The sequence below is a fragment of the Plecotus auritus genome (genome assembly GCF_963455305.1).
Source record: "Plecotus auritus genome assembly, chromosome: 7".
Classification (NCBI taxonomy): Eukaryota; Metazoa; Chordata; class Mammalia; order Chiroptera; family Vespertilionidae; genus Plecotus; species Plecotus auritus.
In genome coordinates this window covers 33,033,131-33,258,165 of record NC_137774.1, presented here as the reverse complement: position 1 = coordinate 33,258,165, position 225,035 = coordinate 33,033,131, and the positions used below count along the sequence as shown (strand labels likewise).

The 225,035-nt window shown below is 50.8% G+C and overlaps 2 protein-coding genes across 4 annotated transcripts; both read right to left on the bottom strand.

Annotated features, from left to right (window-relative positions):
- Window positions 1–11,392: 11,392 nt before the first annotated feature.
- LOC308253798 (galectin-9-like) lies at window positions 11,393–26,873 on the bottom strand (the record flags this gene model as incomplete). The annotated part of the gene is made up of 11 exons (XM_080679549.1): window positions 11,393–12,140; window positions 13,797–13,959; window positions 14,085–14,173; window positions 15,147–15,188; window positions 15,475–15,525; window positions 15,998–16,033; window positions 17,683–17,778; window positions 18,794–18,904; window positions 19,967–20,168; window positions 22,896–22,987; window positions 26,835–26,873. 11 exons carry the CDS (start codon window positions 26,871–26,873, stop codon window positions 11,994–11,996), a joined length of 1,068 nt encoding a protein of 355 aa, XP_080535675.1. The 3' UTR covers window positions 11,393–11,993.
- Window positions 26,874–39,627: 12,754 nt separating this feature from the next.
- Window positions 39,628–184,394, bottom strand: KSR1 (kinase suppressor of ras 1). 3 transcript variants are annotated; one of them, XM_080680529.1, is made up of 21 exons: window positions 183,971–184,394; window positions 95,960–96,100; window positions 75,478–75,625; window positions 70,605–71,064; window positions 68,860–68,909; window positions 66,136–66,196; window positions 65,258–65,341; window positions 63,750–63,811; window positions 63,547–63,653; window positions 62,656–62,824; window positions 60,556–60,597; window positions 58,162–58,216; window positions 57,323–57,371; window positions 56,202–56,581; window positions 54,860–54,956; window positions 51,001–51,134; window positions 50,162–50,293; window positions 48,952–49,087; window positions 47,188–47,321; window positions 44,494–44,574; window positions 39,628–42,635 (listed from the first exon to the last, which is right to left on the bottom strand). In XM_080680529.1, exons 1-21 carry the CDS (start codon window positions 184,199–184,201, stop codon window positions 42,557–42,559), a joined length of 2,832 nt encoding a protein of 943 aa, XP_080536655.1. In that variant the 5' UTR covers window positions 184,202–184,394; the 3' UTR covers window positions 39,628–42,556. The 3 variants fall into 3 exon arrangements, with proteins under 3 accessions (XP_080536655.1, XP_080536653.1, XP_080536654.1); XM_080680527.1 differs by lacking the exons at window positions 44,494–44,574; window positions 68,860–68,909; window positions 70,605–71,064; ... (1 more) ...; window positions 95,960–96,100; window positions 183,971–184,394 and having other exon boundaries at window positions 66,136–66,226; XM_080680528.1 differs by lacking the exons at window positions 44,494–44,574; window positions 60,556–60,597; window positions 68,860–68,909; ... (2 more) ...; window positions 95,960–96,100; window positions 183,971–184,394 and having other exon boundaries at window positions 66,136–66,226.
- Window positions 184,395–225,035: the final 40,641 nt, after the last annotated feature.

The following is a 225,035-nucleotide window of genomic DNA, read 5'->3' as shown; positions in this document are numbered from 1 at the left end:
ACATGCCCTTGACCGGAACCGAACCCGGGACCCTTCAGTCCACAGGCCGACGCTCTATCCACTGAGCCAAACCAGTTTCGGCCCCTTTGCAAGTTCTTAAAGAGCCCTATGTGCTGGGGCTTTGAGACCTCAACCAAAGGCTTGGTCTGGTGCCAGCACTGGTAACTTCATCTGGGGAAGGTTTAATGGCCTCTCTGAAATGGGAGTAGTCTTATTTTCCTTATTATTTAAGCAAGCAAGCATTTACAGAAGCCAAATAGCAGGGTTAAAATTTTAAACAGTAGTTTTTATATAAGATGGATGCTTCAGTCACACATAGATCTGTAACTCTCTTCCTGAGCCTTGTCTAGATGCACTAGAATTTGCAAAGACTGACTTCTTTGAGATGCTCCTATAAACCGAGGTCACCTGTCCCATTGGCCCACCCACCATCCTCATTATATCCCTGGGTCAACTAGAATTTAACCAGTTTAAGGTACAAACAGCACAGTTGGATCAGAAAGGAGGGAAAGGAAGGGAAATTCTTTGCTATCCTCTCCAGCAGCAGGGACACCAGGGACAATGTCATCACTGATGGGGACATGGATCCAGTGGAACTCTCATTCCTTGCAGATTGGAGTGTGAAATAGCACAACTTTGGAAAACAACTCAAGAGAGATGAGAACAGACATTCATGACAGCTTCACTCCCATAGCTCCGAACAGGAAACCACACAAGTGTGCACCAGCAGGAGAAAAGGAACAAATGATGGTGCTCGTACCATGGAAGGGCCCCAGCAACCAGAAGGAGCTGTGACACAGGAAACCTCAGTGACCTCAGATTGGACAATGAACCTGGGAGGGCATAAGGGAGTCTTCTGGCAGCTGAAAATAGTTAGGGTTTGGCAGATGATGTGGGCTATGAAAGAATTCACAACGAAGGGAACAGATGCAGTGAGGACATTTATTTCACTTTCCAAGGGAGGAGAGGACCAGGTATTGCTAGTCAATATAGGGCAGGGAACAAAGAGTGGCTTCTGCTTCTAAAGAGCAAGCAATTGCAGGTGCTAAGCAACAAAGGGGGTGGGGATTGTGTTGAAGTTGAGCAGATACCACCAGGGGGGTGGTCTTAAAAAGTCACAGTTTGTTTGCTTTCCAGGAGATAGTCCATCAGATGTTCCAAGGAGGTGATTTATCATGCTTAGAGCAAATGTTATAGAGTTCAAAAGAGGATTCTCTGAAAGGGGAGGAGGGTTGAGAGCTTTCTACTAACTAGAGACTCCTTGTGAATTATCCCTGAATTGTGGAAACAGCAGGTAGGAGGAGGATGCAAGAATGTACCTTGAGAGCAGCTTATCTTGTCCCACAGTTTGAACAGAGGAAACAACAATCTTGGGGTTTAATTACCAGGTTAATGCCGGATGTTGGGTGTGATTTAATGCCGGTGGTCTTGATCTGGCATCTAGAAGGGTTCAGGAATATGGAGAGGGGGCTGTGCATAGATTAAATAAGAGTCCAGAGTTGAAAGAGAATTTTGAAAGGCATTGGGGGTCAGAGGAGCCTGGCTAAAGAAACCAAGTTCTCCTTGTCTCAGGACCCCTTGCTTTTTATTAACACAAATTGTTCTAAGGCAAGGTGGAGATACACACTTCAAAGGGTAGGGTTTTGTACAGAATCCATTGTCAGATTGGGGAATAGCCTACAGCTGTTCAGATGTTTGGCCAATAGGAGGCAATAACATGTAGATTGAGATGCCCTGAGCTGTCTAGCAGCATACAATCAACCTTTTCAGTTCCAGGGAAATGCCTTTAGCCATTCCAGCAGGCGATAACATATGTGACTCAGCCCTTGTTGAGTCCCCAAGTTCCATCAACCTTTCAATGAAACTCTTGCAGTTATGACATGCTGGAATTGGTTTCCAGCACCAGGTGTTTCTCATAAATTGTGGAAGGCCACAGCAAAGAAAAAGAGAGGCTTTTTTTTCTGTCCTTACAGAAGTGTGCTGGAACTTGATCTGGTTGGTGGTCCTGTTACAGAATTTACCGGGCAATTGAAAAGTACACAGGAGACTTGGAGACACAGGAAAAACCCATTTATTTTCAGATGTTTCGCATGTACTAGTACAATGACTCGGGGGAGATGTTTCTCTCCATATCCTGAGCAAACCAATATGGAGGAAGTTTTCCCTTTATACCCTTTTAGTTTCTTTGTCCCCCAAATATGGATTGGACTTCCGGACCTTTCTCGGGCTTTGCAAAAAGCCCTGTGTGTTGGGATGGGGGCCGTGAGACCACAACTAAAGGCCTGGCCTGGCACCAGTACTGATAATCACCTCAGGGGATTGTGTATTTGTTTATGGTTTATGGCCTCTGTAAAATGTAAATACTTAGGTAAACAGGTCTTGCAAGACCAGATAATGGAGGAAGGTGCAGGGACTAGACTATAGGCTAACAGGAATGTGCATTAGGTTACTGGCACAGATTCAGATTGCTAGCCCCCAAAATGTGTTACTTTCCCCATCAGTCACACAGCTGTTTCACCTGTGTAAAAACTCATCCAGCAAACTAGGATCTGTGCATGTTACTCTACATAAACACTATCTCAATAAAGCACTGGGGGAAAACCCCCAAGCTCCTGGAGCCCACAGTGTCCCAGGGAGACTCAGGGACACCTCGAGTTCTAGCAAACAATCATATAGGCCCCACCTGGTGCTTTGGAGGTGAGTCACGGTGAGTCCAACCCAAAAAGGAGAGCTCCAGGCCCTTTGCTCCCACTCTGTAGTGGGCGGGGGGGGGGGGGGGAGGGCATTGTCAGCCTAATTAAGACAGTAGGGAGGCATCCTCCAGAGGAAGTGCCAGGGCATGGTTGACCTCAGCAGCTCCACCTGGTCACCTTGCAGTCACCAGGACCCATTTCCCAGCACCCAGCTCCAATCTTAAGGAGGCAAGGGGCAGCCCTAGGCAAAGCTCCTTCTCAGAGCTCTGTTATTCAAGATCCAGACATTGATCAAAGCTCTGTCTTTGTTCTCTGCTCTGCAGCGATAAAGAGCTCTTCAGAATGTGAGTCTGCCCCTTTACACACATTAGGTGGCCACTATAAAAAGAGCAGAAAATGACAAGTGTTGGAGAGGACGTGGAGCAACAGTGCTTATGCACTGTTAGTGGGCACGTGAAATGGGGAGGGGCTGCTATGAACAATGCAGTGTAAGTGCCTGGTGTTAGCTTTTTTGATTTTCAAAGATGATCCATGTCCTAGAAACATATTGCCAGCCATGTCACAGCTTCTAGCTAAACAGTTAGACAAGCACCCAGACTGCCCCCACCCATTAAGTTCCCTTTGTACTGTTACCGAAGACCGAAGACTGGAGAAAAACAAAGCCACGCATAAAGAAAGGGAGTTACATTTTATTATTTTATTATGCGCAGGCCCAGAGAAAAATGTGTCTTTCAAATTCTGCCCCCCCCCCCCCCCCACCGCTATAAAGGACACTGTTTCTATTTATATCTTTTCTAGCTCTTTTGTCTCCTAAATTTGGAATGAAACTTCCGGCCTTCTGAGAAAGAAGGCCTGCATGCTGGGAAGGGGCCATGAGACCATCTCTCAAGGCCTGGCCTGGTGTCAGCACTGACAACTCTGTCTGGGGCATAGTCCACGGCCTCTCTGGAATGGGAGTAGTCTTATTTTCCTTATTATTTAAGCAAGCAAGTGTTTACAGAAGCCAAAATAGCAGGGTTAAAATTTCAAACAGCAGTTTTTATATAAGATGGATGCTTCAGTACAAAGCTTTGGGTAACCTAGATAACTGACCTTATGAATGACCCCACTTTTACCTTCTTGCACTCTAATTCCCACCTAACCACCCTGCCTTGGACCTCAATAAAGACAGAACCCTAGTCCCTGATTTCTCTCTCTCTGTCTCTCTCTCTTCCTGCAACCTTGCTGTGTGGCCTCCAGGACTTGTCAGTAATAAACCTGTGCCTTCAGAGTACCCTGATGATTGCTGCTGAGGTGCATCTTGCAATCACAATAAGAACCACAAGGGCTTTTTTGCCACCACATTGGCTCTGATTAGGGAATTGTCTGTGGGGGCTCAGCGCAGGTAGGATGGGGCCAGGTGAGTGCCCCAGGCCTTTCTAGCCATTCGGTTGAAACTATCCAATAAAACAGCATGGCAGTTCCTTCAAAAAACTAAACATAGAATTATCCTATGATCCAGCAATTCTGCTTCTGGATATATACTCTAAAAACTGAAAGCAGGGACTTGAAGAGATATTTGCATACCCATGTTTACAGTAGCATTATTCACAATAGCCAATAGATAAAAGCAACCCAAGTGTCCATTGATAGATGAATGGAATAACAAAATGTATAGACATAAAATGGAATTACTCCTTAAAAAGAAAAGAAAAATTTTTGTAATTTATTAACATTTACTTTACATGAAACAATTTTCAAAGAATACATTAAAAAACCATCTAGCCCTAGCCAGTTTGGCTCAGCAGACAGAGCGTCGGCCCTGGGACTGAGGGGTCCCGGGTTTGATTCTGGTCATGGGCATGTATCTCAGTTGCTGGCTTGATGCCTGGCCTGGTTGGCACACATGCTGGAGGCAACCAATCAATGTGTCTCTCTCACATCAATGTTTCTCTCTCTCTGTCTCTCCCCTTCCCTTCTATTATCTCTAAAAAAGATACTGATTCTATTGAATTACAAATATTGAGAGTGTGAATCAAAAGGGACCACATGCTAACCTGACTAGCTCAAGGAAGGCCAGCTTGGCAACCTTGCAAACTCAGAGACCTAAAGTAACCACAAAGAATGGTCTGAAGTTAACATTTTTTTAATTAAAAATCAGTTTATGGTGGGTAGTCATGTCTTAGGCATCTCACCTGGGAAGATCAACAATTTATTTGGACTATAATGCCCCAGAGATGTACAGAAAATCTTACCTATTTCTCCCAGATATTAAAAGCTGATTTAAATTTCCTAGAGTTCCCACTCTAATCCAGTATGTAGTGATTCATGTTCTAGGACAGTGGTCGGCAAACCGCGGCTCGCGAGCCACATGCGGCTCACGAGCCACGGTTTGCCGCTCTGTTGACTAATGGGTTTGCCGACCACTGTTCTAGGACATTACTAGCCTCTCAAAAGGACACAACTTACCTACTGCAGCAGCTAGCTATAAAAAGACATAAGGTCTCGAAGGATAAGGTTCAGTTTTGCTTGCCTCAAGTAAAATGCTTTGGCCATCTCATATCTAAAGATGGGCTACTGATTAACCCTGAAAGACTTAGAGGAACCCTACCTTTCCCTCTCCCAAAAACAAGAAAGCAGCTTAGAGGATTCCTGGGGTTGACTGGATATTGAAGAAATTGGGTTCCAAACTTTTCATTGATAGCCCAACCTCTATACGACCTATTAAAGTCAGACAAACCCGATCCAATTCAATGGGCCTCCAGGGAAACAAGCTGTAGAGGCTCTCAAGGAACTACTGTCTAAAGCTCCTGCTCTGGGGCATCCAAGCTATAAACTTCCCTTCTTCCTTTTCCCACGTGAAAGTAATGGAAGTGCTTTAGGAGTTCCAGCTCAGAAACACGGAGACCACCATAGCCAGCCGGGGGCAAACCGCGGCCCGCGGGCCGGATCCGGCCCGCTCGGCTGTTCTCTCCGGCCCGCGGAGCCAAAGAGCGGAGGGTTCTCTTGCTCTCCCCTCCGCTCCTTTACTTTGAATTTATATTCGTTCACACAAACACTCCATCCATGCTTTTGTTCCGGCCCTCCGGTCCAGTTTAAGAACCCATGGTGGCCCTCGAGTCAAAAAGTTTGCCCACCCCTGCATAAACCTATAGGGCATTATAGTCAGCAACTAGACTCAGTGGCAAAAGGGCTCCCTCCCCGGCTGTATGAGGTCAGTCTCTGCTACAGCCATGTTATGTGAACAGACAGAAGAGATGATTATGGGCTCTCCTTTAACTATTTATGTTCCTCATTCGGTCAAATCTTTGCTGAATCTCAGACTGGGCTGTTCAGAAGGTTCTTGAGGCCAGGAAGCCCAACCAACAACGTGCCATCAGACTTCACCTGGGATACCTATAGATTTGGGTGAATTCCTTCCTTGTCAAAGGTCCCCAGATATATCGAGGTCCTGGGCCTTCCTCACTTACCTGGCATGGCTGTGTGTAAGCAAGGTACCAGGCTGAATTTTCCAAGGGGTTTTATTGGCTCCAGAAAGTCCTCACCAGAGATAGGACACTGTCCTCGGAAGACTCCAGGGCACCCTCATCCTGTGCTAAGGGGAGGCTCTCCGTCCATGTGGAGAGCACAGCACAGGGTGACAGGCAGGAGGAGAGGTAAACTAGTGAAATCTACAATCTCGGGCCTCACAGCCATAGGACTAGCTCCCTGGCCTTAGCTTCCTCGGTGATAATGACACCGTCAGGAGTGTGTCCCCCTAAAGAGAGTGGCCAAAATCAGAAAGCTGGGGTCAGAGGAGCAAAATCTGGCATTGGATCCCAATGTCCTGGAGAATGTGGGAGAGCCCGACACTCTGGGATGAGGGGACAGAGATGTAAGAATTAGGAAGTTTTTCCTATCAAAGCTATAGTATAGATATTCACTCCATTTCTTTTTTTTTAAATAACCCTTTATTTTGTACTCAAATCCACCCAGGCCTCACTTCCTCGAAAAGACAAAGGCATAGCTCTCCCCCATTTTCTAGTTAAAGTCTAACAGGTAGTCAAAACCACAGACATTTCTGTAGGAGACAAGACATAATTTTGCACCATTTCCGGGCAGGCATTGGAAACAGCCCCCACTTGTAACTTGCGCTGCCCTCCTCATACAAACCCAGCGAGACAAGTTGTCTTCGTTAGGTTGGACCAAACAATTGAATCAATACCCCCTCCCCTGGGAACTGACCTTTAAGCCACTTCACAATGGACATCCCACTTGCCTAGAACACAATCCACTTGCTAAGACCATTATCTCTCCCCTCCGGACTTCCCAGAATCCGGACCTGCACAGAGAATTCTCCGCCCAGAGAAAGTCCCCCTAGAGTCCTTTGAAAACTGCTGACTCCCATCACTGGGGTGCTGGCGCCATTTTGGGGCTCAGCCCATCTGGTATCCAGATGACCTAATAAATTCATAATTCTTTACCCCTTTGGCCTCGTGCGTTCCTCATTCGGTAACCCTAACAGTTTTATCACATCTATTTACAGAGACAGGCTAAGAGAGTTCAGTCACCCAGCTAGTAAGTGGGGAGCCAGAGTTTGAACCCACATCTACTGGTCCCTTGGGACTCTGTGAGCCTCACCACCTCACTCGGGGTGATTGGCTGCTCTCCTAGCACCTCCTGGTATAGGATCCCAGGGGACTGCAGTCATGGGCTCTTCTCTAAACAAGCAACTGGTCTCTGGGCGTACATCAGTCTTTGGTGGACTTAGTCACTGTGAGTCTGTAATCCACCTGTGGGTATCAGGTCTGGGTGAGGGAGGGACTGGACTCTGGTGCATAGTTAGTTTATAGGATTGAGTTACCATGGGTGCCCCTTGGAGGGCTGTTGACCAGCCTTCCCTGCACCCATATATCTGCACCAATCTTCCTGCACATGAGTTGGGCGCATGAGCCCTGTTGCTGTTCCTGGAGTCAGAACTTCAGTGTCTTCTCTCCCCTGAAAAGACAGCTGGAGGGAGGAGGGGGTCTGCCCCAGAGGCCTCATCTCCCTTTGGGAAACCTAAATGGGACCTTTTCCATCTGACTGTTTCCTAGGCAGCTACTGGGTCAGGGACAAGCGGCTGCCCCCCTGCTCCCTCAGCCAGGCCCTCACCTACTTCCTGGACATCACCACGCCCCCAACCCAGCTGCTGCTCCGAAAGCTGGCTCAGCTGGCCACAGAAGAACCGGAGAGGCAGAGGCTAGAGACCCTGTGCCAGGTGAAGTTCAGGGCTGCTGGGTGAGGCAGTGGCAGGGCCTGGAGTTGGGGGAAGCCAGACCTCAGAGCTGGCCTTTCACCTCCAAGTGGGATCCACCCCAGCTGTCCAAAGTGAGACTTGTCAAAGTCAGGTGGGAAGTCAGGCATCCTGTCCCATCCCATTTCTAGGCACAATTGTGTTGAATAAACTGGATTTTTCTGGGTGTCTGCAGGATGCAACCGAAGTCCCCGTCCTTAGAAATTAGCTAGAAAAACAGAGTCACTATGTCTTATTGCTGTATTTCCAAAACCTGGGACAAGCCTGGGACATAGAAAGTGCTGGGGGATGGATGGTGTAAATCAGTGGTCGGCAAACTGCGGCTCGCAAGTTTGACTAATGAGTTTGCTGACTACTGGGATAGGGGCTTAATCACAAGGAGCAACAACAGCCTGTAATTATTGGAATCGAGAGTCTAGGTCAGTGGTCGGCAAACTCATTAGTCAACAGAGCGGCAAACCGCGGCTCACGAGCTGCATGTGGCTCTCGAGCCGCAGTTTGCAGACCACTGGTGTAACTGAATGGATAAATGAGCATAGTGACAGATGGGTAGTTGAATTAATAAATTAATAAGAGAATGCATTAACTCACTTGCAACTTTTTAGGCCCAAGTCTTTGCAAAAGGCACTGGATGTCATTATTACATCATCATTATTGCTAATTATCATGATTCCAGACACTTCCACTGCCATTATCCTCACTAACTTGGCTCACATTTTCTCACTTAATTCTCACAACATGATGCTATTCTCATTTCACAAAGATTGCATATGGGGACAAGATCCCACAACTCTGAAACAAGCACCCAGTCATAGCATCCAGTCAATATTTGAACCCAGGTTTGTATGATTCCAAATGAGATTATAATAAAGATTTGGCTCCTGCCCCAAAATTGCTGACAAGTGTGATCAATGCAACTCACTGGCCTGAATCTTTCCAGGACAGGAAATATTATCTCCTGGTAGTCTTAGCACCCTGAACAGCACCTGGTACTTGTTGAAGGAGGGAATGCACGAGTCAGCTTCCTCATCTGTGAGGTGGGCAAAGTACTAGATAGGATACTTGCAGGGATGAAATGAGAATTCAAGGCCTTGAAGCCGACCCTCTGGTGGCCACACTTGTAACTGCAGCCTGTTGGGTCTTGCAGGGCTCCAGAGAGGCCACATGACCCTGGTGTTAGGGTGCTGGCACCCAGATTTGGACTACCTATTGTTACAGAATTTACCAGGTGACTGAAAAATACACAGGAGTACCGAAGATACAGGAAAAACCCATTTATTTTCAGATGTTTCGCATGTACTAGTACAATGACTCAGGGGAGACTGTTTCTCTCCAAATCCTGAGCAAACCAATATGGAGGAAGCTTTCCCTTTATACCCTTTTAGTTTCTTTGTCACCCAAATATGGATTGGACTTCCGGACATTTTGGGGGCTTTGTAAAAAGCCCTGTGTGTTGAAATGGGGGCCGTGAGACCACACCTAAAGGCCTGGCGCCAGCATTGATAACCCCTCTGGGGGTTGTGTATTGTTCATGGTTTATGGCCTCTGTAAAATGGGTGTACTTAGGTAAACAGGTCTTGTAAGATTAGATAATTAAGGAAGGGGCAGTGACTAGACTATAAGTTAACAGGAATGTGCATTAAGGATACAGAGTCAAGCTGCTAGCACTACCTGCCCCCGCTCTCCCAATGTCTTATTTTCCTTATCACTATAAGGGGGGAGATATTGGAAATGGCCCGGAAGGGGCTGCTGCATGGGGTGCACACAGCCTATTCTCGCCTGCCTGGCCAGCCCAAGGTAATGGGGCAATAGCCCGTGCAGTGGGAGGAGCATTAAAAGCACAGACTATGGTGGGTGCCCTGGCTCCCCACACACACGCCCCTCACATCTCTGAGCCTTCATCTGCTCAGCTCTAAAATGTAGGCAGTTACACTGTCAGAGCGATGCTGGGAAGCTCTTCCATTCACTCTTCCAGGAGAAGAGACAGGCCCTGAGACCTTCAGGACTAAGTCAGGGCCACATGGTGGGTTAATCCCTGGGGCACAGCCAGCTAAAGGTCCTCTCCCAGATACACAGCTACCTGGAAGAGGTGGTCCAGGCCGGCTCTATGCACAACCACAGCCAGGCTGGAAGATGGCCACTGCACCCACCATGACCCCTTGTGCTTAGGGAGTTGGGACAGACTCTTGGCGCCTCCAAATGAACTTGTCCTGTGAGGGATCTTCCCAGAACCAGTGCTCCGTGCCCCATCACTGGGAGTCTGGATTGATTTCTGGACTTGAATGTCACTAGGGAGCCAGGGCTGTGTGCCCTGCTCTGCATTGCAGTGGAGAGCCCACAGTCTGCACTGAGAGAATCCCTTTTCTGGGGTGTAGGCAGGTGGGCCTCAGAGCCTGGGCAGGGCAAGTGGCTTGATTGATGCCTCTTTGAAGCATGGTGAATGCAGAGTTCATCCAGTACCCCACTGGACCACCAGCTCCTCAAGGGCAGGGCTGTGACCACCATTCATCTCTCCAGGACAAGCCCAGCCTTGGGCTGGGCAGGGTGCCAGTGCACCTACTCATGTTGAGCCTGGTCCATGTGCAAAGTCCTGCCTGGGAGGATGCTCAGCCTGCAGCGCATGGCACCCCCTCACCACCTCCCGATGGCCAGCAGGCCTGACTGCACGCTTGACTGCCCTCCCCACCCAGCAGCAGGGGCCTGGCCTCACCATCTCTTCTGCTTTCAGGTCTACGTTCAAGACATCCTTCAGGAGCAGCTGGCCGACCAGGTGCTCCACCAGGAGCAAGGCCACCTCTATGTCTGTGGGGACGTGCGCATGGCCCGGGATGTGGCCCACACACTGAAGCAGCTGGTGGCTGCCAGGCTGAGCCTGAGTGAGGAGCAGGTCGAGGACTATTTCTTCCAGCTGAAGGTATGGCAGCCGGGGTGCAGGCTAGGATGCAGGTCAGGGGCCTGGGCCAGGGAGCCAGGACCAGGGGAGCCAGGCTCGGCACAGTCATGAATGTCTAAGGACTCCTAGAGGTGGCGGAGGCCAGAGCTGGAGGGGCTGTCAGAGGCCTGACTGTGCAGCCGGGTCTGATTGCTCAGATAAACAAAGGCGGACACGCTGCTTTACGATAAGACTTGCAGAGCCTCTAACATGCTCCTGTGCAAAGTGATGCTTTAAAACTCGGCGAAAGTATGTAGCATTCACCAAATGTAAGTCTCTCACAGCCCACATTTCCGGAGCGTCCTGTGGGAAGAGCACTAGGCCAGCTGCTTTCTCCTACACCTTGTGAGATTTTGGGGGACCCCCTGACAGCAGAAATGAATCAGGTCCCCCACCCTCATCAAAGTAAGTCCATGCTCTCTCCTTGGCCAGAAACACCCTGATGCCAGACACCAATATGTGTCCAAACACATTGAATAAGCCGCAATCACACTGCGCATATGTGCCAACCCTGAGTTTTCTTTCTCTCTTTATTTGAAGGGCACTGGGAAAGGGGGGTGTCCAGCTGGAAAAGGTGTTGTCAGGTGGTGGAGACCAGCAGGTGTCAATCAGGGGAAGGGTTGGTACAGGGTGCAAGGAAAGGTTAAAGGTTGGAGAAAGAGGAGGGGCTGAGGAGACCGCCTCCCATGGGAGTGACCCGCTGGTGGCTGTGGAGCCTGAGGTGGACTGGAATGGAGGGTGGGGATGGGCTCAAGAGGTAGATGAGGGTTAGGACCGGCCTGGGAGCTTGGGAAGGCCCAGGACGCTCCCTTTCTGCTGAGGGGACTGAACATGGGCTTCAGCCTGCACTCACGCCTCCCCCCATCCTCAGAAGGTAGGATTTGGACAGCTGGAGCCCCCGTCAGAGGAAAGCAGTCCCAGCCAGCGGCCTTCTCCACTCCAGCATGGCTGCAGCCAGAAGCAGGGCAGACAAGGGCCTGGTCTCTCCATAAAAGCCCCAGATCCAGGAAGGGCTGGGAGGACGGGGGCTGCGGCAGGGATAGGGAAGGTGGAGGGAAGAGCAGACGCAGACAGCAGCGTGCTCCAGCCCGAGGTCCCAGGGCCGGAATCCCGCCTATGTCTGCACCAGGGTCAGCTGGACATCGCCTCCCACCTCCAGGCTGTTGATGGCGGGCAGGTTCGTCAGGCGGTGGTAGTAGTCAAACAGGTGCTGACCGTCCACAGCCACCTTGAGGCAGTGACCTTCACACTTGATCCACACCTGGACAGACAGGCCGTGTCATTTGCACTCCACTTGGAAGGTCCTCAAACCTGAATGCAGGCTGGTGTCCACCACCTCCTCCTTGCCTTCCTCAAGCATTAATTAAGCCCGCCCCACACCTGCAGTGCAGTCACCCTGAAGGATTCGCTCTTCATCAACATGTCCTTCTTCCTGTCCCTCTCCATATTCTGTCCCCCTGACAGAGAATGCCCTTCCCCCAGGCTCTGCAGTCCACACACCTGCCCACATGGATAGCTGCTATTCCCCCTTCAGGACTCACCCCCTCTGGCAAGCCTTCCCTGCCTTTGGCGACCTGACCCCTTTCTAGTCAAGTCAGGTGCCCCCTCAGATCATGTCTCCCTCTCCCATCCTCACTCTCCCACTGGGTCCTAAGCCTCTAGGGGCAGGGAGTTTGGCTTGTGCCCCCCATGTTCCTAGTACCCAGCACACCGGAGTGCTCCCCGCCTACACTTCTGCGGTGACCACCTGCTAATGGTGTTAGGTCTCACCCAAACATTGTCTCCACAAGGCAGCCAGAGCTGTAAAATCCCATCATCCTCATCACAATGCCTAACACTCGCAGCACACTTCACACAGTGTCATTTCACTCTCACTTCTCTATGAGATCAATATTGCTATTAGCCCCATTTCTGAGATAAGGAAACTGAGTCCCAGAGCCCTGGAGTCACTTGCTCAAAAGTCACACAGCTGTCTATAAACCAAAGTAAATTGCTCTCTGGCTCCAAACACACCAGCGCACGGTATTGAAACCCAAGCTCCTTCCCATGGCCCTCCAGGCCCTACATCGGTCATTTCCAACCCTGGGTGAGAAGCGTTGGGCCTGTTTAAAAATATGGATGCCCAGGCTCACCCTCTCACTGGCCTGGGCAGGGCAAGGAATTTGTTTTTCTTTTTTAAGCTCTCCAGGTGGTCTGTAACCAGGGTTTAGAACGCCTGCTCGGTGATCCTGGCCTCCAGCCTCACCACCCTCTCAGTTCATGGACAGGCCACGCCCAGGACTCTCCCTTTTGCAATAATAGCTGCTCCCTCTGCAGCCTGCTGGGAACCTCAGATCTTTGTGGGGTGAACTCCTGCTATCACTGAGGTCTCCAGTGCACTGTGGCCTCTGAGAGCTGTCCCCATCTAAGGCAGCGAGGTCCCTGTCCAGGCCTCACTGTACCCCTTTATTCTCTGTTGCTTGGGCACAGCACCTATTGTGATCTACAGTGACCCTCTCCCCCAAAACTGTAAACTTCCAGGCAGGACCTGGTCTGGCTGCTTCACTGCTACTCTCCAAACCTGGGCTCCTTCCTGCCCCAACTGGGCCTGGATGACAGAGCTGACAAATAATTGTTGAATGACTGAGTGAGTGAGTGAGTGAGTGAGTGAATGAGTGAGTGAATAAATGAATGACCTCACTCTTGCGTTGCATCTGGCACTTATTGGCTGTGTGACCTCAGGCAAAGAACCTACACTTGAGAGTTTTTCCCTCTGTAAACAGCAGATTCCACCCCCTATTTTATATGGGGCAGCAAGAGTAAAACCATAATAACAATAATTTGTTGGGCCCAACCCTCACCCAGACACCCTCCATCCTCACCCCCTGCTTCGTTTGCCCCTTCGGAGCCCCCTGGAGCTCCAGGCTGGGCACCTTACCAAAAAGCCCTGGCCTTGGACGAAGGGCATATTCCGGGTCAGGCCACGCTCCTCAGGCCCCCAACAGTTGTTGATCTGCGTATTGCGGACCACGGCGCTCTCATTGAAACGGGGGTTCATGTGGAAGGCGATGTCATTCCCGGAGCGCAGGTTGATGTGGAACCTGGGGGTGGGCAGCTCACCTGGATCTCTGCCCACTGAGCGCTGGGCCCCAGCCCCTCCCAGAGCTGGGGGGTGGGGGCCAGAATGACCTTGGGGTATCTCTCCTCCCTGAGAGCCCAGGCTTACCTCTGAGCGTAGGGCAGGATGGTGCCCGAAATGGTGATGCCCTTGGAGGGGTACAGCCCCCCAGGTATGCTGGTGAAGAATGGTATTGGCTGTCGGGAGGAGAGGGGCAGGTCAGCCAGCGGCAGCCAGAGAGGCGACCGCTGTCGGGGGAACTCTCTACCAATGTCCATGAATTTGGACTGTCACCTGAGTTTGACAACTGTGTGTGAGCGTCATATATTTTCAAGAAAGAATCGTGATAGCCCTAGCTGGTTTGGCTCAGTGGATAGAGCATCGGCCTGCAGACGGAATGGTCCCAGGTTTGATTCCGGTCAAGGGCACATGCCCAGGTTGTGGGCTCAATCCCCAGTAGAGGGCGTGCAGGAGGCAGCCGATCAATGATTCTCTCTCATCATTGATGTTTCTATCTCTCCTTCTCCCTTCCTCTCTCTGAAATCAATAAAAATATATTTTAAAAAATAAATAAAATTTAACAACAACAAAAAGAATCGTGATAGCTTTACTTGGTTGGCAAATAAGAAAAACTCCCCAGTGTTCCTCAAATTTATGAGCTTAAACTGCCACAAAAAAGTCCTAGCCAGTTTGGCTCCGTGGATAGAGCATCGGCCTGCGGACTGAAGGGTCCCAGGTTTGATTCCAGTCAAGGGCTTGTACTTCGGTTGCAGGCTCCTCCCCAGCTTGGGCCCTGGTCAGGGCACGTGCAGGAGGCAACCAATCGATGTTTCTCTCATATCGATGTTTCTCTCTGTCTTTCCCTCTCTCTTCCATTCTCCCTAAAAATATCCTCGGGTGAGGATTAAAAATAAGTAAGTAAATAAACTGCCACAAAAAGAACTTTGCTGGACACAAAAGGATACTTGGGCTGAGAAGAGGCCGTATAATACGCTTGTGATGAAGGGGCCCTTTAGAAGGTGAAAGCTCCTTACAACCGTCTTCTAATTTCCTGGGATGTTTGAAGAATGTCAGCTCACCGAAGGGCAGCTTTTAACTTTGTGAGCTGCCCCTCGCCTCCCCCAACGACCTGCACAAACGGAACTGCTCCCTCCGTGAGAAATCACTTACGTAGCTGGGGCTGGGGTACGCTGTCGGGGGGATTACGGGATTCTGTTGAAAAGAGACCAGGAAATTCAGTGTGGGATTGCACCCGCACCCAGGCCCCCACGCACTCTAGAGGGGATGCTCCAGTGTGAGGCTTCCGCCCCTGGATTCTCCCATTCGCCTTCCCTCTCCTGTCAGCCTTGGTGCAACTTCCTGCCATTGTCCCAGACCCCATCATGGCCACCTGCCCTCAGCCCCTCCACAGGCAGCTCCCCTAACTCCAGGGCTCCCGCCTGACTTGTACCAGCAGGAGGGAGCGGGGTTGTGCGCTGACTGGAGCTTGCAGACTTACAGGGAACATCTGTCCAGGGGTGCTCTGCACTGTGTGGATGACTGTTTGCGTCTGGAAAAAAGAAATGGGGTTTTTAACCTGCTCTCACCAGCGCGAAGACTGCCATCGGCCACCAGAGGGCACCACTTAACATACACCCTCCCAGCAGCTGCCAGTGGGGAACCCTCTCAGTAGCCCAGACCAGACTCTGAAAATTGCCTGTTGGCCCATCTTCCTTCTCAGGGGAATGTCTCTAGCACAGGTTCACTTTGCAGGAGGAAGTAATTGCGGGCCATCGTGTCCACAGAATGGCAGGGGCTTGGGCAATTCAGCTTGTTTCCCAATTCAACAGCCCAGCCAACCACCCCTGCCCCCCTAAACCCTACCCCCGCCACCACCACAGTCAGGAGGGTGGCCCAGGGGTGTGGCCTCAGCTGCACCAGTCGCCCTGTGGCAGAGGCCTAATGCCTGGCCCTGCCTCATCCTTTTAACCCACAGGAAGAACCAAAATGAAGAGTTTCCAAAGAGAGAGCAAGAGACTTACAATGGGAGCTGCGGTGGCCTGCCAATAACTTGGAGGCTGAAGGGGACGAAAAATAAAAATGGTGGTTAATATTGGTGCCACTGGACAGGGAGATGACAGCCGAAACAGTGGTCAGAAATGCCTCCCAGACTCACGCTCGCTTCCTTCCTGCTCCCAAGCAAGCCGCCCTGAGCCTGTGGTGCCCAGATGCTCACCCACCATCCCAGGTAACTATGGTTGAAAACAGGGAGGGGGCGGGTGGAGGAGAGGGGACATCCCGCCGGCTCCTCTAGAGAGCGAGAAGGATGTGTCTGACATAGAACATACAGCTCACCTCAGCTCCCAGAGGCAAAACCATTGCTTGCCGTGTCCTATTTCACCAGGAGGGTGAAAACTAGTATTTAGTGAGGCCTACTGTGTGCCAAGCTCTGGCTTCAGTGCTTTATGAGGGAGACATCCTTAGCTTCGTTTTGCTAAGTGAGAGAACAGGCTCAGAGAGGTTAAGCACCTTGCCCAAGCCGGTCCCGGTAGCAAGTGATCAAATACAAAATGGTGCCCAGTTGTGTCTGGTTGTATGAGCATACCCTGTCCGCCCAAGGCCAGGGCCAAAGTCGGGCTGCCCTGCAAAGGCTCCCTGGAGCTCCACCATCCTAAAGTCAGTGTGGCAGGTGGCACGGGCCCACCATGCACCGTGATGGGCCACAGGAAGCTGGGTAGGGAGACACCCTTGCCCTTGCCCCCACTGCTCAAGTGGCCAAGGAAGGGCCAGGCCCTGCTCCTGTTCTGCCCGAGGCCCCTCCCCACCCAGCAGACTGGTCTTTTTGCCCTGACGGTCTCTCCTTCTATTGACTGTGCAAACCACATCCTTCATTCATTGATCCAGTCCCTACTCCACTCCAGGCACTGTGCAAAGTGCTGGGGGTACACAAAGGGACAAGTCACAATCTCAAGCTCACGGGTTCGGGCAAGGACGGGTGGAATGACAGACACAGACATGTAAATACAGTTACAACAGGACATGGTGCCTGGCGTGCAGAGTTGTGAAATGTCCATTGAGACAGGGAGGGGCTGGGGCATCTAGCAACCTGCCAGGCAGGGAAGATGCCCGTGAGGAGCCACATTTCAGCAGAGCATTGAAGGACAGTTAGGGGTTGGCTGGGGTGAGGTGGCAAAGGGTCCTTTCGGCCCCAGGACAGCAGATGCAAAAGTGTGGTGGCCGGAAGGAGCCTGGAGTGAGCAGTGGAGGCTGACGGAGGGTCTTCGTGGGTGTGGTGGGAGGCCGGCAGGTGGGCTGGGCAAGAATGGATAGAATTCTGCACATCCAGCTGGGGGACTGGAGCTCTACTGAGCCTGGGGCCTTTAGGGTTTTTAAGGAGGGAGAGGATGAGATCACCTTTGCTTATGGGAAGGTCACTGTGGCAGTGAGTGAGAGTGAGGGGGTAAGGGGTGAGGAGTCAGGTGGCCTAGTCCAAGGCAGTGGCTTCAGGAAGGAGAGGCATTGGTGTACTGGAGGGATATTAAGGAAGGGAGGGAAGAATGGAGAACGCCTCTCAGATCTGGGGCCTGGGTGCCTGGTGGATGGAGATAGGGAACCCTGGGTGGGCATGGGGGGGCCTGTAGGCCTGCCACCTCCTCACTGGAATAGCTTCTCTCTCAGACACCTGTCCTTCCTGCTCAGCCTCTCAGGGTCTCCACGGTTAACTCACTTTTGGTTTGCGCCCCTTGGGTTTGGGTGCGAAACGGGCAGGCTGGGAGAATTGCATCCCGGAGATAGCAGGCTGGACAGGGACTGCACGGGTGTTCTGTTAAAACAAAAGGGGCCGTGGGGTGAAGAGAAGCTTGAAGAAGCCAGGGAAGAGTGGAAAGGCAGGGGCCCAGACTAGAGGGAGGAAGCCAAGCAGGTGGGGACAGGGTAGGCAAGAGACTTGGGTAGGGAGGGAATATGAGAGATGAGGACCTAAGAGAGAGGAGCTCATATTTGTGCGGGCCTACTGTGTGCTTTTCCCATCTCAGGAGCACACTCAAATACCGATGTGGAAATAACATCTCTAATCCAGGCGCTTGCGGCCCTGTGGGAATGTGGGCCAGGCATACCCCAATCTTCCCAGTTTTCACAAAAAGTGAGACACTCAGATTTCCATGTGATATCACCTGTCCTGGAAAATGTTTGGTAAAATGCACATAAAATTTACCACCGTCACCATTTTAGAGTGTACAGCCGAGGGGCATTCAGGGGCTTCACACTGTGGTACAGCCATCACCAGCACTCAGCTCCACAATGCTAACCTGCTCCTGACCTTGTAATTGTTGGCAACACATTCAAAAGGTGGAAAACACAGAGAGAGTCCAGTAGACCCTGGTGTGGGCCATTAAGTGACCTCTGACATGTATTACTTCATTGCGCCCACAAAATACCTCCAGGGGAGGTAGTGACTATGCTCCTTGCACAGATGAGGAAACTGAGGCTGGCAGAGGCAGACTCACTTGTCTGAGATCCCACAGCTGATGACAATGGCAGAGCTGGGATCTGAGCTAGATTCAGTTTGATTCCCAAGCTGGGTTCTTTGGCGAACCACATGACTTTCTAATGAGGGTGGGAGTACAGAGTGACAGACAAGAGGGGAAGGAGTCAGGGAGGCTGAAGCAGGTGCTCTGGACAGATACAGTGACATGGGACAGAGGTAGCGGGAGGTATGTCCCCAGAGCCATCTGGGTGAGAAATTATCTGGAACCTCTGGCTCCACCCAAAGGGCCTAGGCATAGTAGACTGGCCCCTGCACCCAGCCCCTGGGACAGGTGCCATTTGGATAATCTGACCTGGAAGCTGATGTGTGTCAGCCCCACAGCGCCGGTGACAGAGATGTTGTCCACGCGGTGGAAGGGCATGCGGTGTGTATAGTTGGTAAAGAAGTTTCCATTCACCATCACCTGTCAACAGGAGCACACAGTCCAGGAGAGGGGTCCCAGACCAGGGCGGGAGCACACCTGAGCACTAGGACCCCTGCTTCTAGAAATTAAGGCCTGTCCGGTTTTCACCTCTGTGCCCTCTAGGTGGGGGCCCAGCCTTCAGAGCTGCTCCAGGTACAGGAACACGCATGTGATCCCAAATGCAGCCAAACCCAGTCACCACTTGGCTCTAGTTTTGGCTTCTGGGTTCTTGTTTGTTTCTTGCTCTGCGTTTGTCTTTCTCAGCCTACCTGGGATGCCATTTCAATATGCGCATTTAAATGGGCATAAAGTGCTCATGGGAGCAGAGGAGAGGGGACCTCAGGTTGCACACTGAGGGCCTGGGAGCGCCCGTTCACACAGAGAAGCACAGACACAGCCATCCCTCTCCCCGAGCCCAGCAGCACTGCTCTGCCTGCAAGAGCAATGACTACACCACGCAGCCCTGAGCCACCCCTGGGCCTGCAGAAGGGCTGCCACAGCATCACCAAAACCAGATGCTGTCAAGGACCTGGAGCGGACGAGGCTGCAGCAGAGGATGGAAGTCACCTGGCACCCGAGGCCAAAGAGCAGGTGGGGAGGGCAACTTACCCAGCTCTTATTTCCTGGTAACAGAAGCAACAGGTGCTCTGTAGGTGCAGGTGAAGGTGTGTAACCTCCTCTGATCTTTATATGGCATTGCTTGGGTAATTATTTTAAAGCTTTTTCTCTCCCTCGTCAGTTTGGCTCAGTGGGTAGAGTGTCAGCCTGCGGACTGAAGGGTCCCAGGTTCAATTCCAGTCAAGGGCACGTAGCTTGGTTGCAGGCTCAATCTCTGTCTGGCCCTAGTCTGGGCGCATGTGGGAGCCAACCAATTGATGTGTCTCTCTCACATCGATGTTTTTCTCTCTCTGTCTCTCCCCTTCCCTCCAGTCTCTCTAAAAAATCAATGGAAAAATATCCTCAAGTGAGGATTAACCAAAAAATAAATAAATAAAAGCTTTTCTCCAGGCCTGATAGAGCAGGTGTCAGACAGCAGGAGGGAAAGAGGAGAATCCTGCTCACCTGGAATCCAGAGCTTTGCACCAGGAAGCGGATCTCAAAGGGAATTCCCATCTGGAAGGGCATATGCATCTTCCTCTCCTCCTGTCCCCAGCGTCCTTTCTCCTTGGTGTTACAGACCACATACCCGCTCTCTTCAAACCGGGGGTTGAAGTGGAAGGCAATGTCATTGTCACTGAAGCCGGTCTGAAAGTTCACAGCAAACCTAGGTGGACGGAAATCAGACAGTGTCTGGGTTATTGACAAAGGTAGGAGCAGGAGGGCCCGGGGCCTCTGACTTGGCAGTTTCTGGAAACTTGCATACAACCTGTGAGGCAGCTTGCACCCATCCCACTTTGCTGCCTTCCTTTTTGTTTACCTAATTTGCGCTTAGTGTGTTTTGTGTAATTATTGCATTTTGCCCTTTCCAGCGTGACTTTCCAGAAATAAGCAGGAATGGGGTAAAGAACAATGTAGACTCGAGCCTCACGAAGCATAGGTCTTGGAAACTGATCTCACATTTGTATGAAGATGCAAATCCAGGAATATGCCCAGAAGCAAGAGCCTCTCATGCCCAGTGGGCACTGGTTAGAGGCCAGCCCATGGCTGCTCAGTTGGGAAGGAAGAGAACAAATGGAGAGAACATGTGACATTGATGGAGTTTACCTACAAAGACGGTGTTTAACAGGGGAGGCATGGGATGAATATTGGCTCTCCAGGCATGAGAACTTCCGGGATGTGTGTCTGTCCCTCATCGGAAATTGGTGTGTGTCCCACACATGAGGTGTGGAGTGGTGCCCTAAAGTCCATAGGCCTGGACCCTGACCCCAGCTGGTACCGTTTGTCATTTGGGGTGACCCTGAACCCCAAATACTACCCTCAAGACTCCACACTGAGGGGAGGGTGACTCCCTTCCTTTGGGGATGATTAATGAGGTGGTGTTTAGGAAGTCCCCAAACAAGTAAATTTTCATCCCTGTCTCTCTCCTTGGAAGGAAGCCCTCATCTTCAAAAACTCCTTTGGGTATAGATATGGCTCTAAGGCAGGGGTGAGGAACGTCGGGCCCGCTGGCCATATGAGGCCCGTGAAATCATTTGTCTGGCCCTGCCAAGGCATTAGGGGTGAGTTACTTCAATGTTTGACCAAATATAGCAGGCTAAACTTTAAGTTGATAATTCTGTATGGCCCCCAGATGATGTTATAAATACCAAATGGCCTCGGCAGAAAAAAGGTTCCCCACCCTGTTCTAAGGTGAGGGACGTCCAAGGAGCCAGGCTCACAAAAGGGCCACAATAAACATCTGTTCTGCCCTTTCCCAGACACATGGCCTGAAACCAGCCCCAATCCGAGGTTCTCCCCGAGGCGTCACTGTCTACTCCAGCCTTCCCCTACCTCAGCATGAACGTGGTTCACACCTGCTTCTTGGGGTCACTCTGTTGTCCCCCACTAATGCACAGCACTCAGGGAAGGCCCCCACTTTCATGTATTCTGCATCCCCCACAGGGCCAGGCACTGTACCAAGCCCAGAGGTGGCCCTAATAGACATTCTATTCAATTCCTGCAGAGCCCATTTGGTGTCTCTGTGGAGGAGGCCGATCTCTGGGGGCCTCCTCAATACCAGCTCCCTCTGGGGGCCCTCAGCCAGCAGGGAAGTGCCCTGGCCTAGAGCACAGCCAGCTCGGAAAGGAGGTTCCCGCTGACTCTGGAACCAGAAAACCGAGTCCAGATTCCTCTGTACATGGAGGCTATCGTTTCTGAAATATCTCTGGATGTATCTTTCCCTCTGTGGTCATCCAGCTCCATTTCTCTGGTCCCTTGCAAACTCCTGCCCCAGGGATGAGAGTGTGCAAAAGCGCCCATGGGAAGAGGTAGGGACAGCAGGATAGGAGGTAGGCAGAGGGAGAAGGAGAGAGAAGGGAATGGAGGTTCAGAGGTGAGGGCTCAGCTTCCCCAATGGCAGGGTTTGGGGCCATCTGGGAGCCTCACTCTCCTTGGCGTCTCCTGGAGGCACTCAGGGCTCGGGGAGATGTCACAGGGTGAGCGTGCCTATGCCCACCTGGCAGGAAAGGCGATGGTGGAGAAAGTCAACTAGAATCTACAAGCCAAGTTGAGGTAGGGCCGGGCCTGGGATGTGAAGGGATCCAGAAGGTCCCCAGGCCCCGTGCGAGGTGATGAAAGGACCGCTGGGGACAAAAGACATCTGGGATTGAGACAGACGCTTCCAAGAAAGGGCTGTGTGTGCAGAAGGGCTTCTGTGGGCACCGTGGGCTTCAGCAGGCAGCCACCAGGTGGGTGGGCCCCACCCCCACCCCCACCCCCACCCAAATGAGGCAAGAGCCCCTCACCTCCACACCACCTGGACCTCAGCACGGGCAGCCAGGGCTGGGCCAGCATTAGAGGGCGCTCGGCCTCTGAGAAGATGTGAAAGTTTTCCCTGAGCCCCAAAGTCCCCTCTTGGGTGGGAGACAGTGCCAAGGAGATGTTTGTATTTCGAACTGCCTTTGAATTGCTTTAGTATTTTCTAGGAATGAACTTGAAACAGAAAGAGATCGGATTACATTTGATGCCAAGTTTAAATATTCCCACATCAGCCAAACAGGGGCCACGGAGTAAGTGAAGGCCATCATAGGAAGTAAAGGAGGCATTGTTTTTGCATCTCTGGGTCTTTGCGTGCAAAGTTCAATCCTACACCATAAAGATCTGCCCCTGGGCTGGCCCGAGACTGTGAGCTCCCACTCTCCCTGTGTCTATGGGGAGCCTATGTTAATGGTGTCCAGATGCTATTGGTAGAGGGCAGGGGTACTATGCAGAGTTGGCAGGGACCGGGCCCTACTCTTCAGCATCCCCTGAGCCAGGCACATGCAGCTTGGGCAGTGTTGGGTGAGCCACTGAGCTGACAGGCGCCATGGTTTGCTAAGGGGGCAAGGCTGGGGGAAACAATAGTTCCAGGTACCTGGTTCCACAGGCGTGAAGAGCCGTCCCATTGACAGTGATCTGAAGTCCGTCCTGGAGGCCCCCTTGGATGGTCCCAGAGAAGGGGACGACCTGCAGGGAGAAGAAGGCAGTCAGTTAGGGTCCTGCTCCTTCTGTCCGTTCCCTCCGGCACTTGCTAGTGGCCAGCCTGGTGTGTCGGGCAATGTTCCAGGGGCCGGATTCAGCTATAAATTGGGCATATGGAGTCCCAGTCTCATGGATCTTCCCACCTGTGAGGAATTGGACCTGAATCCGGGGAGTTACACATTCATTCTGAGACAGATAAGGAGACCACAGGGTTCTGAGACGATGTAACCCAGAGCTGACCTCCCTTAGGAGGAAGTAGCAGGTTTAAGGAAGAGGAAGTAGCATGAACATGGCTCTGAGAGGGGAAGGAACCAGGGTAGTGAGAGGGGCTCCTGGCAAAGGCCCCAGGACCCTGGTTGAAGACTCAGAAACCCAAGGGACCAAGGAGGCCAGCAGCCTATTCTAAAGGATAAACCTTCTGCTCCCCTGAGAAGGCCAAGAAGAAGGCATCCTCCAGCCCACCCCACCATTGAACAGGGTGACCATGACCTTTGCCCTCCCAGCCACCTCAGGTAGCACCTGGTCCTGGATGCTGTGCAGCCTCCGGGCAGCCTCCTCCTCTCCTGCTGCTGCTCCCCAGTCCCTCCCCAGGCCCTGGGCAACCTCCGAGGCCCTAGTGAGGTATCTGCACGCCTCCTAGGCCCCATAGAGCCCACTTTGTCAAATGCCCTTGCCGGGCCACTTGAAAGGAACAATGGTTGTGGTGAGGCTTGCATCGTTTTAGAGCCAGGCATCATCCAGGTTTGGAGCCTAATTCTGCTGCTCGTTTCCTGAGTGACCTCAGGAAGCTTATGTAACCTCTTTTGCCTCAGTTTCCTCATCTGTAACATAGGGATAAATCTTACCTTCTGCGTAAGATCAATGATTTAGTGAGAAAAGGGCTGGGGAAGAGACTGGCACATAGTAGGTGTCTCTACCACCCCCTTCCCTCTTGGTCTCTCTGAGCAAAATTCCAAAATTCGTTTCTTCTTGACTTTTAAGCTAACCTCCAGGATGCCTTTTATCTGATGTGCTCTTAACCTGCGTTAACCTAGGAGATAACTTGCAGCTCCTAGTCAGTCTTCACATTTCTCTAGTAGTTAACGTCTTCTCTAACTTCTCCTTTAAGCCAACTCCCTACAGAACTGAAATGCTTATAGGAGTCAGGCTGGTGATGTGTCTGAGGGAGATTGTCAGGTAGGGGACAATAGGGAGTGGCAGAGTCTATGAAAAGGTAGATGCCATCTCTCTCATCCAAAGGAACAGCGTCCTCTCAACTCTAACCTGGATGAATTAAGTAATTTAATTTCCTCACCTCTGCTGGGTCAGAGTTTGCTCTCAGCTCCTGGCCAGGCCTGGAGGCTAAGGACTCTTTCCTCCTCTTCCTCTCTGGAGGTTCAGACAGCAGAGCCAGGCCCCCAGGCCAGAAAGGTCTCACTCCAGGGGCTGGTGGGAGCTTTTCAGGCAAAGAGGCTGTTCCCCCAAGGGTTCTGAGGTGCTTTGGGGGCCCATTTCCCTGGCTGTTCCTAGTTATCCTGGCAACAGCCCTGGCCATTATCAGGGCCACCCCTACAGATGAGGAAACTGAGCACAGAAGGTCTGGTAACTTGCCCAAAGCCACCCAGCTGGTCCGTAATAGAGTGGGGTTTGGATCCAGCACCCATGCTGTGAAGCCCCACACAGGCTGCTTCTCAGGATGAAGCACAGAGCATCTGGCTCCTGGCTCCCTGAGGGCTTCCCCAACCAAACAGCGAGTCCTGTCCTGCATGCGGTTCCAGCTTCCACCCTGGCCTCTGAGGAGGCTGGGCCAGATGCGGCCAACGAAGCCCCACTCTCCCAGTGCTGACCAGGGACCTTCTGCCCCTCAGCACCCAGGACAGGACGGGCGCCCAGAGGGAGCTCAGCACCATCTGTGCAATGCACCACTACGGTGATTATCAACCCTCGGTCCTGAGAGGCAGGTGAGACCGGCCTGGGGCAGAGGTTGTGTCAGCAGAACAGTCAGGTGGGGGCTCTTCCTGGCACACGCTGGAAGAAGAGGGAGGTCACTCCTGACTGCTGGAAATCACTGGGTCACCAGGGGGAGAGAGTGACTCTGTGGGGTGGAGGGGTGTATCTGGCGCCTGTAGGGACTCCACCCACTGTCCTTTTTGTCTGACACCAAAGCCCTGGTTGGGTTTTTTTATTTGTTTTATCCTCACCCAATGATATGTTTTTTAATTTTAGAGAGGAAAAGAGTGAGAGATAGAGAGAGAAAGACAGAGAGAGAGAGAGAGAGAGAGAGAGAGAGAGAGAGAGAGAGAGAGAGAGAGATCCGTTGCCTCCAGAATGCACCCCGATAGAGGAGCAATCCCACAACCTTTTGGTGAACAGGATGACACTCCAACCAATGGAGCCACCTCCAGGGAGGGCACCAAGGCCCTGTTTGAACTCTCTGCTGCCCCTGCGGGATTTCCCTCTGATTTGTGTAATTACTAGTAGCTTTTGAACCCAAGGATAGAAAAGTACAAACCAGTCACCACGATAAGAAAGTGTCAGGGCCTAGAAGGAGGTCTGGGATTCCCCACCTTACAGACAATGAGCCTAAGGTGACAACTTCTGACCCTGAGCCTCGCCCCCCGCTCCTCCCCACACACACTTGAGGCACCAACAGGGTCTGGCCCACTTTCTGCAGCTCCATCTCCAGAGCCTTTTCAAGGTGAGCCCAGGGCCATGCCAGGGCCCCTGCCGAGGGCGGTTGGAGTGTGAGGCCCAGGCAGCTTCCCCCTCAGCGCTGTGCTGCCGCCAACCTGCCTACCCCGTGCCCCACCCAGAAAGGGCCCTGTCACTCCACCTCCCGGCCCTCGGGAAACTGTTTGCCGAGGCTGGGAGAGGCTTCCACGGGGCCGGTCCAGGGCACAGTGACCTCCTGGCCTGGCTGCCACCTGCCTGCCTTCCCCCATTACTGCTCTCCCTCTTCTGGGGTAAATCAAGGCACCCTCCCTCTCCACCATCTGGGGACATGTGGTAAGTGGCCTCAACGTGTGTGAGTCTCAGGTTCTCATGGATGGCGTGGGGATAACAAAGCTCAGAGGGTTTAAACACAGGCACCCAGACAGGGCCCACACATGTGGCCAAAAGGTGGGAAAGGCAGCCCTTTGCATCCCACACTACAGGGCAGCCCCCTCCTCCCTCACTCCCCAGAGGGCCCCTCTGCACACACCCTGGACCTGCCCTTGATAACTCACCCCCCAGGTGATCTTCCCTGCTGCCCCCAGACTCCTAATCATGCTCAACACTTCAAAAGCCCCCACCGCGTGCCAGACACTGTTCAAACACCCTAGGTATGCTACCTCCATCCTTACCCCAATCCTGGGAGGCGGCTCAAGGATTACCCCTATTTTACAGATGTGGAAACTGAGCCCAGAGAGGGAAAAGCAGCTTGCCTGAGGTCACCTAGCTAGGAAATGGACGAACCCAGGGAAGCCATCTCCTAAGTCAGTGCCCAGGCCCGGCTGCTGGGCTCCCCGGAAGCCCTGCTGGCTTCCCCTTTCATTCCAACGAAGCCCCACTCTCCCAGTGCTGACCAGGGACCTTCTGCCCCTCAGCACCCAGGACAGGACGGGCGCCCAGAGGGAGCTCAGCACCATCTGTGCAATGCACCACTACGGTGATTATCAACCCTCGGTCCTGAGAGGCAGGTGAGACCGGCCTGGGGCAGAGGTTGTGTCAGGATTGCCCCATCGGGCATGTCAGCCCCCCATGCACCCTCTGCCACCCCAGCCTGGTTTCCTAGGAAACCTAGAGTGGCTTCCCTGGCAAGGCAGCCAGTTGGCCCTGCAGCATCGCCTGTGCCCACAGCCTGGGAACTCACTGGGTTCACGAAGGGAGCCTGGACGCTGCTGGAGGCCATCTCTCCACCACCTCTGTGGTCACGGCTGCTCCTCACACCAGCCAGGCAGTTCTCTGCCCCGGAGAGGACTTCACTGTGAAACAGAAACCAAAGCTATTGGGCACTTATTCAATGGGGAGGAGCCAGGAGCAAGAGGAAGTGGGTCTAGAGAATGGGAATGCTGGGGGAAAGGGCGAGGGTGGGACTCTGGAACAGGTAAGTAGATACTCCCACACCAGGGACCTTGATGTTTCTATCTCCCTCTCCCTTCCTCTCTGAAATCAATAAAAAACATATTTGAAACCCATCCAGATACTTATTTATGGCATTACAAAAAAAAATTTAAATAAGCATTCAAATAAACCGTGAGAGGGGGAGGTGCGGCCACGATTACTTTTCAGGTTGTTCCTCCGTCACTGAAAGGCTCTGGGTACAAGGGTCTTTACCACAAAGCTGTAGTGCACTTCACTTATTAAGAATTAATCACATAAAATATATACTTTTATGCAGAAAGTGTTACTGTACTGTCACGCCCCCTACTGATCAGATTCATTTCTTAAACCAGGGGATACAGAATCCATGAAATTTCCGCAGGCACTTCACTTGCCAGGGAACTTCTTGCTCAGCAGGTATATGCGAAGGTTTGCATTCACTGTCACCTCATCAAACATTTTCCTTACCGCCAGGCCTTCACATGGCATCTCAAGTAAATCCTGAACACGGAGCTGCACTTTTCCATCTCAGCACCCAGGAATCTGGATTTGACGTCCAGCACGCCCACATCGTCAGTAGATAAGATCTCACAGTGAAAACTGGTTTGTCTGCAGATGGTCGATGCCCAGCAGGACACCCTTCTCACCAGCTTTGCGGCTGTGGAGTTGACTCGCTTTGCCCTCTTCACCCACTTGGATTCTCCAAAAAGGAGAGAAGTGCTGACTCATGCTACATCGTGGATGAGCCTGGAGGGCACTATGCTAAGTGAAATAAGCCAGACACAAAAGACATATACTGGATGGCTCCACTCCTACGCGGTCCCTGGCGCAGTCAAACTTATAGAAAAGGAAGTAGACTGGTGGTTTCCAGGCACTGGGGGGAGTGGAAAATAATTTGTTGTTAATAGCTACAGGGTTTCAGTTTTGTAAGTTGAAAAAAGATTTGTGGGTGGATGGAAGTGACATGTCAGAGAGGGAAAATAAGGTGTTTCTGTGGAAACAAAAGAAAAACACAGGTTAATGCTGGGAGAAGACTGTGCACCCAGTCTGAGTCTGGAGTCAGCCAGTGAAGACGATTCCTAGCTGTCTGGCTCCAGCATGTTTAGATGGAGAGAGGGCAGGCAATGGCAATGCCGACAGCTGCTCTTAGTTTGCAGTGTGAATGTCTCTAGACACAAGGATAGTTTGAAAGAAACCTTACCCCTTCCCAAACCCGAGGAAATACAGTATCATCAAAGCATAACAAAGGCCTGAGGCGTTGCTCTCTCTCCTAAGCAGCCCCAGGAGGTGTGGGCGAAAGGGGCCACAAGCTAACCAGACAAGCTCAGGGAAGGCCTACATGGCGGTCTTGCAAGCTCAGACACCTAAAGTAACCACACAGGATGGTCTGAAATTAAACTTTATCTAAAAGCAGTTATGGTGGGCAGTTACGTCCTAGGCCGGTATCTTCACTGACAAGGCCAACCTTTATCATAACTGAGCCTATCTGTCTTTTTGCATCTATAATAACATACACTTGAAATGTCTGGGTAACTTGTAACTCCTTTTTTTCTGGACCCCTTGGGGCACAACTTAATGTGCCTGGGCTCCAGGACAGACACCACAAATTCCTTCATTGTTATCATGTTAATTGTTCCTGCACCACCTAAATATGTTTCTATCATTTTGCTTTTTATCCAATCCCAGGGGTTTCCCCGCTTTGCTTTCTCCCGCCTCTCTAGTCTATCACCAATGGATTTCATGTAACCCACATACGTCCCTTCCTTTGCTTGCAATGTATAAATACAGATGTAATCCGTCATTCTCCAGAGCATTATCTTAATTCATTGAGGTTCTGCTTCCTGGCATATGTCGACAGTTTGGCTCAGATAAATGCACAAAAATTCTTTACAGGTTTCAATTGTTTTTTATGTTAACAGAGGGAAGTGCAGCGCCCGATCAAGGGCCAGATGGGAGCAGAGACTGTTCTAAGACTCTGGAGCCACGGAAGCTGGGGTGGTGGCACAGCAGCTCTGGGTCCTGGCCCTCCTCCCGGGCTTGGTGGGGACAAGTGAGGGCCTGTGCGTTGGAGCTGAGTCATCTGGTTGTAGATGAGACATCGTCTAAGCCCTTCCTTTGTTTTTATGCTCCAATAAATCTTTTTTTTTTAAAATATATTTTATTGATATTTTACAGAGAGGAAGGGAGAGGGATAGAGAGCTAGAAACATCGATGAGAGAGAAACATCGATCAGCTGCCTCCTGCACACCTCCCACTGGGGATGTGCCCGCAACCAAGGTACATGCCCTTGACTGGAATCGAACCCGGGACCCTTGAGTCCGCAGGCCGACGCTCTATCCACTGAGCCAAACCGGTTTCGGCGATGCTCCAATAAATCTTGCCACCAGACCTCAAATCCTTCTCCGTGTGTATCCCTGACATGTGTTTGCTGCGAGCCCTTGGAACAATCCTATTTCCTCCAGCAAAATAAGAACCAACAGGTGAACCTGGGAATTGACCCCTTACCAACACTAGCCTAATCAGGACAGTAAGGTACTGTTGTAAAGACAGACAAATAGATCGGACAGAATAGAAAGTCCCGAAATAGACCCACACTTATTTGGTCAATTGATTTTCAACAGAGGCACCAAAGCTATTCAATGTGGAAAGGCAATTCAAAGTAGCAAATGGCGTTACACAAGTTAGCTGTGTGTATGGAAAAAAGAAACCTGGATCTATACCTCATGCCACACACAAAAAATAAATTAGAAATGGATCATAGATGTAAATGTAAAAGCTAAAACTATAACGCTTTTAGGGGGGAAAAATAGGAGGCAATCTGTAACCTGAGGATAAGCAAAGCCTTCCTGAATGGAACCTAAAAGGAACCATAAAAGACAAGGAAAGACAAAGTGGACTTCACAAATTAAAAACTCCTGCACATCAACCTGCTGAAATAGCTACAAGGATAAAGAAGGACAGTGCTCCTTGTTCAAAGAAATATGGAGCAGCTAGAATGCTCGCATGATGTAGAGAGCACCTGGGAAGGCACATGGACATTCTTTAATTATTGTCAGCTGAACTCAGTGGCGTTGGCAAAGCCACACCCTGGGAACACGCTTTGCCAACAAGGCAGATGTGTTCTCAGCATTGACTCTTATCTTTGCCATGGTGTTGAGGAGTGGGTTTTGATATGTAAATCCAGTCTAGCACTAGGAATGCTCCGGCCTACTCAGGAATATAAATAATCTCCTTTGTCTTGACTTTGGGTGAAACTTCCTGGTATTTGGGGGTATAAAATAAACATGCTGCATTGGCTCTGGGTCACTGTCTCTCCATCAGAAGAGGGCAGCGGTCCACCTGGTCCTAGCTTTTTCCTTCTATCTCTGTGTCTTGTCTCTTTTATTTCTCAATCCCCAGCCGCCTCTACTCAGGAACTGGACCCGCTCTCTAGCCGCGCTGGATGCGGAAAAGAGAGAAAATAGTTACAGCATGATGGTCCTGACAGTGCACAATGTACATCGCATTGGCAATGGTTCTGGTAGCTCCTCCTACAGTTAAACGTACCTTCTCTATGACCTAGACATTTCACTTCTAGGTATTTACTCCAAGGGAATGAAGTCATATGTCCACACAAAGGCTTGTGTGTGAACACACAATACAGCCATACAGTAATAGAAAACTATCCTATATAATAAAAGGGTAATATGCAAATTGACTGAACGACAGAATGACCAGTGGCGGGGGGGGGGGGGGGCAGTCTAGCAAAGTGGGCAGCGCCAGGCCAGCCAAAGCAGGTGCCAGCAGGCAGAGGGAGAGAACAGTGATCGGGGGGGGGGGGGGAGGGCAAATAGCAATATTAAAATATTTTTTCTAATTAATTCAATTTCAATGTGCACGAATTCGTGCACTGGGCCACTAGTATAGTAGTAAAAGCTACCAGTAAACACAATATAGAGAAGTCTCAAAAATATTGTACTAAGAAAAAGAAGGCAGACACACAACATACACACAGAATGCTTCCATTTACATGAGGTTCTAGAAGAGACACAAGTAATCTGTGAGGAAAGAAATCAAACAGTGGTTACCCCTGGGAGGAGCAGGGGTTGCCTGGGAAGGGGCCGGAGGGATCTCTCTGGGGTGACAGAAATGTTCTTTCTTTTTTTTTCCTTTGTCTTTTTTAAAAATCCTCACCTGAAGATATTTTTCCATTGCTTTTCAAAGAGAGTGGAAGGGAGGGAGGGAGGGAGCGGGAGAGAGAGAGAGAATCATTAATGTGAGAGAGACACATCAACTTGTTGCCTCTGCACCAGCCCCAACCAGGGGCAGGGAGCAAACCCACACCCCAGGTACATGCCCTTGACTGGGAATCGAACCTGAGACCCTTCCGTGCATGGGCCGATGCTCTAACTGCTGAGCTACACCAGCCAGGCCTATGTTCTCTTTCTTGATAAGAGCATGGGTTACTTGGGTGTCGGCACTTGTCAAAATACCAAACTCTACACTTGAGCTCCCTGCTTTTCACTCGTAGGCAAAGCACACCTTAATTTCTAAAAAAAAAAAAAAAAAAAAAAAGTAGTTTCAGACAGGCCCAAGGGACTCAACTCCGTGTGTATTTAAAAACAAAAAACAAACCAAAAAAAGGCAAAAAAACAGGCCCTGCTGTGTGTCAGCAGAGGGCCAATGAAGACAGCGACGCCATGTATCACTGAGAAGAAAGCACACAATGTGAGGCCCACGAATCATCTTCCAGGCTGGCTCCCCTGCCCTGGGACTTTCGGGGGGGGGGGGCGGGGAGGGGGGCATCGACCTGCTTTGTGAGGGTCACCCGCCATCAGCAAAACGTTTCCACTGCCTCCGTGAAGTCCCTCCTCTAGCTCTCACTCTCTTAGTCTCCTCTAGGCAAAGGCTCGCATGCTCAGGCACCCAGGCTTCCGGGGAGTGACCCGGGGAACCCAGCAAAGAGCTCCACCTGCACCCCAATCGCACCTTCCCCACAGGGCCTGCTGCCGGAGCCACTCCCTTCAGCCAGCGGGAATCGAAACTGAACACTCCTTTGGAAAATATCGGGGAGGAGGGAGGAGGCTTGGCTTGGAAGCAGAAGGAGATGGGGAACCCTGTCTGGTGTGGAAACCCCTTTCACGTCCCGCGTGGCTCAGGGTTCCAGTTCAGGGTTCGGGTTCTGGAGAAGGCCGCACACAAATGAAAAGAGACTAGAAAAGCATTAATTTTGGGAAATGGGGGCCAGGCGGAAGCCCAAGAGAGGACTACTCCTCGCTCCGGCCTTGCCATCCCTTTTATTAAGATTAAGATTATGGGATACACCCATATCCCCTAGGCAGGAAACTCCAATAATAGCCAATCAGCGAATTTACTAAAGACTAACAGGTGGAGGCTGCTTCAACTACCAATGTCTAGTGATTAGCTCTGACCCTGCAGGGGTCCTCAAACCTTTTAAACAGGGGGCCAGTTCACTGTCCCTCAGACCGTTGGAGGGCCGGACTATAGTTTAAAAAAAAACTATGAACAAATTCCTATGTGCACTGCGGGCCTGGGATGAATTGGCTGCTAAGCAGGACAGGTAGCAGCACCCGGCGGGCCGGATAAATGTCCTCGGCGGGCCGCATGTGGCCCGAGGGCCGTAGTTTGAGGACCCCTGCTTCAGAGCAATTAAGGTTGATCAGCCTTCCGGATTCCCCGCTCACACCTCTCTACTAGTGAAACAATGACCGGCTTCCGGCAGTCTGGGGCAGAGAAGGGGCCGTGGAGGACAGTGGGGCAGGCTTCTCCCTAGTTCGGCCAGCAGGCCCTTCTCACAGAGCCTGGCTGCTCAGGCCTCTGCCTGATGGAAAGGAGTTGAAACTATTCAGAGGTCAAGACATCTCCTGAAGTCGACCATTTTCATAGAAAGTGGAGGGTTGGAGAACGGAGGGTGCAGACTCTACCACTGTCCCAAGTATGCCCAGCCTTGGGGGCAGGAGAGAAACATTAGCAGGGTGATACTAGCCTTGGGGAGCCAAGACTCTCCCAGAGCCTGGGATTGGGTGGAGTGGGGGTGAGGCTGGATACCTGTCTTTTCTTTTCTTTCTTTTTTAAAATATATTTTTATTGATTTCAGAAAGGAAGGGAGAGGGAGAGAGAGATAGAAACATCAATGATGAGAGAATCATTGATTGGCTACCTCCTACACGCCCCCTACTGGGATTGAGTCCACAACCCGGGCTGTGCCCTTGACCAGAATGGAACCTGGGACCCTTCAGTCTGCAAGCTAATGCTCTATCCTGGGACCCTTCAGTCTGAGGCAAGCCGGTCAGGGCAGGATACCTGCCTTTTCAACAAACACCCCACGTAGGTTTGGGGGGACCCAAATGACAAATTCGGGGGCATCTTTAAGAAAAAGAATACTGTGCTTTACTAAAATAGATGAACAGGGTGCTAGAGCCCCGCCCAGGGTCCACATGCCTGCAGCCCAGCCTCCCAGGCCTGCCTGTGAGTCCCTCTCTGAGCCCAGAGGATTCCATGAGGGAGGGAAGTGAAACTCAGATTAGGAGCTCATTTACAGCGTTTCCTGAGCCCTTGCTGGTGCCCCGCCCTGAGCGCGGCTCTGGGGACCACAGGCCAAGAGCACGCAGTCCTTTCCCTGCAAAGTTTCATAGGTCATTGGGATCGGTGGTGATGCCAATTATTAACTGCATTAATGTGATGTGAGGGAAGTGCCTTCCGCTTGCGGTGGGCACAGCAGCTGGGTGAAGCCAGGTCAGCTGCTTTAATTCTCTAAGCCTCCGTTTCCTCATCTGGGAGGTGGAGCCAGTCACAAGGTGCTTTTTCACAAGGTGCTTGTGAGGGTGAAACGCACTGAAGTCAAAGCCTGGCAGGGAGGGAGCGCCCCGGGAATTATGGCTGTGTTTTCACATGTCTTACCTGTGGGCGGTGAGGCCAGGATGGGGTTCAGAGAGGGAGATGGTCCATGGGTCGAGTTTGAAGGATCAGTGGTATCCCTTCCATAGACGGCAGGAATAGGAGTGGAAGAGCATGCAGCTCCTTGGATCAAACACACTCAGCATCGCTGTTTGCTCACACTCCTCTCTGGGGAGCCCATGTGAGCAAACACTGCAAGGATTAGTGTGGTATCAGTTAGCCAGATGCATAGCTGCCTCTGCCTTTAGTCCCAGTGTGACTAGCCTGGGCCTAGCCTTACTTCCCAGTTTCCTTTAAATAAACATATCAGCATTTATTATTATTATTATATTATTATTATTATTTTAATAAACAACAGAAATTTATTTCCCACAGCTATGGAGGCTGGATCTGAGATCAGGGCATCAGCATAGTTGGGTGAGGGCCCTCTTCAGGGCTGCAGATTTCTCACACGGCGGACTGCGGAGAGCGGACGGCGGACGGGGCAAGGGAGCTCTGTGAGATCTCTTTAAGAAGAGCACTAATCCCATTGCCAGGGCTCCAGCTTTAGGACTTAAGTACCTCCCACAGGGCACCTCCAAATCCCATCCCATTGGGCAATAGGGTTTCAACATAGGAATGTTGAAAAGACACTAACATTCAGACCATAGCAGCTGCCAGTCGTAGAGTTCTTCACACAGTAATTGTTCTTAATGCCCTTGCTTATTAATATCAGCTATGTCATTTCTGAATGTTTCTTTTTCGTTGAATTTGTTGGGGTGACACTGGTCAATAAAGTTATTCAGGTTTCAGAGGTCCAATTCTGTGACACGTCATCTCTATACTGCATTGTGCATTCACCATCCCAAGTCAAGTCTCCTTCCATCACCATTTATCCCCCAACCCTTTATCCTCTTCTACTGCCCCAACCCCCCTGCATTTATTTTAAAAGCAAACTTTACATCATTTGTGTCATGATCATAATGGGTGAAGGGGGCCATGGGAATTTTAAGAAGACACAAACTTTGGACCATAGCAGTTGACAAATAATGCGAATATCATAGAATCCAGGAAAAGAAATCTTTTATTAATTAATTTCCTGGTGCTATAAACATTTTTGGCTGCTTCTTTGTGTGATGAAGATTTGACACGTTTCCTATAGAGAAAGTAGAAAGATCATTCTGCCTTTCTGCTCATCTGCTTCTTCTCCACCACCCAGGTACTTTGGGTAACAGGCACTGTGGGACACGCTCCTTGGTGACGCTCCTCTGGCCCTGTATCTTGTCCCTGGACCCAGGTAAGGCAGCATGGTGGGCAGGAGGCCATTCCTAAGCTGAGCATGACTGAATTATTCATGTAAGTGGCTGTGAACCACATAAACATATCCCACTAAACTTAAAGTAAATAGATGCCCAATTCAACTTCCCTTTAGTCAGATCCCCAAAATGCACGTTGCGCATGGCCTCTCCAACACTGTCTGAGTCTAGAGGAAGTGTGATGGAGGGAGGGGAAGGAGACGGGAGTGTTAAGCAGTTCACTGAACGTTACTGACACCGATGCCCATGCAAACCCATTGCCATGCAGTGAAGGGCCTTAAAGGTCAAGCTTCTCGGTGAACCCCCTCTGCATTCAGTTCCTAAACCAGCTGGGAAGGTGGACGCTGGATGGGCTTACAGCCCGTGGTGTTTGCCAGATGGAGATGAGACCTGGTTTGGCTGTAGCCCCTGGCCCCAGTCAATGCCCTCCCTCTCGGCTGCTCCCCTTCTTCCTTCCTCTCCTACTCCATGCTTTCAGGGAACAAAGTCCCTCTTGGTCCTCTGTAAACACTCCCCGGAAAGTAAGCAGGGTTTGCTGACACCAGATTGCTCTCTGCCTGGCACTAGGCAGGGGAGTTCACATCTGTCGTCTTTTCTTTTATTTATTATTAAATATTTTTATTGATTTTAGAGAGGGAGAGATAGAAACGTCAATGATGAGAGAGAATCATTGATTGGCTGCCTCCTGCATGCCCCACACTGGGGATCAAGCCTACAATCCAGGCATGTGCCCTGACCGAGAATAGAACCATGACCTCCTGGTTCATAGGTCAACGCTCAACCACTGAGCCACACCAACCAGGCACATCTGTCATCTTTGGTCAAGCTCCTGGCAGCCCTTCCCGGTCTGTGTGCTCCCACACACCCAGCAGCCCCTCCCTTGATTTTGGTGCTAGTTGAAGAGATCGCCTGAGCAACCAGCAACCAGCTGCTGACCTGCTGAGCTGACACCAACAGGGCAGATTCACCTAGTCCACATTCTGGTTTATCTATTGCTGCATAAAATGATACAAAACTTAGTAGCTTCACACAATGGCATTGATATGGCTCACAAATCTGAACTTGGGCACTAGATGGGGAAAACTCATCTCTGCCTAAGAGAATGGGAGCCACTCTGTACCTATAACCAAGCCTCAGAAGGCACGCAGCGCCATTTCTGCCACATTCTATTTGTCAAGGCAATAGGACAACTTGTGATGCTAACCACTGCACCACCCTGCCTCGGTTCTCAGATGCCTTTTCATAGGATGGACTTCCTTCCATGGCCCATATCATTTGCCAAAAGAATGTGGCTCTATGCCTGCAAGGGTGAGGAGGGCTCTGCCAGACCAGACTTCTGGTTTCTTCTTTTTTTTAATCCTTACTGGAGGATATTTTTTTCCATTGATTTTTAGAGAGTGGAAGGGAGGGGTGAGAGGGGGAGAGAGAGAAACATCGACATGAGAGAGACACATTGATTGGCCGCTTCCCACACATGACCGCACTGGGGCCAGGGAACCTGCAACCGAGATATGTGCCCTTGATCGTGAATCGAACCTGGGACCCTTTGGTGAGCAGGCTGATGCTCTAACCACTGAGCAACTGGCCAGGGCTCCCAGTTTCATTTTTGAACACTCTTTTCTGTGCCTGAGAAGTGGGAAGCCCAGAGTGTCAGGCTCAGCTCTGGGTCCTGTCAACACTGTCATATCCAGGCCCCTTCCAGAGGGGGCATGGGAAGGGAGCTGGAGGCTGCTCTGCTGAGCGGGAAGGAACAATGAGTCCATTCTCTTGTATCCGGGGACTTCCTGAGGACTGTAATGCAGAATGAAATGGTATTTTCCATGGAATGGCCCATTGTCTTATAGGACCCCAGGTGTCAAAGCAAGAGCACACACTGAGTCAGCCAGGTGGGCTTCAGGTCCAAGCTGCTCCTTCCCTTGCTGGCTGGATGGCCCTGGGCAGGTTACTTCACCATCTGACCCCAAGCTTCTCTTTCTGTAAATAGGGGTAATGCTTGTCTCACATAACTTGCCTGCTATGAAATGAGAGGATATATGGAAAGCACCTTGCATGGCCCTGACACATAGTAGGCACTCAGTGACGTGCTGTTGCTTTGCTTTGGCCTCCTGGTGTATGCCCAGCACTAGACCCTGTACACAAGGAATCTGACCAACACATAACAGTGTGGGGCTTTCGCTTCCCTTGTTTTAGACACTGTGCTTCTAGTAGTGCAACTTAAGATGATTTTATTATTTTTGGCATATCGCTCAGCAGTTCTCACCCCACTTAAATCCCAGTTCTTCCCACCTGTGGCAGCTACAGCCATCATGATGGGCCCAGCTGCAAGCAATGATGACTGTGGTGTTCCAGAAATAGGGCAAATCCCAGGCCACTTCCTCCATGGAAGGCCTGCCCAATCCACCCAACAAAGGAGGCATCAGGGGAGATGCAGAACCCAGGCCCTCTGTACCCTCCCCTGACCCTCTAGTCCCCCGGGGTGTAGGCCCAGCCACGTGCTCACAGGGAGAAATAGTGACACTCAGTTCCTACTTGGTGATGGTGGGAAGGATGGTGGCTATTCTCCAATGCTGTTCTGCCGCCCAGCCTAGACACTTACTGAAATGACTTTTTTTTAAAAAAATATATATTTTATTGACTTTTTACAGAGAGGAAGGAAGAGTGATAAATAGTCAGAAACATCGATGAGAGAGAAACATCGACCAGCTGCCTCCTGCACACCTCCCACTGGGGATGTGCCCACAACCAAGTTACATGCCCTTGACCGGAATCGAACCTGGGACCTTTCAGTCCTCAGGCTGACGCTCTATCCACTGAGCCAAACCGGTTTTGGCTGAAATGACTTTTTAAACAATTTACTGTTGGGATGGGGGTGAGAGGTGGGAACCTGCATCCACATTGGGATCTAGAGAGCATCCTGGGCCACCCACGTGATTCAAACATTGCAGACAATCCACTGCTAGAGTCCAAGTGAGCTAGAGAAGGAAGTCGCCGGGGCTGACGAGTAGCTCCCCTTCAGGGAGCAGGCCTGCTGTTCTGGGAAGTGAGGGGTGCAGAAGCTCGCCGGCTGAGGGCAGCCATCAGCTGTGAGCACTTTCCACATGCTAAGTGCTTCACGGTTTCCTCTATCTCATCTTCACCACGAGTAGGCCAGGTAGCAAGAGCCCACTTTCTGTATCAACGAGGAGATGGGTGCTGGGAGGTGTGGGGGCTCGTGCTGGGTCACACGGCCGGTGAGGGTGAGGGCAGCCAGAGCTGGGCCAGCACCTGCAGGCCAGTTCCAGTCTTCAAACTTGATTTGTCCTACATACCATTTAAAAATAAGGTAAGCCAACTTCTGGGAATTGGGAGATTTCACATAAAAATCCAGACCTCTAGTGTCTCTTTTTTTGGCAAACAAACATAAAGGAAGATGTGGGCTCTCAGAGCCGAGTACCGGCTGCCTCCTTAGAGTGCGGTTCTCCAGGCAGCCACACGCCTCCTCAGGCCCCGATGCCTCTCCAACACGGAGGGCAGGTGTCCGTGGCCATCGGCCATTACTCTTCCTGTGTGCTTCTTGTAAGACACACGTGTTTCATCATTCCTATGACTCTCCCGAAAGTGAGGAAATAAGCAATACACTGAAAGGGCCTATATTTGTCACTGGCTCCTGGCTGAACGCAACAGTACTGCCTTCTTATCTGTGTTCCAGCACTTAGCACCATCTTTTGAACATAGTAAGTAGGTGCTCAATACATGTCTGATCTCTAGGTCCCCCGACTTCTGATGAGAGGGAGATTCTGAAGTCCGAGTCCTGGACTGGCCACCTACCTGCTGTGTCATCTTCAGTGAATACCTTAACCTCTCCATGCCTCAGTTTCCTCAGTGGAAACACTGCAATTTCTAACTCGTGGTGTTGTGAAGATTAGATGGTGAGATTATATATGGAAAGCACCTCCCTGGCTCCGAGTAAGGGTCCCACAAATGTTGGTTCCCCATCTCCTCCATCTGTTTGGCTTACCCCAACCTCCAAAGCACCTCTCTCTATGGTACTGGCAAGGACAGGCTCCTAGAAATAAGATTTGGATAAATGACTCCACCCACCGCCCAAGGCTTCTACAAGGCAAAAGCACCTCTAACCAAAGTGACCAGATGTTACACTGGGGGCTGGGTGACCTTCCTCTGTGCATCATGGGACTTCAATGCTGTTCCTTCTCCATCCCTCCATCTGCTTAGAAATATCTGCCATCGAGGTCCATGCATACCTTCTCTTTCTCTGAAAATACTCCTGGGGGAGGGGGGGTCCGAACTCCCTGAACCCCCATTTCTGTTCTCCCCACCATCCGAGCAGCCCCCACACTCATCGGACTGATCCAAGCAGACACAAGCCCCAGACACTTGGTACAGTTTTATTCAAACTCCAGATGCCTAGGCTTGGCCTGGCAGAGGGTGTGTTCTTGCCAGTGGCAAAAAGTGATACAGCACGTTCGTTAATACTAATCGTTTTAATTTAAATTAATAGCATTTCTGGAAGACAAATGCAGTTGGTAGAAAATATAAAAACTTTTCCTGTACAAATTTTACATCACATTCAAAATAGCAAGTGTGTGCCTTGCGGCCACAGGAGACACAGCGGGTGCGCGCGCTGATGAAATCCTGGCTGACGTCGCCAAATCCCACAAGCTCCCGGTTCGGCTTCACAGTTATGTCTCCACCTGCCCCCAAATCAACACCAAACACAGGCTTACAGGGCGCCACGCCCCTCCGAGGTCACAAGAAACGCTGGGAGGGGGCAGAGTCCAGGGCCCTGTGCCTGTCTTCAATTTGGTGACATGGAGAGGTCACTTTGCTACACACCGCTCACGACGAACAGGGAACTCGCTGGGATTCAGGACCTCAGGTTGGATGGAGACCCAATGGCTGCGGCTCTGGTGGCTAAAGGCAGTGGGGACACAGACCCAAGGACTTTGGAGGTGAGGCTGGAACTGGGGGGGGCCCTGAAGGGCCAACGCTTGGGCTCCACTCTGATCCCAGTGGGGACCTCTGCAGCCCCCAGAGCTCTCTCCAAGGAGGCCTCCCAGCTTCTCCTTCCCTTCACAGTTGGCCACGAGGCTGAATTCACAGTATCTGCTGTCCTTCATGTTTCCAAGGCAGGAAGGGAGAGCACACGGAGGGCCAGCACGTCTTCCTAACCTCATTCACAGTCATGGAAACAGAGGGGGAAGGGGGCCAGTAGGGGCTTTCCGAGGTGTTTCTCTTAAATGACAGGGAGTGCAGAGGCTTGGGCTACACGCGGGGAGGCTGCCCAGGGCCTTGGAGAAGAGGTGCCCCCAGACCCTCAGCGACTCTTGGGGTTCCTGGCAGACCGTCAGTTCCATCAGGGAGGAGACGTGACTGTCCGATCACCAGGTCCCCAGCACGTGCACAGGGCATAGTAGCTGCTCAACGCAAGCTTCTTGAGCTGACCCACGAGTGTCACACTCATGAGAAAAAAACAACGCAGACTAACTTTTGTGGGTAAGGAGGCACTGGGCCCCGTGTGCTCAGCTGCTGTCCAACCCCAGGGCTCACCAGCATGGCCTCGGGCTCAGAGGGGGAAGCTGATAGGCAGCAGCCACACACTATGTGATGTCGGGTGGGGGTGACCATGTAGAGGGCTGATGGGAGAAGCCAAAGGCATGATGGGGAGAAACGGACAGCCCCACAGAGGACAGACCCACATGAGCTGAAGCCACTGGTTTCCAGCTCCCATCTTCCTCCCACACCCTAACTGGGAAGGCGCTCATGTCTGGAGGGCTGATGGGCAGCGGGAGCCGGGTACCTTGCATTGCCTGGCAGCTGTGCTCTCCAAGTACAGCTCAGCCAGAATGCTGGAGAGGGGCCCACAGCGTCTGGGCAGAGGCCCGTTTCGTATGGCATTTTGGCCAGACCGGGGGGCTGATCTGAAGATTGGGAGCTCTGCTAGGGGCATGAATGAAAGGGGTGGGAGGACCACGTGCCTCCCATCTCGGCTCAGAGCATGAACACAGGTTCTGGGCCTGAGTGCAACCATGTGGCCACTCTCCCCGCCTTGGTCATTTCTGGTTGGGAGCCTAAGAGGACAGAACGTCCACTTAAGGGCTTCTTTGCCACATGGAACTTGTCTCTTTAGGCGGCAGCTTCTAAGGAAGACAGGCAGGAGGCTCTCTCATAACGGGCTGTCCTTCTGGTCAAACAGAGGCCTGACATGGTGCTGGGGAAGGCTCTGGAGACTGGGGGCTCTCATGAAAGGGGGGACACACGCCTCCCATCTTAGCTCTGCACATGGACAGCAGGGGAGCCAGGAGTGGGCTGAGGGGCTTCAACAGCACTGGGGCCGGGGAAGAGATGGGCGGCTCCAGGCCTTGGGGTGACGGAGGATGGGTTTCTAAGGGGCCAGCCAGGTCACCCTGTGGCTGGGAGGAGGGTTCGGGGACTCACTGCTGCTTCTCCTTCCCCTGCACCTTCCTTGTCCTCACGGAGCCTTCATGGCACACACAGCCTTGGCTCTGGGATTCGGGTGTCTAAAAAGCCGAGGCCCTGGCTGCCTCCCTGGTGGCATGAAGGAAACTTCTCTGCAGAAGGTGGAACCCTGGCGGGAACCACTGCATCAGCGCAGGTGTTATTCAGATTTGATCCGTCTCTGCGTTTCCAGCTGGGATGGGCTGACCTGCAGGGGTCAGCGGTGAACCCAGCTCTCTGGGATCTGGGGACCCTTGTATTCCAGCTCGGTTCCCAGCAGGGGCCTCCTCGGCAAGGGGAGGAAGGGACGAGGGGAGACCCCGGCCAAGAGAGCTTCCCCACCGACAGGGTTTAGGGCCAAAGCAGAGGCGAGGTCAGATCTGTGGTCCCCCATCCTGCCCCCAAAACATCCACAACCATGAGGCTTTCCTTCCTCCGGCCCAGCGCGGGCTCACTGCCCACAGGGCTCTCCACAGGGGCACCACGTCCGCTGTCCCGGCCGGCCGACGGGGCCGGGGCACCTCTGCACAGCCCGCTTTTATTATTACCTATTGTAAAACATGGAGCTCACTCCGCAGAAACGTACATGTAAACATCGGCTGCCCGTCGGGACAGGTTTGGTTGTTGGTGATGTCACTTTAAGAAACAGCAGGTGCAGCTCCATCTCCGAGACCCAAGCGTTTTCTGCGCACAAACAAGTCTGAGCGAGAACGCAGGCTCCTGGCTTGCGGCGCTTGGGAGAGCGCAGACGTTTCTGCGAGTGCTGCTTTCTGTGGCGGCGGCTGTGCGGATGTTTTAGAGACATTGAAAAAGGAGGAAATCGGCGGGGAAACTGCACAGCTGGCTACATCTTTGGATTACTGGCCTCCAGGGCGCCCAGGCCAAACCTCTCAAACCGGGGGACAACTTTGCTGCTGTTAATGCTGCAAAGAGGAACAAAAACAAGGGTTACTGCCCCGCCGGTCTCGATCAGGTTAGGGGGGCCTGAGCTAAGGAGTGGGCCAATTCCAGAAGCTCACAGAGGACCCAGCCCACCAAGAAGGGAGAACGAGTCCACGGCCAACGGTCCGGCCTGTAGTCTCGACAGAGCTGCTCCTGGTCATGCCGGGTCGGGAGCCCAGCCTCGGCCACACGTCCCCTGGAGGGCGGCGGCTTGCGCATCTCACAGCCCCCAGCTCCCGGAGCACAGTACCTGCCATGGGCTCTTCTGAGCTGCCTTCTCACCACAGCCCAGGGAAGCTCGTGCTCCCAGAGGAACTGGGAGAAGGGACACCCGATCCCAGTTCCTGTGAGAAACGGGCCTCACACACTGGAGAACATCAGGGCCACCTGGAAGCATGCGGTGTTCAGGGCCGGCCTCCAGAGACTGGCTTTGGGCCTTGGGGGCCCAGGAACCTCCATTTGGCAACAACGCAGGGACTCTGGGTGCCCTGCCAACCATACTCTTGATGAGCTGCCTCGGGGTCTGGAAATTGCCGTCTGCACTGAGCAGATGTAAAGGGAGTAACGTTGCGGGTGGGAAGGGGCAGGAGCTTTGCTTTCATCAGCGAAACTGTTTGGAGACAGGCCCCCTTGCTCTCAGACGACACCCCTGAGCGCTGCTGAGCAGTCCTTCCAAGCTGGTGTCTTTTACGGCAACAGAACTTGGGGTGTCCACCACCGGCCGCCCTGCAGAGGGGACGGCCCTGTGCAGCTCTGAAATCGCCCCACTCCTTGTTGGACAAGATCCCTACGGTTAATAGCCAAGCAGATCCCCTCCCCCTGTTCTTTGGACCCAGCCACTGGGAGGCCGACGTGCTGGGGTTGGCAACGTGCAGGTTGGCAGGGTGCGGGGAGGGCACAGATCTCACTGAGCTGTTAGTAGGAGGCAGGGCCACCCAACAAAACACGCTAGCACCCGCAGAGGAAGAGCTAGAGAGGGGGAAGCCGCGTCCAGGGCCTCCTGGGGGGCTCTGTTAGGGGGTCCTCCGTGGACATCGGTTATTCAGGCACACGCAGGCCGTGGAGACGGAGGGGCCAGTTTTAAGAACAAACAAAGCGAAAGAGGAGGCCTCAGGAGAGAAGGTGGAGCGGCAGAGATGGCGTCCCCCGGGTTAGTGCCCGCATCTCGGTTTGCATTTGAGCAGGAGTCGAGGTGCCGAGTGACGATTAGGAGGAAGAAAGCCCCAGCACATGCGAGGCAGCCAGGCCTACAACCTATGGGAGGAAAGAGAAGGGAGAGCAGCGTGAGTGAGAACCGGGCCCATGGGGCGGGGGTAGCAGCCGGGGCCTGGCCAGGTCAGGGGACCCTCTTTCCCTGGAGAGAAAGGGACGCTCCTGTTCCATCCCAGGCATGGCAGCAGAGCGGGCAGGGAGGGAGCCTGGCGCAAAGAACCATCCCTGAGCTGCCCGGGGCCCAGTCACAGGATCTGAATCAGAGGTTGGCAGTGGGCCCTCTGCCCCTCAGCCCTGGACTGTGGAGATGGGTTTCTTGGAGCTCACTGCTTCTGCTCACTGCACTCTTCTGTAAGCTCTGGCCAGAGGGCACCCTGGGGTCTCAGACGATGACCTCAGCTCTCTCTCACCCAGGCGCAAGCCAAAATCTGCCACAGTGTGGACTGCGAGAGAAATACAAGCCTGCAGAGGCCCTTCTGGTGGCCGTTTCAGCTGCAAAAACATCACTTTGGTTTATGAGAAAAACACACACAAAGATGAGGTAGCTGGATGCAGGCAGGCAGGAAGCAGGGTGAGCGGAGGGGAGCTGCAAACAGGCAGAGAGGAGGGAAATAACAGAAGACACACTATTCCTCCAGAACGGGGCAGGGGTTCTTAAAGTCAGGGTGGCTGTCACGTCCTTTCCCGTAGTATCGGCTCCGCCAGCGGCTGGGAGTGCCCCGCCATCCAGTGCCAGGTGTGGGAGGAGCGAAGTCCACAGGTGATGCCGTCGGGCCCCCCGTGTGGCAGGTGGAGGAGGAGCCACAGGAATCAGGATGGTGGGGAGAGGGGGAGATGACAGGACAGGTCATCGCATCAGCCACCCCCCAAAATAAAAAAGCAACAAAACAGATGGAAAAGAAAAAGAAAAGGAGAATTAGAGGCTGAGTGTGTAGAAGTGAAAGTCATGAACAGGAAGCTGTGACAGACTCATGCGGGGGTGCTGGCATTCTTTTCCTTAGAGGCTAACACTGATCGCGGTGGGCCAGAAACAGCGCCCGTGTGCCCCCGTTTCCACCGGTGAAATGAGACCATGGGGCTATGGGGTCTTTAGGGAATCTGGAGCCACCTCCTGAACGCAGCAGCCACCTAGCACAGCTTCCTCTTCTGTAGATGAGAAAATCGGGGCCCAGACTGGGAAATGAGTTGCCCGAGGTCGGACAAGCCAGATCCTTGGACTTCTTGCAAGTCCAGGAGAACCCCCGGCTCCTGGCCTCTGCTGGGACGGCTCCTGTTCAAAGCCCAGCTCCAAGGACTTCTCTGCTGGAGACCCTTCCTCAAGCTCCCTGGGTGGGCATAGAAGGCCCGTCCCGTCCCGGCTCCCATAGAGGCTGTGCCCTGTCCCAGCACTCCGCATATTGTAATTATTCCCTCATTCATTCACTCACCCATCACATGTTTACTGAGCCACTGCTATGTTCCTGGGACTGTGCTAGGAGCTGGGAATGCAGAGGCGACAAGACAGAGTCCCACTGTGCAGAGGTACAGTGTCTGTCTGCTTGTCTTTGTCCCCAGTTAGACGGGGAACTCGTTGCTGGCCGAGGCCCGGCCTTGGCCTTCTGTCTAATCACACAATCCTTTGCACCCCGTGGGGCAGGTGTGTAGCAAGTACTCAGCAATGGCTGAGTAAACCCACACCGCGAATGCAACATTCTGTTACTCCCTATTTGTATTGGACTTTGACCCATCTTAAGAACAGAATAGCAAATCTAATGTTGCATCATAAAATACAGTATTCCCTCACCACCAACTACCGTTTCTCCAGACCATCCTGCAACTGGCTACTTGGGTCTCCTGGTCGGCGACCCATTCTGGGCCTCCCCTCACCTACAGCTTGAAGCTGGTCTGGTTTGTTTTCAAGACAGGGGCTAACAAACTATGTGTAAGCCCAATCCGACCACAAAAAGCTCTTGACGGTTTTAAAGAGTTATTAAGAAAAAACTAAGAACATCTGACAGAGACCCGCCAGCCTCAGGTAGTTACTACCGGGCCCTTTCTAGAATAAGGAGAGCTGCTTCCACCACACACCTGGGCAGCAGGTGTGAGCTCAGGTGCCGCTCCAGGGGCTCCGTGATATGACTGCAGGGGCCCCGGGGCTGCTGTGGGCGTGGGGCAGACACCCCACTCCTTGGAGAGCAGGTCTGCTTTATCCGTTTATAGGTTAGGGCTGCATGAGATTTCTCTTTCAGAAAGCGCCCTTTGCCTTCATAAAAGTTTTAAACCATCCGTCCTGTCCAGCGGTCCAGCCACACACGGGCCGTCACCTGTTTCTTCTGTACCAGCCACAAGCTAAGAATGGTTTTACCTTTCTGAATGGTTGGGGAGGGTGGACTCAAAAGAAGACTATCTCATGACATGTAAGAATCCCACAAAATTCACATTTCCGTGCCCAAAGTGAAGTGTGACTGGAGCACGGCCAGCTGCTCCCACACCTGATAGCCCAGCGGAATCGTGGGGACAGGGATTTCCCTGGTGGCGTCACTGCCCCAATCCCAGCGCAGGAGCCGTTCCCTCTTAGCTTGCAAAGCCTAAAACATTTCCCGTGTGGCCTTTTCAAATTTGGGTACCCCCAATCTTGCCCACCCCCACTTGTGAAAGCTCTGGAAGCTGAGGCCTGCGACAGAGGAGGAGTCTCAGTGTCTGCGGGAGGGCAGAGGTCGGCCTCTGAGGGTCCTGGCAGAGCGGGCCAGGGGGACAAAGGAGAAAGGGAATGAGATAGAACTCAGAGAGATGCAGAGGTTTCCACGGCCCAGTGGAGGCTACCCCTGCATCGCACGGGGCACAAAGGATTGTGTGATTAAACAGAAGCGGGGATGGGCTGCTAGCATCCAAGTGCCACAGAAACCCAGGCCACGCGGTCCCCGTACCAGGCGGTTGGTTGGGGGACTAGAAAGCTCTGTGTTGAGTCTGCACTATTTTAAGCCACAGCCACTCGGCTGGTTTTGGTGATGCTCAGCACCCACGTTGCTCTGACGTCCAGGCCCGTGTGGCCCTCTCCTACGCAGCATCCTCTCGTCTGGGCCTGGCCTGGGCCCGGCATCAGCACTTCTCTGAGGACAGTGATGTGTAAGTTTTCAGAGGAGAGCGGGAGACAAAAGGCGTCTCGGGACTAGACGTGGTGAGTGAGATCCTGGTATCACCGGTGAGGAACGAGGTCCTCCGGCTAATCTGCTCTGAGTGTTTGCCACAGTCATGGGCACACAGGGCACATGGTGCCCTCTAAGACCCCACATGTGGCTACCAAGGCTGGCTGGCAGGTTTGGCCGCTGAAGGGGTACTTACTCAGCAGACTTCCAGAAGTGCCCGGGGTGGGAGAGCCGCCGGTTCAGCTTGGGCAGTTTCTCCAGCATATCCATCAGCAGCGTGAAGCTGGGCCTCTCCTGCAGGTCGAAAGCCCAGCAGGCGGACAGGATCTCCTGCGGGCAGAGGTGGCGTTAGTGGGTGTGAGCCGGCTGAGAGGGAGGAAGGTGAGCTGGGGCCTCTGCACAGGGTCCCCTCGGCGCTCGCAAGCACCCCCGGCTGGTGGTCCCTGAACATCCTGCTGACGTCGCGATGACTGGCCAGTAGGGCTGAGAAATAACTGAATTTCAGAAGAGCGCCCATGCTTCCGGTTCAGATAGAAACGCACAAGCCCATCTCCCCTCCTTCCTTCTTTTAAAAAAATATATTTTTATTGATTTCAGAGAAGAAGGGCAAGGGAGAGACACACATCAATGATGAGAGAGAATCATTGATCGGCTGCCTCCTGCACGCCCCTTACTGGGGACCGAGCCCGCAACCCAGGCACGTGCTCTTGATCGGAATCGAACCCGGGACCCTTCAGTCTGCAGGCTGATGCTCTATCCACTGAGCCAAACCGGCTAGGGCTCCCTTCCTTCCTTCTCAGACCTCCCTGGAATAACGTAACAAAGTTGAATAACAGGTCATAGAAAAGACATCGGCAAGGAAGCCACCGATTTTTAGAATGGAAAGTGGAAGGCGGTGTGCTGACGGGTGAAACACAAGATGCTCTGAATGTGTGCAGAGGGGGGCGGCAACAGGTGGGAGCCTCGGCGTCACGGGAACGGAGGCTGAGTGACAAGGACTACATGAGGGGCAGCAGGTGAGAGTGGGCAGCACAGTGGCCCCGAGCGGCCCCAGAGCAGAGCCCTGCTCACCGTGGCGATCTGCTGCCTAATCTCGGGGACCCACACATACACACACCCCCCTTCAGCCTTTTGATTCAGAGCTCCCTGTGAGAAAACATGCTGCACGCACGCTCAGGCCGACGTGCCCATGTGACAGCGGAATGTGCACATCCACTCAGACCCACTATGACCGGGCCCCTGGGGTGGCTGCCCGTTAGGAAAACCGGGGACCCAGGATACATGGACCCTAACAACACTGACTGAGGAAACGGGGCGTGTGTGCGTGGGAGGGTTAGCCATAAAACAAGACCAGGATGCAATAAAAAAAGAAATTGACAAAGTGGAAAAGTGCTTGCAATGAATCACGTAGCCTCGGAAATGAAACGTTAGGTAGAAGTAGAAAATAAGATCAAGGAAACCCCCCCCACGTTGCGGACCCAGCTCTGGGCAGGAATGGAAGGAAATGGGACAGAAGGTAAAAGACACGGAAACTCACGAAGAAGGACCAAATTCTGTCTGGTGGAAGTTTCCACAGGAAAACAAAGAAACCCTAGGGCAGGAAACTAGAAAAGCCATAAACAAGAAATCGTCTCAGAAAGTGGAAGGAAACAGCAATCTTCCAACTGCCAGGGCCCAATCAAGGGACTCACTGAAGAAAAGATGAAAAAGACTCCAGTTGACCCCAGAAGACAGCAGGTTTGAACTCAACCAACCAGCAGGGAAGCTTTCTTTTTTAAGCAGAAGGGTAAGCGTGGGGTAATAAAGGATATGGGCCTCCAGCCAGCAGCAAAGAGGCCTGCCTGGCACACATCTGCCCCAGGTCCCACTGCTCAGGTGTGTGAACGAAGTGCAGCCAGGCCAGGTGCCCACGCCCTCCCTTTAGCCCTTCCTCCCTCTCCTCGGACAGGTGGCTGCTCACCGTGACTTCCTTCCCCAGACTGACGGAGGCCAGGACTCGCTTCATTCCCTCTCCACTTCCGATCTGCCAGATCAAGGCCTCTGCAGCTTGGTTTTTAAAGGGCCAGTCTCTTGCTTGCAGCTCATACCAAACGGTCCTGTGGAGACCATCCGTGCAGCGTGAGCTCCTGGACGGCTCAGCCCAGCTCACACCTGGGGCTCCTGCTAATGCCAGGAGCCCAGCCAAAGGCTCCAGAGGGTCTGTGGCCCGGCGTTCCCACTGTGCTGGGAAGTCTGAGGCAGCCCAGGCTCTGAGCAGAAATCCTGGTATAACTGTCAACCTCAGTGGGGCTGATGCCTACGTCCAAAGGTTGTTGGAGGAGCAACAAAAATGCCAAGCCCAGTGCCTGGCACACATGGGTGCTTCGGAAATGATAAGAAAGGAGGTGGGGTGGGGAGACCACCACCGAGGGAAGGACATCCAAGAGATTACAGGGTGAGCCCTCAGCCTCTCCGAGTCCCCTAGCCTCTCCGACTGATCTGGATGGGGACCTTCTCTGTTAGATCCACACTGTCGCATGTGGGGGCCACTGAGCCACTCTCGTGGGGGGTGTGGAACTGAGGTGTGCTGTAGGTGTAAAATACCAGGCTTTGCGACTTTGTATGGTAAGGCAGCTTTAAATTTTAATTTTTGATTACATGTTGAAGTGATAACATTTTGGAGAATCCGAGTTAAATAAAATAGATGACTGAAACTGGTTTCATCGGTTTTTCTTTTTTAATGCGGCTAAGAGAAAACTTCATATCTGGCTCGAATTATACAGGGTGGGCAGAAGTAGGTTTGCAGTTATTTGTATGGAAAATAAATAGTAATATAAGAATAATCTGTTTCGTGTACTCACAACTGCAAACCTCCTTTTGCCCCACCCTGTATTCTCCATTTTTCTTTTGCTCAGTTTCCTGGGACACTAGAGGCTGCTGGCAGGACATCCCAGAGTGAGGGGACCCAGAGGGGCAGTTCCTAGTTGTGGTGAGCGTCCTCACGGACAATGGGTAAGACCTTAGTCCTCATGAAACTGTCCTACTGGGGAGGTGCCTTTACTCTCCCATTGTACAGGTAGGGAAAGGGAGGGTCAGTAATGTAGCCACTCACCCAACAGGCAGCAGAGCCAGGGCTCAAAGCACCCCGCCCCCCTGCCAGCCTCAGAGCCCCAGCAGGAGGGCCTCCTCACCCGAATGCATAGACGTCAGCAGCTTTGGAGAAGGGCAGCTGATCCTCTTCTTTCCCAGGGGTCATCTCGCGCACGATCTCAGGAGCCAAGTAGCACAGCCAGTCATGTGACAGCTTCAGCTGGTTCTCACGCCTGGTGGCCAAGAAGCCAGGCCACAGACACAAGGCCTTTCAGCGAGTGGCCATCAGAGGCTCGCCCGGCACCACCCACGCCCGGCCCAGAGAGGCAGCTTGCTGAGCCTGCACTTGCCAAGGCACGGGCGCTTTGCGGGGAATGTAACAGAAGAGGGATAACTGTGTTTTTCTAGGGAAGCCGGCTAAGAAGGGGGATTGGGAGGCAGCTGCACTGGCAGGTGCCTGGGTCTCGGAGCACATCCTGGGAGACTGGAGCACATCCCTATGCAGGAAATCAGACCTGCTGTGCATCTCAGGACCTGGCCTGCGGCTGGCTCTCCAGCCTGGCTGCCACTCTGCCTGCTGGGGGTCCCCCAGACGCTTGGAGAGGAGCTTTTCTCCCAACCCACCCCTTGGAGAAATAACACCTGACACCCTTCCTCACAGTGGGGACTTGAACCCTGGTCCTCTGCCCAAGTTGGCAAATGTGAGTGAGGGGACCCAGGCTCCATGGGGTCAGCCTGAGAATCAAGTGTATGAGGGGCCTACAGGTCATCTGAATCTGATTCTGGACCAGAACCACGAAGGCAGGACCAAAGCAAACTGGCCTTTCCTACAGGGAGGGCTGCTCCTCAGAAGCAGGAGTGCCCGGACCCCAGCTGGACCCAGGCCCACCCAGCACCCCAGTTCCTCCCTGTTCTGTCCGGATGCCCAAGGCCAACTCACCGTCCCTCTCGGACCACGCCCGACATCCCGAACAGCCCGAAGTCGGTGATGACCACTTTGCCGTTGTCATAGAAGACATTCTTGGATTTGAGATCCTTGTGCACGATGCCCTTGGCATGCAGATACCCCATGCCCTGGAAGACAGCGAGCCCCACGTCAGGGGAGGGGAGACGTGTGACAATGACCTAGTGTCCACCTGGGCCAGGCACCGAGCTGGATGCCGTACCCAGATGCCCTCATTTAATCTTCATAATCTCTTGTGGTGTAACTGCCTCCATTGTACAGATGAGGAAACCCAACTCGGAGAGAGGAGGTCACCTGCTCCAGGCCGCGCAGCTGAGATCTGGTTTTGGTCCATCCATGCCCTTTCCATGCCTCATGTTGTCCAGCATCCTCCTCAGACTTAGATACCGTGTGACACGAGGAGAGGGAGATGGGTGGGCCAGGAAGTATATAAAGCGTGACGAAACCATCCGTGTTAAGTCATACAGGATCCATGTGATCTGGGACCTCTATCCAGGCTTTAACCAGCCGGCTTGTACCCTCAGACTGGGCAAGGGCTTGGGGTGGAGCGGCGGGGGGGAGGAAGGGGACAGAGAGGAATTCCAACAGGGGGTGTCCCCGAGTTCGGGAGGTCCTGGCATCTGTGCTGTCATAGGAGTTCTGGAATAATGGCTGAAATCTGGGGTCCAAGTTCCATCTCAGCTCAGGTTCTAACTGGCTTGTGCGGCCTTGGACACTTGACTTCTCTGAGCCTCAGTTTCCTCATCTGACAAGCAAAAGGGCGGAGTGGGTGATTTCTAACCGATGCTCTATGTGTACTGAACACTGCCTGGCCAGGTAGGGGACATGTGACTTCTCTGAGCCTCCGTTTCCTCATCTGACAAGCAAAAGGGCGGAGTGGGTGATTTCTAACCGATGCTCTATGTGTACTGAACACTGCCTGGCCAGGTAGGGGACATGTGACTTCTCTGAGCCTCCGTTTCCTCATCTGACAAGCAAAAGGGCGGAGTGGGTGATTTCTAACCAATGCTGTATGTGTACTGAACACTGCCTGGCCAGGTAGGGGACGTGTGACATTGGCATGATCGCTTCAAGGTCAAAGCTGTCTTCTAATGCCAAACCCAGGACTCCCGTGCACCCTGATGCCCTTGGGAACAGGGGCAAGATGCCATGACTGAAATGCCCGCCCCCGCCTGCTCAGAAAGAAGCACATGTAAACCCACCTCCCAATCTCCCACTTGAGGGAGCCTCACCCATTACACAAAATCTCTCTGGCTCTGAAGTCATTTGGGGTCTGGGGGGGTGGGGGGAGAGAGTAAATAAGCCAGAAAGGACCAGTGTGAGGCAGAATCAGCAGAACTTAGCCGAGGCCAGGGCTCGGTCCCAGGGGGTCCGGAGAACATCAGAGAAGAATCTACACAAGGCAGATGCTCTTCTGCGAGAGCCGGGGGCGTGAGGTCCGTTGTGCGGCTTCCCTCGGGCCTGCTAGAAGCTCTCAACCTGCCACAGAGGCAGGGAGCTCCAGGAAAGAGTGACTTGCTCCTCCCCCAAACTCCACCCTGAATGCAAGATCATCCTCTTACAATACCTGCCCATTGCCCAAACCACAGCGGCACGCGCGTCTTCCTCAGTGGCTGAGAACCGAAGGCCCCACCTTGTACGGGACAGGGACCAGCTGTGTGACAGAGGACACGCTGCCGGACCTCTCTGAGCCTTGTGTATAAAACACCTTAAAAGACCAGCCCAAGGAGGCAGGACATAACGTGCCTGGGTCTGGGACACAAGCCCTCCTCCCTCCCATAATTTCAGGGTTCCCAGAGGGGCCCCCAAAGGGAAAACCCTCTAACCACAGTCAGCCCAGGCCCTGTAATGGTACTTAGAACCTCAAGATATCAGAGACAACTACAAAAGGAAGTGACTGAGAAGTTCCCAGCAGAAGGCGAAAGGGCAGGGGGGGTGGGCAGTTTTCAACAGGATGAAAATCGAAAAGGCCCTCAGAGGTGCTTCTGGCTCTGCAGTTACACCGGCGAGTGACCTTCCTCTTCTGCCCTGGAATCTGCACAACGGCTCAGTGTTCTGAGAACATGCAGAGAGAACAGTTCGGGGAGGCAGAGGGGAGCAGGGCCTAGCACGTCTGGGGGCACAAGAAGTAGGTGTGACGCTGGTAAGAAATATGCCTCTGATTTATCTTCATAGAAAAGAAACAGCACGTGGCCAGGCGGCTGCTGACTTTCCCCAGAGCAAACAGGGTGTGGGGGTGGGGAGAGGGGATGAGAGCTGTACCGGTGGCTGACAGCACGTATCCTAGGAAGATTCCCCTAGACCCGTGGTCGGCAAACTGCGGCTCGCAAGCCACATGCAGCTCTTTGGCCCCTTGAGTGTGGCTCTTCCACAAAATACCACGGCCTGGGCGAGTCTATTTTGAAGAAGTGGCGTTAGAAGAAGTTTAAGTTTAAAAAATTTGGCTCTCAAAAGAAATTTCAATCGTTGTACTGTTGATATTTGGCTCTGTTGACTAATGAGTTTGCCGACCACTGCCCTAGACAAAGAGAGGTGGAGGCTGCTAGAGAAGGCCTCAGCCCATTTTTTTTTTTTTTTTAATAACCCAATGGGAGACAGCAAGACCGAGGCGACGTATCACTCAGCCAACAAGGAACTGGAGGAGGGTCTAAATAAATAGGCTGCGTTCCTTGCCCTGCGTGTGATCCTGTACAATGGGTGCCCACTCTAGAGAGTGTTATTGAAAGTCTCATTTCGCCATGCCTCTGTTTCCTAGTCCGCCATTTGAAATGTGGACAGGGGAGCCATTTCTCACACGCTGCAGCTCTCCCCAGCCTCTCTGAAATGAGAGGCTCAGGGAAGGCATAAAGGTTAGGTATTTTGGTTTTGGGGGGCTTCAAACGTTTAATGCAGTAGCTCAGCCACATAGAAATGTCATGGGGAAATCTTGGTTTGTCCATAAAAGTCACTGTGATGTTTAACTTTTCCTATTAAAAGTTACACCCCCAAAAGGGACGGAAGGCGGGAGAGGGAGAAGGAAGGAAAGGAGGCGGGGCTAAGGCAGAAGAGAAGGGAAAGGCCGGAAAGGGGCCAGACTTGGGGGGAGCTGCTGGGGGCGGGGGGAGCTGCTGGGGGGGGGAAGTGCTGGGGGGGGGGGAGCTGCTGGGGGGGGGGGGAGCTGCTGGGGGGGGAGCTGCTGGGAAAGCTTTTCAACAGGAAACAAGGAAAGAGGAGCTCTCACCCCGCAGTATTCCCGTTTTTACCTGGGCCTATTGCTCAATAAAGCAAAAATAATAATAATAAGTTTTTACTTCCTTTTCATTTAACTACTTTAAAAGCATGAAAGAACGGAAAAAGGCTGCCTGAGTTGAGCCGGGGACCTGTCCTCATGAAACTTGGATTTGGGAACTGTAAGGCAGAAAGTGTGGGTGCTCCCCAGCTCCCTCCCCCCCCCCCCCCAAACAGTGCTAACAGACTCACCCAGTGCTGGCCCTGTGCCCAATGCTCTCTCTGTAGGTTATCCCATGTTACCCTTGTGTCCATCTTCCAAGGGAGGTTCTGTTGGTTTCCCCGTTTTATATGGAAGCCAAGGCTGAGAGAGGCTTAGCGACCTGCCCAAAGTCACACAGCTGATTGGAGCAGGATTCAAACCCAGGCCCTCTGTCGCTAAAGCCTGCTGCGTTCCTCCCTGACCAATCCATTCCGTCACTGCTCACCTAGTTTCCAGCTCGTAGCTCTAACTGGACAAGACACAGATGGAGGGAAGGAGTGTAGGGGTCCCAACCTTGAGGTACCCCAACATAGGCCACCACCACCACCTTGACACAGGCAGACAGAGCAGACAGAGCCCCTTTACCTTGATGATCTCCTGAGCGATCTGCCGGGTCTTGTTGATGTCCAGCGATGTCTTGGGGTCCCTCACAAATGAGTGTAACGTCCGCCCCTTGCAGAAGCTGTTGAGAACGGCGGGTCAGGCAGAGGTCTGGGGCCAGCGCAGCCTGACCCCAGCCCGGTGGAGCCTGGGAGGAGCCGTGGGGAGAACTGAGCTCTCTCCAACCCCTGCACTGTGGCACCCGAATCATCGTTCTTAACCAAGCCTGCCTCCCATCCCTCTGGGCCTGCCCGAGTGCACAAACACAAACTCGCATGCACCCCACTTGTGGCCCAGGGCATGCCCACCCCAGAACAGGAAACTCCGTTCACCTGGGCTCCTGGTGATCTCCAGCAGCCCACCCTCAGATTGCCAGGCAGGGCCACGCCCACTCAAACCCAGAGCGGGAGGAAGCTGGCCTTTTGGGGCTATGACAGGGCAGCGTGGGGCTCTGGGGCTCACTGTAATGATTATCATGATCGTTTCTATTGTTTTCTGAGCACAGAGATTTTATTTCAATAAAGGAGCGTGGGAGGAGGGTGGAGGGGTGTCAGCATGGTTAGTGGATAAGGGCCCGCATTTTGGGGTCCCCATCTACCTTGTCCCCTGAAACATGAGGCGAGGAGGACCCAGAGAGAATGTGGGCCCATCCTCCTGATCCAGGGAGAAGGAGACTTAGACCCCGTGAGGAAGGGGCTAGTTGTTAGGAAAAGTCTCCAAGGAGAAAAGATGTTGGAGCCTCAGAAACTTTGAGAGCAGATGGGGGGTCCAGAATATTGGCTGATAGTTCCTCATCTGTGTCCCAGTGCCTTCAGGATAATCTAAAGCATGCTAACCTTTCGTCAGTGAATGCCCTGCTACGTCATTATAGGTATTCCTTTGAAGCAGACTCAGATCTTTTATGGGACTGGGTGGGTCAGAGTTGGAAGGATGGGGGGACGGATGGACAGCGCTGGGGGCTGGGATGTGGGGGTTGTGGAGCTGGCGTCACCGCCGTAAGGCTGCCTAAGGAGCCACGCCGTCATGCTCTGGGCTGGCATTTTGTCCCCGGGCGTGGTGGCTGGTGACCTCGCACTGCTCAGGAGTTCTGGTGGGTGGTGACTTATGTCTATTTCTGATAAACAAGCAAAAGGGGGGTGTATCCATGTCCAATCACTATGTTGTACACCTGAAACTAATATAATATTGTATGTCAACTATAACTGAAAAGTAAATTTAACTAAAACCAAAAAATTTTCATACTCTCCAGGGCATCCACATAAGTATCAGGGCCCCAGGGAAGGCGGGGCGGAGGCGGCCACCCCAGCGAGGGCGGGGGCTGGGTTACCTGGTGATGATGGCCAGGTGGGGCGGGTTCATGCAGGCCCCCATGAAGAGCACCACGTTCTCGTGCCGCGTCTGCCGGTAGTTCATCACCTCTTTCTTGAACAGCTTCAGGTGGTCCTGGTTGTGGCCGTCCATCTCCAGCAGGCGGATGGCCACCTCGCCGTGCCAGCGGCCACGGTGCACGCGGCCCCAGCGGCCCTGCCCGATGGGCTCGCCCAGCTCCACCTGCTCGAAGGGGATGTCCCACTCCTGCAGGTACACGCTGGTCTGGCTGGCCTTGCGGGAGATGGGGCCGCGCCAGGTGCGGCGGGAGCTCGGCAGGTCGTCCACCTCATCCTCGTCGTCTTCTGCCTCTGACTTGCCAGCCTCCGGCTCCTCGGCCTGGAAGGGCAGGAGGAAGGAATTGAGGGGCAGCAGATCTGGGCTCCGCTGACTCCCCCTCCCCGGAGCCCCAATCAGGTGAGGGAGGAGGACGGCATGGGGTCGGGAGGCCCGGGCTCCTGTGCCAGCCCGGCACTCGTTTGTGTGGACAACAGGCAGGTCACTTGGCACCAGGGAGCCTCAGTGTCCACATCCACGAAATACGGCCCTTGGCCCCGGGGGGCCCTAGCACGCCAAGAGCTCCCTATGAGTGACATCTAATCACTGAGGAAGCGCGCCGATTTCCCGGCATGAAGCATTTAACCGCATTCGTGCTTCCTGGGTGTTCTTTTGTTTAAGCGCAAGCTTCTGACTCTTCTCTGGGCAGGAGCTGTCTGTTAACATTCTGCTCGCATTGCACGGAGCCAGGCTCGGCTGACACTGTGGTTCAAGGGTCAAGAGGTCTTGGCCTTGGCTACAATCGGAATCCGCTGGGGAGCTTTGGTAACAGATGTCTGGCCCCACCCTAGACGGACTGAAGCAGAGTCTCCAGGGCGGGGGCCCGGGCCTCCAGGCTGGGGGTGAGAACCAGGGGCATTAAGAGCTGACTTTAGCCTCCAAAACACAAAAGCAAAAGGAGGCTTCCTTCCTCATCCTTCTTCCCTGCCGAGCACATCTGGCCACATCTGAGGTGGCCTCGCAGGGCCTGGCGCCTACGTGCTGAGCTGGAGGGAGAGAGGGACGGCGCTGTCTATGCCTCACCTCTACTTCATGATCCTCCAACACGTCTGCCTTCGGCTGGTCGTCGAGCCTAAGAGTAAAACTGGGTTTGTCAAGGAGACCCTGAGGGTGGGCCACTCCGCTCTCAGCTGGGCCGGGGACTCCCCTGTGAGGTCTGCGAAAAGGCCACCAGGCCTGGACCCTTACTTTGACCCACTGGCCTATGGGAAAGGCAGTCTGGATGCTGTGGAAACAGTCAGGTGGCTGAGGACCAGGCCCAATGTCCTTCTCCAGCCTCGGCCTTCTCCAGACTAACCCCACGGTGGCGGGGATGAGGGTGTGGGCAGGGACCAGGAAGGCCCTTTCAATCTGACAGCCAGTATGGAGGTTCCAACACAAGCACAGAACTTGAATTCTACTTGAGAGCTGGTTCTGGTACATCCTAGCTGTGTGACTTTACGCAGTTTCTTAACTACTCTGAGCTGGCATTCCCATCTGTACACTGAGGATGTACCTACTTGGAAGATGAGTCAGGTGCTTAGCATGGCCTGACACTGAGAAAGGGCTGCATGAGCAGCAGCTATTTCTAGTAGTTTCTATAACTCTGAGTACCCTTTGCCCCCTCCTCCTGGGTCAGGTTTACCGCCCCACCCAATGTTGACTGCACCGATAAGAGGCTATTAAAACCCTTCTGGCTGAGCTCAGGGGCCTAGAGGGTGCACTAGCCCAAGCAGTTTGCCATCTGGCTGGCCCAGGTATGGGGCCATATGCAGAGTGGGAGGTCAGAGGTTCACGGGGTGAGGCAAGATGGTCAGAGATGTGGATCCAGCTGTCACAAGTCCCCATGGGGGAGAAAGGGGACACAACACGGGAATGCCTACCGGGTACTGTCCGCTGCATCGGGGAACGGGGCTGCCGGTGGAAATGCGGAAATGTCTGGAGGAAACAAAAAGCAAATACGAAGCATGAGACCACCTTCCCACCCCCGTACAAAGACACAGTGCTTACACGCAGGGAAGTGGGTTCTCCCCCAGCCGCCCCTCACAGGGCTACACACGGGTTCTCCAGCCCTTCCCACTGGGGCTAACTTGTGCTTTTCCTAAAATGGAACCTGAACGCAGCCTCTACAGCACTTGGTTTGTCCCAGAGGGGCCCCAGGTGGGCGAGGAGGATGAAGTCTCAGTGAACTCCATTCCCCTGTGGTCACACTGCCTCATACAGGCAAGTGGTGGAAGCAAACGGGGCCACTATTTACTGCATGTGGGCCAGGCCCTCCTGCTCTGCTTGGAGGCCGGGGCTGGTGGCCAGACTCCTTCACTCAGGCGGAAGGAGGACTCACAGGTGGCTCGTGAGGGGCACCTGGTGCCTGGCACCGTGGCTGGGAATTTCTGGCGGGAGCTGGAGCCCCGCCCCCTCGGCGTCCAGGTTTGGTCCGCTGGTGGACAGCTCGCAGGGGAGAGGAAGAAACACACAGCCCACACACCAGCTGGGGCTGCCCTGAGCCTCGGGCTTTCCCAGTTTTAGCACTGGAAGCTGCACAGGGACACCTGAGAGATGGTCACCCAGGGTGAAACCAGTGTGTTACGTAAGGCCAAGGCCTCTATAGCTGCTCCTGCTGCCTGCCTCCTCCTTTCTCTCCAATGCACTCGGGGAGACTGGCAGCCCGGGGCCGGCTGGGCCCCTCGCTCCCCCCTTTTATCAGCAAAAGGAAACAGACTGGAGTCAGCAGTGGCTCAGGCGAATCACGCTTCTCCCTGTCTTCTAGGAAGAAGAGCCTCCCCATTAAACCTCCCTCGACCTCCTCCGGGACTTTCTCCTAGGCCACCCCGGAAGGCCTTCTGAACCACAGGTTCTCAACCTCTCTGGAAGCTCGCAGACGTAAAGAATCTGATAGCAGCCGTGGGTCTTCTTATCAAGGAAACACACGTGTGTGCCCAACATCCGGTGCACAGTTTCTGGGAGATCCCAGGCCTGGGCAGCCGCTGCTAAGGCCTCCTCCAGGCACCACGGTATCATGTCTGCAGACTGCCAGGGAGGCCTGACATTTCTCCCATCCAACACTGCTCAAATGTTTCCATGGAAGAAAAACATGTGTGGGGTGGGGTGGGGTGGGGTTCAGGGAGAAGCGGCACTCCGGTGGGAGGGCAAAACATCTCTGAAGCATCATACTTTGCCTGAAACTTTGCATTCTGCTCCAAAATGTGTCCATGTTTGTTTTAATAGAAATATAGTTTCCTTCCCTTCCCCACAACACATCTGAAGAGCAAAATGTATCCTTTTGGAAGTAAGGCACGTTTTCCCAATGCTTTCAGGTACTGCCCTGTACGCCATCCTAGAGCCAGCAGGCTCCTGAGGTGAGCAACAACTGGTATGAAACCACAGAGGCAGCTTGGGGAGCCTGACCCAGCCAGCCTGCACACCTGCAATACCCTATGGATGATTCTCTAAGAACTGACAAATGCTCCAAGTCACTCCCCTAATAGAAAAGCCTGGAATAACCAAAATACCATGACTTCAGCACAGACCTTTTTAACCTAGGAAACAAACAATTAGCTTCAGTCTTTGTCTAAACCTGAACCTTCACATGGCTAAATTAAGGTTTAAAGTTGCAGATTACTTATCATGGTGCTTGTCACCTTCAGCTAGAGAAATAAGGACTGACCGTAAAATGCCTTAGGGGCAGGAATATGGTCAAATGCAAAGACGGGCACCTAGTAGATGTGCAAAACAATTTTTGTGGAAGGGAATCAATGAATGATTGTTTTATTGAAAGTTTTCTTTCTTCATTACAGAGGCATTTCCAGTAAGTGGCCAGCAGATGGCGCCATGCGACAAGGCTCTGGAAGGTGAAGCCCACTGAGTAAGGGAAGCCTGCGGACCTTCCCAAATTGGCTTTGGCTTCTGTGAGATAAGCAGTTTCCTGGTCACTGTGCAGAGGAGCATACCATGACAGATGCGCAGAAGGCATCAGCAAGAAGTCCTCTCCCCCCATTATGCAAATGAGTTCCTGCCACCTCCTGGTGTGTGACCCTGGACAAGTTGCCTGTAGTTTCTGTCCAAGAGGCTGGACAGGATGGATGCCACGGTTGGCACTGCCCCTGTGAAGGCTACTCCTCACCCTGCCCCCTTTCTCAGCCTCAACAGACAGGCAGCTCTCAAAATAGGCGGGTCTGAGACTCAAGCACCTCCAAGGTGCCTAGAGTGAAGGCGCCCAGGTGGGCTGGGCAGAGGGGTCACAGCAGAGGACAGTTAGTGGAACCATGCAAAGGACTCACCTGGGAAGATAAACTGCTGTCTATGATGAATGAAGTAGGCAGCTTTAAACAGAAGAGGAGGTGAGTCACACACAGAACAGCAAATGAAGCGAAGGGGAAGGGGTCACAGGCATGGGCGTGGGAGGGCGGCTGGTTATGGGGCTGGGGCAGGTATGCACCCCGGTGGGCCTGGCCAGGATAGGGTGATCCATGCAGGAAGGAGAAAAGAAGCTGGGAGAAAGCGGGTGTTGGCAGGAGCCCCCAGGAGTGAAGGGGCTTGCACTGAGGACTGGGGTTCAGAGACCCAGTCTCCACGGCCACCCTGCTGCAGAGCCCTGGCCCATTGCGTTCCCCTCTCAGGCCTGCTTCTCTGTGAAATGTGCACGGGCCCAGGAGGGTAAAATCAACGGGGAGAGTAATGATTCTGAAAACATGTGACCGTGGTACTGAGGGTTCTGAGACTTGACCTCACCTTCAGGGGAGAAAATCCTCTCATGGAAAACTGAAGGAGGCTCGCTGGGGATCTGAACTCAGACAGCCAGCCTCTAACCCCCGCTCTGCCATCTATGAGGCTCTGGGGCCTTGGGAAGTGTGTTAACCTCTCCAGCTGTACTACACAATGGGGTATAAATAACCTTTCCCCAGGTTTATCCTTGAAGATAAGCTGAAATGCTCCTGCACAGCAGAGTGGTGGACGGCAGGAATTTCTTTCCCAGATTAACCCCGCGCCGACCAGTCCCGGCCGGACACTGCGGTGACAGAGAGCTAACAGGTCCCGGAGAGAGTGAGGGCTCTGTGCAGCGGACAATGCGGGCCCAGTGCGGGGCATCGGAAAGCCAAGACGCTGGCTGACGTCACACAAAGCGCTTTCTCTGTGGCTGTTGTTTTCCAAACAGGCCCTTTCTTTTAGAAAAGGCCAAACCAGGTTTAGCAAAAGGCCCAGTTTCAGAGCATATTAATGACAGAGCAGAATGGGAGAGGAGGTTAATCAAATAGGCCATCGCTCCATGGCAGGGGGGGACGGGTAGGATCATGACGATGCATTAGTGTCAGGAGATACCCAGCCACGTGCGTATTAAGAAGGGACAGCAAAAGAGAAAAAAGATTCCTACAAAATCGGTCTCTCACCACCCCCTGAAGAAGTCCCTAGAACCCTGCTGAGATGGGCCCAGAGAGGTTGCTAGGCCTCCTGCTGGCTGTGGGTGGCCCAGCTGGGTCCCTTGGCACAGGGAGAGCTGTAAGTCTGTCCTCCTGGGCCTGGAGTGACAGGCGGGACCTGCCCTGGACTCCACGGGCTGAAGCTGGCAATGGGCCTGTGGCTCGGCCGTGAGAAAACTGGAGCATCCCAGCGCCCCTCCTTCCTCCAGGCTGCCAACTGAAATATACCGAATGCTAAGACCTACTGCTAGGAGCTGCCAGGGAGGCCAAGGCCGGGGCCCAGTCCTCACATGGACAAGTGGGCTCCGCTCCTCTCCCTGGGGAGGCAGGAAACCCCAGGCCTGGCCAAGAGGAAGGGGTCCTGGCCCTACAGACCCAGGGCAGCCTGGGTTGTGGTAGAGTCAGAGGCCAGCTCTGGTCAGTCGGCCCTGTGGGACTCAGTGTCATCAACTACACCTGGAGGATAACCTAATTCCAACGTTTCGGGGCCTCTAGTTTTATGGAAAAGGGAACACACACTTCTGTTTAGGCAGCTGGTTCAGATCTCAGAGCAGGTAAGTGACAGAGGCCGGGATCCCCTCTCCCAGGCCTTCTGGACCTGCCCTGGCTCCCTGGGAGCTCAGAAGCCCTGAGCCAGTGAGCAAGTCCAGTAGAAGCCAGGCATGTGCAGGAGGGCAGCATGGGGATTATGTCAAGAACACAGGCTTCATGTCAGGCAGACTTGGTTTTGATCTTGCTCTACTGCTTACGTGCTGTACAGCTCAGGGCAAGTCACTTCCTCTCTCTGAACCTCAGTGTTCCCATCTGTAAAATGGGTGCAATAATAGCATCTACCTCAGGGTTGTTATCAAGTTTAAATACGGTAATGTAATTGAGCTGGGCACAGTGCCTGGCTCCCTGCAAGTGCTCTCAGTGGCTGCAGTGTTTGACCCTGAGCCTCCCAAAAGCCCAGCAGTGTGGTACCTGGGAAGTTGAACCTGCTGTCCCGCTGGCCGGGCGAGGGGTTGGGGGGCGTGGTGGCACTGGATGGGTTGGACGATGTTGGGAAAGGAGCCGGCGAGGAGGGCGTGGAGGACGTGGTGGAGGACGGGTTACTGCTGGAGTCTAGGTGGTTCATGGCTGGAGGGTGCCCCTGCAGGACCAGAGACACGGGAAGTGGGCAGGGACTGTCACTGCTGCCTCCCACTCCCCTTGCCGGGACCCTCCCTTCCCCGGGTAAACGCGAAGAGGTCAGCTCAGAGGATCCTGACATTTTCCGGTAAAGATGTCAGTGTACCATTCTTCCTTCAAATATTAGACCTCACAGACACCACGCACCCCTGTGCACGGGGGCCCCAGACAGGCCTGGGGACCATCGTGGGGGACACGGCCTTCGAGAATCTGTCTAGCTGCAGGGCGTCTGTGCATTAGGCGAGAAGCCCGGCCACAGGCCATGGAAAGACATGCACTTGCATGGGTTACTTTTAAGTCCCGTTTGCCACACTGTGACTGCGGCGCAGACTCAGGGCTGGGCCTGTGTCCACTCACAGGGGCCCCAGTGCTCAGTCTCCTCGTCTGTAAAATGGAGGTGATGTCAGCACGAGGGTCAAAGGAAACACCACTGGAAAAGTTCCTGACTCACAGGCAGTGAAATCTCAGCTCCAAAAGGGAGCACTGGGGCAGGGGACGGGTTACACGCGTATAACTATAAATGCAAAGTTTGCTACATGGCTAAAGATAGGGCCCCCCCTGGCCCCCTCAGTGGACTGTACTGTCATGCTGGACCCCCGCATTAGGGGGCTTCACAGAGAAGAATCCGGGTGGGGGGCTCTCCTGGCAGAAGCAACAGACCCCCCAGGCCACTGTCCAACGTACCTTCTTTGTCAGTGCCTTGGGGAGGGTTCCGAAATGGGGCTCGGCTGCCCTGTCCACCGGGTTGTTGATGTCCGAAGGGACAGATTCCGTCCTCCGAATCCTAGCTACTGAAGAGGGGAAAACCATCAGCAGGGAACAGACTGAGCGAGAGAGAGACTCACCCCAAAGGCAGAAGGCAGAGGAGAGGAGGGCACAGCACTCACTTGGAAGGAAGGATATCCGACAGGCAGGGGCTTCCTTTGTGCACTTGTTATGACACTTCAACCTGGTGAAGGAGGCGGGGTCAGTGCGTGGACGGCCATGCGGCTTCCCTGGGCTCAGACGGCACAGAGGCATTGTCTGGCAGCCCCGTGCACCTCACCCTGGATGCCCCAATTTCCACAAATTTCTCAATAGACATTAGCCCCGAAATGTAGAACTGATGTGAACAGTCCTAGCAGCTACTATCTGCTGAGCATGACCACATCCCTGCTGTTGTCTGTCAGTCCTAGAGCACAGGAGGTTTGCTTATACGGTGGGTCCCACACCTGTTTCTCTTTTCCAAAGAATGTCTGTACCACCAAAGGATGCCCCAGGGATGCGGGGCAGCCCCTCCCACCACATTCCACACGGACCATGTGGTCCGAGGGTCAGCAAGGTGGGGCCGGAGTGGAAAGGGCTGGGTCCTTGTTCTGGTCCTGCCTGTTGCCCTGTGTCTGGGGGTTCTCACGATGGGCCTGTCAACCTCACACCGCAGTTGCAGTGTTGGGCTCAGGAGTCATCCTCCCCACCTGAAAGGCACTACTTGAAAGGAGCCGGAGGCCCCCCGATATAAAGCCAAATGGCCGGGAGCCACCACAGACCTAGCTCTGGCCTCTCCTCGGTGGTCAGGAGAGCCGCCAGGAAAACACGATTTATCCAACTGACACGGACGAGGCCATCACCTACAGGCTTGTGGGAACCCACATGCTTTTTTCACTCCAACTAGCTCAGATTCTTAGAGCCGTCCTGATGGACAGAGACCTGGAATCCTCTTCCAAGATGCATAAATGACAAAAATGAGGCCCAGAAAGGGCAAGCACCTGGCCCCGCGTCACACAGCAATGCAGGGGCAAAGTGGGTGGGAGCAGAGACTCCAGGTCCACCCTCTGCAAGGTGAGGGTAGCCAGGAAGCAGGGGTCAGACCCTGCTCACATCACACTGTTCCCTATCCTTGTCCTTCTCTCCTACCAGGAACCACAATGGTCTGAAAAAAGGAAGTTGGGCTTGTACAGAATCTGCATTCTTTCCTTTTGAAGCACCACAAGCCATCACTGTTCTTATTGTAGCCTGCCCCCATTTGCCATCCTTGTGTGCTAAAATGTGAGGCTGATTTCAGAACTCCTCACAGTTCCCGAATGGTCCTCCCCATTCCTCTCTGCCTTTGTACAAGACACTCTCTTGGCCTGGAACTCACTTTCCTCCTTGTCCACCTGGCAAACTTCTGCACATCCTTCAAAGCCCACCTCGAATCGCCCCTTCTCTGGGAGTGCCCTGCTTGATGCTTCTTTCCTCTCCCTGCAGGGGGCTGCTCACTCCTGGGTGTGCTGAATGGGATCATGAATCGTAGGTTGCGGGGAACCCTTTGAACTCTGACTTGACCTAAGGCCAATAATCCAGGCACGGGACTGTGACTAAACGACAAGTATGAAGCTTGCTCCCCTCTCCCACCCCAGCCACCCTCGCCCATCACCTGCAATGCTTGCACTTCACTCCAAACATCATGCTCTTCTGGCACACGTGGCAGACCTGCGACAGCCAGGACTTGGTGGAGAACCTGCAGCAGGTGGACACACAAAAGTGCTCTCAGGGGCCGGGAGAGCAGGGCCTGGACTGACAAGGGTCCCCAAACAGCCCAGGGGAATCAGGAGACTTGGTTCCCACCCAGAGCCCCAGGCACCCTCTCCCTGGGAGTTTGGGACACCCAGGGGCCACTGCCTCCCGCCCATGCCGCCCCTTACCCCCCATTCAGATTGTCCAGCCACAAAGTCATCATTGTCAAAGTCCCAACGTTGGTGTGGCCATGGGTGCCAGCTCTTTGGCAGCCAACTTGGCGAGAGCAACCAGAAGGATCAGTGTGCAGACCCTCTGAGCCAGCAATCCGTCTTAGGACCTGGTCCAACAGATACTCCCACTGGTGTCACATGATGGACGGACAAGGCTCCCACGGCACATCAGCCCTCCCCAGCACACGAGTGCCAGCCCCTGGGAGTTGTTGGAGACCCAGACGCCCGGCCTCGACCGCAGGGGTGGGGCCCGGAGTCTGGAGCGTCAACAAGCTCCACGGGGCGCTGGTGTGTGGACGGTGGCAAGATCCACACGATATCAAGTGGGACTCAGAAGCAGCTCTTGGCTCCTCCTCCCCGAGACGGTGACCCTGCTTCTCCTGGGACCTGTGTTTGCCCTCAGCACACTGAGGAAGAGACCCAAGGAGGTGCAGGGGAGGGCCCAGCACGTCCATGTGGCCCGCAGGTGACAGGCAGGGGCTCCAGGTGGGCGCGGGGCTGTGTCCACGGAGGTGATGGAGACAGAGCAGAGGCAAAGAGCCCTGAGAAACAGGGCTGGGCCTACCTGTGTGTCACCGAGAGCCCGATGTCCCTCTGTACCATCTGTGGGGAGCCGTGGGGGAGATCTGCAGGGGAAGAGGGAGGTCAGGCAGGCCGAGGAAGCCCTGTAGTGAGGGCCCACACCTGTGACCTTCTATGTCAGAGATGGCAAGCTAGACGGGCACGGAAACGTACTGAATGGCAGAGAAACGTCCCTGGACCTGCATCTATCAAAACAGGGACAGGACAGGCTAGACCAGGGCGGTGTGGCCACTCTCACACATGGCCGGCTTCTCTAACGAACATTGCTGCCCGGCCTGTATGGTTCTGGTTTTGGGGGAAGGCCGGCGTGAGAGGCAGAAGGCAGAGTGTGTGAGGGCAGAGGCCTCCACACCCCCACCTCTGGCACTGTCTCATGGATGCACCCCCAGGTCACCAGTTGGCGAGGGCTGCATTCTGGTCACTTCTTGTTAGGTGGTGGGAGCTGCCTGGCCCTCGGCAGAGGGTTTGAGGCTGGTGAGCTGTGCAGCAGCCACCTCTCGAGCCTTGACGATGCTGCTGAGAGCTCCCATGTGGCCTGGCCTCACCTGGCACTCAGAGTCTTTGGGGAAGTCTCAGGCCACGGGCTGTGGGGTGCTCCTTCTGCCTGTCCCCCTAGAGGGCACCCTGGGCTCTCCTCCTAAGCCTGGCTTCCCCAGAAGAACAGGCAGCCCCAGTGCTAACAGTATCACAGGCTGGCAGTGGAGGGACAGCTGGAAGCAATCCCCCCATCCAGGGGCAGCCTACCTATATGACCAACTCCCTCCCCGCTCCTCCCTCCCTCCACATGTGTGCCCCCTGCTCCCCACCCCTTCTTCCCAGCTCCACACTGCCTCGCTCCTCCTGGAATAGAGTTCTCAACTGAAGCCATGGGCGTGTCTGGGAACACTCTGGAAAGAGCTTCTAGACTTTCATCCAATGATCAGACACCTGGGACCCAGAAAGGTCAGGACCACGGTGCTTTAAGGATCTGGGGCCATCCCGGATCCTCTGAGTCAGGAGCCCTTCCCCACCACCCCTAGAAGGCCACAGCACCCTCCCGGGTCCCTGAGAGCTGGCCTGGCACACAGCTGGTGCTCATTAAGTATCGGTTCACTTGAGGCCACGTACCACAGACCCAACCACAAGGAGAGGGCATGCTGGAGTGCTGACTCCTCCTGCACAGGAACCAAAGGCCCTTTGCTGCCCCGCTGATGCAGGACCCACACTGCACCCCCTGCAGCTCTCGCCAGCACATCTGCCTTGCGCTGACTCTTCCCAACTCCCTCCTGGGGTTCACCCCAGGCAGCAGCCACGCCATTAACACACATGGTCTAAAAGGGGTTAGGTCGCCCAGCCAGTGTGGTTCAGTGGTTGAGCGTCAACCTATGAACCAGGAGGTCACAGTTCGATTCCTGGTCAAGGCACATGCCTGGATTGCGGGCTCGATCCCCAGTGTGGGTTGTGCAGGAGGCAGCCAATTAATGATTCTCTTCATTAACATTTCTATCTCTCTCCCCCTCTCCCTTCCTCTCTGAACTCAATAAAAATAGATTTTAAAAATAAAATAAATAAATAAATAAATAGGGTTAGGCTGTCGGCCTAAGAGACACAGACGGTGGGAAAGTGAGATTTCAATCATCAATCTCTGAGTGAAGCCTGTGACTGATCTGCAATGTCTGCCACAGGCACGGGATACAGGGAGGAGAGAGGGCACATGTGCCAGGCATCGCCTGCCACTCACGAGATGAAACACCGGCCCTGCAGGCCTCATCCCACCTTCCCGCAGCTGGAGAAGCGCCTCACGGGTGTGGACCCTGCATCATCCAGCACCCGGGAGGACACGAGGGCCAGACTGCCCCAGGGACGCAGGCTCTGTGAGGGCTCTGAGCTCCCGCCTGTGGCCTGGGGAGGGGAAGCGCAGCCTCCCTGGTGGTCCTGCAGCCTCCCTGGTGGTCCTGCAGCCTCCCTGGTGGTCCTGCAGCCTCCCTGGTGGTCCTGCAGCCAGCCCAGCTCCATCTGGGCAAAGCCAGTACCTGACATCCCCTCCTCATCTCTCTGCTTAGCCAGCTCAGCACAGGACAAAGGTAAACGGCTACTTGGCTCAGGGGAAAAGAGTATTTGCGTCCCCACTGGGACAATTCCAAGCAGCCTCGAGGCTCGCTGTTTCCGCTGTGTTGACTCAGGAGAGAGAAGCCCCACAGCGGAGCCACGTAGGAGGACCTGCTCCCACCGGAGGTGGAGGAGAGGGAGTGGAGATCAGGCTGCCCAGGCTTCCTCCTCGCCGTCTGAGGGGGCAAACCTCTCAGGGCCTCACTCAGAGGCGAGCCCGCCTTCCTGCCCCAAGGATGTCCCTCTCCTGCAGAGATGGGCCCTGAGACGTCAGCTGGGGTCTGCAGGTGGGTGGCTGATGTCCACCTATGCCAGACAGGTAGTACCTTCATCGCAGGAGTGCGGGGTTCCTGCCGCAGCACAGCGGGTAAACACTCCCTGTCCGAGGTCACCTTTGGGGAGGGCCAGGTTGCAGAGGGCCTGCCATGGGGACTGCCCACCGACTGTGAGTGACAGAGAGGCTGCTGGCTGGGCTGAGGCCAGCTCGTCACGTGGGGGCCACCTGTCCTAGCGTGATGTCCTGGGGCAGTTCCCAGCTCCTCTGCTTCTGGACCACGGAAAGGCCAAGTGCACTAAGAGAGGGTCAGAGGCATCCACCCCGATGGGGACAGCGAGACACACACCACTCCCGGTGGCAGAGGGGACGAAAATGAATCACTCTTACCAAACCTGGAGAAGACAGAAAAGAGAGAAAGAAAGCAGGATTAGGGCACCGTGCTGGCTCCACACGTCCCCCAGAACATCATCCCTGGGAGGGAGGGGGCAAGGCGCTGGATGAGGACTTTGAGCACCTAGGGTGTGGGGCTAGGATGGCTGGGGGATGTGGGAATGTTTCTCCAATGGGAAGGGCTAGAAGTGCCCTCCTGGCCCCCCAGTGGGCACAAAGCTACATCTGTGCACTCTCATACATCAGCTTCTCAGAGCCTCACCGCCACCAGCACGGTAATTAGAGTTCCCCAGGCAGGAGGAGGGCTCAGTCTGCCAGAGAGGAATCGGCTGGGGCAGGAGGGCAGGGAGAACAGTGTGGAGCAGAAAGCCGACCTCCAAGCAGGGCCAGGTGGGGACATGCCCTGAGCAATGCTGTCAGAGGGATAAAGAGAGCTGGGCAAACCACGCCACTCAGCCTGCCCTCGGGGCTCCCTCAGGGCAGCCGGGTGGCCTGAGTGTCCGTGCCAGTGCTCATTCTGCTGGCTCTGTGGAGAAGAGACGCAGAGCCCCAGGGTTCAAGGCCAGCTCACCAGCGGTGGGATCTGAGGCAGAGGTGGCACCTGCCCGAGGCTCTGTTCTCCGCCTGGAGCCAGGATGAGACCAGAGCCCTCCTAATGCTCTTTGCGGGGAAAATGAGAAGCAGATACCCTGGGTTTTGCCCACTGCGATGCCCTGATCCACCCTGCCCACAAAGGTATATTGACAAAGGCAATTTTTGTAATAACAAACAACAAAAATTACAATGAACTCAATGTTCATCAAGAGGGGAGGATTTAAGCTATACAATGGAATGATATGAAAATGAGAAAAAGATGAGGCATTTGGATAACTATAAACATATACAGAACCAATAACCTGGTTGCTCCTGAAAGGGGAACTGGGTGACTAAGGAAATGGTAGGGGGCCACTTTATACTATATACCCCTAAAAAGATGAATAAATTACACGAGCTAAGAAGCTTTTGCATTTGGACCATGTAACTGTTATTACCTGTTTAAAACACAGATTAAAAATATTAAAAAAATAAAAGAGTACTGACATGAAGTTCTCAAGATATCAAGGTAAGTTGAAAAAGGTTATAGGACAGAGTGCATGGTTTTTATCATCCTTAGAGGTTTCAGCCAGATATTCCATTCTCTTCTGGGCACATGGGAGTTACATTTCCTGGTTCCTTTGTTTGGGTAGGATCATGAATGGTGAGTGGAACTTTCAGGAAAGAGCACTGAATTGCTTTCTTCCTCTACCACAGTGGAACATTCAGCCTGGGACCTGGAATGGGCCGACTCATGATGGATAGGTAGCCATGAGCAAGAAATAAATCTTTGTTTGAAGACCCAGGGACCTGGGGGTTATTTGTCACTGCAGCATACTCCAGTCTATCCTGACTGATACATGGCATCATTTCATTTGTGTATTTGAGTGTCTGTCTGTGCGTGTGCACACTTGCAAGGAAATCTAGTAAGATTCAGCCCAAGCTGTTAAGGTAGTCTGGGGAGTAGAATGAGAGACAGGGGTACCTTTCACTGTACAGACTTACATATTAGTTGATTTTATGTCCTTTTCCAGTTGAGTCTATATTATCTTTGTAATGAGAAAACTGTAGTCAAAACTTTCAGTGGATTGCAAATTCAACAACTGTCTGGCCGGAGCACTCACCTCATTGGGGAGACCTCGTCAATGCGGTTCCCCAGCTGAGACTCATGGGACTTGCTCCGGGTGAGCGTGGGGAAGCTGGGCAGCAGCTGGAAGACCTTGCGGCTGGGTGGGGGTGGCGTCCTTGGCGGCTTCAGCTTGGTGTGCCGTCGCAGCTGGGGCGTGGTTGGGGGGGTGATGAAGCTGTGCAGGGCACGGGGGGTCAGCCGGCCACTGGCGTGCAGGGGGATATAGGTGTCCGTGAGGCCCTCGCTGGGGCCGGGGGTTGGGAAGTCCGAGGTGGGCAGAGCTGACACGGAGACGGAACGGGGGCCCTGGGCATTGCTGCCCATCCTGCCCAGCTGGGCGCTCCCTGGGGGCCAAGGCAGGCTGGCTGGTGAGAGGGTGTCTGTGGAAGGCCCTGAGCCACTTTCCCGCCGGGCATCCAATGAACTCCAGCCCAAGTCCTCTTTGTGCTCCCTTCCTGTGGGCAGAGAAGTCGAGTCATAGGAGGCTGGGGCTAGAGGAATGTACAGGTGAGGTGGCTAGGGCCCAGAGAGGTTAAACACCCTGTCCAAGGTGGCACAGCTCCTTTTATTAAAATTTTTTTAAAAATACATTTTTATTGATTTCAGAGAGGAATAGAGAGGGAGAGAGATAGAAACATCAATGATGAGAGAGCATCATTGGTCGGCTGCTTCTTGCACGCCCCCTACTGGGGATTGAGCCCGCAACCAGGGCATGTACCCTGACCAGGAATCGAACTGTGACCTCCTGGTTCATAGGTCGATGCTCAAACCACTGGGCAATGCTGGGAGGGCTGCACAGCTCCTTAATGGAAGGCTTCAAGGACCAGCCTTCCCCTGGTTTATAAAGGCCTCTCACGCACATGCATCTTTTCCCACCTTTTCTAACTGACCATGAGGCCATCGCCATGGATATTACTTTCCCTGTTTTACAGAAAGAATATGAGGCCCAGAGGGGACTAGCTCGTGCAGGGCTCCTGCTGGCAGGTCTATGGGGAACAAGCCAGCAAACCAGCTCCAAAGTGGGCCACTTCAGAGAGGGAAGTGGTGACTGATCTTTTAAGAATTAGGAAAGAGAAGCTGGGGCATGTAGAGAGATAACTCCACTTTAAGAAAATTCAAATATCAGAAAAAGGGGATGTGCCAACCTTCCAACAGCAAATTGCCCTGGAAATTTGCTAGAAAAGAGATCCAGCTAGAAAGGGATCAACAGCCACTTGCTTATGAGAGAAGCCTGTGAATGCCCTTCGGCTGGCCCCACAGTGACCTCTGCCCGAGGCCGCTGAGACCTCGAGGCTCTGTGGGGCTCTAACTCAATGGCACAGTCTGTCCATTCATTCAAGCACATGCTGGACGCTGGGTACCAAGGCATAAAAAGGACATCTGCTGAGCCTGAAGAGTCCAATGAGGGTGACAGACACTCAACACAATAGTTGTGTGCTGACCAGGAGACGGATGGGGGCTGAGGGAGCACAGAGGAGGAAGACCCTAAATAGCATGGGGGTCAGGGGGCTTCCCAGAAGAGGGGCCACCTGGGCTGAGCCAATGAGGGAAGCAGTGAATGGAGCAGGTGTACTGAGCAGAGGGAACAGCACATCCGAAAGTAGGGAGCACACAGCACCTTCTGGTAACTACTAAGAGTTCCATGTGCCTTCACAGGTCAAGACAAGCCAGGGAGACATAAGAGATGAAGCTGAGGGTCAGTGAACCTGGGGCCAGCTCAGGAGTGATCCTGGATGTCTTGCTGGGGACTTTAGGTTTAACCTTATAGGAGATGGGCAGATACTGAAGAGGTGGGGGCAGGGAGCAAGGACCCCATCTAGACACCCTGTTGTGGGGAAGGAGAAGATACCTCCCTCCTCATATTTATCAATGAGTAGAATGTACTGGAAGGTAGATTGTGACTCCAGACAAAATGAACTTCTACCCTGGAACCCTTCTACTTTGTGCTGTGTCCCGTCTTCCCCGATCCTCTCAGCATGGGAGGTCGCTGAGATGCAGGGAGGCCACGTGCAATGCCAAGGTCGAACAGCTAAGCAAGTGGTGGGATGGGAACAGAGTCCAATGTCCCAACAACAGCACCGGTCTCCTCCCACAAGGGTATTAGCCCGCACAGCCATTTATCAGGTACAGTGGAGAGAGGTTAGCCTTTACAGTTCTTGGGGCTTCTTGTGCATTCCACCCCCTCCTCAAATGCCCTTCCTCCTACTCCATCGCATAGGTGACTCTCTTCACGAATCAACTGGGCAGGATGAGTCACTCAGTCTGAGCGGTCCTTGTGCCCCTTTGGAACTGCGGCCACGACTTACACTTCAACTCCTTCACTAATCTATAGGCAGCACGGACATGTTTCTCGGTCAGAGGATGAGTCCATGGGTAAGTGTGCCACCAAAGAAACAAACCCCAAATTCTCCAAACTGACTACTGAGCTCTGCACCAGCTCAGAGAGGGCAGGTGGGTCTTGCTGTGCGTGCCACCACCCGGCCATCGGCTGTGGCTCTTGGAATGACCCTCGAGTCACTTAGTAGGAAGAGCTTGGGGACTGACTGGTGCTGTGTGCTACGGATGAAGAACAGGAGTAGAGCAGGCACGATATTCCTGCTTACAGGCCACTGGCACAGAGAACCATCCTCACTCACCTTTCTTAACAACAGAGACCACAGGGAAATGACCCGGACATTTTCCATCAGACAACAGCCTAATACTGAAAACAGCACCGAGTGTGTCACAGGCTCTGTTCTAAGCGCTTGATTGTAACTCTTTCATCCTCACAACAACCCTATGAGAGAGGTGTTGCCACTACCTCCATTTTACAGATGAGGAAACTGAGGCACAGTGGGGCTGAGTAACTGACCCAGCTCCTATGGGATGTAAGTGGCTGAGCTAGGCTGCAACGAGGCTGCTCTCACCAAGCCCGCTGGGTGCAATGAAGACGCTCCTGCATGATCCGAGAGACAGGGTGATCACGGGTACCCACCCCATCTGGCAGGTACCCTTGAGGTATGGCCACCACAGGGCAGACCCATTTGGGTGGGGTGCAACCAGGACCCTTTCAGGGATGTAGAGGCACCACAAGCTGAGACTGAATGAGAGAGAAGGACCTGTTAAAGACGCTCGCCCGAGGGGCCTCCTCCGGGGCACAGTGGGAAAAGCACCCTGAGGCTGAAGAGGCCCGAGTCCCAAACGCAGCTCTGCTCTGCGCCAGGTGTGGAATGCAGAGAGCTCGCCCAGTGCATCCGATGCTCTAGCTCAGTGGTCGGCAAACCACGGCTCATGAGCTACATGCGGCTCTTTGGCCCCTTGAGTGTGGCTCTTCCACAAAACACCACATGCGGGTGCGCATGTACAGTGCAATTGAAACTTCGTGGTCCATGCGCAGAAGTCGGTTTTGGGCCTGGGCGAGTCTATTTTGAAGAAGTGGTTCTAACGCCGAGCCACACTCAAGGGGCCAAAGAGCCACATGTGGCTCGCGAGCCGCGGTTTGCTGACCACTGCTCTAGCTGCTAAAGGAGCTTACTGCCGCCGCTTAAAAGGGTGTTGCCACATGCGTGTCAAGTGCCTGGCTTAATAAATTAGTGCTTAATAAGTTAGCGATCTCCCTATCTTGGCATCGGCAGTCTTCCCAACACACATGGGTCGCCACCACTTGACAGCTGGCTCCTCCACGGTTCTTTCCAGTTCAGGCCTACAGAGGGAGGGCTGACAAGTTACCCCAAGATTCCAGCTCAGGTGGCAAGTACTTGTAAATTTCCACAATGTGGGAACCAACCAACCACCATCAGAGACTGGGGCTGCAATCCCCCCCTCTGACTCCCATTGCTGTGTGTCCTTGGACTCCCCTCTCTGGGCTCGGTCTCCTCCTTGGTCTGCTCCCCTCTGGGGACCAGAATGTTGACGGTGTCTCTGTCACTGCATTCTCTGCACCTGCCAGGAGGCCTGGTGTGCCGAGGTTTTCTGAATCGAGTAAGCTCTCTGCAGAGACTCTGTGTTCAGAGGCAGGCTTGGTGCAATGGGGCCGGGGAAGAAATTAAGCCCAATCTCCTCTGATAAAACAATCAAGCAGAATATAAATCTCAGTGCTTTCCTTAAGCCTCAGGCAGCCAGAAATAAGACAGGTGGCTCAGATAATTAAAAACGCAGCTAATTCCACTCACTAGGCTCATTTCAAAGCCTTATCTGTGTGGTTGGTAGTGGGAGCATTAAAAGTCAGGGTGTTTGAAGCTGTTCCCAAGGCAAGAATTAGAAAGCGAGCAACTGATTCCCCGGGAATGCATCTAATGCCGGGATTACACGCTTCGCCAGGGGCGGCCATGCACACACCCAGGGCTGAAACACTATAATTTCTCCAATCCTGCTTGGCTCGGGCTGAGCCCACCTCAGTGTGTGCCTTCTGAGCGCACAGCCCAGCCAGCCGATGAGGACTGGAGACCAGAGACGTGGGGAGAGGACTCGGGGCGCTGGGGTGGGGAGGGGGCTGGAATGCAGGAAGCTGCTGGAGGGGTCACAGAGCCTAACAAGTGTTCTCCGAGAGGGGAAATCATACAGGGCCCGCCCGGCAGGCCAGCCTAAGGTTTCGAACAAAGGCTAGAGCTTCCCGTGTTAGCACTGGCCAGGTCTGAGCCTCTGACTTGGGGAGAGCCTCTGTCTCAGGTCAGGTCCATCACACACTTTCTGAATGTCTACCCTGGCCTTTCCAAGCTGCCCCAGAACCCCTGGGCCACACCTGCTCCACCCATCATCCACTCAGCAAAGGCCATGGCCCCGGGGAACCAGGCTAGGCCTGGGGAGAAATGGCGGGTGTCTAAGCCAAGGTAGAGGGAGAGGGAGCCAATGGGGCTAGCCTTGGCGCTGGGGAGGCAGGCCCTACCTACCCAGGCCTGTCACCTTCCGCAGGCAGGTGAGGGCGTACTGCAGGCGGCCGCACTCCTCCGCACTGGCCCCACAGCGCCGCAGCGTCTCCTTCACCTTGGCCTCGTTCATGTCCAGCAGGGCATCCAGCGTGAGCTCTCCGAGGATCTCCTGAGGAAGCACAGAAGGGACAGGCAGAGAGCCAGTGAGCACTCCGGGGGTCCTGATGCCCTCTTCATTCTCCCCCTGGCCAGCTCCGGCCTCCCCGCTGAGTGGCAGGGGCCAGCTGCTGGTGGGCAGGCCTCCAACACGAGGCCACCACTTGTCTGAGGTCTCAGGCAGCCAGCCCTCACCCCAACCCCGCCCTCCCAGAGACAGCAGCTGAAGTGGAGAGGCCTCAGCTTCAGGGTGGGGGTGGGAGGGAAGGAAGGAAGGAAGGAAAAAATCTGAAAAGTTTTGATCAGGGCACATTGCCCCTCTTGTTTCTTTTAATTCCTCTGCCCAGAAAAATGATGAATCATGACAACTTTTTAGAATGACAGTACTTGAGATAAAAACTGCCCTTTACAATTCTGCTGCACTGTATCTGAATCAGACAAGATTTCAAATAAAACTGGCTTAGTAATAGGATTAAAAAGAATTAACCCTCGCCCTGGCCGGGTGGCTCCATTAATTGTAGCATCGTCCCATACACTAAAAGGCTGCAGGTTCAATCCTTGGTTGGGTGAGTACTGGAGGCAATCAATGTTTCTCTTTCACATCGATGTTGCTCTCGCTCTTGCTCTCACTCTCACTCTTGCTCTCACAAATAAGTAAAAACATATCCTCGGTTGAGGATTTTTAAAAAAAATTTAACCCTCAACAGGCATATCAGCCCTTACTACCTCCCTTTAATTAATTCTCAGTCAAAACCTTCCAAAGGTTAAGGTAGCAGAGAGGGAGTGAGAGACTTGAAGTGTGAGAAGGACACCATGTGGACTTGGAAGATGGAGGGACCACATGAGTAGGAATGTGGACGGCCTCTAGGGGAACATGTTCCCCAATGGCCAGCAAGGAAAGGGGCACCTCAGACCTCTCTATGGCCACCAGGAACTGGATTCTGCCAACCACCTGAATGCCCTTGGATGTGGCTTCTTCCCAAAGCTTCCAGGTAAGCGGCCAGCCTGGCTGACACCTGGGCTTCAGGGTGGTGAGATGCTAAGCAGGGAGCAAGCAGAGTCCACCTGGACTCCTCCATCCAGCCTCCCCCTGCAGAACTGTAAGCTAATCAACAGGGCTTGCAAGCCGCTGAGTTTGTGACGCAGCAGTAGAAAACTCCTACAAAGAGGGATGATCTGAATCGAGGCCTGACTTCAAAGCTGTGCTCTTTCCCCTCATCAAGGGGAAGAAACCCCTCTGGTTCTGATCACTTTGAGTCACATGTGACACCAAGCCTGGAGCAGACACGCAGAACAACGGCACAGGTCCCTGGCCTCAGTGGCTTGTGGGGTGACTGCCGTGAAAACACGGCCTTGCACTGCAATGCGACATGGCCGAGCACAGAGAGCTCAGAGCTGCGGGACCAGTGGTAAGATGTTTTGGGGTTTTTCTCTTCTTTGGCCCCTTTCTATATTTTCCAGATTTTCTATAACAGAGAACACCAGACATCCCACATCCAGTGATTCATATGAAGCTCGTAATCCATCCTTGAGAATCTAAGCTGGGTTTCATTGATTTTAGCAAGCTGTGTCTAATTTTACTTTAAAAGAGTAATGCTATTGTCTGTCTACCCCAAAGTGTCAAAACTGAACCTGATAAAGATACTGGCTGTGAGTCACTGGGGCAACAGTTTGGGGCTTTGTGGTGCCCTGGGCTTTGTATGTGGCCCCTGAAGTCTGGCCATGTCCCTCCCCTCCCGTCCCCACCTCTGTCTTGTCTGTATATTCTTCAGTCTCCAGGGCTGTGGACTAGAATCTCGTAGCTGTTTAGAATGGTGCACACCAACAATTAGAAATAAACACACAAGTGAAAAGCACCAAGACGCTCATCATGGGTTGGACAAACCCGTGGTTGTCAGACATCCTTCTGACGATAAAACCAGAGCATCACAAGACGATGACAAGAAGAGCACAGAGAAGGAGCTGATTAGATAACAGCCCAGGGCAGAAACTTCTGTTCATCGGTGTATTTTCCTTTACTGCCCGCAGTAACGCGCTTTAGCAAATGCAGTTGTGACATCTTTCCCTCATTTCACTATGAAAAGCAAGTGGGCAGTATTGTCAGGGGACAAACAAATGGTTGGTGACCTTTACACAAGCGCAGACACCACCCTCCACCTCTCCCGGAGCGTCCTGTCCTCCCTTGGTTGGTTCTCACGGAGGCTCCTGCATTTCCCAAGGCGGTGATGACTCAGCAGGTTCCCAAGAGGAGGTTCCTGTATCTGCCTGATTGTGTGTGTGTGGGGGGGGGAGGGGGGGGGCTGGGGTGGGGGGGAAGACAATGACATGGACACCAACAAGCCCAGAAACCCAAGCCCCAATCTAACTGAAATGCAAAGGATTGGTTTTCTTTCTTTATATTCCTCTTCCCCACCCACACCAAGTTTCAGTTTCTCCAACATAATAACTACATTTATTATTACACACTATTTGCCAGTACAATATGCCCAGTACTTCGTATACTATCTCCATTCAAAACAATTCAGCAAGGAAAGGTGTTAAGCCCATTTTACTGAGGCTCAGAGACCTCATGCAAGGCTACTCAATAAATGGCAGGGCCAGAACTGAAACCCAGGGATGCCATTCCCCAAACTCTTTGCATTATTCCAATCCGGGGTCCCACATAAACTGGAGCCGCCCCAGCCTCTTCCAGGACGGGCGTTGCTTCCTGGAGTGTGAACTCTGCATCAATGAAATGAGAGTACTTAGCACACCACTGTGGCCATGGTTTCTGACTGCTCCTTCCACTCTCGAATCCCTGGTCCCTCCTGGCAGGGCTGGATCGCTGAGCTGTGGAGAGGGACCCCCCTTCCTACCTGAAAGTGCAGTCAGTGAAGCTCTCCCCCCATCGGCGGATTACCTGGCAGGGAGGGTCTCAAACACACAGGCCTTGGGGCCAGGCCTTTGGAAGTGAGATCAGAGGAGATGAGGCCCCGGGATCTATTTTTTGATGGAGACACGCGTACTAGAAAGAAGCCTCTGGTCTCTACTGGACAATAAGAAATCCAGCAGCAGCAAGGGTGATGCTAATCAGAAACCTGCCCTCTGCCCTCACGCAGTGCTGGGGTAAGAGGGGAGACTAGGGGAGGGGCACCATATCGTCTGGTTTTAAAGAAATCTGAGTTTTTATTTTAAAATAAAAATTTTACATGGTGGCAACTAATGTAAATTTGTGCAACCAAACAATGGTTCCACGGAGCCCCCAGACTCCCGCATGGAGATCCTGCATGAAGAATCTGACGCCTTCCAAATGTCTGATCAGGGAACTTCGAAAGCTTGATTTCTGCCGGCAAATGGGGAGAACTGGTGGCCCAGGAGCAAGTGTCCTTGGCAACATACCACTGGGCAGCCAGGCCTTCTCGGTGAGGTACCCACCCTGGCACTGGCACCCCATCATAGAAACAAAGTGCCCAGCCTTCCAAAGCCTATGAGTGACTTTGGACCAGAGTTATTTCAATCAAGAGGGGAGAGCACAAGGCAGGGATGCTGGAACCAGGGGCCCCCAGCTAAACAACAGCCAGGCTGAGCCCCTGGCCGTGCAGGCCATCTCCCTCTACCCTGACTCAAGCAATGCCCCTCAGCAACTTGCCACCCCCAAACCTCACACACGGATGTGACTTGCCTATTTCAGACCAGAGTAATTCACATCCAAACTTTCTGGATAATTTCTCAGCCAGAAGCAAATTAGGGGATCAGTTTAACCACCTTCTAAAGGTTAACTCACAGGCCTGCCGACAACCTGGCAGGTAGAGCAGCTCTGAAACCCTCAGGTCTCAGAGGCCTCAAGAGAGCCGCACCCCTGCCTGAAGGCACATGGAACATGCCACCTGTCTCACGGCCAAGGGCCCTCCCCCCGAGTTCTGGGGAAGGGACAAAGGCCGAGAGGCGATGGTTCTGAGGAGCATCACTGCCCACCCCACCCCAACTTCCGTGTAAAGAAGAGAATATGAACTAGAAACCAAAAAGGGAGGGCCTGGCTGCCCAGCCCATTTCGGGAGTTACCCTCGCTCCTGGGAGCCTGGGTGAGCAGGGAGCACAGAAGCAGGCAGTGAGGACACGGGTCAGAGCAAGAGTTCGAGGACACTGGCTCCACCTCTGCCCATCCCCTCCAGACACAATGTATACACTCCAGTGGGTGGCATTCAGTTATTCTTTCTTATATGCATAATGATTAGAGAGCAGGGTCAGCTGGACACCGAGGTCCCGCCCGCCCAGCCCGTGATAAACTGCTGGCTCTGTTCTCTATAGAAGGTGGGGTGGGCTGGCCCAAACACGGCGGCCCCCTCCCCTCAGCAGTTGGCAGTGGCTGGAGTCAGGCCAGGCGGGTATCAAATGGTATCCCGAGACTTACCAGCAGCCACGGGGCTGCCTGGGGTCTATACTTAGAAACCTGTGCCGGCTTACACGGAGAGCCACCCACTCTCGCCATGCTCAGTCAGGTGGACAGTGGAAATGCCAGGGCGCTTCCAAGCCTGTGTATGGGCCACATGGGCGCTCAAGCCAACATCAGGCGGAGGCCGGCTTGAAGAAAGACCAAGAGGCAAACCCAAACTTTGTGCATCTGGTTAGCTTTCTAGTCCTAGAGCACAGGATGTGTTAGTCAAGTCAGGAACTGCCCCTATCAGTGCTGCTGGCAATCAAGGTCCATTTGCAGAACCTGGATTTCTGGGGAGGGGTGAAGGGAAGGGTGGGCGGAGGCACAGGAGGGGCTGGGAAGGTGAGAGCCTGGGTCAGGCAGCCGCCTGGGGTTTCCATGGAGATGAGCACACAGCCTGGGGATACTGGCTTTGCCTGTGGACAGGGTCTGTGCCCAGCCTCTTTACTATCCCACTGTCCCAGTCCTGGGAACAAGGCACAGCCCCTCCCGGGAGAAGTCAGCCGCTTCCTGGAGGCCTTCTCTCCACCACCTCCCAGTGGGCCAGCCCAGCAAAGGGAGGGTCAGGTTTGGTCCTTGGAACCCCCTTGACCCTGGGCAGTCCCTGCTCCTCTTGGGCTTTGACTTCAGCATTTACAGAACAAGTGGGTTTACCTAGATCAGATCTGGGGCTCTCAACCCTGGTGGCACCCTGGAGGTACCTGGGGAGGAGGGAGGGGCTTTAAAAAATCCTGGTGCCCAGGCCCCCACCTCAAACCCATCAAATCAGAATTTCTGGGGGTGGGGACCATGGGGGCAGACAGGCTGCTGGGTCTTGAGTCTGGCCAAATAACCCAGGGCAGAAAGGGTCTCAGAATGCCCAGTTCAGAAGGCGGGTCTGGCCAGGGCAGGGCTGCACTCTGGGGCTTGACCTCCTTCAACTCAACCCCAGCCTAGCCCAAGTGCACAGCTGTCCCAGGGGACGTCCTCTCCCATACAACAGGGCCTCCCTCCCTCCCACAAGGCAGGGTGGAGGCTCACCGAGTGGGGAGCCTCGCTGCAATCTTCAGGGAGTAGTTGTCTTTGGCCCATGCATTGGTATGTCTGGGCTTGAGAGCCTCAGAAAGATGGTGCGGTGGTGAGATGGGGTGTGGAGGGTGAGGTTAAAGGGGAGATGAGAAGGGGCCAATAAAGGGTGGATGATGAGCACTTATTATGCATTTCCTGGGTGCCAAACACTCTGCTAGACGAATGTAAGAGGTCACCACATGCAACCTTCATAACATCCTGAGACGGGTGATAAAGCTCAGAGAGGGAAGGTAACTTGCTCAAGGCCACACGCCCAATTGGTGAGGCTGAGGTATGGCCATTTCTGCCTTGTCCCAGCCAGCCGACCCTGCCTGCGCTGGTACCTACTTCTTTGCTCTATAAAGCGAGCTCTTTTTCCCAGAGCAGAGCCTACCTTGCACCACAGGTCACATCGGCTTTCTTGGCTCCACACCCTTCCCTACCCTCTCGCAGCTGGGGTGAGCTCCAGCTGTGGGGTTAAAAGCAGCTGTAGGCCTCTCAGGGGATCTAGTCCCCACATTTCTTCTCCATCCCTTGGCTGGCCTGCTGGGTGCCCCTTCAGCTCCCCTCCTGCTCCCTAGAGGAAATGGGTGCTTCCCACCTCTGCCTGAGACCAAACCTCTAGCATCTGGCAGCATCTGGCAGCATCTGCCATCACCACAGCCACCACCTCCACTCCAGGGGCCTGGCCCTACTCTCTGGTAGAGCCTGACTGTGGCTGCCTCCCAGGCCCCGTTCTTTCTCCTATAAACCCAAGGTACCTAGGACAGGAATTGGCAGGAATTGCTTGCTGAACAGGCAGAGAGTGAGTATTTTCAGCTCTGCGGGCCGTATGGTCTCTATCACAACTGCTCAGCTCTGCCAGGAGAGCACCAAACAGCCAGACAGTGTGTACACAGACTGGGCGTGGCTCCGTGCCAATACAGCTTCCGGTATGGACACTGAAACCCCAAGTTCATGTAATTGTCACATGTCACGAAATTCTTTGGTTCCTTAGCAGTTAAAAATGTGAAAACCATTCTTAGTTCACAAGGCTGTCCAAAAACCCAGTGGTGGGCTGGATTGGCCCAGGGGGCATAGCTTATAACCCCTATTTAGTGGGTCATTCATTCAGTCACTCAACAAACACACATCACCTGGTGGCCCTGGGCCCCACTGCTCCTTCCCTCCCAGTTCCCTGCTGTGCTGACAAGTCTTCACCCCGGTCAACCCCAACACACTCCCAGCAGAAGGGGACACAGGCAGAAGCTCCGCAGCAGGCCCACATCTGTCACCAAGGTGGCCTGCACTTTGTCGCCTTTCTCTATGGCATCAACACACATTTCCAAAATTGCTCCTCCTGGCTGCCGTGTGAAAATGGCCAGACACATCCAGCATTAGAGAAACACACACACACACACACACCAGTTTGGGGGCTGTGTGCTTCTCCCCAGGACATGCTCCTCCCAAAATGAAGAGAGGAGATAGGTGGGCTTCTACAGCGGGTTCTCTATACCCAGGATGTATGCTGATTGTCGGGGAGGAAAACCCCACTATTGTTCACCAGGCTCCACAGTTTAAAACTCGAGTCAAAACTGGGATACTCTAAAACAAACAAACAAAACAGATTGGGGTCAGGGTAGGACAGGGGGAGGGTTTACCAGCAGTCAAAGAGTAACACTAACCCTCGATGACGCTTGGCTTCTGGGGAACAGGCAAATGGGAAAGTCCCTCCTCCCTGCACAAGCAGGGTGGTATAGAGGGGCCTCAGCTGCGAGAGTGGAGTGGGGGGGGGCGGGGGGGCTGCAGAGCTTCCCCAGACCTGCAGCACCCCGCCCCCAACACCGTGTCCCTGGGTGACGTAGCAGTTGAGAGGAGGACGAGCATGGTGGTAATGGGACACAGGCCAGCCAGCGTTGGGTGAAAAGGAGGGCTCCTGAGGGAGGGAGAGGGGTGCTGTGCCATCCCAACAGGGACACTCCTGAGAGGGAAAGGGGGAGCCATGAGGAACTGCCTGGGACAGGAGCCCTAAACTGGGAGGCCCGATAATCCTCGGCTGAGGGTGCAGGGGATGGGATTTGGCTTGAAATGTGTGTCACTGTGAGGAAACTCAGCTCACCCGAGGGTAAAGGCACTGACAGAAATAAACAGGGGCCTTGGGTGTGGCCACTTTACAGCCATCTTTGTGGCTTGCTGGTCCCCCAATTCTCTCCTTTCCAATTATCCCCTATTCAAACACACCGTTAAAGAGAGGATTCCGAGACAAGCCGACTCTGTCTCCCTCCCCTGCCTCCTCCATACCCACAGAGCGAGACCTTGAGCTCAGCCAGTGAGGCCCACCCAGAGAATGTGAAGCCGAGCCAATGGGCCTCAGGAACAGCGGCTTCGCTTAGGGCCCTGGCACATGCCTGACCACAGCGTCGGGGTCTGGAGGGCTCCTCTTGGGGCCAGGAGCCCAATCACAGACCCATCCACCAGAGGGGCATGTCCCAGTGTTCAGCGTGTGGTCTGTCCTTTGGGCTGTCTGTCTGTCCAGGTGGGGGATTCATCGGGCCACAGGAAATGAGTCCAGAGCTGGAGACCTGAGACCCAGGCTGCTCCCACCTGAGGACAGGGACCTCATTATATCACTACTACCCAACCTAGGCAGGTCCCCCGGAAAAGGGAGTTCCTGGAGGTGGACAGCCCCTCTCCGTAGTTTTCCAGAAACTGTGACAATTCCTGCCTTGCAGCAGCAATGAGAGCCCCATGGAGCCCTGAGTGGGCCATCACCAGAGTCACTAGGGTCTAAGGGCATGAAAGGGGCCAATGGATATTCATGAGCTAACAGGGGAGAAACCCTTCCTCTGCCAAGGTCAAAGGCAGAGTTCGAAGGGACCTTAGAGACAGTCGAGTCCAATACTCACTTTCCAGAGGAGGACACCGAGGTTCAGAGTGGGAGGGGACCTGCCTGGTCACCCAGAACAATAGCGCCAGAACCAGGCCCTGCCAGTGACCAGCACCAGGATACATCCCACCCCTGGAGAGCTCACCGTTGTCTCCCATAGGGGGCATTCCTTATCCACATGTGAAGGTTTTATTCTGCCAGGTTTCCTGAGCTGCTCGAACAGGTGAGCCAAGGGGAAGACCTTCCTGAGGTCCGCCCTGAGAATCACCTCCAAAGGCGCTGGTCCCAGGGATGCCAAGCCACGTGGGCCCAGAGCCCTGTGGGATCCAGAAGTAATGGCGTTCTGGGCTCGTGGCCTCACCCAGAGCCTGGCACGTCCCTAACGTGTTGGTGACTCAAAAGGTGGTGGGCGGGCAGAAATCCTCATCTCCATGGCTTTGCCTACCCCTACCCATGCCCACGTGGGTGACAGCACACACTTTTCTTCTTTTTAAAAAGAAGAAGCAAACCCCGCATCACCAGCTACACCCAAACACCCAGGTTCCGAGACAAGGCCAAGGCCCACCCAGGGCTGTGGCACACTAATTCTTACTCTGCTTCTTGACACACTTCCTCTTTTCACAACCAGTCTAATCATAAAAATAACAACCACAGGTACTATTGCAACCCATGAAGTGGCCTGGGCACACGGCTTGGTAGCTAAGGAAAGTGAGAGCTGAGGAAAGTGAGGTTCAGAGAGACTAAGTTACTCACTTAAGGTACGGCCAGTGAGCGATGGTGCCTGGATTGGGCCCTGGTCCGTGTAACTCTGAAGTTAGCACTCACGCCTCTACACAGTTTGGCCTCCCTGGCCTGGTTGACCAGAAGCCCTGAGAGGCAGGGCTGGGCTTATCTGTACAACCTGTTTCTTAAGCTCCTGCAGAAGAAGTAGGCTGGAAACAAATGTATGCCCTCTTTAAACCAAAAGCAAGACCCATTCTGGGCCAAAAAATATTCACTAGAAGGATGGGGGAGATCTATTTCAGGAAGATTCTGTCAGTTCCTCAGCCGCTTGACCACAAGACAAGGGATGAAATAATGAAATGGAAGTCACATTCTACCCCAACATGCAGATTCCTCCAGGCGTGTTCTATTGTTAGCAAAGCAAAGACTCAGAGCGCAGACAAATACACCCGTCCCAGGCGCTCACAGGAAAGCTGCCTGATCCCAGGCCCCTGCGCCTACCTCGCAGCCCTCCTGCCCAGGCTGGTCCAGGCCTCGTGCTTCTCGTAGCACCACGGGCGGGGGGGCCCTGCCCCTCGAAGCCTTGGCCGTCACCCAGCTCCACAGGCAATGCATGGTGAGGGGCCGGAGCCCAGGGTCCCCGGCAGCCCTGGCCCCTTGTGCGGTGTCCCAGGGAAGGACGAGGCAGGGAGAGTTTTTGTTGTCATGACTGTAGTGAACAGTCACTGCAGCCAAAAATAGTCTGTGCCTGGGAGCTGGGGAGTCAGCACATACCTCCCAGAGCAGGTGCTGGTGCGAGACGCGCAGGCTCCAGCGGGCCTCCCTGCAGGGGGCCAGGGACCCAGGCGCCCAGGTTACCAGGCCACAAACAGAGAGGGTTTTCCCTGCCCCGCTGCCCCCTCCAAAAAGCCTGACCTGAGTCAACAAGAAGCAGGATGATCATCTCCCTCCTCCCAGTGAATCATCTGGGGAACCCCCACCCCCACATGAACTGTAACTGCCCCCATTCCCCTGCAGCTCTCACACGTTTGGGACTGGGTGGTTTGGACACCCACAGGAAGAGCCGTACAAACTACTGGCTATCAAAGCTCATGAATTGTACACACACAAAACAGTGAATTTTACTATATGTAAATGAAAGAGCAATGTACAAGGTTCAGGAGCTAACAGTGGCCAAAGGGGTTGTGGGGGGATTTTTTTTTTAACTTTTCTGTATTTTCAAATTCTCCTACAATGAACATTTGTAATTAGATTTACAAAATGTTACCTGAAAATAAAATTTTAAAAAAGGAAAGATGCTCAGGCACCACAGAGGGAATGTGCAATGTGGTCCTATGAGAACTTAAAGTGTGTGTGTGTGTGTGTGTGTGTGTGTGTGTGTGTGTGTGTGTGTGTTTGTGTGTGTGTGTTCATGACCCCAACTTTGTAGCCAGACTTCCTGGATAGGAATCCTGGCTCTACCACTTACTGTCTAGAGGACCTTGGTCACTTATTTTCTCTCTCTTTTGTACAGGGAAAAAAGCATTGCCCCCTGCTATGAACTAAACAAACGTTTGTGTGTCTCCAAAATTCACATGCTGAAACCTAATCCCAAATGTGATGGTATCTGAAGACGGGCCCCCAGGAGGTGGTGAGGTCATGAGGGTGCAGCCCTAGTGAATGGGATTAGTGCTCTGGGGAGAAGACTCCGAGAGCTGCCTGGCCCCTTCCACCACGTGAAAACACAGCAGGAAGATGGCCATCTCTGCACCAGGAAGTAGGTCATCACCAGACACCAACTCTGCTGGCACCTTGATCTTGAACTTCTCAGCCTTCAGAACTGTGAGAAATACATTTCTGTTGTTTATAAGCCATCCAGTCAGTGGTATTTTTGTTATAGCAGCCTGAGGGACTTTCCCCTCTGGAAATGGGGCAAAATGTCACCCTTGAAACCCCTAGGGGAGAGCCAGGTGACCCATTCCCATGGAGAGCCTTGGGGAGGGTTGAGGTGGGTGCTGCACTGCCAACTGTTATTGCTATCAGAGAGAGAGAGAGAGAGAGAGAGAGAGAGAGCGAGTATTTGTGCATGCTTCTTCTATCAGCAGGGCTAGGGTTATGGAGAGCTTCTCTAGAACTATAGCTGAAAAATAACAGGGAAGGCTCTGAATGGCTTTGCTTTGGTCATGTGCTCATATCAGAACCAATCCTAGGGCTAGGAAGATGGAGAACTCCACTTGGCCCAACCTTTGGAGCACGGTAGAGGGTCTGAACATCAGGGCCAACTGCGCTCAGGAAATGGGTTGCAGTCAGAGGAAGAAGGTGCCAACTGAGAGGGTATAGAAGTTTCCAGGCAGAGGGAAAAGAACATACATAGGCCCTGGGTTATGACAGGAAACAATTTTACATGTCCTCACGTGAGGGGAAGAGAGAGGAGGGTAGGAAACAACATGCAAGGAGGCAGATGCCAAATATGTCAGGGTTTTGAAGGTAATCAGGGTGTGTGTGTGTGTGTGTGTGTGTGTGTGTGTAATTTTATGCTGAGTGCAACAAGACACTCAGAAAACAAGATGATGATTGGATTTGGCTCATGAAAAATGAATAAAGGGGAGGGCAAAAGTCAATACACAGAGTGGTGTAGGTGCTATTGCATAAGTCCATGCAGTAGCTAGGGTTAGGAGAGTGGCAGTCGTAAAAAAAAGAGGCAAAGACTTGGGATATACACTTAGTGGCCAGATTATTATGATCTCTGAACGCATAATAATCTGGCCACTCAGTGTGTATATATATATTAGAGGCCCAGTGCATGAATTCGTGCGTGGGTGGGGTCTGGCCAGCCTGGCCAGGGGGAGGGGACATGGGCGGCTGGCTGGCCTGCCTGCTGGTTAAACTCCTGGTTGAGGGGACAATTTGCATATTAGCCTTTTATTATATAGGATATCCACTGAGTGGCCAGATTATTATGCATTCAGAGATCATAATAATCTGGCCACTCAGTGTATATTTGGAAATAGAGCTCATGGGATTTGCCAGTCAATTGAATGTGGGGGTTGAGGAAACGGAAGGATTAAAAAATGACTCCTCAGTTTCTCGCTAGAGCAACTGACAGATGAGTCAACAGGCTCAGTCAGAGAGGCAAGGGACTTGTCCACGATCACATCACTGGCAAGTGGCAAAGGTGAGATTTTGTCTGCCTCCCAACACCAGGTTCTGGGCTAACTCCAGGGGTCAAGCTCTTAAGCTGTCTTGTTTTCCAATCTCGCTGCCTGCCCAAAGGTACACAGCTGGAAGTAAGGGCCAGTGAAATGTACATGATGATTTTTTTTAAATAAAAGAAGGGTAATGAGAAAGGAGACTTTTGCTTTATAATAATTAAAACTGTGGTGTTGACACACATATTTCCCAATATCTAGCTGTTCTAGAGCAATCTCGCCTTTGAGGCAGGCATTCCCTGGAGGAGGAGGGACAGACACGAGCTGACAGCCCAGGAGCTAGGTGGTCCCAGAGGAGGTTCAGGTGCACACCAAGCCAAAACCATCTCACAGCAGGGCTACAACACACAGTCTTGCTCAATCCAACCCACCCCATCACCAACAGAAGCCAGAGGCAGCTCAGGAACCCTAGGCCTCAGCAGGTCATCAGCAGCCAAAGACCTCCCCGAGAGGCCCTTGCAATTCAGCCTCTGCAATCCCAGATGAGAGCTCCTGGGACCACGTGGGCCCAAGACACCAAACTCTGGATAAACTCAGTCATTCAACAAGAACACCTACTCTATAAGTGCCAGCCTGTATAGGGCAAAGTTCGTGATTTTTCAGATTTCTAGACACCAGGGGCACCCCTACTCTCAAAGCTTAAAACAGACACTTTGGCTCAGGATCAGAAAATGAGATCACTTCATTAATTGGAAAGAGTGACGTATGCAAGTTCCGTAGGGACAGGAACTCAGGTGCAGTGCCTAGAATAGTACCTGGCACACAATAGGCGGTAAATACACTTAGTGAGTGCATGACCGGGCCAATAGGGAAAAACAGGACAGGCCCTCAGCTCTGTACCTACCCACATCTCATCCTTTCCTCCCTCCGGGCCAGTCAGTCTGCTTCGCATTGTGGTTGTCTGCAGATGTGTGTGTCCCACTACCCTATAAGCTCCCCAGGGCAGACTGTAATTTGTTCATAATTAATCCCCTGTGATAATGAATCGGGGTATAAGACAAGTTTTCAATCGGTATAGAATAGATTTGAAGGAAGGAGGGGAGGAAACAAAGGACAGAGGGAGAAAGAGAAAGAAAGAATGGGGGGGTAGGAAGGAAGGGAGAATGAGGAGGGGAAGGGGAGATTGAGAGAAAGCTCAATTCAATTATACAACTGTACATGGTAGCCCCAGGCTGAGCTATTCTGGGTAAGATGTCAGATGACAAAATCATGTAGGAAGGTAAGCCTGGCTTTGGAGTCACAAGGATGTGAGTTTGAACCTCACCCCAGCTATCAGCTAGCTGTGTGATGCCAATAGGTCACTCAACCTCTCTGAGCATCCGTTTGCTGAGCCATAAAATGAGGATCATAGTATCTTCCCACCCCACCCCAGGTATAAGGATTATACAGGATGGTATACACCACCTTGCAGTTTGCCCCCTTCCTTCCATATCCCAACCTCAGCTCTTCTCCTGGCTGGTGGTGTTACAGCAGCATGCCAGTCCCCTGCCCAGGCCTCCTCTCCCTTCCTACGTGGGGAGAGCTCTGTGGCCCATGCCCATTGAGCTGGTACTGAGATCTCAATTCCTTGGTACCAAGTTAGCCCCCAAGTGCAGACCCCAGGGGCGCGTGCCACATTCTGAGGAGGCTCCCAGATGCCAAAGAGCAAGGCTGCCACAAGTTCGGCCTCTGGCTCCCAAAGGGAGAGGGTGGGACGAGAGGAAGAGGGTGGGGAGGAGAGGCTAGGAGTGAGGCAGCAGGGTTCATGGTGATTAAAGCTGCACCTAGGAGCCAAATTCCAGTTCATTTTTCTGGTTTAATCTTACACAGCCTCCTGCTTCTTACAGCCTACATTGGGGGGTGGGGGGCAGAGCAATGACCCCTCCCAGACAATGGGAAACCAAGACGGTGACAGAGGTCCGGGAGAACTTCTCCCCATCCCCAAGAGAAGCCTGATTTAAACATGGGAATCAAGGATACGAAAAAGGAGAAAAGAGAAACCTGCCCAGTCAGGGCCACAACGAAAATGCCCTTACCAGACCCACTTCCATCTTCTGTTCTAGAAAACACGGCCAGTGTGAGCTGACTCGGGGCCCGCAGCTGGGCTCTGACCGGACTCCCGCCGAGGCAGCACCCACCTCCCACCTTCGCCTGCCAGAACTGATCCCAGCCAGCGCCTGCCACTTCCTTTAACAACTTCTAACGGGGAAATTGCTAAAGAAACAAGTGGCCCCGCGCCAGCAGGCTCTGAAATCATTTCCCCAGCTGCAGCCAGAACACGAAGCTGTGAGTTTGAGTTTTTAACCTGTGGAAGGAGGAGGTGGTGGTGGAAACAGTCCATGTGTGACTGGATGTCTAGGGAGGGAGGAGCCCTACCTTCCACCCCTCCATGCGAGCGATCCTCATCTCTGCACCCCCACATGGCGAATCCAGCCTTCTCACTCCTGGGAGTTTGATTTTCCTTAAAACAACCCTACCATTCTGTCTCTCTCACATTCACACACTTCAGTGATAGCCCAGGTAAGACCCCAACCCCTGCACTTTCCACGAACCCACCTGTGACCTCACCAGCCTCCTCGCAGACCAGGCCTTTTCAAACCCTTCCTGTGAGGTCGGCACCAGCTCTCAGACCGCAGGATCTTTGCAGGTAGTGTTCCCTCTGTCTGGCGTGCTCTTCCCTCCCGGCCTGGCTAGCTCCTGGTCCTTCTCTGACCTTCCCAGGCCGAGTTCGCCGCCACATCCCACAGACCCCAGGCCAGTTTCGGTCAGGGCACTCGGTGCCAGCTCTGAGTACGTGAGCTCCCAGGACCAGGGAGAGTGTCTTTTGCACAGGGCCCCACCAGGGCAGGCTTCAGGCCTGCACTGCCCAATACTGCAACAGCCATATGGCTATTTAAATTAAAATTCATTAGGATAAACTTAAATTTCAGTTTTTCAGTCACACTATGCAAATTTCAAGTGCTCCATGGCCACAGATGGCCGGGGGCTCCCACGTTGGACAGAACAGTATGGAACGTTTCTGTCACCACAGAAAGTTCTATTGGACAGTGTCACTTGACCAAGGTCTGATAGCTGGGTACACACATAAAGGCACCTCCCAAGTCATATGTCTCCAGCATCCAGAAGAGGGAACGAAGCAGGAATCAAAGGCCATGCATGCCACCGACGTTGGATCTGCAGAGGGCTGAGATATGACTAGGGGAGGGGAAGAATCAAGAGTGTAGACAGAGCCCCTATATCCACCCAGAAACTGGGAAACAACCACTGTCCCACAGCCACGTCCATGTCCGTCCCCTCTCTTCATCCAGCAGAAAGGCATTATTTCCTGGAAACTTTGTGACCACAAACCAATGACCACAATCTAAAGCCAAAAGCTGAAATAATATTTAGATAACCCTAGAGAAATGGACCCAAGGAGGGCAATGTTAAAAAGGAAGAAGGAGATTATACACACACATCTGGCTACACACATGTATGATGTGTATATTTGCCAGAGAGAAAGCAGGGCCCCAGTCAGGAAGCCACGAAGGGTCGAGATCACAGAGAACTCATCAAAGAGGTCGAGGGGACAAATCCCACCACACAAAGACCAGCCCCGGAGGCCACTGGGGAGCAACCCTGGGGTAAATCACTGAGTACTGACCACACCAGTTCTGAGGCGCTTCAGCACCAGAACTCTGCAAAAGAAAACGGTCAGACTTCATGGATTTGGATACCTTCCCCTCCCAAAACAAACAAAAAAAGGACAGAGAGGTAAGAAACCCTGTTTTGTTTTTTAAATAAATATATTTGTATTGATTTCAGAGAGGAAGGGAGAGGGGGAGAGAGAGAGACAGAAACATCAATGATGAGAGAGAATCACTGATCAGCTGCCTCCTGCACGCCCCACACTGGGGATCAAGCCTACAACCCAGGCATGTGCCCTGACCAGGAATGGAACCGTGACCTCCTGGTTCAGAGGTCGACACTCAACCACTGAGCCACGCCGGCTGGGCAAGAGACCCTGTTTTAAAGTCTGACATCTCCAACCTCCATTCCATGGCAACTTTCCGTAACTCCTTCCCCAGCAAACACTTGCCAAGGGCTCCCCCACGGCCAGGGGCTGTGCTGCTGGGCACACAGCCTCTCCTGGGCACAGGCCAGAGCCGTCTATGTGTGCCTATGTGTGCGCAGGGGGGCGCTCCTCAAACACAGTCATCCCTGAGATAGCTTGGAGAAATCTCTTACTAGTCTACTGTGAAGAATGACATGGATTTACATGGACTAAAAGAAAGATGAGATTAAGACTAAAAACTGCACAAGGATATATATTCTGTGATCCCATTTTAGCAACTCTAACAAAAAAGGGAAACAAATATTTACATACCTTATTTATATATAAATAGAAACCATGTGGTGCCCTAGATTGGAAAAACTGGTGAAATCCAAATAGATTTTAGAGTTTAGTAAATAGTAATGTATCAATGTTGTTTTCTTAGATTTGACAAGTATACAGTGGTAGTGTATGATGTTGATGACGGGAAAGTGGGTGAAGAGTTTATATGGGAACTGTACTCTGCAGCCTTCCTATAAACCTAGAACTTTCCCAAAACAAAACGGTTAAGAAAATAAACAATGGTTTAGACTTCTGCTCAGAAGTCCAAGGATTCTAGCTCTGAGGTCAACTTTGGAAAGGTCTGGGTTTTCATGCTGTTTGGAACGTTGGTTTCTGAAATCTACACCTATCTTTGATGGGTGGAATCAATTTTTACTGACAGCACACAGGCTCCATCAGGGCCTAGGGTGGGTGGGTGGGGTGGGGTGAGTGTCAGTCAGAGTCCACTGTCTGCATTAAAAAAATAGAACCACACCTGGGGCCGGCCTTGAGGCCTGTGCCCGGGGAGCCCTTGAACCCTGGGCCCCAGTGCTGTGCTCCCAGACAGGTGCAAGGAGAAGCATGTGCAGGGAGCAGAACCCAGCAAAGGCAGCCCTGCCCCCTCCCTCCTAGCAGGGGCTGAGATGACTAAAGGAAACAGCCCTTCTCCCATCCTTGAGAATAGTCTGGCCCGGGGCCCAAGACCCATGTGAGATTTGAGGGGAAGATGCAGAGCATCTTTTAGAAAAGGGTCTGGAGAGATTGTTTGGGGAAGATGGTATGACACCCAGGCAATGACTCTTGTGGTTCCTAAAGCCCAGGCAGAAGCTGCTGGCTGCCCCCCAGGCACCTGGGCCCACCCTCCTCCTGCTCGCCACACCCTCCCATTGGTGAGGATGCCCTCGTGTGGCCTTTGGAACACAAAGGGGGTGGGAGGCAGGCACTTAGCCTAGCTCCAGTCGATGTACCTCTACGTACGGAAGGGAAAAAACAAGAGCTCTGCTTGAAACATGTTCGTTTCAGAGCCGCCTCATGATCTCCAAGTCACTGGAGAGGTCACTGGGAAGCTGCAGATGACCCCTAACTCCCCCACAACCCTCAGAGCTCTCTGCGCAGACTCTGCCCCAGTCCTCCACGCTGAGGAACATGCTGGCTCCCAAACCACATGCGGCTTTGGGGCTCTCCTGCCTGCCTGACCCCTGCATATAAAGGAGCTTGCCCCTCACTTACCACCCAGCTCTGATGCATCACTCATGACCTGGTGATTCACCTGATTCAGTATCTGCTATGCCTCTGGGACTGACTGGAGGACTCCTGTCCCGGCTGCCACCACAGGGCTCTCTAGGGGCCAAACAGCCCCTGCAGCTGGCCTCCCGTTCTGGTGCTGGCTTCTGCCCTGGGCACAACTGAGTCTCCTGCACACTTTGGATCTCTGGAGATCCAAGGGAACCCCTTCAAGGAGCTAAGTCACCTGCCAAAGATGTCTTACTTAGGCCCAAGAAGGGAAGTTAGAAGACACAGGTTGGAGTCTAGCAGGCCTGGGTCTGAACTGTCCCTGCTATGAGCTCTGGGACTCTCAAAGAGCCTGTGGCCTCTCTAAACCCAGTGGTCCTCGTCTGTCAAGCAGGGAGGATGTTGATGAGATGCTGGGCAAGTCACTGCCCTTGAGGGCCCCGGTGTCCTCAACTGTGAGTTGTGAGAAGAACTGCTTTCCGTCTCTGAGATGTGAGGAGGGGAGGGGTGAATGCTGAGGCTGGGCTGGGGCTAAAGCAGGGGTGGGCAAACTTTTTGACTCGAGGGCCACAATGGGTTCTTAAACTGGACCGGAGGGCCGGAACAAAAGCATGGATGGAGTGTTTGTGTGAACTAATATAAATTCAAAGTAAAGGAGCGGAGGGGAGAGCAAGAGAACCCTCTGCTCTTTTAGCTCCACGGGCCGGATAGAACAGCCGAACGAGACTCCATGGTTTTTAAGTCTGTGATCATGGATGAACCAGTACATGTTCAGAGCTCCTTCCTTTATGGCAGAAAACTGTCAGGAGGTCAGTGGGCGAGGAGACGGATGGAGAGACATAGCTCAATATGCATACTTAACAATGCTCAAGGAAACTTCATCTCACAGAGCCGTTTCCCTCAACCTTCACACTGGCCACCTCCTGTCTGCCAACTTCTTAAAGGCTGGCATATACCACAAATATGAGGGCCACTGGGGCCAGGCCAGGAGCTGTAAGGTGCTGAGAGCTCCCCTGTGGGCCCCTCATGAACCCCCCTCTCCCACCAGTGACAGGAACCTTTTATGCTGGTGTCACTTTCTGTCCAGGAATCTCTCCTAGAGAAAAATGCCTAAATATATAAATAGCTTTATAAATAATATTAACCACTGTGTTACAGATAATAACCAACGACTGGAATTAACCTCTCTCTGGTAAACTACATCACATATATTCAATCAAACATTATGCAGCCGCTTAAGGAAAGGGGGGCTTACTGGTAAGTATGAGAATATGGGGAAAACTTGATTAGCATATCAAATGATAAGAGCAAAAATCTAAAAATGCTTATTCAGGATGGTTTAAACCAGTGCTGCCCAAGAGAAATATAATGTAAGCCACATCCTTAAATTTTCATTTTTGAGCAGAAGCATTTTAAAAAGTAAAAGTTCATTTTAACACAATTTTCTTTAACTTAATACATTCAAAATAGTGTCACCAACATGTACTAAATATAAAAAGTTATTAAGTAGTTTACTTTCTTTTTTTTGTACCAAGTCTTCAGAATGCAGCTCAACTCAGCACATCTGGGAATTCATATCTTTGAAATTATAGCACATCTCAGTGTGGACTTGCTAGGTGCCAAGCAATAACAGCCACACTGCCTGGTGACTACCTCATCAGACTGCACAGGTCTAACACATCAGAATATGTGAAAAGACTTAAGTAATAACAATAAAAAAAGGCTAGAAAGAAATGTAAAAATCTTAATGATCACAGACTTTCTCTGAGTGGTGGAAATATGGAAGTGATTTTTCCTCCCTCTTCCTGTGTTTTTAAAGTGTCTACATACAATGAATTCGTGTTACTTTAGCACAATAGCAAGAGTCCATCTTTACTTTTCGAAGAAAGGGATTTAAGACCTGAATGGGTGCATTGCACCTGCCAAGCACCGATTTATTTATGCCCACGAGAGCTGTCCTGTACCCGACACCTCGCAAAGGGACACTCTTCATGAATGCTAGCTGGTTAGTTGGTTAGTTGGCGGGAGGGTAGGTTGGTTGGATGGATGGGAAGAGGGAACACAGTGAGGGAAACAGTATATTATAGCAGTTACAGGAAAAAATTCAACTCAGACCCTTGTTTCCAAAGCCCAAATCTATCACTTACGAGCTGCATGGTTTTAAACAAGTCATTGAACCCTTCTGTGCTTGAATTTCTTCAGGGATGAAGTGGCAATGGTGATAGTAGTTCTTTCACAGGGCTCGTGAGAACTAAGTGAGTTTATCTCTACAAAGTGTTTGAACACAGTGTCTGTCTCACCGCCAATGTTTCCAGAAATGTTGGCTGCTGTCCTTATGGTGAACCAATAAATGACCGGTGTGGTCAGGCTGTCTGACTTAAAGAAGCAGTGGCACCCAGGACACAGGCTAGAGCCACATTTACCCCGGGTCCCTCCTGAGAGGAGACAGCATTGCCCCTCAGTCCTGGGGTTTTGTGTGTGGTCCCTTTGCTTGACTCACTCCATACCCCAGCCCCAGCCCCAAGTCCCCATGGCCCGCATACCTGCACCACCTCTGGCCTCACATTGAAGGTGTACAGCCAGTCACTGAAGCGAGGGTAGCTGTTGAGCTCTGAGGTCCTCTCACCAGGAGCCACACTCAGCTTGCACTGCCGTTGCTTGCAAATATACCGGACCAGCTTTGCCTGCGGAGAGCCCAGAAAAGAAAAGGTGGTTCACTGAGGGCACGTGCTCGTGGCCGCCCCGAGCACACATGCTGTAGGGGAGCTCTGGCAAACAGGAGCCTGCTGGATTCCCCTTTGCTGCCATGCGATGTACTGAAGCAGAAAGCGGGGGAGGGAAGACAGAGGTAGGGTCTGGGAGAGCCAGCAGGAAACCTGGAAAACCACCCATAACCCTCTACCCGACCCAAGGGTAGCTGACATGCCTCAGGCTCGGGACATGATCCTCAGTGAAGAATGGGCAAGACTGGTCAGAACAGAGACCGGGGTTAAAACATAAGAGGACTTCCTGCTTGAGTGAGGGAGGTCAGGTTGGGGGGGCGGGGAGGGTTAGTAACTGATGATATGGACGATGTGGGGTTTGAGGATCATGAGTAACCTCCCACTTAGGATGCGTCCAGCCTAGAATCAGACTGCCTGGGCTGGGTTCTGGGGGCTCAGGCACACCCTAGCCCTGTGACCTTACACAAGTTACTTAACACCCCACCCCCAGAAAGGCCTCAGTTTCCTCCTCCAGAAAACAGGGATAATAATAGAACCTCCCCGATAAAACAGATAAAACACTCGTGTGTGCCTGGCCCACGGCAGCATTAGTAAGGGTCAATGACTCGCATCCCACAATAGGCTTTCAGGACCCACACGCTGAATTGTATGCTTAAAACTTCAAATATAAAAAGCTTAAGTAAGGTCAACCTTGGACAAATACTGGGCGCCACCTGGGTGGCCCGAAGTGTACTGAGGAATGCAGAGGGGGCAAGATATGCAGGGAGGGCACAGCCCAGGGCCAATTAAAAAGAAGGGGGGATGGACTCCAGTAGATGGAAATGAACGCACCGGCTTGGCTGAGATCAAGTGACACCTGGACCCAGTGAGAACTGCCAAGATGTTGAGCAGACTCCACTGGCCTCATATTGGTGACTTTCGGCTTCCCCAAGCGGCAAGCACCACCTTCAAAGTCTTGTACAGAAGCCCTGCCCTTGGAGCCACTACCCAATCCTCCTACCCCTCAAAGGGTTGTGTCGTGAATGCACTCTTTTATCTTCCATCTGTATGTATGTATCTCCGTACGTTTCTCTAAATAGCACAGTCACAATACTAACAAGTAATTAATGATCTTTGTAATTTAAATGTCAAATATCTAGGAAGGCTCCCCATTTCCAAAGAGGAGTTCTTGACCATTTTTGCACCAGGGACCCCTTTGGCAGTGTGGAGAGGTCCGTATCTCTAAGAACAATGCTTTTTAAGTGCGTAGAACAAAACACTTAGGATCATAAAGGAAATCAATTACATGTAAATACATGTCTCAAAACATTACTTAAGGTAGCGATAGGGCACTAGAAGCTTCCTTATTAAAGCGGTGGGTCTCCCGGTTATCATAACTTTGAAGTTGTACTATTCCAGGCGGCTCCACAACTGTAACGTGATATGGAAACACTGTGATTTCTACTGGTGACCGAGTCACACAGATTTGCTAAGACAACTGGGCCTTGTTGCCTCCATCCAAATGGAACAGCACACTGAATTTTAAGTAAGGTTAATGAAAATGAAGGTAGTAACGTTCCACTCCAAATTCATGAACCCCCAGAATTCTCCCCACAGACTCCAGGGAAAGAACCCTTGTGGCTGGAGGCATGTGAGGTGTGAAAAGAGACCCATCATAACAACAAAACCATTACTTCTGCAGCAGCCTTTCTGAAATCTCCCCCAGAAACCTGTTTGGTCCCAAGCTCACAATCTGCTAGACTCAGGGGCACTGGCCCACTCGCATGGCCCTGACCTCTGCTAAGTCCTGCTACCTTCAGAGGGCTCAGTGGCAAGTGAGGATACTTGCTAGAGAGGGAACACTGCGTCGGAACAAAAATAATTCCACTCAACTGCACAGTTTCTATGAGTGAAACCTAGACAGAGGCAAACCCACGGCTGCTCTCCGTACCCAGAGCAGACATTACTAATCAGACATTCTCCGCAGAGGCTGGCAACTCCCAGGTTGCCACACAAGAAGTCTATGCCGTGTCCTATTATGGGTCCTAAGCCCCTGGAACATCTTCAGAGCATGGAGCTCAGAAGTGTGAAGACACAAATGCCTCCTGCATCCTAAAGAACTATGTAGAGGTGCTCATGCCACATACCCAGACTCACCCCACTCTGGTCCATCCCTCCCCCAGTGTGACCAGAGGCCCCAACCTTCTTTTCTAGGCTCATCTCCACTCCACCCCTGGCCCACCCAGCCCTCCAGGCACACACTCACCTAGAAAATATTATTTCCTATACTTTCCTACCCTCTGGGCCTCTGCTCAAGCTGTCTGCTCTGGCCAGAAGTCCCTCCCTCCTCCAGCCACAGTGTCCTTGGCCTGGGCAAGACTTCCCCGGGCCTGATTAGAGTTCCTGTCTCCCCTTCCAAGTGGGCGGGCTGCGTCTCTATGGCCGCCCCTATCACAGCCGGTCCAGAATAGAGCTTCTGAACAGACATGAGCTCCCAGGGCAGCGGACATAGAACAGGCTTTAGCGTTTAACAGAATCCGAGTTCAAATCTAGGTTCTGCCATTTACCAGTTGTGTGACCTCATTAATGTTTCTGAGCTTGGTTCTCTCACCTGCACAACAGGAATGATAATATCCAGCTCATTCGTGGTCCACTGGGAGGACTGAACTATAGTATGGGAACCCCCCAATGACTAGGCTAGTCACCCTATTATTATACATCAGGGCAGGGACGGTGTCTACCTCTCTGTGACTGTCCCCACATGCCTATTACTGCACGTGGCACACAACATGTGCTCAAAAACGTAAGGAAGGAAGGAGCCAAGGGAACACGTTAAAATGTTTTTCACAGCCAGGCCTTCCCTCCACTCCAAACTGCTCTCAAACCACAGCTTCAAAGAGCTGACTCAAGACAGGGCAATAAATCAAATAAATCAAATTCTTTTCCACATTAACCAAGAGGCTGGGCTGCTGGCACAAGCCGCAGCAGCAGTGAAGGCCATCACCACTGGCATGCGAGTTTCCAGGGCCATGACCCTGGGAGCTGATTAATAACATCCATTCTGCACTAGACTTGGGCCATCACAGGTCAACATCAAGATCAGCCAATCTGGCCCCAGCAGTGAGCCAGCGTTAGGGGCTCTCTCTAGTTCAGCCCCCTCCGGCGTGTCCAGCCCTTTTCAGCCACCAGGCCCTCTGCCAAAAGGTTCTCTAGGCTCAGCTTAGATATCCATTCCTCCAGGAAGCCTTTCCTAAGCCTTCCAGTCCTGCTCCTTAGCCCTGCCTGCTCCTCCATCAGATCACAAATTGAAGTTCTTACATGTTACTTGTCTGCTTCCTTCTTTCAACTGGAAACTCCATGAGGCCAGATGCCTGGTCTGTGATTTTTGATTTTTGTTGTTGTTTTTTTAAGTTATTTTTTAAAGTACATTTTTATTGATTTCAGAGACGGAGGGAGAGGGAGAGAGAGAGAGAAACATCAATGATGAGAGAGAATCATTGATTGGCTGCCTTCTGCACACTCCTTACTGGGGATCGAGGCCACAACCTGGGCATGTGCCCTTGACTGGAATCGAACCTGGGACCCCTCAGTCCGCAGGCCAACGCTCTATCCACTGAGCTAAACCAGATAGCGCTTGCTCAGCACCAGATCCCCAGGAACCAGCACAGCACCTGGCCCATGGTTGGCTATTGTAAAACCTTTGATGAATAAATAAATGAACACATGATACATTTTTATAGCCCCAGCAGGCACATAATATCTGCCAAAATGACAATGGAAAACAAATGCTAATAGGGCAAGTGAGGACTGAGAGTCTCAAACACCAGGGCAAGTTCCCCAGAAGAGGAGTGCGCAGTTGCTTAGTTTAGGGGCCGTGAGCGATCCCTGCTGGACAGCCCAAAGCAGGCCTGTGGGTGGGACTGTGCAGAACTCACTGCACCCAGTGAACAACCCATAAGCCGGGCGGGCACAGTCTGATGACCCATGGCCAGCAGGCCTGGTGTCCTGTTGGCTGCCACCTCCCAGAGCTCCTAGAGAAGAAATGACACCTGCAGATCTGGGTTCTGCAGAAGGAGCAAAGCTGAAGCTGTTCTCATCCACAACCGGTAGGGGTGCCGGGGCGCAGCAGCTCACATCTGAGCAAAATAAGGCTGCTCTCACTTTTGGGAAAGTTGGTCAGTCACAGAAGCATCCAGGGGCTACTTTCCCAGAGAAACTACGGTGGAGCCTGCCAGCCCAGCCCAGGGGCCTGCAAGGGGACCTTTCATGAGGAGAGTCATTTTCTCTAAACCACAAAACCGCCAGATACAAAGTTTCCGAAATAGAAAAGCACCTGGGGTTTCAGCGATGGGACCCGATGGGACCCGCAGCACGAGGGAGAGAGTCATTTGCACTCTGGCCGAAGGGGAGGAGCCTGGGTTAGAACTGAAGTCTCACCCCACCCCTGCCCTGACACTCAGCCTGGTTTACAGAAAGAGCAGAGGGGCATCAAATCAGCCCACAAACAAGTGAGGGGTATTACTCATACACAGCACACAGCAAGTGCTCACTAAGTGTCCTAGGCTAAATGATCTAGCCTCTGGTCCCAGCTCTGACATTTAGATCAAGGATCTTGGGGGAAATCCCTCTTAGCTCAGCTTCAATCTCACCACCTATAAAAAGAGTATCATGTTATGGAAGTTGGGGCCAAAGTAACTAATATAAAAGTGCTTGGAACAAGAAAAAAAATACATTCAGGTCCGACTACGTTACTACTGGTTATGCCAACAAGTCCAAGAGGAAGCACAGATCTGTGAAAAATTGGCTCTCGAGACAGACAAACCTGGCCTCAAAACCCCTCACCACCACACTCCCCAGCAGGACACAACCTCGGCCTCAATTTCCCCACCTGTAAAATGGGGTTGATCTGATTCAAAGGGCTATTGTGAAGATTTACAGACGATAATATGGATGTAAGATGTTCACCCATTCAGTGGTAGCTGCAGACACACCAAGCTAAGTCTTCAGGTTCTCTTATAACCTCCCTGGGCAACAGGGAAGATGTGGGTGGGATCACATCCATTTTAGACATAGAGCTAAAGACCCCGGAGGCTGGGTTGGCCTTTAGGACAACGCTGGTAGAACTCACAGGTTAAGTAAAATTTATTTTAAAGGCATGAGGGCCAAGGCCCAGCTCACCAGTTGACTCCGGGGAACCTGAGACGTCCCTCGCCTCAAAGTGCTCACACCTCCACACCAGCACCAGAGGCCATGGCCGGAGTGGAGCTGCATGGACTCCAGGAAGGCCACCTGCCCAGACGAGCACTTTGCCCCTAATCTGGCATCCTGATCAACCTCAAATGCAATCTGCCGCCTCTAGCTACTCCAGCGTGACTCCCAAACAGGCCTCCCAAACGCAGGCTGCCGTGAGCATCACTTCCGTGGAGGTGAGGCCTGTCGGACATCCTGAAGAGCAGACACCTGTCAGATTTCCTGAAGCACATGCCACAGGAAAGAAACTTCCGCTGGAACAGGAAGCAGCTCCCAGAACTGCAAGGAACGCAGAAACACGCGAGGCCTCACACGTCTGCTCTGCTCAAAGCTGCCAAGCGCAGGGACCGCGGCCTCTCCTGGGGAGACTTTTGCCTCGTTACTCTTCCTGTACGTGGAGCCTAAACCCGCCTCCCTGTAGCTGGCACCTGCAGATCCCAGGTTCACCCTTCAGAGCATATCAGGGCTGTCATAGGGACCCACGAGCCAGGCCGATCAGGGATACAGGGCTCCTCTGCAGCCACCGAACAGAAATCCCTAGGAGACAGCCGGTGTGCTGCAGTGGTAACTGCCCTGCCCCCAAAACGCTGGCTGAAATGGTCGTCTTGGCAGAAACCTCTCGCAGGCTTCCGAGGGCGGCTGGACAGCAGCCAGCCATTGTGCCGGACTGGCCAGGCGGTGCAGTGGTAATAACCAGACAAACATTCCACCTGGTGCACAGGTGTGCCCGCGCCTCCTGTTTACCATCAGCAACTGTTCTGACTGGTCGGGGGCCAGGCCTACGGTGAGTTAACTATTCCACCACCCCCAGCGGGAAACACGGGCGTGGCAGCCAGGCAGACCTAAGTTCCACCCCTGGTGCTATCACTTACCAGCTGTGTGGCAGTGACCAGTTGGCTTTAACTTAGCTTACTCATCTGTAAAGTGAAGAAAATAAAATTCCCTGCGGGATTCACGTATGCAATGCCCAGAATACATGAGGCACTCACTGAATTGGATGCGTGTCGGTCCTGCTCAGCCTGCCAGCAGGGCCTTGCTGAGGAGGAGAGGAAAGCCTTGCAGCCAGGGATCTTTGAACTATGTCTTATCCAGGCTTCTGCACCTTTGCAGAAAGCATGTCTCTCTGAACAACTGACTGCAAACGAAGTCCACTGCACCCTAAAACTTCAGTGCCCGGGACAAGGAGGTCCTTTCTGTGGGTGACCCCCAAATCCATGATCCAGGCTACGGAAGTGGCCAGATGCCATGACGTGTGTCACCTTAACCCTGACTCGGATGTGGGCTGCTGCAGGACCCTGAGCAGATCGTTACTCTTCTCCGTATCCTGGGTCTTTAGGTCTCAAGCAGGCAAGCAGTTCAGTCTATGGGGCAGATATGGCAGATGTTGAAGTACAGAGGGACAGATGAACCCCAGGACCCCAGGTACAGGCAGAGGTGGACCCCGGATTCTCGTGTACAGCAGCAGGCTCTCTTAATCATGGGACTCTATGTCCATATTCTATGGTCAACCCTTGTAGTAATGATGATCTCTTCCACTTACGCAGCACCTCATCGCCTCTTTCCTTGGATTCTCAATGAAAACTTCAGGAGGTAGAAATTGTAGTAGATCCCTGACGGCCCAAGAGTGACGTCCCCACCTTCACACAACCCCAAAGCTGTCACTGAGTGTGTCATTCTTCCCACAAAACACCGTTACCTACACCTGAAAGCATCACACATCCTTCTAGACTCTTGATGCGAAGGACTGTGCACTCAACATCAAGAGGAGAAAAACAGAGCTATGGCAAGATGTGAGTGCTGGCTGGGCAGCCTGCTTGGCTCACTCACTGGCTGAGAGACACCCACCCCGCAAACAGAAATACGTGATTCTGAGTCCAGCCTCAGCACAGTGACAAGTGTGGCTCATCACTCAGGGTCACTCACAAATAGGCAAACCACATGGGCTGAACCCATGAAACTTAGAGCTGTATTTTATCATCTCATCTTACAAGTGAGAAAACCGAGGCACCAAGAGCGCTGTAAGTTTCTCGAATCATGAAGGGACCCGGGACTCAACGCTCTGTTTCTTTCTACCATACCTTCTCCCAAAACGACTCCTGCTATTCACCCGCTAAGCTCCTCTAAGCTGCCCTGACTGGCACAAGCAGGATGGCAGGGGGCATGACCTACCTCTCTTGTGGCCTGACATGCAAATACAGCAATGCCCAGGCTGTGCCAGGCAGTGAGTCCTCTGAAGAAAGGCTGCAGGCTGCCCCCACACACTCTCCGAACATGTCCAGTCACACTCTCCGAACATGTCCAGTGTGCCATTGCCGCTGGTCCTGGTTGCAATAACCTACCCTCTGGACTATACTCGATCCCTGGCTCCAAACCAGCTCTAAATTCATTAAAACTAGCCACCATCCTGCCTGGTACTTGGGGCTGCCGCTTCCAAGGAGATCCCAGCATGCATGCAGAATGAAGTGAGGCACCTAGATGGCCACTCCCACTCCCATCCCCTCCCCCTCGGTTTACTCAGTCCTCCAGCCAGCAGGTGCAATTTTTGGACCAGCTTCCAGGTCACCAACACCTATGGGACCCTGACTCCCTCTTCCCAGGTGGGCAGCACTGAACTCTTAGAGCAGTGGTCAGCAAACTCATTAGTCAACAGAGCCAAATATCAACAGAACAACGATTGAAGTTTCTTTTGAGAGCCAAAAACCGACTTCTGCGCATGGGCCATGAGGTTTCAATCGCACCGTACGTGCACGCCCACATGTGGTATTTTGTGGAAGAGCCACACTCAAGGGGCCAAAGAGCCGCATGTGGCTCGCAAGCCGCGGTTTGCCGACCACTATCTTCGAGCATACTCCACAGCAGTCTTTGCTGGTGCCAGGTCTCTGTCTACCCCATCCCAAACGTAGAAAGTCGCCAAAGCTCTCATGACTTACTCCAGCCTTCCTCAATGTCCCTGAAGCTGCCGCAACCTGCTCAGGCCTCGGCTGGTCCCCTTATTTCTCATGCTTCCTCTGCAAAGCTGCAGTATGCTTCAGGGACCTTCTCATGAGCCCTGGCAGCTAAGCAGTCTGGTCTGGCTGCCGTGGCCAATGTATTGCAAAATGATTTCTGAGAATGCAAGGCGGCCTCTGGAGGTCGTGATGCAGCTAACAGTGCTACACATAGGCAGGAACCAAGCCTGTCCCTCCGCCCCGAGCACTGCCAAGCCCTGCAGAAACCTGGAGGGTACCAAGTGGGGCTGCCGTTTGAGGGAAAGGGGCAGAGCAAGCAAGAGCACCAGGGAAAGTGGGGCAAAAAGAGGAGAAAGGGACCTCAATCCCCAAGCCGGGCCTTTCGCAACCAACCATCCTTCGCCCGTCTGTCTCGGTCCTGCACCCAGGCTTTGCTGGGGAAGCTGCCAGACGTGTGCATTTGTGCAGAGACGATCTCCCCGCCAAGCCTCCATCAGCAACCCTGCCCTGACGTCAAAGCCGGAGTCGGGAAACCAAACACAAACAAGTAAGTCTGCCCTGGACCACAAGTGGAGCCGTGCCCAAGGAGGCTGGGGTGAGAGGGCCACAGCTGGGAGCTCGGCTTCCCGCCCATCCCCCAGCTCCATGGAGGCTGCGGACTCCGAGCCTGACACCAGGCTGCAGATGATAGGCTCAAACCCAAGTGGAGATGAAACTGGATCAGTCTTTGGTCTGGCTGAGGGCGTGAGTACACACGGAGGCCAGCACAGCTATGGGTGCAGGAGACCTTGCCCCGCAGCCCTGCTGCGTGAGTTAACATCCTCCATGCAATCAGCACCCTCATTAGTTTCCACCACCCGAACTGCTCCGACACTAAGTATGAGAGGGCAGGGCAAGGAGGCTGGTGTGGCTTAGAAGCACGTACGAAGTTTCTGGGACAGATGGAGCCTGAGCCGGGCCAGGGTGGACAGCCAAGGTCCCAAGTTTTTCCAGCGACACCTGTATCCCATCTCGGGCTCCACTGAAGTCATGAGACTGCACAGGAAAGGTTTTGAGAGGAAGGCATTTCCTTGGCTGAAATATCCTCAGACACCTCCCACTTGAGAACAAGGCTGAGTGGAGTAAACGTGCTCCTTGGAGAGTCGGTGAATGACCGGGTTCAGGGCCGCCCTTCCAGTTCTGCTTCTTGCCTCTCAGTTCCATAAAAGCCCCCGAGACCCCAGGAGATATTTTCAGAGCTAGCCGTCCTTGGGGCTGTGGGAACAAAGTGCACTAAATCACGAGGAAGCCAGACACGGCTCTCCCCTCTCTGCCCTGGGTCTGAGTGACTGTACGAGGGACAGGAAGGAGAACCTCTATCCGTTATCCATTTAGTCAACAAGTGATCAGTAAACTTCTTCCCGCTGCCGGGCACCATGGGAGGCACAGCAGCGTGGTCACAGGCAACCCGGTGCGCATAAGCTTGAGGAACTCACACAAGTGCCCACAGATAGACCTGACCAGAGGACTATGGGAGGCAAAGAAGGGGAGCAGGGACGGCCACCCTCCGAGCCTCACTGACAGTCCCAGTGCTCAGTGCTCCTGCTGGGAGGCTGAGGGAAGGGCAGGTGTCAGGAGCCATGTGAGTGATGTCACCCCAAATCAGATCCTCGGAGCCTTTGTCCCAGTTCAAACACTCCACCTGCCCATCTTAAGTTCTCCAGGCCCACGGAGCACAGCTTAGCCCTCAACCCCACAATTATAAGTGGCAATCCCAGAGAATTCCTGACACTGCTCACCAGAAGGGCCCTGGATAAGTGGAGAACTAGGGAAAAAAAGGCAGAGCCACAACTAACGGCAAAGGCGGACTCCTGCCGATGGACCCCCTCTCTGACCTGTCCTAAGACCCAGCCTCCTGAAAGCCACTGGAAGGAGGGGCAGGGAAGGTGAGGTGTTCAGGCTCTGATTGGAAAGCACCTGCTATGAACAGGAGATTATGCCAATGCTGGGGAGACAGGCCTTCCTTTCCAGGAACATGACTGTTTGCCTAGTTGCTAGGCAAAAAAGGGCTGTGCAGAGAGCAAGGGGCAAGGGGCAAGGGACAGGTGAGCACCTCAGATACCAGGAGTCCATTAGTGCAATGGCGAACTCCCCTAGAACGTTGGGTGCTGGGTTAGGCGCTGTCATTATCAACCCAATATCTGTTCCTGACCTCTTCCTCACTTGCACTGATTTTGTTTGAGGCACCACTGTGGCCGGTGATGAACTGGTCTGAGTCAGTGGCTCTCAATCCTGGGATGGGGTCCAGCATGGCTACTGCAATGTGCAGGCCCCACTCCCAGCATCCCTTGAAGCTCGCTATGAGTGACAGTTCTGGTCAATGAGACGCAAGGATGTGTCCGCTGGAACTGCTGGGAAAGTGCTGGCTTTCCTCACAAGTGGGGCAGTTTCCGGAAGCCTGCTGCCCACAGCCCACCTCCTGCATCGAAGATCAGCATTGCCAAGAGCTGTCCAGAGAGAACCACAGAGACGCCAGCACTGCTCTGTGGCTGAACCAACACGTGAGTCGCTTCACTCCAAACACCTCACTGTAGGAGAAACATGGCCTAGCTGTTGAAATCACTTTTTCTGTTACCTGCAACTGAGAGCGGTCCTTTCTGCTAACATTTATTAAGGTCACATCATTTCAAACTTTCTAAGCCTTCTAAGGCTAAGGCTTCCTATTGGCCTCCAAAGAACCTCTGAAGAGAGAAAAAGGCTCTTCTTGGGACCATATGGCATCCAAAAGCAATCCTCCAAAAGTCCTTCCAAACTGCTAAGAGCAGCTATGTTTTTGTTTGTTTGTTTTGTCAATCTTTACCCGAGAATATATATATATATCCTATCTAATAAAGAGGGAATATGCTAATTGACCATCACTCCGTCACAAAGATGGCTGCACCCACAGCTGAGGCCAAGTTCCCATAAGGAGCCTTAACGAGCAATCGGCAGGGGCCTGAGGCTACATCCTCCCCCGCCCCCATGGGGCTTGACAGGGGACCTCAGGCTGTGCCCCCCACCAAGCATGGCTTGACAGGGGACCTCAAGGTGCGCTTCCCATCCTGGTGCTGGGCTAGGGGACCTCAGGCTGCTCCCCCGCCCCAGCGCCAGACCAGGGGACCTCAGGCCACGCCCACCAGGTGGGGCTTGACAGGGGACTTCAGGCCGCAACCCCCACCCCAGCACTGGGCCAGGGGACCTGAGGCTGCACCCCCCTGCCTGGCTGGGCTTGACAGGGGACCTCAGGCCGTGCCTCCCAACCCAGCGGGGCTTGATGGGGGACCTCAAGATGCACCCCCAGTGCTGGGTCGGGGGAACTCAGGCCACACTCCTGCCCAGCGGGGCTTGACGGGGGACCTGAGGCTGCGCCCCCCCTCCTGGTGCTGGGCTGGGGGACCTGAGGCTGCACCTCCCCCCCCTGCCTGGCAGGGCTTGACGGGGACCTCAGGCCATGTCCCCCACCTGGCAGGGCTTGACGGAGGACCTCAAGGCATGCCCCTGTCCCAGTCTGGGCTGGAGGACCTCAGGCCATGCCCCCTGTCCTGGCGCCAGGCCAGGGGACCTGAGGCTACGCCTCCTGCCCGGCAGGGCTTGACAAGGGTGGGACTGGCCGGGTCTGGATCTAGCCCAATGGGGGGAGGGCCGGCTGGGTCTGGGTCTCACGCGATTTTGAGGTGCATGTGGGTGGGCGGGGACTTGACTCTGGGTCCCGTGGTGAGCCCCAGACTCTTAAAGGAGGAAGGTTTTCATATACATTTTACTAATTTTCTTTCATCTCTGACACTTCTTTTATAGAGAAAGGGCAAATAGCAATATTAAATTATTTCCTCTAATTAATCCCCTTTTAATGTGCACAAATTTTGTGCACCGGGTCACTAGTTTAAAAATATTTTTTTATTGATTTCAGAGAGGAATGGAGAGGGAGAGCTAGAAACATCAATGATGAGAGAGTCATTGATCAGCTGCCTCCTGCACACCCCCTACCAGGGGTAAAGCCCGCAACCCAGGCATGTGCCCTAACCGGGAATTGAACCGTGACCTCCTGGCTCATAGGTTGACGCTCAACCACTGAGCCACACTGGCCAGGCAAGGATATTTTTTTCTATTGATTTTTAGAGAGAGTGGAAGGAGGGGGAGAGTGGAAGGAGGGGGAGAGACAGAGAGAAACATCAAGGTGAGAGAGACACATCGATTGGTTGCCTTCCACATGCACCCCGACTGATGTCAGGGATCAAGACTTCAACTGAGGTATGTGCTCTTGACAGGAATTGAATCCGCAACCCTTCAGTCCATGGGCCAATGCTCTAACCACTGAGCAATCAGCTAGGGCAGCTACATTGTTATGAAGTCCAATTTATCAATTTTTTTCTTTTTTGGTTTGTGCTTTTTATTTGCTATCTAAGAAATCTTTGCCAAGCCCCATTCACAAAGACATTCTCCTATGCTCTAGACCAGGGGTCCTCAAACTTTTTAAACAGGGGGCCAGTTCACTGTCCCTCAGACCGTTGGAGGGCCGGACTATAGTTTAAAAAAAAAACTATGAACAAATTCCTATGTGCACTGCGGGCCTGGAACGAGTCGGCTGCTAAGCAGGACAGGCAGCGGCACCCGGCGGGCCGGATAAATGTCCTCGGAGGACCGCATGTGGCCCGCGGGCCGTAGTTTGAGGACCCCTGGACTTTATATAGTTTTATCTTCTTGTTTAGGTCTATGACCCACTTTGAAGTAATTTTTGTATTCCAGGGCTGTTTTTTCCCTCCAACTATGTACCATTTTTGTTTTTTAATTGGATATTCTTATGTGCCAGGCACTGCATTTTATGTGTATTGCCTCATGTAATGCTCTAATAGGTGATATTACTCTCTCATTTTACAAATGAGGAAACTGAGGCTTAGAGACGCATACACCTGTAAAAGGAACCTAGCGATCTCTAATGCTTGTGTAACACCTGGTAGCTCCTTCACATCCTTTGCACGGACCTGAAGTACAACTGGACGTTGAACCTGACTAGGGAGGTGGAGAGGAGCAGGATCCTTGTTGTTCTAACAACCTGCCTGGTGCAGTGAATGCTGAGTGCTCGGGACACAACCCCCCGGTGTGCCCCTACCTAGGAAGACTAAGATGTCCCCGTGTCCAGGAGTGCATGCAGGGGGTGGGGAGGTGAAGCAGGATGTGCAGTGTCTTGCATTTCTAGAGAAAAAGAATGGGGAGAAGGGCCCCTGCTCTTGGCAGTGGGTGGTGAGAGCTGCTCTTCCCTATGTGACAGTCACAGGGCCACCTGAGGCAATGCTACATGTGTGGGCCGCCACAGCACTTAAGGAGGGCCACCGAGAGTCTCACACGCCTCTAACCTAAGGTCTACTTCCTCTGCCTGTGAACCCGGCTGGACTGTGGCTGCTCTGACCAACAGGATGGTGAGGATCCTTATGGAGCCCTGACTACTCTGACGGACAGGCCATGAGGAGAGGCCCTGAGCTTCCATGGAGAGGAGAGCAGACCAGCTGAGCCAGCAGCCCAGCCATCCCAGCAAGGTGTGGGGTGTGTAAGTGAGACCTCCTGGGGCCTCCAGACCAGGAGAGTTGACGCCACATGGAGCATGCCACCTCCGTGCCTCAACAGAGGCTTGAATACTCGCTGTGAGATGCCAAGGGAACCAGGTCTAACTGTGGAGTGGGGTGGTCAAGACCCTAGGAAGACATCAAAAAAGAGGTAATCCCTAAAATGAGTTCAATGGGCTGGGGTGAGGCATGGAGTAAGGGGCTCCAGGTGGGGGACACAGCATGAGTAAAGGTCAGTCACAAAAGAACCCTTTTTTTAAGGGTATAGCAAGTAGCTGGAAACTGGAGGATAAAGGGAAGATACGGAGAGCAGTCAGTCCGGGGGCTGGGCCAGCTCACGCAGGTCCTGGAATGTTCTGGACGGCCACACTAAGGCATCTGCATTCAATCTTGCAGGAGTGGGGAGGGAAGCAAAGGAAGAAACATGATCAGATCTGCATTTCTGAACAATTGTCATTCTGGAAACCATGTGGAGGACAGATTGAAGTGGGTGTGGAGAATCCAGAGACAGGAAAATCAATTAAGAAGCCACCGCAATTCAGCAAATGATGAGAACAAAAGGTAATTTAGTTGGTGGCAGCGTGGGTGGAAAGGAAGGAGCAGATTCTAGAGATGTTTTATTAGCATTTTTACAGTAAAGACAAGACTTTCCTGCTTGCTGGTCCAGGGAATTTCTGGCATTCTAGCACCCTGGAATGCAGGAAGCTGAAGAGCTGACTTTCTCCAGCAAATGAGCCAACAAACAGGGCAGACACTGTTTGTCTTATTCACTAAGACCCGGCACTTTGTGGCAGAGAGGGTCTGCTCTCTGTCAGAAGCCCTTGGCTGAAGCTCCAACTTGGCAAAGGCACCTCAACCCACAGGCAGCTAGCTCCCAGCCCACACCTGAGCTCTGCCCCTTCCCCTCCCCAGGCAGAGGGGAACCCTGCACCTGCCAAGAGCAAAAGCCACTGCTCTGAAGACAGTTCCATCTCCAGCTCTTCCGGGCAGCCCCCAGAGGTGGGGCTGCAGAAAGGCAGCATGTGCCAGAGTGGCTAGACCCAAGAGGAGCCTTCTCCAACCAGCCGGGGCTGCTGGTTCTGTCCAGCCCTCTCTAACCCATATGTACAGGAAACATGCTACTTCATAAAAGGAGAGTGGGCCTGCCCAAGGTAGAGTGTGTGTGTGCTTTATTTCCTCTGTTATAAATGAGGGGGAAAGGCCAGACTCAAAAGATCTCTGTGAACACAGAATGACATAATGCATGTCGTCCAGCAGCTGGCGTGCGAGGCGCCCAGCAACGCTTTGCAGCCATCGCCCTTCTCTGTGGCCTTAATCATGGGAAAGGCCAGGGCTTTGACAGCTGACAGGGAGAGTGTCCGAATGCAGGTGCCGGCTATTGATCTGTTGACTCGTCTGCAGGCGCCCCGTGGAACAGAACAACCAGTTTATAGAAATAAGCAACTCTGAGCAAGAGCTACCCTCCTCCACCCCCAACCCCAGGAGTGGACAGCATGATTTTGTTACTAGGTTAAAACCCAGCATTCTTGAAGCACTGAGTCCTACCGAGGTCACGCCCTGCTGGGGACCCCTCAGATGCCTCTTGGGGAAGAGAGCCTCCTGGGGGCAGAGGACAGCTTGGCAAGGACATCCACACCTCTTTATATAAGGGATCTGTGAAGGCCAGTCGATTACCCATGACCTTATTCACTATGTAATCTTCAAAGATCTCTTTTAAAGGGACCATTTAAGCTGGGCAGAGGAAGGTAAGGAAATATGGGGTTTGGAAATGAAACTGCGGTGGGGTTGAGGCGATGTCAGCTCTGGGAAAGAAGAAGAGCAGGACCACCCTCTCTAACACAGAGACCAAAAGACAACAGAATTTCTCCCCCTGCGCCCAGGGGCACCTCAGTTTACACAGCTGTATTGGGCTCATATCACCAAGACTATAATTATAGAGTGAGAGAGGGCTCAGATAACAGAATGTCACTGACAAGCTATTCCAGGAATGCCAGCCAGAAGCGATACTGAGCGGGACGGTCAGGTGCTCAGGCATAGAGTCCAACAGACCTGCATTCAAATTCCTGGGTGCTGTCCAGTTGCCTTAACTTGGATTAAGTTAACCTTCACATGCCTCAGTTTCCTTATCTGTAAAATGGGAGTGAGGGAGAGGCTAGTACCACCTTCATGGGAGGGAGATGTAAAGTGCTTAGCACTCGATTGTCAACATACATCATTAGCCGTCTTTATCACGAAAATTCCAGTATCTTGTCATCTTTGAAAGCAGTTAAATTCTGACTTGTTTACTGCTTTAAGATTCTTCCTGAATGAGTGCATGAATAAGTAGCAAGTCCCATGCTATTCTCATGAGTTCCTTGAAAGGGGGCAAGAGGTCAGGCAAGGCTAGAACACACTCACCTCAGAGGATGGCCTCCTTAAACCTTGCTTTATCCCTGGGGGGGGTCAAGAGCAGGTCAACACACAAGCCAGACTGTGCAACAGGAACCCTGCCAGTGGACTAAGCAGAAGAGCCAGGCAAACAAGACAGCTATTAAGATGCACGCAACCTGAGGAAGCAAGCCGAGGAGAGCCTGGGAGGGTCGGGCTCGAGGCCTGGCACACGGGCTGTAACAGGATCTGTTCTCCAGGCCTGGGCAGGGGTGACACAGCTCAAAGACAGACACACACACACACTTACACACACATGCAACAATGCGCACACATCTGCCACCCTGGATAAGTTCTCACTGAGCTGAGAGGGGCTCCATTTCAAAATAAACAGAACAGGTGGGCTGCTAACCTCCCAAGAAATCAAGTCACCACAACTTACTGAAGAAATTAGGTAACAGCTAACACTGACAAGCCATTGCTTTATGTGCTTTACGTATATTCAATTAAGTCACTTTAATCCTCATAACCAACCTGTGAGAGAGGCCCCAACACTACTCCCATTTTACAGAGGGGTACACCGAGGATAAGGAGCAGTTTCCAAGTTACACAGCTAATCAGGGGCAGGATGAGAATGTGAACCCAGGAGGTTTAACTGCTGAATTCATGCTCTAACCACGGGCTCTATTACATCCTTGTGTGACTGGTGTGTTTTGGGACACCCACTGTGAGCCAGGCCAGCCCTGGGCATCTTGGTATGGGGGTCCTTATTTACAAAGGAGGACCCAGTTATCCAGCTGGTACATGCCAGAGCCAACTTCAACCCAGGAGGGTCTGACCCATGCTGCACCTCCCCACTCGAGGCACTGGACTGGGCCTTATAGTTGGCACCTCACCCCAAACCCACCTTTCAGACAAGGACCCTTGCCACTGTGCAGATGAACACATTGCTGACACAGCGCACAAACCCAAGTGAGGCTCTGCCACCTGCCAAGAGGCGCGGGGGACCAGAGGAAGCCCAGAGAGAATCCACCAGCCTCTGCCTCCTTCCTCAGCACAGTGCTCCCCTGCCCAGGGGCCTGCCAGCCACATCCTACTCCATCCTACCTGTCCGCAGAAAGAACCAGAGCAGAGCCTACTGCTGGCTCCCTGATCGGGTGAGCTCTGAGTATTTCTGATGAAACAGCTCCAGGTAGAGATTACACACAGACTCTTGCATAAGACCCAGTTTCGCCCACAGAAAGGACCTCAGGGCAAGCAGCGAGCTCTGCGGGCCAGGGCGCCCCTGTGGCCCAGGGAGCAGAGGCGCCGGCAGCCCACACCTCAGGCCCCGCTCCGCCGTGCAGGACAGCACACGTCTCACATTCCCAAGGAGGCTGGCTTTCCCACAGCCCATTCCTAGGTGACCCAGATACTCCAACTCAGCCTCCTGTGGAGGAGAGCTCGCCCGCACAGAGAAAAATCCTGACAAACCCTAAAGGCTCCGGATCTCTGGCCGGCTGTCTTTGCAGTGAGCCCGGACCCATGCCAGCCAGGAGGGGCTCCTGGCAGAACGGGACCCTTCTTGCGATATCTGAAATACTTTTAAATCACAAAATTCTAGAATGTTCTAAGACGAGAAGGGCCTTCAAGGTCATCTCACACATATAATGAGTATCCCATGGAAATAACTGAGGAAACTAGGGCCCCAGGGGGCAGCGCCTTAGTCAGTCACAGAAAGTCCGAAGAAGGCGGTGTCAGGACGGACCCCCGTCTCCTGGCTCCTGTCCAGGGCTCTTCCTCTCATGCTGGAGGGCAGAGGCCTAGGTCCAACCTGTTACATGAGCAAAAAGCTGAGCTGAGCCCTGGTTTCCTATTTTTATTTAGCAAATTGGGGGCTATTAAAAGAAGTTTATAAATGCTCACTCATTCATCGGGGGAGGTAGGCGTTATTATTATCCCCACGTGGGGATGAAAGTAAGACAGAGATAAAGTCATTGTCAGGGGCAGGAAGTGAAGCCAGCAGTGTTGCTCCATGGTACCAGCCCTGGACGATTAGGCCATGTGGCCTTTGTAACCGCAGTCCCTCGGCGGGGACAGCTAGCTACAGGAGTTCAGTGGCATGCCCTGACCAGCTCTTTATTTTATTATTTTTTTTTAAAAGAACAGTTTATTGATTTTTAGAGATAGCAGGAGAGCGCGAGAGAGAAATATCAATGTGAAAGGGCAATATCGATTGGCTGCGCCCTGTGCGCCCCCCACTGGGGATCAAGCCCACAATCCAGGCATGTGCCCTTGACTGGGAATTGAACTGGCAACCTCCTGGGGAACAGGATGTTGCCCAACCCAGCAGACCCTGTAGGACGGGACGTGCCCAGGAAATGCAGGAGCAGATCTGCCATGCAGGACCCAAGTCTGGGGCCAGCTAGGCAATAGACCCAGGTGTTCACTATCAACTCCTACAGGGCCCTGGAGAGCATGACCAGAGCTCACTGTCGAGCACAGCAGTTTTGCCGGGTCCGAGGCCTGTGGCCCCTCCAAAGGTTCGGCCTCTCCCCCACCCCCTTTGAACCCTCTGCAGCCCTGGGCCTAGGAGGAGAGGAAAGACTGGCCTAAGGCCCCAAACTCCAGGGCAATGATAGCACACTCGTATGTGGCCTCCTCGAGGCCCTAGCACTTGAGTTTTCTTTCTGAAAAAGGAAGCCATTACTCAACATGTTGCTACACACAGATACTGAGAAACAAACCGAGAGGCAAAGCGGGGCACCAGTCTCAGAGGTCGGAGAATGAGGGGGAAGGGCTGGACTGGGTGCAGCTAAAGAAGCGACGAGGAAACTCTGTGCACAAGCTGGTCCACCCTGTTGGTAAGAGAGACACAAGGAGAGCAACCCCAAGATGCAACCCTAAAACAGGGCTGCCTAGGTTATGGTACAACATTACAAAACCACGGGCACGTTTACAAAAGCATGGAGACGTTTTTGTGTTATCCCGTTGCGTGACAAAGGCAGGACAAAAGAACTGCACGCTACTCTATGGAGGAAATCACCTAAAACAGCTTTGCCAAGAAAATGCACCTAAAGGAAAACCTGGCAGAAATGTCAACCGCAGTGAGTGGGAGAGCGACAGGTGATCGCCGTCTTCTTCTGTTTCTGACTTCCAAATGCTCCACACTTACCGCGCCCTGGTGTTATGAGGCGGTTAATTATAACACCACATTTTAAATGGTCAAAAGAGGGAAATGGAGGGTGGCGGTGATTCTCTTCCGGCAAGGGCAGAAAAGTCTGGGTAGGTAGCCAATGTCGATATCCTAAGTGAAGTGGAGCCCTGCTCAGGGCCACCCTGCCCAACCTTCCCACAAAGCCTGGCATGGCTGGTTACTTCCCCTGCCCCGCTGGATCTTGGATAGAGCAAAACCTCCCTGACTCAGAAAGGAGCGACAGGAAACAATTTGGTAAGGTGGTAGTAGAGTCATTGTGACAATTTTTGTAAACAGTATACGTCCGTCTGTCCGTCCATCCGTCATTCCATCCATCCATCCGTCCATCCATCCAAGAACTGTGCCAAGTCCTCCAGTTAATACAGAAATAAGACCCATTTCCCACCCTAGAGGACTAGATTATAGCAGAGGCTATCAAGTTACAATGTAAGGGGTATTGACTAGCTGCTCTAAGACACAAGCCGCTGTGAGAATTCAGAAGTGAAAAGAAAAATAACTTGCGGCTTCAGAGAAACAACAGGTAGCAAGAAAACGGCTCATGGCAAAGGTGGGCTTTGAATTGGGCCCTGAAGAACGAGTAGGAGTCCATAAAAGGGTCAGGCAGACAGGCCAAGGGAATATACACACTTATGTCAAAGGGAAGCAACAGATGCAAGCAATCACAACAAATTTCTCCACCTTATAATGAGCAAGGAAATGCAAAATGAAAACGCATGGGGTTGGTGATGCTGGTGGAGCCACTCCAAATGGTCCTGGGTGTGGCTGCGCGGGGTGGGCGTGCTGGGCAGTTGAGAAAGGAGACACTGCGGGTGCGGTTTTACAATGTGTCGCCCCTCTGAGCCGGAGATTCCACTGCTAGGGATCTATCCTACAGACACAATTAAGCGTGGGCACAAGGCTCTTCGAGGAAGTGTAACTTAAAATAGCCAACCAGGGGGAAGTGGGTAACTGAATTCTGGTGTGTTTATGCAGCTGAGACTATACAGCTAGTAAAAAATCCCATTTTCACAGAATATTTAATGACCTGGGCAATGACCATGATATTACAGCAAGTTAACAACTCGAGGTAAGAAAACGACCTTTACAGGATGAGCCCAAGGTATCCTTCCTTTTTATTTGAAAGCATTATTTCTCTTCGTTCAGCTTTATGGGGGTCGCTTTATATTTTATGGAAAAATAAGTACAACCCAATTTAAACACCGGAAATATAGGATCCTATTTTGATGTTTTTTGTATCTTCTACAAAGAACATGTGTCCTTTTTAAAATCAAAAAATAATGTTGTTCAAAATGACAGAAGAATAGGTGGGATTTTAGTGGGAGAACAGGTCATCACAGGCGGAAAACATCAACAGTCGGAAGGAAAGAATCCAAGTCTGCCTGGGGAGGAGAGAGAGCTGAACCTGAGCATCAGACAGTGCTGGGCTCAAATCCTGACCCCGTCCTTTTCTAGCTGTGTGACTTGTAACCAATAACCGAACCACGCTGAGCTCCAGTTTCCTTCACAGACTGTGTTCACTTACCCACTGGCCAGGGGCCCCCATCCTCTCTCTCGGAAGTTAATAAAGTTAGAGCCCTTTCTCTGACCAAGAAAACCAAATTCATGGATGCACACAGCTGAGGTAGGGATACTCATTTATAAGATAACGCCGTCAACATAAAAAGAGCATTTTGGGAAAACACACACGTGTTACATTAAAGCCAATGTACAGTGCATCTCAATGTCAGAAATACTTCAACTATGAAAAGATATCTGTACTAAAAAGAAATCAAGAGAATATGAAAATTTCTCTCTTCTAAAGATGGTGATGACTAGAGGAAGCATTTGGTTGGAGCCTAAGACAATGAGGCTGTTCTCTTGCTTCTTACACGGCCTGATTTGGGTCCAAAATGAGGAAATGGATACGAAGTCAGGTTCCAGCTCCTGAGCAAACCTGCATGCCATAGGGATAAGGCCCCACCTCCCATGGAAACAATTCTGGATTGAACAGTGCAGCTCTCATTCTCCCTGGAGCCCCCTTATATTTCTCCAGTCTGACACAGAGAGAAATGAGGCAAAATTCTGAACAAGTCTTTTGCCAGCCTACCTTGGGTGTCCTTGGCCCAAATCACCCCATCCTCTTTCAGGTGAAGCACCAGAAATGCCCAGGTCAGCTGCCTTAAAAATAAGCAGCTGTGCCCTGGAAAAGCTTAAGGTTTGGAAAGAATCCTTTAGAAAGAAATGCAAGCTCAGTGGCCAAACTGTACGCCGTGGAGAGCCCCAGCCCCTCTCGAATGCTAGGCTTTGGTAAACTCACCCAAGATAAGCCTTCAGATAAAGAGATTCGGCTCACTCCCCAAATCTATATAATCAGAGCAGCTAATCCTTATAGGGTGCTTACCATGTGGCAGGCACAGTTCCGAGCGCTTTACATGTGGTAACTCATTTACCTTTGCACCGGAAGGAACATGCACAGAGAGAATAAGTTGCCCAAGGTCAGGGCCAGAACCAGCACATACATGCTTCCGTGCAAGCTGGAAGAGAGTGCCTCTTCCTCGGCGGCCGGGGCGGGGGGGGGCAGGGGGAGGGCACAGCACAGGCACACACAGAGCGCATGCCTGGCAGATGGGGAAGTCTGGATTTCAGCATCCTCTCACCCCTTTGTGCAGTGTACAACCTGCTTGACTGTACGTTATCCCGTCCAAAATCATTCAGCTAGGAAGAGGCAGAGCTGAGATTTTAAGCCGGCCCACATGGCTCCCAAGGAACAAGTGAGTATAGCTTAATATTCAGTAAGTGGCCTGCAAATTAATGCAAGCCAAGGTGTACAGAGGCACCAGTTCTTGGATAATGATATTTTCAGCAATGGTGGGAAAATACTCTGACATTTACACCTGCATGGGTCACAGCTTTTTAGCATTTTCATAATTTCTAATGGGAATATAGTCAAACCTCAGAGATACCGAGGGTTCAGTTCCAGACCACTGCAACAAAGCGAATCGTAACTTTTTGCTGGTGGAAGGTCTTGTCTTCGATTTGCAACAAACGCAACATTTGTGAAGTGCAATAAATTTAAGTGCAATAAAATGAGGTGCGTCTTATTTATAAAATGTGTTCCATCCTTTTCTGCCATTTAGAACAGAGTACACCAAATATAATCGAACCTTGCCTGAACTCCACGCCATCATCCCTGCCCTACACCTGGGGACCCCCAGCTCGTGTGCCTCTTGATCCTGGGTAATTGATTTTCCTCTGCTTCTGTAACCACTACTGGAGAAAAAGGTTGAGGCCATTTAAAGTTTGGGGTTTTAACTTTCCTATTGCTTAGCAGTTCTTTTCCTTGCTCCTACCAAACTGCTTGGTCTTTCCCAGTTCCTGGGTCTCACTGGTTTCCCACTCTACCAGCCCTTAGACCAGGGGTGGGCAAACTTTTTGACTCGAGGGCCACAATGGGTTCTTAAACTGGACTGGAGGGCCAGAACGAAAGCATGGATGGAGTGTTTGTGTGAACTAATATAAATTCAAAGTAAAGGAGCAGAGGGGAGAGCAAGAGAACCGGATAGAACAGCCGGATCCGGCCGTAGTTTGCCCAAGGCTGCCTTATACAGAGACAGTGGAGGCCACCGACCTCGACTTGCCTCCTCCTTCCCCAGGGAACTCACCGCCTTCTCTCTGATGGCAGCTGGGGGGCAGGGGGTCTAGCTGTCCTACAGCCTCCAAACTGTCATTCAAGTCTTTCTTGCCTTAAGAAAACACTTTCCCACCAATTTCCCTCTCCTTCCCTTCAGGCCCAAAGGTCTTGAGACATTCTCTCAGCTGTTTACTTCTTTACTTGCACCTCCATTGGCTCCGTCTCTCCAATTGACTGAAACGGCTCTTGCAGTACCCCCAGACTCAGTTGCTCATGTCTACACTCATCCTGCTTGACCTCACCAGGGCTTTAGCACAGGGGGTCTCTCCTCCTCCCTCACGTGTCTGCCCCTGGTTCCCAGTTGTTATCTCTGATAACTCAGCAGCCTTCTTCCCAGGACTCCCATTGCCACCTATGCATGGATGCCTCCTGAACCAGAAACTCTGAACCGCACCCCTCTCACAAGCTCCAGACCCATCTATCCAACTCCCAAATGGATGGCCTGACTCCACAGATCTGAGCCAACCTATTCTCTCTTGCCTTTCATCATGTGGTTGCCTCCCACCTCCCAATCTCCATTCTTCCTAACAGAATGCTGATGTTTAGCTGGCCCATTTCCATCCTCCCTTGCAGCTAGGTGTAGCTCTATGACTAGCATCTGGACAATGATATGTAAATGAAAGGGTCATGGGTTAACTTCAAGAAGAAGATTTAAAGAACACTTCCTTCCTCCAGCCCTTCATCCATCCACTGCCTGGACTGATGTGATAGCTGGAGCTTTAGCAGCTATCTGAGAACAGGACGACAAGGAATGGCAGAGGAATGAACTGGGTGTGCTTCTGGGTAATTGCACAATGTCAGCAAAGTAAAGTAACAGTGACTCAAACAAGTTAAATAATTTTTTACACATAAAAGAAGTAAGTAGCCCAGGGTTGGTGTAGTGGATGGCCTCTGGGTAAACCAACCAGTTAGGTAGGAGCAAGTAAAAGAACTGCTAAGCAATAGGAAAGTTAAAACCCCAAACTTTAAATGGCCTCAACCTGCCTCACCTTCCGTCTTCTCCAGTAGTGGTTACAGAAGCAGAGGAAAATCAATTACCCAGGATCAATTACCAAAGGCAAGAGAGAATAAGGTTGGCTCAGAACTGTTGAGTCAGGCCATCCACTACACCAACCCTGGGCTACTTTACCTCCAGACTTCTTTTATGTGTAAAAAATTTTAACTTGTTTGAGTCACTGTTACTTTACTTTGCTGAAGTTGTGCATGAAGCCAAACTTGATTTTAACTACTATTCCATCCAAAGCAATCTCCTTACATTCCTTGTCTTGGTCAAGGAGTTTTCTTAAATGTAGCCAGGCTAATGCTCTGACTAGTTCTACATTATATCAATACACCATCATTGATTGACAGATATCTGTGCTGACAGCTTTTCATAACCAAACATGCACATCCTTATCAATTCCTTGAGCACCCAAGGGGTAGTTTCCTGGTACAGATAACAGTGAAATTGCTGGCTGTAGGACATGCGCATCCTTAACTTGATCAGATAGAGTCAACTTTGTCTTGAGAATTAGCTCAACCAGTTTGCACCCCAGCCCCCAGCCTTGGGAGTGAGAGGGGGCTTCCCCCTGCCATGCCAGTTCCTACCTAACATATGATGGCAGGACACTTGCTCTTACACTCATTCTCTCTCTCTCTCTCTCTCTCTCTCTCATCTTAATACTCTGAATTAGCTACAGCAGAAACATAGGAATGCCTTCAGCCTGAGCTTCTCTCCCCAAAAGCCTGCCGGGCTGCTACATGAGGATGGGCTGCCCTGCAGAAAGCAATCTAGCGGAGCTGCCAACATTCAGAGTGGGTGCACGCATCATCCTCCCTCTATCACATCTCCCTCAAGACAGATACAGACTCTTTTTCCTCCTGCAGCATTTGAAATAAATAAATAAAAAAAAGTCCTCTGCATTCACCCCCAAATCCTTCATATCAAGCCCACTCCCTCGAGTCCTCCCCAAATACCAACATCCAAATACCAACTTGAAGACAGAAGAGGACAATTGATCAGTGTCTGACCTGCCACCAGCCCTCCCTCTTCTCCCCAGAGTTCACCGGCTGCTGGAAAGAAACACCTCCTCTCGGGTGGTGGCTTGTGAGTGTCTCCTGATAAAGGAAAGTCCCAGGCAGAGAGAGGGGCCAACTTGTTTATTTCCAAACACAAGCCAAATTCCAGTTGTGACACGTACACTGGAAAGAGAGCTGGGCTGGGGGGTGGGGGGGTGGGGGGGAGGGGAGGAGCCGTAGTTGTTTATTTTCAGGTAAGTAACTCCTTCCAAAATCAAGTCCACAGCCCCTTCCCAGTCCTGTTTTTCCTGATTCTGCCTGGCCATGAACTTTTCATCTGGACTTGCCTCAAATGCAGAGTGTGGCTAGCCTTAACCCATGAACCCAGGGGCTCAGAAGAGTGACAGAACGCTCCTAGACAGGGAGCCACCCTCCCACTCCACAAACATCTACTGAACGCCTGCTCTGTCCAGGCACTAGTCCGTAAGGACGGCTAGTACCCAGAACCTGCCCCAGGGAGTTCACAGCCTAGAAAATAAATCATTGCGATGCTACGTGAGAAGATGCATTGGTGAACCATGTGCGAGATACAGGGAACCTGGAGAACGGAAAGATTAAGCCCTAACTGGGGGTTTCTGACAAGTCTCCCTGGATGAAGTGATGCTAAGCTTGGTCTCCCGACCAGCATGGGTGAGGAGTGGACATTTAATTTGTTTGTTTTGTTAATTCTCATCTGAGGATATTTTTCCCATTAATTTTTTGGGAGAGTAGAGGTGGTGGGAGGGGGAACGTGTGAGAGAGACACATGAATTGCTTGCCTCCCACACTCGCCCTGACCGGGGACAGCAATGAACCTGCAGCCCAGGTGCATGCCCTTGAGCAGGAATCAAACCCATGACCCTTCAGTGCGTGGGCCGACGCTCTACCACTGAGCCACACAGGCCAGGGCAGGAGTGGCCATTTTATTACCAACATCACAATCCCAAACAACTGCCTTCCTTTCCCTCAACGGTGAACATGAGGAGTAACCAGGCAGCGGTCAGTGTTTTAGGGGGAAAGCCCTGAGCTCCATAACAGGGATCTGGTTCTAGTCCAATCGGCCTCTACCAGAGAGGCCTCTGCTGTAACTCACCGCCCTTCTCGTGGGCAAACTACAGGCTGGGACGAGCAATGCAGAGCAGCCCCGAGCTCTCACATGCCAACCTGGCTTTCTCAGCCTCCCTGTGTACCAGAGCCACCGGGAGGGAATATAGGAAGAGAGATGCCCAGGCCAGCACCCACCCTAGAGATACTTGTCAGAGGCAATTTCCCCAAACACCAGTATGTTTGCAAAGCACGACAGGTGATTCAAACAGCGAGAGTTAAGAGCCGCTGTTGTAAACAATGTTCCCAGGACTAGAGGGCCCGGCATTCCACTTCACAGGCTGACCCAGAACCTGCCCGAGTCAAAAGCAGAGGCCACACAGCCCCTAAGTACCAGTCTTCTTCTCACAGGGATGGAATGATTTAAGGCTGAATTCTCCGAGTCCAGTGACAAAGACAGGCAAACAGGGAATCACACCGGATCCAAAAGCTCTCCCCCACCTACCTGCTTCCTGAGGGAGGGTCTCGCTCTCTCCTTTGTCCATTAAGAGAAACCTCGGGTGAGGCAGCGTCCCCTCCGGTCACTAACAGGAGGTCACCTCCCCCGCGGGGAGCCCCCTGGTGGAAAACAGCAGGAGAGGGAGATAGCCGGGTCCTGGGAGACTTGGGCAGGCACAGCCCGGCCTCCTGCCTGTGAGTCAGCCATGGAGAGGCCGCTTGCAGACAAGGGCAGAAGAACAAAGCTCCATTGTCCATGCTCTGCATGGAAAAGCGGGCCGAGGCTAGGAGACTTCGGGGCCAATGGAGGTGTGATGAGCATTTTACTTATTTATTTATTTACGTTCATTTTATCGAACCAACACTTAGTGGGCCCAGCACTTAGTGTGGGCCAGGCACGGGTCAAAGCCCTTCCGAACTCATGGAGTTTCTGATCACACTGTCGGCCACAAATTCAGAGATTTAAGCTTTCTTTCCAAAGTTAATGCCCAGGGAGGGGGAAAACTTAATTCTCCCCCATCCACAGGCACGTGAACCATGGAAGAACGATATTTACCTACTGCATTCAGCTACTACTGCCTGGCCCATAACAAGACACAGACACCACCTAGATCCAAGAATGCCTCCCAGGGTGGGACCTGAATCCCTGCGCTGCAGTTCTATAGGAATGGAAATCTTGTCATGCTGAAGTGGAAAGAATTTGGGAGTCACACTTGCTTTGTGAACTTGAGCATGTCTGGTAGCTTCTCAGAACCTCATCTCCGTGTCTGCACAGTGCCCCCTACCTCAGAGGAGGGGTGAGGGGTGAAATGAAATAGGAAAAAAGAGCTGGGCCAAGGGCCTGACGTCAGCTCTGGGTTCATTCCCTTCTCCCATCTGCTGCCATGACGGAGACCTCGGGCTGCCGTGACGGAGACCTCGGGCTGCCTTGCACCCATTATCTCGCAGCAGCCCAGAGGGGGTCAGTGTTACTATTCCCATTCCCAGATGGGGAAACCGAGTCTCCCCTGGAGGAAGAGCTTCTCCCAATTTCAAAGCCCATGCCACAAACTTTCCTTTGGTCTTTGACTCTGAATCCCTGGCCACTGCCCCAGACCCCGCTCCAGGTCTAGGGTTTAAAATAAATTTAAAAAAATCAAAGCTCAATAGCACTCCTGCTTTTCTGTTTCATTCATTTTATTTATTTTAATTCTCATCCAAGGGTATGTTTTTATTTATTTTTTAGAGAGGGGAAGGGAGGGAGAGAAAGAGAAACATCGATGTGAGAGTGAAACATCAGTCGGTTGCCTCCTACACATGCCGCGACAGGGAATCAAACCTGCAACCTTTTTGGTGTACGGGGACGATGCTCCAATCAACTGAGCCACCCGGCCAGGGCCATTCAGTTTGGTTTTAACCATGTCAAAAATACCCGCACACTGCGGGCACGCAGAGCAGGAGCCTTGGTTCTCACCGTGGTCAGGTGTCCAAGGCAAGGCCATGCAGAGGAGGTCTCATTAGGGACAGGCAGCTGGAGTCCTGGGACTTTCAGCGTGGCACAGACTAAACATCATCATCCCAGTTACGTGTTTTTGGCATCAAACTTGCCTCAGCCAGGAAGTCAGAGAGGAAATCCTGCTGACACCACAGAGGCCAAATGCTTGGGGTTCAATGAGCCTTGATTTCCTCAGCTATGAAATGGGAGTGGGAAGAATGCTGCTGAACTCAGCCTGGAAGATTTCCTGTCCTCCTGCCTCAAGAAGCCCTATGGGTACCTGATTCAACCCCAACATTGCCCCACACTTGAGCCATAGGGCCTGTGTCTGGAGAATGGGAAACCAGGGCAAAGAGAAGAACAGCAACTCCCAGATTCCCACGTCTGAAGGGTTAGAGCTATTGGAGATTAGGGGGTGGGGGCCATCCAGGTGATTTACTATTTTGATTCAACAAAATCTCAGTTCCAAGTCACCAGAGCTGCCCCTCTGCCTAGGAACCACAGCCAGGGTCTCTACTGCTGACCATAAGCCACTGTCTGGTCAGGCACTCCTCCCCTCCCCTCACCCTACCCCCAGCCCCACCCCCACCCCCACCCCAGCAGTCAGAGGTGAGTTTTGCAGCCCAAGGTTTCAGGGTCCAGTGTGCCTGTAGGAAATGCCAGCCCAGCCACTTCCAGGCAACGTGACCTGGACAAATCACCCAACACCTGTGCCACAATGTTCTCGCTCTGAAATGCTGCACAGGGTTAATGATCCACGTACGGAACCACAGTGCCCAGCCAGTGCAGGCCCCGGGGGATGTCTGTTCCCTTGAAGGCTCCTGTCAGCCTTTCTGCCACGGCAGCACAATTGAGGGGTGTGGAACTTTCCCAGCACCACTACGCCCTTTTCTGAGGAGAAGGGGATCCTGATACACGTTTCCTCCCCTTTGAGCATCACAGTCTTAAGCTTTCCGCACTCTTGCTGACAGCATTCGTGATCCTGCCTTCACTTTCCCATAGGACCTGTCAGCACAGAACATCAATTATTAACATAGATGTCCACCTCCCTCCATACATTGTGAGGGCCCAGCAAGAGCAGGTTCTAGGTCCCCAACTGATGGATTGCCAACACCAGAATTACTAGAAACTACTTTTACGATGTGCTGTGGGGGAACCTACACTTCCCAGAGAAAGTACAGGAAGAAAACTTTCAGGTGCTTGCTTTTCTTCAATTTTGATGGATTGATTTTAGAGAGAGATGAAAGGGGGGGGGGGTGTGGGGAGGAGAGAGAGAGAGAGAGAGAGAGAGAGAGAGAGAGAGTCATCAATTGTTGTTCCACTTATTTATGCATTTATTGATTGGTTCTCATATGTACCCTGACTGGAGATCGAACCCGCAACCTTGGCGTATCAGGATGACACTCTAACCAACTGAACCTTCCGGCCAGGGCCAGGTGTTTTCAGAACCTTCGGCCTTTTCTTTTTACTTTAAGAATGTTATAAAGTTCATGCCAAATTTCACAAGTGCAGCTGCCCGCCTAGTATTAAATGCTTTGAGAAATGAAAAGGTGTGGCTATTGCTTCATCTAGCTGCTCTGCTAACCTAATCCATGCAAGCTGTTTCACACCTCCAGGGCCTTGCTCAGAAGGCTCCTGGCCTGGAATGACTTCCCCCTGCAAAGCCTTTGGGCTACAAACACGCCCCTCCCCCCATCTTCCCACCTTTCTGCCCCCCAGGAAAGACTGACACCCTTCTCCCGCCCCATACATATATATATATACACACACATATGTATATGTTTTTAAGAGTGATTTAAATTTTCCTTTTATGCTTTTGTTTCTCAAATTTTCCACAATAAGTGTATGTTAGTTTTATAATGAGATATAAAATTATTAGAAGGAAGGACAAAAGAAATTGCACTCTGCACTGTCATAGGAAGAGAACAAGGGCAAAGACACACTGAGACATCTCCCATGTGTTGTCCCAACAATAGATTTATCTCTGTCATCAGGTACATATGGCTCAGGTGTCTTTCCAAACACTTTCCTAGGGTGGCCCAATCCCATAATGAACAGATTCCCATCTATGATAATGATGACAATATGAATAATCATAGTTTTATTGAGCATTTACCATGTGGTAGACACTATTCCATTTCTTAACTCATTCACATTTATTTCTTACAATGACTCCAAGACAATTACTATTATTCCCCTTTTACAGATGAGGAAATAGACACAGAGAGATTAGGTAACTATCCCAAAGTCACACAGCTACTTTTTCCTGATTTTCTCCTTTGGTTGCTGCCTTAATTTGACAAAACCAGGTTTTCATGCTCACAGAAATAAGTTTGCTACCAAGGAAATTCACTGTATATGAAATGACCTATTCCCTCCACTCTCTAGTAAATTATAGCTGCCTTCCCATGTCCGCTCTCCCCTTCTTCCTGACCTTCGGGTATTCCTTATTTTAGTAACCAGTGGTTGCTATGAGACCCCGTTCTAGCCAGTGAAATGTAAGGGGAAGCCTATTCCACAGTTCCCAGGAAGTTAGTTTCCCTCATTAAAATAGATGGGAGTCTGTTGGAAAAAGCCAGGTTTCCTCTCCCCTTCCGCCTGCCTGGAATGCAGATGTGAAGCCTACAGACACAGCAGCCATTCTGAGAGCATGAGGGAACTGGTCATGTGCTGAGGATGACAGAGCACAGAGGTAGGAGTCAGCATGTGGCCTAGGACGGCCTGCCTCCGGATTTCTGGATTCAGGAGAAAATAACTCCCTTACTTGTTTAACTTGGTGTTATTTGGATTTTCTAAACATGGAGCCAAATGAACCCTAATGGACACATTAAAACCAGATTGTAATTCCAGGGTGATGAAAATGACTCCTAATATCTTACTGTGCGCCCACAAGCAGCCTGAAAAGTATTTTTGTGCTTTGGGGTGTCCCAATAAAACACAGACTGGCCAACCACTACTTATTACGAGGAGCCCGCCTCGCTGCTGCCAGTGGCAAATGGCCATTAATTGGCATTGTGTCTGTGCTAAGCTGACTTGCTTTTGCAACTTGGAATTTTGTGAAGAAACAAAAAGCGCTTTATGGCAAAGGCGTTAGTGCCACAATGGGACCTTTCTGCTTTGGTTATGAAAACACATTAAAAGCTTAGCTGCACCACAAGCAGCGGCCAGGAGACCCGGCTGAGGCCTCAGCCTTCCTGACCATCCTCCACTCAATAGGCTCGAAGGGCCCCACTACTCAGGAGAAAATGCTGCAGGCACACACCAAAGCTCAAAGGGGCTAGGCAGCCAGGCCCACCCGGAGGACTGTGATGAGCAGGCTGTGCCCCCAACACTGCCTATACACCCTCCTGACCAGCCCGCCACACCGCACTCACAGCCTCCCCTACAGCCATCCAAGTGCAGCAACAAGCTTGAGGATCTAATTCCCACACCTGCAAAGGTGATGTGGCCCCAGAAAGAGCTCAGAGGCAGGGATACAGAGGCAGGACACTGAGCAACCTTCCCACACTTGCTAGGTCCACCCTCCCTGTATGCTCCCAAGGCCCAACGTGAAGACAGAACGAGACGCTGTGAGGCCACTGCCAGGTTCCCCGACAGAAAACTGGTGGACATGCGCACATACCAAGGCTCACCAAGAAACACGTCTAACAATCGTGGCGGCCTTTCTTAGTAATATTCCCAAACTGTAAACAAACCAAATGTCCATCAACAGAATGGATACAAAACGTGTGCTAATCATTCCATGGAGCAATTAATACACAGCAATGAAAGTGAATAAACAACAGCTACGTGCAACAAAAAACGCATGCATTTCACAACTTGAGCAAAAGAAGCCAGACACTAAAGGATACAGCATAATTCTCCTTACAGGCAAAACTACAGTGTAGCGCTTAGGAATGAATATTAGTGGTGACGTAATTGTTTTAAGAAGCAAGGAAGTGACTACTATGAGTCAGGCCAGGGTTACTTTTGGTCGTAAGGGAAGGAGTTGTGACGAGGGAGACTCCTGGGTGTTGGCAGGGTCCATTTCTTGGTCTGGCAAATGATTACAAGGGTGTTCACTTTGTGAAAATTCACCAAGCTTTACATTTATGTTTGGTGTACTTTTCTATGTTACGTTTTGCAATATAAACAGTTAAAAATAAAAATGAAAAAGGAATAATGCCGGCCCAAAATGGGGCTCAAAAGAGAATTAAAACCCATTGCTGCTAAGAATTGAGCCAGGAAGTGATATTTGTACACTTTAAAAAGAAGTCAGACAAGCATTCTCTGGACAGCCTTCAGCCAAGCAAATCATAGCACTGCCCAAGCACTGAGCAGAAGAGGCAACTGAGCACCTACTGTGCGAGTGCCAGGCACACAGAGCCGTCTCAAACCTTCTCAACAGGCCTGCTTCACAGACACGGGCACTGAGGCTTGGGAGCTCAAGTTACCTGATTACCTTACGCTAAGGCTACTCGGCTATTCAGTGTAAGGGCTCCGATTTCTCCAGCTCTCGGGTTCTTCCCAATTCCATCTTGTCTGAAAAAGGTCCCTGGAACTACACAAAATGACGCTTACACTGGTGTCACGTGTTGTACCAAGCCCTTTCACATGATCTCATTTAATCCTCACAACTCTTCAGGGCGTCTTATTATCACCAACATCCCCCTTTCACAGATGAGGAAACTGAGGCTCGGAGTGAAGCGACACGCACAAGGTCACTGAGACCTAGGAGAACAGTAGTGGAGGGCAACCCTGCCACCTTCAGAATGGCTCTCCCGGACTGTCGGTTCTGCCATGATTCGCAGTCCTCAGAAGAAAGGATCAGAAGTCCATGGAAAAAGGGAAAACCACAAGGTTATGTCAGGTCAGGGTGTAACAGATGGAGAGGAAGTGGCCCAGGTGGATTGATGTGGACAGAGACTACCTATTCCCTGCATGCCAAGAGGAAGGGGGCAGGGTGCTGGCCTTTGCAGGCCGCAAACTGGGATTATGCAAGGACCCCACTACCTGTGAGCCAAATCTGCTCACCCCTGCATGCTGGAAAAGGGGGCTGAGGCCAAGTCTGGGTTTCACCCCTCCTCCCCAACACACACCTAATGAGATTCCGGCCTCTTTAACCAATATTTATTCAGTGTTTCAAAGGCACTTGGCCTAGGAAGCAGGGTTGTGCCCAGATGCCTGAAATGCAGAAACCTGGGTTTTCCCTCCTTCCACATGGGATCTATTGGGGCGTCAGAACTGGCTGCCCAGCCCCTGGGCACCTGGGTTCTCTAATGGGTCTGTTCAAAATTCAGGCCAAGCCCTAGCTGGTTTGGCTCAATGGACAGAGTGTCAGCCTGTGGACTGAAGGGTCCCCAGTTCAATTCCCAGTCAGGGCACATGCCCAGGTGGGGATCACGCAGGAGGCAGCCAACCAATGATTCTCTCATCATTGATGTTTCTATCTCTCTCTCCCGCTCCCTTCCTCTCTGAAATCAATAAAAATATATTACTTAAAAAAATTTTTTTTCAGGCCAAGTCTTAGTTAACACAGAACAGAGCACCTGGTGGAGACAAGCGACAGACATATCCTCTCTCTAGGATGTTACCCTGACCCTAAAGCCTACATCGTACCCCTGGCTCCTCCCTCACCTACTTTGTTTACATCAGGAAACGGAGAGTCAGAGGAAAGAGAAGGGCTGGGCCCACAGAGGAGTGGTGTGGGGCAAAGAGCATTACTTGGAGTCAGAGGGGGCTCACGGTAAGCTCCGGCACTTACCACACGGCAGGACTCCTGGCCCGTATGCTACTACTTAGACCCTCAGATCCTCAGCTGCAAAGTGGGCAGCATCCCCCTCCCCCCGACAGGTGGGAGGACTCAGAGGGATGATAAAAATGCTCAGCACAGGGCTTGACACGTCCCAGGCACCCAAGCAATGGTAGTCATTATCCTAACTGCCCAGAGCCAGGATTCCAGCCAGGACTCATGACAACATGTCCGGTATGACACCCCTGAGCCCATGTACACATCCCCCAAAGTCCACCCAAACCCAGCCACTCTGACCATGAGAAGTGGCTTGACTTCCTGTTCCCAAGACCCCAGAGGTCTTACCAGGGCAGCTGCCACCATGGGCACTCAGTCCCGGGGCATTTGCATCTTCTTCACCCAGGCGGCAGGTAGGGGAGCAGGAGGTACAGGGCACATGGGGGAGTACTGGTGCCCAGGAAGGTTTCACTTCTCTCCAAGCCAAATCAACCCCTCATGGGAGCAAGATAGCAGCTGCCGGTCTACATTCTAGAACAATACTGTCCAACAAAGGTATAATGCTAGTCCCTTAGGAAATTTTATATTTCCTAGTAGTCACATTAATAAAAGAAACAGATGATACCAATTTTGGTGATACATTGTATTTAACCGAACGTATCCAAAATATCCTTCCAGTATGTTATAAAGCATACAAAATCAATATTGAAAATTACTGAGGTATTTTACATTTTAGGTTCATCTTGTCTTCTAAATCTGCTGCATAGTTTTAGCTAGAACACATCCCAACTCAAACTAGCCACATTTCTAGGGCTCAACAGTCATATGTGGCCAACGGCTACCATAGTGGAAAGAGCAGAATAAATGTTTCCATTATGGTAGAAAGTTCTATAGGACAGTGCAGTTGTCCTCTTTTCATTCAATCCTGGGAGTTTCTGGTCCTGGGGGGGAGTGGCATGGGTGGGGCTCCTCCTTCTGAATTACCAAGGGGGGCTGATTTCTCCGACAGCTGGGGACTTGACAGGAAATACCTGTTTGTCTGGCTATGAAAATGTTTTCCCCTCCTTCTTCCTCAGGCTTGGGCATGGCTGGGGGGTTTCCATGACACCTGCAGAACCCAAAGCACTGTCCCCCAGGGAGCTGAACCAACACCCACTCACCGAAGAGAAAAATCCAACCTGGGGATTCCAGGGGGACAGCGGTTAGACAAAAGACAAAGGCTGACCCTCAGCAGGCCTCTAGGCAGCAGCCTCTTAGCTGGACAAACCCCTAAGAACACCAGTTACCAACTGCAAAGGGGAAGGTTTGACTCCTGAGGTTCCCAGCTGCCAGCACAAAGGCCACGCCCTCCATAGAGAAGATCAAGAGGGCGCGGAGCTGGAAATAACACCCAACCCCACAGGCAGGATGGATAAATGTGGCCATATTCATATGACTGAGTATCAGGGAGCCATGAAAAACTCTACAATGAACACACATGGCTTTTCTAATGAAAAGTAAGCTTTGTTGAATGTCGTCCCGTGCACCAAAAAGTCACCGGTTTGATTCGAGGTCAGGGCACATGGCCAGGTTTCAGGTTTAATCCCTGGTTGGGATGCGTGCCGTAGGAAACTGATCAGATGTTTCTCTCTCACATCCAAGTTTCTCTCTCCTTCTCCCTTCCTCTCTCTCTAAAATCATTAAAAACATTTTTTAAAGCTATGTTTTATTAAACAACCACACTAAGCTAGACTTTTCACCTATACTACCAACTTTCATTATTGCAAAGTCATGAGTTGGAACAGTATTTTTTTTTTAATTTTTTTTTTTTTAAATCCTCACCTGAGGATATTTTTCCAGTGATTTTCAGACAGAGTGGAAAGGAAGGAGGGTGAGAGAGAAAGGGAGAAACATTGATATGAGAGAGAAACATCAATTGGTTGCCTCCTGCACTCGACTGGACCAGGATGGGGATCGAACCTGCAACCAAGGTATGTGCCCTTGACCGGGAATTGAATCTGTGAGCCTTAGGTCCATGGTCCGACCCTCTAACCATTGAGCCAAACTGGCCAGGGCACAAGTTAGAACAGTATTATTCCCTTACTACCTGAGGGAGAGAGCAAGGCTTCCCCGCCCCCCCCCCCGCCCCCCCAAATCAAATTAGCTTGCCCAAGATGGCCCAGCCAGGAAGGGCCAAAGCAACATTGAGCCAAAATCCACCAACCTCCAGACCCCAAATGTAGGAGTATTCTACAGCCTTCTGGTGTGTTATATTTGGGGCCGGGGGGCGGGAGGGTTTGGGGAGAATAACACTGTCAAAGTGTCTTTGCTCTTTAATGACAATATGCTTTACTAGGTGCCTATCTGCCTGCAGACAAGGACAAGGAGGAAGCATAGAGATATGAAAACAGTTCAGGGTTAGGTCAGGGCAGTAAGCCAATTGTTTTTTAAACATTATCTATTATACTGTTTATGCAGCGCATCATTTTTTAAAGGCAGCTATCTTGTGGAAGGAGAGAAAATGAGAGAAGCACTAAGAACAATAAGCATATACAAAGCTGTCCTGGTCACCCCCAAGGTCTTAAGTCCCACCCCCACCACACACACACCCCCACAGCAGGTGGGGCTGAGACTTGAACTATGCTGGCATGGTGCTTCCAGTGAAACTGAAAACACATCAAAGAACTGGGTGGAGGCATGGTTCATGGCAACCCCTTGGTGACAACCAATACCTGGCACAAAATGGGAGAGACAGCCTCAAATATATTAACAGCTAGCTTGTTTATGGTGTACTGGCACTGTTGCAAGCATTTTGCATAAACTAAATATAGTAGTTCATTTAAACCACACAACCACCCTATTGAGGTAGGTAATATAATCCATCCCGTTTTACTGATAAGGCAACTGGGTCATGGGCAGATTGATAACTTGCTCAAGATTACACAGCTAGGGAATGGAGGCTGGGATTCAAACCAGGCAGTCTGGCTCCAGAGAACTCAGCCTCTATGCTATATTGCCTGCTGCCTGAATCTGTGTGAATCACCTGGCTGAGGTGGAAACTGTTGGCACCTTCTTGGATTAGGAAACAATCCCTCCTGGATTAATGAGGACAGTTGAAGTGGGAGGGGCAGGCTTACAGGAAGCACGCCCATGCACCTGCGGACTTGCACACACTGTGGGAAAGGCGATCTTGCTTGCACTGGTGGCAAGCAGGTACACTGTGCAGCCTACACAAGTGAGGACCAGCCCCTGAGAGCAGGCACACCTAGAACAGGGAAGCCGGCACTGCAGAAGGCAGGACAGACCCCTCTGGCCAGCAACCAGAGGATTCCAGGAGGGCTCCAAGGGCATGTCCGGCCCGTCTCACCCAGTCCCGATCGGCCAGACCCCAGCAGCAAGCTAACCTACCAGTCGGAGCATCTGCCCCCTGGTGGTCAGTGCGTGTCACAGAGACTGGTCAAATGGTTGAACGAACAGTTGGACACTTAGCATATTAGGCTTTTATTATATAGGATAAAAAAAAGAAAGGGATCCACCATTCCTTCCTTTCTGGCCCGTAAGGACACTTGTGTCCCTGGCTTTACAACACAGCCCTCTAACACGACTGCTCCGCAAAAGACAGATAGAGCAAGATCTCCCAATCATGCCCCTTTTGTCGACAGGCACACTGAGGCGCCTAAGAGCGTGAGTCAAGCTGACTTTGTTCTGCGCTGCTGGGAAGGGCTCTGGCTCAGTGCCAGGATAAGCCTGCTCCTGGCACTAAACGATCATTCTGCAGACCTCTGAGGGAGATGAGTATATTAATGAGGCTTCAGAGCAATTCCTATACAGTCATGTGCTGCTCAGGTGACGCAGTACCTGCTCAGGCAAAGCCTGAGAGACCAGAGGCCCTCTCCAGGGTTGGCTAAAGGAGGACATCCCATTCTACAACACTCCTTATTCATGGAGACCCTGAGATTGGGGCGTTTCCTGCACATCTAAAATCCAGAGACGAGTGAGAAATACCCAGGCCCCAATCCGCTTGACCTCCACCCCTGAAGGCAGGCTCTGGTGTTCCTGCCAGCCACCTCAGATCACCTTTTCCCTCAAGGCCCTCCAGCTGCACCTCATATGGCACTGCTATTCTACCCTGGCCCCCTGGCCCCCTGGCCCCAACTCACTCAACAAACATTACTGGGCCAGATGCTGCAAGAGGCCCTGGGCAGGTAAAGATGGACTTTGCCCTCGCAGGATTCACAGACCAATAACTGATTTAAAACTACTCACTAGGTTGGGTGAGCAGGGCCTCCCACAGCTGCTGTCTGAGTGGGGTTTCTGGATCCCCACAGGGGACTGGCAGATGATTGAGTAAGTCACTTAACTTCTTTAGATCTCAGAGAGATCTACTAGTAGATGGGCCTGACGGAATGTTCCATTCCATTTCTTCTATGAAGCAATCCACCAGCATCTCTAAACCTCCCACTGGGCCAAACACAATAGCTTCTCTAGAGTAAGCAATCTTCAAATCCTGGATGCTTGTGCTTTATTGGCAGTATTCAGATAACACATAAACTCACACCACCTGCCTAATCCAAACCCTAACTTCTCCTTTTTGTTCTGGTTAGAATACATCCATCAGAATCAGATAGGCTATGCCATAGACACAAACAACCTGAAATCGCAGTGGTTTACACTGAAGACCACATGAGTTGACCAGGAGCTCCACCTGGGCTCCCTCACAGCGGCCAGGCCCCCTCTACCATCTGGGAGCACTGATGGGGGTCACAGTGAGGGGAAAGGAATGTGGCAAATTGCACCTGGGCTCTTAGAGCAGGGGTGGGGAACATATAAGGCCGGAGAAATCATTGGGTCTGGCCCTGCCTTGGCATTAGGGGTGAGTTAATTAATATATGACCAAATATAGCAGGCTGATTTTTAAAGGTGATAAGTTTGTAAGGTCCTCCAAATGATGTTATAAATATCCAAATGGCCCTTGGCAGAAAAAAGGTTCCCCACCCAGAGTTTTCCACCTCCAAGTGTCATGCTACTTCCTGCTCACTGTTCATTGGCCAACACAAGTCACATGACCCCCTAACTTGAGGAAGGCAAAAAGGTATAATCCCACCATGTGTTCAGTGGGAGAACCAGAAATACATGATGAACTGCACCAATGGCCGCAAGCAGGGTTTGTAATAGCAAAGTCCAGTATTGTTTCTTATTCTCTTTAGATCAGAGTTTTTCAATCCCCGAGTACTGACAATGGGGAGGGATAATTCTTTGTTGTGGGGGGCTGTCCTGTGCATCGTAGGATACTTAGCAGCATCCCTGGCCTCTACCCATAAGATGACTGTAAGGGAAGACCTCCCCAAACTGTGATGATCAAAAATGTCCCCTGCCCTAACCGGTTTGGCTCAGTGGATAGAGTGTCGGCCTGCGGACTGAAAGGTCCCAGGTTCGATTTCAGTCAAGGGCATGTACCTTGGTTGCGGGCACATCCCCAGTAGGAGGTGTGCAGGAGGCAGCTGATTGATATTTCTCTCTCATCGATGTTTCTAACTCTCTATCCCTCTCCCTTCCTCTCTGTAAAAAATCAATAAAATATATATATATTTTAAAAATGTCCCCTGGAAGGCAAAACAGCCCCCAGTGAGAACCTCTGCTTTAGACTTACAAGAAACATAACCTCTCTTAAAGAGAAAATAACAGCATCCTCCTCCCTCAAGATATGCTGCAAGTTATTCTACCTTAAGAGACAGCTTTCTCACCTGCAATACAGAAATAATCATCGTACCCACCTCAAAGGGTCGCTGTGAAGATTAAACCAGCAAATGCTCATGAAGTTCTCAGCTCGGGGCCTGGCACAGGTAACCTGCAGTGACGTTGCCTATGAGTGGTAGAGACTCGCTGTGTTACTACCACTCCCTGCGCTAGCATCGCTGTCCGGGAGACGACATGGGAACACCATAGATCCCTTCCTGAGAGACCAGCAGAGCCACTCACTGGGCCCAAGGTCATCCCTGCCCCCCCACCACCCCCGACGGGAGTCCAAGGCTGGGAGGCTGCTGCAGAATTCCTGCCATTGCACTCCAGCCCCCAACGCCTAAAGTCAAACAACATCTGTGTCATGATTCTGCCAGATGGTCGAGGTAGAATGTGCTGACGCTCGAGTGTAGGCAAGCACAGCAAGAGGACAAACGAGCATCTGCCCAGAGAAAGGCTCCAGACCAGTGACGTGGTCACCCACTAGCTACAATGCCCATCTGTGAGGCCGTGGAGGGCTGAGGCCGGCTGCACCCTTCCCAGCATCCACACCCCAGCCCCCATGAGAGTCAAGTGTCTTTTCACCCAGGACTGAGGGGGATGGAGAGGACAATGGACTGGATTTTAAATTAGCAAAAGGAAAGGAAGGGAAGGTAGGGAAGAAAAGGTCAGATTTTAAGATGTTACATTTTTAAAGATGCCTTACTTGGATCCCAGGCCCTGACAGACAGCCACCTTGTCTCGTGGGACCACTTCCAGGGCCAGCCCTAGGGTGGTCCAGCTGACACTGGAAGGCTCAATGAGTGCACGGTTCTCTCTCAGCGCTGGTTAGGAGCAGCACTCTAGACTCAGCAGAGCTGGCTTGAAGTCCCAGCTCTGCCGTTTCCTCGCCCTGTGGCTTTGACAAGCTCCTTGGCCTCGCTTACCTTCAGGACCCTCACCTACAACTCTGCGGTCTGAGCCCTGCAGGCACCAGTCCAGGAGACAGGCATGGTGGCAGGAATCCAGCCCACACCACCTTCACCAAATCCGGCTCCCTGGCCTGGCCCGCCCAAGGAACACCTTTGAGAAATTTACATGAAATCTGCCCTCCAGATCCTCAATTCCTCTACCTCAAAAAAGGGAGAATAATCCCCACATCTCCATAGTTATTATGAAAATTAATGGCAAGGCATGCAAAGTGCTGATAAGTGCCTGGCAAGGAGAAAGTGCTCGGTGATCGTTGTGATGAAAATCACAATCATGCCTGGTGATAATGACTTAATTTATAGGCTTGGTCAGTGTCCTGCCTCCGAAGCAATCAGAGCAAGCCTAAATGGTGCCTCTGGCATTGCAATGAGGATTCAGTGAGACACTGTGCAAGAGAAGCTTACCATGATGGGAAGGGCTCAATAAACGTCAGCAATTATCATCAAAGCTTGCACGGCCTGGGGTCTGGGTTCTGCATCGTGGGGCTCACACAAGTGTAATCTTAGCACGATGCCTGGCAGAGGAGGGGCTCAAAAAAAATGTCAGCCACTATTATTACATTATTTGCACACCCTCTGGCCAGCATTTTTCCTCCAGGAGGGCCACGTCCTGGTCAAGCTGTGCCAAGGATGCAGAGTTAACACATGAAGGGGTTGTGCCAGCCCTGCAGGGTTGGAGACAAGACTGGGCAGCCCCCTTTGCCCTCTTTCTCCAAGAAGTCCCTTAGATCCCTGAAAGCGGAGATTGCCACCTGCCCTCCGCAGGCCTTCTCTTCCTGCCTGTCACACCTCCATACCAGAATCACCCACAAATCTGTCAACATCCCTTCCAAACTGTAGCCCCCAATTTTTCCTCAATTTTCAGTTTTTGTAATGTTTCTTTAAGAACTTCGAAATATTCTTATGTAACCAGATGAGGCCTGGCTGGTCCAGGTGGATGGAGCCCCAATAATGTCTGACACCAAACCTCAACCGGCAGGGCCCAGCTGCCCCTGCTTTGCTGGAGCCTCACCTCATCTCTGGGGCACAGATGCAAGGGAAATCCGAGTCTTTTTCACAGGGTCAAACCTACCTGCTCCATGCGTACTTGCACAGCTGCCACTCACTGTATACAACTGTATACAGCTGCCACCTCTCCAGTCTCAACTTGCATCATCTCTAAGATCACCAGGGCCCTTCTGACTCTAATACCTGAAGGTGGGCTTCAAGGGTGTCACTTCTGTCCAAGTGCAAAGCTTTAGCTCCCTGGCATTGCGGGAAATCCCCCTAATGCGGGTCAGCCCACTGACCCCACGCTCTTTAAAAGCTCGATGGTCAGCCGAAACCGGTTTGGCTCAGTGGATAGAGCGTCGGCCTGCGGACTGAAAGGTCCCAGGTTCGATTCCGGTCAAGGGCATGTACCTTGGTTGCGGGCACATCCCCAGTAGGGAGTGTGCAGGAGGCAGCTGATCGATGTTTCTCTCTCATCGATGTTTCTAGCTCTCTATCCCTCTCCTCTCTCTTCCTCTCTGTAAAAAATTAATAAAAAATATTAAAAAAAAAAGCTTGATGGTCACCCATCCTGACTCAGTGCTCCCCACCTTGGGCCTTCAGGAAACACGTCTTTAAGCTCTGCAAGGATGCTGATGGGAAAGGCCTAATGTGCGTTCTCCAGACTGACACAAATCCACTAAAAGATGAAGGCAGATGAAGTACAGACATGGCAAACGCCTTCTTCCCCTGCATCTCCTCCAATCCGCCCAGACTACCCTCGAATAACAGGTAACTTAATGAACGGTATACTTGCCACACTGTCACATCCTCTTTGCCCGACTTCCAAGTAGAAAGACTCGCCAGACCCCCTTCTATATCCAGTGTCAGGGCCACCTCTGTTTTCAGGGTAGCTGCTGAGTTCATTCCCATCCAGTCCCTATTCCTGCATCCTTCCATGTGGGTTTTCACAAATGGGCTGAGCCCTGGCTACTCTGCAGAGCCTGTGAGGAAGCGCTTCACCAAATGCTTTGCCGAGAGGCCTCAGGCACTCCCTGACTGGGCAGTCAGCTACCTACCAGAACAGAAAAGTGAGCTTGGCATGGCTTGTTCTGAAAGAAGAAAGTGGCCATCACCTTGAACCAGACTGGGCTCCATACCTGCTCACAAAACAGCGGCTTAGTAATGTTTTCTGGAAGCTTCTTGGACATAGAGCCCAAGTTCACCAGACTATGGTTTCTGGAATTCACTTTTTCCTAACTTCTTAAAAGCAGGGGCAGTTCTCCCCTCCGTGCGCACCGCCCCCCCTACCGCCTCCCCCTTCCCCGCGCCTTCTATTTTTCAGGAACCTGCCTCTCCCTTTGTAGCTCCTCAAACTGATCAGCCACAATCCAACGACCCGACTCCCCGGTGCCCAGGGAAGTCAGTCCTGTGGATGAGATGGGGGAGCCTCATTTAAAGCAGTGGGTGCTCTCTGGCCGTCTCTGCCCCAGTTATCTTGCTCCTGGATGGGGCTACCTTTGCTGCTCAGTGCCCTAACAGAAACAGAGAGGCCCGGTGAGCTGCCACCCCGCTTCCCTCCTCCTGCCAGGGCTCCCGACGCATGGCCTGGACAGAACTCATGTTTATCACCCCTGTTCTTCCAGCTCTGAACAAATTCTCAAGAGCCCTCTTGATGCCCTTAGCTTTTTTTTTTTTTTTTTTTTTTTTTTAAGCTGTTAGCCCGCCTGACCCAGTTCTAACAGTTGGTGCTGCTCTCCCTCTCACCCTGGCTTACTTGCCTTCTACCTCATTTTTTCACAGAAGTCCTCTACATCCTGAACTCAGACCTGCGGGTTTCCTCTGCAGCCACACTAAGTCCTTTTTCGGGAGCGGGGAGGGGGGGGGTCAGCAATTTTGTTTTTTTGATTGTTTGTTTTTATTGTTGGCTCTATTACAGATCCATTTCCCCCACTAACTTCTTTAACTCCTCATGAGTCCCTTTGCTTCTTCGTGGTGAGCATTCCCAGGTGTGGTTCGAGTTTCTCCAAAGTCTCTATCAAGCCCAGTGGGTCTCCACCAGCCCACACAACAGCTGTACCTGGGGAGCATTTTAAAATCCCAATGACTGCCCCACCCCCACCGATTCTGGCTGGGCTTCTCTGGGTGTGGGGTCCAGGGCTCAGAATCTTCAATGGCTCTGCAAGTGACTCTGGGGCCAGTGACCTAGCCAGTGATCGGCAAACTCATTAGTCAACAGAGCCAAATATCAACAGTATAACGATTGAAATTTCTTTTGAGAGCTAAATTTTTTAAACTTAAACTTCTTCTAACGCCACTTCTTCAAAATAGACTCGCCCAGGCCGTGGTATTTTGTGAAAGAGCCACACTCAAGGGGCCAAAGAGTTGCATGTGGCTCGTGAGCCGCAGTTTGCCGACCACGGACCTAGACCATGAGCTCAGGCACTGGTGTATACCGGCACCACCCGGGGCACACAGAGGCCCCCCACCTAGGTAGGGTAGGGCAGGTCCTGAGCCTTTGTCCCCAGGTGACTCAGAGAACATCTAAAGTTTGAGAACCACTGGACCATCTGGAAAGCAGTACATCAGACACAATTTTAAAAAGGGATTTGGCCAATCAGGCTTTTCCCTTGAAAACTCCTGGGCTGCTTGTCTGTGGGTAAAATGACCTAAACAGAACTGTCACACCGAGTTGGGTGTAAGTAGAGGCAGGCATCCATAGCGCAAAGTACTACTGCAGTAGCCCCAGATAAGGCTGTGATTTCAGTTACCCACAGCCAACCTCGGTCCAGAAATATTAAATGAAAAATTCCAGAAATAAATAATTTGTAAATTTTCAATTGCACACTGTTTGAATAGCATGAAGAAATCTCCAACTGTCCCGCTAAGTACTTCACCTCATCATGTAAACATGGTATCATCTCACATCATCACCAGAAGAGTCAATATGCACAATAAGATTTTTTAAGAGAAAGAGAGACCACATTCACATAGCTTTTATTATAATACAAGGTGGGGCAAAAGTAGGCTTACAGTTGTTCATATAAAAATAACACAATAATTAATAAGTAATAAAGCAAGAATAAACTCTGTGTTTCACATACTTACAACAAAAGTAAACCTTCTTTTGCCCCACCCTGTATATTAAAATGGTTCTATTTTATTATGTTATTGCTAACCTCTTACTGTGCCTATCAATTAAATGTCGTCATTTTGCTATGCATACATAGGACAAAATATGATATATAGGGTTTGGCACTACCTGTGGTTTCCAGCATCCACTGCAGTATCCCTGTAGATAAGTTTTGCTGAAGGGAAAACAGCACACACACATGCACATTCACACGTATGCACACTCCCCATCTTTGCAGCAAAACCTGTACAAACCTGCCTGCCCGTCCCGGAAAGAAACTGCCACCCTGACAGTCTTGTGTGTATCTGTAGACGTCGACTCTGCCAGACTTTCCAGAAAGATGTGTTTCTCTCTTGGTCACTGTGGAGCTTCCGTGTGGCAGGCAGTTCCTTAAACGGGGCTGTTCACTTTGGGCATGTGCCACCAGCGTTATTATTTAATACTGGTGGCCCGGTGCACAAATTCGTGCACATTGAAATGAAATTAATTAGAAGAAATATTTTAAGATCGCTATTCGCCCTTTCTCTATAATAGAAGTGTCAACCAAATTCACGATCGACAATGACAGATCAAAACACACGCGTGAGATTGGCACCAGCGAGAGCTTTATATATATCACGCATGCGTGAGTCAACTTAGCCTTTTATAGATATAGAATAAACTTTCTTAATTAGACCTGCTTTCTGATTTAGCTAAACTTTTTCCAGCCCAGTGAAGCACCCCAATTTCTCTTTCAGGTAATTGTCAGCAACACAGCAGTAAACATCAATATGAAGCAGATTATTATTGTAGATCACACAGGGAGAACAAAGGGTAAAATATTTAACTGCAGCAGTGTTTTACTATATTCTGCACAGTAAGAAAACCTGAAGTCATTTTCAAGGTCCACCATTACTTACTTCTTTTCAGTAGGGTCAAGTTTCTAAGCTTTCTAAATCTCCATTTTCCAGCTAATGAAAGGAAAATAAGATTCCACCGAGTCTCCTATCTACCTACTCCAGGACTTTTGTGAGGATCAAATGAAATGAGGCACGGGAAAACGCTTCACAGACATTTGAAGTGTAAAATGTTTCCACCTGGCTATAAAGCAAGTTATGTTCCTGGGCTGAAGAAACTCCAAGGAGGCTAGTTGCTAGGGAGAGGAAGCTGGGTGTTGCTACATGATGTCATTATCTGGCCGGGCATTTAGCATATTAGCCTTTTATATAGAGAGATTTTTTTTTCCTTAAATCTACTCACTTTTCAAAAAATTAACTTAATATCATTGCCATGAAGAGGACACCATGATCTGTGCCAGACAAAGATGCTGTGCATAAAAACAAGCATAACTGGAACAAAACGTCACTAAATCCAGCAGACCCTGCTGCCTGTGGGAGCCTGGGATACCAAGGCCTCTTGCCTCCTGACCCTGCTCCTTGCTTTCTAAAAAGGGACGTGGCATGCAGACCCTCTCCTCGAGGCCACGGAAGGACTGGAAGGGGGCTGTGGGGACATGGCTTCTTCGTTAGGGAATTTAAGGTAATTGATGACAAATTGGGGCATGGCCTGAAATCGTTCGGAGTGCCCACCCGGCACTTTATCCTTAGCAGAGTTTTCAAGAAAGGACAGCAATACTGAGAAGTGGAGACACTGGGATTTCTGTCCCGAGGTAATAAGAGGACAAATCCCACCAGCCAGAGCTGACCACCCTCACCCCTGCTCCCTTCAGTGTCTTTACATGGGGCTGCTGGTCCTTCTTCCTCATGGAGATATTAAGGGATGGGTGGGATTATCAATAAGGCACACAGCAAGTCCCGGATGAATGTCTGCTGTCCCCACATACAAACAAAGTTGCAACTGAAAGAGCTGAAGACCGAATCAATACCTGCTCTTCTTCAGACTTTATGGTAAGGAGGAAGAGACCACTTATTGCTGCCCCCCCTCAAAAATACCAGACCAGTTGGGATCCCATGCCTCCTGTTTACATAAAAATGAAACACAAACCTGGACTTTTAAAACTATCTAAAACAAAAGCTGAACTTCAGAGCAGGCCTGGGGGGTGGGGAGGCTTCGTCCTGTGTTCTCACCTGCTTGCCTAAGCCCTCACCTGGATAAGATGACAGGGCATGGCTGTAGCTCCATGCAAATTCTCTAGCCCCACTGTCAGCTAGGTCCCCAGCCACCACACTGCTAGCCCTTCAGTGTCTCTCTAAGACGCTGTCCATCTTCACTATGTCCAAAGGACTAGCAGAAGTAAAAGGCACCCAAGTCTGGCTGGGAGTTGAGAGTCCCAAAGGCCACTGACTCATCTAAAATGGCATGAAGGGTTTAATCATTAACCTGACGTCCCCCAGGCCTCGATTGCTGGTTACTATGGCACCCATGAAGTCCCCACCCAGATTTTGACTCCCAAGTCCTTTCAGCCAAAGGCCTAGCTGGGCAACACCCATGCCGTGCCAGGGCCTCCCCCCAGTCCAGGGAGGTGAGGAAAGAGGACCAGGAAATGTGGCTACGACAGATTTTAATGACTTAAAATCAGGCAGAATCAGTCACAAGGCTGGAGAAAAGAGAGAAAGTAGGCAGCAAATTATCTGGGGTTTTTTATTCAACTCATGAGTCTTAGGGTTTCTAATTTTAGGAGACATTGGTATTTCATTAACTATAAGTATCTCTTATATGCATCCTTCTCCCCCCATGTTATTACACATAATTGGAGACAAACAAAAGAAGCATCGTGGCTGCCATATGTAGGTGGTTGGAGATGATGAGGCATCCCCTTAGGCAAACATAAAACACAGCCCTGGGCCTGACCCCTGGCCCATGAGATCCCAATAAACCAGAGCCTGGGGCTCCTCACAGGGCAGTGGGTAGAGCCCAGAAGGTTCCAGAAACATTTACTATCTGCCCACATAAGACCCAGCCATAAATTAGGCATACAGGCAATGTTTTTCCCATCCCAAAAAGGATGCATTTTCCAAACTTCCCTCTGGGCTCTCAGGGGCAATACTGGGAAACAAAATTTATCAACCATAATGGGCAAATATGAGCCCACCTTTAAAAAAAAAGTTCTAGACTTTGAAGGGAATGTCTGTGTCTGAGACAGACGGCTCCAAGAAAACTGAACCGACAGTAGACCGCCATCAACTCAGATTCCACACGGATTGCATGATCGACGGAGCAATGAACCCTCTGTGAGAACCGGCCCTGCTATTCTGAAATCACAGTGATTAAAATACCCACTTGGCAGTCATGTGTTACCTGGTGGAGACGGTCTTACTGGACAACATCATTCATAGCATTTCAGAGCTGGAAGGGGCGTTAGAAATTATCGCCACGCCTCCTTCGCGTTGCCCGTTTCCACCCTTGGGGCAGGTGAGGGGGCTGCATCCCAGGGAGACCGAAGAACGAGGACTAAGTCATCATCGGGAAGACACCACCAGGCCCACACCCTCCAACTCCTGGTCCAGGCTGCATGCTGCGCCTCGCCCCCTCTGTGAGGGGTTCCTTGGTCCCTTCGTAAGTTAGAGAAACACACAGAGACACAAACCTAGGCACACACAGTCACACAAAGACTTAATCATTAACCTTAATCACTAACCACATATAAACTGCTTTTCTACCAACCAAGACACTGGACAAAGCCAGGGGGGAGAGAGATCTGGGGGGAGGGGAAAGGAAGGAGGAGGAGCGGCTCCCAAATACGCCCCTCGACCTCTAAGGTGCACGTTCTTCTCAAAAGCCTACAAGCTTCCGCCTTATAGAAACACAGTCTCCAAAACCGAGCTCAACTTTCCCAACTTTTTTCCCTGCCCAGTAGATAAAGGAAACAGCCAGAAAGCAACCCCGGCCAGGTTCTGGCTCGGAACAGAACTCACACCTGCTATGAACACCTGAGGCCTCCGCCCAGAGGAAGCCCTCCCTGGCTCCCCACCCAGCCACCCCACTTACCAGCTGCCCTATCTCGGACCTGCGCTGCCTCGGAGCCTCTTCCCTCTGTCTCTCCGGCCAGCCGGGGAGTAGAGCAGTATTACCTGGGGCACCTGCTCTTGGGGCTGGGCCCAGAGACACTGCCAGGGCCGCCTCCCAGGCGTAGGAGCCACCCAGCAGGCCACACTGAGTCAGCGGCCAGGGTCCAGTCAGCTTCCTGGAGGACTTGGAAGGGGCGCTGCCCACTGGGGTTCTCAGAGAAGGAGCCTCTCTTATGAGCACATGGACTTAGAGAGGGCTGCCTGCCCGATTGGGAAACAGCTCCTCAAGATTTTTTATCTGGTTGGTTTTTAAATGGCACACATGCCAGAAGTCTCCTTCCTGCTCTTTATTGCTTTTCAATGTAAATTAAAAGATCTGTTCATTCATGTCTCTGGAATCCAAAATATCGGTCCCCTAAGAAAACATTAACCCTGTAGAGTCGGCAGGCTGGACTGGGGCAAGGCAGGGACCCCATTCCCAGGTCAGTGAAAGCACTGAGCAGGCCTGTGACCCCTGGCAGGTGAAATCCATCCCTTTCACTGCTTTCACATCTGGAATTAGATGCATTCTACTCAGCCTCGCTCAGAGATGAGCTCCCAGTTACTGCCACCTGCTGTTGCCTTTCCCTCTTCCCTTCCGCAGGCCCACACGGCTCACCTGCCAGGCCAGATGCACTTCCTACATTTCTCATCCCCACATGTCCCCGCCTCCCCAGGAATCATTCTATTCAGCTACTCCCCACACAAAAACCCATAGCAAGGTCACTCTCAAAGTTCAAGTCTTTTTTAAAAGAGCCTTAAAAAACATGCCTCTCTTGTTCCGGGAAGCTCTTTGTACTTTTTCCCCTGCTGTCAGAAGGGGAGGGGGAGACGGGGCCCTGTTTCCAGTTCACAGGCCTCTGCTCCAAACCCTGGCAGACATCAAAGGCCAACACTGATGGCAGCTGCCCTGAAACCAAACCACCTCGGGGGGGCCCCTAAGATTCTCCAGGTCAGGCAGAGGAAGAGGCGGTGAGAATCCAGCCAACCTCGCCGCAGAATGGGAACCTCAGGTGCCCCAAATTAAAGGGAATAAACCCAACAGCCACATCTCTTGGCTGAAGCAAGGTCTGTTTTGCTTTTTAAATTTCCCAGCAACAGGCATGGTCTTCAACCCTGCTACTGAATATAACCAGTGCCACTTAGAATGCTCTGCCGATGCCATTATTTCCTATTCAGTGCCCCTCCCTCTCCACCTACCCCATAATTACGGGGAGTTTAGGGTTGGGATGTTTTATGATGCTTCTTTTCAAGCACATGACAACGCAGAAGGAAGGGTTATTTAAATCTGAGTTGGGGGGGGGGGATCAGCATTGTTAACAAGGCAAATTAAGAACACATTTCCCTGGGTTTTAGGTAATTCAAGGTCACTTGCAATAAACCAGACAGAAAACTGAATCATCTGGCCCATGTGGGCCATGGGGCTCCACCACCTCGCAGGGTCTGACAAGCCCAAGGCTCTGTATGGAGCTCACTGGTGATGTCTGTGACTTAGAAAATATAGCACAGTAAGGAATTCAAGGGCATGATTTCTGTCTGACTGTCCAAGAGGTTTTCTTGGTCCCCTAATGCCCACCTGCATTCTGGAAAGTACACACAAGGGTTAAGGACAATGACTCTAATATCTGAAAGATGCAGCTCCATCCCAGCTTCACCATTTACTGACTGTGTGACCTTAGACATGTCACATAACTTCCCAGAGCCTCAATTTCTTAATTTATAAAATGGGGACAAGGGTTCCTATTACTTCATAGGGATTCAAGGAGATTAGAGTTGTCATGCACATCACATACAATGAATGCTCAATGAATGTTAACCACAACCAGAATGATGAAGGAACACACTTGCTTTGGAAAAGGTCAATAAGTCCCAGGGCCAATGCTTTCTATGAAGTGGCATCTATAAAGCAAGATAATGCCCATTCCCTTCCTACATGGAATATATTTCCCAGTTAAGGCAAAAAGCAGGGTTGAAAATGCCAAGTACAAAGAATATAATACCATTTAATGAGCACCTACAATAATAATATCCCAGGAAGTTAACTATATTTCCACAAATCCACATTATCCTGCAAGGCAGCTACTGTTAGTCCCACTGTACAGTTGGAGAACCCAGGCTCAAAATGTGTCCCACCTCCTCCCACCGGATTCCAGGCTAGTCTCAACGCAGAGGACAGATCAGGAGGCACACCCAGGTCCACCGGCAGCAAGCACTAAGGCACAGACCTCCTGGGCTTTTCTCTAGTTCATGATTCCCTCTCTCCACGCAGCACAAAAGGGCATATTACTACAGAATGTTCTAGAACTAGGAGAGACCACAGGACTGGCCTCATCTGATCCACTGACTTAGGAGTATTAGAAACTCAGCCCAAGGAAAGGAAAGTGGCTAGTGATGGGTCAGAGGCTGCGTTCAGGTCTACTGACTCTGAAGAGCCAATGGCTGCCGGCGGTTCCTAGAGGAATAAGCCAGAGACAGGAACAAGCGGGCGTAGCTCTGAACAGATTCCAAAGCAATGCAAAGGTAAGCTAAACAGACCCGCCCTCCCCAGGCAGACAGGAGAGAAATGCCTGCCTGCGTGTGTCTACAGTTCGGCTCTCGCACGAACCACAGCCTCCGGATTATTAGTGTTTAAAATTACCTTCCTAGATGCTTCATGAACTTGTTTCAAGGCCACCCACTCTTAACTGTTGCACACACCCTCCTAGTCTGGTCTCTCCTTCCCACGTGCAACGAATCTGGTTGACAGTACCGTCTGTCTCCAGCAAAGGAGTTTCATCAGGTGGCCGACCCTTGTAAATAATTAAAGGGTCATCCCATAGCCTGAGTGAGGTCTGTGGAGAGAAAGGTGGCCTGTTCAATTAGACATGGGAGAAGGCACCACTCACAGCCTAACAACTGTTCCTCAACAGATGGCGAGCAGAGTGGATCAGGAACGCAGCCCACAGAGCCAGCCAGCCTCAGGGAAAAACAAGGCGGAGCAGGGGCCTTCGTTCAGCAGGCTGGCTTTAATAACACCAGAGCTGCACGCACAGCCGCAAAGCCGGCTCCTGCAAAGGCTGGTGGGACCCAGGGCAAACCCACCCCCCACTGTGGAGCTGTTTTCTTACCTCTAAGATGACCTCCTTCTTTTTAATTTGGAGGAAAACACCAACTAGAAAGCAAAATTACCCAAAGTGCTAATCTTTGGGGGGCAGGGAAGAACTCCATAAAGTAAGAAATGCCAGCTTCCCTTCCATCCCCCCAAAATCAAGTCCCGTTTAGTGGCTCGGTCAGTACCCTGCAGACTGGTTTCTGTACTAGTAAGGGATGGAGTGCTCTGTGCATCTGTGTCTATACAGGGAGGTATGGACACATACACATACACTTTACAAAACAGGAATACCCTGTATATATCAATCGCTCTGCATCTGATTTTTTTACACTTAATCTATCTGCAAACCTCTCCAAGATGGCCCATAGATCTACCTTGTCCATTTTGCAGTCATATAATATTTCATAACTGATTCAATCTTTCTCTTACCAGTGAACACCTCTTACTTATTTCTATACACAATAAAAAGCCTGTGCATACACTTGTATGTATATAGGCTATGGTTTCTATAGGTGTCAGATTCTCAAGAGTTGGATCACTGACTCCTAAGGAATATACACTTTCAGTTTTAATAAGTACCAATTTGCACAACTCGATTGTGTCTAAGAGTTGCAAACTGCTCCCTGGACCAGAGACCTAGGGACCCAGCAGAAAAACCCCTAGGCCTCTGCCACCCACCTTCTCCCACGCCCAGGCCATCCCTAACGCCCACTCCAACCAGTGCTGCTTCCCTTTCAACTCCTTCATATCCCGGCTTTCCACAGAAGATTTCACTAGGAAAGGAAAGGAGGCTTGCTCTGCCTTGAATGTTTGAAAATCACCTAAAAGATATTAATAACTGCTAACGTTTATGCAGCATTTCCTATGTGCTTGACACTTTATAAGGGTGATCTTCAGTCGCCCCATTTTACAGATAGGGGAACTGAGACTTAGAAAAGTGATTTTTGTAAGGTGGCTCCAATGTGCTGATAAGATGTGGAGCCTGGAAAGCCGTAGGCAACCTGATTCAGGTCCACACACTTGCTCAGCACTTTAGTACCTTCCAGTGAGGGGACTGAGCACACAGACACACACAGACCCACAAAGATAATATGCCTCCAGACCCAGGCCTATTGGCCTCTCTGCACCAACTTTATTTGACATCACCCTTCAGGTTGGCGAATCGAGGCAACACTGTCACTTTGAGAAGGTGCCTGGACCTCCTCTTCTCCCTGAGGACCCTGCCAACCCCCAGCCCCTCACCTCCCAAACCCATCCCTATTGCTGACCCTCCATGACCTCCTCCTGGGCAGATCTGCCCTCCCCATTTCATAGCCACACACCCTGCAGGAGAAGGAAGTAAAGAGCAAAGGCAAAAGATCCTCTCAACAGGATAAAGAAGAAACAAAAGGCCTCCAATGCAATGACCTCTGACCTTAGCACTACTGCTATGCTGGGAATGTCCACATGCAGAACTGGGAGAGAAGGGAAAGAATAGCCAGAACTTTTGCACGTGTGGATGGGGAAATCAGCTGGCTTACCAGGAATTTTAGTCCAAAGGGGTAGGTGCGGGGATGAAGAAAGAGAAAAGAAAAAAGAACAAATAGGGAGAGAGAGGAAATGAGGAAGAAGCAGATGAAGCAGGAAAGGGAAAGTGAGGAGGATTGTGGCCTGGGCTTGAACCCCCAAGCCAGCCCCCCTGCCTCATTCCCGGCTGCAGAAAGACGAAGAAAAGCAGAAGAGCAGACCCAGGCCCCTTGCAGGGACATTGCATAATCAAGAGAAAAGGAACTTTTCTGCCTGGAGTGAAGCCTGCAGCTGAGTTCCTACAGGCACACTTCTCCAGCACCCACGGCGCACGCCCAACAGGGATTCCACACTCTCCCGGAGACCCGGCCCCAGGGGGCGTCGGGGAAAGAGAGGCATCAGACAGGCTGGTTCCGAGAAGGTGCAAGGAGAGAGGCACGGGACAGTCATGGGTTAGTGGACCAGAGCCATGCAGGGCTTCCCTGCTGTGAGAGTTTCCACATTATTCTGGAACCGACCAACAGGTCAGGGAGACTGATGCAATAGGACCACTTACAGCATATTTTGATTAATGTCAGTTCCTGAAAGCCAGAACAATTATTGCAGCATTGTTGGTAATGACAAAATGGAAACACCCTAATACCCACCAAGAGGGGGATTGGTAAAATGAAATAAAATAAGATGGTGATACATCTATATAGAGGAAATATTATACAGCTATTAAAAAGATCAAGACAGTGCTACATGTCCTGATGTGAGCCAAACTCCCACACAGCAATATTTTTTAAGTACAGAAGAGCATAAATGCATGCTCCCCTGAGTAAATGGGACGAGGAACACAGTAAATGCAATGATTTCCACCTAACACACTGAGGATTTTCTTTCTCAACCTGTGTAGAGGGTACACAGTTTACCATTCTTTAAACTGAACATACATTTCATACACACGCATATGCACAGAAAAATCTCTAAAAATCTTCAAAGTGAAACCTCTGAGAATGGAAATGGGGGGGCAGTGGGGTGGGGTGAGAAGTAGGTTTACTTTGACTCAATGCCTATCCTTTTATAACCTTTCAATACTTTTGCCACATGTATGAATTGCCTGTCAAGAAAAAGAAAACACACAAAAACAAAAAACACTCACTGGCAATTCTCCAGGGTGTTGCAGCATCATAGTTCGGGAAAGTACCCCAGGGGCCAGTTTCCCCATTTTACAGCTGAAGAAGCTGCAGCCCAGAGCATCTGAGTGTCCTGTCCACGGTCACACAGAGAGGGAGTGGCAGACTCAGGAAGGGAAGCTAAGTCTCCGGGAGCAAGCCAGTGTCCACTACCTCTGACATCTCAACCAGGGACTCCCAGGGACTGCTCAAACCCAAGGACCACCTCCCTGGCCTGGCCAAACCCTCCTGTAGTCGCTACCCCACTTAAGTCACAGATGAGGCAGAGAATCAGGGGAGGGGCCCACAAGTCCCAGAGTGGGAGTTGGGAGACACAGTCAATGCTGGAGCCCAGCTCCGGAGCTTCCCTAGCCCCTCCCACCCCACCCCCCACCGTGTCCCCTGGGCTGCTGCCCCCAGCCTGTGGGCACAAAGACCATCAGGCAGGCAGGCTCCATGGTTCCCATCGCACATCCTGACACTCCAGGCACTGTCAGCTCCAGGGCCTGTGTCCTCAACAGGCATCTTCCCGACAAACTACCATCCAGCAAAACCGCTGGAGGAGCTCCACACGCTGTCCACTTTGCAGGCATAACCACATCTGGGGGGAACAAGCACTTACCCCGATATCTTCATGCCAGCGGCCAAGCACCAGACCTACCGGCTCAACAGGCATAGATCCCAGACGCAAGCCAGCGGGTGGGCACCAGGAGCCAAACCAGACTCCGGTTGTAAAATACCACCCTTGTCCGTGGGTTTACATTGAAGAAAATCCTTAAGGGCTGTGCAGAAGAACCATAAAACCTCAGAGCCAGAGGGAGTTAAGAGAACTGGAAGGTTTTCCCTGCAGTAAAAACCTACCACGCCTGCTTCATCGACCGGAGGCTAGAAACAACTCAACCCAAATGTTAATTCTTCCTTAATTTTAAAAAATGCTAACAAACCTGAGTTCCTATAGTGTTTTCAACAAATACTGCCCCACTGGGAGGCGAGCACACTGGGAGCACGGAAGATAATTAGAACAGCGAACATCTGGAGAACGCTTACTGTAGCTTAATACATACCAGGCTTGCTGTAAGCTCTTTGCACACGGTGCCCCTTTGAGTCCTCACAGCGGTCCTGTGGACATAGTCTGTTGTTATCCCATTTTACAGAGGAGGAAGTCAAGTAGCTTGTCCCAGGTTACAGAGCGACTAAGTGGCAAACTGAGGTTTGTCTGGCCGCAAAGCCCATTCCCCAGCCCCTGAGCAAGTCACAGCTCAGCTCGTCCACAGGAGCTCTCCCTCCCGCAGAGTCTGGGCTTCCTCTAAATCTGCTGGCCTGAAGGGGCCCATCAGGCCTGTTACTTCCTGCTCCCTCCCCAAGTCCAAAGAGGGAGTGTTCCCCTAGGGGTTCCAAAGAAATCAGGAGCCCAGGGTCCATCCATGACGCTGCCCTGGGTGTTTCAGCTCCAGACAGAGGGCCCTGGTGACCCGGAGGTGGACACCAAATCAGGGTGACAGCCTGGGTGAGAAGGATTCATGAGAAGGAGCCAGGCACACTCACCCCCACTGGCGGAGAGCCAGCCCTGCAATGGCCCAAGGGAGCAGCCGACCCCGCCCCACTCACCTTGCTGTGAAGGCCAAGCCACCTTCCTGCAACAAGGGCAGGCCCAAGGGCTAGGGGGAGGGCTCTAATCTAGGCTCTAATCAGCCCTGATTGGGAAATTACCTAAGCCTGGATGTCTCTACATCTGTCAATGGGGGAGGGGGCGGAGGGACGAGGGGGGTAAACCCCTAAACCCCACAGTGAGGGGAGTATTAAAGGAACTCAGTTACACTGACTTGTTCAAAGATCTTGAGAATATAAGACATGTTTTGAGAGGCACCGCTCCCGATAACATAAACAGTGACAGCTCCCAGGATGCCCACGCTCTGCCTGGAGTGTCCTCCATGCTCTTCCAACTGGCAAGGTTCAAAGTTCAGATGGAGCACCGCCTCCTCTGAAAAGCAGTGCTGGCCCCCCACCCCTCACTCACAGGTACCCGTGCTCCCAGGTACCTCCCCGTCACGCTGGACAGGGACCGTCAATTTCCCCTGAGGGCAGGGCTCCTTGAGGTGATGTCCTTCTGTACCCCCCAATAAGAGCCATGTGTCTGGCATACATTGGGTGCTACAATACGTGTTCACCAAATAAATGAAAAGTGTGAGTATTGTTTTCATCACCCTCTGGAATTTGCAAACAGGACAGAACCCTCCTGGGGCGTGGCTCCGCACAGGGGCCTCCAGCACTGGGACTGACCAAGACCATCACAATGCCCATATTTCCCGGCCCTGTCTATTCCCCAGCAAATGCGTCTCATACCCAAAGACTAACTTCCATCCAGGAAGCAAAGTCGCCTCATCTGTACCAGACAATGAGGATACAGGGAACACACGATCCCCAACACCCCCCAAGGGAGTCTCAATCTATGAATTTGTCCAGAGGCCCCCAGGGGCTGCCTGAAGAACACAGAACTTTCCTTATCTCACCCCTCGAAACGTCTGTTTCCTAGATGTATTATTATAACGGACATGCTATCATGGCACAGCAGTACGTGTGTGTAATTTGGGAAGTGAAATACCTACGTTGGAAACACGTGATCAGAATGTCTTTCGTGATAGGTGTGCAAGCGCAAGTCTGGACACAGAGGCCCAGCTAGAAAATGCACCATGCCAACGCAGCGAGGAAAGGGCAGGAGGGAAGTTTCCAGCATCCCTAGGGCAGGGGGCCACAAAGGAACAAAGACAGGGGAAGTCTCAAAAAATGAGATGCTCAGGGCCGGGGCCCAGCACATCCCCTGCTGGGGAAAGATAGGACCGGAAAGAGAAAGGAAACAGATGAGAGGGCCATCCAGTGAGACAAGGGGGAATTCCAGGCATTCCAGGGAGAGCAGGCTCAAAAACATGAAACGGCAAGGCCGCAGGGAGATCAGTTCAGTGTGGCTGTGCGCTAAGATTCAAGGGGATAGGGAGGAGGTGGAACTCTGTCCCGCAGGCATGAGCAGTGGCCCAAAACCAAATGCCAAGGAGCTACTGTCCATCTACTTGTCAACAAAAGGCCACTTGATTTGGTAGCATTTTAAGAGCTTTGTTGCAGTAAAGCCCAGTGCTTGGACAGCCCCACGCACAGGGTGCCAAAGATTCTGGGCACAGAATCCACAAGAACCCACCTTCAGGTCCAGAGCCACAAGCCCTGGGGGTTAAGGCTGGTGATGGCAGCCCGTCCACAGTAATCAGGTGACAATCTCTGGGGACAGCCACAATGAAGCAGGCACAGGAGGTGGACGTGGGGGGAGGCGAAGGTGGAGAGGTGAGCAGATTCACCAGTCCCCACCAATGTCTGCGGGCTTCCGTTTTTACTGAGGACCCCAAGAATCTAAGCCACTTGCTCTGAACGGAGCGTGAGGGCAAGGAGACGCCAGACTGCAGAGGTCAGGAGTATCACACTTTCTGAGTCCCCATCAAATCAGGGGTCTGTGGGAGCGTTCCCCAAGAGGCAAATCTGAAATGGAGGTTCGCGTGCAGGAGCAGCCAACGCCGTGAGGGAAGCAGGCCTGGGCAGGGGGGCAGCTGGGCTATGACTCATTTGCAACAGAGGCCTCAGTCTGACCCGTGGGGAACTCTGGAGCTGGGATGGCCCCTCAGAGTTGTCCCAAATGGAGGCTAGGGGCCAGCCTCTGTACCCCATCTTTGGATGGGGGTTACCTTGGGAAGGGAAGCTCCTTGAGCTGAAGGCAATTCCTGGGGAGGGACTCAGCAATAAGCTGTCAGCAGCCATCACTCATGGCTGCTGGGAAGGGAAGCTGACCTCTGAAGGGGGTCTGGGCATCAGACCTCGCCTTTTGGATGCATCTCAGCCTTTTCAAGAAGAATTTTGTCTAGAACAGAAGATCAGTCCAAGGATATCAGAATGAAAGGGCACGGAAAGTCACAGAGGAAAAGCATTTGTCTGTTACTTTTTCGTCACTCATAACTGAGCTGATATCTTTCCTGGTTTTAGATTATTTTTAAGAACTCATAATTTCACTTCTAAGAACCCGTCAGAGAGTTGCTCTGTGAATTTTCCTTTTATCCCTCATCATTCCCAAGCTCCTAGTTCACACATTTTTTTTAAATCTATCTTTTGATCTGTAGACTCCAGCCACAATCATATGAACAGATATTCGCATTAAATGGGGGACAAAGTCTGGATAACCCAGTGGTGAAAACTTGATAGTGGGCATAAAATAAAACATGAGAAATGCTCCTCACATTTCAAAGTACATGAAAGTTCACCCAAGATATTTTTATATTTATAACATGATTTTTCCTCATACATGAGAAATGCATGTTTGCTGAAGGAAAATTGGGAAAGGAAAGAAAAAGCACCAAGAAGAAAATAATTTATTATTACCCCACCCACCATTAACAAACATATGCATAGCCTTCTCTTTTTCTTTCTTTTTAAAAAAATATATTTTATTCATTTCAGAGAGGAAAGGAGAGAGAGAAAAAAAACAAACATCAATGATGAGAAAGAATCATTGATCAGCTGCCTCCTACATGCCCCCCACCTGGGATTGGGCCCGCAACCTGGGCATGTGCTCTTGACTAGAATTGAACCTGGGACTCTTCGGTCCACAGGCCGACAGCCAAACCAGCCAGCGTGCCTTCTCATTTTCTCCACATACTTCACTCTTAAAAATTAATTTGAGTCATATAATTTAACCTCTTTTTCAGTTAATGGTATATTGTGAACACTTTTTCAAGCAGTAATTCCTCACAGCAAGTTTTTGCTATTTTTAAAGGCCAACAGATGTAAATGTGCTTCGATTTGCCTTATTCAATAACCCAAGGTTGTCGGTTTAGGATATTGGATACTTAGGTTATTTGCAATTCTTCCTCAGTATAAATAATGCTGCAATTAACATCCTTGGGGCAAATTCTTTTTAAGTCCTAGTTGATTCTTAACCCCAAATCCCAGTGCTCACACTCATATAACGTTACCGAACTTGTATCTTAGGAACCTAAATAACGGGTTCCTCGTGCCTGCAGCATTGAGCTACCAGCCCAGAAGGAAGTGCCCAACCCACTCTAGGCCTCAGTGACCAAGAGAGGGGCCTTCCTGCTCTTTGCTGGTGTTCTACAGCGGGACCTGCTCCTGCAATCCCAGGAAGGGCTGAAGGGCCAACCACACCTAGTGTCTTCCTGCTTGTCAGCCACATGTACCTGAGGCACCTGCCTACCCAACTGAACACTGGCTTTCCCCAGCTTTCCTTAGAATCCCACCTGACATTAGCACTGTTAATTCTAGATCTTCCACATTCAAAAGTTTGTTTTATAGGTTACAGATTTCCCTGGCTTCCATGATCTCGTGTCAGCTTTTGGAGATAGTCTGCACCCCCACACGGCAGTTCTTCAGCATCATCACCATCAATAATACTTATGCTTTCTACCAAGCAGTTTTCATGCATTGTCACATTTAACCCTCAGAGCTATTCTGAGAGAAACTCCTGACTCCCTTTGCTGGATGAGAAAACTGAAGGTCAACATAGGAATTCAATCAAAGCACACAACTAGCATGCCAGGGCTCAAGATTTAAACCAAATCAACCTCAAAGTCTGAAGGCAATACTAGACTCAAACTATGGGGATAAAATCAACAGATCTGCTGCAGGCAGGACAGTGAGGCTAAACCCCCAACGTGGAAGAGTTAGGGTGGGATGGCATAAAGCCACTACGCAACGCTGTGGCCTTGGTTACATCCAACCAGGAGCCCAGCGGGAGGATGGTGGCTCCACAGGCCCCGAGCACACCGACAGGCAAGTGGGAGGCTGATTTGTGACTGTGGGGTGAACAGCATGTAAGTTGTATCTTACACACAAAGTGTATATGCCTTTATTGGCTAAAATAAAGCACATAATGTGCTATGAACTTGAATGATGATCTCTGTTAGTTTGGCCCATGAGAGACAGAATTAGAGAGTTGAAAGGGATCTCAGAGGAAATCAGCCAGTCCAGATGAGGAAACTGAGGCTCAAGGCCACGGGGTCACAAAGCCAGGAATACAGAATCAGGTCTCCAGCCTACCAACTCAGTGGTCCAAGAGGAAACTCACAGCAGTATGTTTAACACAAAACTCATGGAGAACTCTGTTAAAGACCCCTAGAGAAAATTTCTAGTTTAAGAAAAAAAACCTACTTCAATTTTTAAACAAAACTGAGTGTCTATTTACAGGACTGTGATCAGAGATTCAATATCTCTGATACATTTGACCCCGTCTCCCCCCAATAAAGGTCAAAAGATGTAAATAAAGTCAGCAACAATAGCTAGCAAACTGATAAACTGGTTCAGTCCAAGGCTGTTTTGTTTTGTAAATTGACATCAGAGGGTTATTACAACCTTAACCACAGAAGTCTGGGGAACACCCAGCATTATCCTGACAGACACAAAAGAAAACACACAAAAGAACACACACACACCTAACAGAGAGTTCTTGCCCAGATGTCCTGGAGTCTTGATCGGTGTTATGATGACTTCAGTTTCCCAAACTTGGAAATTACTCAATGGGTCTTACTGGGCTCAGACAGCCAAACTACACTAGGTGTTGACAGCTTTCTTTATAATTTACTTTTCTCATTCATTCATTTGAATGCTACTGAAAAGTCTACTCTATTTAGATGTTGAGGGTGCATCAATGAATAAAACAGATAAAAATCCCTACCCTTCTCAAACTTTCATGGTAGTGAAGGGAGACAGCAATCAACAAGTAAAGCCACACTGTGTGTGGCCACGGTAGGAGTGTGGGGAAATGACAGTAGGGAGGGTTCCTTTTCACAGGTGGTGGTCGGAGAAGACCTCACTCACTCGTGAGTGGGAGTGGGGCCTGTGGACACCTAGGGAAGAGCATTCCAAGAAGGGCAAAGGCTCCAAGGTGGGGACACTGAATGTGCCTGGTGTGTTCTAAGAACAGGAAGGAGGCCGTGGGGCTGGGGCAGTGTGACAATGGGGAGGAGAGAAACCAAGGCCTTGACTTTGGCTTTGACAGCAAGTGGGATGGGAGGCACTGGGCGGGGGGGGGGGGGGGGTGTCTAGCGGAGGGCTGACAGGACCTGACTTACATTTTGTAAAACAACCCTTTATCATTAAATATTTCCCTAAACTTCACAGAGATCCTATTTATGTTCGGAACTCAGACACACACACACACACACACACACACACACACACACACACACAACAGCCAAGATGGCCAGTATGATACCCACCTTCCCACCCACCAGCATGGCCAGCATCCTGCAGAGAATGTCCTCTGACCCCCAGACCCCAGCAGCACAGGTCACCACAGTGTCAGCAGTTACCCCAACCATCGATCCAGGCCTATGTGGTCAGGGGTTCCCCCGTCAGTCAGGAATCCTCACACCCAACCAAGGTTGTGATTCTCTCCCACACTGCTGCTCACGTCCTTCCTCCTTCCAAATAAAAACCACCCCTCCCCCGTGGGGGACCCAGCAGGAGAAATTTCCCAGCAGAGGTCTGGGTGACCACCTTTAACAAGAAGCCTGAACCACAGTCCAAGCATCTGTCAATCATGTCCTATGGAAGCGCTTGAGGGGAAGAGAGTGGGGTCTGAGCAGGGAAAGCCAGGGGAGGGCCAGTGTGGCCCACAGTGGCCCGACTCTGTCACCTGTACTAAGAGAGACACCTTCCTTAGCTGGCAGCACCGGCCTCTGAACAAACAAAAGGAAGAGCAAAGAGAGGCAGGTGGTTGAAGAGAGGTCAGCTCAGCTTCAGGTGCTGCTGCTAGAAAGAGAAACCAACCATCCACACATCCTCCCTCACTGATACAGGCTCTGGGGAACGCGCGTCAGTTTGAGAGTGGCCCTTGCCTTCCAGCATGAGGGAGGTACATCTGCTGAGCCTGCGACACCCTGCATTTTATGGCATTGATCCCATTCTCATCCCACGAATGACCCATGAAGTAGCTATGGCCGGTCTGATTTCCCACATCAGGAAATGGGCTCCTGAAGGCAAGACCTGCCCATGGTCAGAGTGACAAAGCTAGGACTCAGGCCTGGCTCTGCCCAAGACTTTCCAGCTTCCAAATGCATCCAGCCATCCTGGGAAGATAAGCCCCCCTCCCCACCCCCACCATGGAGCTACCAATAGAGCTCCATGAGGCGCAGGTGGAGGAAGGTCAGGGGATTGGTGGCATTCAGGATGGCATTCAGCCACAGACAAGGTGAGAACCCAAACCTGGAAGCCGCGCAGTCTCCCTACAAGTCCAGCTCTACTTAACCCCATGCGTGACAGTAACAATAGCAGAAACAAAGACAACTCACATTTGTCTAGTGCAAAGCTCTATTCCACCAACTTTGCATGTCTACTCATTTAATCCTCACAGCAGCCCTAACCAGAAGGTACTATATTTATCCCCATTTTAGAGATGATAAAACTGATGCCAGAAAAGTAAAATAACTTGATCAAGGTTAGAAACAGTCAACAGCACAGGCACGATTCAAACCCAGGCTGTCTGATCCCAGAGGCCATACTCTCACGTCCTGCGCTGGATGGACTTTTCCTTTTTTTTTTTTTATTTTTTTTTTAATGTGTTTTCATTGATTTCCGAGAGGGAGAGAGAGAAAACATCAATGATGAGAGAGAATCATCATTGTTTCTCTGCCTCCTGCAGGCCCCACACTGGGGATTGAGCCTGCAACCCGGGCATGTGCCCTGACTAGGAATTGAACCATGACCTCCTGGTTCATACGTTGACCCTTAACCACTAAGCCATGCCGGCCAGGCGGCCTTTTCCATTGATTCCCATTATTTCTCTAGAAAGGTCAAGAGGTTAACTTAGCACTGATTACAATACACCCTCATTAATTACTCAGCACCTACTACTTGCCAAGCACTGGACTAGGCCCGGAAACTTCTGAAAGGTCACATACAGTCTTTGTCCTTAAAGGGACAGGAAATCCTTCCTTTAGAGCTAAAGGGCTCTAGTCAGCCTTTTAGAGAACAGGAGACTGTCCCAAAGCATTAATGTGGTAGGTAGAGGGGCTGCCAAGAGAAGAGGCAATGGCATTCTGGGAGGGATAGGGAGGGAGTCAAATGGCAGGGCAGAGAGGGGTCCACTGGCTACACTTTACTCTGTGATGCCAGATTTGGCACATATCCTTGGTTGAGAGTACCGGGACTCAGAAACTGCAAAGGCCTGGGGTCTGTCATCAGCCACACCCCAATCTGAATCTCAGCTCTGTCACCATCACTATGACATTGGGAGGCTAATCACCTCTCTGGACCTCAGCTACCTCCTATGCAATAGAGGTGTGAACTACACAAACTTCCAAGTGCAGCTGGAAGGATGGGTGGGATACAGTATTCAGAGCTATCCAAGAGCCCAGAGAGCATTCAAGAAATGTTTACTCTAGATTGGACGCGGAGACCACGCCATCTTGAAGAGGAAAGTGGATGTTATCGGAAGCCTGAAAATCTACAACTGCGGTACCCACCGAACAGCTGCGAACCCCAGAGCACCGGTCCCCAATTGGCGCAAACATGCAGATTCAGAGGAGCTCTACACTCCACCAAGGAAAGGTCAGATTTCGCCTGGGATAAGGAGAGAGAACTACATAACCAGACACCCAGAGAGGAGAGACCATGGGGAGACAAAGAAACAGCCCGCATATGAAAGAAAAGCAGGCATCACCAAAAAAGGAAGTAAACGAAATGGAGGCAAGCAACCTGTCAGAGAAAAGAATTCAGAGAAATGGTCATAAGGTGGCTGAAAAGAATGGAAGACAAATTCGACAATATGAGTAAGAACCAAGAAGAAATGAAGAAGAACCAAGAACCAAGAAGAAATGAAAAATTACATCACTGCTGTAAAGAACTCAATAGAAAGCATCAAGAGTAGACTAGAAGAAGCAGAGGACCGCAGCAATGAGCTAGAAGACAAGCTAGGAAAAAATACCCAAGTAAAGCAGCTTCTAGAAAAAAAAAATCAAAAAGCAGGAGGAGGGCCTAAGGGAACTTTGGGACAACACAAAACAAAACAACATCCGCATAATAGGGGTGCCAGAAGGAGAGGAAACTGAGCAAGGAATAGAAAACCTCTTTGAAGAAATAATGACAGAAAACTTCCCTGATATAGGGAAGAAAAAACCCACACAAATCCAAGAAGCTCACAAAGTCCCAAGCAAAATGAACCCCAAAAGACCGACACCAAGGCACATTATAATTAAATTGGCAAACACCAACGACAAAGTAAGAATCTTAAAAGCGGCCAGAGAGACAGAAAGTTACCTACAAAGGAACCCCCATCAGACTAGCAACTGATTTCTCAACAGAAACTCCTCAAGCCAGAAGAAAATGGAATGAAACATACAAAGTCATGCAAAGGAAGGGTCTGAATCCAAGAATACTGTACTCAGCAAGGCTATCAACCAAAATTGAAGGTGAAATCAGGAGCTTCACAGACAAAAAAGGACTAAGGGAATTTATTACCACCAAACCAGCAATGCAAAAAATGCTAAAGGGTCTGCTGTAAAAAAAAAAAAAAAAAAGAAAAAAAGAAATAGGAAGCAAAGAAGGAACACAGGGGTAAAGAATAAAAATAGAGACAAATAAGTACCTATCAATAATAACTTTAAATGTAAATGGATTAAATGCCCCAATCAAAAGACATAGGGTAACAGATTGGATAAGAAAACATGACCCATATATCTGCTGTCTACAAGAAACCCACCTCAGAAAAAAAGACGCACACAGACTGAGGGTGAAGGGATGGAAAAAGGTTTTTCAGGTGAATGGAAATGAAAAAAAAGCTGGGGTAGCAATAGTTATTTCTGACAAATTAGATCTCAAAGTGAAGGACATAATAAGAGATAAGGAAGGCCACTTCATAATACTAAAGGGAGCAATCCAGCAAGAAGAAGTAACTCTGGTAAACATATACACACCCAATACAGGAGCACCCAAATACATAAAAAAAATCCTGGAAGATACCAAAGGAGAGATTGACAGCAATACAATCATAGTAGGAGACTTTAATACCCCACTATCACCATTGGACAAATCCTCTAAACAAAAAATCAGCAAAGAAACATCAATCCTAAATGACTCATTAGACCAGATGGAATTAATTGACATCTTCAGAACATTTCACCCCAAAGCCACAGAATATACATTCTTCTCAAGTGCACATGGGTCATTTTCAAAGATAGATCATATGTTGGGTCATAGGCAAAGTCTCTTCAAATTCAAGAAGATAGAAATCATATCAAGCATCTTCTCAGATCACAGTGGCATAAAGCTGGAAATCAACTACAATAAAAACAATCCAAAAAAAATCAAACACATGGAGACTAAACAGCATGCTATTAAACAATGACTGGGTTACCAGAGAGATCAAGGAAGAAATAAAAAACATCATGGCAACAAATGACAATGAAAATACAACAATCCAAAATCTAAGGTATACAGCGAAAGCAGTCTTGAGAGCGATGTTCATAGCTCTACAAGCCTACTGCAAAAAACAAGAAACACTGGTAATAAATTACCTAACCCAACAACTCAAAGAGTTAGAAAGAGAGCAGCAACAAGAAAAGCCCAGTGTAAGCAGAAGGAAGGAAATAATAAAGATCAGAGCGGAGATAAACGACATTGAGACCAAAAAAACAATACAAAAGATCAACAAAACCAAGAGCTCGTTCTTTGAAAGGATAAACAAGATTGATGAACCTCTAGCCAGGCTCACCAAGAAGCAAAGGGAGAGGACCCAAATAAACAAAATCAGAAATGAAAGAGGAGAAATAACAACAGACCCCACCAAAATACAAAGGATTGTTAAAAAATACTATGAACAACTCTATTCCAACAAACTGGACAACCTGGAGGAAATGGACATATTCCTAGAAAAATATAACCTTCCAAAACTCAATCACGAAGAATCTAAACATCTCAATAGGCCAAAAACTATGGAAGAAATTGAAGAGGTCATCAAAAAGCTTCCAGCAAACAAAAGCCTGGGGCCAGATGGCTTCACAGGGGAGTTTTACCAAACATTCAAGGAATAACTAAAACCTATCCTCCTCAGACTATTCCAAAAAAATTCAAGAGGAAGGAACACTTCCAAGCTCCTTCTATGAAGCCAGCATCACCCTAATACCAAAACCAGATAAAGACAACACAATGAAAGAGAATTACAGGCCAATATCCCTCATGAACATAGATGCCAAAATCTTCAACAAAATTCTAGCAAATCAGATCCAGCACTACTTCAGAAAGATCATACACCATGACCAAGTAGGATTTATCCCAGGAATGCAAGGATGGCACAATATCCGCAAATCAATAAAGGTGATACATCACATAAACAAATTGAGAGATAAAAATCACATAGTCATATCAATTGATGCAGAAAAAGCATTTGACAAAATCCAACACCCTTTCTTGATAAAAACTCTCAACAAGGTGGGAATAGAAGGATCATACCTCAACATAATAAAAGCTATATATGATAAACCCACAGCCAACATCATACTCAATGGGCAAAAACTAAAACCATTTCCCCTAAGAACAGGAACAAGACAGGGATGCCCACTCTCACCACTCCTGTTCGACATAGTACTGGAAGTATTAGCCATTGCAATTAGACAAGAAGAAGAAATAAAAGGCATCCAAATTGGAAAAGAAGAAGTAAAGCTGTCCTTATTTGCAGATGACATGATATTGTACATAAAAAACCTGAAAGACTCCATCAAAAAAACTAATAGACTTAATAAATGAATTCGGCAATGTAGCAGGATACAAAATTAACGACAAGAAATCTATGGCATTTCTATATACCAATAGTGAACTTACAGAGAGACTAAAAAAGCAATCCCATTTACCATCGCACCAAAAAAATTAAGATACCTAGGAATAAACTTAACTAAGGAGGTAAAAGACCTATACGCGGAAAACTACAGGACACTGAAAAAAGAGATAGAGGAAGACGTATATAGATGGAAGAACATAACATGTTCATGCATTGGGAGAATCAACATCATTAAAATGTCCATACTACCCAAAGCAATTTATAGATTCAATGCACTCCCCATTAAAATACCAACGGCATATTTCACAGACCTAGAAAGAACTCTCCAAAAATTCATCTGGAATAAAAAAAGACCCCGAATAGCCACAGCAATCCGGAGAAAGAAGAACAAAGTAGGTGGGATCTCAATACCAGATTTCAAGCTGTATTACAAAGCCACTGTTCTCAAAACAGCCTGGTACTGGCACAAGAACAGACATATAGACCAATGGAATAGAATAGAGAACCCAGATATCGACCCAAACCACTATGCTCAATTAATATTTGACAAAGGAGGCATGAACATACAATGGAGTCAAGACAGTCTCTTAAATAAATGGTGTTGGGAAAATTGGACAGATACATGCAAAAATATGAAACTAGACCACCAACTTACACCATACACAAAAAAAAACTCAAAATGGATCAAGGACTTAAACATAGGACAAGAAACCATAAAAATACTAGAGGAATCCACTGCCAGAAAAATCTCAGACATATGCCGAAGGAACTTCTTCACTGATACTGCCCCTAGGGCAATGGAAACTAAAGAGAACATAAACAAATGGGACTACATCAAAATAAAAAGCTTTTGCACAGCAAAGGAGACCATCAATAAAACAACAAGAAAGCCCACTGCATGGGAGAACATATTTGCCAATGATATCAACGATAAGGGTTTAATCTCCAACATTTACAGGGAACTCATGCAGCTTAACAAAAAGAAGACAAACAACCCAATCAAAAAATGGGCAACTGATCTAAATAGACACTTTTCAAAAGAAGACAGAAGGAAGGCCAAGAGACATATGAAAACATGCTCAAAGTCACTAATCATCAGAGAGATGCAAATCAAAACAACAATGCAGTACCATCTCACACCTGTCAGAATGGCTATTACCAACAAATCAACAAATGACAAGTGCTGGCGAGGATGCGGAGAAAAAGGAACCCTCGTGCACTGCTGGTGGGAATGCAGACTGATGCAGCCACTGTGGAGAACAGTATGGAGTTTCCTCAAAAAACTAAAAATGGAACTCCCATTTGACCCAGTGATCCCACTTCTAGGAATATATCCCAAGAAACTAGAAACACGAAACCGAAAGGATATATGCACCCCTATGTTCATAGCAGCACAATTCACCATAGCTAAGATTTGGAAACAGCCTAAGTGCCCATCAGCAGATGAGTGGGTTAAAAAACTGTGGTACATCTACACAATGGAATACTATGCTGTGGTAAAAAAGGAGTTCTTACCCATTTGCAACAACATGGATGGAGATGGAGAGCATTATGCTAAGTGAAATAAGCCAGGCAGAGAAAGATAAATATCACATGATCTCACTCATTTGTGGAATATAATGAACAACATAAACTGATGAACAAAAATAGATCCAGAGACAGAGAAACATCAATCAGAACGTGAAACCTCAGGGAAGGTAGGGGAGGGGGGGGTAAGGGGAAGAGATCAACCAAAGGACTTATATGCATGCATATAAGCCTAATCAATGGACACAGACAACAGGGGGGTGGGGTCATGAATGGGAGGTGGGGGGTAATGGGGGAATAAGGACACATATGTAATACCTTAATCAATAAAGAAATTTAAAAAAAAAAAGAAATGTTTACTCTAGGGGTGCATATAGTCTTTTGAATTAGTGTTTCGAGTTTCTTTGGATATTTTCCCAGATGTGGGATCACTGGGTCATAAGGCAGTTACATTTTTTATTTTTTGAGATAACTCCATATGCTTTCCACAGTGGCTGCATCAGCCTGTATTCCCACCTACAGTGCTTGAGGGTTCCCTTTTCTTCACATCCTGGACAACACCTGTTGTTTGTTGATTTATTGATGATAGCCATTCAGACAGGTGTGAGGTGATATTTCACTGGGGTTTTAATTTGCATTTCTCTGATGATCAGTGACATTGAGCATCTTTCCACATGTCTACTGACCATCTGCATGTCCTTTTGGAGAAGTGTTTATTCAGATCCTTTGCGGTGTTATTTACAATATTTGGAAGCAGCCCAAGTGCCATCAGTAGATGAGTGGGTAAAAAAGCGGTGGTACCTTTACACAATGGAATACTACTCAGCCATAAAAAAGGAAATCTTACCTTTTGTGACAGCATGAATGGACCTGGAGAGTATTATGCTAAGTAAAATAAGCCAATTAGAGAAAAACTAATACCATATGATTTCACTTATATGTGGAATGTAATGAACAAAATAAACTAACGAACAAAATAGAAGCAGGCTCATAAATACAGAGAACAGATTGACAACTGCCAGATGGGAAGGGTGTTGGGGGACTGGGTGAAAAAGGTAAAGGGAGTAAGCAGAACAAAACAGACAAAAAAACCCTCATAGACACAAACAACAGCATGATGATTACCAGAGGGAAAGGGGGGGTGGAGGGAGGAAGAAGAGGGTAAAAGGAGGCTAAATGGTAATGGAGGAGGCTTGACTTGGGGTGGTGAACACACAATACAATACACAGATGATGTATTATAGAAACGTACACCTGAAAACTATATAATTTTATTAACTAATGTCACCCCAGTAAGTTAAATAAAAAATAAAAAGAAAATGTTTGCTCTAGTCATAAATGTCCTGCTCACCACCACCACTGCCCCAATGCCCACAGGACTTTTCTCAGAGTGTGGGCAGCAAGAACCATAAGTGGAACCGTAAGTGGTTGTCCAACATTTCCACACGAGTCTCTCTGAGCCAGCCCCAGCTTCCTGGGGCAACGCCACGGGCCATGTTTACCCTGTGAGTGTTTGGCACCCAGGAGACGGAGCCCAGAGTAGCAGTTCTCCTTTCTCGGATGGCCCCTCATGCAGAGGACTTCGAGGCCTGAAGGACAGGGGTGCTCCCATGGAAGGCTGGCTGGATCCCGACTCGCTGGCTGGGTGCCCCAGGGTTGCTCAAGTCAGGCAGGCTCTGCTCCCACAGGATTGCTTGCTAGAAATAGCAGTACCCTCAGGAGGGCTGGCAGCTCTGGAAACTTCCCTGCTTCTCGGCCAAATCCAACACTGGCTCGACAAAGGCCCAGATGCCATGGGTGAAGCTGCAGGACCCAGTCTCATTCTCATTCCAGATGATTTGAGTTTCACATCACATCACAGTGTTAGCCTTGGATCCCTGAGCACTGAGAAGGGACTAGGGCTGAGCAATCCTAATGTGGCCTCGGGGGCAGGGGTCTCCGGTCAAGTCCACCACTATAGCTGAGCATCAGCGCAGTGCCTCCAGTGTGGCAGGCCCTTGAGTATTCATTAGTTTAATAAATGAATGAATGAAAATAATAACAATAAAGGAAATTTTCTAAACACAGTTCCCCCAACACAAAACTCATTTCTCTTCTACTTTTTTCCATCTGCAGACATGCTTTACGTATTTACATATGTATGCTGCATACATGCAACCTGCACTCTATATATTTTCATTTAATGTAATATCACAAATATGGCCATGTTTTTACGCAGTCATCACAATTAACAGCTGAGTGCATAACAACGCATCCCCTCATCTATGGACATCAACCTTGTTCTTTCTTACAGATAATGTAAATATCCGGTAAAATTTTGTTTTGCTTTTCTACTGAATGATTGCCTTAGGATAGGCACCTTTGGAAGATTGGACAGAGTCCAAGAGTAGCTACTGTCCTGGTGTTGGGAGGAGAGGAATACTAGGGGACACAGGCAGGATCCACTCTCATAGTTGCTCAATAAATGCTCCTGGAATGAATAAAAGCAGTTGGCACAAGTGATGCCCTTAGTGGGTGGAGAGCCACAGCTTGCCCCAGCCAGGTTCTGCCCACATCATCAGAAACAGGACTCCCGCCCTAGCCGGTCTGGCTCAGTGGATAGAGTGCCGGCCTGAGGACTGAAGGGTCCCAGGATCGATTCCAGTCAAAGGCACAAGCCTGGGTTGTGGGCTCTATTCCCAGTAGGAGGCATGCAGGAGGCAGCTGATCACTGATTCTCTCTCATCATTGATGCTCCTCTCTCTCTCTCTCTCTCTCTCTGAAATCAATAAAAATATATTTTTTTTAAAAAAAAGAAAAGAAAAGAAATGACTCCTCCCAAGTGCACATTCAGTAAGTCAGCAGCAGGGCTTCTGATAGCAGGCCAGTGAGTGCACCAACCCCAAACTCCATGTTTTGTTTTGTTTTTGTTTTTTTTAATATATTTTTATTGATTTCAAAGAGGAAGGAAGGAGAGAGAGAAAAAAATATCAGTGATAGAGAGAATCATTGATTGACTGCCTCCTGCACGCCCCACACTGGGGATTGAGCCTGCAACCACTAGTAGTCAATGCTCAACCACTGAGCAACCCTGGCTGGGCCCAAACTCCATGTTTTAATAACAAATGAGGGTTGAGCTTCAAAATCCCTTTTGGGCTCTATAGGATGGAGGCCAGGACCGCTGAAGACCGGCACAGAGCCTCACACCTCTCACAACTTTCTGTTCCCACCATGCTTTCCTCCTCACTCAAAGGCTCGGGCTCAGGGGCATGTGCAGCCATGGGGGCACCTGAGGGCTGCGTCTCCTGAAGGGCTTCACCTGGGCGCCTCCTGGCCTCCCCCAGCCCCAGCACGCAGCCTCCTCAAGGGTTTCCAACAGCCCAGGCCCACTCCCTCAGCCTCTGCACGCACTGGTCCTCAGCTTCCAAAGCTTTCCTCCACCCTCCTGAGGTCTTTGCTCAAATGTTACCCTCCCCACAAAGCTGTCCTGACCCCTCATTGAAAATTACACCGCTCCTCACCCCTGGCTCTCTTCCCTGCTCTTATTTTTTCCATAGCACATCCACCATTTAACAATATATTTTTACTTATTCACTTGTTATCTGATATCTGAATGTCTCCTCCTAACACCAAAACATACACTCCACAAAGCCGAGGTTTCTGTCCATTGTGTTCACTACTATTTTCCCCACTGTTCAGACGAGTGCTCGGCCCCTAGTACAGGGGTGGAGAACCTTTTTTCTGCCCAGGGCCATTTGGATATTTGTAACATCATTTGCGGGCATACAAAATTATCAACTTAAAAATTAGCCTGCTATATTTGGTCAAACGTTTAATTAACTCACCCCTAATGCCTTGGCAGGGCTAAGCCAAATAATTTCATGCACCTTATATGGCCTGCAGGCCCAATGTTCCTCACCCCTGCCCTAGTCGATACCCAACCACAGTGGGTGCTGAATACATACCTGCTCAAAAAACAAACAGTAATCCTATAAAATAAAAGGCTAATATGCAAATTGTCCCCTCAACTTGGGGGTCGACCTGGAATTCGACCAGGGGTCGGACCCAGCCGCCCACGGCCCCTCCCCCCCCGCCAGCCCCGCCCCCAATTGGCCCCACCCCACCCCAATCAGGGGTGGGGCTGGCCAGCCAACCTCCTGTGTCCCCCCTACCCCTCCCGCTCCCTGCAGGCCAGGCCCTATCGGCCTGATCGTGGTGGGCCCACCAGACCCCACCCGTGCACAAATTCGTGCACCAGGTCTCTAGTAACAAATAAAAAGATTCTTACTGTGTCAGGCACTCTGCTTTACATGGCTCATCTCACTTACTATGAACAATCCTATTAAAATCCCCATTTCAAAGATAAGAAAACTGCTGCTCAGACAGATGAAGCAACTTGCCTAAAGACACACAGCTTAGCCAGGAAGAGAGGGGAGTATGAACCCCTCAAGCACTAGAACCTGTACTCTCTCCTACTATAGGGTCTGCTCACCCTCTGGGCCTTTCATCAAAATACAGAAGCAGCCCATGGACCCACAGAGCTTTCCAGAACAAAGCCAAGCAGCACCCACCCAGCGATCAAAATGGGGAAGAGGAGGCAGGAGCAGCGAGCCGCGGCAATGGACCGAGCCTGGGAACCCGCTTCTGCTCCACTTCCCCTGGGCAACAGCAAGTCTGACTTAGGGAACACAAGCACAGCCTAGTTTGGCAGCCACAGGCTGACAGGGGCCAGTGTGCTGTGACAAGTGGGATCGAAGCTTTGACAAGCTGGGTGCTAAGAAAACAAATCCTGCCAGACCAGGAAACTGCTTAAACCAAACAGGGCCAGAGAGGAAGTTTAGCTTTAGCTGTTAGATGCCCGAGACAAGATCTGGTCATTTGAGGCTGCCTAAATCTTTTTCTAAGATGAGTCCAAAGCCACTCTGGTTCAGGGGCAAAGGTGGGGGAGGGTGCAAAATGAACTGGTACAAATGAGCCCATTTCCATTAGTCACATGGCGAATCATAGCCCACATGGCTGTCTGCACACAGGTTATTGCGAGTAACCATGTCTTTGGCTTTGGTTTCTTTTGTTCTTTTTTTTTTTTAACTACTTCCTAAAACTCACAATTGTCAAAGATGCAGTTGCAAGACTGGGCCAGCACTCTGTCTCAAATGCTCACTCTCCTCGTAAACCACCAGGCCAACCACACAGAAAGTTTCCTGTCCCCTGAGAAGACAGTTTCCATTCGCTGATGGATTCTTCCTTGCTCCGTTCAGTCCCCTTGGCCAGAGTGAGTCAGAGCCACCCAGGGGAATCTCCTCAGGGACTTGCCACCTTCTTTCTCCTGAGATTCACCACCAACATTTAAAATACAACCTGGCCTGCACGTCTCCAACAGGCCCAGTGCTACTGACTATGTTGCCCAAGGATGCTGGTCTCCCCACCTTCCTTCTCAGAGATGAGCCATCCATCCGCTTCACCTCCTTTCTTCTGCAAATGGTCACTTATTAATCTGGACTCCAATACTTTGATCATCTCATCCTGTTTACGACTTTGAGGTAATCCCATTTAAATGGTGTAGAAAAGGGGAGATTTTCAGACCCTTTTCGACATAGCATTATTTCTTCCAAAATGCTGAGTATTACTAAATCCTTTTCTGACCTCTCTCTGCCCGGATCAAGCGGATTTCTGAGGGGTGCAATGAAATGGAACACAAATGCGAATTCAGACAATTCTATATTTGAAACCCAGATCCACCAATTACTTTGGGACTTATTTCCTCATCCACAAAGTGGGCTAATAGGCTATCATTACTGAGGAGCCAGCTAAGAAATCTCCTATAAAAAGTTTGATATGTTAAAACTGGGCAAACCTGGCTGGCGTGGCTCAGTGGTTGGGCATCGACCTATGAACCAGGAGGTCACAGTTCAATTCCTGGTCAGGGCACATGCCTGGGTTGTGGGCTCGAACCCCGGTGTGGGGCGTGCATGAGGCAGCCGATCAATGATTCTTTCTCTCATCATTGATGTTTCTATCTCTCACCCCATCTCCTTTCCTCTTTGAAATCAATAAAAATATATTTAAAAAAACAACAACACACAACTGGGCAAGTCTCTCTCAGGTCAGCCATAACTGAGGGAGGAGGACATGAGGAGCCTAAATTATTACCTTCCCATGATCTGGCTTCTCCTGCCCACTTGGCAACAAGCTCACATGAAAGAAACCCAAGAAGCCAGTTAACTCTGGTCAAAGCTCAACAGCATCGGGCACCCTGCAGTTTATGAATCATCCGGCCTCCTCCAAACAATATGGCAACCAGCACCTTCCACGAGGCCCCTTCCCCAGAATGGCCACGCGTCACAGCTCACTAGGTGAGTACATTCTAGGCTGTCCAAAGCTGAGTATCTTGAAGCATCTGCTCAGACCTCACATCCCCTCTTTGCCCTGCCCTAAGAGAAGACAATGAGAGAAAGCACAATGTCCCAAGTCTATGTTCCCAACAAGAGTCACAAATCAGAGCCCCCAGTTGGAGCAGATTGGGGCAGGGCAGAGCAGCTCGGTAAGAGGGGGGTTTCCCATGTCTATTTCTCAGGCTTATTTCCCATAAGTGGTGCCTCGATACTCATACCTAGTATCAGCAGCCTCACTTCTGAGGTGGCAACCTCAGTGCCCTGGCAGAGTCCCAGGGTACCCTCGCCTGGCAGGCTGAGGCTGCCAGACCTTACAGGAGAGAACTGAGTTTCAGTTAACATGGTGAAAGTGGGCAGCATAGAGCAAGCTTGGTTCAAATCAAGAAACACTTCCCGAGTTCCTGCACACCTCAGGATGCAGAGATGAGTCAGCTGTGGGCCACGATGGGCCTCCATTCACACCTCACCGGCACCTGGTATTGTTTTACTCATCTACAAACTCCCCCGCTAAGCTGACATTCTCATTCACTCTTATAATATCCTCACTGCCAAGCACAAAACTGGGGGGCAACAACTATTGGTTGAATTCGTATATTAGTGCTTTAATATGGCCCAACTTTAGGGGAACAGCCCCAAGCTCCCACCTCCCTCCCTGACTTCATGGCCAACGACAATCCTCACGGACCACCACTTTCCATTGTGCTCCAAGCACACTGGCCTCCTTTCCGGTCCTTGAACACACCAAGCTCGTTTCTGCCTCAGGGCTCTTGCACATGCTGGTCCCTCTGCCTGGAATACTCTTCACCCAGGTTTTCACAAGGCGGCGGCCTTCTCACCCGTTAAGTCAGCTCAAATGTCACCTTCTCTGGGAAGGAGGTTTTCTGAACCACCTGATCAGAAATATCAACCTTCTTCCCACCCCCTCACTCTAACCTACTTACAGTTTTCTTTTTCTCATGCCTCTTTTCTCTGTCTATTGGTTTGTTGTCCATCTTTCTCTTTCCATTAAAGGAACTACTCTGTCTTCTTCACTGCTCTTTTTTTCCCAGTACCTAAAACAGTGCCTGGCACACAGTAAGTACTCAATAAGTAGTCATTGGATGAATGGACAGAAGAGATAAATAAACAGCAAATTCAAGATGAAAAATGATTTGCACACTTTAAATATTTTATTTTATTTGGCAATTATATTTCAATAAAGCTGTATTTTTAAAGAAGGAAATGATTTAACAAGGCTAAAAAAGAGAAAGGCACAGAGGCCAGAATGAGTTACAAACAAAATATGAGATATTCTCCCAGGAGTACAATTTTTAAGATAGCCATCATTTGCCCTGGCCGGTGTGGCTCAGTTGGTTGAGTGTCATCCTGTGCACAGAAAGGTTGCTGGTTCTATTCCTGGTCAGGGCACATGTCCAGATTGCGGGTTCAATCCCCAGTCAGTGTGCATGTGGGAGGCAGTCAATCAATAACTCTCTCTCACATCGATGTTTCTCTCTTTCCCCCTCGCCCTTCCTCTTTCTCTAAGGAACAATAAGAACCTTTTTTTAAAAAAAGACAGCCATCATTCAAAAAGCATGAAATGGAGAACAGTTCAGCAACTATTATCACAAAACATATCCATGCTCTTTGACCCAGTAATTCCATTCCTGGGAATTATCCCAAGGAAATGAATTCAGAATAGGAACAAAAAATAAAGAGGCGCCTGTACAAAGATGATTCCAGTCACGTTGTTTGTAACAGCAGAAATCTGGAAACAACCGAAATGTCCAATAACAAGGGAAATGCTTTGGCAAATGACAGCATATCCACTGCATGGAATATCATGTAGCAATTAAAATGACCAAAAGGAAGATAATAGAAAAGCATGGACAAGTGTTTTAGAATAATGCTAAATCAGAGGGGTTTAAAAAACATATTGAATTACTAGGCACTGTCCAGCACACCCTCCCATATCTCAGCAACTCCTCACAAGAGTCTAAAATAAACCATATCCCGCATAATTAACAAGGTTCAGAAAGTTAAGACTCTTGCCTAGGGTCACAGAGCTAGCGAGGAATAGAGTCAGGATGTGAATGTGACCCTTTCCACCCAGAGACAATCCGTTCTTGGGATGACATCATGACTGTGTTTGGGAAGCCAAACTCAGAGATTGGATGCACTAGCAGAAAGTGACATGGCCCTCGAGAAACACTTGTGAGGGTACAGTAAAAAGCAAAATAAGCCCTAGCTGGTTTGGCTCAGTGGATAGAGCATCAGCTTGCGGACTGAAGGGTCCCGGGTTCGATTCCGGTCAAGGGCACATGCCCAGGTTGTAGGCTCGATCCCCAGTAGGGGGCATGCAGGAGGCAGCCAATCAATTATTCTCTCTCATCATTGATGTCTTCTATCCCTCTCTCTTCTTTTTTGAAATCAATAAAAATATATATATATATTTTTTTTTAATGTAAACTCAGACCTAGGCATTTCATCTAAGAATCAGCAGGGCCTGGCCCAGGCTATGGGTCTGGAGCCAAAGGCCATCAGTCTTAAAAAAAAATTATTCTATGCTAACAGATTTTTCCAGCTGGGAGAAGAGTTTGCAAATGCAAGTCAGGCAAGTCTGGGTTCAAGTCACAAGTTAGTCTCTCCTTAGCTGTGTGATCCTGGGCAAGTCACTTAACCTCTCTGTACCTCAGTATCTTCAACTATAAAATGGGGATAACAATAGAAACTTCCTCACAAGGTTGTGGTGAGGAGTAAATGCCACACTAACTCCAAACAAGAGGGCCAGGCATGGAGTAAGCTCGCAATAAAAGTAAAAGTGAGTTATTATGACACTTCCATTTTGTAACATGAGGAAATGTTCACTTCGGAAACCACAGGTCCATTTGATCAGTTATCAGGAGAAAATGAAAAGGGGCAGAACCGGCATTCTATTTCTGAGATCTCCGCCAGTGGTTGGAGCACACATCTAGGGCATCTGGAGTGGCCCCAGCCAGCCCAGGCCTCCCTCCACCGACCAAGGGGCTAGAGAGAGCTCCTCCTTTCAAAAAGCCAGCACCAGAAACAGGAAGCTGCTTCCTTTCCTTTCCATTCTGGGCCAGCATTTCCTTTTTTGTTTTAAAAAGCATTCCTTGTCTGTAGCCCAGCCCTTCCCCTGCCCTGGGCAGCCCCAGGCTCAAACACACCCACAGACATCTGCATTTCTCTTAGATTTTCTGCCCACCATCTGGGTCATGAGGTTCCTGGCCGACCCTGAGTGCGTCTGCCCTTGGCACCAGGCTAACTGGCATACAAAGCCGGGAGGGGCAAGACACAAGGACTACAGGCACAGAGACCTCCCTGGACACCTTGTTGGAAGGATTTAGTGAAATGTGACTTTAAGAGCTAGTATAGTAACCAGAGCACACTCTGCCTCCCTTTGTAAAGCACTTCCCTCCAGGAAAGGCAACCTTGAACTGCTGGGTAAGTGTACGGGGTCACCAGCCTTTTCTCAACCCACCCAATTTAAACTGGAACTCAAATGGGACCTCAGTAACATAAAAACAACAGTAGCTGAAACTAAGCCTACAATTTCTCAACTCTTCCTCTTCATGGCTTACGACAATGTTTTTCTAACTATGTTTAGGTGGAAAAAATAGGTTTAGGAATGCCTGATGCAGGACTTCTCAGAGCCTTTAAAACATCATCATCTTCAGGATTCTCCCAGAAGGAGGTGGCTGATGCAACACATTCTCAACTCCTTGAAGTCCTCTTTCACAAGAGCATTTTGCCGAAGAGAGTATGGGAAAGGATGCACTAAGCCCTTTCAAGGGTCCCAGTCTGGGGGACGGCGCGATCCTCAAGATAGCACCAGCTGCATGAGAATATTCAGGTTGCTTTTTAAATAAGACCTATAACTTTTTTTTTTTTTCTGAACAGCAAGAACTGTGTGCACCATGAGTGAAGTTGGTCCTGCTAATCCATTATCAAAACCAAACCCAAATTAACTGGCTAACCTGGGACTCAAAACCTCCGGGTGCCTTGCCGAAGAAAGCCCCACCAACTCTGTAAGCAGCTTATCTCATCAGCTTTGCATAAAGCAAAACTCCCCTGGTCAATGTTGCAGACTGCTCAAGCCTATAATGTATGCTGTATGAAAAGTTATTTTTCCTAATAGCTGGGCTATTCCATATACTGCATTATGCTTTATTTCCCTTTTCTTTTCTTTTTTAATTTTAATCACAAGTCTTATTTCATTCTTGCCATTATTCTGAAGGTGGAAAAATGAAAGAGGGGAGGGGAGAAAATCAGCAAGCCAACAGGATGACTTCTGATCCATGGCACTGAAAGGCAATCCACCCAGTTAAAACACACGGAGGCCAGGACAACAAATACAGGTATATATAAATACAATAAAGGTTCTATTGTTATCCCCATCTTACAGTTGAAGATACTGAGGTACAGAGAGGTTGAGTGACTTTCCCAGGGTCACACAGCTAAGGAAGGAATGACTTGTGACTTGAACCCAGACAGTCCTGCCTGACTTGCATTTGTAAGTTTCAATTTAAAGTAGCAGCTTTTTTAAATGCAGATAAGAAACAGTCATGCCTGGGAATAAATGACCAAGTATTTTTGATCCCAGAGTACACCCCTGCATCTCCACCTGGGGTCTGGAATAGGGGAGAGAGCCACTGGATTAAGAGGTTAAATCTTCTAGAAGCAATAGTATTTATAACATTATCTTGACATTAAAACCAACACCAATGTATCATAGTGAAGAATGCAAAACCTGCACAAATTTAAGACAAACACTGGGCCCTAGAGGAACAAGGGTTCACCCACCCAAGTCCCAGGGGATCTTTCAGTGGAAGGATGAGAAGCCCTTGAAAGTCCACAGTCAGGTTTGATTCAAGGACTCAGAGTCCATTCAGGCTGAGCCAGGCCACTGGGCAGACTGGCTTTCAAAAAAGATCCCACCCACAAGACACACCACACGGCTCCCCAAGAATCTCTCCAGTCCACAGGGCCCCTAAGACATTGCAATAGGGCCGGGAAAGCAAACCCATTTGCTTCCCCTTGCAGGAAGCTCCTTGAGGCCAAGGACCAAGCCCCAACGTAGGAGGGTACAATAGCCATCAGTCAAGACATGAACCCTCAGGTCTGACTCCCAGCTAAGTGCTCCTTTATGAACCACCTGTGTCTTCTCCTCTCTTTGTTAAGGGTATTCCCTAATATGAATTCCTGGTAAGTCACATCCCTTTGGGCCTTTAGTTTCCTCACCTACAGAGAGGGCTGGCCCAGATGGAAATACGAAGATCCTTTGTAGCCCTCTCTGCAATCTAGGACTCGACTAAATCAGCCCCAAAGCCTAGGCACCCCAAATAGCTCTCTGATCAACATTTATGGTTGGTGATGAAACCCAGGGGCTGTGCACAGCCCAGAGGAGTCCAGTCCCTGGACACAGAGAGACCTGACATCTACCCCCATCCCTTCACCCGCCATCTTGGAGCAAGAAAAGGACCCTCTCCTAATCCACCCAGAGGCCCCCCATTGCTGCAGGCAACCACAAAACTAGAACCCACAATCCTTGACAAATAACCCAGAACCTCAACCCTGGGGGCCAGGTTCTGTCTCTTGATAACACTCCTTGACCTCAGGGTGGACACAGATGCAGTAGCAAAAGGGTTACTACAGCAGCGGTTCTCAACCCGTGGGTCGCAACCCACAGGTTGAGAACCGCTAGCAGGGTCGCCCAAGACCATCGGAAAACACAGATATTTACATTATGGTTCATAACAATAGCAAAATTACAGTTATGAAGTAGCAACAAAAATGATTTTATGGTTGGGGGTCACCACAACATGAGGAACTGCATTAAAGGGTCGCGGCATTAGAAAGATTGAGAACCACTGGGTTAATACATAGAGGCTGTCATTTTATAAATTCTGGCATTCCCAATGGGGCGGTGGGAACATAGCAGCCCCTAAGATGTTAAAGGAAAGGACTGACGTTCAATGTGTTCACACACTTCGACCCAGCAAATTCCACTTCTAGGAATGCACTCATGCACTCCCTGAATGCCCGGCAATGGGGAACTGGTTCGATGAGTCTGTGGTATGACCACACAAGGCAGCCACTAACAGTGATGCTGCATATCCATGTGCACTGATGTATAAGGTGATGCACATGGTAAGCACATACATTTGTATGCAAATGCAGAGGGTAAAAACGCTAGAATACATGCACAACGTTATTTATGTATGTTGTTTCGCATGTATGTAGAAATACATACAAAAGAATTAACTCTGAAAAACAAAGACATTCCTATCAGGCATGACATTCCAAAGATGTGAAGATTACCTCCCATAAGCCAAGACAACGGTCAGACCTCTTTGGGAGCAAATTTACAATCTTTACTATGGATGAGGGTTATACCAGTTGGAAATGAAGGACCCCAGAGGGCAGAGCCACACACAGGAATCCCTGTCTCTGAGTCTCTGCTTGGAGAACAGCTACCAGGACAGCTGCCCGACTCAACTGGACTGTGACATGAGAGAGAAACAAGCTTTTATTCTGGCTTTTAAAAACAATGGACTGAGAATGAGAACCCCGGGACTAAATTCCCACACGTACAATGATCGAAGAGCTTCATACTACTGCATTATGTCAATCAGTCAACAAACATATCCTGCCATTAAAAAAGAAAAATCTGAGTAGCAGTGTGCAGTGATCTACATATTTTGCAAACCGAGTTTAAGGTCATATAGCTTATTCTCAGGAACACATTAAATATTAACTATCACGAAAAAAAGACTAACTCAGAGAGGTGGCAGGATGGGTGATTGTCTTTTATTCATCTGTGTTTTCTTTTTTATGGTGAACATATATTATTATGTGTATTTTATAATATTTTAATAAAAGCAGAAAGGTATAGAATATGCTGCTAATCAGAGGCATTATTCAAAAAGAATGAGGCAGGTATCCATTAAAAAAATTATGAGTAACTTAATCTTTAAGCAGCTTCTCATTTCTCAGAATGAGCCCAGCACCAGGCGGTGGCATCACTGTGCTCACACGAACCTGTCTTTGAGAGCGTGTGGGACTGCACTTTAGGGAAGCAGCGCTGAGCCTGAGCTCAGAGGCTGCACAGTCTGGGGTGGCCACCGGTAGGCCCAACCATCTGGAATTAAGCCAAGAGCCCCTGGGCTGGCCCTTCTTATTGGCCACTTCCTCAGGCTCAGCAGCCATGACCCTGACCAGAATCCCCCAGCATCGTTTCTAGAGGTAACTGGGAAGTTCAGAACATCAAGTCTGAAGACCAGTCAGCCCACATTCAACCACCTACCACTCAGTCTCCTAATCCCTCTGAGCCAAAGTGTCCTTATCTGCAAAATGGGGCTAAAACCTCACAGGGTCCTCGTGAGCGTTGAATGGGGCAACACATGCCAAGAGCCTAGCGGAGTGCTCAACACAGAACAGGGGACCAAGAATGTCTCTTGTCCCTTCTCTGTTCTCACTACGCACAAGTTAATCCCGTAACCCCAAAGGCACCTGTGCAGCTTTCCCTCTAACTGAATGGCGGAAAAGATTCTAACCAGCCTATTCTGAAAGGTTGTGTTATTAAAAAGCACAGCTTAGGGACCTTGGCCACAGACTTGGTTACTTCCCCCACCACTGCAGACACTGCCACCAAGGACGAGGGCCTCTGCAGTCCTTCTATAGACCACAGCCAGCAGGCAGGGCCAGCAACTTGTGGTATGCAATACAGCTTTCCTGGACTTGGAGCCAACCCAGAGGAGAAGGAGGCATTCCTATCACTGTCCCTGGGTTCCTGGCCTCCCTCCAGCATCACCCAGGTCTCCCCAGGCTGGGGGAAACTGCAGGTTCCTTGCCAGGCAACCTCCAAGGTATGCTGGTGGCAAGTTTCATCAAGGAAAAGTTGCCAAGGCGAAAGCTGACACCAACGGGGACAGCGCCCAGCTCTGCACCTCTTCAGGGATTGCAGGAGTTAAAACCTCCAGCAGGCAGTTAAAACTATGGTGATGGAGCGGAAGCAGAGAAAGGCCATACTCCAAGCAGTGGCTGGGTGGGGAAAGGGAAACCAGGTTTCGCTCTCAGTTCTGCCAGGGAACTGTGACTTGGGACAAGTCACCATCAAGACTGGAAATATTTCTCATTAAAACCAGGAGGTCATGCCCTGGTCAGTTTGGCTTAGTGGATAGAGCATCGGCCTGCAGAATTACGGGTCCTGGGTTTGATTCCAGTCAAGGGCACGTAGCCTCATTTGCAAGCTCGATCCCTGGCCCTGGTCAGGGCACATGTGGGAGGCAGCCAATCGATGTGTCTCTCTCACATCAATGTTTCTCTCTGTCTCTCCCCATCCCTTCCACTCGCTCTGAAAAACACACCAGGAGGTCAGTCTGGCCAACCGTTCAGTCACATTCCCAATTCGTAAACACTCTTGGCAAGCCAGGGCACTGGAGTTGCTACTGTTTGCCTGCTGGCTCCCCCATTAGACTGAAAGTGTCCCCCAAAGACCTAGAGAGCATCCTACCTACCTCGGAATCCTTGCCAGGGTAGCTGTCGCTAGGAGCTCAGCAGGCAAATCAGTAATAACTGAAGGTTTGTGGATTGAATACATCACTATGACTGCCCCAACAACCTGATCTGTGGGGACAGTTGGCATCCCTTTCCCTTCCCAGATGATTGGGGAACAGGGGGAGGGGCCACAGGAAGAGCTCGGGCCCTCCACACAGCAGGGGTCTGACCTCAGCCACAGCAGAGGTGAGTGAAGGTCAAGCCTCCCTGATCTTTCTAGTAGCAGCAGGGCCCCCAGGGAAGTGGCCAGTTCCCCAGTGTCCCCTCCCCAGCAAAGTCAATGGGAAAGGCCCTTTGGGGACCCTTTCTCCAGGCCAGCTTATTTAGGGGGAATTTTTCTCCAGAAAAGCACAGGTGGGGAGACTCAGTGTGCAAGGCCTATCTCTGGGAAGTACTAGTAGGCTGGCAGGAAAGCGCAAAGTTGCAGTGTCCACAAAACATGAATCTCTGTGGGGCCACTATCTCTCCAGTGCCCAACACAGACTCAGCCCAAACAGGATGAATAAATGAGGGAATGAACTGGTGCAGGGCTCCAGGCCTAGCTGCCAGGCCAGCTAGCAGTCCCTGTGTATAACCTATATAATAAAAGGCTAATATGCAAATTGTCCCCTCAACCAAGAGTTCAACCAGCAGGCAGGCCAGCCAACCGCCCATGTCCCCTCCCTCTGGCCAGGCTGGCCAGACCCCACCCATGCATGAATTCATGCACCAGGCCTCTAATACACACACACATACACACTGAGTGGCCGGATTATTATGCATTCAGAGATCATAATAATCTGGCCACTCAGTGTATATGAGCACACCTGAGGAATGAAAACACTCTATCCTGCCTCAGCGGATCCTTCAGACCCCGAAGAGGGTCTGATGGAGATGGGACACAGGCTCCACTGGGATGAAGCGGCCTCACAATCGCTGTTTACAGATTCAGACTCTGGGTTCAGATTTCCTCTCCCTCCCCTCCCCACAGAGAAAAACTGTGTGTGACAAGCATTGGTGGAATTGCAGGAAATCTCATCAGACGGAGAAGGGTCCAGCACACTGGCTGGCAGATAGGAGGCAAACATTAAACCTTGATTCCTTCCACTCTTTCGGACCCAAACTGGACACTACACAGAGAAAGTCATCACAGGCAGCTGGACACGCTGACCCCCGCACACCAGCACAGTCTGCAGCCTCAGGCAGCAGCAGCTAGGCCCAGCCGGCCGGCATCAGGGACCCCCAAGGGCATTGCACGCGCTGTTTCTCCCACTGAGCGCTCATTTAATGAGGGCCAGAACAGGCTGGAGTTCCTAGGATTCTGGGAGAAGTCTGGTGCGGTTGCGAAAGCCAACCTCCAGTCAAGCCCTTTTTCAAAAGCCAGGAATCCAATGTTGCAAGCACTGTCTCTGGTATGAAGGGAGACTGCAGAGCAGGAAAGAAAACCAGGGTGGACATCACCACGGTCCCATGGGGCTCACCACAGGCTGCGGGGATGGTTTCCTAGCCTGTGTCACCCGCCGCTGGGAAGTTAGAGCCAGCTATAGAAGTAGCTTCCCTTAAAGGGGACCTGTGGTTTGAATGCCACTGGACCCACACCGGGAAAAGTCTATAAACAGAATCTCTCCGTAGAAAGAGTGAGAACTTACAGACTCACAACAACACTGCGGTTTCCAGCAGTCTCATGCCCATTTTTCAGATAAGGAAGCTTGAGAGTCAGAAGTCTTGGGACTTGCCCAAGGTCACACAAACAGAACTCAGCTGGCAATTAAAGCCACGGGCTCTTCCACTGGCCACACTGCCCCTATCAGGATTCTTAGATTAATAAACTTCCCCTCTATTTCATCAGTTTAGTAAATCTGGACTTTAGAACCATCTTTAAGCAAAATAAATAATCTTTCTTTTTATTTTGTTTTTTTCTAGTCTTTTTTTTTTAATTAAATGTGTTGGGGTAATATTTATTGGTTAAAAACATAAATTTCAGGTGTACAACTTTATAATCTGTATATTATGTGCTCACTACCCGAGTGTCACCTTGTATTTGACCCCCTTTTATTACCCTCTTTGGCCTGCCCCCCCACCCCTTTCCTCTCTGGCAACCACCATTCTGTTGTCTGTATCTGAGTTTGGTCTTTTGTTTATTAAACAGGGATGTTCTTAAACAGGGGTTTGTATAACAAACGCTGACTCAACCCCACTGAGGCCCCTTCACTAAACCACAGAAGCGCACAGAGATGCACTCTGGCCTCCCTGTTTAGGTGAGGATGAGGCCTTTGGGTGAAGTGATTCCACCAAACTAGCTTCTGGGGTCTAAATCCCCACCCCCCAAAACAACCGAAGTCGCGCCTTTCCATGGAGAAGCATGGACCTGAATCCACAAGACAATGGAGAGCTGGGTATTGGTTCCAGTTCACCCTGCAAATCCCTTTCGGGCCTTAGGATGGGTTTCTGGCCACCTGACTGGATCATCCAAAAAACACTCAGGAGGAAGGCCAGTGAATAAACCAGCTCAGAGGCCCAAATAGCTGGATGCTCTGGGGTGTCCCCATGCCACACCTTGGTTAAAATGAGTGACACTGGAAGTCAGGGTACCATGAAGGCAGAGTGCCATTTCCAGAGAACAAACAGCGAATGGCTCTCCTGTGTCCACTCTGTGAACCAGGAGCACTTCAGAGCGACATGAGGACAATCCGAGAGAGGCCAGCGCAGAGAACATTCTCTCATCCCAACAACACAGGCTGCTGGACAAGGACCCCTCCCCTCCCGGAACTAAGCCACATAGGCCCCCTATTGTGTCAGTTTAAAAACTGAACTTTCCTGGGCAAAAACACACTCAGCTGTGTTCAAGAAACCAGCAGCCCTCGCCACTCGGAAAACAGCAGCCAGCCCGCAGAAGGCACAGTTGTGCGGAGTGTTGTTCGTTGGTTGGTTTTTTAAACAAAACCCTGGTCAGTACTGCAATAGCAACTGTAACAAAAATTCTAATAGCCAGCACTGAGTGCATGCTTCCGACATCCCTGGTTTTATAGCTTTTAAGAAAATAAAGCTGAAGGAGAGAAGTCACCGCCGAGCATTTTTGGATCAAACAGGGATTCCGGTTTATGGTGTGCACAGAGGACTGGGTCTTGTAATAATTACAACAAATCACCGCTGGCCCTATGACAGCTGGCAGAGGCAATGAGCAATAAGGGGAGGGGAGGGGGGCGGATGAGAAATTAAGATTCTAATAAAACAAAACATCCCCAGATCTGCAGAAGACCAGATGTGGCAATGCAAGGTGGAGCTCCTTCTTCAAGTCGGAGTTAGCTATTCACTGGTCTCTGGATTCCACAGCCTTCCCAGCCTCTGGACAAAAGCAAGATGGGAATACACCCGTTTCCCTCTATTGTGTATGGGGTTGGGGGGGTGACTCCCCCTTCTGAGAACCCAACAACCCTTCTTCCAAATCCTTTTAATACTGCACTTCCCAGCTATAATTTGAGAGGAGGGCAGGCATATCTTATTTCTTCTTTACACTGGAGGCTGTCTCCACCAGAGGCCCTTAAAGAGTGTCATCTTCTCACCAAGGGCTTGTTCCCCAGCATAATCCTTCCTAAACCAAAATCCAGTGTTTGGGGGGAGTCGGTGGGTAATTACACTTTGAGCAGTGAAACGCTGTGGAAAGTACCAAATGCCTGAAGAGAAAAAAATGCAGTTTCAGCAAACACTTTTTTGAAAGGCGGCACACAAGAACCTGGAGAGGAAAGGAAGAGACGAGACAGAGCCCGGGGCGCGAGGCAAAAGCAGAGAACCACGGGGCTCTGCTCACACTTCAGGGGGACCTCCCCCTCCCCCCCCCCAGGGCCCCCGTCACCCCAGCCCACGGCTGCCGGGTTCAGTCACATAGGGAAAAGTCCAGCGTGTGACTCAGTGGGAGAATGAGTCCTGCGGCCCCCAAGCTGGAAATGGGGTGGGGGGCGGAGGTGAGGAGGCAGGGGATGTCCGCGCAGCCCACCCCACCCACCGGTTCCCCGAGCCTCCACCCCAGTTCCCACTCCGCCCTCCCCCCAATGCCCGCCCAAGGTGAGGGGCTGGTCTGGGGTCCTCAACCTGCCGCATCACCGAATGGAGGAAGGAGAGGAAGCCTCAAACCAGGCAACCCGGGCTCAAGGATGCAACTAGGAAAGGAGTGAACAGGAGCACGGAGGAGGGGTATTGGGGGCCGCTCCCCGGGCCGCTGACCCCCGCCTTCTCGGGCCCAGCCCGGGTCCCCGAACCCTCCCGCGCCGCGGCCGCGTTACCTCCAGGGTCCGGATCTCCTGCTGGGTGAGGTCGTTGGACACCGCGCACTTGGTGCGCAGCCCGCGCAGGCTGCCGATGGAGATATCGATGAGCTTCTGGAGCTGCCCGCACTGCTGCAGCGCCCGGCTGGCCGCGGCTCCGGCGCCCCCCTCGGCGGCCGCCGCGTCCCCCGCGCCGCAGCCCTCCTTCTTCTCCCCCATTGCCGCCGCTCGCCGTGCCGCTCTATCCATACCTCGGCATCGGGGCCGCGGGGTGGCTGAGGCGGGGAACCCGGGGGCGCGGGCTCGGAAGGGAATCCCCGAGCCGGGAGGGTTGCACAAGGAGCGCCCGTTGGTGCTGCCGAAGAAGGGACGTGAGTAGAGCCGGCGACGGAGCCGGCTGCTCCCGCCCGCCCTGAAGCGGCGGCAAAGCGAAAGCCGCGGCGACCCGACGGCTGCGGCTCCCAGAGCCTTTAAGTGGCAGCAGGGGCCGGGTCAGGGCAGCGGGGCATGCTGGGACTTGTAGTCCGCGCCGCGCACCTGCCTCTCGCAGGCGCCTCCGGAACCCCGGGGCGCGCGCGCTACGCCTGAAGCCGGGTGGTCCCTCCGCTGCGGATGCAGGCGAAGCGGGAGCGATCTCCTCTGTGTCCCGGGAGTGGCTCCGCGCTGACTCCTCCCCCGGGCGCCCAGAGCCTGGGAGCCTCGTCTCCCCGCCCATCCCTGTCCCCCACGCCGGCGTCCAGTCCAGGGGCTTCCCGCGACCCCCGGATGGGGCGGGGCAGAAGCCGGGTGTCCCTTGAAACCGAGGAGGTTTTGCATCCTGCCATTCCTCAGCCACGGCCAAAACCTAAAAGATAGGGACAGTGGAGGTTCCAGAATTTCTATGTGGGTTTTAGGGGCCGCCATCTAGTGGGAAGGGGCCTAAAGTGCTTGTCCTGTAGCAGGTTCGTCAAGAACTGGACTCCCGATTGTCTCCGTGCCAAAGGAAATAAATGCTCAGGCATGGAGAAAGAAGGAAGGGCTTTCTTCTGGACCCTTTTCACCCACCAGAATGGGTGTCCCATCCCTCTGCCACCCCAACCAGCCCACAGCCCAGACGCTTGGGGCGGCACATTGATTTGTCCTGCCCCTGGGAGCTAGATCCAATGCCTGGTTTCAAATTCAGTCTCTAGTGCAGCCTAGCTGTGTGACTTTGGGCAAAGTTAGCTCACCTCCCCGTGTCTGAGTTTCCGCATCAGTAAAGCTGGGGTGATAACAATACCTATCTCCTAAGCAGTGGGCACGGGCACAGTACTGATACTGGACTGGTACCTTTCTGTGCCTCCAGCATTCAAACCCCATCCCATCCCCACCCTCACCCCTCCAGAGCTCCTACCACTTCGAATGTGCTCTATTTAGCTGGCTAAACTAAAAAACCAAGATGCTGGTCAAAGGTCCCACACATCCAACATCTGCCAACCAGAGGAAATCTCTGTCCTCTGAATTTTCTCTTGTAAGCTCCTTGGCTGCCCAAGCGTTGGCTAAGTTATCTTCGTATCCTCTCTGAGAGCCAAATACAGTGCCTGGCACACTGTAGGAGCTCCATAAAGTTGTGCAACCCATTTCCTAAGTTTGTTTCTCCTATCTTTCGGGCCAGTTTAATAGGTTCCCTCTGTCTGCATCTTTTTTTTTTTCTTCCAGAATGAGGATTGGCCAGGAAGTAGGGTCTCAGCATTCTATTTCCACCTAAACTAGTACATAAAATATAGTCAGTACTGGCTGACAGCTTATATTACCCCTTCCTTTAATATCATTTGCAATTTTGATATAAATATTGGGTCTGTAAAACAAAACCATGATAACTTTAAAATGTGCTTTTGCAAACTAACCCCTCCTCTGGACATTTTCTGAAACACAAGGATCTTCCTTCCCAGTTCCTCCCCAAATCCTGACCCTTCTCACAAGAATAGCTAATCCAGTCAGCACTTAATTTGTCACAGGACTCTATGTGCTGTATCTATGAAGTCCCCCCTCCCCCCCCCCCACCCGCAATCCTGACTGTTCCCTTAACCCCACCCCACCCTCATGCAGCAGAGTAATAACTGCCCTGAAAGAGAAACTGCTTGACAGTGGTTCTCAAACTTGGCAGTGGATCAAACTCTTCCACAGGGCTCCCTTAATACAGAGTGCTGACCCCGGCCACAGAGTTCCCCACTAGTAAATTGAGGACAAGGCCTGAGAATTTGTGTTCTAACAAGGGCTCAAGCAGTACTAATGCTGCAGGTCGGGGGGCCAAACTTTTAGAAGCCTTGGCACAGGGGGAGGCCAGGTAAGAAGGTCCTTAGTGCAGCCTGGCTGGTTTGGAACCTTCATTTGTTCAGTAGCCAGAGCAGCCAGGCTTGAGTGACTGATTCACTCTAACTCAATTCACAAGATATGTCCTGATTAAGTGCCAATTTATGTATGTGCATCAAGCTTGTAATTGCCACAGGAGGCCTGGTCAACACATTTCCCCCCAGGGCCACTTTATGTGGGAGGACAACTGCCGGACTGTGGAATCCACACCTACGATGCCACCATGGCAATGGTGTCAGTGCTGGAGACTGGACAACAAACCCCAGCTCCCTGGCCGCTCTCCTGCCAGACTCCATGCAGCCAGTGCCTCTGCTGGGGACACAGTCTTACTTCTGATTTGTTGCAAGCGGTCAGTAAGCCACAGCTTTCCTTCCCAGTTCATCTCAGATGCACTCCAGCCTTCTCGACTGGGTTTGGGTTTCCCTTCAGCCACACATTTACAGAACTGCCTCCTCGAGATGCAGAAAGCAAAGATTTTTAAAAGAATCCTTCATTCATCCTTTTAACATTCATTAAGTGTCTACTTCTGCGGCAGGCCTCTGTGTTCCGGGCTCTGAGAAAGGATATTGAACAGAAGCAGGGATTTATATTCTGGTATGAGAAGACAGACAATAAACAAATAAATAGGATGCGCGGGATATTAGGTGGTAACAGGTGCTATGGGGAAGGGGGACAGGCAATGCAGTGATTGCAACTTTCAACAGAGCTGTTTGAGGGACTGGGATTCTCAGCTCTGTCCCTGAATCCCTGTCTGAATTTGGACAAGTCTTCCAATCTCAGTCCCTCTCCTCATTTGCAAGTTGGAGAGTATATGTTTGAGGATGAATGGAGATGATTATGCAAAGTGATGGTCACAAAGTAAGAGTTTAACATATTTCTTTTTATTTATTTGATAATACCTACTATGCGCCGGGCACTATTCCATATACCTTCCTTCACTGAACTAATGTTAGTGCCTTTCCTTCCCACCTTCCAGAGTGAGTCTCTTCGAGTTAAATGAATTCATCTATTATGTGTTGATTCTTAGCTTCAACTTCAGCTCCAGGTTCTTAAGACTTTCTTCGGCACAGAAAGTTGGCTCCTTCCCTTCTTCCTCCCCTCTGCCTCAGATACCTCCAGTATCATGGCTCTAAGTTTTCCTAGGGTGGAATCCCCTGCATGTATCTCAACACCACAGTAGCCATGCAAGCATGTTCGTGTTCATGTTTCATGCTTCACAAACATGACAAGGGTGCCTACCACATACCAGGCTCTGGGATAGATAGGCCCAGAGTGAAGGAAACCAAGTCCTTAGTCATGGTAACCAACATGAGAGTGGAGACAGAAGGTTAACAAGTCAACACGGTAAGTACTATGAAGGGGGAAAAGCAAATAGTGACAGCAAGTTCCCGAGAGGTGCTTCGTTAGATGAAGTGGTCTGAGAAGTACTCTTAGATCATTGAACTAAGATCTAAATAAAGAAAAGGAGCAAGTCGTGTGGAGCTCTCAGAAAGGGGCATTCTAGGCAATGGGAACCCCACGTGCAAAGGCCCTGGGGCAGGAGCAACTTGGCACACTCCAGGAACAGAATGAAGGCCAGTGTGGCCACAGTGCGATGAGAGGGAGCAGGGGTTGGAGATGACGTGGGATTGCTGGGCAAGGGCCAGATAAAGTAGGGCATGGGCAGGAAGTTGGGGTTTTTCTCTGTATTTGTTAATCCTGATGTGGTCCAACATCGCCGCCTCGCCTGGGAGCGTGTTAGAAATGCAGCGTCTCGAGCCCCTTCATTCCCTGGCCCTGCTGACTTCTCCAAGCTCCTTTGTTATTCAATGCTTTTTGGAGCCTGTGTCCCAGTTTAAAAATCTGATGAAAATAAAGCATGTCTCTCCAGAAAATAATACACACAGACTCACGATTATGATACAACCGCAGGGGGTTTGTGGGCCCCTTTCCGGTATCCATGCACCCCAGGCCTGTAGACAAGATTAGGAACCCTGTCTCACGGTTGGTCCCGCTGCCTTTACTGGATAATGTTGGGCCGCACAGGAGTGTCAGGTCACCATGCCTTTGCTCAGGCTGTCACCGCTGCCCACTCTGCCTTCCACTCACCCCGTGGATCTGGTTCACACGCCTCCACACTGCCCCCCAACAGATTCAGTCTTTCTGGCTTCCACAGTGCCAGAGAACTCTGCACGCGTCACATATGTTTGGTTTTCTCCCTGCCTGTTTCCCTAACTGGATAGTGAGCTTCTTGGACTCACGTGGACTCAGAGGATCTGGTTTTCACCTCCCAGAGGTTATATTTCCTCATCTGTAAAAGGGGTGGCTGAGTGGGAAAAAGGAAATAAAGTGGGCCTGGGACACAACAGGGTTGAACACATGTTTCAATAAACAAATGATGGATTGCATTTCACAGGCGAAGAAACCAGGGTCTCTGGAGGGATACTGACCCCTGAGTGGCTTAGCTGCTTGTTCTGGAAGACACATCACCACCACCTGTGCAGTGTGGTCAGAAGGAGCTCTAGGCCAGGTCCCAGGAAGGAGCCAAGGAGGAAAACGGCTTTCTTGACCCTAAAGCTGAAGACACCCATGATGTCATGGGCTTTTCCAGGCAACGTGGCGGGAGAGAACTGCTCTGGGAGCTGCAGGGGAAACCAGTCCAGGGAAGGGCAGGAGATGACGCGTGTATTCTCTCTGCTGCCATTTATCCTCTCCAAACCCTGTGTCCTCCTCCACTTTCAAGTTCCTGCCCTTCTGAAGCCATCAGGGTACACCACACGCTCCCCCATCTTGTGGTTTCTTGTACCCAATCTCCCAATCTCATCCCCTCTCGCTGTGGGCTCCAGCTTCCTCCGCCCTGTGCTTCATCAGAACCTTCCATCCACATCATTACCGCCTTCTCCACTGTCACGGGCTCATGGCCTTCCCTTCCTCCTCACCCCATGAAGATTCCACTCGCATCGTGATTCTCACTCCATAGCCAACCCCTTCAATAAACTTGCCCCTTTCCCACCATAGGAACCTGGCTAAGTCCCAGCCCCAGTAAAACCCAACCCTTCAGCTTCTCCAAGCCTGAGCCAGAGCAGCTGAAGGATGCTGGAGAAAAGCACACAGCTCTGCTGATGGGCTGTTCTTTAAATTCATGACCACAAACCTCAAATTGGCATTCCTCAGGCCTGGCAAGCCGACCAGCCTTTCCTAGAAAGTTCATTTTCCTGTGCTCAGAGATGGCTATTTCATACTTCTTCTATCTCTACAAAGTACCCTGCACTCCTCCTCCTTCACCGAGAAACTAGGAGCCATCAGACCAAATCTACCAGCCCTCCTGCCCTGTACCCATGCTTCCTGCCTCTCCTGTAGCCAAAGAAGAGGCATCCTGTCCCAGCCGAAGGCCAACCATCTTCTGCTTGGACGCTCTCCCTCCAGCAGCCTCAAGGCCTCCCTTCAGCAAGGGTCCTGTTTTTCTCTGCAGCATCATTTCCTCCTTTCTGCCCTGTTATGTGCATTTGCACACAAACATGTTCTGGTATCTCCCTTCATGAAAGAAAGAAGACAGGGAGAGGAAGGAAGGAAAGAAGGAGGGAAGGAAAGAAGGAAGGGAGAGGGGGAGGGAGGGAGGGAGGAAGGAGCATACATCTATATCAGGGCCCTAGCAGAAAACAGAGTTCACTCAGATGGTTCAACTGACTTCAAAGAAAGGACTACTTGCAAGTCAAAGAAACAAACAAGGATGTTGAGCACCCTGAGACAGGCAGTGCTAGGTAGGAGTGGTAACTCCTAATGCCGAAAGAGACAGGGAAGAAATAGTGTTCTGAGAGCCATGGAGGAGGGGGCAGCCCCAAAGGACTGACAATACGGATTTGGAAGTAGATGAGGTCCCATTATCATGATCATGTAATTTTGAAAAGTGAAGACTCAGATGAGATCATATCTTTGCCCCTCTGGTTCTATCCTCTACGAGGTAGCCTGAGGAATGGTCAAGGACCAGCGCTGTGGACTGAGGCAGACCTAGGTTTCAATTCCATTTCTAAAACTGGTTTACAGTGTGGTCTTAAGCAAGTCACTTTATCTCTCTGAGCCTCGAGGTTCTCTGGTATCATTGCCCGAATAGGGCTGTCACAGGGATTAAGTGGGCAATGCATACAAAGCCCTCAGCCTCTGAGTCTAAGCACACTGTAACAACACCCATCATTTCCACAGCTATGATATGATTTTCCGATTCCAGAAGCTTCCCAATGGTCACAGCCTGAAAAAGGGATTGGGGAGTGAAGTGGAGGGCTAGAAGCTGTGTCTGGCAGCTTGTCTGGAAAGGGATGAGAAGTGACTAAAAATCGAAGATAATGTAAAAACCTTTCCAAGGTCAAAGCATTGAAAAAATGATGGTGCCCACTCCCACAAATATGAGCCAAAATAAAAACCACAAAACACAAAATCTGCATGGATGCTGAAATGCAAACAGCTTCTTCCTAGGTTTTCTGATTGCATAATTCTAGATGAATCCACGGAAGCCAAACTCTTCATTTCCCAGGGCCCCTGCTGTGTTGCCCGCCTCCAGGTAATCCAGCAGGCATCCAATCCCAGAATCCGAGTGCCAGAAAGCCACTTCCCACACTGTAGTATAATGAATGGTAATGAAAATGCATTGTATTTCTATTGTCCCATTGTTGTTTTTTAACTCTTCAAAGTCCTTTCCTTTATATTCGTTTGCTTGAACGCCACCTCTTCCAGATGTGATTGGCAGCTCCAAGATTTAAAACCAGAGGAATTAAGTGATGATGGAGGGTCCCCCCCCACCCCCATATTCACCTTTTATTCACATAATCCAACCCACCGCTCAGGATTCAGGTGCCGCCTCTTCCTGGAAGCCCTCCCTCACCTCCAGGTTGGCCCAGCTCACTTCTTCCAGGCTGCCAACGTCCTCAGTGCTTGCTCCCAGCACCTTAGGGCATCCCTGCCTTGAAAAACGTGGTTTCCTCGTCTGCCTCCTGTACCTGACTGTGAGCAATCCCAGGGGCCTTTGCTCATAGTGCAGTGCTCCTAAAGGCTTGGGCTTTGTTGTTGAATTAAATGAGCCAACTTCATTAATATAAAGCTCTTTCTCAAGTTGGATTTAAGATCCTGGGAGGACTTTTTTCATGGGAAATAGAGACCGCACTAATCTCGCCGCAGACAGAAGACAGAGGCTTGGAAAGTTTCCCTCCTGCCACCTCCACCCACCCCTAAACATAACACCCACCGATAACTGTGCTCCCCGAAATGCCACCATTGGAGGATTGTTTATTGTCTTCTACTGACATTCTTATTCTGCCTGATGGGACTAGAGTGCAGTTGGTGGGCGGGTGCTTAGCGGGGAGGGGCTCCTGAAGACATTAGTCCCTGCAATGATTTACATATTTGCCACTATCCCCACTTCACAGAGAATGAAACACAGCAAACCTGCATCTATTCCCTGTGCCCTGGGCATCTCAGAGGGCTTTGAGGCCCAGGAGTATACAATGAGGTCACATTTCTGTTTAATGGCACAAGTGCAAGAACCTGAACCGTTCCCTCTCTCAGCCAGGCTCTGTCCCTTTGGGAGTCAAATCTGTGGCACAAACCTGCTGGGTCGGCGATGTGCCTCGGCCAGCCCTAGGTGCCAGGCGCCTGGACAACCTGGCCAAGACGGGCTCCACCCTCCCCCGGAAGCTCTCACCTCCCAGCTTAAGACCAGCAGGCAAGGTTGAGCATTTCCCCAGGAGGGTCGGAGAGAAAGCGCTTATCTTTAGCTAACCTATACTGAGCACTTCCTACGTGCAAGCATTGTTCTGAACCCATTTAATACATAGCCCAGGATCCTTACACCCACAGGAGGGAAGTGCTATTAACCAGTAACCTCTGGTTACTGCAAAGAAACGGAAGTTGAGGAAAACTAACTGCACCTCACTGGCTACTCCTTCTCAGTTTCCTTGCTAGGCATCTCTCATTGTCCAATTTCTAACTGCAGAGGCCTGGGCAGGCCTTGGTCCCCCTCCCCTTTGGGCTCACCCAGCCAACACATCTATAAGCTGCCCCTGCCCCTGAGCTCCAGCCCCCACCTGCCTCTCCACATCTCCAGGTGGAGGGAGTTCCAACAGGCAATTCAAGCTCAGTGTGTCCAAAACAGAGTCCCCCCTCACTCAGCTTGCTGCTCCCACAGTCTTCCTCCAACTCACACCATGGCAACATCATCCTGCCGTTTGCTCAGCCCAAAACATTCGAGTCATTCTTGATTCTTCTCTTCCTTTTCCCCACATTCAATGCATTAGCAAATCCTTTTAGCTCAACTTAAAAATGTGCACGCACACGCGCGCACGATTCAGCAGGTTCCAATCTCAGCACCAGGGCTGGGGCCTCTGTGTACAAAGGGACAGGTGTGGTCCCCACCCTCATGGAGATGATATTCTCAAGGGGGAAGGTAGGCAGAAACAAGGAAACAGTAAAGCACGAGGATACCCTCGAAGAGTGAGGAGTGCTTTAGAGAAAAGAACACACAAGGATTGGGTAGATTCAGGTGATGTTTGATCTGAGCCCTGGAGGCTGAAGAGCCACCACCTGGAGATCCAGGGTCAGGGAGCAAGCCGCTGAGACAGGAACCAGCTGGGCATGTGGGGGATTCTCAGGAGGCCAGAAGACAGGACATGTAGGAGACTGCCTTTTACTCGGAGTGCCATAGGCAGCCGTAGGGGGCGCGCTGTGTGGGTAGAGGAGCTCTCCTAAGCGTGGCCACCACAGAGGCCAGCATGGTTTAAACAGTAAAGCAGCCCAGCCGGCCAGGTATGGCTCAGTGGCTGAACGTTGACCTATGAACCAGGAGGTCACGGTTCGATTCCCCAGTCGGGGCATATGCCCGGGTTGCAGGGCTGGACCCCACTGTGGGGCATGCAGGAGGCGGCTGATCAATGATTCTCTCTCACCATTGATGTTTCTATCTCTCTCTCTCTCCCTTCCTTTCTGAAATCAATAAAAACATACATATTGTTAAATATGTAAGTAAATAAATAAATGGTAAACTAGAGCCCCAAGAGCCAGAATAGATGCAGGGAGAGCCGTGGGAAGGCTACCGAAGTGTGACTGTGAGGGAGGAGACGGTCAAGTTGAGAGACTGAATGAGCTAACAGACCATGGTCGGGCCACATAGAAAAACAGAACTCAACTATAAACCTGCAGCAACCGGCCCCAAACGGCCGGGACTTGATCAGTAACTGCCAGCTTCCCTCATTTCTGCCCCCCGCCCCCCGCCAATTTAGGACCAACTAGTGAAAGTCAAACATGCTCCCTAGCCAGTCACATAGGACACCCATGTCCTGGCCGTGCTCAGCACATTCCTAGAACCAGGAAAGAGGTGAAGGCTTCTCATTCACTAGATCTTGCCAAATTGATTTCCAAGGAGCTCATGACAATTTTTTGCCAATCATTGTGGATAAAGTTCCTGTGAACCCACATTCTCACTAAGACTGGATATTGTCAATCATTCTAAGTTGGTCAATTCTGATCGAAAGTTTATATTGCATTATTGTTTTAATTTGCATTTCTTAGAATATAAATAATGTTTCTCATCATTCTTTATATTATTTGCCCATTTTTGTCCACTCTTTTCCCTTTTGACTTTTAAATGTTCCTGGTAAATTAGAAGAACTAGCCCCCTGTCTTTTCTAGGTGTTACAAATATTCTTTGTTAATTTGCTATGTTTATTTTTGTCTTATAGAGGGTTAGAATTTTATGGGATCATGTGGAGTAACTTTTTTTTCCAAATTTTGTGCATCAAGCATATAAAGGCCCTCAATGTTCCAAAATTATTTTCTAAACCCACTTGTCTTTTTCCTAGACCTTTATTGGTTTTATTTTCTTACATGTAAACATCCTTGGACCACCTGGAATTCTTTCAGTGTTGAGAGATAGGGATCCAGTTTCTCTTGGTAAATATTTATTCAGTGAATGAATAAATGAATGAGGCATTCTGCAGTCCTAAGTCAAGTTGATGGCCTCCTAAGGCTTTAGATGAGATGATTAATAAAGTTGTTCACTCAACAAATATTTCTAAGCCATGTTGCCTGTGTGATGAAATGTATGCTTGTAACTCTTACAGTCATTGGAGGAGACAGACATCAGCCAGATAACACAAATGGATGTAAAACTCATAAAGGAGACTTATGCTCAGGGACCTCCCCTAGTCTGGGAGGTCAAGGAAGGCCCTGCTGGTTAGAGACATCTCTTGGGGCAAGCTCTCAGGATCAGCATCTGTGGGAGTGTGAAGGCAGCAGGACTGGGCAGAGAGAGAACCCTGTATTGCAGTAGCAGCACAGGTCTCAGCCAAGCCCACAGCAGGCTCTCGAGTGGACATGACCCTTGAGAGCTGTTCTGAACTAAGGCCAGCAGTTTGGGCCTCCATTGCCCATGCTGCTTCTCCTCCAAAGCACTAGGCAATGGGTGTAGGCTACCCACAGACAGTCTCTTTCTGCCACGGTGTTTCCCTCTGTGAGTGTCAGCCACCAGCCCTCTCCGCAGGCCCTGAAGGGGACTTCTGGGTGACACTCCTCAACATCCACTCCAGAAGTCTTCTCTAAAGAAGTGGGGGTGGACTTTGAGTCCTGATGGGTGAACAAGAGCTAACTAGGAGCAGGAAATGGGGGCTTTTTCCAGGGGCAACCTGCTATGTGTAGCACGGGGCCATGGGAAGCCTCTATATGGCACAGGGAAGGAAGCGAGGAGACCAATTGGGAGGCTGTTCGATGAACGGGTTCACATGATATATCACAATCTGGATATGAACATACATAAGTTAGAAAACCAGAGAAGGCAAGTCTCCTAATGACCCCAGCTCTCAGAGACACTGCTGCTAACATTTTAGCATATTTCTTTCCCATCTTCTTTCTCTGCATATTTTATTAAAAAGCTAGAATTTTATTATGGATGTGATCTTATTTTCTGCTTACTGCAAAGGGTTTCCTATAACTTTTTTTAAAAAATATTTTTATTGATTTCAGAGAGGAAGGGAAAGGGAGAGAGAGATAGAAACATCAATGATGAGAGAGAATGATTGATTGGCTGCTTCCTGCACACCCGTACTGGGGATCGAGCCTGCAACCTGGGCATGTGCCCTTGACCAGAATCGAACCCAGGACACTTCAGTCCACAGGCAGACGCTCTATCTACTGGTTTTCCTATACCTTATCTATTTCTAATCACAAAAGCAGTAATTACACAGAACTCAGAAAGCACACATCTTAAAAAGAAAAGGAAGAATACCCACAATCCCTCCTCCCCAGCTTTGTCCATTGTTGACATCACCTAGATTCTTTACTATGCATACCTTAGCTTGTTTCTCAAAGAATAAGCCTTCAAAAATCATTTATCATTTTCTTTGAGATTCCTGGACAGTGAGTTAGGAGCCCTGGGCTCCAGGAGGAGGCCAGACATGAATAGTTGTAAATCTCTCCCTACCCGCCCCCTCCTCCTGTTCTGAGCGCTGAATTGTGCATAATGGCTAAATCCTTCCTGCCTAGACTTAGGGAGGGTGGGACATCAGCAGGCTCCAGAGCTGAAAGGGTATGTGAGTGAAGGCTCAGAAAAGAAACCTGGAGCCTCCATGGGAAGACTTTGCTATCCTGGTCTGCTGAGCCAAGAGCAGGACCCCAGAGCTGCTTGTGTTCCCTAGAGTTTCCCATAATTCCTTTCAGTTCCCCAGGGTACTGGGCTCTTTCTGGCTCAACCCAACACTCTGCCTCTGTCTCCTTCCTCCTCCTGACTCAGCCTAGTTAACTCCTACTGATCCTCCAGAACTCAGCTCCAGGGACACCTCCTCCTAGGAGCCTTTCCTGCTTCCCCAGGCAGAGTTAGGCTCTCCCTCTGGCCTCTCAAGACCTTACACCCCTCTCGGCACTAATCATAGGACACTGTAGGCATCTGTTTGGTCGTCCACCTCTCGGCTACCCCCTAAACTGTGAGCACCTGAAGGGCAGGTACCCAGCCTCACTCATCTCGCATCCCAGGTGCCGGGTGCAGGCCTGGCACGGGTGAGCTCTCTGTCACTGAAAAAAAAACATACCTTCCACATAAGCTGTTTTCCTCAACAGCAACCGCCTTTGAAGAAATCAGTCCACAAGGCCTCTGAGAGAGCAAATGTTCCCTGGGTGTACCCCAAATTATTCCTCATCGGCAGAGCAGCCGCCCACAGGAGGTGCAGCGGACCCCGGAGCCAAAAAAAAAAAAAAAAAAAAGCAGATGAGAGGCACTGAAGGCCGACTCCGTGGGAGAGGCTGGGGATTCCTCCAACTCACCAACCACAGGCAGCAGATGATCCAGGACCCCAGACCCTTGGAAGGTCCAATTTCAGCCCCATGGACAGACTCCTTAGAACAGCACCCCAATAACTTCTGGGTCATACCTGTCTCTGCTTCCCATTCCTCATGGGATAAAGGGCTTCATGGAAGCAGAGGGTCAGGCTTTTGGGGTGCAGGGTGATCACCGTGTCTTTCAGAGGATGTTGGGCAGCTTCCTCTCCCCCTGCTGCATCTTGGGAGGACTTAACAAAGTGAGCTGAGATGGCAATGCAGGTTAGCTAGCCGAAATAACTTCCAGACAGACAGTCAGACAGGCGCTGTCCCCTCTATTCTTGTTAAGGGCTTTTCGCCCAAGCTCAAGCAGCAAGTATAGTAGGGGATGAGCTCCCTGTGAGGTGTAGCATTCAACCTTTCTAATGCCGTGACCCTTTAATACAGTTCCTCATGTTGTGGTGACCCCCAACCATAAAATTATTTTCGTTGCTACTTCATAACTGTAATTTTGCTACTGTTATGAATCGTAATGTAAATATCTGTGTTTTCCGATGGTCTTAGGCGACCCTGCTAGTGGTTTTCAACCTGTGGGTCGCGGCATTAGAAAGGTTGAGAACCACTACTTTAGAGGGTTCCGGAAAGAGCCAGATGATATATTCCTTGAGAATCCTCTAACTCAGAGATCTGATGATTCTGATAGGAGGCGGGTCTGGAACCAAAGGAGGCTTAGCGAACACCAATCCCTAAACCCTAAGGGGTACAGGCAGGGGACACAGAACAGATGTCAGAGGGGACTGACTCATGCCCCAATAAAGCTGTGCAGAGCTGGGAAGCCGTGGGGTGGGGTGGGGTGGGGTGGGCATAGACATCAGCAAGCTGGGGCGGGGCAGGTGGGGCCAGGCAGGGAGTTTGGCTGGGTTGGAGGAGGAACCACAGGGACTGTCCGTCAGTTGTCCGGAATGAGTCCAGGGAGAGTGGTTAAGAGCAGAGTGCACACCGGCTCCCATGCCTTGGGCTTGCCACACCACGGCTCCCTGCTCTGTGACTGTAAGCAATGAGCAAGTCTTCATCAAGTTGGAAATTATAAGCAAAACCTTGAAGTGCCACCTCCTGGTAAGAGCTCTCACTTCTACAGCAGAGTGCTGCCCTTGAACTATGTGGTCCCACTGCTCTAGAATTGAGATCAAAAGCCTTAGTGCGACCTGTAGGCCCTGCATGATCCTGCTCCTGTCCACTCCCTGGCCTTGAGCTATGATCCTGAGAGCCTTGTTTTCTCCAGACACTTGGCCCTCTGTCTTGTCCTAGAAGGCATGATACCCCTTCCCTGCTGCAGGAACTGCGTCCTCATTCAGCACCACGACAAGTCCATTCACTGGATAATCCCATCTGTTCTAAGAAGCTTAGCTCAAATGTCACCTCCTCCAGAAAGTCCTTCTGGATACCCCAAAAAGGTCAAACTCCTTTCTCACAGCCTTATGTGTTCTTCCTTTCCAGCATCTGCTACAGTTGTCCTTAAATGACTGTATCATTTAACATCTGAATTCCCCACTGAGACGGTAAGCTCTGTGGAAGTAGGACTATGTCCATCTTTTCATACCAGATCCTCACCATCTAGCCCAGAGCTCGGCAGAATGAGCTAAGGGAGTGTTTGTTGAAGAAAGAAGGGGGCGCGGGGGGGGAGGAGGAGGAGGAGGAGGAGGGGGAGGAGAAAAAGGAGGAGGGGGAGGAGAAAAAGGAGGAGGGGGAGGAGAAAAAGGAGGAGAGGGAGGAGAAGCCCTAACTGGTATGGCTCAGTGGATAGACTGTCAGCCTGGGTACTGAAGGGTCCAAGAGCACATGCCCAGGTTGTAGGCTCAATCCCCAGTGGGGGGCATGCAGGAGGCAGCCAATCAATGATTCTCTCTCGTCGTTGATGTTTCTATCTCTCTCTCCCTCTCCCTTCCTCTCTGAAATAAAAGATCTATACTAATAAAAGGGCAATATGCTAATTAAACCATATCTCTTCTGGACATCCATCAGGACATCCTTCTGGACAAAGCCATGGTGGCAGGGGCCGATGCAGAGGTGGTTAGGGGTGACCAGGCCAGCAGGGGAGAGCAGTTAGGGGTGATCAGGCAGGCAGGCAGGTGAGCAGTTAGGAGCCAGTGGTCCCAGATTGCGAGAGGCATGTCCAACTGCCAGGGATTGGGCCTAAACCGGCAGTCAGACATCCCCCAAGGGGTCCCTGATTGGAAAGGGTGCATGCCAGGCTGAGAGACTCTCCCCCAACCCCCATACATGAATTTCATGCACCAGGCCTCTAGTATATATATAAAAAAAGAACAAGAAGAAGAAGAAGGAGGAGGAGGAGGAGGAGGAGGAGGAGGAGGAGGAGGGGAGGGGGAGGAGGAGGAGGAAGGGAGGGGAGAAGAGAGGAGGTGAGGGGAGGAGAGGAGAACAGAGAACAGATAAGAGAAAGAGAGAAAGAAAGAATAAGGAAGGAAGGAAGGAAGGAAGGAAGGAAGGAAGGAAGGAAGGAAGGAAGAAAAGGAGGGAGAAAGGAAAGGGAGGGCAGGCAAGCAGGTCCCTGAGAAATTTAGCACTGTTAGCAATCAAAAGATAATGGAACGTGAAACATATTTCATTAAATCAAGCACATAAATAGAGGCCCATATGTCGAGGTTCTATTTGTTCTGTGACAGTGCAAAACCTGTGCATTTATTATCAGGATGGAAACAACAAACAAACACAAACCACATGTACCCTCTCCTGATGAGAACTTCTGCCACTTGATCAGAGTGAGCCCCTCTGCAAATTCTGTCCAGGCAGGAGGAGTAGGAGGGCCCTCAAGTCCAGACAGATCTGGTCTGGGTGCAGGAGTTGGCACCCACAAGCCAAGCTGCAGGTCAGGAACCAAAGGCAAGGAGATCGGGGCAGGTTAATTATCTCCTCCAGGCAAGCACTGGACTTGGGAGCTGGCTTGTTTAAATCTGTAAGTCTGTGAGGTAGGAACTGTTATCCCCATTTTACAGATGAGGAAACTGAGTTTCTGGCGTGTTGGGGAATTGTATCATTGTCACACAGTTCTATACCTATAGTTCTTGGCACAGAACTTCATTTGGTACCCAGATCCTCCTGACCCCAACAACCATGCTCTTTTCTCCCTGTAGCTTCTCTGAACAAGAGACACAGGCATCATGGTCAGAAGCTGTGGGTACATTGCTGGTTTGGAAGTCAGGGCTTTAACAGGCAATACCTGCTATTTTTGTTTTGTCTCACAGCCCTTCTACTCTGTAGTAACACATCCCCCTTTCCAGTAGGAAATTCATTTTGTGAGGTTCTGGTGAGCTGACCCTGCCAAAGATAGACACTCATTTCTACCTCCACAGCTACTAGTTCCGCAATAGACATGTGATCAGGCAGGGCCAATCAAAGGCCTCCCCTGGATTTTTGTGTAAAATCTACTGGGAAAGATGGTCTTTCCTACGGTGGTAATAACTGTGTAGAAAACAGAATTTGGGTCTGCCATAGGACACCTTTCTTGCCACATGGAGAAGGTCAGCTGTGGACTCAAACCAACAGAGAAAGGGAAGCAGAGAAGAGATAAGATGGACAGTGCCCTGAAGACCTTGATTGGACTTTGGATCCAGCCATGCCTGAATTGCCCTGGGGTGTCCCAGATACACAATTCATCAATTCTTCTTTTTACTTGAGCAGGTGTAAGCAAGAGAAAGGTAGGCACACCAGGAAAAAGGAGATGAGAGGTGGCCTGGGAGCGCAGCAAGGCCTGGAGTATCCTGCAAGATGAAGGGGGCCAGGGAGGAGAGGGGAAACAGAGTCTTCCAACGCCATTTGGCATCATCCTTGTCACCCACTCACCACCCTGCCATGTGACTTTGTACCCACCGTGTGCTTCTCTGAGCAGGCCTGCCATCTGCATAGGGATCTGCTAATTTGCAAAACCATACCAGAGACTGCTTGTTCCTGGGAAACTAGAGAGATGGGAACTTCTCCAGTGAAATAAATATAAAGAGACCTTTCCCATTGTGGAGAGGGAGGAGGGACTACACATTTACCTAGTGTGTGTCAGGCACCTGACCTGCTTCATTGTAAGTCACTAAACTGAAGGTAGGAATGCAATGCTTGATACTCAATGCATGTCAATCACTCAGAAAGGACATTTTTGGAATGAGTGAAATATTTACCCCAATGAATCATCACAAGAGTGCAATGAGAAGAAAATGAGAGATCAGGAAACTGATTCTCAGAGAGGGTCAGAAACTCCCTCAAGCCCAGCCCGTGTGGCTAGGTGGTTGAGTGTCGACCTATGAACCAGGAGCTCAGAGTTCGATTCCTGGTCAGGGCACATGCCTGGGTTTGTGGGCTTGATCCCCAGTGGGGGGTGTGGAAGAGCAGCCGATCAATCTCATCTTTGATGTTTCTATCTCTCATCTTTGATGTTTCTATCTCTCTCTCCCCTCTTCCTTCCTCTCTAAGATAAATTAAAAATGTATTTTTAAAAGAAAGAAAGTCCCTCAAAGCCAGAGTCAGTAAGTGGCCAAGGCAGAATGCAAGGTACATCTTTCAGGCCTGAGAACTTGCATTCTTGTCATTGCCCTAGACCAGTGGTCAGCAAACCGCAGCTTGTGAGCCACATGCGGCTCTTTGGCCCCTAGAGAGTGGCTCTTCCACAAAATACCACTTGCAGGCACGCACGTACAGTGCGATTGAAGGAGTACCCTAATTAAGTTAATAACAATGTACCTACCTATGTAGTTTAAGTTTAAAAAATTTGGCTCTCAATAGAAATTTCAATCGTTGTACTGTTGATATTTGGCTCTGTTGACTAATGAGTTTGCCGACCCCTGCCCTAGACTGACAGAAACCAACACCTCTGCTGGACAAGCCCATGGGGGGGGGGGGGGTGGGCGGGGGGGGGTGTGTGGGGGAGATGGGAAGGGGGGTCTCTGGAAAGCCAGAGCAGAGCAAATAAAAAGAACGGGTAACTATAAGATTTAGGTAAATAAGATTGAAAACATTAGGTGATGAAGGATGTGTAATTGCTACCATGGAGGAGAAAGTCACACGGGGGGGGGGGGGGGGGGAGTGGCAGCAACCATATCAGGGCCAAGGAGGACGGGCCACGGGACGGGGCGGGGCGGGGCGAGGGGGGGGGCGGGAAGGAAATGGAGAGAAACCAGAGTTGGAACAGAAAGTGATACCGGTAGCAGGGGGAGGCTTGGAATGAGGGCTTTATCTGAAACTCCCGCCTTTGAGGATGGAGTTCTCCGGTAAGGAGAGAGAAGCCAAGAGATGACTGTGGTCAGGAGTGCCTGAGACTTCCAGAGGAGTGCGCATGTCTGCCTGGGGCAAGGGACACAGGCGAGAGAGACTTAGGGTGGACAAGGAGAAGCTTGCTTCAGGGCAAGAGTAAGGGGCGGTGGGCTGGGGGGATGAGCTGACATGCAGACTGTGTGGAGAGCAGTTGTGTGAGAAAGGCCGCTGACCCAACACAAGAGCTCTAGGCTCGGGATAAGCCAGCCCTGGGTTGGATCCCAGCTCAGCCTGTCCCCTCGGTTACTTCGTTCTGAGCCTCCATTGGCATCTGAGAATCAGGATGGTCCTTCACCAAGCCTGGCACAAAAGTGGGTATAATAGGAAAACAACAAGCAGGGGAGCTGGAACCTTACGCCCTGGCGTTTGCCCTGGAGGGAAGACCCATCTCTCCTACCCCCTTCCTGCCCCCCCCCGCCCCCGCCCCCGCCCCCGCCCCCGCCCCCGCCCCCGCCCCCGCCCCCCGCCGTGGGGCTGGGCTCAGGGACAACGTTCTACTTGCAGAGAATCCTGGGAGGGAAAAAGGAGAAGGAGGCCTGAAGCCCAGTAACTTTACCCTTGAGCAGTATCTAAAACACTTACCTGAGACTTCTGAAATTTTTTTTTAGGGAAAAAATTAATTCTAACTTCAAAGCTTCCTTGTTCTTCTGTGTTGGGGGAGGAAAAGTCTTAGCCTTTGGGGTGCAAGCCCCTCATGTTTGGGGAGAAGCACTTCTATGGGCCTTGGCTGACCAGGGGTTAGACAGGATCTCATTCTGGAGTGGCCCAGGGCGGCCAGAAAGGGCTGCTTTGAATGATGGGAATTGTGCTCATGGTTTGATCTTTAGGAACAAAAGCCCCACCCCACTCTGCTTGGTATATAGAGGTGGACTGCACTGCTTAGAAAATTATTTGTTCCTGGGAGAAGAATGTGTATGCATGTGTAAGGGTGAGCGTGTGTGTGTGTGTGTGTGTGTGTGTGTGTGTGTGTGTTTAGGGGAGTGTCTTCTGCCCAGGAGAGTGCCCTAGGGATCAGGTTCCTGGCACCTAAGGAGATCAGAGGTCCCAATGAGGTGGGCTCTGCTGGGAATCATAGCAGAGGCATCAGTCATGTTCCATGGTGTCCTCAGGAGAGAACAAAGACTAATGGGAAGAGCTGGCATAAGTCAATTCAATATAAGGAAGGGCTTCTCACAGCCACACCACAGCTACTGAGCAATGAAATGGAAGGTAGAGAGCTCCCTGGGGGGACAGCTGGAGTGATAGCCCATCAAGATCAGATGGACTGAGAAACAGCAGTTTCCTAAGGAGGGAACTCAAGACAGGAAAATGATAATAATGACCACTGCATTCATGTTATACTCTATTATTAACTTCTGGAAAATAATTCAGTCATTTGAAAGCATATAACCTTTGGCTCAGTAATTCCACTTCTTGGTCATCTATTTTAGGAAATTTGTCTCAATATGGAGTGATGGAAGCTTTCTATTCAAAGATGTTGGTTCCAGTGTTGCCTAGGGTGCTGAAGTCCACCTATGATCTCAGTATCAGAGGAAGGCTGTTCTGTGGCCGATGGCTGACCAGTGCTGAGGCCATTTGCAGTCAGTGGACTTCTGGGAATCCTAATTGCAGGTCTCCACCTTTCCACAGGTGAGACCATCTCAATCCACCCAACTTGCCTGAGCATCACAATGAGTTACTTTATATCCTTGAGAATGACTCAAAATAAAAAGCCTGGCTATAGCCTTTTGGGTAGATGGAATACCACTCAACAATAAACAGTCATGAACTACAGATACATGTGATGATGTGGATGACTCTCCAAAGCATGTTATACTGAGGAAAAGAAGCCTTACACAAGGGTACGCGCTGTACGATTCCACTCCGTTTCATGATATTCAAGAACAGGGCAAGTTAGTCACTAGTGATAGACATCAGAACAATGGTTGCTTTTGAGGAGTGGGGTATGGACTGGAAAAGGACACCAGGGAACTTTCCAGGGTGAACCTGCAACCGAGGTACATGCCCTTGACCAGAAACGAACTCATGACCCTTCAGTCTGGGGCCGACACTCTAACCACTGAGCCAAACCAGCCAGGGCTTGCAGTACATTTTTATATCGTGGTTCTAGAATCCAAAGTCCTTACCTCAGGGTCTACTTCCTCACCGAGTTCTCTCCTTACTGTTCCTCCCCTGGCCCCTCAGCTCCAGCCCCACTGACCACTTGCTGTTCCTTAAACAAGCCAGACACGTTCCCATCTCAGGGCCTTTGCACTTGCTTTTCTTCTGTCTGGAATTGCCTTCTCCCAGAGACTGATAGCTCCTTCATGTCCTCAGTTCCCTGTTTAAACACCACACTACCAGAGGACAGCACACAAATGCTCCTTCCTTCCTCTTCCCTCTCGGCTTTATTTCTCTGCATTGCCCTCATCACCACCTGACACAGTACACGTGCATTTGCTCACTGTCTGTCTCCTCTGCTCCAACGTCAGCTCTACCAGGCAGGGACTCCTGGCCCCTGGAAGAAAGTGCTCACTAGCCCCAGCTGGTTTGGCTCAGTGGATAGAGCATCAGCCTGCAGACTAAAGGACCCCAGGTTCGATTCCAGCCAAGGGCACATGCCTGGGTTGCGAGCTTGATCCCCCCAGTAGGGGATGTGCAGGAGGCAGCCAATCAATGATTCTCTCTCATCATTGATGTTTTTATCTCTCTCTCTCCCTTCCCCTCTGAAATCAATAAAAAATATGTATTTTAAAAAAAGTGCTCACTAGACATTTGTTGAATGTTTGGTCCTAGTGGGCTCTCGCAGCACCCCTGGGAGATTTTTGGAGATTGTAAAGTTTAAAAAGGATAATGATTATAAACAAAAGGCCTGACACAGTAGTCCATAAGTGTGAGTTCTTTTAGCTTCCAAACCTTTCCCTAGGGTGTCTAGGCATGGATGTATCATTGTCCCCATTTTTAAGTTAGGAAAGTAAAGTTTTCAAGGGTCTAGTGACTTTCCCAAGAACACCCTACAAGTGGCAGATCTCAATGTTGAATCTGGGTCTTTTGATCCCAAACTGGCCTTAATGCAGACAGCAGTCAGCGGTTAAATGCCAGACTACACCAGGGAAGGCAGAAGGGTTAGCACAGGGACTAATTTGCTGACCACTAATGGATACTGGCCAGGTAGACTCCCCTCCCCCAATTTCACATGGTGGGATTAGGGGCAGGGAGGAGCTCGGTTCACTGAAGGCAGCCAACAGGAGAACAGACATGTGCCATAAAGTCTAACACACAAATTCTCTAGGATGGACAACGGCATATCACTGTGAGTAGACTAAAAGAAGGTGAGTGCTAATATTGGCCCTGTCACAGCGTCTGATTTAGCTTGTAGCACATCCTAGCTGGCCTCTGGCTTCCTCTTGCTACCCTGTTAATCCCGAATCCCTCTCTCTAAACCATCTGACCTACTTCCCCAGTTCCTCTAACAACTACCCTCCAGATCAAACGCTCCAGACCTCTCTCCCCCTCACCTGCCCTGGACCTGGGACTCTCCTCCCAGACATGCTGTTTCAGCAGGCCCAGCCTCACCCAGGTTCTGGGGGTTTCGTTCCCAGTTCAGATGCTGAGAGGTCATCTAATACCTCGTCGTGGAAACCCAAAGCTGTGGGGGGCTCTGCAGTGCAGGTGCAAGGTGGCCGTCTTGTCCCGAATCTGAGATTTGTCATGTTAGCGGGAGTCACACACCTCTTTGGCAACCCGAGAAAAGCCGTGAATCTTCTCCTCAAGGAGAAGGACATGCACACAAGTTTTTAGGGGGTCCCTGCATTCCCTGAAGTCCACCCACAGAAACTGGATTAAGGGCATCTGCTTTAAGTTCTATACACGCATCCTATTTTTCAGAGCCTTTGTTATATTCCCTAAAACATTCCAATGCTCTGAAGTGTTCCATCCTTTAGATGGTTGGGGGTGTTTCCCCCTTAATTACAGACAAGTTTGTGTTGGAAGAAGGCCGATCTAGTGGTAAATGAAGCTTAGAACTTGTCTGGGAGAATGAAGATGAAAAGAATAGCTCAAGTCTCGTGTTTTGCCAGAAGGAGAAGGAACACAGCGTCCTCACGCGCAAGGCTTGTTCTAAACTTAGCCCGCTCCCGTGGTTCCAAAGTTGGCAAAATGAGCTCCATGCCGTCCTAATAAACACGCCGTGGCGCCGTGACTCACTGAGACAGCAGCCGTGTTCAGGATGTGGCTCCTGTAGCCAGCCAGACAAGGGACCATGGTGGGCTCAGCTGCCCAACCCAGCAGAGACTTCCAACGTAGGGGCGAGGAGGGCCAGGGCATCGGGCTGCCCTACAGAGCCAGAGAAGTGCGTTAGTGGCAGAACCTAACTTCTCTTCACACAGAGAAGGAAAAAGGAGCCAGGAAGAGAGCGGGGCGGGGGGGGGGGGGGGGGGGAGGGCGCGCAGGGGGAAGGGAGGGTGCAGAACAAAGGGGAGCACCTGGTGAGGTCACACAGTGAAGAACTCCACCTGATGGCATTCACAACCACCAGGGCACGCAACAAAGGAGGCGATGGTGCCACGTGGGTTTACCAACCCACCTGAGGATGGCATTCCTAGATGCCAAAGGTTTTCCCTCTCTGTGACCTTACACATCCGGGCATTCACAGAAGGTGGCTCTAGAAGGAGAGACAGGGCATGCTCCTTTGTTGCCTGGCCCAGTCAGGCTGTGCTGAGAGCCTGCGGTGAGCTCCAGGCACTGCATTCCTGGGGATGTGGGCAGTTTGAAGGGGGTGGATGGACTCGGGGTCACCATTGAATGGAAACACTGAGACAGATGGGCCTGGTTACTATCTTCAGAGAGCTGGTGGGCTCTCCAGTCTGCCAGTCCCTCTGCAGAGGCTGGGACGACCCTGCAGGACTGCCAGCCACAGGCTCAGTGGGGTGGGAGGGGCCTTCAGGGCCAGGTGGGGGCTGAGGGTTCCTTGCAGAGGGCAGGAAGAGTGTTCATCTGAGCAGCGAGTCGAAGTTGTAGCTGGGAAGGGGAGCAGCCCGGGCATCATAGGTCTGAGGAGTGAAGAGAGACTGGGACACATGGCCGGGTAGGTAAGGAACAAGAATGGTCTAGACCATTGGCCCTGAACAAGGCAGGGATGGGCAAGCTCACTCTGAGTTGGAAGTGGCTTCCTGGCACCAAAGGAGGTCAGAGGTCCCAGTGAGGTGGGCTCTGCTGGGCATCATAGCAAAGGTATTAGTCACATCCCATGATGCCCTCAGGAGAGAACCAGGATTAATGGGAAGAGCTGGCAGAAGTCAATACAATATAAGGAAGGGCTTCGCGTAGCCACACCCACAACTGCTGAGCAATGAAACCGAAGGTAGTGAGCTCCTGGCACTAGAAGGCTTCAAGCAGTTCTTCTTGGTGGGGAGAGTAGAGAACAGATTTGAGCACCAAGTCCCTTCCAACGTTAAGTATCTTTGTCTTGGGTTCCTTCAGAAGCCCTGTTGAAACAGAAGAGCAGACATTCGTTTCTCCTTTTCCAAAGTAGAAAATCTGAGACCCAGACTGAATGCTGCACCCAAGGTCACAGAGAAAAGCAGCAGAACTGGGAACAAAACCCACATCTGCTCCTTCCAAAGCCCCAGACTTTCCCATCTGCTTTCCCAACTGGTGTCGCGGCCTGCGCTATTTTGGGCTGACTCCCCCACCAGTACAGAGGGTGTCTATGGGACAAGCATGGCACTGCCTGCTGGCTCCCAGGTGAGGCTGGTAGAGAGCACCACAGGGCCTGTCCTCTGCTCAGGCCATAAAGGGGGAGAAAAGCATGCTCCCCACTACCCTAGCCCCAGCTCTGCCTCTGCACCCTCAGGAGGAAATGTAACTGTGCAGGCCATTTACTTACTCTGCATCTGGCTCTCTTAGCAAAGAAAACCACCCTGACTTCACTGGGGGGAAGCTCAAGATCTACAGGTAAGCCTTGTTCTCCAGGCCACCAGGGAGGCCCAGCTTTAAGTTCGTTAGAACACCAGTCCTTCCAAAGGCTCCTTGAGGAAAGGATTGTGTGCGTGTGTGTGTGTGTGTGCATGTTGTGTGTGTGTGCATGTTGTGTGTGTGTGTGTGTGTGTGTGTGTGTGTGTGTGTGTTTTGTAACAGCTTTATTGAGATACTAGAGGCCCGGTGTATGAATTTGTGCACAGGTGGGGTCCAGCCAGCCCGCCCCAATTAGGGTTGATCAGGGGTGCAGCCAGCGAGGGGGGAGGGGCCACAGTCAGTTGGCAGGCTGGCCCCGCCCCGTGGTCAAACTCTTGGTAGAGGGGACAACTTGCATATTAGCCTTTTATTATATAGGATAATTCACATACCATATAATCCACACATTTAAAGTGTACAATTCAGTGGTTTTTAGTATATTCACAGCATTGTGCAACCATCACAATCAATCCTAGAGCATTTTTATCATTTCTAAAAGAAACTCTATTCCCTCAGCTATCATTGTCCAGTTCCCCATCTCCCCAGCCCTAAGCAACCGCTATTCTACTTCCTGTCCCTATAGATTTGCCTGTTCTAGACATGTCATATAATTGGACCCATACAATATGTGGTACTTTGTATCAGGCTTCTTTCACTTAGCCTGCACTTGGCAAACTGTGATCTTGTAGCACATGTCAGTAGTTCATTCATTTTATGGCCAAATAATATTCCATCATTTGGAATACTGATTGTGGACTTATCAGTTGATGGATAACTGAGTTATTTCCATCTTTTAGCTGTTATGATTGAGGAAATGTTTTTGTGATCAAATAAATTTAGGAAGCGATGCCAGCTCTAGCTCCCTCTTGGATATCCACAGTGTTCCTTAGCATATTAAGGCTCTGAGAAGTCCTGTAATAAAGCCAAGTGTTTACCTTTCCTTGACCTAGGCTTCTCTCACAGACAGAGAATTCTTCAGACAGAGAATCCCAGGAATTTGTGTGTCAAGGTGCACACATAGACAGACAGTGACTTGGCTGAAGAAAAGCTGCCAACGGAGAATCTCAACTGACAGGAAGTGGGCTATAAAAAGGGTTCCAGCTCCTCTCCTGCTGCTGTTGGATGAGCTGAAAATGTCAGAAATCCTGCAAAATCTAGCAAATTGGGAGAACTTGCCAGGCCTTGGCCAATCCATTCATTTGCTTCTTTGGTCATTAAACATACATAGTTTGAGCACCTATGGGGCTGGAGCAGAGGCTTTCAAACATTATGACTACAGAAAGTAACACATCTTAATTCATGACTCAGTGTTACACACACACACACACACACACACACACACACACACACACACGAAAATGTGTGAAGCAATGCTTTGCCTTACTTTGTTCAATGCCGCCTGTAAGTGATTCTTCTATTTTGCTCAAATATAGATATCTATATTGGTCCTGACCCATTAAGTTGATTTAATAACTCATTAGTGGATCATAATATGAAGTTTAAAAATCACTAAGCTTACAGAAAAATATTCACGAAATATATATCTGGTAAAGAACTGAATTCAGCATATTAAAAAACTGCTACAATTTTTTAAGTGAAAAAAGGGAGAAGAACAAGAATTTTTTTAAAATGGGCAAAAGATTCACAGGCACTTACAAAAGAAGATACATTAATGGCCCATAAGCACATGAAAAGGCACTTAACATCAGTAGTCACCAGGACGTGAAACACACTACACCCAGTAGAATGGCTGAAGTGTAAAACCACTGACAGTATCAAATATTGGAGAGGATGTGGAGCAACTGGAGCGTTCCTGTGTTGTTGATGGGAATGCAAATTCCATAACCATTTTGGAAAGCAACATAACAGTATCTTATACAATTAAACATATAACCCAGCAGTTACACTTGCAGGTATTTCCCCAAGAGAAATTAGAGAAATTCAAACACATGTCCATATGAAGATTGACACAGTAATGTTCATGGCATCATTATCCATATTGGCCAGAAACTAAACAGCTCAAATGTCCATCAATAAATGAATAAACAAATTGTCTATATTCACACAAAGGAATACAACTCAGCAATGAAAAAGAATAAAATATTAACACATGCAAACAATATGTACAAATCTCAAAAACATTGTGCGCAATGAAGTAAGTCAAACACAGAAGACTACAACTGTCTGATTCTGTTTATATGAAATTCTGGAACAGACAGAATAATAGTGACACAATGCAAATCAGTGGTTGCCTGAGGTTGGGACAGTGATTGCAAAGGGATTCCAGGAAACATTTAGGATGATGATGATGGGACCATAACTGTGTATAATTACCAAAACTCAACAAACTCAATCCTCAAATGAGTGAATTTTACTAAAAGTCAATTATACTTTCATAAAACTATGTTTTACTTTTTAATATATTTTTATTGATTTCAGAGAGGAAGGGAGAGGGGAAAAGAGAAACATCAATGATGAGAGAGAATCATTGGTCGGCTGCCTCCTGCACGCCCCACACAGGGGATGGAGCCCACAACCCGGGTATGTGCCCTCACCGAGAATCAAACCATGACCTCCTGATTCATAGGTTGACGCTCAACCACTGAGCCACGCCGGCTGGGCTATAAAACTATTTTTTTAATGTATTTTATTGATTTTTTACAGAGAGGAAGGGAAATGGATAGAGAGTCAGAAACATCGATCAGCTGCCTCCTGCACACTCCCTACTGGTTTTTGCCTGCAATATAAAACTATTTTTTACAACTTTGAAGATAAACTAGCTAGGGAGAGACTAAGCCAGGCTAAGGGGCTTGCCATGCCATGCCAGCCCTGAGAGCTGAGGGGTTTGGAGCTGGGGAATGTCATGATCCAGTTTGTGTTTAGAGCCTTCACTCAGGCCACTGTGTGGAGAAAGGGTCTGGCGAGAGGAAATGAGGAGGCACAGAGGAGCTGGAGCAGAGGGCTATTTAGGAAGTAGAAGAGGCTCTGAAGACATTAGGATGGAGTGGGTGAGGGGCTGGGAAGCGATGGGGGGACAGAGAAAGGGCCTAATGCATCTCACGTTGCTGCCTTAGCAACCAGGTGGATGACAGTCTCTTCAGAAGGCAATCAAGTGGCTGGGAAAGAGGATGAGCTCAAGCTGCTTGAGTCCTAGGGGCTGTGGGCCATCCTGAAAAAATGTTGGGAATGGGAGGTTTTATTGGTCCAGGCTCAGAAAAGAGAGCCGGGCTGAATGCAGAGCTTCGGGAGTCATAGTGAGCCTTGGGAGAGAATGAGAGCCTTGGGGAGGGTGGGAAGTACAGGAAAGAGAGTTAAGAAAACGATCCTGGAGAGTTAAGAGTGAGCTGGTGGGAAGGAATGGAAAGAATGTGGCCAGCGAGATCAGAGGAAGACAGGAGGGTGGGTGTCGCAACAACCCCATGGTCAGAAAGGTGAGGTGCCACAGAACAGGCCTCGGGCAGGAAACCTGAGAAAGGGGACAGGAGAGCAGGGACAGGGACTCTATTGACAGGGGCGAAAGGGTAAATGATGAGGAAGGAAGGCAGGGCATGAAGACACCCTGAAAAAGTTAAATAAGGTGGCGGGAGGGGGGGGTCTGTTCCTTGAGGAAAATAGGGCCACGAGATGAGGATGTGGGGCAGGAGCCAGAGCCGCACAGAGTGGCCAGGAGCCTGTCTCCGGCCAGCTGCCCTCACTTGCGGCAGAGCAGCCTCTTTTTTGGCAACGTTTTGCCCTTACTCATGCTCGGATTAACAGCAGATTCTCATTTCCTTGCCGACTCATTTCCCACCCTTCGGGGAGCCTGGAAGGAGGCCCTGATGCCTTCGCTGTCCCCTCCCCCTCCAAGCCAGAATGAGGCTGGGGGAGCTGCAGATGGTGCCCAGCAGGCTCACTAGAAAGAGCCCAGGAAGCAGAGTGAGACCCGGGAAGCAACCCCGCCAAGTGCCCCCATTTGGAGGAGTGAAAACTGACCCAGAGAAGGGCTTTCGGTGTGCCCAGGGTGGCAGAGCTGGCTGTCCCCACACCACTGTGCCGCCCCAGAGGCAGGGGTGGGTGGTGATGCCCAGCCAGTCTTCAGAACCCAGGAGACACCACGCCACCCCGCAGGGACTCCAGCTGGAAGGACCTGGAGAAAAGGGAGAGGTAATAAAATGACTCTCCGGGACTGCTGGCCAGGTGCCCTGATTACTGGCCTGGGGGAGGGGCAGAGCCCAGAAGGATAGGAAATGAGTCGGCCTGGAAATCGGAATCCACTGTTATCCTAGGTGCCAGTACGGGCAAACGGTGGCCAAAAAGAGGCTGCTTCTGCCCCAAGAAGCGTGAAGGTTTGTGAGGGAAGCTGGCACTGAGACCAGGACAGGACTCTTACCTACTCTGCGGCTGTCTGGCTCTGTGACCTTGAACAACCTGCTTAACCTCTCAGGACTTGGAAATCCCACCCATCACCTTCCATAAACACGTGTTCCTTGGCTCATTCATTCATTCACTCATTCATGCATTCAGTCATCCAAGAAGCATTTCTCAGCATCTGCTCCCCTGGTGGGAAGAGCTAAGGCTTTGGAGTCAGAGACCCGAATTCAACTCTCCATCTGCCACTTATGAGCTATGTGATTTTGGGCAAGTCATCTAATTTCTATGTTCCTCAGTTTCCTCATCTGCAGAATGGGGGTAAGATGTAAGCATTACGTTCAATTAGACCAGTGGTTGAACTCATTAGTCAACAGAGCGGCAAACCGCGACTCGCAAGCCCCAGTTTGCCGACCGCTGAACTAGACAAATGAGAGCCCTTAATAAGTGCTGAACACAGCAGCTGTAAGTAGACAGCAAGTGGCAGTATGGTGGTGCTGGCGGTGATCTGTGAAGCCCAAGCCAGTGCCTGGATCATCAAAGGGGCTCAAGAATGCTCTGGCCGGCGTGCTCAGTGGTTAGAGCGTCACCCTCACACAAAGGGTCATGGGCTCGTTTCCCAGTCAAGGGCATGTACCTGGGTTACAGGTTCGATCCCAGGTCTTGGCCGGACCTCATGCAGGAGGCAAACAATCAATGTGTCTCTCTCACCTCAGTGTTTTTCTCCTCCTCCCTCCCTCCCTTCCTTTCTCTCTAAAAAAGCAATGGAAAAAAAAAAAAGATAAAAAAGCAATGGAAAAAATATCCTCAGGTGAGGATTTTACAAAAAAGGGAGGGGGGCTCAAGAAAGCAAACTTACTGTCATTGTGTTACTGTTGACATTAATCATATCACACCAATGTGGGAAGTGCTCAACATGCTTCCTGATGGGGCAGCTACTAAAGAAGTGGTTGCCACGATGCATTGATTTCATTGGTGGCATCAGTGCATGTGAGTGTCCTCCCCATCGACACCGACCTCCGAGCATCCTGACCCTAGCAAAGTGTCCATGGTCATCTAGGATAGAGGTAGCCACCTTTGGGTCCCTGTGCAGGGTGCCTGTAAATGCCAGGGTCCTGTGGAAGCCTCCAATCCAGGGCGGCTCAGGACCCAGATCTGTCCCACCGCTGCTGCTGGAGGAAACAGATCTTCCTTTCAAAGCGCAAGGCTTGTTCCAGACCAGACACTGTCCCGCACCCCACCCCACCCCACCCCACTCCGTGTTTCTCGGCCCAGGAGCAAGCTGGACTCTGCTCTTTCTGGCCAGCATTTATATTCCCAGCTATTTATAACCCAGGCTGAGAGCCGCCGGGGCTGGGCTGAATGGGCGGTGAGAAATTTGGCCTCCCATCACGTGAGCAGCCCCAGAGGCCCCTGGCGCCCATCAGAGCACTTTATTTTCCAAACTATCTCTTTGGCTTTCTTTCTCCTGTCCTGACTCCTTCTGGTCACCATCCAGCATCTGTCCCAATAACCCTGTTTTGGAGTCAGGTGGGCCATGGGGTCCTGGCCTGTTTGGGGGCCTGAGGTGCTGTGCTTCTCTTTCCCTAAGCGGGGAGGTGGTCCTGACTGCCCGCTGGGAAGTGGAGAAGATGACAGCAATGGCTTGGGGCAGGGGGTTGGGGGGGGATTCATAGTGATGGAAGGGTCAAGGGGGGGCAGAAGGGCACTGTGCTGTCTGCAGTGCCAGAGGGGAGTGGAGTACCAGACGCCATGTGGTGAAGGGGCAGGAGCACACATGCTGGAATCCCAAATCTGCTACTTCCTGGCTGTGTGCCCTTGGGCAAGTTACTTAACCTCTCTGAGTCTCCGGTTCTTACCCTATAAAATACAAAAGAGAATCCCACTGCAGGGTCACCAGCAGAACTGAGAAAATGGTGAGGCGCTCCCGCAGCACGGTGCCTGGCACACAAGTGCTGTGTCTGTGTTCCTTTCACCTGCCCCCAACACTGCTCCCTGGACCACCAAAAGCCAAAAGATCTGGATCCAGGGCTCCTCATGCTTTCCCCAGGGTTTGCCATGGAAAGGGGGGTCCACTTGAGGAAGAGAGCCTGTGCTGAGGGCGCCCCACCTAAACTGCCTGATTTGGAGCCGGTCTGTTCATCCAAGGCAATGGCAGCCCCAGCTGGAGCCTGAGTGACCACAGAAACCGGGGCCTGTGGGGAGGAGAGCCGGGCAGGGGAGAGCGTGTCTGCGTGAGGAACTCTGGGGGCTCACAGGAGAAAACTGAGCTGAGGGCCAGGCTGATCCAAGGGCTCCCTTGCCAGCTGTGGAGTGACACAGGCTCCAGGTGGCTCTGTGGCAACATCAAGACATGGCATTGTGAAGGCAGACAGGTCCTCCGCACAGGGCTGGAGCAGAAGGGGAGAGAAATGGGGGCACCCGATGCCAGCACGAGGGTCAGTTGGGGGAGGCCAGAAATCCCTGCGGGCGGGCGTGCTGAACAGAGCTGGATGCCTGCCATTGCCAGTGGGGCTAGAGAGACAGCCTGAGGCCTCCTGCTCACTGCCCTTACAGCGCTCCCTTGTGGCTGGGTGGCCTGGGAGAGATGCTTGACCCAGGCTAAGGGTTAAGATGGGTTATGTTATTCATGACACTCAAAGAACAGGGGGAGCGTGTGTGTGTGTGTGTGTGTGTGTGTGTGTGTGTAAATTGGGGGTTGGGGGACTGGATTTAACCCTAATCACTCTGAATCTCCTTGGAGACCCCCTTAGCCAATGAACCAATGAACTCTGAGAGGGAAGGAGTCTATCTGGTTTGTTCAGAGTGGTCTCCCTCGGGTCCAACACACAGGTTAGCATGCTCAGGAATGAATGGGTGGGTGAATAAATGTCGAGAGAGGATGGCTTTCAGGAAGATTCGACCAGGTATGGGCAGAGGAACAAGACTGCCATCCATTCCCACACCTGGCCAAGCCACAGCCTGGGATGCTAGAGGCAGCCAGTGCAGGGCATGGAGCATCCCAGCTCTGCTACCCACAAGCTGGGTGGCCTCAGGCTTCTCATTTAACCGCTTTAAGCTTCATGATCCCCGTCATAAACGAGGCAGTTTTTTTGAAAGTTAGATAAGTTAGATGGGTAAAGGGGCATCCTCTGGTCAGTGTTCAATGCATGGGCATGTCCTTGGCAAGGCAGGGCTGGGTGGGCAGAGACGCACCGCCCAGCCCAGCACATTTCTCTGCTTTCTCTTCCTGCTGCAATGCGCAATGCGGTGCCAGCTCCCCAAGAGGGGCTGGCAGCTGCTGTGCTGGCTGCTGCCTGCTGGCCCGCATCCAGGCCCAAACCAGAACCGTCCCGCCCCCGTCCCCGCGGCAGCCTCTCACTCGCTTTCTTCCTCCCTCCCCATTCCCACTCACCAGCCCCCGCTCCTACCCTCCATTCCTCTCCTTTCTTCAGTGACTTCCCCGCCTCTCTTTGTGTTTCTTCTCGACTCCGTTCCAGCCCGCTGGAGAAGAATAAAACAGAAGCCTCCTCCTCATCCCTCTCTATTGTGGCAGTGCTCACAGCCCCCTCCGCGTGGGCCCCCTGGACTCCGAGAAGCACTCCCACCCTGTGCCCGGCTGAGAGCCACGCCTGCCCACCCCCTGCTCATGAGGCTCAGTCTGTGGGGAATGCAGAGCCCGGGAGCTGGCCTGACCTCCCAGCTCTGCTACGGATCTCAGGTGGGAGCCGAATCCTTCTGGACTTTCTGTCTTTTCCCACACACATGGACCCACTCACCCCACTCTAGGCTCTTATGCCGGCCACTCAGACTGAGGTGACAGAAGCCCTCCCAGCCAGCGATGTCAGCAGTGTCCTCTCAGCAGTCCTGGGCTCAGCCCCCCGTGTGCCCTCTCTCTGGGGAAAATACCTCGGGTAGCATCCCACGGTGGCCACCCTTACCTCAGGGTAGGAAAGACCCCAGCAGGTCTCATTTATGAGAGCTTACTGTGCTTCAGACGCTGTGCTGTGACCTTTACATGAAGTATCTCATTTAATTCTCACCACAATCTTCTGAAGTCAATACCATTGTTTCCTGCCCTGGCCGGGTAGCTCAGGTGGTTAGAGTGTCTTCCCAATACGCCAAGGTTGTGGGTTCGATCCCTGGTCAGGACACATACAAGAAGCAACCAATGAGTGCATGGATGGGTGGAACAACGAATCGATATTTCTCTCTCTCTCTCTCTCTCTCTCTCTCTCTCTTTCCCTATAAAGTCAATTTTAAAAAGCCAATCTCTAAAAAAATAACTATTGTTTCCCCACCTTTTAAGGATGAGGAAATGGAAAGGACTTGCCCGAGGTTACCTGCGTGTCAGAGGCAGAATTGGGACACGTGTCTCTAACTTCAAAGCTGATGCACTTTGGTCACCATCCTTTCTCAGGACAGAAAATGCACAGAACAACAACAAAGGCAATAAATAAAACCCCTTGCTTAATTTGGATGGATTTTATTCAAAGGGGAAGTCAGAGACTCTGGAAGGCCCCACCACGGTGACCTAAACAAAAAGAAGTTCTGGGACTCTTGGTGAGAGAATAGGGGTGGACGACAGCTCAACATAATAAAAACTGCAAGCAGAACTGGTTAGGGCTGGGTTTGAATGCCGCATCTTCAGTTTGCTAGCTGGGTGGCCATGAGCTGGGTTGTGACCTCTCTATGCCTTGGTTTCGGGGATTTCTCTTGCAGTATAACCAACCGAGATTCCACTGAACTGACCCTCCCATCGATAAAACACACATGCGCGTGCGTACACACAGCCTCAAGGCACTGGAGAGTGACGAAAGCAAGTAGACTTTGGATGGGAGTCAACACTTGGAAGAAGGGAACTGCATGGGGGAAGTTACCAGTTTTTTATGGATTTGATCTTGAGAGCAGGCCACAGTCGGCACAGCACTGATAGGAAGGCAGCGGTCTCTCTGGCCTGAAGAACCAGAGGACAAAATTCATATCAACCACATCAACTGGAAAAAGGGGGGAGGGAGCGGTAAAAGAGACCCAGGGAGGGGGAGCCCCAGATCCTGTACAGGGACTCCATGCCGGTCTCTGACTGATCCGATGATCCCTGAACCACACATGCGTGGAAATGACTTCAGCGAAGAAGAAAATAAAACAAATCAATTCGTCCACCCCTATTCTCTCACCAAGAGTCCCAAAGTAAAAAACAGAACTGAGATTGGGCTGCCACCCAAGAGCAGAGTTTGAAGGTAATTGCCTAATAAAACAAAAAAATAAACACATTTCGAGAATGTAACAAAATCCAGAGCCCTCACAGCATAAAATGCACAGTCAGGATATAATTCTGTCCCTCCATAGGTTTGTTCTCAGACCACCATGAAATTAAACTAGAATCAAGAACAGAAAGGTAGCTGAAAAATTCCAAAGTGTTTGGAGATCAAACAACATACTCCTAAATAACACACAGGTCAAAGAAGTCTCATGTGAAATTTTAAAATATTTTTAACAAGTCCTAGCCAGTTTTGCTCAGTAGATAGAGCGTTGGCCGGGGGACCGAAGGGTCCCGGGTTTGATTTCAGTAAAGGACACGTACCTCGGTTGCAGGTTCCTCCCCAGCCTGGGCCCTGACAGAAGGCAACCAATCGATGTATTTCTCTCACATTGATATTTCTCTGTCTTTCCCTCTCCTACTCTCTCTAAAAATCAATGGAAAAATATCCTCGGGTGAAGGTTAAAAAAAAAAAAATAAGTAAAATAAAATATTTTGAAAAATATGAAAATAAAAATTATCAAAATTGGTTGGATGCAGCAATAGTAGTGCTTGGAGGGAAATTTATGGCATTGTATGTATATATTACAAAAAAAAGAGAGAAAAAAATCTAAAATCAATAATCTAAGTTTTCACCTTAGGAAACTAGAGAAAGAAGGGCAATATAAGCGTACAGCAAGGTGAAGAGAAAAAAAATTAGAGCAGAAACCCATGAAACTGAAACAGGAAATATATAGAAAAAATAAATGAAACCCAAAATTTGTTCTTTGAAAAGATCAATAAAAATGATAGGCTAACTAAGAAAAAAGGGGTACACATAAGAATACTAATATCAGAATTGAAAGAGGAGTTATCAATACTGGCCCTGTGGACATTAAAAGGATAGTAAAATAATATTGTTTTTTTTAAAAAAGAATATTATAAAAATCCACTACGGGCCCTGGCCAGTGTGGCTCAGTTGGTTTAGTGGTGTCCCGTGCACCAAAAGGTCGCCGCTTCAATTCCTGGTCAGGTCATATGCCCGGGTTGGGGTTCAGTTCCCCTTTGGGGTGTGTACAGGAAGCAGCAGATTGATGTTTCTCTCTCTCTCTCCCTTCCTCTCTCTCTCTAAAAAAAGTCAATACAAACATATTTTTTAAAACCCACTGTGCACACACAGCACTGAGAGTATGACTGGCTGCTGAATAAAAAACTGGGAGGCCAGAAGACAGTAGAACCACATCTTTAAAGTGATGAACAAGCCCAGCCAGTGTGGCTCAGTGGTTGAGCATCAACCAATGAACCAGGAGGTCATGGTTTGATTTCCAGTCAGGGCACGTGCCCAGGTTGTGGGCTCAATCCTACTGTGGGAGATGCAGGAGGCAGCTGATCAATGATTCTCTTTCATCATTTATGTTTATATCTCTCCCCTCTCTTCTTTTCTGAAATCAATTAAAAAATATATTTTAAATAATAATAAAATAAAATTGATTTAAATTAAACTTTAAAAATTAAGTGCTGAACAAATTCTATGTAGAATTCTATGTCCAGTGAAAATATTCTTCAAGAATGAAGGTGAAATAAAGACATTATCAGAAAGTGGAAAGTAGAAGAATTCATCACCCGCAGACCTGCACTATAAGACATACCCAAGGAAGTTCTTCAGGCTGAAGGGAAGCAACGCAGGGTGAACATGTGAATCTCCAGGAAGGAATAAAGAATGTTGGAAATAGTAAATATCAGGGTAACCATATAAAGTGGTTTTTTCTCCTTATTTCTTTAAATAGATATGGCTACTTAAAAATATATAACATTATCTTGTGGAGTTTATAAAGTATACAGATGTCATACATATGTATGACAATTAGCATAAAGGACAGGAAGGTAGTAAATGATGGTGATGGTAAGTAGCTGGGAATGTGAAATGGTATAACATCAACTCTAAGCAGACTGTGACAAAGTAAGGATATTGGCTTAGTCCTTTTGGGCTGCTGTAACAAAATGCCAGAGACTGGATAGCTTATAAACAACATAAATGTATTTCTCACAGTTCTGGAGGCTGGGAAGTCCAAGATCAAGGTGTTGGCAGATTGAGGGTTTGGTGAGGGCCTGCTTTCTGGTTCAGAGATGGTACCTTCTATCTGCAACTCATGTAGGGGAAGGGGCTAGGGAGCTCTCTGGAGCCTCTTTTATTCATGACCTAATCACCTCCTAAAGGCCCCACCTCTAATATCTTCACCTTGGGGTTAGGATTTCAACATTCAGTCCATAACAGATATATATATTGCAATCCCTAGAGAAACTACTAAAATATGCAGACGAAATAGATAAATTAAAGTGGAATTCTAAAAAATATTTTAATAAATCAAAAAGAAGGCAGGGAAGGAGGCTTCCTCGTCTGCAAGTGGGGATCACACAGCCACCCGCCACAGAGGCTGTAGTGAGATTAAGATGCTGCAGTGGCCACTGGGCCCTGAATAAGGCCAGGGAGGAGGGGAGGAGGGGGAGGCAGTGCAGCTTTGCACTCAGCCCAGGAGGAGTGAACTAATACTGGCCAGTCATAACGGAGGACACTCGAGCCATTCAAATGACCTGTGGGACCCAGCTAGCTCCTCCTGTAGTGTAGGAGGTCCCTTCTCACGTTCTGATCCTTCTGTCTTTCCTCTTTTCCAGCCCTCCCCCTCCTCCCACCCTAACCAGCCTCCCAGAAAGGGCAGACCAGCATGATTCTTTACATGGGCTTTGCTTTGATATGCAAGGCCATCAGGTCCTCCGTCCCCTTCCACACTGCCAGGCTGGCAGGTGGAACCAGCCTCCCGTGCGTCAGCTCCACGCACAAACCCGCTTCAGCCCGCCAGGTGCAGGTCTTCAGCAACACGAACAGCAGTGGTAAGAGGCAAGGGCACCAAGTTCTGGAGCTGCCTCCTCGCTCCCCAGGCTCTAAAGCAAGGCTCCTGGGACCCTGTGTCATATAAAGTCAGTGGGGAAAACAGTTCCTTTGACTTCTGCCTGCAGACCCACTGCGGTATGTCCACATCTGCCTGAGACCCGGCAGGGGACCCTGTAGTAGCCTCGACCAAGGAGGGTGACCAACTTGTTCCGGTGTGCCAGGACTCTCCTGGCTTTAACCTTGAAAGTCCAGTACCCCAGTAAACCCCTCCATCCTAGCAAACTGGGCAGTTGGTAACTCTATGACAGAGGACACAGGAGAGGAAGGAGGTGGGGCATAATGGTGGGTCAGCTACTCTGATGGACCCCCGCCCAGGGAGTCCCCAAGGGTTTAGAGCTAGGGGAGATGGAGCTTGGGTTCAGGTCTCTGATGGGTTATGAGTTTCCAAGAGAGGTCTGAGAAACCCAATATAGGCTTGTTTCTTTAGGGAACTTTGTTCTGGATTCCAAATAACCAAGCCTCCCATGACCTGTGGGAAAAACTAGAGGATGCTAAAACATGATGTTTCACAGGAAAAAAGAGTGTCAGAGCTAGAAATACCTCAAACGTTGCATCTTCAGTCTCCACCCATTTAACAGCTGAGAAAGCTGAGGCTAATAGTTGAGAACATGGGCTTTGAAGTCAGCAGCTCTGGGTTAGATCCTCGCTGTCACAGAGGAGGGTTCCTCCGGGTGATGGGTGACTTTCTCACTGTCAGTTCTTCAGCCTCTTCATTGTCTCCTCTAGTCACGGGGAGCTCATCACCTCTCCTAGCAACCCCTGCTGCTACTGGGCAGGTCTCCTTGATAGAAAGTTCTTCCCTGATTCAGGCCTCTTCTTCCCCAGTTTCACTTCTTCCCTGAGGTTCTTGTCACACAGAACAGATTGAGGACCTTGTCCTCATGACAGCCTTCAAGTGTTTAAAGATGATGTTTATCCTCCCCCGCCCCAACTCCCCAGCCCTGTCTTCTCTTCTCCTGACCACCCTCTAAAATTTACTGACAACAACTATGTAGAAATCCAGGCACAGAGAGGTTTAGTAATCTACCCAAGCTCACACAGCTAAGTGAACACCTATGTATCTGAACCCATGATTGTCTAGGTCCTTCTGTGGTTCCATGCTACCATACCCCTTTGTTAACTCTCTCTCTGTACCCCTATATTCATTTCCTAAGGCTGCATAACAAATTACCATAAACCAGATGGCTTAAAACAACAGAAATGTATTCTCTTATAGTCCCAGAGGCTAGAAGTCCAAAATCAGAGTATGGGCAGGTCCTGCTCTCTCTGAAAGCCCTGGGGGAGGGTCCCTCCCTTTCCTCTTCCCAGTTTCTGGTGGTCATTGGCAATCCTTTGCGTTCCTTGGCCGGTGGATGCATCACTCCAGTCTCTGCCTCGGTCTTCACTCGGCCTTCTCCTATGTGTCCCTGTCTCTGCACCTAAACTTCCCTCTCCTTATAATGATACCAGTCACTGGATTTAGGATCCACCCTAATCAGCATAACCTCATCTTAACTTGGTTATATCAGTAAATATCTTATCTTCAAATAAAGTCACATTCACAGGGACCAGGGCTTAGGACTTGGACATACCTCTTTGGGGGATACAACTTAAACCACCCCATTCCCCAACCAAAAGTGGTAGAAATTAATTCAGCAGGTGGAAGCTGAATAGAAATTGTGCCTAGATAGTGGACTGTTCATGCTCAGGGTATGGTGGAGGCCCAGGCAGGGCCCCATGGAGCAGGCCCGGCTGCCCCAGGCACAGGGACAGAGCCCTAGACAGGAGCCTGGTTTGTGCTCAGTCACCAGACAGTCTTGTGCTTTCCTGGCTGCTCCATCTGTCCCCGGGCTGGCAGAGGGATGGGCTGCAGGCAGAGGGAAGGAGCCCAGCAGCAGAGGCCAGCAGTTTTCGGGCCTACCCCGAGCACATGCAGTGGAGCCGGGTGGGGCTCAACATTGCTCTGCAAGACACTCTGGATCCCAGCTGCCTCAGAGTTGACCTCATCGGTGAAGCAGCGGCTCAATCTGGAGCCGAAGGATCCTTGGCAAGGGCTGGAATGACTGGCAGGGACAGGAATTTTCTCAAAAGAGATAGAGGAAGATTCCCAGAGCAAAGAATGCAGCGCTTTCTTTTTCCAGAGCCACCGACCAAATTCCAGTCGGTGGAAAGGACAGCCCCACACCTTGTGATTTACAAGAAGGCTTCTGAGTGGGGACTCCAGGTTCCTTCCTGAGTCTAAGGCTATCCCTGGGGCAGGAGGGGCTTGTGAAAAGAGCCACTGGACCTCAGGCAGCCTGGGATTCAAGTCTTAGCTCTGCCAGTGCCAGCAGAGTGGCCTTGGGTGTCACTTAACCTCTCTCTGTGCCTCATGTCCCTACTTCGGAAGCAGACAGACTGGTGAAATTTTGTTGTCTGCTTCTCCGGCTTCCACTCTCCCTTCTTTCTTTCTTTCTTTTTTTTTTTTTAAATATATTTTTATTGATTTTAGAGAGGAAGGGAGAGGGAAAGAGAGATAGAAACATCAATAATGACAGAGAATCATTAATCAGCTGCTTCCTGCATGCCCTACACCAGGGTTCTCAACCTGGGCATGTATCCTGACCAGGAATTGAACTGTGACCTTCTCGTTCATAGGTCAATGCTCAACCACTGAGTCATGCTGGCCAGGCTCCACTCCCCCTCCTTACAGCAACATCTTTGATTTTTTTTCCTTAGAGGGTCCACCTCTCCCCCACTCTCAATCCTCGAGGTCTGGGAAGGCCCCACACCTCATTTAGGTGGTCTGCTCCAAAGGGACATGGAACATTTGGTGGGACCTTCAACAGCTGGGACATTGCCCTCCTCTGGTAGAGTAAGAGGCTCAGGAACAGACCAGTGAGCTGAGCTGGCCACCAGCGTGGGTGGCTGGGATTTGTAGGAACTCCCTGGAAAGAGGTTTTTGCTCTCCCACTGGTCGCAGAGCCATAGGGATGTGAGCCTGCAGCCATATGGAGATGGTGAGAGGAGGACCCAGGGCTGCTGGGGCGACAACATAGTGCCCACCTCAAGGAGGGAGAACCAAGAGGCAGAGCAGGCTGATCTGAGAGACATCGTTGAATCTCGAATCTAGCCATGCCTGAGGCCAGGTCTACCTCCTTGACCTTTCAGTCCTATTTTTGCTCGAGCCTGTTTGAGTTGAGTCCTGTGTCACTTGGAACAAAAATGTCCTACTCGACCCAGATTAGTAATACTTCAGCAGGCCACTATAGGACGCAACAAAATTAGATCTTTATATTATGACCTTTTTAAGGATAAGCACTGTCTTATCCATATGTATGTTCTTAGTAGCTGACCCATGGCCGATGCTCTAAGATTGGTGGAATGAATGAATGTGTTTAAATGCCCCTGTAAGGTTCCTAATAAATGTTAGCTAATATTATCCCAGCAAAATTAATCCTATCATCTATTCTTGTTCCATGTTGCCTTTCTCCAAAATTTTTAAATTTTATTTATTTTAGAGACAGAGGAAGGGAGAGAGGGAAAGAAACATGGATTTGTTGTACCACTTATTTATGCATTTATTGCACCACTTACTTATGCATTTATTGCTTGATTCTTGTATGCGCCCTGACCGACGATCGAACCCTCAACCTTGGCATATTAGGACTATACTCTAACCGACTGAGCTACCCAGCCAGGGTGCCCTCCTCCTAAATTTAGATAATAAGTCAAGAATCCTCTCCCTGACTCTCCCAAGTAACTAAATAGTTAAGTTAACAATATCTATTGACTGCCTAGTATGTTCCAGAGCTGGTCAGTAGAAGTCCAGTAACGGTCCTGGCTGGTATTGCTCTGTAGTTTGAGCGTCAGCCAAAGGGTTGCAGGTTCTCGGTTCCAGTCAAGGGCACGTACTTTGGCTGTGGGCTCAATCCCTGGCCATGGTTGGGTGCCCGTGTGGGAGGCAACCAATTGATGTGTCTCTCTCACATTGATGTTTCTCTCTGGGTGTCTCTCACCCTCCCTTCTACTCTAAATAAATAAATAAATAAATAGCCCTAACCGGTTTGGCTCAGCGTCGGCCTGCGGACTCATGGGTCCCAGGTTCAATTCCAGTCAAGGGCATGTACCTTGGTTGCGGGCACATCCCCAGTAGGGAGTGTGCAGGAGGCTGCTGATCAATGTTTCTCTCTCATCAATGTTTCTAACTCTCTATCCCTCTCCCTTCCTCTCTGTAAAAAATCAATAAAATATATTTTTTAAAAATAAATAAATAAATAAATGTCCAGTAATGAACACAAATGACACATGGAAACTGCTCTCATGAAGTCCCAGAAATTATAAGTAGTGTGTGATGAGGTTTCCATACAAATGAATGTAAGTGCTCTGAGGACAGAACAGGAGCGGCTAAGCCTGACTTAGAGGATTAGACTCAGTTTCTCCAAGGAAGTGTCTGCTGGGGGCTAAAGGCCGAGAAGGAGTTAGTGTTAACAGGGGTTGGGTGGGAGAGTGCTCAAAGAGGAAACAGCCTTTGCAAAAGCAAGGAGGAATTTGAGGAACATAGCTCAGCCTGTTTGGAGAGGTGTGGGCCCAGGCTTGAAGGATGGAGGAGGATGCCCTCACAATCCATGTTGAAGACGTTGGATCCAAGCATAGAGCAGAGGGAAGACACTGCAGGGGTACAGGCTGGGGCACAGCATGCCCAGACTCACACTGTTGGAACACTCTCCTTGGCTGAAGCGTAAAGAACAGTGCTGTAG

Excerpts from the sequence above, each read along its gene's own strand:
- KSR1 (XM_080680529.1), bottom strand. The coding sequence starts at position 184,201 with ATGGATAGAGCGGCACGGCGAGCGGCGGCAATGGGGGAGAAGAAGGAG. Across the intron at positions 65,342-66,135 it reads GGGCTCTCGGTGACACACAG|GTTCTCCACCAAGTCCTGGC; the intron begins GTAGGCCCAGCC and ends CACCTGCTGCAG. Across the intron at positions 47,322-48,951 it reads GTCTGGGGAAGGAAGTCACG|GAGATCCTGTCCGCCTGCTG; the intron begins GTGAGCAGCCAC and ends CTCTGCCCGCAG.